This window comes from Sinohyriopsis cumingii, unplaced genomic scaffold (assembly GCF_028554795.1).
Source record: "Sinohyriopsis cumingii isolate HCF-2022 unplaced genomic scaffold, ASM2855479v2 utg000898l, whole genome shotgun sequence".
Lineage (NCBI taxonomy): Eukaryota > Metazoa > Mollusca > Bivalvia > Unionida > Unionidae > Sinohyriopsis > Sinohyriopsis cumingii.
The window spans coordinates 413,326-657,118 of NW_028315941.1; the positions used below are offsets into that span (position 1 = coordinate 413,326).

The following is a 243,793-nucleotide window of genomic DNA, read 5'->3' on the forward strand; positions in this document are numbered from 1 at the left end:
AAATCAGTGGTGGGAAATAGGGTATTGTTAATGCATATGTCTGGGAATTAACCATGTAGTATTGTTACTAGTATGTTTACTAGTACAACATGATTCACTTAACAATTTCTTGTGCTTCTTCTTATTAAACTTGATATTGTATGTACAGGGTTTAAAATTCCTTTAAAAGGGACAAGCAAGCAATTCCTTTTTCATTCTGACAGCCATTTATTATTATTATTATTATTATTATTATTATTATTATTATTATTATTATTATTATTAAAAATAATTTAATACTGGTATTGTTTGAGTGATAACTATGTGCGTGAGGAATTGTGAGCAATAAATACAGCACTCATGAATAACATCTGTTATCAACTGTAGAGTAATAACATGTAGTTATATATAGTTATATATAGTTATGCGTATTATTTGTATTATTTGTTAGTTTTTATTCAATTGTATCTGTAGGTTATGTAAAATTGTATTGTGTAACTGACCTTGTCCAAAATGAAATTCACTGTCTACCTGAACATAATCATTGATTTTTTTTAAACAGTTAATACATAGATAATATTTTCTCTATGAGTGTGGGTTTGATGTTAGAATTATTACTAATTGACGTAACGATATTTATCTTGGTCCGAGTCAACGACATTGTTTTTGCCATGTTGTTTATTATAACTTTTTTTAACATAATCTTCTAGAATAGAAGTTTTCATTAGGTAGTATAAGGCTGTATAATCTCGTTTATCTAGAAATTAGTCATTCTTGATGTAAGATCTTGAGGCAGAATCACTCTTATTGGTGTGTTCAGCATTTAATTTGGGCCGGAATGTATTTATTCAAATTATGTAAGCACTGGAAATAGAAAATGCCTTTTTTTAATATTCTTGGAAAGAGACATTAAATAGCAACTATGATGTGTGTAATTTGGACTTTTAACGTAGCCTTAAAATATGTTCAGTCATATCCCTACGATATCTGCAATTTGGCAGTTTATAGTAATGCCTAGCTGTTTGACATTGTGCAGCAGACATGTAGCATGATAACCCTCACATTTACATTATCATTACACCAGGACGACTAGTTCTAACACTAATCCCTTAATGCTGATAGTACCATATGTATAAGTATATGTTATGACTCGGTCGAGTCCGAATCAGCGACCTCCCGCATCAGGGATTATAGTGAAATAAAACAAGGAAATATTGGATAATATTAATGTGATTTAACACATGTCCGTTGGCACTTAATTATAATTGAGGTCATTAGTATTTAGTACATTACATACTACCGACCATTACAGGCATATCAACACCTTCAGCGTTGGAAATTCTTTGGAATATCACTAACATTTATTCGCAACGTTATACGTTAAGACTTGTCTTAGTAATTCTAGGTTTATTTGGGACTTACATTTGCTTTTATTTTCTCGGAAAATAAATTAATTGTTGTTTCTCAATATTTCATATTACTTATCTTAAGAGCATAACGTAGTAATATAGATAAATTATAGTCTTCTTGGTGTTGTGTTTTTATTTTTCCAGAAGATGCAGTGTGTGCCATAACTGGATTCAATGCGACTTTAAAATGGGTACTAAATGTTTCAGAACACCTTGCAATGACCAGCACAATACGTATTTTCAATGAAACTGGAATCGCTATAGCCGAGATGAAAGATAGATTATGTGAAAAGAAAATTTCTCAATCTACTGCAAAAAAATGGAATTTTCAAAAGAAATGGTTTTTCAAAATGGTTTTCATTAACGTAAAACCTCTAAATGTTGGGAGATACACATGTCAGATATCAGGGGACAACACCAGAAACATCACCATCATGATTAAAGAGATTATAGTTATATGTATTTTGTTACAAATATATTTATCATACCATATTTATCATATCCTTGCCTGGTCGAGGCTGATTATATAGTTATTATCGTTTTCGTACCTTGGTTTGTCCATCCACCCGGAACAGATGATCCTAGGCAGCTAGTGCTGCAGTGATTGAAGGATTGAAACGGAACTTGGTAAACGGTATGGTAATCACCAGAAGATCCATATACATTAAAATTGTTCGCTCACTTATTTAAGAGTCATTGCTCTCTTTGACTTACAGCTGACTGCAGCATGTTACGGAATCTTCTGAACCCAACTAGTCTCAAATATTTCAGTCGATTGCTATTAAAAGTTAGGAAATGTTATGAACACCATCTGACGTGATCTATGACAGAAAAATAACAAAGGCCTAACGAAGGCTTCAGATAATAATTGCATGATAATAACAGCTCACGTATAACCATTACTTTACATTCACTGTTTATTTAATGAGATTAATTCATAAAAACGAATACAAACGAATAATTTTTCTAATTTTTGAAAATATAATTTAGAAGTATCCTTGATATATATATATATATATATATATATATATATATATATATATATATATATATATATATATATATATATATATATATATATATATATATATATATATATATATATATATATATGTATATATATATATATATATATATATATTTGCTGGCTATATGATTGCAGCTGAATAAAGTACACATGACTACTTTCCATCCAAAACATAAACGACAAAATTGGCAGTTAATTAGGTTATTGAACAAGATATTTAAACATAAGTATATTTTCCTTATTTGCCGGCTGGTACATGTACAGATAAGTTTGCACTTTCACCCGATTATAAAATTGTTAGTTTTATTTTCTTCCAGAAACAAGTGCTTTATAAATGTGAATTTTGTATGAAAATGTTTTCACCTTTACATACGGGTTTTAAGGGTAATCTTACTTGGAGAAATTATTTTTTCTCGTATGCCGAGCCACACCGATATGGATAAATACATAAATATTGGAAACATTTTGATATAACATCTCAGAGAAAATGTTATAAAATGTTATCCAGTTTGAATCCTCGTTGTAAACAGTCTATTATTATTATTACCGCTCGTGAAAAAACTATGCGGTACTTTGACAATGTTAACGATTTGCTCGAAAGCATTTGTTTTTCGCAAATGAATTTGATTACATTTGTTGTAGTCTTATTTTTGTCTCCAAATTTTAACAACAATACTAAAACAATTAAAAGTATAGGAGGGTGAAACATTGATAACCCTTTCCACAGTTTTATTTCCTCACGGAACATTTACACTTCATTCTAAAACAATAAAGCACCAATTATGTTTACGAAATATCATTCCTTATATATGAAAAACAACTTTTCAGCTTATTTTGAAACAAAATCTTTTATATGAATTAGTCAATTGGAAAGAGTTATGAGACAAAAATATTTTTTAATGCTGTTGCATTACTAGTTTTAATAAATGCGGTTGATTTTATCAAAGAGTTTGGGGATCCTCTTATAGATATTAATTAAAATCTATGTTATCCCTTTGAAGTAAGATGATAAAGTTAACTAAAAAGCAGGTGAATGATTTCAAGACATCAGCAAATTGCCACATTTGTGAAAAGCCACTTGGTGATGACAGAGTAAGAGATCATTGTCACATCGAAGGGCGATATCGTGCTGCTACTGGTGATAAGTATAATCTACATTTCAAGTAGCCTAGATTCATTCCAGTTGTGTTTCATAATCTGAGAGGTTACGATAGTCATATGATTTTTAAAGCATTAGGTGATCACAAAGTAATAAAATTAACGGGTAAAGGCACGATAACCACGATACCAAACACTTTTGAAAAAATATATGTAATTTAGTATTGGAATAACTAATATTTATTAATTCATTTCGATCTATGGCTCGCTCACCCAAAAGCTTGGTCAAGTCTGTGATGTTTTCAAACATATGATCTTAAACAAAAAAGGAAATTACCCATATGAATATGTTGATAGCTGGTCACGATTCAATGAAACTTGCGTTACCGTCAAAGGCAAGTTTTTGCTCAAGGTTAACACATAAAGTTATCACAGATGATGAATATGAGTTTGCTAAGATGATCTGGAATAGGTTTCAGATACAAAAGTATTGGTGAATATCACAACTTGCTGTTTTACTGTTGGCTGATGTATTCGAAAATTTTAGAGTTGTATGTCTAAGATGTTATCAGCTTGATCCTGCATTGTATTTTTCATCACTAGGACTCAGCTGGGATGCGTGTCTCAACATGAGTAAAATAAAATTTGATTTGTTCACTGACCCTGACATGTTCATGTTCATCGAGCGTGTTATACGTGGTGGCATCAGTGTTATCACAAAGAAAATGGCAAAAACAAGCAACAAGTACATGACTCATTATGACCATCACTAACCGTCAAAGTGAATAACAAATCTAGATGCAAACAAACTGTATCGTTTTGGAATGAGTCAAATGTTGCCCAATGATGATTTTAGCTGTTTTAAATGTAAGCTACTTTGTTTTAGGTGTTAGCTACGTTGTTGAAGTTGACCTTGATTATCCTGAAAAGCGTCATGATATTCACAACGATTAACCAATTTTTGCTGAAACATGGTTGATCACTGATGACATGTTGATGACATGTTTAGTTAATAACAAAGCGATGAAAGTTAGATTGGGACTTGGAGCAGGTAAGATGACGAAGCTGATTCTAAATCTGAAGAACAAAAACAAATATGTGATACATCACGGTGCATTGAGACAAGCTGTTCGTCATGGTTTGATTGTGAGAAAAGTGTACAGAGCAATCAAATTCAGACAGAAAAGATAGATGGAACCGTATAACAATTTCAATACAGAACAACGTACGCAACTTCTGAGAAAGATTTCCGCAAGCTGATGCATAATTCTGCTTTTGGTTAAACAATGGCAAACATCAGAAAACGAGTCAATATGAAGATAATAAACAACGTTTAAACAAAGAAATAAATTGGCGTCGAGTGATTCGTTCGTGAGTATGAAAATATGTGGTGAGAAACTTGTAGTAATAAAACATAAAAAAACCAAATTTAATTCTTGGCAATCCAATCTATGTTGGTGCTGCTGTTCTTGATTTATCAAATATGTGTTGTACAATTTTAATTCTAACACGATGAAAAAGAAACACGGTAACAGAGCACAATTGCTGGTCACTGTAAGAGATAGTTTAGTGTATCGGGTTAAAACAAATGAGCTGTATTACGACATGCGAAAGGGCAAGGAGCTGTTTGATCTATCAGATTACCTTGCTGAATCCTAGTAGTAGGATAATATAAATAATAAAGTGGCTGGCAAGTTCAAAGATGAAACAAATTATAATGGATTAAGATCTATGATGTGTTGCTTGTTGTTGAATAATAAGGGCCAAAAGGAAACTGGTAAATGAATAAAAATGTATGTTCTCAAAACAGTGTTACGTATGATGATTAAGAGAGTGCTCTGATCACAGGTGATGTTGAAAAGTTAACAATGACAACCATCGGATCAGATCATCATAAAATAAAAACTAGAGTGCTAAACGAAACATTATTATCATCATTTGATGACAAAATATATTGTTCTGATGGTATTCAGCTTATGTTCATTACAAAACGAAAAGTTAAAAATTGTATCAAGCAGTGAAGATAAATGGCTGACACTAAAAAATATAAACATAAATGTACAACACAAGATAAAAAGGTTATTAAATTAAGAAACGAGGTTTTGTTCTCAAACGCTAAATTAACTATGTTGGAGAAAGATATCACCTATTTTCTGGACAAAGTGGAAAAAATGATGATGTTGTGAGAGAACATGATGACGAAATAAGGAAATTAAGTGAACGTGTAAACAAAATAAGATGTTGAGATTAAAAACAACAACAACAAAAGATTCCGACATATTCGGTCAAGACAAAAGTGCCATAGTTGTAATATAGAAGGTGAGTTTAGTCCTTACTAAGCAAACACATTTTGTAATCAAAATTAATTTTCAATTTTAGACGGGTGAACTCTGTGAACAAATTTAGTTCTAGTGTAGTTACTGAAAAAGTATAAAAATATTTTTATTTTATTTTTTATTTTGATAAGTTTAAAAAATGGACATGTTTTTTTTTTCTCGCGAATATACTTGAATCACAGAATGAACCTTACAGGATTGAAACTTTCTTAGAATATACTTAGTCTGAGAGGGTGACCGAACCCTCTTTTTGTATTGATACTCATTGCCCTAAAATGTTATTGTTAAATCTCAGAACTTCTTTTTATTGATGTGCTAATGCAGCCGTTAATCGTAATCGCACAAAATGGAGAATAAAACAAATACCAAACCTTTTCTTCTTAATGCGTGTATATAATAAAAATTCTGCGTGTTTTAGTAGACATAAGGAAATAGTGTAGTTTTAAATTTGAAACAGTTTGTGTCTTACTCACTATTGACGTTACACTGTTTCCTTTTTACTTGGCAAATATTTCCTGATGTCTATTAACACAACTTTAGACATCATTTCTATGGTGATTGTGCTATTGTGATGACGCATATCCCCCTCCGAACTGAATGTGTTTTCGAAAGTGTTGAGGATGTAACCTTGGTTCATTTAGTGGAAACGTGCTTAACAGAAACAATGTGAGTCTGGACTATCTAGCTGGTGACATGGATGTCTTTGGTGTCGCAGTGTTACTACCTTTTTTGTTTCATGTGGTGCAAAGTGCAGAATGCACTGGTAAGTGTGTTGTTTTTTATATAAAAAGGTTAAATCAATCTCTTTTTACTCTCCATTTTATGCATTGCTGTTATGGAAGGAATTATAAGGCTCTCCACTAAATCATACCTTGCTTCATACCTTGCATCTTCTGCTTTATACCTTCAATAAGGTATTAGTGATATTGCTAACAAAATACCTTAACCTGCCAACGAAATAATGCTCTTAACTCTCCAGCATATAATAATTTATTTTAAAATTTACACGTGTCTTGCAGAGCCTGTTTTATATTACCTAAATTATCCTCCAATCTTTGAAGCTAGACATGCTAACAACAAACTAAGACATTGCCAAACTTGCATTAATTAACACAACGCATTATGCTATTAGTACGATCGGTCTTTTGCAAGAGGTATTCATTCAGCCACACAGAACTGCAAGCACTTTTCCAGCTGCCTTTTCTTGAACAAAGAGATTCTGAGCAATATGTAACTGTAAATAGAATGGTACATTTTTCTTATACAATTAAAAGCCGTTATGTTAATTTGATAATAAATATCTTCTGTATACTCAAGAGGGTAGCAACTATTATTTACCAAAAGAAATTTGATATATATGCTTTCCTCTTACGGACAATCTTTATAAAAACCATTATCTTCGTAAGACATTACGTTCATATTAATAAATTATTATTGGCAAAGTGGCAAAATTTCGAAGGTTACGTCCTTGCATCATATTGTATACCGTTGTATCAGGAAAACATATTTTACAAAATTTATATTTATTTGCAAATATTTCCTGTTGTAAAAATGCTAAGGAACATACAAAATTGAGGCAGTTGGTGTTTATTTAATTATTAAAAAATTGTAGTTTTTTTGATGTTTTGAATTGTTTTATTAAAGTAACTTGATAATTACACAATCAACTTCCTTACAGCTGCGATTTAATGTCTTGATATAATTACAAGGAGACATGGATATTACTAGTTGAAAATTTGCTGACTCAAGCATAACCAAGTTTTTTTTCTTAATTCCAGGTACACTTAATTTACGTGTGGCAATTTTTCTCTATTTAGGTTTGCGGTTACAAAATTAAGGAAGAAGAATCATTTAAATAGTACTGTTTATTATATGGTTGTAGTCCTGTCGATTTCCGTTTACGATTACAATACTTGCGTCGTCAATGTCTAGTGAATTTCTTTCTTATGCAATGCAAGCAATTTCAACTGTTGTCATTTGTTGTTTTATTACAATATAGTTGCTGTGCAGGGATGCAGTGCTCCACTTGAATGGACACTTTTGAATACGCCAATATATCGCACAACTTCATTAAAAATTTATAATTCGTCCACAAGCGTAATTGCGGAGATGGTAGATAAGAAATGCCTTGTTGCCGACAAGTCCTCAACCTATTGCAATATTCGTTACCGTGATAACGCATTGATGGTGTCTCTGACGATATTAAACGTAACTGCAAGACAGAGTGGCAGCTACATACTTCAACTTAAAACGGGATTCAAAGTAGAGGATAACATTCCTCTAAAGCTGCTAGTCGTCGGTGAGTTGTAAATTTAGAATCGAAGCTAAACATAACGCTTTTTCGTACATTCACTCATCCATGTTTCCATTTCCCCCCCCCCCCCGTTTTCTGACGAGTTCTTTAAAACTCATGCTGTAGCAGCTGCCAGTAAATTGTCGCCATTATAATTACTTTTATTGTTGAAATATCTTAGGTAGACCTCTTCTTCTGCTATTTATTTATGTATATATTCTGCTGTCAGTCGGTACTATCTATTTTAGTCCCCAATCTTTATATTTGTAGCGATATCTCTCCGAATGTTTTATAAGCAGCTAATTCATGCCTTTAATATAAAAATCGGCATACTGTCTATGCTGACTTACATCACAGACTTAACCAGGACTTGACTGAACCATTTTCAAAGCTGACTCACCCACGAGGACAAAGAAGAAACTTACTGGTTTGTTTTAAATGCTGATTTAATGTCCACGGCAAAATATAACTGAATGTTTCATAATTGGGTAATCTGGGAACTAAAATGACATTAACGTGGTTAGTTAACATTTCGCCAATTAGAAACATGGTACTCTGGGAACAAGCGGAATTTTATGTTGAAAACTTCCAGTATGGAGGCCTATCGGAGTTTACCATTATAGGTTGTAGAGGGAAAATTTATTTGTTGTGGCGAAATTAAAAAATGGCGATTTTCATATGCTCAATTTGGCCCACCCAAGTATGTCCAGACTGATCATGGCTCATCGCCCCGGTGGCCTATTGGTTAGAGCGTCCGCCTCGGTTGCAGGAGGTCGTGGGTTGGATCCTTGACCGAGTCATACCAAAGACTTACAAAAATGATACTAACAGCTGCCTCGCTTGGCGCTCAGCGTTAATAGGTTAGTGTTAGGACTGGTCGGCCTGGTGTCAGGATAATGTGACTGGACTGGACTCATGCTACATGTCTGGGGCATAATGCCCCAGTGCTAGCCATCACTATAGACTGCCACACTGCAGTCAACGTAGCGATATGACTGAAAAATTGTTAAAGCTACGTTAAAAATCCAAAACACACACACACACTCACTCACTTACTCACTCACACACACACATACACACACACACACACACTGATCAAGGCTCCAATTTCATGTCTGGAATTTTCTAGCAAGTTAGGTACAAATTAGGCATTCAACAACTCAAACCTTCTATCACCCTGAGAGCTAAATGGCATTAGAAAGATTCCATCAGACTTTGAAAAATATGATTCGATCATATTGTTTTAATACGGGTAAAGATTGGGATGAAGGCATTAATTTACTGTTGTTTGCTGTTAGGGAATCAGTTCAAGAATCTTTAGTCCTTAGTCTCTTTGAACTGGTTTTTGGATACACTGTGAGTGGACCATTCAGGTTATTGAAAGAGAAACTTCTTTCTAATGAAGATTCTGAAACTAATCTTCTTGATTATGTTTACAATTTTAGATATAAGTTGTCAAAGCTTGCGAGGACGCAAGAGCAAATATGCACTCTACTCAATCCAAAATGAAGTCTTCATATGATGAAAACTGCAGAAAAAGAATATTTTAGCCTTGTGACAGAGTTCTGTCTCTCTTGCCCATACCACAAAATCCTCTTCAGGCCAAGTGTTATGGTCTCTACACAGTTGACAGGAAAATAGATGATTTAAATTATATCATACATACATATGGGAGGCGTAAACAAAATCTCATCTGTCACATAAACAGCTCAAAGAGTATATTGAAAGAGATAGCAAGGTTAAACATTCAATTAATTTATTTGTACCTGTCTCACTCAGCAAAGATTTAAATGAATGAAAATCATCAGTGTCTACTGATATTGGAGTGACAAATCTTCGGAATTCAGAATTTATGAAAGATCTGACCAGAAACTTTCACATTTGCATGAGCAAAAAAAAAAAAGAACTTAATTATTACTTGATTATGAGCACTTATTTCCAGATTTTCCTACAAGAACGAACAAATTGTTTCGTGACGTTGAAATTCTAAACTCCAAACCTGCGAAACAACACTCGTAAAGGATGAACCCTCTCAAACAGGAATACTTGAAAGAAGAAATTCAGTATTTGCTGGAGAATGAATTTATAGAACCCAGTAAAATTGACTGGAGTTCACCATGCATAGGTTTTCCAAAACCAGATTAAACTTTCCGTTTGGGTACTGATTATAGGAATGTGAATATTGTGGCAAAAACAGATTTATTCCCATTACCAAGAATCGATGAAAGTATTGATAAGATCGCAAATGCCAAGTATGTGTCATCATCTGGAACGACACCTGCAAAGAACATTTAGCAACGATTCGGAAATTCTTTGACAAACTCACTGATGCATTCTTGTCAATTAATTTATGTAAAAGTGAGTTCTGCAGTGATAGTGTAACTTTTCTAGGACATATAGTGGGACATGGACAAGTTAAAACTATAGATGATAAGGTCAAGACAATATCTGAATTCCCTGTGCATGTAAATAAAAAGCATCTGATACAATTCTTGGGTATGACCGGATACTATCAAAAATGTTGTTCCAATTTTTTATATAATTGAACCCCTGACTATTTATTGAGTAAGAAAAACAAGTTCCTTTGTACCGTCAAATGTCAGGAGGCTTTTGACAAGTCTAAAGCCAGTTCTTATAGCTCCAAATTTCACCCAATCATTTAAATTGTATGTTGATGCAAGTGATGTTGGGGTTGGGGCAGCTTTGATTCAATAAAATGAAAATGGTATTGATCATCCAGTGTGCTATTTTTGTAAGAAATGTAACAAGCACCAAAAGAAATTATTCAACAAACGAGAAGGAATGTTTGGCTTTGATATTGGCATTACAACATTGTGAAGTTTACCTTAATTTAGCTCCTTCTTCGATTAGTGTGTATAGTGACCACAACCCCATTACTTTCATCGGCAAGATAAAAAATAAAAATCAAAGACTACTAAGGTCGAGATTGTTGTTACAGGAATATAATCTTGATATCAGTCACATCAAAGGGGAAAGATAATTTAATAGCAGACGCAATTTCCCGTGTATACCATATGTATTATTTCATGTACACTGTGTGCAATTTATCAGTTCGGAGTAACATCATGTATTATTATTCAGTGGTAAAAAGAAAGCTTTATCATATAAATCTTTCTTTTTCTTTATGGGGGCAAGTGGTACGCATACTTTTCATTTATACTTTATTTAATTTGTGTTTTATTTGATTTGATTGTTTGTGGGTTTTGGAATCTTTTTATTTTTCTTTACATGTCAATGTAATGCAATTTTGTTTACATGGAATTTGATATTTTCCAGACAATTCAGTTTCACCTGAATCTTTCCATCAGTAACAAATAAACAAAACGCTGTTTCTATTTTTGATTTAGTTCCTGGCCTTGATTCAGATTCAAGTAAACAACGTTTATTCTCGGCGATAAAATGATTGGTTCTTATCAAGGATATACAGGAACTACGTGACTATTATATGTAAATATGATCACTTGATCCTCCACTTCGCAATTAGGCATTTCCAAAATTACGAAATACTTAGTATTAATAGTGATGTTTAGAGAGAGATCTCAGAGTTTTGAGGATTTTAAACACTTGATGTCAAGTTGGTTTTTTTTTGTGACCAGTATTTAATTTTTGAGTTTTCGAGTTTTGTTTTAATTTTTCGGATTCTAAAAGATTAATTCGTTTCTCTGGAAATATTTTGTGCTCATACAGAATTTTTGAACAAAGAAATTTCTTAAAAAAATTATTTGGATTTCCAAAACCGGACGCTTAATTATTGTGTTTGTACAATGAACTGTAGACTTCAATACAGTACAGGTAACAGCATACGTCACCGCCTTCCATCTTGGATTCTTCGTCGGGACTCGAACTTGAATTGATTAGAACATTTCATTATTAGGACTTCCAAAATATTATTCGTGGATTGTTCTTGGATTATTTTTGGATTTGATTACAGTATTTTTCTACGGAAAGGAATTATTTTGTAAATTATTCAAAGTCTGTTGTTTTCACTCTTTCTTGTGTTGCTGTTTATTCGAGCCTAATCACGTATCATAAGACTGATAAAAGAAAAGAGTCATGTATTTACACTTTCAATATGCGATGCCGACAATGTTTATATATATATATATATATATATATATATATATAGAGAGAGAGAGAGAGAGAGAGAGAGAGAGAGAGAGAGATTGTGATCGTCATTACTCTATGGTATTAAACTATGTAAGAGACAGAAGCGCAAAACCAACAAGTTAAGTAAAATTAAAAAATATTGTTTTGTTCTAAGTGACAACGTGGAAATGTAAAAGGAACGTAACAGTATTGCGAAGTAAATCTCAAATGATTTCAGATGTTCATAAATGTTCTACCACATATCCAAAAGTTTGGAACTGTGTTAAAAGTAGTGTTATATTAAAAACACATCAATGAGCAGTTTGTATATTCCAATGAACAATTTTAATAAATAATTAATCTCAAATTATATCTAAACAAAAAGAATTAATGAATCAGCATAATTAGTTTAACACAAGAATGAGTAATCTTGTTTACCTCATCATATATATACTAATTTCTCTTGACCTGTAAGACACGAAATAAAGCCCATAAATTGGGTCATTTCAAATGGAAAATTTAAATTCCATCAAATTCGTGAACAAACTCAGGAATTGAACTTAAATAGCTCTGACAAATGACAAGAGTCAGGTAGACCAAATGCCCGGGACACATAAAAACGATAACCAAATCCACAGGAGTATATCGGAACATTCTGCGAGGCTAGAGCCTTCACATCTTTACAAGAGAACCCAATGTATCCTCAATCGTAATAAAATAATATAAATACTTTGCTCATTTTTTAAAAGAACACTGTCTCTCAGTCTCGTGCCGTGTTTATGCTTTTAAGTCCAATAATACTGTTTTTAAAAATTTGTTTTAGAAGTAACGTTCAGGTTTGTGCACGCTAGCATAGGACTTTACTTCAGCAGCGTGCAATTCTCTCTCTCTCTCTCTCTCTCTCTCTCTCTCTCTCTCTCTCTTTCTCTCTCTCTCTCTCATGTTTAGAGTCGATACAACACTCCAGCGGAATGAAAACAAACGTGTCAGTTACGAACAGATGTTCTTCATATAACGATTTTAAAATAATAATTAAATTAAGAAATATGATTTGCATATGTTGTCGATATGTCGCCATGCTTGATTATGATGTTTTTGATTCAGGAAAGCCAAACGTAATGGAAATAGGGAAACCAATTCTTGGCCAGCCGTTTGAAATGAACTGCAACTCTTCTCATGAAATTGAATCTGTGATATATAGGTGGAGAATACATGGTACCCAAACAATATACATGTACAATGGAAATACACATTCTATCACCAGTCTGCGTATGACTGACCACATAAGCCAAGTTACATGTCAAGTATGTTTGAACGAAACAGCAAGAAACGTCTCAACTGAAATCTGCAAAAATGAAGCTTGTTCAACAGACAGTGATCCTTATACAATACAAGTAATATGTAAGTCATTAAAGTTATATATATATATATATATATATATATATATATATATATATATATATATATATATATATATATATATATATATATATATATATATATATATATATATATATATATATATATATATATATATATATATATATATATATATATATATATATATATATATATATATATATATATATATATATATATATATTGATAGATAGATGATATATATACATATATATATGTATAATTATATATATATATATGTATATATATATATATATATATATATATATATATATATATATATATATATATATATATATATATATATATATATATATATATATATATAGATAGATAGATAGATAGATAGATAGATAGATAGATAGATTATAAAATAAACAACACCAACGTAGAATGTGTTTTGAATTTAGACCATTTGGATATACCGTATTAAGATGTATTTATTTTTATTTTTTTTATTTTTTTATTTTTATTTGATTTTTATGAATTATGTCCCCTGTTTACAATTAGATACAAATATTTTTATATTATTCTACTTTGCAGGAAAACTTAATCGCTAAAAGTATAATCTAATATCATACAATTACGTTTACTAATCCTTTAAAAATGAAAGTGCATTTCTAAATTAATTCTCAATATAGTATTATTAATTATTTATAAAATACTTGATATTAATCATTATGCACACCATACTTTTTTATCATATAAATTGAGTTCTGATAAACTATTTAACATTTGTCAAAAATATATCAAGATATATGTTTTTTTTCATTTATTTATCTTCTACATCTTTAATAAGTGTGCATTACACATATTACAAATATTGATAAAACTGTTTATCTCTAGTTAGTCATAAATTATATATATATATATATATATATATATATATATATATATATATATATATATATATATATATATATATATATATATATATATATATATATATATAGGTATATAGACAGATAGATAAATAGATATAATATGTTTAATCGATCATGTTTAGGTAGTTATCGATGTGTAAATTGTACCTTATGAGTGATTATGTAAAACTTTACACTTCGATAGATACCTAACCATGAGCCTGCCAGCAGCTTCTCGTGGGTCGGTGGTTCTTCCCTGGGTTTTTCAGGGTTCTTCCTCCACCATTAATACTGGCCGCCATGTATAGCCTATCGTGTGCTGAAAAATGGCGTTAAACACTACAACAACAACAACAACAACCTAACCATGATAACCATGATAATTCCTTATAATTCAAATTTTCCTCCATTCTGTTACGATATCAACATTTCATCAAGAAAGCATTTACTTTGAGGTATCTTCCAGTTTTCTTTCGTTAGCCTCTCAACTACGTCAGAATATTCATCTTTGTCTTTGTAACTTTGACGACATAAATTTAATATTATGGTTCGGTATAGCGATTATGGTAACTTAATATTAAAAATGTCCACTAGTTTGACAATACGGGCCGGTATAAGGGCCTGTTGGAATATAGCATTGTTGACTTATGTTATAAGCGCAATTGGGTGCTCATGAGTTCAACATGAAAGATCACGTGGCTATGTGGAATTCAAAATGGTGATGTAAAGAGGTTACAGAGGTGAAGCAACATTGTTTAGTATCCAAAATAGCTGAAACTAGGCTGAGACTGAAATTTATGCTAACATTCTGCAACTGAAACGAAATTTATGGGAGACAGAAACAAATTCGAAATATCTTATTATTATGATTTAAACTAACATAAATTATAAAATTCAGAGGCTGACACAGAATTAAGTGTTATTTTTAAATAATCTTGAATATAATAAAATCCATAGCAAAAGTACTACTAAAATTAAGAAATTCAAACGGACTTCAGCAACCACTAAAAGGAGAGGTATATTTCATTAAATTAGCCTAAATTGAAAGTAAAACCGTTATTACAAAACAGACAAGAAATTGCACAAAACTATAATATTGTAAAACAATTCCCTAAACAATTGTGTAAAATTTTAAATAAAGTTAAAGAACTAAATAATTGTTAACAATTACAAATAAAATAAATGATCAAAACAAATTTGGACAAGAAATGTTTTAAAAAATGACAATGTTTTAGAAGTTTTTAAACAAATACTTTTAAAATTTATGTAAAATTACATATTAAATAAATAATGCTAAATATGTCCCCAATAAACCTGTATGAAGAAATTAAAAACAGAAAATGTTCAATATAGTTTTGATTTTATTTTAAATGAAGAAACTGAAACATTGAAAAGCAATTTTTAATGATGACCACTTTAAAAGTAAAGACAACCCAACAACAAAAATTTCAAACAAAAATAAGGACTCAATTTATTTATGAACATAAAAATTAAAATGTAAATTTAAGAGTAAAAACAATTAAAGGCAAAATATAATTTAAATATCACAAATAGAGGAGGTGCAGGAAGTGATAGAGGCCTCATACACATGTCTGCGCTCATACACCAGTAGACAAACAAACGGAAAGGGGAGACTTGTACTTATCTTTGCCATACACAATACCATTGCACTTGTAAGGGATGTGTCGGGTAATTATGTTTTGATCAATGATGTCCATCTGCCTTTCTATGACGAAGTTTATTTCCGCAGAGTAACTTTAATTGTCTACTATGTATACTTTCCAAACTTCGTGAATAGCTTGCATTTAGACTAAGGAAGAACAGTATTCATTTGCGACTCATAAGGTCAATGCTCAGTGTCACTGTCGGAGAGAAGGAAAATGTCTTCTCTCACTAAACCTTAACTTCTGCATCACCCACAGTTACTTAAACCTTTTGGATATCTTGCACTAGCAGTGCGAAAGACAAATCTTGATTCAAGGTCAAATGCCAAATATCAAGGCCACTGTGACTCGATGAACATGACTTGTGCAAGACGTACAGTTACTGAACATTATAAATTTCTAGCAGTTGAGGAAAAGAAGAATTGTTTGATTTCAGGGTCCTGTTGCCAAATCTTGAGGTCACTGTGATTAAAATTGCTAAAGTTTTTCACAACATAATTTGAGTTGTGAAATACCTACAGCTACTAAACTTTGTTGACATCTTGCGCAAGCTGTCAGGGAAATCATATTCTTATAAGGTTCAGAAAATGACAAAAGTAAAGTTTACTTACTATGACTGAAAGAAGGAAAATGGTTTCCTCGCAATAGCTGGTAGCTCCCATCGTCTGTGATTGCCAACATCTGGGAGGTAGGATGTACTTTAGATCAGGAGAGGCTTGTCGATTTCAGGGTCTAGAGGTAAAAGGCCATGACCTCTATTACTGGCAGGAAAGAACATGTTTCTGCGTAATGAGTAGAGTGGTCCAATTCATATTGTTACCAAACGTTGCTGATGATTTGCACATATACTAAGAAAGAACCCTATTGATATTTGGTTTCAAACGGTCAACGATCATGGTTCCTGTGGCGGAAATAATGAAAATAAATTCTGCCCAATAACGTGAGTTCTTCAGAGCGAAGAATATTAATCTTTGTGGATAGGATGTTATTTGGGTAAGAAAATTCCTAATCCATATTAGAATAAAATGAAAAGATCGTCACAGTAGCTTGAAAACGTTTCCGCATAATACCTCTTCATGATATACCTATACAATCTTTTGGGATGACATTTTCTTTGGAAAAGGAAGAATCTGATATTTATGGGGCAAAAAGACCAAAGCACTATGTCACTGACACCAGAAAAGCGGTTTCTGCACGATAACATTATTTTGACATCAGATATTTTGTAGATATTGGAACAAATTCAAGTTGTCTACATAGAGAAAGATTAAATATTTTAAAATATTGTTTCCAATTGTTAATGTAATTATTTACTTATAAATTTGACTAATTTCATAATTATTTAAAATGTGTAATATTTTAGTTCGTCCACATTCATGCAGAATGTAATTTTGCCTACCTTTTAATGTTTTACATTTTATTAAAATAATTGTATTATTTAATTTTTTCATTTATTTAACAACTTTAAACCCCTTCTTGTAAAAGTATTTTAAATTTTGCACCACTTGTCTGCGATATTTCCAATTTATTCATTTTCAGAGGTGGGACAATTTTCAACTTTCTTGAAAGAATTTACTGAAGTGTTTTTTTCCTCCACATTTGTTACTGTATCTGTTTTTTCTTGCTACTATGTTAAAATCTGATATTTAAAAAAAAAAATCAAACAATTTTAAATTATTTAAACAAATTTCAATTCTTTTAGAATTTTCTAACTTTCCAACACTTTTGATTTCTCATACTATGAATTTATAATTTTGTTTTTCAAATTTCATCCATGACTCGATTCCCATCAATGGTTAGTGTCGTTGTATGTATGTATGTATGTATGTATGTATGCATGTATCTATGTATGTATGTATGTATGTATGTATGTATGTATGTATGTATGTATGTATGTGTGTATGTATGTATGTAAGTACGTATGTATGTGTATATATGCATGCATGCAGGTAAGTAGGTAGGTAGGTAGGTAGGTAGGTAGGTATGCATGTACGCATGGTATGTATGTATGTATGTATGTATGTATGTATGTATGTATGTATGTACGTATGGTATGCATGTATATATGTATGAATGTATGTATGGATGGATGTATGTATGTATGTATGTATGTATGTATGTACGTACGTACGTATGTGTGGTATGTATGTATGTATGTATGTATGTATGTATGTATGTCTGTATGAATGCATGTATGCATGTATATATGTACGTACGTACGTATGGCATGTATGTATGTATGTTTGTATGTATGTATGTATGTATGCATGTATGTACGTACGTACGTACGTATGCATGCATGCATGCATGTATGTATGTATGTATGTATGTATGCATGCATGCATGCATGCATGTATGCATGTATGTATGCATGTATGTATGTATGTATGTATGTATGTATGTATGTATGTATGCATGCATGCATGCATGTATGTATGTATGCACGTACGTACGTATGGCATGTATGTATGTATGTATGTATGTATGTATGCATGCATGCATGCATACATGCATGGATGGATGGATATATTTATGTATGTATGTGTATGTGTGTGTGTATGTATTTGTGTATGCATGCATGAATTTATGCATGGATGGATGGATGGATGCATGCATGCATGCATGTATGTATGTATGTATGTATGTATGTATGTATGTATAGTTGCACTTCTTATTCAAGGTGTATGTCAGTAATTGGTGTGATGGCATGCGTGTATGTATGAATGTATGTAAGCATGCATGGATCTTTGTAACATTTCTATTTTATTATTATATGCTGTGGCAGTTTAAATCAATTCTTTACCAAATTTTCATTTTTTGACATTTCTTTGTTTTATACATTTATTTTTGCAAGACTGTTCTCGTATCCGTTCAATTCTGCGTCAGTTTCATAATTTTATTGTTACTTTCATTCACAGCCACTTATAGAAGAAATAATTCCAGTTATTTTAAGACTCCGCTAAACTCCGTGTCAGTTTCCTAATCTAAGTATTAGATTTAGTCGTTATCATTTTTATTTTTAGTCATCTAGCTCCGTTACAGTTTTGAAATGCTAATATTACTTTTGAGGCAATTTTCCATTGTTATTGTAGTCGCTGCTAAGCTCTTTTGAGTTTCCAACTTTTAATAGTACTTTAAATCTCGGTCATCTTAAAAATGTTCGTTTTTTGCATCAGCTAAATTATGTTTCAGGTTCGGTACTTACTATTTGGTTTAGTATAAGTCATTTTTAAAAATAATGATCCAGACTGCCATAAATTCTAGTTTTGTTTCAGAAGCTAGAGTATTACGTTTCGTCTCATTCCCGTGTTAGCTATGTTTCATATATGTTCGACACTATGTCAAAAAACACTCTTCCTTCATAGAAATAATCTCATTGCAACAGCCATTTGAATTTCACATAATCAGGTGAACTTTCCATGTTAAATCTATGCGCGCCTAACTGCCGTTATATTATCAGCATATGACGCTAATTTTCCATTGACCCAATACAAGCCCACAGTCTGAAACGTATGGAGGTTCCTGACATTATATTCCTATAAAAGCCATACCGAATCATACTCTGACAAGAGTAAATGAACGTTGCTCTACTTAGAGACGAATCTTGGCAAATTACGAGAAGGTTATCCAACCACATTATTTCTGTATGCGGCTAAAAAGCTCCAACGAGCTAATGTTTCTTATTACTTAATATAATTCCGACTATGCATACAATTTGTCTATGTCTACTGTTCCAAAGCAAATAAAGCAAATATCCGATCACAAATACCTTCCAGGAATATTGGGAACAAATGGTATGCTATTTCTGCAAATTACCTGCCGATATATATCCCAGGAATATTGTTGTATCGCAGTAAAGGCAGAGGCCTTTCCGATAGAAGGATGTCCTGATTGAAATATACATTGCACAGTAGATTTTGTCCCCTTTCATCATTTAGCGCCACTGCCACACAAGGTCAAATCTGCAGTAGCATTATTTATCTCGTTACCAGGGGCAGGGTTGTTTTTGCAACCAAGAACAAGTAAGGTCACTACTATGGTATGTCCCAGTGGTATGTCCCATAACTGCCATCTAGTAGAAACTTTCAAGACCTTGCGTGTAAATGTTGGTGTGCCTTTTATATCGTGAAAATCAAAGTCAATAGTGTCAGATGTAAATGTATTTCCACAGAAGGGCTCTTGAAAATACATATTCATAAGTATGTTTTATGTCGTCGTCGATACTAGCATACCGAGGTCAAACATGAAAGAGCAATATCCTACCTATGAATTGAGCTGTTAGGAAATGTCTTGACCTTCCTCGTGCGACTCCACGCATGGCTAGTGAACATGTTAACTTTTAGTCTCGCTTTAGTTTACATACGACTAGTTGGATATGGATTGCAAATCCACCTTATATTTGTTTCATATGAACATTTACTCGCCCCTAATGATATCCACACTTATATTGCACATTTTTGTATATACATATTTCCCTCGTGTTTTATTATTGTAAATTAAAGAATAAATATCGTCCTCTACCATTTTGCATGTACATTTCGATCTAATTAGGATTTTAGTTCTAAATTATGCATATACCGATATAGTTTGTATCAAGTTTCATGGGGACGAATTTTAACTTAAGTATATCAGCCACTTTAAGTAGAGTCATTAGTCGTAGTAGTAGTGGTGGTAGCATTCATAGCTAACAATCATCTTTCACGTACGTAATACCTTGTCTTTCTTCATATGCTAAACAAAAGTATGTGTTTGAATACCGTTTAAACGTTAACTCTGATCTATTAGAAATTAGGTACATTGTCTGTAAAATAAAAAAACAGGCAGATGGCGTCAATACTATACCTTTATCATGAAAGTTATAGTTTAGTTTGTAATAAACTCATGTGAATTTATCAAGTTAGCTATGGTTATGAGAACTATTTTTGAGATCCGGTTGATGAACACCGCTTAATCACAGGTGGTATTAACATTTTCTCACTATTATCTACAGCTGCCCTGCTATTTGTATTACATTTGTCAAATACTCAAATAAGCTTGGATAAATGTGACCAAGATACGGACATCCGTAAATGCATACAAGTTCTGCGATAGTATCACTATTGTTTGCATTTGTATCTAATATTGGCAATAAATATAATAAAATTGTAAATTTAAAAGAAGAGCAATTACGTTAGCAAATAGTCGAAGCAAATATGTAAATGGTTTGATAAAAGTAAATCCCACATTTAATTGCCATCCATTTTTTATCAAAGACATGTAAAGTTTACACAATGTTATCTTCGGTTTAGCTTCTTGTCGTATCTGGAAGGCAGCTCATTATTTAGAAAATATCGCTTCATTTAGTTTGTCAAAATTATTTTCATATGAGACCTAAAGACACCATTTAAATAAACGTATATTTGTATCCAAGGATGGTGCATATCAACGTTGATACGAATGCGTGATTTTTTTTCCTATTGGAATTGGAATCAAGCAGATTGGAGGAACGCGCAGAATTTCTAGTCTCCATCAGATTGTCTTGCAAAGGTCTGGTCAAATGTTTCATAATGGTTCTGCTAAACATTATTTAATCTTTCAATATATGAATCCGCTTAATAGAAATTAACTCCTTTAGTAGCGTTAAGCAAAGATCTTTTTAACGTTTGACGTCCCAGATAGGTAATTACCTAATTCCGGTGACACATTATAGAGGTTTGACAATATTCCTTTTTATACTGCGGTTACAGCTGAGTCCCAGATACTACTTTAAGGAAGACACAAGTCGAGCATGACCGAATTGTGACATATCACTTGTTATGAAAAGTTACAGTTGTTAAACCGCTCTCTCTCTCTCTCTCTCTCTCTCTCTCTCTCTCTCTCTCTCTCTCTCTCAAGTACTAGTGCTACTTGATAATTTGCTTCATGATCATTAAAACATTCCATAAATTGTACTCGCTGTAATTGATATAATTACCATAAAACACCATGTATGGGTGTATATTGCTACATTTGCATCATACATGTATTTTTTACAAATGTCAGTTTCATATTGCCTCGAAAGACTTGGACACAAAATGTCAAACACGACAATAAAGACCTCCAAGGCTACTACAACGAAAATTCCTTCTCTCAACATGAACAATAGGAAGATATTTTATAAAGTGTATAGGAATAACGCTTTTATGGACTTGTATACTTCATATTTTACTAATAATGAAATATTGCAAGTTTGTATGTTACTATGCTTGATCGTGGTGACAGTGAGATTTGTTTCTAAGGATAGCACTGTATGAACCTTGGACATCTGAGAAATACGTGATAAGCGTACACATTTACTATCTTTAAAGATTATGCATGCTGTATGGGTGGAAAATGCAGTGCTCTTACTTAAACAAAATTCCTTGTATTTATATATTAAAATAAGAGTTTTCTTCATGATTCGTGAGTTTTAAGTTTGCTTTAGCTATACTCCTTTGAAATTCGTAAATTAAGTGATAAGAGCAATATCAGCTGCAAGTTTCCCATTTAAACTGAATCGCTGTAGGCATGAATAACATCTAAATACTCATTAGGGTAGTTCTATCCAGTATTTTGCGGCAACTGCTCTCGAAAACAAAAATTTACTTTTGAAACTAACCGCTATCAGAATGCACAATCGACACAAAACGAATAAACCTAATCAGTATAACGAACGGAACAAGAAAAACGTATCCAGTATTATCCCCTCTTTAGTCAAGCAACCCACCTCTCTGCACAACGTGTAAACCCTTACAACTCGGGATTTTCAAAATCACAGAGAACATATACTGAGAAAACGTTTTTAGAAATTCCATAATTGTGTCCTGATATTACGTTGTGAACTGGAAAGTGGACCATTAACGGAACTATATCCCACAAAATCATTGAAAATACAAAATTTGGTAAACACATAACAAATAGGCAGGAATACAATGATAACAGCTAGTGAACATTATAAGATAAAATTCAATCTCCAAACCGGCAAATATGAATGTGTTTCTGGCATGGAACTTTTGTAAGAATCTCTTCAATCTGACTGCTCTCCGTTTGACACGAAAGCCAGACTACTTCTAAACGATAATTTTGCTATTTTACAGTTACATATTTTATGGCAACATAAGATAATTTCTTTACATCAGTCATTGTATTTTCAATTGAATAGGTTTCATTTTGGTGACGTTTCTCAAAATCAGGGTTAAAACAAGAAGACAAAACGAAAAGAAACAAATATCTACACGTTAGTTGCAGAATTCAAACTATGGTGGCAGTAGCTTTATGGGTTTCACTCTACAAGTAATATGTATGTTGTCAGCGAGAAGAACCCGTACATGGTGAAATTGTTTGTATTGGCAACATGTGCAATAGAGCAAATGTTAGCATACTTATATGCTTGTTTTACGCATACATGTTGTAATTATGTGGTTTATGCACTATCCAAAGCAGACAGCTGATTAATATTTCTGATCTATTGTGCTCAAAAAATAAGCCTGACCTAACCGAGGATACATTAACTTTAGCAATTTTTAAAATAACTCATATAAAATTTTAAAGTGAAGAAAGTGCAAGTTTATAAAGTACAATAAATTAGTTACACAATATACAAAAACTGCAGTAAGTTTGTTTTTCCTTTCAAATGTATGTTTGAGTTCCAGGAAGTGAAAACGACTAAGGTGATCTATCAGTCTTTAAAGAGGTGGACATCTGAATCAAGGCCACTATCATCGATAACCCAAAATACACCAATCAATCATATACGTAAATAAAGGGAATTTAAAAAAATGGTTTAAGATAAGCATTGTTGCATAGGCAGGATAATCAGCGAGACAAACGAAGAAATTATTTACGTAAATACAGCATGACAATGGAAAAATCTGTCACACACATGAATACTCTATGCGAATCAACACCATATGAAAGGTAATATGATACCGTAATGAACTCATTTGCCCGACGTTAGTAAAATAAAGTTTTCGAGTGTCTTCATGCTTGTAGAAACAAACTTGAGAATAAGATTGCCAAAATTATGTCGGCCTAGTCCAGTCGTATCAATGAACGTACCGATGGTGTTATGCACATTTGTATTTGCATTTGGCTTCAATTTTGTAAACATTGAATATGTATATGCAGTAACGGCTACTGAAGTATGTCTGAGGTGGTGCGCTTCTTTTTCCAATGTCAGAAAGGCACGAGCGTGTTGAATATATAGCATATGTATCTCGACGTCCTCCATTGTTGATAGTATTGATTGCCGGTTTAGTAAATGAAGATTTTTTTTTCAAATGTAACTAACATTCATACAATATGTACTTGTTCAAAAGCATGAAAATTAAAGTTACATTTGTAGACTTGTGTCATTTTCATGATATTACCTTTCTACCCACGCACAAATACATTGCCAATATCAATGCTGATCGCCAAAGTGGTGGGGATGTAGCTGTAGCTAACTACAATTTTATAGCAAGACGGAATACTAAAATTAGTAACTGTACAAGACCGGTGCTAAATTAAAATCATCGAGTTAGCGAACTATATCAAATTTTTAACCCTGTTCAAAAGACAGTTATTTTCTAATTTCATTTGTTATGGCAGGAGGCATTCAGACGTATGGGTAAGTGATTAAATGTTACTACTATCTGATAATGCTGGTAATATTAATAGAAAATCTATAACATCCTCATTAGAAAATCTCTAACACACTCGTAGAGAATCTCTAACAACACCTTCTGAATATCATCTTGCCCACAAATGTGTGACATAATTAGCCTTCTAAGGTATAGTTAGACCTATTTAAGAATACGTTTGAACACTTTGAAGTACAAACTCCCAGCCATTACCAGATGAATTTGTAGAGGTCCAAACACGAACGCAGCCAGATGCTTTTCTTACAATTATGACTATATTCCAGAAAATGTATGTATTGAATGAGTTGTCTTGAAAAACATAATGGAAAATAATAAAGCTAGAAGCTTTGTCTATAATTAAATGCCGTCGTACAGGACGAAATATACTTTATTTTATTTCGTCCAATATACCTTCATCATCTGATGCACATTGTTCATCAGCTAGCACGAAAGGGATTAAATACAACTATCTGTCACAAAGAGATCTTAATATGTCCGTTAGATTGGGCCTTGGCGTATGTAAAAATAATCGCCAAATACATTGTTGATTGCCATGAACTCGGTAAAACTAAGCTGTTTTCATTTACACATTACATTGACATTGATTTATTCATGCAAAGATATTGATTTATTGCCATTTATACGCTACTACATGGTCGTGATATTAAGGAACTCACAATTATCATGTGACTTTTCTTTGAGTTTGTAATTACACAATATATGTTCATATGATTGTTTTGCACAATGAAGATTTAAATTTAATATACAGAGAAGCAAATAATTTCATAAATCCCTATTCTATTTAAACAAAATCAAACTTAATCTTACAGGGCCGATGGAAAATTAAATAATATCTCAAAAAGCTTAAAAGAGGTGCAGTAGGTCAGTGAATAGCATACCGACGTGTACTGTGTCGATACCTGTTACCAGGCCGGGTTGACTGTCACGTTGCATCCTCAGTCAACTCTCATTGTCTAACAAAACTAAGCAAAACCACTGGTCACAACAGCGTATCCAAACCAAACAGATATGTTTCTTTTTTGTAATGCATACCAACGCATACGAATACTTTTGAGGCAAGAAAGGCGTTAGCATAGGCTAACCATAAAACAGTATTGTTGTTGCATTTGTGATTCACAACAAGACATTTCAAGCAAGATCGGAAAGAAAACAAAAAAATTAAAAAAAATCTGTTTAACTAAGCCAAACCCAAAGAGTTTTATGCATTTATTATACACACCAATAAAAATATATATTTTATATGTATGTGACTATAACATAATAGAAACTAAAAATGCGAAACAACTTTCTTGATACTCACAATATATATATATATTTCAAATTAGGTCATTTTTTAAAAGCAAAAATATACTTCTTATATCATGACGCCAACTTATATTTACAGAAACAAAATCCCTTTACTTTTGCAGAAAACATAAGCATTACTGGAACTTTATTTTATTTTATCTATCATGCAATATACAAGATGATACTGGAAATTCAATTCTAAGCTATTAAAGCATGATTAATATATTCAGTTGGTCACAAGATGTGTATCTAAAACAGTAGAAGAACACTTTTGTGAAGACGCTAAGACAAACCCACTTCAGATTAAATTAATTTGCAATGAACAAATGATTATGAAATCTTTAAATTAGTATAAGCTCAGAATTAATTACTTATTATCTAACTATGGGAAAACAAGAGGAAAAAATAAATGAAAGTTGAAGTTGAAACACAGATCTTAAAAAATTTAGTGAATCAAAATAATAATCCTATCATAATGAACAAATCGAACAGCAAACAAGCAGATTTAAAATATATGAGAGAAACAATTACTGAACATTATTGGAAATTGTTTTTGGAATGGATCCAAAATTACGATCCAAATTTTAAAATTACACTAAAATATACCTATATAGGAAATAAAAACTTTGATGATCTTATCATCTTTCTAATTTTACTTGCAAAATATGTTATATACATATCGAGTTGTGCGGTAAAACTATCTAAATCGCACCTATTCTAAAGAGTGTTTTATCATGCAAAAAGCTGGAAAATGTTGTCGCTATAGAGAATAGGACGTAATGAATTTAATAAACAGTCGACATTTTTATCAATTTCTGGTTTGGTTTCTTAGTTTTGTTTCAGTTTTAACACCAAACGAACAAACAGTCAATGCAACACAACTTGGGGTTTTTGAGGATGTGTGTCTGAATGTGGGTGTGGGTGTGTGTGTGTGTGTGTGTTGTGTCCAAATAACGGAACATAAGTAAAGATCATGAAGGAAAATAATTTTAAGGTAATGCCCCATATACGTGGTCAGATGGTAGTATAGGGTAGCATGTGAAATCCTGACAACGAATATTCATTAAAAGAATCACGACATGACTTCGCGTGCATGTCGCATACCATCACCGTATAAAAGACCATTTTCTCGAATATTCAGCGTCACAGTGTGTTTGGTGTATACAATGTCTTTAATTTATATTTAAAATATTGCCTTTACAAAGCAAATAACAACCATAGACGTCAACTTAATGATCAAACGAATACAAATGACTTAATAAGCATACTTTTTTCTTCTTGAAAAGTATGTTTCTTTAACTGATAATTTATTTTCAGATGGCCCAGAGAATATATCCCTGAGTCTCAACGAAATCAACTTTTACCTCAAGGATCGTGAGTTTTTGACAATAGAATGTTACGCCAATTGCAGTCCAAAGTGCTCATTTTCGTGGAAGGGTCACAAGACGACAGAAAGCAAGAAGCTAGACATCACCGGCTTTGAGTCAAACATGGCAGGAAAGTACACTTGTCGTGTTACAAATCGAGAAACAAATATGACAGCGGAATCTAACACCATTTTCCTGCATCACATAAAGGGTGAGTCAGATTAATGGCAATGTATATAATATTTGTATCAGTTCTTGAGAAAATGTTCATTGCATAATTATAACTGCATTAGTTGGAAAATATAGCAAAGATTTCCATTGATCAGAACATTACCATGTTAATATAATGAAGGCGACGTACAAACCTTCGCCTCGGTTATGTACTCTTATTATTTTAATATTTTATAGATGCGTAATCCTTGTCTATGAAATCGGAGGATATAATGTATTGTTGTTGACAGGATGTTTTTCATCTCCTATCCCAAACCTGGATATTCTCCACAGTTGTCTTTCTTTCTGTGTTAAACACATTCCAGATAGGACGTTGCGAGCTCGAAACTCGCATAAACATTTTAACAAATTAATTTTTTGCATTTTTTTGTTGAAACATTTTTTTATAAACTCGCGCATACCAATTGTTTAATACATTTTAAACGTTGTGTTGAAACATTTTTTATAACTCCACGCTCCAAACAAGAGGTGGCGGGTTCGGAACTCGCGGTTTCGAATTTATTTACGCATTGTTTAAATTCTTTTATTTTTATTTTCAAACTTTTTTTATTTCTGCCATCAGCCAAACAAGAGGTTGTGGGTTCGAAACACGCGGCATATCAACATTTTTATCACATTTTTAATTTTTACCTTGAAACTTTCGTGCAATCTCGCGCATCACAGGCTTTTATTTTTTTAATACATTTGTTAAAATTTCATATTAAAACTTTCTTGTATGACTCCCATCATAGGACGGGTAATAAAGATAGTCCAGGGATAAAGATGTTTCAAATTTCCCGTATCATTTCGATTGCAGCAAATTTGATTTTCCCATTAGAATCGAAAAATCATCTAAACTTATATGGTACAAATCGCATTTCCTTTATTTTGGGATATACTTCAATGTTTTTCAGCATCGATTCTCTCGATACTCGATACGAACCTGCATATTTCACGTATGTACCATGTTATTCCCAACACAAATAATGTATGAACTTGACATACGTACAAACCTGATTTTGCATGTCCTCTACTGCCTAAACACGATAAAACTGGCTACAATAACCTTTCAGTATTTGTATTTACAATGTAGAGGAATGGCTTAACATTATTAATTCGGATATTTCTAAATACAAAACTGTATTGGCGTGCATATTAATTTAAACAGTTTAAATTAATATAAAAAAACTTAAACGATCATGACTTTTCAGGCGCCAGTAAATATTCGTTTCCTCGATATTATGTACAATTTAAGACAATGCCAAATAAAAAAGTTAAATGTTGAAATCGTTTAAGACCATACTGTGATGTGGTCAATGTTATAGAATTCATTCCAATCATTGGGTGACATGTGAATGAAGCAGGTTAATCTTTCACCCTGCCACTACAATTTTACATGGGATTTGTTCTAACATAAGAAAAAGACCATGAGTGATTTAGTAAACAACGTCATATTCCTGAATAATGATGAAGCGTGAACTGTGTAGTGTCATTCATACAAAATGAGACTTTCTTGCAAGGTGTATCAACAGTTTCTGTTAAGAGTAATTGGATAGCAAGACTAATAATTACATTTGTACAATTGGCACTGCATGATCAGAACTTGAAACTTTGAATTATCAAATGGTTTAATTACAGGTGACAATTATCAAGAGGGAAACATAGGAGGTAAGGTTTTATCTTAGTTCAAGAGGTACTAATGAATTGTTTTCTCATAAAATATTTAAATGAAACATGAATCCATTGCCATCGTTGACTTAGTACAATTTTAGGGATCATTATTTACGCTGTAACTTTCAGTCCAATTTATCCGCCAGTATATCGTCTTTCCAACGAGTGCTTTTTGTTAAAAATATTATCTTCCTAAGTTCGTCTGTCAGATCCTTCTCGTGTAAAGAAGGATATTTTATATTTAGCAATGATATATACTGGTAATGTATATGCTTGTTGTTGACTACGATTTTATATAACGAAAATGTTTTTGAACTGGGAATACACTCTTCGCTGCATGACGTCGACATAATAAAATATATAGTTAAACTTGGAGTCACATACACATGATATAAAGCAACCAATAATATATCCAAGTCTAACCATATTTTTCTACGTGTGAAATTTAGGATTAATTAAGATTACATTTGTAATTTTTCACTTGATCACACATTTCTACGGACATTTTCTTGACATTTGTATTTGCCAATAGGGATTATGCTTTGATAAAGCGTCTTGTAGTGACAATATGACATCACATTGAAGAAGATATGTCACATTAAGCATATAACGCTTTTAATTTGCTTTCACGAATTTCATGTAAATTATAGAAAATGGATTACGATTCGACATGATGAAAATTGCATTATATTGGGGAATAGGTGGAGGGATGTCGAAAATATTTTCCCTGTAGCATTTGTTTAAAACAGTTTTTGCATATTTGCTTTGCAAAAATGATTTTCAACTTTCTCAAAGAAATCAAAACCTGTTTTCAAACATATTCTCAGCACCTAGCTGTGGCTCTTCAAATCTTACATCAAACGGGTGTGGGTATCGACTTAAACTGAAGGTGGATAGACTAATACATATATATTTCAATTATTTGTCATGCCTAACATTGCAAAAGGCTGATGAACTGTTTAGAATTATTAAGGGACATTTTAATAATGTAACCTTCACACACACCCGTTACTCATTCATACAAACATAGATACATGCAAACATTCATACACACATACACACACACACACATACATACATATATACATACATACATACATACATACATACATACATACATACATACATACATACACCGATCCAGTGGCCTACGTGGTGAGAGCGTCCGCCTCGAATGCGGGAGATCATGCAACCCGGCTGAGTCATGCAATGTCATACAAAATACTTATAACAAAGGGTACAAGCAGGTGTCTTGCTAGGCGCGCAACAATAATATGTTAGCAATAGGACTGGTCGGCCTTGTGACACGCTAATATGAGTGGCTTAGGCATGATGCCCCAGTGCTAGATATCACTATAAACTGTCACACTGCAGACATCGTAGCCATGTGGCTGAGATGTAGTTAAAGCTATGTTCAAAAGTAAAACAAATCACACATACATACATACATACATACATACATACACACACACATACATACATACATACATACATACATACATACATACATACATACGTACGTGCGTGAGTGCGTGCGTACGTACGTACGAACATACATACATACATACATACAATGATTCTCCAAAATAAACGATCGTATAATAAACATAGTTAGCACCTCGGTAATTATTACATGTCAGTGCTTCACAGAAAGTCTCACAGTGTAGTCTGATGATTGATTTGTTTATTTAAATTGCAGGTTTATTTATCGGTTGATCTTATTTTTGTAGCTACATAGTGTCTCTCCTGATATTAAAGGTAATTACTACACAATAGCACACATAATCTAATAATAATATATTAAAACACTTTTTGGAATCTTTTGGACTCACCAACTTGACTAGCATACATGCGGGGTTACAGAGAGCTCAAAGGAACGTACAGACAGCACATGGTTTAAACATGCGGAAAAAATTTACACACCGGAATACCATGTATAGATTTTGGTGATCCAAAACCTGTATCGGTTATCAGAAAAAAAACTACCAATATGAAAGTAATACTAATGTAAAATCATCTGCATTTTCAAAGTTGCTCACATGGCTGACGTCTGAAACTAATACTTTCTGCAAGTCTTGAGTAAACATGCAGGAAAGAAATAGTCATACATCTTGACACTCCAGAGTTGTGGAATGAGGATATAAACATCTCATTGAAACTAAAAGTAAAATTAAATGTAACACCCAACTAATTTTAGAAAATGAAGGAATTGGTCTTATTAGAAATTCAAAGAATGAGTTGTAAACAATACTGTAGGCCATGTTATGAAAATTACAAATAAGTTTTGAAATTATATTAAGCTGAATTCTAAATACCGAAACCTACATTTGCAACGGTAAATATATCCGATATCAAAGATAACAAAACTACCAGGAAATACTTTACTTTATTTCTTTACAAGTATCGTTACAGAATATATTACAGTGCATAGTGATGCCATAACAAAACAAAATCCTGCAATTATCTTTCTGTCAATATGCCAAATATGTGATTCTTTAAAAACATTTATTGATCACAGAAAGTTATTTTGGTCTAGATGGAGTCAGCACGTCATTAAAACTTGGCACAGACCATGTTTGTCAAAGCATTACCTTCATTATTAATAAAGCTTCTTTCCTATACCAATATAAATCTGCTAAAAGCACACATGAAACGACCGATACAATATTTGACTAGTTTCCGTTCTCTCCAGATAGTCAAATTTATGTCCTTACCCATTTGCATTCATTTCGCACACTTTTTAAAATCTTAAATTGTTTTCTTTAAACAAATTAGGATTCAAAAATTTCCTTTCGGGTGAAACGACGTTAACACATATTACTAATTTGTATTTGGTGAACACATTCAGAGGGCTCTTGTTGATCCATTACTCTTAGATCTGAGAAAGAAATTTGTCCTTGTTAAACATCATTTACTACTATAGAAGCGTGGACGTTTTTGATATTCAAATTTATTTTACATAGCAGATCTCACACTTTATGTTTAAATGGCAATTTACGTGGTCCATCCACGTCACAGGTCCTCAAGGAAAAGCTTTAGGAGTATTTTTATTTCCATTCTCCATGGTATAGCACTGTTAAGGACCAGCTTCGCATTGCTAAAAGAGACCGCCGTAAAGCTGAGACGCTCTGGCTTTCCACCAGACTCACTATTTATAAGCAAATCTATGAAGTCGCTAAGAAGAATGTCACAAATATAGCCCATGCAGCGAAATCAGCCCACTACACTACTAAGATCATGGAAAGTTCCAGCTGCAAAGAGCTCTTCGAGATTACTAACAAGATAATGTCAAGGAACAAATCAACACCATTTCCAACTAATTTCTCTCCAGTCGACCTTCCGGACATGTTTGCAGATTTCTTCCTTGACGAAGTACAAACCATTAGAGATAAGCTTGACACCACAATTTTAATTCACTCGTCGTCACCATACAGTTGGGATACAGAATTTGAGCGGCAACCATTAGCAGCATTTGAACCTGTCTCTATGGATTTCGTACGTACAATCGTGATGAAGAGTACACCAAAGTCATGTGAACTTGATCCATTTCCAACATCACTGCTGCTTGAGTGCTTAGATCCAGTATTGCCTTCACTAACTGATATCATTAATACCTCTCTCTCATCTGGGGAATTCCCATCATTTTTCAAAACTGCCATTGTAAAGCCTCTGCTGAAGAAACCAACACTAGACCATAACGATTTAAAGAACTACCACATAGTTTCTAATCTCCCATTCATTTCAAAAATCTTAGAAAAGGTTGTTCTATCCCAGTTTGTATCTCATCTAAATTCAAACAGTCTTTTTAGCAATGTACAATCTGCATATCGCCCTTGCCACATTACTGAAACTACTCTTCTAAAAGTAGTTAATGACATTCTCTCTGCGTTGGATAGCGGAAAGATTACAGTCCTCACCCTCCTTGATTTCTCTGCAGCATTTGACACAATAGGCCATGATATATTACTTCACCGTCTCCAGCATGTATTTGTTATTCATGATACAGCCTTACTGCGGTTCAAGTCCTACTTGGTCAACAGGACACAAATTGTATCTGTAAATGGAATACAATCCAGCCCAGTTGATATATGTTGCGGTGTTCCACAGGGGTCTGTTCTTGGACCTGCTCTCAAGTGTCATAGATCATCATCCCGTGTCTCACCAATTGTACGCTGATGACACCCAAATATACAAATCTAGCCACCCAACTGAAGTTGATGCTACCATCCAAGGTGTAGAGAGGTGCATTTCTGATGTGTAATCATGGATGACTTGTAACAAGCTGCAGATGAATGATGATAAAACTGAGGACATTCTGATCACAACAAAAAGACTTTCTCATTCACATCCTTTACCTCAAACAAGAAATATCAGCAACGCCAACATTAAATTCACACAATCAGTACGAAACCTAGGTGTTACTCTGGACAGTATTCTCACATTGCACCAACATGTCATGAACATATGCAAGGCTGTATATCATGAGCTGAGACGCATCAGCTCAATTCGCAAATATCTTTCAGTTGATGCCACTAAAACACTTGTGTGTTCATTAGTACTTTCAAGACTGGACTATTGTAACTCAGTTTTGTCTGGTTCATCTCAATATCTACTCCAGAAACTTCAAAAAGTTCAAAACACAGCTACCACGATCGGAACACACCTCCCCGCTGCTCTGTACCCTACACTAGCTATCCATTCGATCCAGAATCAAACACAAAATTTGTTCTCTGTGCTGCATTTCACTGTCGGACTCTAGTCCAATATAACTATCTGACCTCACCCATGTGTACACACCAGCAAGATACTTACGCTCCTGTTCTGACAATCGTATGCTCATTATCCCCGCTATGAAAACAAAGTCATATGGGCAGCGTTCTTTTGCATACCAGTGCCCAGCAACGTGGAATGAATTGCCCACTGAACTTAGACACAAAGACACAGTGATCACATTCAAGAGGGCTCTCAAAACTCACTTATTTCGACAGCAAGAACAAACTTAAAGACCTAATAATGTTTCCTATCTGAAATATTCTCAGCATGTTTTTTATTTTTTAATGTTTTTCTAATTTCATGTTGTTTGTTTTTGTAATAATATTATTATGTTTCTTATCTTATAGGTGTTTTCTAATGTTGTAAAGCGCTTAGAGCTTCTAAAGATTAGGCGCTATACAAAGTCCTCATTATTATTATTATTATTAGTATTATTGTGTATCAATTAACTCCCCATGGTATAGGATCATCCTGGTATGTTGATGCATGCGGACAATACAATGATCAAGTTGTAAGTAAAAATATGGATTAAATTGAGGGTAAACTAATTATGACGTGTCAGAATTTTCAACTTAGTTGACCAACAACTCTATGTACATAAATTTTAAAAAAACTCAAAGTTCTACCAGCGCTTCTCAAAAGTAAAATGTAATTTTAAAAGAAATCATTCCATTTATAACGGACAAGACAGGCTTAAATTTGCGACGCATTAATACTTTTAGGATTAAGAGTTTACAACGTTATGTATTTGACATACGCAAATCAGCTCTATTATCGTATTCAGTATGATACGATCTAAGTATTTCTAACGAGAAAAAATAGAAAACCCTGACAATTGGTTCATGTTACCTCATTTGGATTTTTATTTTGCCACTTGTGGACATTGCTCATATTATCTTTTAAAGAGTACATACAATTTATAAAAATAACTATATGATACGTTATAAAACATTAGTTGCGAAACTCAACTGGTTATCATTTAAGGATAGAGCAAAATACAATAAACCAGTCCCAGTATGCAAAGTTGAAAACAGTTCTGTACCAAATTATTTGATAATATTTACTGCATCATGCACGACATCTTCTGCTTTTAAGCATAAATGTATTCTGTTCAATCTAAACGATAAATTTATAAATGCTTTACGAACGTTCCATATTTTATGTTTTCATTGCCTCTAGACTGATAATATTTATTTTATGTTCTTCATGTATTTGTTGCATATGATACACGTCCTGAACATTTTAATACATTTCGACCGTATTGTTATTATTATTAGTATTAGTATTTGCAGCAGCATTGATTTCCTTTATTCCATCCGACCTATGTTATAAATTAATATTAAGACTTACATAAAGACATACATAAATATATAAAATAAATTGGTCATAATAGAATTAAGCTAAGAAATGATAAACAAATGCTTGATGTGCAATCTCAAAAAGACAAATGCCATTTTTCAGAGCTTCTGCAGAATGTGAATTCACGGCAAATGGGATTATCAGCAAGATGTGGAAAACAACCACTATACATTCGTTGTATATACGTATTTTACGCAACATTGATTGATTCATAGATAATAAATTTCAACTTTTGTCGCTCTCACATATATGATTGCACTCAGACAAAACATTAGATGACAACAACTCAAGCACTCTAACGATACCCTTTTGTTTTATTAGGTAATTGATTATATCAAACATCAATTAGTAAAATCCACTTAGTCTTATTTTATAATAGATATGATTTTCTTACTATCCAGAGAGAATGAATAATGTCCTGGTACAAAATGCTTCACTGTTTGGAATCATTAGGCTACACATATATAAATTAAAATGCGTTTTAATTACTCTTTCAGCTGTTCGATCAGAACACTACTGGATGACAACAGTCATTTTTTCCGTCTTCCTCCTTATATTTGGAGTTGTACTATTAGTCGCAAGTAGGCGTCAATACAGAACCAGAGTAATAGGTATGATTTTACATCATTTTACACTCAGGACAATTCTAATTCCTGAATGAATGCAATTATTAAGTTGGATATTAGTGTTAACAAACTGTAATGAGGTCCTTGACCGCACAACGGTTGGTTGTGGCCACCAAAACCAAAATAAATCTTTCTAATTTATCAGAGAATGGCAGCAGCTGAAATTATCAAAGCGGGTTCAGCTATTGAATCATTGTTTTCATTTCGAATTGTATTACAATCCTCGTTCATTTTAGTGAGAAATTGATACATCTCTGTCTCTCCATCTATCATCTAATATACCTTTACTAATTTACATATTACTTGTATTATATAAGGAACACTGTCATTGAACAAACATCATTTTCGTAGGTTACAATTGATAATTTGATTGCTATTTCATTCAAACATACTTGACAAGTTAATTGGCTTTAGTGGTCATTCATGCACAGACAAGGGATAGAGTGTGAATTTCTTTTGTAAATGTATATTGTCTGGGCACAACGTATTATCCACCTATATATCACAGACTCGATTTCATGAGAAGAGTTGCAAGACATTTCAAACGGCCGGCCAAGAATGGGTTTCTCTTTTATCATTACTCTTGGCATTCCTGTACCATAAACATCTTAATCAAGGTTGGTGTCATATCGACAACAAATGCAATGCATAATTCCTAATTTTATTATGATTTTAAAATTTATATATGAAGAACAGGCTTTTATTTAAAATTGTCTTCATTTATTTTCTTATTAGTGTTCAAACTTTGCAAGCGTAGAAATATGGAATCATAAGTGGGTAAACAATTTCCTTACCTCAGATCACTTCTTTTTCTAATCACTGGTTATACCTACATTATATATACTATATTCTTCGCTTCATGTGGAAAGATATACACTTTTTATTATCACTCGAGTTATAAGACTTTTAAGTTGATGTAATTTTAAGTTTTGCCATGGGAAAAAAGAAAATCACATATAATCTTTTCTATAATTGAAACAGGGTGAGATCATATAGTTTGATTGTGTCGGGCTGATAAGATCGTGTCGTTAGAGTTTCATAAAGTAAATGGAAAAACGGATGAATAAAAAGTTCATAAGTTTGGTAGTTAATCCATTCCCTTCATGATGTTCAACCATAAATCATGGTCGATCGTGATTTATTATATAATCATTTTAAGTCTATTTGGAAAATAAAATCTAATGACAAGAGACACTCAAATATAGCTGGAGATGATGATAAATAAAATATATAAATAGATAAATAAATAATATTTAAACAATAAAATAGGTTGGGAAATAAAATAGCACGCATCGTTTTTCAAAAATACGCAGTAGCTAACTATGTTTATGTTATGTAGAAGTGAAAGAGCATCAAACGTATCCTCTGCAACAAGGTTATCTCCTTTTGTCTTTATAAAGTATGGAACAGTTGCCTGGCACTAGTTAAGTGACTGAAATAAATAGGTTTATATTCATTGATATATTGAGAATGAAAAACAATATGCAGAAACAATGGAGAATCAGGAATTTTCAATTTTCTTACGGGCAGCATTACATTTATACATTACTGATTGATCGATATCACTGAAATAACAAGATTGTTAAGCACCGTGAACTAATTTATCTAAACGATATAGCAAATTTAAAGAATCATAAACTACAAAAGAGTCGTTTATCTAAGTATTTTCAATTCTCAGTATAATATATTTAATACACGGTGTTTATATATTCATTTTCGTCTTTGCTATTTGTAAAAATTTAAAATTACTTCATGATAATAAGGTACATTCATGATACATTTAAAGAATTAATAGCTGCATACGAATACTAGATACCATAAGTAATTTTAAAATTCGGCGTTTTCGGAAAAAATACTATTAGTAACAAGATTTCCTTAGTTTACACACTTTATACTCTTTAATCAGGTTATTTAATTTTTTAAACTCTCATGCAGGCATCCAGATTTTGTTACATAATGTATGTTTGCTTTTGTAGTACCAATGGATGGTGTCATATCAAAAGGTTCGAACCACTGACCTATGACCTTTTTAATAAATTGTATTTAGGGCAAATGATCCAGCCTTTTCTTCATACATTTGCAAGTGCCACTGGTCCAATGCTTTATCATACATTTCTAAGACGGTGTATTAATAATGTATATCGCAACCAAATATGTAGAATGTTAGGAAATGCCATTTTCATGCAAACATGCCTTACCCACTCCAGAGGAATGTCAAGTATAGACAATGTTTACATATTGTTACAGGTAGTTTTAAATTTACGGGCTTAACAATATGGACGACATCAAACATAAGTATTATTATATAAATAAAGCGAAACACAATTTCCTGTTTAGGTGCCCCCATAAAAGTTTGAAGAAGAAAATAATCCATTTACATCCAGGACTACCTGTGCGGCAACATTGATACAAGTAAAATAGTAAATAATTCCAACATTATCATTGCGTAGGAAAGACCCATACATTGCCTTAGAAATTCTGGAAGTTAATTTTGGCCAAGCAGCGGCCTTTTTTCTCCAAAATAGTTTATTTAATATTCCATCACACATAGCTTATAACATTATTAGTTGTATGTGACTAATTGTCTCTCTGGTAAATATAGTTTCTTCGAATCGTGTGCAACAGAATGTATCATTTGCTAAAAGAGTTTCAACTTGTATTAATAGCATTTTATGTAGTATTTACTCACTATTTAATAAAGAGATGAGTCATTAGTTAGCGAATGAAATAACAATTAACGTTACATAGATAAGGTGCCAAATCGATTTCTTTTGTTCTGACTTATCTTTAAATTGTTACAGATTCCACAGAATTGTCCCGAATATCTAAACGGCAGACAGACATTGAAGTATTTCGGAAAGAATTAGAAAGGCTTGACAGACTGCTTCATATCTCATCAATACAAGACAAAGCATCCAGACGGACTAAGAGATTGGACTGTCCTAACGTCTCACAACAAAACATTTGTGGACCAAACCTCCAAGGCGCTTACAGTAGTATTGATGATGTAACATTTGACGATATCTGCCTCAATCTCTCTTTCTCCCATTAGTTGCATTTCATAGTGAAGGAAATATTTTCTCAGATCTGAATCAGTTTCCAACTGTACACAGTGTCCATACTGAATTCACATCTATTATATGCATTATCAAATATGTTTGCTTGTGTGTGTGTGTTTGTGTTTGTGTGTGTGTGTGTGTGTGATTTGAATTTTGAACGTAACTTTAACAATATTTCAGTCATATCGCTACGATGTCCGCATTGTTTCAGTTTATAGTCATGTCTAGCACTGGGGCATCATGCCGCAGACATGTAGCATGATGTCCCACCCAGTCACATTACCCTGACACCAGGCCGACCAGTCCTAACACCAACCTTTTAATGCTGAGCGTCAAGCAAGTCATCTATTAGTATCGTTTGTGTATGTCTTTGGTATGACTGGGCTGGGTATTGAACCCACGACCTCCCTCATCCGAGGCGGACGCTCTTTCCACTAGGCCACCGGAGTGGAATGGAATTTGTAGCTTTCTGGAACAGTGTGTCTGTGAATTGTCCATTGAGACTGCATATTTGTGAAATATTTCATGTGAGTTTAACTTTATGCCTATTACGTAACCTATGAACGTCTTAGAAAGGTAGCTAAATACTGGACCTCTCTAATACTTTTTGGTGGTGTAATTGGCTTGGAAAATATGTAATATAAAAGAGGAGACAACTCCTCAAAGGTGTGTCGAAATCTAACTGTTTCCTATAAGAAACGTGGGAATTAAAGGTAAATTGATTCTACTAATTATGGTGTTGCGCATAGGTTTGTTAAAATATCTCCAAAACAGAGTGTCATCAGTAAACATAACCGACCCATCATCTCGATTTCAGTTTACTACTACAAGCATTCATACGCTATTCATTTCTTGCATCGTTTTAAATTGCTTTATTCTGAATTATTTGTACAGTTTGCACCTGAAATAACAGGTGAGGTCAACATAAAGAGGCTTCTTCCTTTGCCATTTCATCAAAACTTGTCAGTTATGTGTCCTCTGAGTACCTTAAAACAAATGAGCTCCTTCGAAACCATTTGTTAAAGTGAAAACATTCTTCCAAACAAAATCAATTAAGCAGAAGTGTGCATCATACCAAAAATTATGGTATTGCACTTTATTTAATATGGGAAAATAAAAGAAACAAAATATCTATTAAGTTCATCGGCGCATATTTTACCTTGGATAACTTCTTTACTGACGTCAGATATCAAACTAGCGGTTGTTTTGTAATCAGTTTGCTTAAACTTCTCTGTGTTGCCATCCAGCCCACAAAATAGATAATCTAACCACTACCTCGTTCGGCAAACTTTACTTGATCTTATTCCTTTAGACCCCACTTTCCAACCTAATTATTCACTGACCTGTTAGCTTGTTCAAACAAAATAAAAGGCTTTCGAAATATATTCATACGTCTTCTTCTTCAGGATGCTTTGTCAGCGGACTACCATCACGGTATAGAAAACGTAATCAACGAAACTTCACATGAAACCGGATGGAGTATTGAACATATTTTCTACGATTATGCTCATTCAATAGAAATATGCCATGTTGAGACAGCGGACGTGCATGCAACAGATGAAACCTATTTAACCCCAAATAACGGTATTGTCGGTTCGTTTGAAATGCTTCAGGATGAGGAAACAGACGTGCTTGAAACAGATCATGCATATCTAGCATTAATCCAAGATCCTGTACATCCTACTGAAAAATGTCATGTTGAAGAAACCGACACGAATGAAACCTATATAACCCCAATTAATGAGTTACAGTATCCGCGAATTACAACAAAAGAAACTATTACATATTCAGACATATAAAACGAATGTTTTAACTCTGAAATACCAGTATCCCAATTGTTGTTTTAACTCTAAATCAGTATCCAATTTATTTTGAAGTTGAGAACTTAAGATTGTATTAAAGAAAAACAATGTTTTACAAGTAAATGTATACCGAAACTTTACTTGGACATCCTACTAGAGTTTCAAGTTTCAGTCATGTTAAAAAGGAGTCATAGAAATTTAGACTTTATATTAGTCATCGTTTCATCGTATGGTCAACCAAGGAATTATAATATATTTGAAATGGAATGACGGGTATATTATCAGACTGTAGAACGGTTTACATGGAACTTTGTTCTGAGAATGGACATATGTAAGCACGTAATTGCATACTGCATATTGTATTGCATAGCTGGCATGACTGCCTCGATAACTTTACATTGTATGTGTAAGGCCAGAGATTTATGTCACTCGACCTGTCGTATTCGAACTTTTGAATATGTGTCCATTATCCCCAAAATGTTCTTAAGACCATTCATAATCTAGATTATGATAAACAAAATTCATATAATGTATCTCAAACTGTTTCAGGGAACTATCTGGGGAATATCTTGGCATATATATAGCTTTTTAACTAGTTGAGGTACAATGACAATAAATATATTTTATACAAGAATGTACAGAGATCATATGCTTAATTTAAAATAAACTTCCGGAGGTTTTACAGATTAATTTTATAAATCAATATTTTGCATTTTCAATATTACTTCCTCCGTTAAGACAAATTTGAAAATATGTAAAACATTTTAGGTTGAGATCTTGATTATCAAATTATGGATAAATTGTACATTTTAATGATTTGCTTAATGCTATTTTTCCTCATAACAATTCGTTCTTCATAAAACACAGAAACCACGGACAGACACCTTCAAAACACGGGCACTGTGATGATTACAGTCCCCATGATTGTATTCTCATAAGAATGGAGAAATCGCCTCAATTAATGTAATAAATGTAGTTGTCGTAATAAAAATCATCATTATCAGTAGCTTCAGCGTAGTAATCATAACAACCAGCGCCAACATCTTGTATTTTACCGTAGTCATTTCAACATTTACATAGTCATAAACAATACTCAAATTATAGGTATGCATAATCTGCTGAGACGAGTCTCTCACTCTCTCTCTCTCTCTGTCTCTGTCTCTCTCTCTCTTCAGACACCTTATTTTATTTTGAAAACACTTTTTAACTCTTCAACAAAATTATTTTTTGCATGAGTCTCTCATCTGCGCATTAATACCTTTAAATCGTCCCCACGTGTTGTGTGTATTTACCGAGGCATGTATAAGCATGCTAAAGAACTTAATTTCAGCTGACTGGGACCAATTTTAAAAGTTGTAATTAGAGATAATTTCTCAATCGCCCTCTTACTTCAAAATAATATAATTTATTTCACAGCATGCTGCAACAGGAAACTGACTTACTATATTGATTACTTTGCCTTTTTTATCGTACACTCAATACAACAAATACAAGGAAGGACTGCCATCTTCCCTCCCATAAGGTAGTCATACTCGCAGAACATTCTCCTTTACATAGTGTTGTTATCCAAGAAATAGATTGGCTGTGTCGTCTAGAGTACCTGCTCAGAGTTAGATAAGTCTCACGTTTGATCTCTGCGAACATTTTGTCGTTTGCTATTTGCGGGCCAAATATTAAATAGAACAATTTTTCAGCCAAATCAAGAGTGGCCACTTTCTCTTTGCATCGTATCAGCTTTTCTTTTGTCCTAAATTTGTGAAAGACATTATTTGTTGGGTTTTAAAATAACAATTATTATATAATATTTCAGTTCTTTGGTTTCTTTAAACTCTATGACTCTTTTCATATTTGGTTAGCTTTAGTCTGGCATTTCCATTTATTTAGTTATTCTGCCATCATCCGTTTAGCTCTTGACCCTTTCTGCTCCTTTGCCTTCATGTGTTTGCTACCTTCACAGTATTACATTGTATGTTATGTAAGTGATTTTTAGAATAATCAATACTTTATTTTGTCTTTTTTTAATAGTGATGCATGCCATAACTTGGTGATGCCGATTGCAATTTGGAAAGCATCACCATTTTATTTGTTTATTTCATAAAGAGAGATGCAAAATGAATTGACCACAGGCCAGTCAGCATGCCTTGATAATTGCCAGCAATGAGACCGTCAGTTATTAATTAAATGATCATATCAAGTATATTTACCATCGTTTATGTTTCTTAAATTGATAACAAATGAATTATAGTTCAAGTGGTAAGTTAGCTTACCTGTAATATACCGGTTATGCAGGTTAATTTAAAGCAGAAATGGTTATTCAGCTTGTCTACTACCACATGAAACTATTCTCTCTCTCTCTCTCTCTCTCTCTCTCTCTCTCTCTCTCTCTCTCTCTCTACCTCCTGAGGCTATACTTTTAATTGGCGTTCAATCATCCAATAAATCCGAACAGGTCCACTTACGTGCTTTCTGCTACATATTTTCATGCATTTTGAAGATCCGTTATCGTGTCTGTTTTATCCGCACCACGCATACCTAAACGCTGAAGTTTAAAGTAATTTAATTTCAGAGAATGAAAATTATATATGCACGTGATTCCGCCGCTGACACCAAATATCGCAAGGAATAAACAAAAATGAGCTCAAACTACCTAAGCTTCACTTACGCGTTTCCACTTTAACTATCCTTGCCGATGTAACTGACCTTTCCCACAACAAAGCTATTACATCCTTTTAGGTTAAATACAGCAGATGTTTTCTACATTTTCCTTTTATTGCATGCATTGATCACTTTCGTTGACTTTAATTCATAAAGGCTACTTTGAAAATGAGCAGAGACACATAAATGTAGTTTTATTTATGAAAGGCTTTTTCCTCCACTGGCTGGTCTAATACTCTACATACTAATGAAACGAGAAATGTAACAATCATAAGAGGGGATTCTAATGCAAATGTAAATTTAATGTTCCTTTTCGTTCATATCATGCGAAACATTTACATATTGGGAAATTTTGAATTGCTAAAGAATATATTCTTCCGTAAAATTGTATCTTAGCGTTATAAAGCAAAGGACAATAAAAGGAATTTACGGATAGACATGCACCTTTGCCTTAATTGACACTCAAAATGTATATATTTTAATTACTTTATATCCCTTGTTTACTTTATTAAGTTATATTTTATGCTTCTTATAAATTTGTTCTTTTCGCAAATTTGTATCATTGATTGTGTGCTAATTGCATTGTATCTATTGGATGTTTTCGACGCATTCGATTAATTCTTTTACGTCATCAGTGTCGATAACATTTCATAATCTTTGTTGCTCACTTAGCTCGCATTCTCTGATAAAGCATTGTAAGCAGAGAGCAATAAATAATAAACCGTGCATCAATTTTACTGTCTTTAATATATGACGCTCATACAGTCAGACGAAATACCTTGGGACTATTAAATCTGACTTATAGCAACATTTTTGAACTTTTGTACCCATACACATCTCTCTCTCTTTCTATATATATATATATAGATATATAGATATATAGATATATATATATATATATATATATATATATATATGAATATATATATATATATATACATATATATATACATATATATATATATATATATATATATATATATATATATATATATATATATATATATATATATATATATATATATATATATATATATATATATATATATATATATATATATATATATATATATTGTTAGGTATATTTAATATAATTATTTGTTACCTAGGTTTTTATTCTTTTATTATAGTACATGTTATTGTAATTTAACTTTGTCTACTGTATTTGATATTGTCTAGAATAATGTTCTTTTCTTTAAAACAAATTGACGTAAACAACTAATACTAGAAACACTGTACCTAGTTTATGATCTTGATTCAGAACCAGTGACAGTTTTAGTAAACAACGTTTTTATAATGATTTTATTTTTTTTCAGAGTACAAATTATTAAGTTAAGTCAAGGCCATATCTCGAGTACTTGATATGGAACATGTGTTTATTGACACAAACTTATAAATGTTCTAGAAGCTTGACTCACATCCGGGAATCTGTTTTGTGTCTTGGTTTGACTTATTACTGATGTATTGAGAAAGAATGGTCAGTCGTGAATTAACACCTGAGACGTCAAGGTGTTTATGCTGTGTTTATGAGACGTTTATGTGTTTATTAGTGCTCTAAAATAATTCTTGGACAAGGACATTTATCAAAATTTAAACAGAATTCAAACACTGGAATAAAACTTTGCTATGACATGGCAGTACTTAGCAGGTCACAACATACATCATTATCTTCAATTTTGGATTTCACAGGGATTCGAACTCAGATTCAGCGCTGACTTTTTATTACTGGGACTCCAATTGTTTAATTAATAGATTCATTTTTCGCTTCATTGTTAAAATAAATAAATTACACTGGTCAACAGTGAAATCATTACTGACTTGAAAAGGCCCTAATCTGTAGTATTTTGGTGTGCCGAACACGAATATAACCGTGAAAAATTTGTATTGGCTCTCGTTTTGAAGATATTCATATACCTCATTTTCTATGTTTCACTGTGTAAATTTATCCAGTAGGACTGCAGCAACATCCGGAATAATGATGTAACATTGCATAATACCATCATGCTCACATCATCCACAGTTGATTGCATCATTTTCTGATGCAATGCAATACTAATGCCATGCGGCTGCTGAAGTAAGTTGATGTCAGCAGTGTACTATACATGTGTAGGCCTATTATACTAATGCCAGGCGGCTGCTGAAGCTGACGTAAGCAGTGTACTATATAAAGCCCAATCAGATAGGTTCAGCATTTAAAATATTTTAGACGTTGTGCGAGACAGTTCAAGCTACTGTTACATAAAACTTATTATTTTATCCATTTACGTACAATAAAGAACAGTAATGCCTCGAAAGTGTGTTAATACCGCGGACAATTTTTGCTATATTTGTGGGGAAGTGACATTTGCCAACCAGAAGAAAAGTATCAATTCTCAAGTGAAGAAGGCATATCATCTTTACTTCGGATGCAAGGTTGGTGACCAAGACAAGCCTTGGGCTCCGCATATATGCTGTGCTACATGTACAACACAGCTTTCACAGTGGTTGAATTGCAAAAGGTCATCAATGCCGTTTGCAGTCCCAATGGTGTGGAGAGAGCCAAGCAACCACCTAAATGACTGTTACTTCTGCTTGGTTCCTCCTCTTTCCGGCGGAATAACGAAGCGAAAGAAGTCGAGAATAGTCTACCCAAACATTCCGTCTGCATTGAGACCAGTTCCACATGGTGAGGGACTTCCTATTCCAGAACCTCCAGCAGAATATTCTCTTGATTCATCTGACGAAGACAAAGGTGAGTCGACCTGTTCTTCTCCTGGTCCATCAGCATGCAGTGATCCAGATTTTCACTGTGGTGCATCATCAACCCCACACAGAATAACACAGGAAGAACTAAATGACCTGATTCGTGATTTGGACTTATCAAAGAACAAGGCAGAATTGCTAGGATCAAGACTCCAACAATGGAATCTTCTAGAAGAAGATGTCACAATTACTGCATATCGAAAGCGCCACCAGCAATTGGAGCCTTTCTTCAGAAAGGAAAGTTATCTGATATTCTGTTCCGATATTGAGGGCCTCATGAATGCTTTAAAAATCACTCATGACCCACAAGAATGGAGACTATTTGTGGACTCTTCGAAACTGAGTCTCAAGGCTGTGCTTTTGCACAATGGAAACATTCTTCCATCTATTCCAGTAGCGTATGCTGTCCACATGAAAGAGACATACGATAACTTAAGGCAGCTACTGAATTCCATTGAGTATAACAAGTACAGCTGGCACCTCTGTGGTGATTTGAAGGTAGTTGCCCTTTTAATGGGACTGCAGCAAGGATATACAAAATACATGTGTTTCTTATGCGAGTGGGATAGCCGAGCAAGGGAAATGCACTACATGAGGAAGGAATGGACTCACAGGCAGAATGTAGCCATTGGAGAGAAGAATATCCAACACCCAGCTCTGGTTGAGGCTCAGAAAATCTTGCTACCACCCCTTCACATCAAACTAGGTTTGATGAAGAACTTCGTGAAAGCCATTGACCGGACTTTGCCAGCATTCCGATACCTGCATGAAAAATTCCCTCGACTCAGCAAAGCAAAGATTAAAGAGGGAGTTTTTGTGGGTCCTCAGATTCGAGAGCTTTTCAAAGATGACCGGTTCAACAACTTGCTGGAAGGTGACGCGAAACAAGCATGGAATGCTTTTCGCCTAGTTTCTACAAACTTCCTCGGAAATGTTAGGGCAGAAAACTATAAGGAACTAGTAGAAGACATGTTGATGAAGTATAAGAAACTTGGCTGCAATATGTCTCTAAAGATTCACTTCCTTCATTCCCATTTGGATTTCTTTCCTAGCAACTGTGGTATTGTTAGTGATGAACACGGCGAACGTTTTCATCAAGATATCGCAACAATGGAACAAAGATACCAGGGAAAATGGTCCACTACACTGCTGGCTGACTACTGCTGGACACTCCTCAGAGATGCTCCCGAACAGCTGTACAAGAGACAGGCGAAGAAATCTAAGATGTAGTCAATGACTTGATTTTTTATAGGTAGGCTATTACAGTTGACCTTTTACTATTGGAATGCATTTCGTTATGTAAACATTAATTTCTTGCAGATTACAAAAAAACTAGAGCCAATTTTGCAATTTGACTGTCATATTCGTGTTCAGCACATAAAAATTGATAAGAATTGACTAATTTTATTTCAGTAACATGACTTTTGTAAAAATTTGTTGTCCAGTGTTATTTGTTAACTTGGTCAAAGCTTGTTGTCTTCACTTTTCTCCTGTTACTTGCTGTAACAACCTAGACTTGTAACAATATATATATTTGATTTAATTATATCTGATTTAATACATATTTATTTCAATTTATTTGCTTGTTTATCAGTAATAATTTTGTTTCTATTGTAATGTAAATTTATTCACTGTAGATGATACTTTTCCAGAAAATATTTCGACCTTGATTGTTCGTTTTAGTAAACACCAGGTGTTGACATAAATCCTGACCATGATTCAAAATTAGTAACAACCATGTAAATAAGTTTATTTTATTTTAGAATGCTTGGTTGTTGTCGAGGTCATGAGGGGACTATGTGTTTAAGATGTAAGCACTATTTTTTATTTCATTTCCGAGAGTAAAACTATTGATTTTCGTCAGGGCCACAATGGGTGTAAGTGATCTTTAGCAAGTAAATAATTTCGATAAGGTTCTTTAACATGATCAAGTGACTCATTGTTTGCGTTTTAGAATATAATTTAACCTTTGTTTTCGAGAGATATTCTCATTAGTTGGGCTTTTACACTGGAAGTTGCATGTTGAGCTGTATGGAGTTATTTCAAAATAATTGGATTCAAAAGGATTAATTCTCTTTGTTCTTCGGGAAAAAAAAATCATGTGCTCATGTGAAATTCTTGAACAAAGACAGCTCTTATAAAAATGTTTTCAGATTTCTAAAACCGGAGTGATAATTCTTGTTTCTATAAGGAATTTTAGCCTTCAGTACTAAAGATTACATAATACGTCATTGTGTTCCATCTTGGATTCTTTTGCGGGACTCGAACTTGAGATCATTAGAATATTTTGTTACTAGGACTTGAAAAATTGAATTCGTGGATTATTCTTGTATTATTTTTGGATTCCATTCTTAAAGCCATAAGTTCATATTTTTTTCATTTTTGCAGACTTTTTCCAGGGAAGTAAATTACCATATTTTTTCAATGATTGTTGTTTTCACTGTTTCTTGTGTCTCTGTTTATTCGAGCATTAACAAGCATTATAAGCATTAACAAGCACTATATTTATCGACTTTTATTTCTTTAAATTCATTAATATACTTGAAGGTCCTAATGCTGCCGTTTTCAATGACAAACTAGCAGAGTCCAACATTATAGATGAGAAGGTAAATGCGAACATTTAAGCAATCCTTTGCATAAGCTGCAATCATCAGAACTAACTTGATATTCATTATAATACTATAAATACAGATTCAGTTAGATTTTAATTTCATTTTTGCTTAATTATTTGCTCGATAAAACCTAAATTGGAAAAAGATATCACCATTAACTCGTGCTATACTACCACATCTCTGGTTGTAGGCTCATCAAACCTTGGAATAAAATTACATTATATTTATATACAGTGGAACGTGATGTAGATCCATTTTGTTAGAATATTGATCATTTTTCTTTCTTTCGTTCTATCTCTCTATTTTTCACAGACACAAACATAGACACGTCATAAACTCTGTCTGCATATGATTAAGTTATTGATCATAAGTAGTTTATAAATGGGGATTCTGGGTCACTTTTATGTGTTCATTTATCCCATTGATATTCCTTTCCACCATCGGTTGTGGCTCACTATTTTGTGGTCAGTTTGTATCCATTGGCGAGTGTGTGTGTTCTACCGATGGAGTAATGTTTATCATCAAAGGAACAAAGTCTGTTTGTATGGATGAGCATTGTAGGTATATTGTGCTGCTGTGATCTGAATGTTTTCAAGGAGTAGTAATGTTTATGTCCGTGTAGTGCTTGTATGTAATGTTGGTTGTTGACTATGTTGACGGTGATGGTTTGTTTGAGTTATTTGGAGTTTTCCTGACGTTGCCACCGTCAAGACTGATACGGTACATTTTAGCTCAAAGTCCTATGAATTCCGTGATCGGTACGCCATGAGATTCATCTTTGAATTTTCCGAGTACTTTTTGTTGTCATCGCAGTGGAATGGACTGTTTTGTGGATAATCACTAAGATCGGAGTGTTGTCTCTGTTGATGTAGGTGTGCTTATACGTCATTGGTTTGAATTTCACAGACGAGTGAATCTGTATCGGTCATGAGTAGTGTGGCTTTGTCACCCTACTGGTGTCGATGCAGTCATAATGAAACTCGAGCACGATCATCTTGGAGAGAGTGAGAACATATATCCCGGTGTACGTGAGTTTGTCAAGTTTAAGATTAGTTTTTTATTCGATGGCGACGAGTTCTTCGTCAAAGATTTTGAGATTTTATTTCTTGATTTTATGGCGATGGTTTGTTTACTAGTTCTTCTTTGATAATCTTCATGTGGGGATAGACCGTTTTTCAATTATTTTTCTGAAGACGCTATTGTTCATAAGTTTGAAGAATGGTTGTCAAAGTTTGTGGCATCACTAGACATTGTCTAGTGTTGAAGTTGATGTAGGGGTTTATAAACGGTGACTGACGAAACTTCGTATTTGGTATTATTTTATCCATTTAATACAGTCCACCCTTGATTAAATCAAAGTCGAAATATATCTGATACAGTATATCGTTTTCAGTCTTCATTTTAAACATTTATGTCGTTATTTAATTCCTAATATTGTTGTATAGCATTCTGGTGAATTTTCCTCCCATATTCTTGATCTTTTACCTTTGATTTTGGCAGAGTATTTCGTTTTCTCCTTTACACTTTCTTCATTTTCTTCTAGTCTATATATATATATATATATATATATATATATATATATATATATATATATATATATATATATATATATATATATATATATATATATATATATATATATATATATATATATAATGAGGTTCTCTGTATGCATGTGAGGGTACAATATTTCACTTGGCACACCAGTCTCATATTCTTCTGCAAAAGGCTTAACGGGAGGCTTAATTGTATCCTGATACATAAGACGAAGAAAGACGAAGAAAGAATCAGAATTTAAACTTATGCTTTGTATTCAACTCGAGTGAGTATCCGCCTCAATCTAAAACGAGAGATTTATTGCATAGAACTAATAATTATTATCATGTTTACACATTTATATTACCTAATTATTGCATATGGCTACTTTATAAAATCTCAACCATAGATAATATTTTAATATATTCATTCACATGCATGCCAGACAGACAATTAGGTAGACGAATTACTGGAAACATTCGATTGCAGATACATTAGTACATTTGGACTGATTTATTTATTTTGATCTTGTGTATGAAAAGTTAAGATAACGATTCATTTCATTTCTAGTGATTGTCATCTCTGAAAAAAATGCAGGTGAAAGTTTTAACCAGTTTTTAACACTTTATCGACTAGCAACTCATGTTATTCTGCACAAAACCAATTCCCTTTTAGAATGATGTAACTTATAAATGTATGGTACTGCAGCATTTACATATGAAACGAAAAGAAGAGACTCAAATTTCAAATTAAGAAATGTTATACAAGACGTAAGTTATATTTAGCAATATAAAAGAACAATTCTTAATCCGCATACATATATTTAGATATTGTACTTCACATATGTAGATTTTCTAAGACATTATATACATTTATGAACTTTGTGATCGGAAGATGGAAAATTCATGACATAAACCACCATTGTTTTACCAGATTGTGTCATTGATAGTATGGAGTGTCTTGTCACCATCAGATGGGAAGTGGATTGCAAGCTGCTTCGTTATTTTCACTATTTCAGTCATGAGTCTGTGCTGTAGAAATAACGTACATTATTATTTCCATCCATGAATCCCATTAATCCTTACTCGAGTGGAACTAGTTCGATAACCATAACTGGAGTTGCGAGATTATGTACGCACAAGAGTACATAAGGCAATAGAACGTTGGGTATGGTTATTCTCTTCTCTTGAATCGCCCAAGTGTCCATGTTTGCTTGCTTTTCAAGATGTAAATTTTTAAAGTAAGTGGTGTATGGAAAAAGAAAAACATGATACAGTTAGGATATACTCGTTTTTCTTTTGATTTACAATCAGATATTTTTTCACTTTTCAGATTGTTAAACGGAGCAAATTTTAAACACACAAACATTAAATATAATGTAAATAATGTTTGTGTTGCTTATATATTTAAATGATGTTTAGTTGATATCAGGACTAGCGTCTGAGAAATATAGTACAGATGTTATCAAACAGCTTTATGTGGAAGATATACTGAGTAATATTTGCAATATAGAAATAAAATGAACATACACACATGCACACGTATATGACACAATACAAACTGGGGGTAAAACAATTATACAAACTAACAATTACGATCTGAAGATGCATGTATTGATCAAGCATGCACTTAATACAAAAATTACAGGACCTTTGTTCTATCAAGAATTTGTTTTTCTACCGTTATACAACTTAACGATTTAAAAATTACTTGTATAAGCGATGTTTTTTTTTTTATATATAAAAAACCTAAACAGAAAATGCACATCAAATATGTAGACATTACGAGAACACCATAGATTGATATCTGGCAAAGCAAAAACCGGTTTAAAACTTAAAATATGAAAATGAGATTAAAGCAACCTAAGTATTTAATGTCTAACAGGAGGAACAAAACAAGAAAGACGGTATTTGATTGATTTTTATGTATGCAAGACATCAAATATTTAATACAATACAAAGTGCATATACAATACATTGTTGCATAAATGAATGAATTACTGAAGAAATGAATTAATAATGGAGATAAATAGTATGTGCATTATTTATCAATGCGAGAGAATTTGATAGAGAAGGTGATATAAGATGGAGCAAATTGCATGTTGTTATACATATATTTAGCCAGGTTTTTTTTGCAATGTTTGAATCTTCTTTTTTCATTATTGTAATACTTTATGCGTATTTGATTTCTGACAATGATAAGGATCAGCGGATGCTTTTTTATAAAAGATATAGGTACAGAGGACAGATCCAGACAAAATTGTATTGATTTTCGACATCACTATTTAAACAATGTTCAAGTTTCCTTTCACGGCAATCGTTTAATACGTGTCTGCCTGTCTCGAAACTTAATAGGTGAAAAACCCTTGAAATTACTGAAAGCCTTTACGTGGCTAGGGTAAGCACTTAATCTAAGATTAGATGCGGTTTAGAAGGTACCTTTTACATCCTTATAAAGTTTCGAAGTAACTTCATTCCTGTAATGAGAATATCTGGATTGAATAAGGTAATACTAACCTTCTCCAAATCCTGAGATGAAAAGTACCTTTTTCACATCAGAAACAGTTTTTATTATTATTTTCTTCGCAATCGTTAAGCATTAACTGGTATAATGTGTGAATAATTCAGTTTTCTGTCTTTATCAATTTCAACTAGTACTTAATGATGCGCACATATATACCTACATAATGTGTATATCGTCCCATCCCTCAATATACAAACAAGAGGAGAGTACCTAAAGTTTCATTCATATGTGTAAAAATTATTTGTGCTAAGTGCCCCTTTCCTTTTAAACCTTATATCCTGATGTAGTACCGTACGCCTTGTTTTAGCCCTATTGAACGTGTGAATGTCCATGATATCAATTATAGCTAGCATTCCTACTGACTACTATTATTTTTCTATGTCTTAATTGTATCTAGTCTAGATAATTACTGCGGCAAAGACAATGTTAATTAATCAGGTCACAGACTTCATGCAAACAATATTTTCGCCAAGAGAAATCTTAAATTCTGACAATCGTAATTTTTCAAATAAACATGAAAAATATTTTAAATTGTATTATTGATCAAATAATCCCATCTTTAGATCAGTGAGGCTCTCGTTGTTGTAATTTGGAACTATGAAACCAGAGTGAGCGATAAACATTACGATGTGTAATTATATGATCCTCAATATAAGTGGTACGCTAACATTACGATAGCAGAAAGGGACATATTGTATTTGTAGTCTGCGGAGTGTGCGAGGCCTGCTTGCCAAAGGAAAGTGAAGCGTCTCTCATAGCCTCTCCTTCCCAGATGTAGTGATCGCCGCAGGACCTCTGTCTCTCTCTGCGGGGCAGGAGGTTACTTGCATATGGCCTCTCCTACACTATTGTGTCCACAGCAGCACCTTCACGCGGGGCCCCCTGTTTTAAACAGAGCCTGCTGTGTGGCGCGACCGAGTGCCCGGCGGTATAACTGGGTGGGCAGACTGGGCTCATTAGCCTTGGCAGGCAACCAGTCTAAGAGAAGGGAAACTCTGACTCCAAACCCGGCCAGATGAAGCTCGTTAGCCTTGTCAGGCAGTTCATCTAGGACAAGGAAACTCTGATTCAAAACCCACCAAGTCCCATCCATTGGGTTATGGCTCCACTGCCTTGTGGATATCTTCGGGAGAAGGAAAGGCTACGGGAGTAAACCCAGACAGAAAATCCGGAGTGAAGCCCCTAAGGCGGCTGGGGGTCGACTACGACCTCCTTCCGGCAGCTCCTGCATCCAAACTGGTGCCAAATGTCATGCTCAGCATTCCTTTGGACCCCACCAGCAAGGAAGAGAGGGGGACCCTGACGTCTGGGCAGCCCAGGATCTCCATACTCAACGCCCAGGCTTGCGCCCTGGAGGGCGCTATTCGCATGGTCTTTCGAGACTGAGTCTCCAATGACGATGATGAAGTCTGTTCATCCGTACATACGTATCTCTGACGGTACCGAATTGGTTGCAGGCGTATTTGTTCCAGGTGTATATAACCTATTTGTGTTTTATGTTGTTGTAAAATTATTTATATTTTACCTTTTTAAACTTGCTGAAATACTGTGTGGAAAACGTGCCTTTAGACAAATTCCACTTGATATAACACGAGAACTTTAATATATCAGTGGATGATATGGTTATATATCAGGCCATTACATCAATTTTTGCACATGTACATGATCTAATAAGATTTTCAGGCCATTATCAATAAACTCTCTTAACTCTTTTGATCTTCAAATCGACCCACAAAACAATTGGTCAAAGTCTGAGTGGAAGACATTATTGATGGGTCGAGAAAATATTGCGACCAAATGTTTCAAGAGATATTTCTCTTCTTTTCTCATTTATAATCGGAAATATATTTGAGAAACAATCTCATAGACCTGAGATGCAATGAACTCTATTTTCAACAACTAAGCCCTTTCAAATTGCTTTCTAAGTTGGGGGGGGGGGGCTATATCTGAATAGAGTGAAAACGTCCATTATGCTGAAGGCTCAATGTTTGCCTTAGGTTTGGAGAAAATATGTTTATATCTTCGTTTAATCTGTATCATGAAGAAATACATTGATATTGGTTCTGAAATTAACGTGTCGTTCGTATAAATATGTTGAGCTGTGGAAAGTATTTAAGATCTACACTTATCAAAAGTCCTGATATAGCACATATATCGTATTAGCGCAACGTAGCGTGTACAGTACTGGGAAGGACGAGCGCAAATAGTGTCATCTCAATTCTGAATCACAACTCGTATTTCTTTTCTTAAATAATGACAGGATATTATTTTGTTACCTCTCCTTTATCGAAGAAGAGTGACGTTTCATCTTATGGAATGGTGTAATAACATATCCTTCAGTGTATCTTCCGACCATCTTGCATATGTCGTACTTGTAAAATATGGGTCACATAACAAAAGCAATATCTATTGACGTCTGCTGCTTGGGCAGGACGCCATTAGGTTTGAGCTCTATATGCATGCAATATTCATCTTTAAATCTTTAACAAGCATATTATCATTATAAAAGTGCCCAATACGTACAAATATTGCTCTTTAAACTCTAATTGCCCTGTTAATTTTGCATTATGACTGTGGTAGTGGCTACGTATCCGGTACATGAATTAGTCCTACAAATACGAGGTGGACTCTGCTATTTATATTTGGTTAAAACATACACTGAACACACCGTTTGCTTCGTCCCAACCAGTATTTATAAAACAATAAGCAGATTTCGCATAAGATGTATACACTTTAGATTACCAATAGGTTTTTAGTAGCTTTAGTCACTCTCTAATTTTTCAGAGCAGCAGTCGGTACTTGATAATATATAAAAGAAAAGCACATATAGGAAGGATAAACTTCAGTAATTCAAATGATTGGCAATTGATTATACATGAAACAGATGAGACTTTACCGAATAACAATAAAAATTATTTTGAAACAAAGGGTATTCCGTATCCATATTAAATACATTTTGACAAGATAAATGATCTATTTCAAGCTTCTCTTTCATAGTATTATCCTGTTCTATCCCGTATGCTACCCTTTCCGCTCAAAAAGCAGGCACATATTCAAGTATATGCATGGTATGAAATCCGAAAGGAAGTTGCAGCAAATTATACTCCTTTTAAAGCAGAATTTCACATGGTGACGTGATTTGCTCCGACCTCAATCGTGCTCACACTACACTGAACGGTTGCAAAAATCGAGGAAAGCGATTCGATTAAAAAATAATGTGCACTCAGCTTCAACAATTGCAAATACACTTTTGATTATAGTCATATCTGATACATACGTCAATATTGATTCTTCGTTCTGCTATCATTTAAATTAGATACAAGTATTCGTACTAAATTGCGGGTTCTTTTCTTTAAATTTGTAATTGAATCTTGTTTATTTTTGTATTGATCAAACTATCCAATGGACACATTCAAATACTTACAAAAGATTAATAGATCTCCGATAGTCATTTAAACATACATAAAGTATAAAATAAGAGTAACGTGCTATACAGATATACAGGGAGACATACACAGGCAAGCAGACAGATATCCACAAAGAGCTGAAGAGATAGTATGAATTTTCCGAATGAAAGCCTTTTCCAGTAAACTCATATGCTTCAAGTTTGAATAAGCAAAGTTGATTTTCATTGATAACGAAATTCATGATATAAGGTATCTGTGCAAGCCTCTCATTTGCCTTACGTCGTCCATCGTTAGTGGAGCTATCATGAAAATAGTGTATTGTTTGGCTTTGATTGTTTTTAATGTTTCCATCGTTTGTGCTTAAGCAAATTACAAACCTAAAATCCTACATCATCCGAAGTGTTTGGGGTTCTATTTATTAAAAAGCCTGTTGCTACAGTACAAGGAAAGTAACTGAGAGAACAGTGGCATTTCATCTTCTACAGTTATGGCACTTCCTTAGTATCGAATGGACAGCCAAATGAATACTTGAACATTGGTCGCAAGGTTTGTTGTTTGATTGCACCCAGCTCAATGTAAAGGTTTAGCAATCACCGATTTAGGTGAATTCGATAATCAATAAATTGTGACCACGTGCTTCGAGTTATGGCCAGTCAGAATTAATCTGAAAATACGCATTCGAACGGTGTGGTACAAATCACACATGTTAATAGGGCTTCATTCAAATATGTGTTCAAGTTTCATCTTTACAATATCGTAGATTCCGTAATTGGCATATTTTGTCCTTTATTGCGAGTTTTGATGGTCGAACTTCTTGTGTAGCAACTGTCAAATGATGTAGGCTTTAACTTATTTGTTTTAAACTTAATAAAATTATCTGACAAGCTCTTTCTTAACTGTTGAAAATAAATTTGAATTTAGAGTGCTTTTTTAATCTATGGCTCATGATCAACATATAATGGGCTTCGTGATAGAATACTTTGCTGCATCATTTTTGATATCATAATCAAATAATATGAAGATATATCTGATGTCCAATCAGTGCGAATATCAGCCAATTTTTTACGGTTATATTGTCTCTCATAGACTAAAATATATTATTAAATTGTGAATATGTAAACAATTACATTTATAATAATTTCAGCCATATTTACAGTGAATTTGCAATATAATGAGAGCTTGGATACATTGATCGATTAAGCATATTTTACCGAGTTTCTTCTAGTAAGTGACTTCGCACACTTACATTATGTAAGCAGTTAACATATTAACTTAGGGAGTACCATTGAAATAAATGCATAAGATAAAGATTGGCTAATAAGTTAACTTGTAGATGCAGAGTTACGCTGTTGACAATTTCATTTTATAATAGTAAACAATGCAAGATACCCTGCAAATACTGAGTGAAAAGTAAATTATCAACACGTCGTTGTAGATCGGCCTTCGCATGTAGGATTTTTTAATCTATGTTTTTATTTTGTTTAATTTGTTTGGCTGTGTTATTGGATCTTAGTGTAATCGAACTTTGTTGTAATTCATTAGCTTTTAGCCGTATTTTAGCTCGCATGTGGGTTTTGATTTACTCATTTTCATTCAAGAGAGTTCCGCTTTTATAAGTTATAAGGTTTTGTTTCGCCCTTGCCTTGTCCATGACAAAGACACATTTTATAGAGACCCGTCTCTGCTATTACCAAATGATATACACAAATTAATATCTTCTAACATCAAACAAGATCTTGAGTGTTTCAGTTTCGTTTCCTGTTTGAGTTGGTGTCGTGAATCAGACAAAGAACGGATACTCGAGTGTAGGACAATGTGAAAAACGGATGCTGACTGTTGAGATAAATGAAACAGGATGTCGCCTCATGAAGCATCAAACTTGTATATATTTCTATTCTAAATTTATGTTCATGTCAAGATGCTTGTAAAGTAACCTGTCATCATACGCCTTCATGTGTAAACAATTATTACGAGGAATAACAACAAAGATACAAAAACAGTTTCTTAAATTACACTTGAACCGTTTAAACACCTTTATTAGCCGAACAGAAAAGCCATAAGGACTATGAGCCAGTAACGTTGATCCAAATGACAGTACTATTCCGAAGGAAAATCTGATCTATCTACGTTGTATTCATTAGCAGTCTATTATATCCATTGCATCAGTTTTAAAAAATTACAGTATATAAGGTAAAAAAAATAAAGAGCATCCTGGCTGGAAGGAAACGTTGAAGTAAACATCATCCCGACCAACCGAGTAAATGAAATGGTCGATCCGTATATTTATCAGAGCGCAAAGTCACATGAGTTGTCTGCTCCACCTTTGTGAATCAGCATAGTCGTGAATAAGTAGGGCATTACTTTCTCAAGGCGTAGTATTCCCGATATGTAAGTTATGGATAGTGGCATACATATAAGAGTTTTGCAAATGCTGTTCGAAATAATACATGTGCGGCTGTCTAGCTCGGCGCTGAGCATTAAGAGGTTACAGTTACGACTTGTCAACCTGGTGTCAGGACAATGTTACTGGTGGGACATCACAATATATGTCTGCGGCACAATGTCCCAGTGCAAAACATATCTGTATGACTGCAAAATTGTTAAAGCTACGTTAAAAATCCAAATCACGCACATAATTACTACGAGTTTTTGTTTTCTGAGCCATTATTCCGAGCTATTAAATCAGTGTAAAAAAGGACTAGGTCGTGCTGTACGTTGTCATTGATTCATATAATATAAATTATCGAAATCGATATGAATATTGGCTGGAATAACAATAAAGTAATGCGTCTACACTGTTGCAAAGACACTGAGAACGTTGCTGCGATATGCCATATTTGCAGCTGATATATTTCATAATAACATGCATGATCTGCTGTGAGTCAGATTTATTTCTTTTTAAAATTTCTAGACCCTTTCATAAGATTTACATTCTTCTTACTTGTTACAATTTCCATGAATTTCCGTTGATCCTTTCTAATTTTTCCAACAATGCATGCATTCTCTATAAATTGTCATTTTTTATAATAATATGTTTGAATGATTGATATTTTAATACTCGTGTTTGATCAATTTTGAATTTTGTTTGATTCCACATTTCATCCAATATCGTTTCCTCGTTCATTCTTTAAATAGAAGTACTACTACTTTATTAGTTGCTCACGATAAGCAAAGAAAGCAACTTTTCAGTAAATTGTTTCCCTGAGAATACTTATCAATGATATTTTAGGAATATTAGCCTACTATCTCGCACATCCGTCTCTTCTAAACGTGGAAAATCATCTTGTACTGTATATCGCCTATATAAAGAGGACAATAACTCTTGCTCATAACCTCCCATTGCCACCACCAGGTATCGCTATACTTTAGCTGAGCGATATACTTACGAAGATGCTCGCATGACAGATAGGTTGGGTGATTGTTTTAAGTAATGTGATCGGTAAGTATTCTCGAAGAAACATAATTTACTGACAAATTTGCATTCTCCTTTATTACGTTCGCAATCACATTACATTGAGAGATTAGGAAATAGGGATCAGGCATTCTGAACATCCTGCATCTACCTCGGGTATCTTTACAGAGAATGATTTCTCCTAATTAAAACACCAACACAGCATAAGGTCATATGACCTGTGATCCTTATAAATGGTTAAGAAGATAACTATTGAAATATTCTTATCTACAAACTTTCACTCGCTGATCGAGAGAAGATCATAAACTGTGTCGATTGTTCAAAATGGGTCTGTTGGACCTATATGCTGTCGCAAGCGGGCTTACCAGATTAAAGTGTTCCCTCTGCGAAGTTGAAACGCTGAGAAGATTGACTCTGCACGCCAGAGAACATCTCATATTAATTCTCGGATAGAAACGTTAAGTTCGAACACGAAGCTCGCAGAGATGGCGAATCTGATCTTGGGATATCTCAGAGTACTCTGGGCATATAACCCATTTCAATCCCAAAATAAGGGCTAGAGGGGTGATATCCTGTTTCCAAATGTTCACCGGAAAGAAGATACATTTGCATGTGCTACGACCTGTCTCTGTGCGTTTCAAGTAGTGCTGAATGCTGACACAAGATCTTGCATGGCTGCGGCTCTAAACCTGTCTATGGAAGAGAGCGAGCGAATGATGACCCTATTATTACCGACGGATGGTAACCTATTTTTGGCTACAAAGCATGGCTGTGAGAAGATGACCACCGAACCTTCCTGTCTGAAAGGAAGCTGTTTCTGGTCGATTGAAAGGGTATTCAGCTAGCTAAAGCTACCAGGAAACATGTCTTGTATGATCGTAACTTTTGCGACCTATCAGCTAGTCACTGGAATTTATTCGAATTGAACAATGTTAAAACTCATCACAGATTCAATTAATGAAACAGTATTAAAGAATTTGGTAGATGAAGATCAAAGTTGACTGAAAGACCGATAAGTTTGATTATACCCAATATCACGCCAACCATGATGCCGCATTGTATTTGATATAAAAGAGCGGTAGCCATTAATAGTTATTGGTGCCAACAGTTTCTTCTCGAAGAGACAGATAAACAAGTCGGCCAGTTGATAGATTAAGACACTCACAGAGACAATGTTATTGATATGGCGCTAGTCCCTGGAAACACTTCACTTTCCCTCGTAAGCCTTCAGAGTGGAGGGCCTTCATGCTCTCTATATTCTTTTCACGATCGAACGTTTGAATTGAGCCACTAACAGTTATTGGGGCCAATTGTATCTTCTCGAAGAGACAGAGAAACAAGTCGGCCAGTTGACAGATTGAGACAGTCACAGAGACGATGTTATTGATATGGCGCTAGTCCCTGAAAACACTCCACTTTCCCTAGTAAGCCTTCAGAGTGAATGGCCATCATGCTTTCTAGATTGTCTTCACGATCGAATGTTTAAATTGACTCTCAAGGCTACCTTATTAAGAGTCAGGCGTACAGAAGAAAACGGCCAAGGCAGAGACGAAACATCCGTGCCCGTCGTTGCTTGAAAGAAGATTCGGGCTGGCCAGAATCTTCCTGGTCAGATCTATCGCTATATTGAGTAGATCGTTGGCCCATGACTTGTCCCATCTGAGGGTGCTATCAGAATCATCTTTTATTTCTGACCCCGTAACTTCTGGATTATGTTTGGCATTAGAAGTGTGTGAGTGTAGACAAATGCTCACATCTCCTCCTAAATGATTCACACGGCTCAAGCCTAATGGTCTGACAATGGAGAGACGAAGCTGGTTAACTTTTTATTCTATCTCGTCACAATAATGTTGATTATCGGACAAAACCAGTGTGTGTATATCGGAGTGAAGACCGAATGAAGGACTTGGCCTCTCCTGGATAGAGTTTCGCCCACGACAATGAGTCTGCCGAAAATTTGTTTGATTTGTACGTTGATACGGAGATTGTCCCACCAACGTCGGCACTGCTAAATCAGAGCACACATGTCTGGTGATTTGGCGCCCCGACCCAACTAGTTGTCAGAACTAATGAGGACCGTTTAACCTGAGAGCTGATCTATCTAGAACTAAAAGGTATTAATGACGGCTTTCATTTCTAGAAGGTTGATGTGTAGAGACCGCTCCCCTGGCTCACACGTGCCTTTGACGGTAGTGAAGTCCGGTATCAGGCGGTCACGCCAACCATACGTACTGGAGTAGGTAGATACAGTTATTTTCCCTTCGGGCTTCTCCAGCGGGATCCCCATGGTCAGCCAATCTGAGTCGGCCACTGACACAGGAATTATCATATTTCGAGCCCGATCATGGTTATTTGATGAATTTGTCTTGGAAATTGACTCCACTATGCTTGCAACGTGATTTGTGTGGGTTATATAAAGAGACGGCTGAGCGGGATCAAATAAGCTGCCGCTGTCATTAATCCTAGGAGTTACTAGAATTTTCTCTCTGAAATCAAAGCCATGCTAGATACAGACTTCACAAGTTCGACGATGCTGATTACGCAAACACGAGGAAGTCGTGCCAGATTTAGGATGGTAATATATACCATTCACAGGTGGACAAAACCTAGGACGGATGGAGGTCGGACTTTTCCCATTTCACTAGAAAATCAAGATTGTTAGTGCTTTGGAGTTGAATAGAAATTACCATATGTTTCTTGAGGAAACAGGTACTTTGTATATATATATATATATATATATATATATATATATATATATATATATATATATATATATATATATATATGTGTGTGTGTGTGTGTGTGTGTGTGTTTCCCCTTACCTACCACTGTTATAGGAGGGTTTGGGGTTTTGTTCTACCTTTGCTATCTTTTGTCTGAACTGTAGATACTGGGTTTCTGTGTCGTCTTTTAGATGGACCTGCTGTTTAATGGTGCTTTGATTGTTTGCATTGTTAATTACAATTTGGTTTTGGTTTCGTTTTTGGTTTCCTAATTTACATTGGCTTTGTCATTTTGGATTTGTTAATACATTTAATGTGAATTTGGGGACGATTAATGCTAGTGCTATATACAAGGGTCTTGAACATTTATTTTTGAACATTTATCTTTGAACATTTATTTTTGTGTATCACATGGCAAATGCATCTGCCTATGAACGAAAACGGAGGGAAAGCTAAGGTAGTATGCCATAACGTAAACTGGATGTTTCTGAAACGCCAATCAAGGACTTATTTCTCAAACATTTCGCCCAGTTATATATTACTTGCTATTATTATTTTGTATAAGCCACATATTTCAATTAAAATTACGCCGCATAGTTGAAATTTTCCAATGTTGTAAACTTTAGAATTTTGTGTACAAAGTGTTCTTTCGATTTCCCCAGAAAGTTCAAAATTATAAAGTTAAAGTTACTTATGAATTTTGTGCAAACATGTTAGGTAAATTAGAGTTTATTTTTAACGCAGAATAGTGGATCGTGTTTATGTTAGTTGGTAACTCGAAAATACCACTTGACCCATATGAAACCATCAAATATCAATCGATCATAGGTTACACAGGAAGAACGGAAATAATAATATACAACGTATATGGCCCATGAAGAAATAGTCCAACGAATTTGGATACTTACTTAAATATAATAGGACCAATAAGTAACTACTTCATCGTATGTGAGTATTTTCAAGCACACAGCCAACAATGGGAAGGATACCACCAGGACAAGAGAGGATGAATTATGAAAACTGAATTTCATTAAATAATCTGGTATTTTTTTAACAACGGAACACATATTCAGATCAATCCCGAAAATGGAGCCCCATCAACCTTGGATTTAACCTTGTGCACCCCAAAAGTAGCCAAAATAGTGGAATGGGAGGTATAGCAAGAAACCACCTTAGGAAGCGACCATTTCATTATTCAAACTATCCACGTATCAACGCATATCAATAATACCTATCCGATTCCCAGATGGAGATATTACAAGTCCATTAGAGTACATTTCGAACCTTCTGTGAGGTGCCTAAGTACAGGCAGTTGTATAACGAAAATATAGAAATCTTTAATAATAATATAAATGTAATACTGTCCTCAGCAGCTGCTCTCAGAACACCAAAAGCTGGGTTCGGGTGTGCAAAACAATCGGTCCCTTGTTGTAACGAATATTGCAAAATAGCTATTAATGAATAGAAGAAACTCCTAAACAAGTTCAGTCAATCCAAACTAACATATAATTTCACAAGCTATAAAGAAAAGGAAACACAGAACAAAAAAGTTATCATCGCAGCAATACAAAAACCTGGTCTGAATTGTGCTCATCTCTGAACATTAAAGTAAATGCAAAACAGGTCTGGGATAAAATCAAAATTAATCAGTGGGAAACCAACCAACACTACGCTAAAAATCCCAGGGTCCATTACTAATTATTATAAAGCGAACAAACTGGCCGCCCTCCAACATTAACACAATCCACTCCATCACCTTCCATAACCATCGTATATTAATAGAAAATAAATTTTCTCAGTTGTTTATCGACTAAGGAGACCCCAATAGCCATCTCAATGTAGATTTGTATGAAAGCTAATGAGCGTTGCCTGGAAAAAGACAACGTCACAAGGGAAAGATAAATTAGTCTATGAAATATAAAAAAATATCTAGAAAATATAGAAATGCCATATTAAGCTACTCAACACAATTGGGAGAACAGGAGCAATCCCTAAGTCTTGGAAGCAAGCTATTATTAACCCCATGCCAACTCCAGGCAAGGACCCAACATACATCAATTCATACATACATATTTCATTTACAAACAACATTTGCTAAATTATGCAAATTATGCTTAATAAGAAATTGAAATGCCATCTTAGAAACAATAAATTGATATCCCAGAATTAGAGCGGCTTTCGCAAAAAAGATCAACAACAGACCAACTGATTACACTACAATCAAACATCAAACGGGCTTTTAACGCAAAGAGGAAATTCAGTAGGAATGTCATCGCTATATTCATAGACCACGACAAGGCGTACGACCTAAGGGACTTATTTCGAATTTGAACCACTATGGACTTTTACAGGTCGCATACATAAATGGATATCCTACATTTTGACTGGTCGTAAAATCAAACTCATAGTACGGGACCAACTCTCAGTAACTTTTGTATTGGAGAATAGCACCCTTCGAGGCAGTGGTTATGAGCTTTACACTGTTTAATATTATGATCAATAACCTAGAGAGTGTATCGACATCTGGGTTGCTAGAAACCGTTGTGGACGAACTCCAAATGTGTCTAGACATAACTGGTCGCTGGGCTGACAAGTGGAGATTCATAGTCTCAACATATAAAACCATAGGGGTCATTTTTTTAATATAAAGGAAACACTCTTCGGTATACCCAACACTTTACTTAAATAGCACTCTAACCCAGATTCAAAAAGTAGCTAAATATTTAGATATGTATTTTCATGTAAACTTCTCCTTGAAAAAACACATAACAGAATTGGTTCGAATGTGAAACTCCGATCTGAATCTCCTCAGGAATTTTAAAGTATCGATTTGTGGAGTAGATCAGAATACTTTGTTTACGCTATACAGATCCTTAATTAGATCAAAATTAGACTATGTATGCCAGGTATATGGCAAATCACAGAAGACTGGATAGTATCTGCACCGGAATTTTAAGGGGTGCCAGAAGGGAAGGAACAAATTTGTAGTCGGTGGACCACTATGACTTATGACGAAAATAGTTACTAAGTTGGTATGAGGCCCGAATCTCAACATATGGCACAGCGCACCCCAATGGAGATATTCTAAAGAGTTACAACAAACCATTCAGTCGAAAACTATCACCGAACACATCTTGAGGCAACAAGGTCCACGAACTATCTACCAAACTAGGACTATAAAGGATCAAGCCAAACAGGTAAAATAACAGACCCGGAAACATGGAAATGCAAACAACCAACAATCTGATTTCAGGCTATTACTTATGGGGAAAAATAAGAGCAGTCTCTGGAAATTAGGTCAAAACTTCTCTCGGAAATAGACAGAGTATACAAGCATATCCAAAACATTTATACAGACCGATCTAAATCAACGGAAACCAAAAAATCATGATGATTCAGGATGGAGGACATAATGCCGGGAGCGACACTGCCGGGTGGTTGTTCCATATTTTCAGCAGAATTCTTGGCAATAAAGGAAGTTATAGCATGGATTCAATCCAACAGTGTCATAATCTGTGACGCCATCTGCATGCTTAGATCACTTGAATCAGGTAAGACCACTAGTAGGGAAACATTTTAAGAGAGGTTAATTATATACTTAGAAATATAGAGGATAAACAAAACATATTAGAATGCATCTGGGTACTATTTCAAATTAATATAAAACAAGCAGACAATGAAGCAAAAGCCAGACTTATCGATAATAGTACAACTGTGATGAAATATAGTATGTAGGAACTGTACAGCTTTATCAAGCAAACAAATTAATGACCAATGGCAAAGGCAATGGGACAACAGCCCTAAGAGCAAAAAGATGTACTTGATCCCACAAAAAAGCAACAGAAAATTAAAATACACCACACTTAGCAACCGGATGGACAGAAAAATAATCAAAACAATTAAAACTGGAATAACATTTTTAGCGGAAAGCATTGGAAATATGTAAGTAATACTACAACAAGAGGATTCAACTGTCCATTTTACCCAACACCGGAATACTTAGAATACATTTTCAACAGCTGTTCCAGATATCAGAGGAAATTAGAATTCAACATGATATAAATTAGAGCACCCAGCACATACCCAAGTCTTCTTGAAGCCAAGTGGTAATAACACCAACGGGATTCTTAAGAACATCGTATGTTACATCACAGTGATTGAAAAAGTAGGCAAAATGTAAAATATAGACGTACCTATACAGCCCATGCACCCAAACATCAATAGCAGACGCGTATTATTTCTACAAAATTCACACTCAGACCATGACAAAAGAGTGAAGCTAGGTAGTTTAACCCAAATGGATGTAAACACGAGGTAACCTTGTGGATAGGACAAGGGGACTGGATTGGCTGATGAGGCAAACTAGAGATTCGGGTCATTTGGGCTTGACATCTTCTGTGTGCGAGATGGATCCTGTATCAGTAGCGATGTTATACCCTGCCCAGTATACGTCATGCCGCAGAACCAGTCCATTTGGTAATGAGCAACACAAATTCATATCAGGTCTCTATTGGATGTCAGAACAACTGTGAGTTGGTCAATAAAATAAGGATATGCTTTGTGCGTATCAAACCAACCACAGTCAGAAAGGAACTCTCCACCTTTCAACATACTGGTTATGGCTAGGTACACAAAGCACGTTTCTGAAAATGATGAATAATGATAAATGGAAATATATTTATGACATCTATGGTAAATGAATGAATAAATGATGTAATTGATTAAAATTTACATTATATTTCTGATTGAAATACTGCCTTCTGAATACGTTTTATAAGGGCAATGAAATTATACATAATGGTTATTATTTAAAGTGGGGATTGTTAATTTTTCACGACAAGATTCGTGACCAACAACAATAATTAATTATCTTTTGGGGTAAAAATATCAAGTTATTATCATTACTGCTCGGTTGAAAAACACACCTATATCACCTTGTGATTACTCCAAGATGTTTGCTATCTTCATTTGAATTTATATTTTCAAAGTGTTTATATGTGTTCCAGTTATAATTTTAATTATATGTTTATCGGCGACAAACATTAGTGTTCATTTTCCACACAAGAAATGTATCTCATCCCTGCATATTAGTTTGGAGCACTTGGTTGTACCGTTAAACCAGTTTCAAACGTGAGCACAATAAATACTCGGGAATTTCGACAATGACAACGATGATAATAAGTCATACAAAGTACGACCAAGAAACTTATCAATTATGAATTTAAATTAGCTCCAGTTATCGGGGCCCCGAGTGGCCGAGTGGTCTAAAGCGCTCTTCGTTACGGATCACTGCCATCTCACCTCTGTCTGCGGCGGTTCGAGTCTAAGATTCAGCCAATGTGGGTATGTGAGAAAGCTTGCCAGTAGCTTCTCGTGGGTCGGTGGTTCTTTCCGGGGTTTTCCCGGGTTCTTCCTCCACCATTAATACTGGCCGCCATGTATAGCCTATCGTGTGCTGAAAAATGGCGTTAAACCCCACAACAACAAAAAAAAGCTCCAGTTATCATAAACCATTCTAACATTATTAAGAAGAAAGGTTTTCCTTAAGGTTGTATTCCCTCAGGAAGATTAAATGGAAACTGAGATAAAGGGCGAGGTATAATTTGGTAACTAGCCGAATGAACAGCATGACAATAGTTTTGATGACAGCTACAGCATAATCAAGAATACGTTGGGAATCCAAGCGGAGAAGTCAAAGTCTGGCAGACAACTTAGCGTTCAAAATAATTTAGGGTGTTTTCCAGAAAACGGTTCATCATGCATTTGGATCAAGACGTTCACAAGATCATTGTTGCACATTCAGCTGTACATAGCCAATCTATGACCAATTCAAAAGGTGGCAAAGCAAAGTTTATTAGAGGCACGTGCTCTCACCGGCAAAGTGACTTTGCCCTTGACATGGGCTGCTCGTAAAAAGATGTGCAGTAGAGTAAGTAAAGAGGAAGATAATCATCCCAAGAATTAAGCTGAGTCTCGCCATCAAAATCCCAAAATCGCCGAGTAAATAAAACTCTTTCAGAACCGAGCGCAAGGGTTTCCCATTTTTTGAGATCAGAAAGTCTATATTATATTTGGTGATGCATTGTTAGGCAATGTAACGAATATGCTCATGATTGTATTTAAAAAAGATTTAGGAAAGAATGCAATTTTCAAGACCAATTGTTTTATCAATTTTACATAAGTGATACTTGCAGTTAACTTACAATCACTGAACTGTATCTGCTACAACACCGGATGTTTAGTTTTACTTCTAATTTTGTAAAGTTGTTATTTGTATCTATTGTTTAATGTACGGTTTTGTAAATTGAATAGACACTTACACAATAATTTTAGTCTTTTTCTCTTTTAATGTACAACCTTCTAGTCAAGATACTTCGACCATCGAGGTGGTGATAGCAGAAGTGAGGATTCCTAAATAATCTTAGCCGATGCAGGACATGGAAAATGAACGAAGACGAGCGTAAATGGAAGAAATCAAGTGAAAATGAGTTAAAACGCACAAAACAAAAAAAGTAAAAGGTTTCAACCAAATATGAACTTAAAGGAACCAAATATGAACTCAAATGTACAGAAACAATATTACCCAACTGAAAACAGGAATTTATGTGCAAACTAGCAACATTTTGTTAATACGTTCTTTGAGTGTTGCTAAAATGTATTCTGAAATATCTGCATTGAGTAGACTAAAACAGTAATTTAGTTGAACATGAAATACGTTTCTTGATTATCAGTCATATTCTTTACAAGCGGGATACTAATGCTATAAAACTTCCAAATTCGTTTATTTTCAATCCGTTCGTTCTGGCTTTCGTTTTGTTACAGTTCCTTCATTCCTTCATTACCATTTATCTGTGCTCATTATCTGTCCTTATTTCATTTTTAGAAATTAGACATCACGTCAGAAACAAGCATTACTTGCTAGTATTATTAGATTAGATATTTCAAATTTAGAATTGTAATTAAAGCAAACTAAATAAATAGTGTTTATATATATATATATATATATATATATATATATATATATATATATATATATATATATATAGAGAGAGAGAGAGAGAGAGAGAGAGAGAGAGAGAGAGAGTTGTTCAGCATATTTTCACCAGTTGTTCAGCATATTTTCATTTCACAGCTTAAAAGAAGTTACCTGGGCAAGGTTTCTACATACGGTTCAACACAATCTTAGTTCTCGAACATATCATATACTTAGTCTGCAATTGCACTTCCGCCACTACTTTCAAAACCAAAATGAAATGCGTTTCAAACTAAAGAGAGGCTTTTTCACATGTTATAATATAACTGTTTTATTAGACTAAAGAGAAAAAATTACATATAGAAAGATCAACAAGCTGACAAATATAAATCCATGAAATGTTGAATATTACAATATCTATGAAACTGATAAATGCACGCAACTCTGTATGCTACACACAGAAATATAAACAACCTGATACAAACTGGCGCATACAAATGAATATAAACGCTGAACGTTATGATCAGAGTAAAATTGTTTAATACAGGAATCCCTTTATGAGAATATAATAAAATTAATTCACAAATAATATTTGTGATATATCAAGTACCTTAGTAAAATACTTTTGGTACCATAAATTACAGAATACAGTCCAAGGATATACACCTGAATACCTGAAGCTTTGATTAAGAATCGTCTTTTCAACTCGGTACCAATATATATATATATATATATATATATATATATATATATATATACGTGTCATGCAATTTGCTCACGAACTTCAGTTGAACAGCTTTTACTTTTGAAATATATTTCTCAGCTTTAAAATATATACTAAAAATCTGACTAAAAATTTCACAATTTATATTTTGAACATTTTTATCTATGGATGATATATTCTGTTATAACACAATTTAAATAACTTTTGGAATATCATTCCAAATATAATAGTTTGTTCAAATTGCATATGGATACTAAGATTTTCTCTCATCTACTTCTCTAACTTAACCCATAATTGGGTTACTTTTCTACATTCAAAAAATAAATGTGTGATTGACTCCTCGAATTTACAAAAACTACATTTATTGTTATCCATGCTTTGTGTGAAAATGAATTTGCATCACAAAGGTTGGTTGGGCTGAAAGCGTGAGAACGGAAAATGGAATCTTTCGGCAAATAAGGAATCCACGAGTACCAAAGTGCCGAGTGCGCCTCGCACGTTAGAAATCGGCTAGTACGCAAACCCTGAGTACACATCGGCTAGTACGTAAACCCTGATTATTCTTGGAGATTTCAACTGTCACTTCGACTGTCCCGAAAACTCAAACACATCAAAACTCATAGATTCCACTAATGTTTTCAACCTCAAACAGTCAGTTAACCAACCCATCCATAAACATGGTCACATTTTAGACTGGATTCTACATAGACCTGATGATAACATTCTACGGTCCTCCCTGGTATCCCATGACCTTGAATCAGATCACCTCTGCATTATATGCCATCTTGACGTATCAGTCCCTAACTCTCTACCTTTATCTGCTACTAAGAGAAACCTCCGTATGATAAATAGAACCAAATTAATGCACGACATCCAAGCTAACCTAACAACTTTCTTACCTCCTTCTGCGGAACAACTCGATAACTGTCTGCGTTCATTACTTGACAAACATGACCCAGCTACCAAGTGCAGAGTATCAATTCAGAAGTGTTCTCCATGGTATAGCAGTGTTAGGGACCAGCTTCACGCTGCTAAAAGAGACCGCCGTAAAGCTGAGAGGCTCTGGCTTTCCACCAGACTCACTATTCATAAGCAAATCTATGAAGTCGCTAAGAAGAATGTCACAAACATAGTCCATGCAGCGAAATCAGCCCACTACACTACTAAGATCATGGAACGTTTCAGCTGCAAAGAGCTCTTCGAGATTACTAACAAGCTAATGTCAAGGAACAAATGTACACCACTTCCAGCCACTTTCTCTCCAGTCGACCTTCCGGACATGTTTGCAAATTTCTTCCGTGACAAAGCACAAACTATTAGAGATAAGCTTGACACCACGATTTCAATTGACTCGTCGTCACCATACAGTTGGGATACAGAATTTGAGCGGCAACCATTAGCAACATTTGAACCTGTCTCTATGGATTTCGTACGTACAATCGTGATGAAGAGTGCACCAAAGCCATGTGAACTTGATCCAATTCCAACATCACTGCTGCTTGCGTGCTTAGATCCAGTATTGCCTACACTAACTGATGTTATTAATACCTCTCTCTCATCTGGGGAATTCCCATCATTTTTCAAAACTGCCATTGTAGTAAAGCCTCTGCTGAAGAAACCAACACTAGACCATAACGATTTAAAGAATTACCACCCAGTTTCTAATCTCCCATTCATTTCAAAAATCTTAGAAAAGGTTGTTCTATCCCAGCTTGTATCTCAACTAAATTCAAACAGTCTTTTTAGCAATGTACAATCTGCATATCGCCCTTGCCACAGGATTGAAAACTACTCTTCTAAAAGTAGTTAATGATATTATATCTGCGTTGGATAGCGGAAAGATTACAGTCCTCGCTCTCCTTGATTTGTCTGCAGCAATTGTCACTATAGACCATGATATATTATTTCACCGTCTCCAGCATGTATTTGACATTCATGATACAGCCTTACTGTGGTTCAAGTCCTACTTGGTCAACAGGACACAAATTGTATCTGCAAATGGAATACACTCCAGCCCAGTTGATCTATGTTGTGGTGTTCCACAGGGGTCTGTTCTTGGACCTATTCTCTTCATTCTGTACACTCATTCGCTCTCAAGTGTCATAGATCATCATCCAGTGTCTCACCAATTGTACGCTGATGACACCCAAATATACACATCTAGCCACCCAACTGAAGTTGATGCTACCATCCAAGGTGTAGAGAGGTGCATTTCTGATGTGAAATCATGGATGACTTGTAACAAGCTGCAGATGAATGATGATAAAACTGAGGCCATTCTGATCACAACACAAAGACTTTCTCATTCACATCCTTTACCTCAAACAATAAATATCAGCAACACCAACATTAAATTCACACAATCAATACGAAACCTAGGTGTTGCTCTGGACAGTACTCTCACACTGCATCAACATGTCATGAACATATGCAAGGCTGCATATCATGAGCTGAGACGCATCAACTCAGTTCGCAAATATATTTCAGCTGATGCCACTAAAACACTTGTGTGTTCATTAGTACTTTCAAGACTGGACTATTGTAACTCAATTATGTCTGGTTCATCTCAATATCTACTCCAGAAACTTCAAAAAGTTCAAAACACTGCTGCTCGGATCATACTTAGAGTACCACGATCAGAGCACACCTGCCCGCTGCTCTGTACCCTACAATGGCCATCCATTCGATCCAGAATCAAGCAAACAATTTGTTCTCTGTGCTACATTTCACTGTCGGACTCTAGTCCAACATACCTATCTGACCTCACCCATGTGTACACACCAGCAAGATACTTACGCTCCTCTTCTGACAATCGTATACTCACTATTCCCACTATGAAAACAAAGTCATATGGACAGCGTTCTTTTGCATACCAGGGCCCAGCAACATGGAATGAATTGCCCACTGAACTTAGACACAAAGACACAGTGATTATATTCAAGAGGGCTCTCAAAACTCACTTATTTCGACAGCAAGAACAAACTTAAAGACCTAATAATGTTTCCTACCTGAAATATTCTCAGCATGTTTTTTATTCTTTAATGTTTTTCTAATTTCATGTTGTTTGTTTTTGTAATAATATTATTATGTTTCTTATATTATTGGTGTTGTCTAATATTGCAAAACGCTTAGAGCTTCTAAAGATTAGGCGCTATACAAAGTCCTCATTATTATTATTATTATTATTAATACATGATACCTTGAGTACGGAATCCGATCGCATTGCAGTGCGGAACAGCACTTGCAGGACTATAAACCATGTCTTATCTCCTGCATAGGATTTAGTCACATATTTAATATTCCCCAAGAGACGTCATTTATTGATTTTAAAAACTCATTAGCAAGTGGACTTATGCTTTGAATGAAAAGAATACTTTATACTTATATTATAACGCATGTGTCAGTTCACCACAGACAGATGGAAAATACTCATTAAATACATTTTAACTCATATGTCAATATGAATCAAGTGTCTACGAAAAGAAAAGATAGGTCTAAACAGATCTAATATCAAAATGTAAAACAAATATTGTAGTAAGCCATTAATTGTTACCATTGATTATAATATTTATACCCATGAGGTTGTCTAATGCCAATGAGAATGCTGTAACATCGTAACATGGAAACGCGAGGCGATAAACAGTTCAGATTACGTTCCAGCATTGTGTCAACACATTGTCCACAAAAGCGGAAGTGGCCACAATAAACTAAAGTGATGGTCTCTCGTGCATTAATCAAACAACGTTATACTGATAAACTCTGATAACTTCACCCTCCTATCAATTTGTTGCTTCTTCAACTTACTCGTCGTGACCACTCTCGACCTCACTATCGTCGACACTGAGGTTGGTGTTTGAGTCAATACTTGTTCAATAAGGCGGTAGTGAAATCATCCGCGCCGTGCCTTATAGCGCACATAAATTCCATTATGATGCATTATTTAGAATGGAATCGCGTCGTGCACTTGATAATGCTCAGGAGGCCATTCACGATGCTGCGTTTTCCTTTGGGTCGACGAAGTCGATTAACATCAGCCATGTTTTGCAGGTAGATCTTGATCTAACATAGTATATCAACTATCAACCTGTATTAGAGACAAAAGATCCAGGTGAATACATTTATCTATCTTATTCACACAAGGATCCATATTAAAAGCAATAAACAAAGGAATATCACCACAATATAGTTCACAATTCTGCACAGAGATTTTAATATTATAATCCATGAATTACAATCAAAACAGCCTGCGTCAGTAATTCTATATCCACATCACTGACTACAAATATAATAAAATGAGAATAAAAAATGTAAACACACACAAACATGCAAATCTAAAACAGAAAATCTTAGCGAACGGTTCTAGTATGTTGTTGGTTACACAGATGAGTCCATGTTTGACCTCTGCAAAGTCATTCCTATATATTCCTAATTGCCCTAAATTTGCCCCTAATAACATGAAGACATTCACAACGCATTATTTAAGAATGTCATGCTTGTTTCGATCATCTAATCGATGAATCCAAAGATTGTTAACTCTGGACTACTGCTATACATCGTTCACCATTTGAGAGCAGTTATTAGTATGTGTTAATTCCAATATCTTCTCAATTCGTCTATATTTGGTATTATTTTCAGCTTGTAATCGAACAGTTTAACCCTTAATTTGTCACTTTCCTCACTGACCGTTTTCATTGTTTTAAAAAGGTCATATTTGAGTTCCTCTGTATTTTACCTATTTTTTAATTTAATAGTAAAGTTAACAATAACATTAATGTACCAGTAGATTTCTAAGGGAACTGACCTATCTCCACTTGTCAATCATGCTGATCAATTAACCAATCAGCGAGAATAAATTACATTCCCTTTAGGCATTGCTTTCGTCCGCATTTTCCTTCGACAAGCTACTTTTGGCAATAATGAATTGATTTTGATAAGTATTTTCACATTTTGCTATGATTTATTGATTTTGCGATCAATAAGGGTGAAAAGAAGTCAGTGCGAGGCTTGTAATTCTGACAGTCGATATCCAGATCGTCTAACTCAAGGAATTAGATTTATTCCTTTCCCGAAACAGAGACAAAACTTCGATGGATAAAGACGCTTTTCGTGGTCGCGTGTACAATCAGCTGAATATGGAAACAATTGATGGCAATTACATTTTTTGCATAAACCTATGTCGAAAAGCATGTTCCGTCGATGGCTTGAAGAAATTGAAATTGAGAAATATATGTAAAAATAAATGTTTCTAGAATATGGGTGGGGAACCGCCTAACTTTCGGGCATTGATGTATATTATGTTTCTTATATAGGAAGCACTGAAACCCAGATTGCATTATTTTAAAGTTTGAATATTTACACTTTAATGTTGTCCCAAAAATAATGATTTATAGTCTTCATCTTTCAGACAACTGAGTGACTATTTACTTTCTCGTTGGGCTGAAGCAGGTTGTACGGATGCAAAATGTAATAATACAGAAATACAAAAACAATGATTTCAGATAATTATAGTCCCATATATTAACCACGAATTTACACATTTACATGAACAGAAATCATTGATCAAAATTCCATCTGACGAACAGAATAGAAATTTAAAATTATTATATACAACAGAGTACTCCTAAACAGTAAAACTATTTTACATGAATAAGTTCTCGAAAAGCTTTAAAACTGATTTTTATTTGTTTCTTAAATAAAAAATATTTAGGTTATTACTACACGAACTTGAGCTACAAATATAAATATTGTCTACTGCAGTATAATCTATGCAACTTTGTAATTTTACATTTTAAGAACAATAAAAATCATGGTTAATAAACATATCACTTAAACTGAAACTTATTTCTTTACCAAATACTGCATGTTTGTCGGATGTTAACAGGTGGTCATATCACGTGATTTGGTATCATCTCGCGTAAGGTCAATTGGAAATGATGAGCTGATACGGCCATCTATGGAGAACTTCAACCATATTAAGGACCAGCCAAAATAGCTAATGAGTGACATAGGACCCTTTCGAACTGGGAAGAAACTGCATGATTCTGTACTTGCAGTGTAACTTGAAAACTACTGTGGAAATCAAATTTTTCTAAGCATCATTAGGTTATTATCATTAAATATTTCAATAACATTAAAATATAAATTCTGGAGAGTTCAGTTCTGTTTTTAAAAAAAGATAAGCAGGTCATCATAATTTGTGCAAGAGTTACGCTTGAGTATCTGTTTGACTGTAAGTGTGGGTTTTATTTGAAACTAGCGATTACCTAAGTCCTGTTCCCTTTCCTTATCAGCTTTACCACGTTCACTAGTAGACATTACATTGACAGTGTGAGTGTTGGATTGTAAATGTGGGCGTTTATTTGTAAGAGCTTATATGTCTCTCCTCAATATTACTTTCTAAGAGTGGAGTGTTGTATTATAAGAACGTAAATTTGTTTATAAGAGTCGATATAATACATTCTTCCCTAAACATTAGTAAAGTGTGAGTGTTTGCCTGTAAGAATTTCCAACTTCCCCGCTACACATTGGTATCTAATAGTGCAGTATTGGATTAATTGCGGTTATTATTCCAAATACTAAGCCTACATTTTCTCATTAAATATTACAAACTATAAAACAAATCATGAACTAAATAAAATGCATATATTACTTCGTAGATGTATCAGTATTTAATTGTAAGAATATGTGCTTGTTGTAAAAGTAAGTGTTTGTCTGTCATTATGTAAAACTTATTAGTACATTTTATTTTGTTATTCCTAATTCAGCACCTACATGTTCTTATTGAATAATATAAAAATGCATTAAAAACCTCGAGAATTAAGCTAAGTGCGACTGTCGGAGTTTTCAATTAAAACAATGCGTGTTTATGTGTATAATTAGGTGTTTTTAGTCATTATGTAAATCTTATCCGTGAATATTATATGTTACATCAAACTCAGCACCTATACTCTCTCTCTCTCTCTCTCTCTGTAGTAATATAACAACGTTTACTCTGGTTCTGCAGGTTTGGTTTTCTCTTTTCTTCACAGTTAATGTTTTGTAATAGTTTGGTATAAATATTGCTATAATTCGTATCTAGTCCAAAAATGGATAAGGCAGTTAGCGGACCTGCCTATCGTTCTAGAAAAAGAATTAAAGTTTCCAAGGATTTCACAGTTCCAAAATCAGAACAAATATCCTCAGAGAGAGAAGTAGCATAAAGTCCCTTCGAAAATAATTTAAATATCCACGGCACTTTCAAAGTTAATAAATACGTTCTGAATATGGAATTTTACTTTGGAATTTCCACATTTTTACGGTTGTAAAAGGTCTGTGTTTATCTATCGTTAGATATATATTTGTTTGTCTCTCCGTACTTTGAAAATTCCCACAGATGCCTAGATGATCCCATTTGAAGAAAAGCTATAGTTGCATCCATGTAATTTCCAAAAGGCCCTTTAGTGTCCCATAATGTTTAATTCCCGTTTTGACCCAAGCACTAATGTTAATTTCACATAGACTCCATACTGGTCCAAACGATAATATCAGATATCCATATCCGCTTTATTTGTGTAATTCTATGAAAGTAACATTATACACACGTATGTGCATGATTGTTATTAGACGTACCAAATTCCACTGAGTTATTTCTCACATTATTTATATTTAGAAACATCCCATACACGGATATTAATTCTCATGTGATCATCAAACATAGCAAAACAAAATCCCCACCAAATATGTAGAGGATATGCACATAAGTACATAAAATGGGTCATGTACATCTCGAACAATGAAATTCGGGCAAACTTAATTTGCCAATGTATAAACACTTATTATACACTTATGTTGTATGACAACACATTGAGTGAAATCAGCATATGTAACGCATTTACACTGCTGTAATATAACAGTATTTAGTTGTTATCCAGAAACTTGTGCACTTATGGAACCATACTGAAAAACAATTATTCAGTGTATTTTTCAAACTCGACCTACATTATACTCAAGCGTAACTCTTGAATATTATTCAATATTGTACAGCGGATAGCTAAAAAGGGAAGCAAAACTGGTATGTATTCCATGCATGTGTCACATTCAAAAATTCTTATACAGCATGGGATATAATACTTGAATTTTACATTTCATTTTATTTTACTAGTACTCCTTTTATTATCAATGAATGACTCCAACTATGTATGACATATGACCTCGAGCTTTCAGCAACTCGTACATGTTGAACCAATTCAGAACACGGAAAATATTTTTCTTAATTCCCGATACATCGTTAACTTACATATATCCGTTTCAGAATCAAAGCTAAGCGACATATCAATGTCCCAGATGAATATCTTTTTATTTATACAAGTTTTTGACAATATATCTATTATGTGTTCTTCACTGCAATATATAGCTGACCTGAAATTATTCGTTGCTCGAGTTATCTTATTTCTTACTCACTGTAATCATAACATTTCATTCATGTCATTGCGAACTTTTACGAATCTGAACATCCTTAGACGCACTTCTTGTTAAATATTTGGACAGAAACTTTGTTGTAACTGTCCAAGCATCGAAGGTCAGGGAAAACTCAGACCAATAAAAGCCAGGCGAATACATGTATTATTAAAATCTAGTCCAACGCTACGTGGACAGGCTCTGTGGAAACCTGGACTGCAATTGTACGAGATGATCACAGTGATATATTAACAGACAATTCAATAATAATGTAAGAGTAAGAGCATAATTTGAATGCTTAGTAGTGTTATGAGGCTTGTATAGAAGTTTAGGGGACCAAAATGATAGCGAATTTGAACCCTGTTTATATACATGATTTACAATTATTAAATCTAAATTGAGCGCGCTACCATTGTGTACAAATATATCTTAGGCTATGGATTTTTTTTTGGTTTGGTTTGGTTTACTTATTGTTTCTTTAAACAAGATCTTTATTTATTGTTTTCCAGTGGTTTTAGCGCATATGTGGGCTATGAATTTCTGCTTAACAGTACAACCTATCTGTTAGGCTGGTCTCACATAATACATTTATTTTGTCCCTTGTTTTGTTTCAAAGATTTTTTGTTCAGTCTGTAACTCCGGTGTTTTTCCTGCCGAAGCTAACATCAAGGTGTATTGCTGAACGAAATTAAGTTCATAAAATAGATAAATGGCATATGAGCATGATTTGGTTTTGATGATTCAGCTTGATCACGTTACTAAAATGGATACATTCGTCGTTCAACCGTCAAACTTAATTTGTCCTGTGTTTATCAGAACAGACTTGAATTTCATTTCGCGCATTATTCTATAGCTAATATTTTATTTATTATTTTATCATTATATCCAGATTGGAGCCTATTTGTTCCTTGAGATAAATTCGAAAGTAAAACTTTGTCTTGGAAAAGTAGAAACTTTCTACTTTGATTTCATTGCAGACAGAAACTAAGTTTTGAAGATGGTCATGGTTATTATATTTTAATGTTTTAAAGTTTTCATTCGTACTTCACTATGACAGTCTCGATTGTCCCCGCTTTAACATCATTGGTTTTGTTCATGCTATCGTTGTTCTTGTTTTACATCGCCAATGGTTTTCCGCGAAGCTACCATGGTGACAAATGCCTTGCTATCTGTGGTGGAGCTTGCACACGTTTAAAACATTGTTTGAGACACATTAAAATAAGACAAATCAAAGTCATTTGCGTCGGAGTTATTTGTTCTGGCGATGTACTTTTAGTTGTTCTAGCCGAGTAAACAGGTCATAGTGACGAGCTCCAAAATGGTATAGCTTAAAAAAGAGCCTGGCTAGAAAGAGAAAATTAAACTACATGAGCACGAATAAACAAAGAAATTAATTAAATCCAACCAGAAAGGAAAGAATTGCGACTAAAACTGAACCTAAATGTACCAAAAATGAAACAAAATGGAAAGATGAATATTACTACTGAGACAAGGAAATATATATGTACACCACCATTATGCCGATAATACTTTATACTATGATGTATAGGGACATATCAAAATTGGGCGAACTAGTGTGGTGGTTTGTTGTTGTTGTTGTTGTGTGTGTGTGTTGACATTTTCTAATGAGTTTAATCACGTTAGAGCAATACAGATTTATTGGAGAAATATTACAAAGCACAAACGACTTTTGTTCTTATAGCGATGTTTACAAATAATGAATTATGTATATTACGAAAAAGGAAGACGACCCCGTCAAAACAGTTTAAGGCAGGCAATCATTCAATATCCTTTTAGATCATTTTGTATTAATATCATGTTTATTCAAAACAATAACAAAAAGAAAACATTTCATTTAAAGATCTATGTTTGTTTCGCGCATTTGCATAATGGATATTTAAAATGTTAAACATCCGTCGTCCTACTAAATACTCTTGTTACACGCACACGGGTATTTACTTGACCGAACGGTTGTCAAACCCTGGCGCGATTCTCGCTAGAAGTAATAAGTTTACCCCGACTTTCCAAAGACTTCTATACAACTTCAGTTGTAAATTAGAAAGCCCGACGTGTCCATTCTATACCTAAATCTTCCTCTAATTAATGCAAGACCACAGATAAACCAAACTGCCAACTATCTATCAACCGCACATCTGCATGTTTTACCTTCATCATGTTTCCGTACTGCCAACCGTTCACGCCTTAGAAAATATGAGTACCCTCCAACAATGGGAGCTATTTTAACTCCGCCACCTTAGGCCAGTCAATGGGTGCTTTCCAGGCACATTTCGCCAATATAACTGCACCATATTCGCCCACACGGCGACATAAACGGTGTCTGCCAAGTCCCTTATTTATTCCTTTGTTTAATTTACCAGTTTAATACCGTAAATACTGTCCTTGCAGTCACGCTACCAATGTATACCACTAGATTTTAATATGGACTATTTTACGATAGGGACATTCATTCGGTTTTGGTCGGAATTCACTACTAGCGAACCATGACATCATGGAAACACACAACACTTCACTCCGTGACGTTTGCTCCTAATAATTAGCTCATTATTTCGGGCTAAGAATATTTCCATGGCGCCGAATTCCAATAATCACACAAATCTAAGAATTCCTTAAAACGGGGCGCTATAACCAAGTGCGCATACTCTAAATTTATTACACTGTTTTAGTAACTATGGCTATTGTAAATTTAATCAAGCAAAAAGTAATCTGGTAAATAAACGTAACCTTTAACATGTTATAGTTGCTACAAAAGGACGAATATAAAAGCTATAAAAAAAAACTAAAACAAGGTAACAAATCTGTGAAATTGAGCATATATGTTTCATGGCGAATGTTTAAAATGTAAATGCTAGTGTTTGATGGAGAGAGCGTTAGATGGCCACCAGGATAGAAAATTCTCTCTCAGATGTTGGTGATATAACATAGTTAACAGCGTGATGCATTGATTCATTTTCAGACTAATGTCTATACGAACATTTTATCCTTCAATATATGATTTCATTGTGTCTGTGGATTATGTGTCTTTTGTAAAAATGTGTGGCTTTTAGAAATCTCAAGCTCACTATATGTGGACTTGGATAATGAAGATATGAATAGTGTTGCCATACTCCAAGGGACCTTCTCGAACTAAAAAATGCCATAAATTCATGTGTGACCAGAGAAGAGTAAAGTATTCAAGTATCTGACAGTATCCCAGATGTTCCATAAACTTAAAGTCTGCCTAATGAAAGAGGTGGAAATACAAATTAGTGAATGAAACAAAAGAGCTGGAAGAACAAAAATTGAAGCAGCGAACTTTAAAAATAACAGGCTGAAACAAGAATTAGAGATCTCAAGGAAAGAAATATAATGCTAGAGGAAGAAATTAAAAATGCTGAAGATCGCTTTAAGAAAGTCATGAAGACTGCAAACCATAATGAACAATACTCGAGAAAAAATAACAGCAACATTTTTAACTTCCCTGAATCACAACGAAATGTCAAAGCAACGTTTACAGAAATGGAGAAAATTTTAGCAGACCAAGTATTACACGAGAGGATGTTTATGCAATACATCGGATCCCTTGTAAAAGTGGTGCCCCAAAGTCAGTAATTGTGAAATTTGGAATGCAGAATCCAAAGTCAATATCGCCAGGAAGAAAGGAGATTTAAGAACATATATAATGTAAAATTAGTGGAAGATGTCACTCGGCAAAAAATGGGACGATTAAATAGACTGACCACCAATCCAAAAAATAAATCTTCCTGGTATCACACTTGAATGTGTATGCCAAAACAAAGACCGGTGGAATGTACAAATTTGACCTTTTTGATGACAGCGATTAAACAATCAATCTCAATACAGATGTGAAATAATTTTTCATAAGAGTCTGCTTTCAACTGGAAATGTCAAACTTTGTACCAAAAGATGTAACCATTTTTATTTTATTTATTCTGTCCTGTGTATATTCTGAGCTAGAAATAGCAGGACAAAGCCTAAAAAGGGCAAGAAATTTGCTGTTTGATTTGGACTTATGCTTTACTTGTGCTGGATCATGAACATAATGAGTTTGTGGTTTTCATACATTGGTCATAAATATACATATCTATGCGTGTATGTATATGTCTATATATAAATGCATAACGTGTGTGTGTGTGTGTGTGCGCGCGCGCGCGCGCCTGTCTTGTTTTCATTAACCTTTATACACTCCAATAGATGTCATACAAAAAGATGAAGAAAAAGTATCTCGTATATAATGGCTTTTAATCTTTTGGCAAAAGAAGAAATGAATGAGCACAAGATGTGTTTTCTATTATTTGTTTTCTATAGCTACACTGTATTGATGTTAAAAGTTTATTTGTATAACAACACCCTAATGTAGAATGGACCTCACGTGTCTTTATTTTGGGCAACATCTAATATGTACTCAGTACTGCTGAGATTGAAAAATACTGGGAGTCTGGATGGAGTTATAAGATTGTTATAGCCATAAATCTGCCAATAGTGCAGGTGTTGCTATCCTGTTAGAAATTATTTTGATTTATGCATTGATTATGCATTAATCGAAACAGATGTGATGGTCAGGGCGGATACATTCTTCTAGATATATCAGTTAATGTACTAAGATTTGTGCTAGTCATACTGATGATAATGCTGGGGATTTGTTAGGAATTTGAAAGAGGATATCGTAAATCTTGACAAATTTCTTTTGTTATTACTGGTGGTGACTGGATTGTTGTTCATATCATGGAGCTTGACTCTTATAATATCTCGCATGATAAACACTCCATGACCCGAGCAGCGGTCCAGGACATCAAGAATCAATTTGACTTATTTGATCCATGGAGAGCTGTCAATCCTGAGAGTAGAATGTTTACATGGCGAAAAGCCAATCCTGTGAAACGAAGTAGATTGGACTAATTGTTAATCTCTGAGGATGAGTTTTCATTTTGTCTTGATGCATTCATTATTCATGGGTTTTAAAAAGACCATTCAGCAATAACACTAAAAGTATTAATATCAGCAGTACCCAGAGGTCCTGGTACTGGAAATTCAATTCAAAGCTATTAAAGTAAGAACAATCCATTAATACACACGAACTGAAAACAACGATTGTAGGAATTATTGACGTATAATTTTTTTTTATTGAACTAAGCGCAGGGGATTAAGTAGTAAGACTGTTGAGATACTTATCATTAACAATACATTATGAGGGTGTACATATATATGTGTGTGTGTGTGTGTGTGTGTGTGTGTGTGTGTGTGTGACAAGTTTTGGGAACATTTGCAGATACCTCATGTATTATATCTTACAGTTAATTCTTAGTTAAGAACATCAGCGCGTGGCTTGGCTATTGTCAATACGTATTATGTAAGATCACGACTATAGAACCCATCCTGAATACAAAGAAGCTGTCTGTCTGTTGTTGTTTATTTTACCATTACGCTACGACCAGTCAGAGGTAAGTTTAAGAGGGAATTCTACAACCAGGACGGCGGGGCAGAGACTCCAATGTTTGTCTTGCAATCCGTCAGTGATGTCACAACCGACATGAAGGCAATTGCAAGCTTTGCGAAAATGGGAACCAGAGAGTGACAAGCAAGTGTCACATTAATCAAGGCAATATTCAAAAAGACCAGACCGTATCCAATCAAAACTGAGATATTCAAATCTAGGGCGGAAACTAAACAAGCAGCCATATATGTTCGAACTAAATCTTTTTTCACTCAGTATATGTCTGAACCTAGCCAGGGGCGAATTATAGAGAAGTTAAGAGACATTTGACTGTACTCGTTAAAGGCGGGAAGGAAATTCTAGTTGGAATTCTAGGTTTTGATTAGGCTTCTTGATGGAGCTTTCCGGGTGGTGTAAGACTTCGACACCCAAGGATCGGAGACGAGTATGGAGACGTGACGAGCACGTGGTAGGCGTTTATATTGATGTCAGCAGTTTGTGTTGAGATGCAGTACTGGAAGGAGCACGTTGGCAAGGGTACCGGAAGTACCAAAAAGGAACATGAGGCAGACAGTGATTTACAGATGGGTAACAGAGACAACACTGAAAGGAAGCGCGTTCACTTCAGACCTAAATTTCATGTGATGAAACAATAATTGACAACTGTTAAATTTATTGTATTTGTATGAAAGAAATTGCGATTGAAAAATTTGTTGATGAAATGGATGGATGGATGGATGTATGTTTGTTTGTTTTAGCAATATACAATCTACATATCGCTTTTGTGACAGTACTGAAACTACTCTTCTGAAAATAGTTAATGACATTCTCTCTGCTTTGGATAGCGGAAAGACTACAGTCCTCACCCTCCTTGATTTGTCTGCAGCATTTGATACAATATACAATGATCTATTACTTCACCGTCTCCAGCATGCATTTGACATTCATGAGACGGTCTCACTATGGTTCAAGTCCTACCTGGCCAACAGGACATAAATTGTGTCTGCAAATGGAATACACTCCAGCTCAGTTAATCTATATTGTGGTGTTCCACAGGGGTCTGTTCTTGGACATGTTCTCTTCATTCTATACACTCATCCGACCTCAAGTGTCATAGATCATCAACCAGTGTCTTACCAATTGTACGCTGATGATACCCAAATATACAAAATCTAGCCACCAAACTGAAGTTGATGCTACCATCCAAGGTGTAGAGAGGCGCATTTCTGATGTGAAATCATGGATGACAAGTAACACTGGACAACAAATTTTTACAAAAGTCATGTTACTGAAATAAAATTAGTCAATTCTTATCAATTTTTATGTGCTGAACACGAATATGACAGTCAAATTGCAAAATTGGCTCTAGTTTTTTTGTAATCTGCAAGAAATTAATGTTTACATAACGAAATGCATTCCAATAGTAAAAGGTCAACTGTAATAGCCTACCTATAAAAAATCAAGTCATTGACTACATCTTAGATTTCTTCGCCTGTCTCTTGTACAGCTGTTCGGGAGCATCTCTGAGGAGTGTCCAGCAGTAGTCAGCCAGCATTGTAGTGGACCATTTTCCCTGGTATCTTTGTTCCATTGTTGCGATATCTTGATGAAAACGTTCGCCGTGTTCATCACTAACAATACCACAGTTGCTAGGAAAGAAATCCAAATGGGAATGAAGGAAGTGAATCTTTAGAGACATATTGCAGCCAAGTTTCTTATACTTCATCAACATGTCTTCTACTAGTTCCTTATAGTTTTCTGCCCTAACATTTCCGAGGAAGTTTGTAGAAACTAGGCGAAAAGCATTCCATGCTTGTTTCGCGTCACCTTCCAGCAAGTTGTTGAACCGGTCATCTTTGAAAAGCTCTCGAATCTGAGGACCCACAAAAACTCCCTCTTTAATCTTTGCTTCGCTGAGTCGAGGGAATTTTTCATGCAGGTATCGGAATGCTGGCAAAGTCCGGTCAATGGCTTTCACGAAGTTCTTCATCAAACCTAGTTTGATGTGAAAGGGTGGTAGCAAGATTTTCTGAGCCTCAACCAGAGCTGGGTGTTGGATATTCTTCTCTCCAATGGCTACATTCTGCCTGTGAGTCCATTCCTTCCTCATGTAGTGCATTTCCCTTGCTCGGCTATCCCACTCGCATAAGAAACACATGTATTTTGTATATCCTTGCTGCAGTCCCATTAAAAGGGCAACTACCTTCAAATCACCACAGAGGTGCCAGCTGTACTTGTTATACTCAATGGAATTCAGTAGCTGCCTTAAGTTATCGTATGTCTCTTTCATGTGGACAGCATACGCTACTGGAATAGATGGAAGAATGTTTCCATTGTGCAAAAGCACAGCCTTGAGACTCAGTTTCGAAGAGTCCACAAATAGTCTCCATTCTTGTGGGTCATGAGTGATTTTTAAAGCATTCATGAGGCCCTCAATATCGGAACAGAATATCAGATTACTTTCCTTTCTGAAGAAAGGCTCCAATTGCTGGTGGCGCTTTCGATATGAAGTAATTGTGACATCTTCTTCTAGAAGATTCCATTGTTGGAGTCTTGATCCTAGCAATTCTGCCTTGTTCTTTGATAAGTCCAAATCACGAATCAGGTCATTTAGTTCTTTCTGTGTTATTCTGTGTGGGGTTGATGATGCACCACAGTGAAAATCTGGATCACTGCATGCTGATGGACCAGGAGAAGAACAGGTCGACTCACCTTTGTCTTCGTCAGATGAATCAAGAGAATATTCTGCTGGAGGTTCTGGAATAGGAAGTCCCTCACCATGTGGAACTGGTCTCAATGCAGACGGAATGTTTGGGTAGACTATTCTCGACTTCTTTCGCTTCGTTATTCCGCCGGAAAGAGGAGGAACCAAGCAGAAGTAACAGTCATTTAGGTGGTTGCTTGGCTCTCTCCACACCATTGGGACTGCAAACGGCATTGATGACCTTTTGCAATTCAACCACTGTGAAAGCTGTGTTGTACATGTAGCACAGCATATATGCGGAGCCCAAGGCTTGTCTTGGTCACCAACCTTGCACCCGAAGTAAAGATGATATGCCTTCTTCACTTGAGAATTGATACTTTTCTTCTGGTTGGCAAATGTCACTTCCCCACAAATATAGCAAAAATTGTCCGCGGTATTAACACACTTTCGAGGCATTACTGTTCTTTATTGTACGTAAATGGATAAAATAATAAGTTTTATGTAACAGTAGCTTGAACTGTCTCGCACAACGTCTAAAATATTTTAAATGCTGAACCTATCTGATTGGGCTTTATATAGTACACTGCTTACGTCAGCTTCAGCAGCCGCCTGGCATTAGTATAATAGGCCTACACATGTATAGTACACTGCTGACGTCAACTTACTTCAGCAGCCGCATGGCATTAGTATTGCGTTGCATCAGAAAATGATGCAATCAACTGTGGATGATGTGAGCATGATGGTATTATGCAATGTTACATCATTATTCCGGATGTTGCTGCAGTCCTACTGGAGAAATTTACACAGTGAAACATAGAAAATGAGGTATATGAATATCTTCAAAACGAGAGCCAATACAAATTTTTCACGGTTATATTCGTGTTCGGCACACCAAAATACTACAGATTAGGGCCTTTTTCAAGTCAGTAATGATTTCACTGTTGACCAGTGTAACAAGCTGCAGATGAATGATGATAAAGCTGATGCCATCCTGATCATAACACAAAGACTTTCTCATTCACATCCTTTACCTCAAGCAATAAATATCAGCAACACCAACATTAAATTCACACAGTCAGTACGAAATATAGGTGTTGCTCTGGACAGTATTCTCACATTGCACCAACATGGCATGAACATATGCAGGGCTGCATATCTTGAGCTGAGACGCATCAGCTCAATTCGCAAATATCTTTCAGTTGATGCCACTAAAACACTTGTGTGTTAATTAGTACTTTCAAGTCTGGACTATTGTAACTCAATTCTGTCTGGTTTATCTCAATATCTACTCCAGAAACTTCAAAAAGTGCAAAAAATAGTTGCTCGGATCATACCTAGAGTACCATGATCAGAGCACACCTCCCCGCTACTCTTTACCCTACACTGGCTATCCATTCGATCAAGAATCAAACACAAAATTTGTTCTGTCCTACGTTTCACTGACGGACTCCAGTCCAACATACCTATCCGACCTCACCCATGTGTACACACCAGCAAGATACTTACGCTCCTCTTCTGACAGTCTTATACTCCTTAATCCCACTATGAAATCGAAGTCGTATGGATAACGTTCTTTTGCATACCAGGGCCCAGCAACGTGGAATGAATTGCCCACTGAACTTTGACACAAATACACAGTGATCCCATTCAAGAGTGCTATTAAAACTCACTTATTCGACTGCAAGAACAAACTTAAAGACCTAATGTTTGTTTTCTAATTTCATGGTGTTTTTTTGTGATCATATTATATAAGTTTTTATGTTATATGCGTCGTCTAATGTTGTTAAGTGCTTAGAGCTTCTAGAGATTATGTACTATACAAAGTCCTCATTATTATTATTTTATTATTATTATCATTATTATTATGTGTCTGCGTGCATTTATGTATTTTCACTAATTTTGAATGCATTATGTTTTATCTGTATATATTAATATATTACCAAGTTTATTCTGTATATAATTGATGATGTTATCTAAAACATATATGTTTGGACGATCTTTTTATGAACGGAATATATTCCTTTTCGATTAAGTAAATTTAATGTTGCCCAATGGATCTTATTTAGATGTAAAGATTATATTCAAACTATATAAATTAATTTACATGCCAGTTTCAAAAGGCTAACTTTATACATTAGCATCATGTGATAAATGTAACTCTTTAAGATTAGATAGGTTTCTAATTGTGGTGGCATTTTATTACAGCGTTATGGTAAAGGTATAATTCCATTAATGATTCAAGTTGCAGACTTCATCATTTTTTATCTTATTGTATGTTATGCTTCAATGCATTCATTTTTGGGAAATACTGGTTTTGCAACTTTTATTCAATTAAATGATAAAAATAATATTCTTACCTTTGGAATATTTTAATTTAGTTCGGGAGAACCTTTGGCTATCTTCTAGATACCACTTGTAATAAATTATTAGCTTTATTAATATTTTTTGGACCCAGATTGTTTAAAATTGTTTTAATATTAATTCATTTCATATAGTATTTGCATATTTTACACCAGTATAAGCAGACTTTATAAAAACAGCTATATAATTTTCTAATTTCAATGCGTTACATATAAACTTAGCTAAATTTAGTATCAACATTATTAATACTCATACTCATACATCATCTATGGATGTCACAATAAAGTAACATTGTTTAACTATTCCTGGTTTACAAATCAGACTTTGTATCTTCAGAGCGAATTTATGTATACCTTCCTATATTTTCTCCAATTGGCTGACTTGAAATGCAACTCATGAAGGTCATCTAAATATTTCTGTCATGTAAATTTACTTTTAAAACACTTACATAAACGTTCTTTATCCATTTTGTTCTCATCAGTCTGTTCTTGTATACAAATTGTGAACATAACTATCTAAACATTTCTTTAGTCGTTCATCAGCTACAAGCAGTTATAACAAAACCTTGCCAAGTCTATATTTTAATAACATTGGCTATTTTTGTACATCATTCGCCCATAAATTAGTATTCATCCTATACTAATTGGAAACATGAACATTAGTTTGGAGCTCTGCTATTTGACGAATTTCAAATCCCAAATCGATATTTAAGAAATAGAATATATCTGACATTTTTCAAGTGCACTCATCATAATTCATGATCAGCAAACATATGTAGTTTGTTTGGTGACAGACCCGGTATAAATTTACAAAACTCAATGTGCATGTTATATGTAAAAGGCATTCATGGATGCGTCATATATCAAATCCATTGTTTAAGATAGGCAAAACTTATGCGTCAATTATGTGAAGCAGGATATGTACAGGTAACTTGCCAAATTTAGAAAAACTACTTTTCGGTGTAGGTGCAGCTTTTACTGCATGACAGGCCAGAGTTTTCCGTGTTACGGTTTTAGGCTCTCACAAACAGTAACAAGAAAAAAGTGAAGACAACAAGCTTTGCAAAAATTTAAAAAATATTTTATTTCACTAAAAAAAAACAAAGTAAAAATGAGGAAAATAACTTAAATGTTTTAAGAATCATATCCAAAACTAATCCAAGAACTGAAAATTAGAAGTCCTTGTAATAAAATCTTCTAATGAATTTGAGTTAGAGTTTCGATGAAAATCCAAAATGGAAAGCGATGATGTATACTGTAAAAGGTATAGTATTGACATCTCAACAGTTCTTTGTTGATCCACAAACAATATTCCGGTGTTTGAATTTCGAATAAATTTTCAATAAATGTCTTTGTCCAAGAATTCTGTATGAACACTGTAACAAGATAACCGGGTGGGATTTTTCGGATTCATCACAGAACACTTTTGACGATGATATAAATACAATGTTTAATAATGGATGACTTGAACGAGCAACTAATTATGAAAATGTGCGTATATATATATATATATATATATATATATATATATATATATATATATATATATATATATATATATATATCAACTTCAGTTGGGTGGCTAGATTTGTATATTTGCGTGTCATCAGCGTACAATTGATGAGACACTGGATGATGATCTATGACACTTGAGAGCGACTGAATGTACAGAATAAAGAGAACAGGTCCAAGAACAGACCCCTGTGGAACACCACAACATAGATCAACTGGGTTGGAGTGTATTCCATTTGCAGATACAATTTGTGTCCTGTCGACCAAGTAGGACTTGAACCACAGTAAGGCTGTATCATGAATGCCAAATACATGCTGGAGACAGTGAAGTAATATATCATGGTCTATTGTGTCAAATGCTGCAGACAAATCAAGGAGGGTGAGGACTGAGGGTAAATGTGGCCATCACAAGGGTCCTCGTTGATAAATTAATTCAAAAGCAGATACAACTTCAGCTGCTGTTTTAGTTGAAAGTGGTTCTGCTTCTTTATATCTGCTTGCAACATCAACGACAGTCAACACTTATTTGTATGTACGTGATTGTACGTGATTGACGTCTACCAATTTTAACTGTGTCATGTGGTAAAATTAAAATATCTGCTTGATGAACTTCATTAGGAGCACTGACATCAAAATGAATTTGTTATAGGTGGTAGTAGATAAATTTGCCATATTGCCTGTCATGCTAACCACTCTGCAGCAACATAATGTGTGACATTTGCTGCATTAGCAGGTTTACTAATTGCTGCTTCACCCCTCCAATATCCCTTTGGACTATAATAAATCAATCCATTATAATAATGAGTTGATTAATTACCAGCCCCTAATACTAGTTTACCTTTCATTGCAGATCTTATTAGAAAGCTATCAAGTTTTTTTCTAAGATTTATTTTTTATGGAATTAACTAGTTAATCAACTTCCCATCTGCAATATGTTGTTGTTGTAAGCCTTATTTTTATAAGCTACATCATGAATGTGACATGCTTGATCAATCGCATTCATTGGATACTCTCCAGGTCTTGGTTGATATCACTTGTCAAGTCTAATATCAAGTTGAGTTCCAGGACCACAATAATTATATCCAGGAAGATGTTTTTCTCCTGGGTATTTAGCTCATGGAGCTCCTGGTAATTTACAAAATGAAGCAGCGATATCACCACCTGTTTTCCTTGACTAGTCAAGGGAGATAAATTTGTATTTGCTTGTACCACATTTTACACATTTACCTTTTGTTAATATTGTTGTTAATCCACTTGTGGGGGTGGATGTTCTGCATTTAACGCAACATAAATCCAATTTATTTATTATATTTCTACAATATGAATGTCACTGATTTTTCAGCAACACGAAAACAAGAACCAGTAAAACATATTTCAGCATTACCAAATTCCATCAGAGTGATAATAATAGGTCCATCTGGATCGGGTAAAACACAATTGCTGCTTAATTTGATAATGAGATGGCTCATGTGGGTCAGAATGTATTTAGTGGCACCATCTGTAGATGATCAGAGATGCTACTATGTACTTAAAGATTTAAATGAAAATGCAAAATTGTTGGACGAGGATGGTAATGATATTATTAATTTTATCACTGATATTGATGAAGCCAAATCTGTAGATGACCTTGATGGATTTATTAATAATCTCATGGTATACGATGATGTAATGCTGGCCAAACAATCAAATCCAGTCATTTAGTCATGATAATAATAGTAGCAATAAGATGCCATGGTACACTAATTGTTCTAACATTGTACAAATTTGCACTCTGCATACAATGATGTGTGACACCTCTCACAAATTAATTCAAAGTCGCACATATAAAAATGCACTCTGCACACTATAGAAATTGTTAATTATCTGTTCATACACTGAAAATGAATCTTAGATAAAATAGTAAGGATACTTATTTAATAAAAATACATACATCCATTCTTAAGTATGCAATCAGTTCAGTGCAAGTGTGCATGTATTCTAACATGGTTTATATGTTTCTTTCTGCTCATAGCATCAAATCATCTTTTGGGTAATTTTACTAACAGGCACCACAGCAGCGCCTTCCAATAGATCTAAATGTGGCAGGTAAGTTCACAAAGTAGGCAAGGTTTGAGGGCACCTACCCCAATGGGGATAATTAATTATTTTTTTAAAGTAGCAGGGTGTAAAGTAAAAGTAGATGGGTAAATCACATGGATTTTGCCTGATAAGGAATCCCCTGAATTTACAGACTGAATGTTCATACATATGTTTTTAAGAGACAAAAAGGAAAAAAGGAAACAATACAACATATCTTATTTTCACTTTTTGTTTATTTTCTAGATTTAATTAAGATTAAGAATAAGAATCAGCCTCCTCCACTGTAAAGTTTATCTGTTTCTTCTCCTGCTTAGGCACTGCAAATTAAAATATATTTGGAATGCTTACACAACGTCATATATCATCTCAGCACTGTTTACATATTTAGAAGTCAAGTTAACAAGCGTTATGAAACTTTATGAAACTTTCTTCACTGTACCTGTGCTTCCCTTAATATTGTTAAGCCAAGATACAAGATAACTTTGCACTTACTTGTTATTTCAGGTGAAATCAATTTGTGCAAGATGAATTAATTGGTCCAAATATTTCATGTGAATAAAAATTCCAAGTGGAAGCACTTGCCGATCAGACAAGATGGATGTACATTGTAGTTAGCTGTACTCAAGCTTTGATATTCCTGGGAACTATGATAAGCTAATTTTGTTTTCAATTTAGAAATGCATCTGCTTTGCAAATACCATGCTTTAAAAGACAAAAATGAATCCCATATTGATGAAATAAGAGTCAAATTGCTAACCTTGTATTTTATCCCTCCATGTTGGTCGGGTGCATATTTGTGGTTCTCCAATATGGCCTCTTCAAATTTCATTTGCTTTCACTTTGCCATTATTTTTCAAGCAGGCTTCTGCAAGAGTAATACAATGTTTAAAAATAAGTTTCACAACAAAGGATGCATTGCATTGTTCTAAATGACAGCGATAATTAATGGAATATTTATAAAACATGTACTTTGAAATGTGGTCTCCAGTTCTTTCATATACATGTAATTGCAGTACGTATGTGAGGGAACATGTAGTACTTTATCCATTCATTAAAAAATCTCTGGCGAGTCACATGAAAAACAGATAACTGAAATCAAGTCATACTTATCAAAACCCGGCATATCACTAGCTCTTGAAATGTTTTTTTCCCCTTTATGTACCTTTAGTCTGACTGAGTCTTTTTGTTCCTTGCTTTTTCATCATTTGCAGACACTCTCCCCAATATTATACCTGCAAAGGAAGCTCAAGTAGTATATCTGAAAATAATGATAATAATAATAATAATAATAATGTGACAAAATATGCTTTAATGGTTCTTTTCTGCTATGGTTTTGCATGCAAATTTGTTTGCTCAAACTTGAAACAATTTGCCAACACCAACTATGCCACACAATGTACTAACAGCAATTATAAAATAAATTAACCACCGTGAATCATTTAACTTCATAAATTACATTCACTCTAAGATTGAATTAAAATAGCCAAAAATATATAATGGTGTATATGTAGTAAAACACATGTACAAGTTCATCTCTAAATATGTTATGGCCTACATCAGTAAAACTTAATAGCTGACCACTACATGTTCTCCCCCCTGCCAATAATTCTGCACATGCCCCAGCACTTGTATGATGTGTTTTGAGGTTCAAAAAAGCAAATAAAGGTTATAGACACAATAACAGTTTTGTCTGAGAAAATAAGGCCCCGAATTACCATCTTTTTGGAGAGATCCTCCTCCAACCTCTGGTAAAGGCCCTCTAGTTCCTCCACTGAATCACATGGCATTGCAAGAATTACTTCTGTATATTCTGTGCCTGGGCCTTGTGTATTAACTAAAACTTCCCTTAGGAGGACCAGCTGCTCCTGATGATTCTCAATAATTTGTCCAGTTTCATCATATTACATTGAGCTGGAAATATGTAAGAGATTTATGATACCGTAAGCATCTGTTTTGAAAGATCAAAATTATTACAAATAACTCCTTGTAAAGATCTATACAGTAAACATGGGTTTAACAATGAGAAATATTTACAAAATTAAATACTTGCTTTTTGTATAATTTATTTGAAAAGAAATAAAACATATTGTAAATGGAATCCTGGAGCATTTTACTCCCTGGATATGTTGTTTCACTACTGGTGTCTGTAAAGTTTGCATTCAAAGTAGATAGTTTTGGCATCAGACTTAGAGATGACAATGGTGTACCGTAGAAAGGAAAATAAAAAAACACTATGGAATGATGAACAGAGCAGACACATTGTCACGTTTGCCTGCCTGCGATTACGTAAGTCAGGAACAAAGGAATGGGTTAGCGCCATGTGTATGTAGACCCTGCGTCTATCGTAGCGATTCGGGTGTGTACAAGAGCCCACATCGTTAGGTGTTAAAAATAACATGTAGACATTGGAAGCTTTCTTCTAAGAACAAAGGACCCTCGATGCTGTTGTAAATCTCCCCACTTTGACAGATGGCCAGAGTCTCGTCTGTTAAACTGCACCGACTGGGGTAGAAGTGATATCCAATCAGAACTGAGGAAGGGTGGGGCCATCAATTCGAACCAGAATTTAAGTCATTTGGGCTGGGAACGAATTAGTCATTGTGAAGCATCGTGCTGAGAAGTTGTAGCAATAACTCTGAGGAAGCCACTTGTGAATTGGTGGGAAAAAACCTTGGTACATTCAAGGACAGAAAGCTTTGTAAAGGTCAGTGAGTTATTTGCTCGATTGTTGCAGAATGTTTCGGCCTTCTAATTGTAATGATGTGCAGTATGTATATTTACTTACTAGAATTGTTAGTAAGCAGAATTACCTTTTTATTGTTTAATTTACAGGCGTACTTGAGAAATGAGCTAAGATTATGTAGATTGCTAGCTCGTAGTCAGAATTAAATTGTAATTCGCTATCTGGTTACTTCATGGTAAACTAGTGTATTTATTCATGTGATATTCTAGATTTTGCAATTGTTGAATTAAATTGTAAATTTGGAAATGGTTGCAGTGTGTAAATTTAAATAATATGGATATTTGAATATTTGTGTACACTTGTGAGAATGTAATGTACAGAAATGCATCTGATTGTTGTGATATTGTTCAGAATAATGAGATTAAGAATATATCGATGTGACGCAATTAAGTGATGTCTGTATGATAAATAGGATACCGCTCTTTATTGCAACATTGTTTTCTATAAGAACATGTGTGGTTTTCGATGTGCAAGAATGCGTGACCGAAGATGTAGATAGCCTCTATCTAATGATTGATTGTTGATTTAGTGTGAGCGACATGGCTAACGAAACATGCTAACGTCCTTGTGTTTTCACAGGAAGATTTTGGGGACAGAACTAAAGGGTAGTCAAGTCCAGAGTCTCAGAGAGACAGGATAGAACAAGGCAGAAGGCAGAGAACAAGCCTAGTTGCTGGAGAAAGAGAGAGAAGGAGGAGGAGAAAAGCAGACAAAAGGGAAGAGGATAGGAAGAATCGCAGTACGGAGAACGCCGGAAGGAGGAAATGAATTTGCAGAGTACAGCACAGATGAGTAGAAACCAAGTACAGGGGAAAGCCATCTCACACTATAATCACATGATGAAATAGGTTGTTACATGGTTGAGACGGAGAAGATTGGTTGAGAAATTAATATCGTTTAAATTGTATTAAATTGTTATTCTTTTGAATTTCACCTTTGTGTTCTTAATAATTTAACTGTCGGTATTGCTGACTGGGGGCTCGGACTTTACCTCTCTCTATCACTAATTTCACTTCCTACAAAAATGATCCAGGGTGGGAATTCCATAGTAATTCAAATAAATATTGGGAGCACCCCACCCCCAACTCATAACAGAACGTGCGTAGAATGCCACATATCAATGAAAGAAGAATCCATTGTCAATACTGTTTATATGAACAATTAAGTCTCATATAGTATGTTTTATGGCCTATAATTTGACTAATTACACATGTCACAATGTTTAGAAATAACAGTGTCTAAGCAACAAAACTTATGCTTTCATGTGATAATCTTCCATTTCCAAACAAATTTTGATGTTGACTCAATGTATATGACCTTAGTATTGAACACTAACATTTATATTGTCTACAAGATGACAAGACTATTATCAACTGAAGTGACAACACAACAATCACTCTGATCTGCACTGAAACATAAATGTTTTTAGATGCTGCAAAATGCATTTTTATTTTACTGCCACAAATTACCCAACATTTTGTAACACAAAACAGTTCTACTACCTTAGATTAAAATTAAATTCATGAACACAGTGTATAGCTGATTTACTCATATTTAGTGATTAGTAAATGAAATAAGAGATAATATACAAGTCAACATTTGTATTGCTTGTTTCATTATTCTCATGTACATTTTTTCACATCCTCAATACTTACTATTATCCGATCCAGACTGGATGGGGATGGGGATGGTCTTGTCCTTTTGGATACAGCTAAATATACAAACAAAATCACTGGTCATTAACTGCAGTAAAAAAAGAAACAGAAATCAGCCTAATTTTTTTTAAAATCCTAGTTATTTACATGGTGCCGAATTCATTGCTTTATTTCGTGAATATTGTGACTACTTTGAAAGGCTATAAAAGTCTTTAAATATTGCCATATTTGTACCTTAAAAAAAACTTTTCAGTAAGTTTAATTTTTCAAATTCTTCTTTACGAGAACTTTAAATGAAAAAGCAAATGCCAAAGTACTTACATGCCTTATAAATCTGAAATTACCATCTTAGAAGAAATACAATTAAATTTCTCATTTCTATCTTACCTGTTTTGACCAAGATCCTGACTTTGTATTTTGTATATTTTTCCTTATCTGGCAGCTCACCCTTTTTTTACACACACTGAGCAGCATTAAACCAATAACTGTACAAACACTGAAATTATGAAGTAGCAAATAGTATCCAGCTTACCCATCATTTGTTACCCTGTATAGACAGCCACCATTGCTCAACTGGTACAGCACTGGACACATAATACAAGGGTCACAGGTTAGATACCTGCTAATGTCATATCCCTATGAGCATCCTTTTCAAAGGTAAATTCAAGTTCCTCAGCATGATAGAGTCAAGAATATACTAAACATACCATCAAAACCATCTAAAAGGTCTAGTTATCATTAATGTCAACAAAAAATGCAATTGTTACACTCTTTCATAGGTAACTGATCCACAATTCATTGAAATGATATTAGTTTTGATTTTGAAATAGCCTGAAATACATGAAAGCATTTTTCTACATCTGGAACACACATATAAATAATATATATGTAACAGTATTCAAAAGTACTGGCAAATATCCATACCTGATCAGTATTTTCAATTAATGACTTGGGAACAACTTCCACTGCCTTTTCTTCAAGGAATTCTACCACAGAATATTCTATATCGCTCATCCTGTTCAAAAAATAAAGCAACAATTTGTAAGACACTGTGATAATAACCTGCTAAATGCTGCTTTCCTGGCTCACAATCTTCAACAGACAATCTCAAGTATCATATATACTCGGATATAAGCAGAATAATTTAGGAAAAGATAAATGCCTGGAAGATTGGGGGATGTCGGCTTATCTGCAGGCAATATACAAACTTGACAGTTTTTAGGTCTTTTTGTTGACTACTTTAATGGCTGTAAATCTTGGGACACGAAACAATAAATTTTTCCATGTCGTAAGACATAGGCATGTGAAAAAAGTAACTTTCGGTAACCTGACAATTATTAAATATATTAAGTACTATGATTTTTGCTATTATTTTGCATGTGCATATTTTCTGATTTCTCCAACACGAAGTTAAATAAAAGTAAATACAGACTTCAGAATTGGCGGGCTGCTTTAGTTTCCCAAGGAGACCATGCTGAACTATAATGTACAGTACTTACACAGCGCAAAGTGAGCATAGCGTCACTTAAATCCTTACTGATTCCCAAACATAGATGCTGATTTGTTTTATTTATTGTTTCAACCAAATTGCATTCTTCCGGATAACATTTCGGCTAGTCCTTAATAGCAGTTTCATTTACGTTGAATCATGTGCTCACGAGTTACCCATTTTCAATGATATAAGCGATCCTACATATGGAGGTAATATTTTTAAAAAGGTATGCACTTTTAATTGTACAAGGCACATAAGCACCATAATTTACATGTTCATGAAGAGTGGTAATAATAAAGGCTAAAATTCTCATATCGATCAACTAAGATCAACAGCAATCAATTTTAGATTAGTGTTTTAGCTGAACAAACATAACTTTCCACACAATGGAAAGCTTGATGTTTCAGCATCTCCTGTGTTGATAGTCATCAAATTTGTCTTTCGATTTGCGACAGCAGTACATGTACAGGCCAGTTAATCATTAAAACTCTAAAACTGACTTTTGATAAGAGGGAATATTGACTGGTAACTATACTAGTATACTGATGCGTGCCTTTTATTCCATAATATTAGCATGATTACCGTAGTTTTGTAAAACAGGGTGTAAGGCATACCTATGAACTTTTCAAAAGCCAAGTAGGAAGACTGAATAAAAAAAATTAAGATTGGGTCCTAAAATCAGGAGGTTTTTTGTGACATTTTTAAAGCCTTGTTTTCGCTAAATATTGATCGATCTTCCTGGTCCAATATGAGTGAAATTCGCAAAAAGACTTGCCATTTCTCCCTGTGACATGCTCTATTTTCCTCCAGGACGTGCCCTATTTTCTTATTTTGGTCAGATGTGGTCAAACTGCAAAATAACTAAAGATTAGTCTTAAATAAACAAGCAAGAAAGCCAGTGCGACTAATTAAAAGTTAATCCTTATTGATGCAACTATTTGGTGAAAATGATTGGCCCTCTGTCGTAATTCAAAGAAACCACATTCTACTATTGTGTGTAACACAAGCACCAGCAAATAAAGGATTCCCAGTTTTGTTTATATAAAGGTACCAAAAAAGCCAGCATCATGGTACCATACATGTAGCAACTATTTTCCACTCTTTGTATATCCAACCTTATTCCCTTATTGTCAACTCGTAAAGAATTTTGTATTGTCTATTGTACAACATGTTTTCTGAATTAGTTTTTGAGGACACATTTACTGCGTGGTATGTATTTTCATTCCTTGTTTTAATTTAACGATGGTAATTAACATTGGTATATGCCATAAAAAATGCCAGGTGTTCGCCTGTGTTTCTTACGTGGGAATGTCGCTATAGCATATGGAGTTACAGCATTCATAGTGATTATTCTCGGGATTGAAATTAATTGTGGGCGATTTTATTGTTGTGGTTTATTTTATTATTTCTGTATTATTGTAGATGTAAAAAAAAAAACACATTAAATTACACGAATGTTTAAACTTAACATTCTATTTGGTGAAGAAGCGAATTCTTTATAGGAAAGTAATTATTTTGTCACAACAATAATTCACAGGTGATACAACAGAATATGTAGGATTTTTCTTGTTTAGAAGAAATGAAATCAAAGACAATGTAATAATCAGGAGTTCTCTGCAAAAATTTGAAGATATTATGCAATTGGGAGATAGGAATGGAGTGACCCAAAAAATCGGGAGCTTTTTTCCCTCCTGGTGTGAAAGTGGACAGGTTTGGTATAAGGTCGCTTACACCATAGCAAACTACAACTCAGCTTTTATGATGTTAGCATAACTTTCAAAGCATTATTTCCAAAACTTTATTATTGTATTTTGGAGATATCATTAAAAATTAGCGCAATGGTGACCATGATTTGACTCCAATGGATGTACTTAATTCAGCGCATAATCAAACCTACAATGTGCATGCGGTGGCACCCTTATGTGAATGTGTTCAATAGCCTAAATTGCGAGGGTTGTATCAAAGCATATTTGTTCGTTATGTTATCATACTGGGATTTCATTTTAATGAATTAGGTATTTACAATTTCAAAGCAAAGCAAAAACCGTGCACTGATATAAAATGTACAATGCAATAATGCAAAAACAATAAATGAGTCAAAAGGGGGAGGTTGTGTTACAGCAACTCGCGATTGCTAAATTCTTGTCATTGTTTGATCAAATTATACACAAATATAAATTAGGGAGAAACAATAATGAAACAAAATTAAATAAATTACTTTTCAAACAAGTATATACCATTTCTTTTTAATAATCATGCATGCCAGCCTTGAGATAAGTATACATGTAATTTTTTAAAATATAAGTTTGCCTAAATAAATGCATTCAGAACTTACCTCATGCATCTTGAGATGTCTCACAGTTTTAGGTCTGCTTATTCGCGGGTCATGCACTTTTTAGTGTTTATACCTACTCAGTTTAGGGGTGGGCTTATACACGAATGGGCTTATACTTGAGTATACACAGTAAGTGATAATAATGTTGAAAATTAGGGATATATTAAGTTTGCACACTACATGCATTTAAAAATCTGTTGATTTAATGTAGTTATTTAAAGTCAAAAATATGTTTAACAAAATAATTTTCTTAAAATAACATGCCTTGTTAGCATTTATCTGTAAAGATGTTTGCTCACAGAATTACTCATATAATGTTAAACACAGAACTAAGCATTCACTTACAAACTAAAATTCATGCAGAATTGCCAGGAATAATATTTCTGAGCCATGCTCATTGGTCTCCATGATGGCTTTCCTCTCCAAGCACCTTCCAGAGAGCATTTTCATGTGAGGATGTCTTTCATGAACTTGATATATTCCAGTAATGCGTGAGCTGCATGGCTGCAGGAACAGTGTCTGTGATCTCTCTTAAACTCGGCAAAGCAAATTTCTGTTGTGATCTTCATCCTCTTCATTTGTAACAGCATGTAGAATTCCTGATTACGTAAGCATTATCTGGCCTCTGAACTGAAAATGTAGTGTGACTATGATGATGAATGGTATCAAAGTTATCTAGCTCCCCAATCTGAGCTAGTGGATTTTTCCTTGAACGAACCATTCTCTTTAACTGATGAAGGTAGTTTTCAAATGGGAATGCACTATATTTATCTAGACTGCCATAAACTTCCACATCGAAAGGAAGGTAAATCATGCTGTGTACGTTGTAAACAAAAAATTCTTGTCCATACAAATTACGCCCTTGTACAACAAAATATTTCAACAATTCATCTGCATATTCTCTGTGATGATTTAAATGTCTTGGGCACACAAGAATCAATATTGCCACACTGAATGTCAGAAAATGCTCAAACAAACCTGGTCATAGAATGTCTTTCAGAACAAGTTTTCCAGAATACAGAAGAAACTATTTGTATTCAGTTGCCTTCCATTGACCAAACTCATTCAGACTTTTGGGTTTTTGTGCAAAGCTAGCTGGGATGCTTCTCCGAACTTCAACTAATCTCCTGCTAACCTCTTGAACCTGGCCAACAGACGTTTTAACAGCCTTCTTTCCTCGCAGCCAGATTAACAAGTCTCCTCAAAAACCCCAGGCATGATGGTGCATGTAGTCAAATGAAAACTGCTTGATCATATCAGTTGGAAGATTGCAGAAAGGGGACATTCTCTGGTGGTGCTCTTCCTGAGCTTGGGTTCTGAATAACAGATCTGTTCTAAGAACTACATTGTTAACATCTTGATAGGTAAGTCTTCCCAACCACACTCCTTTCTGAGTACATCTGTCACAACCATAATAACCACAGTACTGTTTTATGTTCTTCAATATGGATCTTGCGGTGTATCACAAACAATACACCTTAACCTGACCTGTATGACCATGTCATCACACTGCAATCCATGCTGGTTCATATTTCTAATTGTATCATGTTGAAATTCTAAATTGGCTGGTTTTGTGTTATCAAATGTTAGTACGATGGGAAATTTATTTTATTGGTTCTAGATGAAGAGCACACAAAACTGGCCACAATGATTTTTTTGTGCATTGAAATAGGGGAAGGCCACGAATGTTAAGCAAAATATCTAAAATATTTACATTTACTCTAGCTTCTAATGGATATTTTCTAAAATTTTGGCAGAATTTCATCTTGTACTCTAAAGTAAATGTACTCCATACCAGATTTGGCTTCTGTCTCTACATTTCTGACAGTCTTACGTAATGTCCTGGCTAGTTGCTGGCAGGTTAACATGCCCATGATTCTATAACAGTTTGAGTAAATGATCTACCACATTATGCTTCACCTGAAACTGATTAGCCCCAGCTGCCAAATCATGTCAGTGAAATGCATGAGGCAGTTTCACTTTCCAATTCAGAATATGAAGAAGATGCTGCATTACCATTATGATCAATTAAGTCCCAAATATAACCATCAAGATCACCATCAGAATCACATCCTTCATCAACAATGTTAGTGGAACATGGAGTAGGTACTTCATTCGTCGTCCAAACCTTGCCATTATCATCTGAATAAAAACCCACGATGTGACTAGAATCATTAACATCTAGATTATTTTCAGTGTCACTTCCCATGTTCACAAGTGATTTTGTAGCAGTTCTCCAGTTTCTCCTGTACTGTAAACATTTCCTCTTAACCTCATTCATTCTGTAATAAGTAATAATATATCAAATAAAATGTAAATCATGCTTCAACTTCTAGTCTACTGTAATTACTTTCAAATGACAATAGTAATCATCTCCAAACTTCATCATAAGTCTTTAAGAAGCTTTGTTTGGTACATGTGAAGTCTTAGATTCTAAAAATGTATGATACTTGTCGTTTAATGCATATTATATTCATGCTCTGTAGCAAGGCAAATATTTAATTCTTATAAAAATATTCACATTATACTTAAAATGTATGATCCTTTTTTCAAAATAGTAAAGTCATTTATGCATTATTTTACTGCCAGTGTGACATGCACTATACTCTTACTTCAACGGAGTCAAAATAATTTTCATAAAAAGCACCTGATATGGGATCATAATTCCTGACAATCTGACACATGTCAATTAAGTAATAGTACTTTTTGATTTGGCAATGTATACATTATGTAGGATCAACTGACTTTTATGCTCAGTCTCAGAACTTTTTCTTTATTTTCAAACCTCATAATTATTGATCTTTTGTAAAACAAAATTAAAAAAAGGAAGATTTTAAGTTTACTTAAAATCTGTACTTAACCATACACTCTCCACAGTTATCATTTTGCAGCATCAACTTTATTCAGTAATAAGACCACATACACAGCAATCAATTTAGAATTTAGCAAAGAAATGAATATAGGGCTTGCAAAATGATATACAAATTTCTGCACATTTTTGGTTGAATATTCTACATGATTCTCTAGAACTATGTGTGAATCCCCAATCACACAACTGACCTAGACCCATCAACTTCCAATGTAAACAAGTTCTTCCATCTTATTAATTAGTAAATATACTGCATAGCTGATGACAGATGTTATTCATGTTATTCATGTGCTGTGTTTATTACTCACAAAAAGTACATGTGAATAAATATCACTGAATACATGCCAGTATTACATTATTTACAACCAACAATAATTTATTTTTGTGATTATCAAAATTTAATTACCTTTATGTGCATTTTATTTTTTCACATCTGTATACATAAGCATATGTATGCATATGTCTAAACATACAATCATTTAAATTCACTTGTGCTTGATTTCAATTTATATTACCTGGTATTTTTTAAAAAAAATATTTTGGTAAAAAACGATCAATCTTATGCTCTTGAGCTAAGTGTGCGTAATTTGAAATGTTAGTCTAACGGTAGTCCTACACTGTAAGATGTTTTGTTTAAGTGTTATGTCTTACTATAATGGTCTTGTATAGCCTGTTCCAATGTCAGATGGAATGAGTAGTCAAAGTTTCAGGAATATCTCATACACTTCGCTGAATATATCGACACTCTTCCACTAATTTATGTGTAATTAATATACTTACTGTGCTGTTTTTATCCTGGCGGATTGAAAATATGACATTAGCAAATGGACACATTTTCATGTTCTGTTGTCATACATTTTAATTTTTTACAAAGCGATGGTAGTCAAGGTATGCCAAAGTATGTTTACGTAGTTTCATGTGGGGATATGTTTCCTGAATGAAACAAAACATTGCTTACAGATCCAATAGGCATAATATATTTTTATTCGTTTCATTAAAGAATAATATTTCAACTTAACCTGATTTTGGTAGTCTGGCTTTCATCGCTTTCCTGCCAAATGAAATGTAGGCCAACAAAAAATGTAAAACAGGTCCATTTCTTTTGTGAGAATTTGAATTTATTAGAGAAGAGACATAAGGGTAAGCAAAGACTGGCAAAAACATTATAAATTTTACTTTTGTTACACTGTTAGTTGACATCAAAACACACTACACAGTATCGTTAATAAGGCAGTAAGACACCCCCCCAACAAAAATAATGGGTGATGTGTCTTACTTCGAAGGACTAGCCTAATGGAAGGCATTTTACCAAGGTAATCTATCCTATTTTCGATATTTTTCTTTCCAAAATATACCAGTGTAACAATATAATTTACTTAATACGAGTTGGATAAAAGTCATTGAAATATGTCAAACAGTTAGGTCATTTTATGAGTTGCACATGTTGGCTGATATTCCCATTCTCTTTGAAAATGCAATTGCAACCATGGCACTGCTTTGCGTCTAGCTCGTAGCAGTTTGCATGTGCATGACTGCATCAACAGACTTCAACTAATTAGTAATTGTTATTTTCTGCAAACAAAATGCAAATTTACATTAACTATTTAATGTTCATACCTTGGAGCACAGGAGTCTGACGTTATCGGCAATATAAATGAACACAAGGAGTGCAAGCGTGACCACAACCCTCCACTCGATTCATCTTTTCTCACGTGTCTTTTATAACTTCAGAATTGTAAGAAGACTAAAAATCTACACATATGCATAGGCGTCAACTTGTACGGTTTACCTGTAATTTGTACGTTTTTTTCCTTTTTCATCGGTTTACGGCTGTACAACCATTTTGCATGTTTTTTTTGTACAAAATTTGTAATTTAAAAATAAAAATTTTTGTTTTTTCGTTTTGTGTGTATCCATGACTCTGGGCATGTTTTCAGAGATTTCGCCATACTTTGTTCATAAAACGTCAGACTCCTGTGCTTGGATGTTCAAAATAACGGGAAACGGGAGATATGTCTCTGCCACAAATGCGATTCAGTAGGTACAAGATGAGTTAGACTTCGGTGCATAGATACGTAAACTACAGTCCTAGTTTCCTCTGACCCTTGCCACCCCACACTTGAACGACCTTTCATCGAGATATACCTGCATGAAATTGATAGGAATATGATTTATTTTCTCAAAAATCGTGAGTATAGCATTCGTCATGTCTTTAATCCGCTGACACCCTAGATGAAAGTACGTCGTTGCTGAAATTTGACCTGGATCTGGCTATTTGCATTCCGAGTCACATGACTATACAAATCTTGGAACCTACATGTCAGTTACATCAGAGGTCATATAATCATGTAATATAGACAATAAACAAATTTCCCAGGTTGTTGTGCATAGAATTTGGACGTATTATATAGAAGTCACTTAATGTTTGTAAATAAATATAATGCACACTTAATTCTCAGCATATTTATTTTGAGAACAACGAGCAGAAACCTGTCGGTATTGCAGCAGGGTGGAGAAAACCATTTTCAAGAAGTACCGAACACGTGTCAGCGATGTTTTTTGTTGGTGTCACGTGACTACTGCATTGACAGGTGCTCTTCGTAGTGAATCTGGTTTTCTTCAAATTTTTGCAACATTTACAGATTTTCGTCGTTTTTCACAGTAAATATTTTAAGAACTTTATGTTTTTTATTTTTCTATAAAAATTACATGACTTTTATTTATATGTTCAATTTGTTTTCCTACAGCAACACTAGAAATGGTCTGTTGTTGATATCACGTGACTGTATGACCTCTGATGTCAATCCAATGTCGGTTGCGAGCATTGTATAGTCACTTGACCTGGAATACAAATGGCCAGATCCAGGCCAAATTGTGTCAACGATATACTTTAATCTCGTGTTTCAGCGGATTAAAGGCATGACGAATGCTGTGATCGCAATTTCTGAGAAAATAAATCATATTCCTATTGATTTCATGCAGGTATATCTCGATGAAATGTCGTTCAAGTTTGCTGGGCTGGCTAGTAAGCGGCTACCCGTGTCGGCAAATTCTAACTTTTCGATAGGGAATGCGCTCTGACCCTACACCCCAACATAAATATACAAATATCAAAAATGGGATGGCAAGGGTCAGAAGAAACTCATACAAAAGTTGCAACATTACTTAAATTTTTGGTTTTGAAAATAAAAATGAACATGTCTCCCACCCCCCGCGAATGTAAAAGTTAATCACAACCTTGGTACAATGCTGTAAAAACATTATACATTATCTTTGTAAAAATACATTATTTCTTGTCCATACTATTAGGATCAGTGCATATACATACCATTTGTAATTTACTATATCTTTTAAATCAGAGGACTATTCAAGATTATGTTCATGTTTAACGTTTCAGCAACGTTGCCCCACGTAACCAAAACATAACCATATAGCAACGTTGTGAAAACGTTGTGCGTTAGCTGGGAAGTAAGCGGTCTGTTCACCATCCCTGCTGCTAGAGCATTTTTTTTCCGCTCTCTCCTTTTGTTGGTAATGCAAGAGTTAAATTTAGGGGACAGGAGCCAGTTTTTATGTACAAATTTAATACCGCAATCAGCGACCTAGTAAAAAAAAATCATAAAAAATCAAATACACAAGTGAGGTCAAAAAGGTCCATATTTTTAGATACCTATATTAAAACAAAGCATAAGAATAATATTCACTTGACCAGAGAAGTCAAATGGCAGCTCATAACAGAAGAAGTTTATGCACCCCAACCCCTATTTTATACATGCATTTTTCACATCCAAAGGCCATTTTTGACAGCATGTGGTGCTCACAGTGCAAACGAAAGCTCTTTCCCTAGATGAAAATTTTGAAAAAAACATTGTCTGCTAAATAGTTTGATGCAATTCAGAATAGTTGTCATCCATGCCGTTTTTGAGATACTCTACTTGCCTTGAACGCACATGTCTACTGCTATGGAAGGCTAGCTCTTCTTCCTAGCCGACTATTGGTATTTCACTATCAACATACTGCATAGCAACTGTGGAAAGTGTACATGCCTGACATCAATTTCAAGAACAACACAAGCCCGAAACACCTAGTTCACAAATATATTCACATCTATAAATAGTAAACAATAATAGCTGAGAAAGTCACACCATAGCCTTAAGTTAAGAAATTTGCCAGGGGCCAATTTATGAAACTGGACCCTGCCACCAAAAGAATTTGGCTGAAAATGGTTTATGTCAAAAGTTGTGTACATATTTAGACATTATCTAGTACAATGGTATAAAGAAAACTTTCTGTGCGCAAAAATGAAAAGGGTATTATGCTTTTAAAAAAGTTACCTCTTTGCGGCAAAAAGCACTGCATTATTTACATTGTTAATTATGACTGACTGCATTTCTTGAAAGATTTAGAATTGTTTGCAACCTAGAATGCTTCTGGTCTTTGTTTACCACCATAGCATCAGTACAAAATCAAAATTTCTTTACAATGTTTCATGAATGTCAAGAAGAGATCTGGAAGTTATAAATTTTAGGAGGGAATGACAGAAATGCTATATTAGTTGACAGTGACAAAAGTGAAAAGTTTCTATAAACTCTTTCTAGCAAACTTAAAGAAATCACACATTTAAGTAAATCATGTAATTTAGAAGTACTTTTAGAATGATATAAAAGAAGAAGTTCCTAACTTTTCATTATCATTCTGGAGATGCTAATGGCAGCATCAGTGCTGTGTCAGTGTGTGTTGGGGGGGGGGGGGGGTAATTGGAACACATGTCTGGATAGCCTGGAGAAGTCAAAGTTTAATCACTTGACATTAGACAATGCTTGAATATTGACATACTGATGTATGTGACCCTAAAACTTACAAAGTGACATATCAAATAAATTCATAGATACATAGCCAATGAAATTGACCATATATATATATATACAAATTACTCAATACAATTTAGCAAAGAAATTTCTTCTCAGACACCAATTTACTTACAAACGACTTTAATGTTTCCTGGAGTTTACAAAATCATAGTAAATAATAAGATAAGGTATAGAACAAATATTTACAGTGGAAAATTCAGTTCAAGGTAAAAAGCATTTCACCAGCTGGGCTTCTGATAAGCACGTAACATAAAAAACTCCTGCAGAAGCTAAATCTGTCCATCAAAGTCACTCTCTTGTGCACTTAGAACAGAATGAGTATCTGGATGAGATTGAAGCTATTGTTTCTTTCAGCATGACTAACCGATTAATCCTAATCTCTTACCATGCATACTGAGACCTGCAAAAAGAAAAGAAACAAGTGATATTGATGTACTTTTAACGTTCAGTGAAAACATAAGACTTTCAGAGGAGAAACTGCATGTGTATTGTCAAATGCATGAAACTGCCATTTAATTTTAAGCTTTTCCCCCCTTTGTTAACTGAACCTAGAAATTTCAAGATATATCATCATCATCTTTATTTCCTTCTATGGAAGATTACATGATATAAGAATAAATCATCTGAATACAATCAATAAATATTTTAAAAAAATAAAAAAAAATTAAAAAAAATTTCTATACTAGAATACAAATTCTTACACAATATCAATCAACAAGGTGTTCGTCAACTCATAAGTTGCAAGTTTCAGTACCTTATTTACAGAAGATAGCTGCACACTGCATGAAAAAGTATGCTGCATACAGGACGAATAGCTTGGAGTTTTCTTTGTCGATTACTCCTGATGGTAACCTTTTACCTAAAAGATATTGTAGTTGCAGCTCATCTTCTGCATTAAATAACATAATGTGCAGGCTCAGGGGAAATTTATCAGTAAGGAAATCCCAGAAAGAATTTCGAAAGTTCGACATATAAGGACAACTAACACAACAATGAAGTATCAAGTCTGTATAAACATTCCCACATTTAATACACATATCAAGCTGTGTTTGTGGAACAGCAGCCCATAGTTTAGCTACATATGTAAATACCTTAGTGTGTTGTCTGGTTTTAGCCGACTGCCACACTGAGGCAGGTCGTAAGTATTCGTGTATCGAAGAGAATCTATCAAATCTGCTTGATTAGACATACGAACACTCCAGAGGCTATTTTCAAGACCAACAATTTTTGACCTTACAATTTCTTTCCAATTACGTTTATCTGGAATTTCAGAATGATGTAAATAATCAGTTAGATACTCGAGCAAGTCAAACTTCTTTGAGGTATAATGTAAATTTGAAATTAACCCGCAGCTTGACATGCATCCGCTCAGAATGAAGTGAAATAACGCGTTATTTTCCCCCTTTGTTAACTGAACCTAGAAATTTCAAGATATATGCATAACACTGAAACATTTCCTATTATCACCCCAGTGTGAGATATGAATCTCTTATGTCAACTTCAGAGTGGGGTTACGAAGGTAGAAACCATGTTGGTGTGCTAAAACTTTCATTCTTCTCACCAAAATATAGCAAGCAATATGCCATATGCATCACTATTTCTAAGACCGCTCCACTGGTGACATTCAATATTCACAACAATATGTTTATGTATGATTCCTCTGAATTCTATCTGCTCCTGTGGAGTAAAATTACTTTTAAGAATACATGTTGACATGCTGTGCGATTGTTTATGTGTGTCTGTATTGAAAAGTGAAAATTATTCATAAAAAATAGGGGTGCAAACCTTGACAGCTACAGAAAGTGCAAGACAATACATTATAGTTACCATTTTATTCCCATATTTAGTAAGTTAAGTCCAAAATATGCTACTCTGTCATGATGCAAACAGTTCTCACATTGAGGTACAAAACAGTTACCTCCCTCTCCAAAGAGTATTACTTACAACACTAAGTGATATATGGAAAAAGGAAGGAAATAGAATGAAGCTAATGCATAAAAATTATTTAAATATACACAAAGAAACAGAAAAGTATAATAGATGTGGCTGACTGCACCATAAAAAATTATCAATTTTCCTTAAGGGGGCAGGAGCCAGTTTGTATGTACAAATTTAATACCGCAATCAGCGACCTAGTAAAAAAAATCATAAAAAATCAAATACACAAGTGAGGTCAAAAAGGTCCATATTTTTAGATACCTATATTAAAACAAAGCATAAGAATAATATTCACTTGACCAGAGAAGTCAAATGGCAGTTCATAGCAGAAGAAGTTTATGCACCCCAACCCCTATTTTATACATGCATTTTTCACATCCAAAGGCCATTTTTGACAGCATGTGGTGCTCACAGTGCAAACGCAAGCTCTTTCCCTGGATGAAAATTTTGAAAAACACTGTCTGCTAAATAGTCTGATGCAATTCAGAATAGTTGTCATCCAAGCCGTTTTTGAGATACTCTTCTTGCATTGAACCCACGTGTCTACTGCTACGAGAGGCTAGCTCTTCTTCCTAGCCGACTATTGGTATTTCACTATCAACATACTGCAGAGCAACTATGGAAAGTGTACATGCCTGACATCAATTTCAAGAACAACACAAGCCCGAAACACCTAGTTCACAAATATATTCATATCTATAAATAGTAAACAATAATAGCTGAGAAAGTCACACCATAGCCTTAAGTTAAGAAATTTGCCAGGGGCCAATTTATGAAACTGGACCCTGCCACCAAAAGAATTTGGCTGAAAATGGTTTATGTCAAAAGTTGTGTACATATCACATATTTAGACATTATCTAGTACAATGGTTTAAAGGAAAACTTTTTGTGCGCAAAAATGAAAAGGTTATTATGCTTTTAAAAAAGTTACCTCTTTGTGGCAAAAGGCACTGCATTATTTACATTGTGAACTATGGCTGACTGCATTTCTTTAAAGATTTCAAATTGCTTGCAACCTACAATGCTTTTGGTCTTTGTTTACTACCACAGCATCAGTACAAAATCAAAATTTCTTTACAATGTTTCATGAATGTCAAGAAGAGATCTGGAAGTTATAAATTTTAGGAGGGAATGACAGAAATGCTATATTAGTTGACAGTGACAAAAGTGAAAAGTTTCTATAAACTCTTTCTAGCAAACTTAAAGAAATCACACATTTAAGTAAATCATGTAATTTAGAAGTACTTTTAGAATGATATAAAAGAAGAAGTTCCTAACTTTTCATTATCATTCTGGAGATGCTAATAGCAGCATCAGTGCTGTGTCAGTGTGTGTTGGCGGGGGGTAATTGGAACACAAGTCTGGCTAGTCTGGAGAAGTCAAAGTTTAATCACTTGACGTTAGACAATGCTTGAATATAACATACTGATGTGTGTGACCCTAAAACTTACAAAGTGACATATCAAATAAGTTCACAGATACAGAGCCAATGAAATTGACCATATATATATATATATATATATATATATATATATATACACAAATTACTCAATACAATTTAAAAAAGAAATTTCTTCTCAGACACCAATTTACTTACAACTGACTTTAATGTTTTCTGGAGTTTACAAAATCATAGTAAATAATAAGATAAGGTATAGAACAAATATTTATAGTGGAAAATCCAGTTCAAGGTAAAAAGCATATCACCGGCTTGGCTTTTGATAAGAACGTACCATAAAACAACTCCTGCAGAAGCTAAGTCTGTCCGTCAAAGTCACTCTCTTGTGCACTTAGATCAGAATGACTATCTGGATGAGATTGAAGCTATTGTTTCTTTCAGCATGACTAACCAATTAATCCTAATTTCTTACTATGCAAACTGACACCTGCAAAAAGAAAAGAAACAAGTGATACTGATGTACTTTTAACATTCAGTGAAAACATAAGACTTTCAGAGGAGAAACTGTATGTGCATTGTCAAATGCATGAAGCTGCCACTTAATTTTAAGCTTTTCCCCCTTTGTTAACTGAACCTAGAAATTTCAAGATATATACATAACATTTAAACATTTTCTATTATCACCCAAGTGTGAGATATGAATCTCTTATGTCAACTTCAGAGTGGGGTCATGAAGGTAGAAACTATGTCGGTGTGCTCAAACTTTCATTCTTCTCACCAAAATATACCAAGTAATATGCCATATGCATCATTATTTCTAAGACTGTTCCACTGGTGACATTCAATATTCACAACAGTATGTGTATGTATGATTCCTCTGAATTCTATCTGCTCCTGTGGAGTTAAATTACTTTAAAGAATACATGTTGACATGCTATGCAATTGTTTAGGTGTGTCTGTATTGAAATGTGAATAGTATTCATAAAAATAGAGGTGCAAAACCTTGACAGCTACAGAAAGTGCAAGACACTACATTATGGTTACCATTTTGTTCCCATATTTAGTAAGTTATATCCAAAATATGCTACTTTGTCATGATGTAAACAGTTCTCACATGGAGGTACAAAACACAGTTACCTCCCTCTCCAAACAGCATCAAATAAAACACTATGTAATATATGGAAACAGGAAGGAGATATAATAAAGCTAATCCATAAAAATTATTTAAATGTACACAAAGAAACAGAAAAGTATAATAGATGTGGCTGACTGCACCATCAAAAAATGATCAATTTTCCTTAAGAATTTGGCTGAAAATGGTTTATGTCAAAAGTTGTGTACATATCACATATTTAGACATTATCTAGTACAATGGTATAAAGGAAAACTTTTTGTGCACAAAACTAAAAATGGTATTATGCTTTTAAAAAGTTACCTCTTTGTGGCAAAAAGCACTGCATTATTTACATTGTGAATTGATTGCATTTCTTGAAAGATTTCAAATTGTTTGCAACCTACAATGCTCTTGGTCTTTGTTTACCACCATAGCATCAGTACAAAATTAAAATTCCTTTACAATGTTTCATGAATGTCAAGAAGAGATCTGGAAGTTATAAATTTTAGGAGGGAGTAACAGAAATGCTATGTTAGGTGTCAGTGACAGAAGTGAAACGTTTCTCTAAACTCTTCTAGCAAACTTAAAGAAATCACACATTTAAGTAAATCATGTGCTTTAGAAGTACTCTTAGACTGATATAAAAGAAGTGGTTCCTAACTTTTCATTATCATTCTGGAGATGCTAATAGCAACATCAGTGTTGTGCCAGTGTATGTTGTGGGTGGTGGGGTAATCGCAACACAAGTCTAGCTAGTCTGGAAAAGTCAAAGTTTAATCAATTAACATTAGACAATGATGTAGCCGAGCAAGTAATAGAACATTTTACAAGCGCGGCCCGTGGAAACGGTTTAACAGATAAAAGACGTAAAATAAGAAACGAGTGGGGTGAAACAGTTAAAGATACCGGAACGTCTATCAAAGATGTCACTGAGTTAGGAAAACAATAAAAATTCCCAATAACCGTAGCGACGATAACAGGAGAAATATTATATGAATCAAACTATAAATCAAAAGGCGCTTCGATCAAAATTATTGATCATAACGCGCATGCATGGACTAGCGCAGTAACAATATTTCCACGAGATCGAACTGTTAAATTTTATGTTGATAACATGTTTGATTTTATTAACGAGATACGTAAAAACGATCCTGTGTCAGTGTGGTTATTTAAGAGCTCAGATGATGAAAAACATGATCCATTTGTGCGACCTAACGGCGAAATATATCGTAAAGAATCCCTTCATGAAGAAATGAAAAATATTGCTCAAAAATATTCAGAAAACATTGATAAGTTGCTCAGCAACTGTTTCACTGTTCCATCTGTTGCAGCTCAAGTTGCTAGAGAAAAAAAAATCGTGGAAACAAACCCGAAATGAATTTCTTTCGGATATACAATCAAGTTGTTTCGAGTATGGCCACGGCGGATTGTGGAACACCAAATATAATTACAACGATATGATATCTGTTGATATGGTTTTGTGTTATCCAGGAAGCTTTCTCGGATGCGGAGATTGTTCTAAATATTTTTCAAGGTTCGGTCATCTAACACATGAAATGACGCGAGTATCGATAAATGGACCATTGCCGGATTTTGATCTAACTGGATTTGCTTGTGTTGAATCATTCGAGTTTGCTATGGATCTTCATACGATATGTTATGTTTGGTTTGGTAGACATTTCTCAGAAAAACGCTGGGCACCAATAGTTTTATTATGATATATGCTCGATTGTGCGATATTGGTATCGTTGGTGGTTAGTGACGCAATTATATCATATAAGGAACAAACCTAGGTTTGGTTACCACCGAGGGAAAATATCAGTCTCGATGAGGTCATTAAGGAATTTAGAGAAAAATGTCCTGATGCTTCCCCCGATGATATCATCAAAGAAGCTCCTAGAATCCTCGAGATTAAACTCAATAATAGCGATAAAACAGCAAAGGATCTTGGAAGAAAAATAATAGGAAAGTTTACTCGAGGTAGAGCATATGATCATAAACAACGTCATGCACGATTAATACTGGATGATACCGAATACGATTTTATAGTTGCTGATACAGCAGTGAGAAATATATTTATAAACCGCGAGGATGTTTATTTATCAAATGAAACATGATTAGGTACGATTGTAAGTTATATGGATGGAGAATCGCCTCAGTAAACGCATTTAAGATCATCGATGTTGGCCTACGTGAGCATAAACTTGCTATCTATGATAAATAAATTTCCCGATACCGCAGTTAGGGTTGCAACGGATTCGTTCTACATCGATAAGAAATATGCAACGTTGTTGGTTGATTTTACGGACGATGATGCACTGTGGGGTTCATGGAGAATAAAGAAAGAAAATATACTTGATTATTCAGAATCAGCAGATGTTACGATCAAAGATGATTATTTTAAAAATCAGCGATCAAATATATCATCGACAACTTCGTTGTTACCATCGGTATATGATCCAATAGCTAGATATCAAACGATAGACATAAATGGACCGGGTAGTTCTGGTAAAACCACACGAGCGATCGAACTATTTCAAAAGTCAGATATGATCGTGCTGACACCTACACACAGACTCGCGCGAGAAATGAAACAACGAGGAGTACAATAGTGTACTTATCACAGCTTCTTCCAATGGACAGGTGATACATGGACATCTTTAAGGATGGGCGAGAAATACATTCCAAGGATCATCATTTGGGATGAAATATGCACTGTGTCGTTGGAAACATTAAAAACATTTCTAGATTGGTTGTTAACAAGAAATACTGCCGTAATAATGTGCGGCGATAATGATCAACCACCACCATTTGTTGGACCATCTCCACATGGATGGTTAAAGAACTTTGTCGATTATTACGAAGAAGTGGCTGATGATCATAGAGCACTTGATGCAACATTGAAACAGTTTAAAACATTAATCAGACTACAACCGAATAAAATTCAGTGTGAAGTAATGCGTGGAATAATTTCAAAAACACCCATGAACGACTTTCTACAAACATGGCGACCAAATGATCTGATAGTTGCAAGTAGAAAGATAGTTCGCAATACACTTCAACGGGAATTGTTTCAGTAGCATAAAGAAAAATATCCAACATTGCCAGTTCTGTTATGTTATTGACCAGCTGATACACGGCGGCAGAATATTGATGTTGATATACCATGACAGACCGAGTCAAGGAAACAAAATCTTGTGCTGAATGATATTGTCGCAGTTGATGTTGATGTTGTTGAAGATGCTCTATGTGTTGATAAATCCCCGTGGATGCTAGGATACGCAATGACGATTCATTCATCGCAGGGATTAATCATTACTGATACAGTTGTTTGGATCGTCGATGATCACATCGAATGGTCAAACTTAGTTTATCTCGCAGTGTCTCGAGTAAGAAGAATATCTCAATTGAGACGAATCGTCTTGGATGAGTCAGTGATCAATGATGATATTGACGAATGTCAAAGTGATATAATAAGAAAAAAAAATTATCTGGTTATAAACAATCTGATAAAAAAATAATCGAGAATTTGGTCTAGACACTGACATTGTCATTGCGCTGAAACAACAACAGAATAATCATTATGCAAGTTGTAATTGTATAATGTTATGGCGGTATCTGAAAAATGATCCAAGACAATTTACCGTAGACAGAAAAAATAACAGTCGCGGTCATACAAGAGAAAATACCATGTTGACCTGTCTTGAGTGTAATCGACGTAACGGAGCTAGTTAAGTAATAGCAGTGGTAATTGTGTATCCTCGGGAATTACTTGTAATTGTTCACATACAAATCCACGTTGAGGAGCAGTTGAATCTAATCGGTAGATTGTAGGTCTACCAGAGGATCTTGTTACGGTGGATATCTTGTGTGTGGTAACACCCCAATTAGGATCAGTTGCTCTTTTTTTACCACCTTCGAGTTCACCGGGCTTGTATAAATACCTGACAGTGATATTACCTAATACTGGCTGTGCTGAAAGATCACGTTGTTGTGTAGGTATATGCGCGCTTGTACTTGCATTAATGAGCTTCATGTTGGTTGTTCGAATTGTTTCATTATTTAACGCTGCTATCACACTTGGTAATCTTGCCACCCATTCATGAGATCTTGTATTCTGAATAAATTCCTTCGTGATTTGATAGCCATATAACCACTCAGCTAGCGTTCGATTAAATCATTCAACAATTGCCTGTTCACGATGAATCGCAGCATGTCCTCGTCGTATTCTGGTATTATGTTGTTTCATCAGCGATGATACTGGACCAAGAAATTCCTTGCCAGGATCAACCTGTAGTAGCTGTGGCCATCGCAGACCACCTCGTTGATAAATTCGTTTAAAAGCATCGGCTACTTCAGATGCTGTTTTCGTTGATAGCGGTTCTGGATCTTTATATCTACTTGCAACATCAACAACGGTTAGCGCGTATTTGTACGTTTTTCTACGTACAGTATCAAGTGGTAAAAACAGAATATCAGCTTGATGAACTTCATTAGGAACACTGACATCGAAATGTGCAAATCGAATTTGCTTAGGTGGCGGTAGGTAAATCTGCTATATTGCCTGTTTGGATAACCACGCTTTAGCAGTAGAATGTTTAACCGCTGCTGCATCAGCGAGTTTACTAATTGCTGCTTTACCTTTCCAGTATCCAATTGGTGAATAATAAATCGATTCCATTTTATATATTACCAGCCCCTAGCGCTAATTTACCTTTCATCGCGGATCTTACTAACCAATTAGCTAATTTTTCTTTGATATTTTTATTTTTAATAGAATTTAGCGCATTAATTAATTTCACATCTCAATACGCCTATGTTGTAGATGATTGCTTTTATACGCAACATCATGAGCATGACATGCTTTATCAATAGCATTTATTGGTTCCTCGCCTGGTTTTGGTTGATCCTGATTATCAAGCCTGATATCGAGTCGAGTACCAGGACCGCAATAATTATATCCTGGTAGATGTTTTTCTCCTGGGTATTCCCGGTAACTTTGTTAATTTTGCTGCAATATCACCTTCGCGTTGCTTTTTTTTTTTTTACTTGACTTTGACTTTGACTTTGGTTTAGAATTTGAATTTCTTTGTACCACACAGCGTACACTTACCCATAACCTCTGATTTGTTATTTTTTGTGGTAATAGTTGTCAATGTATCCATCAGTGTACGCGTCCTGCACTTCACACAATATAAATCCATAGATATTTTATACAGCATGGATATAATTGATTTTTCAGCAACAAGAAAACGAGAACCTGTCAAGCACCATCCTGTGTTACCAAATTCCATGAGAATGATAATAATAGGACCATCTGGAAGTGGAACGACACAGTAGTTACTTAATCTGATAATGAGATGGTTAAAGTGGGATAAATTGTATTTGGTAGCCCCGTCAGTTGATGATCAACGATGTTATGATGTGCTCAAGGATTTTAATGAAAACGAACGATTACTGGATGACGATGTTATCAAGTTTATAACCGATATTGATGAAGCACCATCAGTTGATTCCATAGACGGATTTATTAATAATTTGGTTGTATACGATGATGTGATGCTGGATAAACAATGAAATCCAGCTAGAATATTTTCTCGAGGTAGACATAAAAACACTGATGTCATTTATGTTACTCCACGATACACACAAATACCAAAAGTGATCAGAGATAACTCTAATATTTTAGTTGTGTTTAATGGAGTTGATACACACACGATGAGAAATATTCATCAAAGTTGGTGCAACGGTGACATGGATATAATTAAATTCAGAAACTTCTTTTCATGAGCGCAACCTACTCCGCATGAATTTATAACAATAAATTTGCACGATCCTAGAACAAGATATCGTATTGGACTTGATAAAATATTTGGATGAATAGCAGCAGAGAGGGCGAGTGGGACCACAGGTGCTCGACGAGAGCTTGATGTTAAGAAAAAATAATAATCTAAAAAAAAAAAAATCATACAGAGTGACAAAAATACCTTAGATTACCCCCATGACCCGTTCTGACATAGGACCCTCTCTATCATAATATATAAGATAGAAGGTACGGAACTTCCAAATACTTTGCTCCACCCATGACCCTCGATTTCCTTCTGCTATTTCCGTCTTTAAATGCATGCGACCATACTATATGGCTTGTTTTACTTCTGAGATATGGCATCATTATCTGTACTTTCCCTCTTGAGGTATTCCCTAAGTTAAAATTTAATTGGGCCACACTTCTTAATATTATTAACAATAAAACTTGAAATTTTATGTAAAGTTGCTTTGCTAAAATCACCATCAAGATATAATATACATTGTGGTTTAAATTTACTCTTTAAGTTTATTTCATCAATTATTTTTTTCCTATCAACTTCTGTTTCCTTACAATTTAACAATACGTGTTTTTTATTGTACATGCCTATTTTACACAGCGGACATTTAGGCGGTACTCCGACCATGTGCCGTCTCGCTGCAACCTCTCCCGTCAACCACGCATCATGCATGTATTTGAAGGCGAGGCTTTGTATTTTTAAAGATCCTAATTGTGACCAGTGCCCCCATGCCTTTTTCCAGTTCACATATAAATTTTCACGTTCGACTTTACTTTGTATGTTTTTGGTTATGTCATTCCGAATCCATTTATATGAGAGTTTTTCGTCCTGGTCCCAAAATTCTTTTGTGTCCCTATATTTCATTAATAGATCTCTTATACTCTTATATTTTCTAAGTGTTTCTAAAGTTTCATTAATTTGTTATTTTTATATATTCCCTCCCTGTTCCGCAAAACGAAACCAAACCAATATATATATATCCCCTCCCATGGTAATTTAGGTTCGTCACTCAGTCGTTTAAATCTATTTAAAATATTGGTAACTTTTAAAATTATGGGGCTTGGTAACCCTATTCCCCCTGATTCTTTTGCCTTGTATAATGTTTCTTTTATAACATAATGTAATTTAAAATCCCATATATATTTAATCATAAGTTTATCTATATTATTTAAAATTATGTTACTTATGTTAGTACACTTCATAATATAATTCAAATTTGTATACATATATGTTTTGGCCACCTGGGCCCGTTCCATTAAACATAACGGCATAAGTGCCCAGATATTGATATTTCTTTTTATCTCACATTCCATTTTTTTACAGTTTTCCTTTTCTTCATTTTTGCCAAAGTACACACCAAGTGCTTTAACAGTATCTTTAAACATATGGGCTGGTATGCTAGAAAGCCTACCGCGCCAGTTGCCTATCTCTAAAATTTCTGTTTTATCATGATTTATTTTTGACCCCGATGCTCTTCCAAATTTTTCATATTCCTTTATAAGGTTCTCAAAGGATTTCGGGTCCTCTAAAAAGTTAGTGCAATCATCTGCATGTTGTAACATTTTCACTTCCTCTTTGATATTTGGAACTTTTATACCTTTAATTCCTTTATTTAGTTTTACACTGATACTGAGTATTTCAATTGCTATTACGTATAATAGCATTGATAGTGGGCACCCTTGCCGCACTGATCTTTTAATGTCAAATTGTTCTGTCATGGCTCCGTTATTTTGAACTCTTGAAGTTATGTTATTATATAAAATTTTTGTCCATTTCCGGAAAGGTTCTCCGAAGCCAAATTTTTCCAGGACTTTCTGTATATAGTTATGCTCTATTCTATCAAAGGCTTTTTCTTGATCAAAAAGTACCATAGCAACTTTCTGTCCCTTATTTTGTACATGTTCTATAATTGCAGTTATACTTAATATGTTATTTTGTATGTCCCTATTTTTGGGCCCACACGTTTGGTTTACATTTATTATTTCACCTATCCCCTTTTTTAGCCTATTTTGCTTAGGATTCTACTCAATATTTTGTAATCCGTATTAAGGAGGGAGATTGGCCTCCAATTTTTTAGTTCTTCCCTATCCCCTTTGCCTTTATATATTAAAATGATGACCCCTTCTTTCATCGTTTCCGACATTTCATTATTTCTTAAAAACATATTGTTATATAACCATTCAAGAATGGGCAACAGCTCTCCGCAAAATGTCATAGAATTCTGCAGAGAGTCCATCTCCCCCTGGAGATTTTCCCTTATTCATTGTATTTATACTATCTAAAATTTCTTCTTGTGATATAAAATCATCACATATTTGTTTAAAATTATCGTTAATTTTTTCACATGGTATTTCTTGTAAGTAATCATCAATTTCATTCTCTGATATTTTTTGAGACGTATATAGTGTTGCATAATAGTTTCTAATATGATCCATAACTTCCTGTTTTTCCATTATTGTTGTTGTTGTGTTGATTTTGACCTTCTCCATAAATTTATCTCCCCCCATTCTTTTCTCTTCTCTTTTATATAATCCCTCTGCTTTTTTATATATCCCCGTAAATTTCCCTGCCCTAATTTCTCTACCCCTACTTTCTATTTTATTTATTTCTTCCAATCTGTTTTTTAAATTGGTCTCTATATCCTTAGCATTTGTTTTTTGTAGCTGGTATCTGATCGCTTCCCTTTCTGTTTTCAGTTTCCTATTTTTTAAATTACAGTGTTCAATCGCTAGTTTTTTTAGTTTGACTTTAAGTTTTTCCCATTCTAATATTATATCAACATATTCCCTATTCTTAAAATCTTCTATCTCTTTCTTGACCCTTTGTATAAAATCTGTATCTTTTAAAATTGAATTATTTATCATCCATCTTCCATGCCCCCATTTTATTCTATTTTTAAAAGTTACAGTCATATTAATAAGTTTATGATTGGATATTTTAAAATCTGTGATATTCGTTTCTTTGTGTACATTTTCATCATAGTTGTTACAGTAAAATTTGTCTAAGCGGCTTCGTTTATTTATTTTATAATTATAAGTATATTCTTTCCTTAATAAGTTCTGTACTCGGTAAACATCCGTTAATTTACATTTTCTGATAAAAAAGTCCATATCCGGTTTGATCCTAATGTCGTTTGGTGCTAGATCTCCCTCCCTATCTATATTTTCTCCCACCCAGTTAAAATCGCCCCCTATAATTATATTTCCTGTTGCATATTTCTCTACATATTTATTTAAATGCTCTAAGAATAATTTTTTATGTTCCCTATTTGCTGGCATGTATATATTAATTATGTGCACATCCTCTATTGTAATATGTATCATCCTACCGTTAAAAACCTTATCTATTTCTATTCTTTCCCATATCAAACCTTTTTTATTTTTGATTAAAACTGCCACCCCTCCTTTAACATCTGTGTGTTCGTAATCACTAATTAATAAAATTCCATTTAGGTAGCTTTCCATTATTATTTTTATATTGTCTTTAAAACCGTTATGCGTCTCTTGTATTAACAATACATCGTAATTTAGATCTTTTGGGAATTTAAAGATTTTTCCCTATTTATACCATTTATATTTATAGAAAAGAACTGTAAGTTTTTTCCTTCCATTCTTGTCTCTTCCCAGGGTGTCGCTTTTTTTTCCCCCTAAATTATTCTATTCTTTTACAAATTATTATTGGTTTTTGTGTTATAAACTTGTTTGTGAAAAGTCTGTGGGGGGGGGGGCACTGGTTTCCCCACCCCCCTCTGATGTAATTGTACTACTTTGTGTTTCCCCTGCACTTGTCACTGTTGTTTGGATTGTACTCTCTGACTGTGTGTTCAAAGTTTGTATCGATTTTGTTGTTGATATTATGTGTCCGGTATCTTCCTCCCTTTCCGTGTCATTTTCCGTGTCCGGTTCAGATTCGTTTCGCCCCATTCCTTCTCCCTCACTTTCAATTTCTGAGTCTTCTTCTTCTTGAATTTTCTCTATTTCGGCTTCTACGGTTTTCTTTCCCTGTTTATTTTTTTTATGTTGTAGTGACTTTTCCTGTGGTGATATGGCTTCCGAGTTTCTTTTCGCCCTCTTTCTCTTGGGCATGGGCGTCGATATCAGGGGGGTATCTGTCTGTGGGCTATCTTCTATGTGTATATTCTCCTCTCCTAGGATGGCAAATCTATTTTGTGTAGTTATCTCTTCTTCGTTTAGCACACATGCTTTTGACGTTTTGTTTGGGCTCAGGAAGTTCTCCCACTCTAATGTCTTGTGCCCTTCTATTTTTGTGATTTCTAGCTCGGGTAGGGCTTGTATTTCTTCTTCTCTTTCCTTTTCTTTTTCCTCTCTAACTTGTCTTATCAGATTAAGGATCTCTTCCTGTTGCTTTTGTAGTTGTTGTTGTTGTTTTGGCTGCTGGGTTGTGGTTTTCTGCCCTTGTCCTGACGCTTTACTGGCATACGTTTCCTCTTGTTGTTTGGGTCTCTCCATTCCCCCTTGGCAGTCTCTAGGTCCGTGTCCTTTTTGGTGGCACAGGGGGCAAACTCTATCTTGTTTGCTCCCCCTGTACCATGTTTTAAGACGGAAGCCCAAAACATAGAAGAAGATCGGGATCTTCTTGGCATCTTCTCTGCTTACGTATATGAGTCTATTTCCCGACTTGATGGGGGCAAAACCCCATACAGTCGCCATTTTGTGTGTAACAACGCTCACTCCTGTCTTCTTTTTGATCTTTTCCACCAATTCTTGGCTGTCCACTTCCATGGGAAGCCCAATCACGTTGATTTCCGTCAATCGTGGTTCCATGGTTCTTAGAAAGGGGGCTGCTTTATAGACTTTGGCTGTCATCCCTTTTACGCTTATTTTTTCCTCTTTTAGTAAGGGTATTCCTCCTTTTGGGTAGATCACGAATTTGTTTAGACCTCCGTTTTGTAGGGCTTCAATCTTTCCTATATCTATCCCCATAGTGTGAAGTGCCATCAAAACTTCACTTTGTCTTGGCGAGTTGGTGGCGCCTTCGAAATCGATGGTCTGACACCCAGCCGGGTGGTTAACTATCATCCTATTATCTTCATATACAGTATGAAAATATTGTCGGATCTTGGATCTGACTGGTTCGGTTTGACCTTCATCTGGATCCATTTTGTTTTCCTTTTTTTGTTCTAAATTATGTGCGTGGGTTACACGATTCTGTAACTGCGAATTGAACAATTCTCTATGTGCTTGTGTAATTTAGAGCCGGTCAACCCCTTTTACTTTTTCTCTAAATCTTACAGTAATACTACAATAATACTAAATACATGAAACATAAAGTGCAAACAAAACTGTTTGCAGCAAAGACTAGGTGAATTCAAACTCACTCTGCGCTGTCGCATATAATCCCAGCCGGGATTAATAATATGCAGCGGTGCAGAATAATTGAAATGTTATAGTAAATGCAAAAATCTAAATTGTAAATAGGTGTTAGTATGAAAAAACAAATGTCCCTTTCTACCTCTCCTCAAAACTTTTCAGTTTGCTTTGTCCTTGCCATTTTCAGACGATAAAACAACACACACTGTACTTCTCAAGAAGGAGTATAAGAATCCTGAAGTTACGGGCTGCGAAACGTGCGATTTTCGCTAAGTTTTCCTTTGTGGACACTTCCGTGCTCCTATGATAATAAGGGTATGACTAAAATGAGAAAAGTTACGAAAAGTGCGAAAAGTTGCGAAAAGTTACGAAAAGTTAAAAGTGTGAAAAGTTACAAAAGTGATAAAAATTACGAAAAGTTGAGAAAAGTCACAAAAACGAAAAATTACAAAAATATGAAGAAAAAAATAAAAATAATTATTGTAAGTTATGACGAGAAAAATAGCTTTTAGTTTATTATTTAAGCTTCTTTGTTCACCTATAATAGGCCTTATAGTTAATAAATATTGGAGTCTCCTAAATTTATCAAATAAAAACAGCGTAAAACACTTTACAAAAATATACGAATTCTTGCTTATGGAAGACCAAAGAATTTGTAAAATTTTCTAATTAAAACTAAACAGGCAGAAAATAATATAAAAAAAATTTATCATCTAGAAAAACCCAGACATCAGTGCTCTCACTGTGCAAATATTAGTAGCGCCAATACAGATGAAGTTTTCCTCTTCGTTATAACACTAACTGAGTATCAACTGAAGCGATTTATTTGATAACCTGTAAAAAATGTAACATGCAGTATGTTGGAGAATCGATATTGTGCATGGAGACATGAACACACTCATCCAAGAAAGTTATTGGATTTATAAGATACTTTGTATCCTTGTATAAATGTTAATTAAAAGATTGATATGTTGCATAGCCTTTATAAAAATGTAATTGTATGTATGACTATTTGTCTATTATATTATTTGACTATAAATGTAAATGAACTTTTCGTAACTTTTCGTAACTTTTCGCACTTTTCGCAACTTTTCGCATTTTAGTCATACTGTGATAATAAGAATAACCTTTTGAGCCAATCATTTCGGTGTTGACGTTAGTGCCGCCTATTTTTAAAATATACGATGTGTTGTGCAGTGAAGAAGACAATGTATAATTCTTGCATGGAACATGATTCCTAAAGTTGAATTGAGTTAATGGCAAGTAAAAAACTTATTTTTGCATCTACTGCTGTTCTGTAATTCAAGAAGGGATGCACCATAGAGTTGAAAACATTGTCCATATCGCTCTTGTCACCGGTTTTCGAATGAGCGCGAAATTTCTTTGAACGGTTATCGCTTCCATTAAGTATAATCCTAAGGGTCCCCGAGTGGCCAAGTGGTCTAAAGTGCTTTCTGTTACGGATCACTGCCATCTCTGTCTGCGCCTGTTCGAGTCTCAGATTCAGCCAATGTGGGTATGTGAGAAAGCTTGCCAGTAGCTTCTCGTCTGTCGGTGGTTCTTTCCGGGTCTTCCCAGGTTCTTCCTCCACGGGTGGCACGATTTACCCAAATACACCCAAATACTGCCCAGATATACCCAAATACTGCCCAAATACTGTCCAGAGACAAGCAACTGATATATTTACTACTAAAAAATTAATTAAATTCATTGTCAAGTTAAGTTTTGGGTCAAAAATGAATACTTTAAATGACTCTAAGCAGCTAGAAATTCCTTGTACGGAACGTTTCGTACATCTCCAATTACCAATTGCTCGGAAATTATCGACATAGTCCGGGATGACATATATATGTCCCTAATGTGCATACTTAATACTTAGATATCTATATTCTACAATAATGTTAACTTTTATTTGTGGACATACCTTCAACATTTAGATATAATTAGCTATTGGCCTCGAATGTGTCCCCTCCCCCCATGGCTGTTTGTTCGAAACATTCAAAGACTTATGTGTTCCTGTTCCAACTCTGATATTTTTGTGTTGTTTTTTCTTAAATTTTTTCGCTATGTATATGCTATAATGTTTTGTCTGCTGTATAGTTTCTGTGTCTGGACTGGCCTTTGTGTGGTCAAATTTTTTCTTTTATTTACTTGATGTTTATTTCTGCTAAAAAAATATAGACTCTGACCACACACACACACATACTGCACATTTCTTGTTTTCTTTATTCTGTATTGGTGATTTGTAAGTGAATCATGGCTAATTTCAGAAAAAAAAAAAAAAAACGCAGAGCCAGGTTTCCATGTGGATGCAAATCAAATTGTTCAAGTGACTGTGTTAAATGTTCATTGTGTAAGAACTGGTATCATAACAAATGCAATAAATTTCAGACAATGAATTGAAAATGTGGGGAAATATTGATCTGGAATACGTGTGCGTTTAATGTGGTAAGATGGCCATGCATTGTCTGCAGAATGTAAGTATCAGTATTTACTTTAAAATTTGTAATAATTAAATTACTTAGGTTAGAACATGCAAAGACAACTTTCTTTTCGCAATGCATTTTTTGTATAGATCCCTAATTATGTGTGTAATTACAGTAAAACCTGTTTTGAGAGACCGCCCCTTCTGCCAACCAAAAGCGGTCTCTCAAGACAGGTGGTCTCTCATACGAGGTGTGTGAAAATGGACTGGTTTTCAGGGTCAGTAGTTAGCATTGTTGAAAAATAAATAATACCCATACTCACTGTACATGTATCATATCCTTTATTCATGAATCTTTTTAAATAATGCATGCATTCCTCTCAAACTATCTTTATATAATAAAGATATACATCTATCAAACAACGAGAATAAAATTTATATTTCAACATCACATTAATATGTACAAAAAATGAACAGTTAGATATGATGTATATATCTTATTTTATACACTTATTCACTTGTTTTTTTAAAAGAAATCCATTATACTTCTTTGTTGACATGTTTTACTCAGCTATTTGGTCTGAACATGTATCTCAATTATTGTCTTTTCCTGAATCAACTTTCCACTTACTGGTATGTTTTTACTCCTTGCAACACAAAACCACTCCCATACTCGCTCGTTCAGATCTCCGTAAACTGTCCGTCGTGCCGTGGCATATTTCCTCTGTGCTTGTGCACCTTTCTGCCATTCGTTTCTAATGGACTTCTTGTCTTTGATTACATTTTGAACTTGCGTTTTACCGACGCTTAAGCTGACTGCTATTTTGCGAGTGGTCTCGCCTTTTTCATTTCTTTCAATGACATTAATCCTTTCTTCCAGTGTTAAAATTTTTCTTTTTTTCAGCGGAGATTCTGCCGTTGTTATTAGTGTTGACGTTATAAAGACTATCGGTTTTGATCAGGTTTTGGGGAATTGTGGAATAAATATATATTATGTACCAATGAATGAAACCAAAAGACATAATTAACTCATCAGGAAACAATACTGTACATTTATTCTGAGACGAAGTTTAAATCAACAGCGTTATAGCTCGATAAACAAATGTTCCGACCATCTGCACCCACGTAAACAGATTGTGGCTTGGCGAAACACTAACAAAAGAAATAAAAAATAATTTAAAAAAAATCCGGAAATGATTCTCACTTACTAGTATTAAAGACAATGAGCTCATTCACCCTCCAGGCATTATGGATTAACTGGAAAGCAAACGACGTACTCAAACCAACACTGAAGCCCTTTCAAACGATTTCTCACTTGGACATAAGGACTACCGGCGTTTTGTGAGTTTTCATACAGATAAAGAAAAAATACAAACCTCTAAATTGACTGCATATATCCATCATTACTCCCTTTGATGTTACTCTTACTGGCTATTCACATGACTTCGGCACTACAATGGCGGTTAGTGACATGTACTTTAGTCTGGTTTACTGCAGTTTACAAATGACACCGTACGCTGGAGTTGTAAATTTCACAAAAGTGGTACTGTAGCAAGACAAATTATTTTTAAATACTTTATTAGAGCAATCTTTGCTATTTATGCAGTCTTTGTTACAAAGGATTAAATGATGGTTAGAGGTGTTTATCACGATATATGGTTGTTCAACTATAGTGTTATTTAATGTGCACTTTGTTTGCATACTACATTTATCCCGAGCTCTAGTGTTTACAAAAGATTAAGTTAAGGTCAGTGGTGTCAATATGTTTTGATTTTTTGGCGGTCGTTCATAGCAGTGTCAAAATGCATAATTTGCCAAGAAATCGCGGTCGCTGGTCGCGTTCAGCAGGTGGTCGTTCATAACAGAGCGTTTATATAGTAAAATCGATCCGTGCATTACGATTGTGGTCGGAAATGACAGGTGGTCGCTCATAGCAGAGGTCGCTCATGACAGGTTTTACTGTATCATTCAAAATCATGGATTATCATCCGATTAAATGACCAGTTTATCTTAGATAAAAAGCAGCCTATGCACAATTTTATTAATTTCTATTTATTTCTGTTAAACTAAATGTGTGATATACTTATGATACAACCTGATCACACGACATTGCAAATCAATCACACCAGTTGAAGTTTATAGCATGCTGAAATGTACAGTCTTCACATCAGATGAGGCATAAATTAATTCACATGTGTATATTGTAATAGCACTTTCTGTGATAATACTGTTTTAAAATTATTGTTATACCATACTGTTATATTGCCCATTTTTTTTCAATGTCTATTGTCACTCACCGTTGTATTAAGTTAGTGTTATTATTTAAAAAACTTCTTTTGTCAAACAAAAATTGGATAGTGTTGTACTGGACTACTTTCTATAGTATATCTTGTTAAGAATTTGCTACACATTTGTCTACCTGGGACTAGGTACCTGGGCCCTGCTTTTTATGTTTAATAATTTTGAATTTATTACCTATCGGTTTTACATGCATGAAAGTGCTAAAGGTTTCCCAATGCATATTTTTTAGCTATTAATACATGAATCCACAATTTGAGATGTATAGTATAAAGAGATGACAAATGAATAAATTGATACAGAATATCAAAACTCTTTTAATACATGCATGTAAACGAAAGGAAAAGTAAAATAGATTAAAATCTCTTTTTTCCTTTACAATTTATACATAGAACTAACATGAAAAAAGATAAAGAGATAAAAAGATATAATAGATTTAGTTTAATTTTTTTTGTTTTGCATCTAAATACGATACATATACAATATATATACAAATCAGTACACAAATGTGCGATGCTAGTCCCAGGAGTTTTAGAGTCAACATCGTTGATTTCCAGTGATTATATTGGTTTGGCTTTCTCGCAAGACGATTTTGACAAACAACAACAGGGGATCACTATAAATTTTATATATTTGTTGTAAATCATTTTAACTGTCTTTGTAGCGCCGAAATGGTAATTGATTTAACACGTGTATACTCGTCTACTTGCGGTTGTAATAACACGTGTGAATTGGATTACAGCAGCACTTCACTACCCTATAGGCATGTTCGATATGGGTTGGAAACAACCACCGGTTTGGATAAATTTGATAGCAATTGATAAGTTTCTAATCACTTTAAAGCCATCTGTGCCAAAAAATATTTGTACAGATGCAAAATAAAAATGTTTGCATTTTTTATTCATTTTCGCTTGCGAATTTAAATATTTTTGTATACAGGCTACGTTCATCTTACCATGTCGTTTTGTGATGGTACCATGTATTTCTAGGCTAAAGCTATAGATGTGAAGCGGAGATTTCAAGCTATACAACAGTCCATAATATGTGTAGGTATCTTATTGAGTACCTCTTCATTTGTCTGTCCGTGCACATTACGCCATCTCATATAATGCTACGGATCTTCATATCTTTGATACATGCGTCTACCCATGCCGTTTTGGGATGATACAACATATCTTGATGCTATTCGCGTTTCATGCATATTACTAATGTCTGAACAAACTCAAAATCGGCATTAAGTCCAGTATTTATCGACTATTTTAATGCGCATTTATTTTTCTTTCTAGGTGCCGGCATCAAAAAACATAGATAAACATATATATATTGATCATCAGAGTATATATCTTTTCTAAGAGAAATAAACTTCAAATTACCCAAAGACAAAATTTGACCACACAATAGCTAATTGTATATAAATGTCGAAGGTGTAATCAGAACTTAACTTTGCAATGAATTTAAAATCTCTATAGTTGTAAATGTATCACATGCTTGTTTCTGAACAGTCTTTGGGTGTATTTGGGCAGTATTTGGGTATATTTGGGTAAATCGTGTCACCGTTCCTCCACCGTTAATACTGGCCGCCATGTATAGCCTATCGTGTGCTGAAAAATGGCGTTAAACCCTACAACAACAACAACCTACGTCCAACATCTCCACCACAAATACAATATTTGACCATACTAATTAAATTGATATGTCAGCTGTCTTTGGCACAACCACTGTTGTCGCAAAAAGTATTTGTACATAAAGTTCTGGCATAAAACACATGCTACGAAATTTTAATCTGTAACTGATATTGTATCCTGAAAAGCATTGTCCAGAAACACCCTTTCAGGATGACAAGCTTAGGGATATGATGCGAAACACTTTAAAAAAATGTCAATATTTTCTGTTTAAAAAAATATGCATTTCTGTTTGATGGCAATATGCACGATTGCGGTTCAGCTTCACTATTCTGTCTTTCGATACTAGCAAGGGAACGTCCAGTTTTATTTTTGTGCTATAGTGCAGTTAATTTCAAGTATAATCTATGCATCGTTTCAATGAAGTAAATGTCATTAATGACAGTTAAATCAGATTATTATCTTGAATATACATGATGACTAATGTTGACAAAGGTTTGTTAGGGACTCAAAATGGCGGCGCAAGGTGTGCGCACATTGCATTGTGGGTATTTGTGTACCCAATCGTGACGTCTGTGAAAACAACCCTGTTACCTATAAGGTGATTTCATGTTGTCAAAGATTTTGTCGTACATTATTGATAAAACGTCAGACTCCTGTGGTATCTGGACTGCTACTTTGGCAATTTTTAGCACCAACCTACATTGTTATAAATAAGACTTAACTCTGCGCCATCCTGCTGAAGCTTCTTTAAGTATAGTCTCAATTTTTAATTTGCTTCTCAATGTTTAGGAACATGTATTGTTGAAATTGAAACGATTCATAGTAACGCCCATTTTACATTTTTGATTCACCCGGCTTGTGCTAATATTTTGGAGTAAATCAAAGCTATGTGAAACCTACTGCACAATACGCTTCCATTTTTTCCCGTTACTGTACATAGAAAAAAAATGAATAAATGTTTTCAATGTTTTTTTATTTGCTCATTTAAAGTCATAAATATCTTAACATTTGTTTGGTTTATGGCCTTATAAAAAATGTTTCCATTTTTTCCATCCTTGCAGATTCTCGATTGTTGAGGAAAAAAACTTAATTTTTTGAAAGTCAAAAATGTTGATGTCCAGTTATTCTTATATTTCAATTTTTTTAACAGCTCCTGGCATAATACCTTAGGGTTTATGAGGGAAAAAATATAAATATGTAATAATGAGACCATGATAAATCCAAGGAAGTTAATGTTACAGCTTGAAAACGCGTTTTTCAAAATATCATGCGCATAGCTAGCGGGAGTCCCAATGTTTTTGTTAATGAATGTGTGTGCAAGAATATCGATAACCGATGATTTAAAAAAAATTAACTAACAAAAAATACTTTGCACCATGCAGACTTTAACAAGGTAGAATGGTAAAAGTGAATTATTGAGTATTATAGCCTCCTATTTGATTTTGGCAAATTTTCAATGTTTTCATCTACGAGGTTTTTTTTAAACCACTTACAATTTCTTGTCCCAGAATTCTGATTAATGGTAAAATGTCTGCCTCTAAATTCTGTTAAATATGGAATTTTTTTTCTTTTTTTAAGTTACCATCATTCCTTACATTTAAGTAAAGACATATTTTTGAAGCTTAATCTCAAGAGTTTTAAAACTTGCATCCCCCTCCCACTTTCATGGTACATATACACACAACCAAATAACATTTTATTATGTTCATATTGGTTTCATTACTTACACACTGTAAACATTAAATCCTGACCCTTTTCCTTCCGAAAGAGTTTATCTTTTTTTAAAATGTAATTAAAGTAAATAACAAATACAACTTGCATTCGTCTAAAATATTCCTCCTAATGACAGTAGTAGACATTGGTGAAGTAATGTTTAAAACATGTATTTGCATTAAAAACTAGTTAATATTGATATTTCTTGTTTCAGTCATACTGATATTTAATAATTTTAAATGTGTTTACCTTTAGAGAAGTACAACTCCTCGTCAGTGTGTGGTAGTACTAGGAGAAAGTACCATCACATCATCACTCACTTCGCATAGTGGTAACTAATAGGAGGTGGTTACTCATATCTAGGAGCAGGTTTAGTAGCTGATGATTCTTGCCCGAATACATGTCAACTTTTAAACAACTATTAATGACGTATTAATCTAATGTCAAAATGAAATTATAGGGCAAATAATAGGACCACTAATATAAGCTGATACAAAACAGAGAACAAAAAAAAGGAAACATGTGGTATATATGGGTGTAGCCATATTAAAACTACACACTTCCAGTTTTGTTGCAGTATTACCCCACATGCAAGATCCTGCTAAATACCGCTTTCTTTCTAACATAAATTAATGTTTAATTAAATGACTTTGATTGGTATACATTTTATTATTAAAATAATGAGTACTTGTCATATCTTGCATATAACTAATTTTAAACTTCTTGGAATATTTTGCTTGTGTGAGAAATTAATTCTCAACCTCAGAATCAAGAATGGATTGAAGGTATATTTATAGTTATGTTTCTGGTTTCACCATTTGTTGTTATTTTAGATATCCATTCACAAGTTTTAATACAAGAGAAGGCAGAAGAGGCGTGACATATATTGTACCTCCAAAAATGGCACCAGGATATCATTGCTACTAAGAGTAGCCTCACCCTGTTGGTTATCACTATTGTCTTGTACTCGGTTGAGCTATTTCTACATCATACAGTTTCCCAGTCAATGGGTTTGACTTTACAAAAGTTATCTTATTTGTTAATTGCAACTAATCCCTTGCTCAACTGAGGGTTTTTAATATATTTTTTGTGCTTTTATTGGTTTCACAATATTGTTGAATGGAGGCAGGATTACAATATAGCCCTGTCGTAGCAACATTAGGTGCCTTTTCTCCCCAGAATTATAGAATGTATGCAAATGGCATACGAGTGTATTGTGCAGGATTTAAAAAGAAAGAACTCATCTTTATGATTTTGTTTTATGAATAAATAGTGTATACGAGGCAGTTGATAAATATCCAGATCACCGATTCTGATCTTAAAACACAAGTTTGTATGTTTTATCATCAATGGATATCATGCAGGAAATTGATAGTTGCTACCTTACTCAGAAAAGGGTTAATGATCAATCAGCTATCAAAACATAATGCTTGTAAATGGGAAAGAGTTTGTTTGTCAACGTAATTGATATAAAAACTAGGCCTAGCTACCGATGCCTTGACGAATACATTTCGCTAAAACACTAGAACTAACCGGGCTAAGGCGAGGGGCATTTTAAAAAAAAATATGGTATGGGCAGTCAACCTGCCTCTTAAATAATCACAGGGCGAAGTTGTTTTCGCCTTCCTAACAGAAGAAGGCGAAGTTTACATTTTTAGGCGACTTGTCACCCACTTACAAATGGCATTTTGTCTAAGTCTCAACATTGTAATGTAATGCATATGTACATGTATTAGTCTAGTTCACGGTAAGGTTGTACGGGTTATTTCCCTTATTACTGTTGTAAGCTCTTGTCAAAAGAATATAAAAGTGAGTGCAACATGTGTTAGAGCAGAGTGAATAAAATGTGTTGAGCACAGCCCAGTCTTCTGTCTTGAATTTGTCATAGAAAGACGTTACATGGTGTCAGAAGGATGGCAACTTTGCCTGCATCATCAATACATTTTCCACCGAAACTGGAGCTTCCTGGAAATTTGTCTGCGAACTGGAAAAAATTTAAAAGAGTCTGGGTGAACTATGAAGTAGCTACGGAACTGGCAGAAAAAGCACCAAAACTGAGAATAGCCACTCTCCTTACGTGTTTAGGGCCAGACGCCATAGAACTGTTTGATACCTTCACATTTGAGAATAATGGAGACAAAGATAAACCTGACAAAGTGCTTGACAGATTTGAAAAGTACTGTATAGGAGAAACAAACGAAACCTATGAACGGTACAATTTCAATTGTGGACAACAGGAAGCAGGTGAGAGCATTGATGCCTATGTTGCTGCGCTAAGGTCACTAGCACAATCGTGTAATTACGGTGATTTAGAGGACAGTCTATTGCGAGACAGAATGGTAATTGGGATAAGAGACAACAGCACCAGGAGAAAACTGTTGCAAGACAAGAAGTTAACCTTAAGAACTTGCATAGATATCTGTCGAGCAACGAAAAAACGAAAGAACACAGTCAAAACGATGAAGAAATTAATGAGGAAATCAGTACAATCTAGATCAGATCCCTACCTCGCGCTACTGGATTTCTGGAATACACCAACGGAAGGATTGCAGTCATCACCAGCACAATGCATGTTCAATAGGTGTACAAGAACTTTACTGCCAATGTCAAAAAGACTCTTAATGCCAAAGACACAGTCACAGGAAAGTACCAGATCTAAGTTGTTGGTAAACAAAAGGATTTGCAACCATTACACACTGGAGATGTTGTTAGGGTTAAACCCAGTGACAAATATGGTATATGGCGAAAGGCATACGTAGAAGGAAAAGTTGACATTCACTCTTACAAGATTCGGACAGAAAATGGTAGTGTGTATCACAGGAACAGAAAGCATCTGTGAGCTACAAATGAAAAGTTCATAGACCCTGATATTCAGGATCTACACCAAACACCCGCTGAATCGCAAACACCAGAAATTCTCATGCCGTCTGAAACATGCAAAACAGAAACAGAAATTCATGTACCACAAGAAATTGAAAATACCAATAGTGGTGCAAAGATTGCATCTCAGAACAAGTCTACATCAAAGGTGAGCGAACAACAACCATTGAATAATAATGGCGGATCTCCAGACAACTGTCAGACATCTGGAGGGAGAAGTGTTAAGAAACCTGTGTATTTGAAAGACTATATCACTTAAATATGAATGTATGTTAATTCCTAGGACATTGATGCAAAGTTGAAAATAAGAGTGGATAGAAAATTGAGTTAAGACAGAAAGAACTTTAAATAATTCATTTTAGTAAATCATTTGCTAGTGATACCTAGGAAAGCTGACCATTCCTATATTAAAGAATAATCTCATTTTGATTCTGAATGCATAAAGCTGAGAATTCTAGTCAGATTTTATTGGTAGTAAATTTAGTACTCTTGAAAGAAAGTGCTCATAGCATAACAAAGGAATTGTATATTAACATTATGTGCCAGCAAGCAAGTTAATGGGGAAAATCTATTTTAAGAAGGGAGATGTAACGTAATGCATATGTACATGTATTAGTCTAGTTCACAGTAATTAGTTTCATTTTCTGTACTGCTTGGGCTCCAAGTAGGGGTCTTGCCTTCCCTTGTACAAGTACAAACTCTAAGATGTAGACTTTCTTATTCTTTGGATTTGTAATTTGCAATTTTCTTTTACCCAAGGCTCTTGTTTCACTGTTGTTATACATAACAAGTGTCACATTGTTCTTTTCCAGGTGCTTCAGTTTGTCATCATGGCATATTGTCTTATAATCTGTTTCAGAGATTATATTAACTGTTGAGCCACAGTCTAATTGGAAATTTATCAGACTCTCACCTAAAGTCATTTTGGCAAACAATTTCTTTGGGTATGTTTCTATCCCATTAACTTCTTCTACTGTCAACACAAATTCTTCACTTTCACTATCAAGACTTGAATTATCATCTGTAACCTTTACCCCTTCTTTCTGCTTGTATTTCTTTTTGTGTGCTTTCCATTTTGGAGTTTTGTGCTTGCACTTTACTGCAGAATGGTTCTTTATCCCACACTTTGCACATATTTTCATTACGGTAAGGTTGTACGAGTTATTTCCCTTATTACTGTTGTAAGCTCTTGTCAAAAGAATATAAAAGTGAGTGCAACATGTGCGAGAGCAGAGTGAATAAAACGTGTTGAGCACAGCCCATTCTTCTGTCTTGAATTTGTCATAGAAAGACGTTACAAACATGTCTTGATTCTGAGGTCACGTGCACTGCTTATTCCGCTACATTTGGAAATGAACACAATAATGAAAGCTAAAGTTGTTTATTTGATGTACTTTTATAAATGACCACATGTATATCTCTGGGTTTTTCTTCCTCTGAATTCAATCACTATAGATCATTTTTAGATACTATTTTTAGCTGGCCAAACCTATCTCATTGCTGCATCCAGTATGGTCATGCACATTTGACGTAGGGCAGCTCAAGTGACCTACACTTAAACATTTGTCATTGTAGACCGCCGCTGATAGTAGTAAACAATAATGTCAGCACACAAGTATAAGCGTTGAAATGTATGTTTTTATTTAAGTATTTTTAACAATAAATGAGTATATATTGCTTTATGTTACTGATTCGTGATTCTCATCTAAACTATGCCCCCCCTCCCTTTTATGACTGCATGGTAATGAATGATTCGAAAATAAACAAGTTAACTTGATTTAATTAGAAGCAAACAATGAACACCAAAAGCGGCACATCGCATATTAAGAAGATTCCTCAAAGAATTGCCATTCAGTGAATAAATTAAATGGGAATGGATGTGAATCCAAAACGGAATATGATACATTGGATTGGCTAAGAAATTTATTCTCTCTCTCTCGTTTGCTAACTCCATGAAAAAATGTGGATAATAATGAAGAGTTAACTCATCCTGCGATACATCTGCAATGGCCAATTGCTACAGTACTATCAGCTATGTGTAACTCGTGTGGCTTCTCCGACTGAGCTTGGGATCTGATTATGTTGGCATTGATAATGCTGTGTTCACCTGTATGCATCCATCCACTATGAAATTAATTATATGCAACAAAGAGGTTTGTAAGTCCTCATGATTTTGTAAGCATATAGTCTTAAAGAGTCATTAAAATACACATAGATTTGTACAAATTGTAATTCTGGTCACATACAAAAATTGTCCACCCACCCCTTTCCTTTCAGAAATGGATCATACAACTTTGTAAGCCCTATACAGGACCACAGACAAAGTAGGACAAATTCCTCAGGACCACCACGGCCAGGGGGTCCACCATTGTTTCAATTTGTGATTATTTGAGGCCTATTGAATAATTTTTCCTAGGGCCCACAAATCATGTCTGCTGCCCTGGTCTTCTCTGGTAAATTTTGTGCTTATATCTACTTTTCTGTTGTAGGCAGGTTACTGAACTATTTACTCGTGATTTTTAACACTATTTCTGTAAAGCGTGTACAGATGTCAAACCTTGAAAACTTTGTTTGAAACTTTCTTCATGAACATACACTATGTTCATGACAATCGCTTAAATGTTGCCCATGCATTAAATATTGGAGTGGAAAACCCCAGATTCGACTTCCTGAAAAAGGTCTATACATAACAGTACATTTCCCCACCTGGCCGCCAGTCAAAGCCATTGAACTTGCCACCCAGCTATTGCATCATGTTCTTTTTTTATGTACTCTTATAAAATGGCAACATGTATGTACATCAAGGGGTCTTTCAGTCACTGAATTGTCATTGTAAATATCAGCACAGTTAACTGATCAACACATTTTCCCACAAAGCAGGTGGCTGAAGCAGGACTGGCAAATCTTTGAATTTTGCCACACCTAATACACGCGTCTGTAGGACTCCCGCCTCAGTGATTTTCTGTGTCCCGGATCAAAAATTGGTGTCCAAATACACGTAATTAAGCGTTTCCAAGAGCTCTCATATCTATTGCATATGGTATATAGAAATGTGTTGTGAATGTTCAGCTTTACAAATAAATTGACTCTTTCTATGTTGCATGTACTTTGGAAGCAGTTTTGTGCATTTTTATTAAATGCCCCCAAATAGTTTTGCATGAAATACTATATTAATCAATATATTAGCTCAAATTTGTGTATGACTCAAGAATATGATATTCTTGAGTCCTACACAAATTTGAGCCAATATATTGCTCATAAAAAACATTGGTGCATGTTTATTTGTGTTCTTGTACAAATATAAATTGATCTGAAATCATAATTTAGTAAATTGAAATTTTAAAATTTAGTTATGATAAAATATGATGTCTTTATAGTAACATTATCATTACTTTTGATCAATATGACAGTTCATTAAGTTGAGGCAAGGGTTAAAATGTTCAATCACAGAGAGAGGGAAATATCACAGAGGTATATTTCAAGAAATATTTGGGTTTTTTCAAAGAGAGAATTGCTATAGACAGATTTTCTGTTATTCATTATGACTGCATTCATATTGATGTCACTTGGATTATTTCTCTTTTCGTTCAAATTTTACAAGATAGTTTTACTTTTACCTGTTTTTTGCTTATACAGTAAACTCGTAATTTATGCATATTCAGCTTGCCAGACTCGTGTTTGTAGGAATTAATATTAAAACTCGAGAAAAATACACAGAGACATGTCATTTGCATATATATGCAAATACTCAGCATATATTCCCAAGCAGGATTCTGAAAGCTTCGTTCCTTCACAGTGATCCATTGTGGTAGCAACATCTCTTGACATTCTCACTTGAAGTGCTGTTTCAACCTCTTAAATTTGTGCAGAGATAAGAAAGAGGTGTGCTGCAGGGCTCATTGAGCCAACCCTTGGGAGGAAGTTAATGAGTCCTCTTTAAGTGCTTAAAGAAAAAAATTAAGACAAAGACACAGGACTGGTCACTTTAAAACAAAATGACATGTCCTCACTCAAATTCCACAATCCTCAACTGCAGTTTCCATATGCCCAAAATTCACCTCATTTTTAACATTATTTGTCAGATAATGTTGTAATTGCTACACTTAAAATATGAAAAGATAAAAACAAAATCATATTTAGCTAGCTTGTATGTTTATTTGGAGCTCAAAATATTAAGGTAAAGCAATATTTTCCTTCTGGTCCTGAGGTCAGCCACTGTCTGATTGCTCTAACAGCATCCTTCTTGATAAGTGTATTAGCAGTGTTTATGTTCATTAAGTAGCATCTGAAGCATGTTTTGATTTATGCAGTTGATGCTTACACTTTTGATGTTGTTCATAAGCAGGGATTGTGCAACAAAATATACCATCTTGGGATTTTTTTTTTGTGACATTAGTTTTGGCTGTTAAAATTTGTATATACAGCCATGAGTTTGGAGTGAAGAAATTCAGAGGCATCATGAAATGAAGCCACACACTTGGATATAAGATGCACTGGAATCTATCTATTGTTACATAAACTGCTGCAAGTTCCCACCCATGCTTTATTTTACAATGATTTGATGTCGCCATTGAGCAGCAGGGAGGGTGAACCGACCAATTTTGGAGCAAGTCTTCTTTGAAAATAAAACTTTCTATGAAAAAATGAAATTACAAGGTCAAGAACATCAGACCGAAGCTTAACTGACAGAGATTTTCACTAATTGGGTTAGCTCATTTTGTTACTTTATCTTTGTTGTATGTGTTTTCAAATTTGTATGCTTTTTTACCCGTCAGACACTCATTTTTGGTCGTACATTCCCTGCTGCTGCAGTGTGTAATTAAATCATTATTGCATTAATTGAACCTCGCACAGCTCGATCAGCTCGAGAGCAACTAGAGGCAATTAAGAAACATCCCTGTTCATGATGCTGTCAAGCAGCTACTACAAATGTGCCAGGAGTCTCAGGTTCAATTTGCAGAAGGTACAGAACAGTTATTTAAACCAATAGTCGAACCAACAACAAAAATTGTTACAGCAACTGAGGCAGCTCAAAAAGCCCTTGAGCCATTACCTGTTGATATTGTTGTCCGTCTTCAAGCAGCTCAACCACCACCCCATCAGCCTCCTCAACCACAACCTGAAGTTCATCCCCAGCCTCTGCCAAGAGCCAGAACCAAGATAATAGATAAATTTATGCCTGAAGGTATTGCTGCTATCAAGGCCCCAGACCAAATAATTAATATTGCTGCGTTTGGATATAATGAAATAGACAACTATGTAAAACTCGAATCTTTTAAAACTTTAAAAGCTGCTGATTGGGTCAAGGATGTATATTGTGTCGCCACTAATACTCTGCAAATCAGATCTGAGGAAGATGTCAATAACTTTGGCATCTTTAACCAGACAGTAGATGAGCAATGTAGGAACTGAGACCAACAAAAGAAATGAAGTTGCAGCTTGACGAAATTCAACAGTCGATAAAGAAATGAAGTCGAAACTTAAAGAGGTTGAACAAGCAAGGAAACAAAATGATTTGGAATTTGAAGAAATTAGAAGAAGGAGGGAATTACATTCCCCAAATAAGAAAGAAGCAGAAGAAACAACTGGATATGGTCTGAGTGATTGGGTCACTTGAGGAAGTGGTCTTATTACTCCATGTCCCAGCAAAGTCCTTGCCGATGTTGAATGATTAGAAATTTTGATTAGTGGAAAACGAGCCAGTAATAATTCCCCAGCAATTATTAATGAAGCAGGTGATATTTGTCAACGATTATTTACAGGTGGTATCATGGACATTAATGTTTATCGGTCACTCATCGATGAAATTGTTGATGATTACCACAGTGAATATGTTTAATCAGTGTTTCATTACACTAGTGTAAATGTGAGCAAGGACAGCTGAATTATTATTCATTTATCTTTAAATTGAAAATTATTGCACAATGCAATATCAGTAGCTGAGACGATTGCATAATGGAATATATGTACTTATATGTCTTTTTGCCATAATCATTTTTAGCTGGTGTTTCCATTTTATCTCAACTCTACCAAAAGACGGTCGATTTTTGATCAGACTTAACAGTACCCCAACAAAACATCCTGCATTATCATCATCATCCATCCCCTAACCCAGTTGTTGGAGCACCACAGATGACTTCACAACCAATTCTCTCCACCCTTCCCTGTTTTTTTAACTGCCCTTTGTGAATCTCCAAATCCCTGCACTGTGCCTTGCAAGATTGTTTTTGCCGGTCCAGATGATCTTGAGACATGACTGTAGTGTACTACTTCAGTTTTTGTTTCTTTCACAGATGTCAAGAAGTCTTCATACGGTCCAGTGGCTCATTGCATCCTGTTGTGGACCTCATGTTTGGTTGCATGGTTAATATATGAGATGCCCAAGATCTTGCAGTAGTGTCCATGTTTTGTAAGCATACAGAAAAATGGAAATGACAATCGAGTGCATCAGCTTTATTTTGGCACCAAGAGCAATATTGTTGTCCTTCCATATTGGTCTCAACCTTGTTATTGCTGCTGTTATCTGGGCAATCCTCGAAAATAGTTCTGATTTGGAGCCCTCATCTGTGATAATTGATCCCCAGTACTTGATGCTTGTGACTGTTTCCCGCTTCTGTCCACTGACTTTTTATTCTGCACTGATGTCATTGTTGTTTGTAACCAGTTGTTTGTTTTGCGCTGATCTCCATACCATATGCTGTGGAGGTTGTGTTGAGGCACTCAACCAAGTCAGCAAGTTCATTTTCATCTGCTAAGACATCAGTATCATCTGTGAAGCGAAGGTTGGTGATAGTTCTTCCTCTGATGCTAACAGTGCTGTCATGGTCTTGCAAGGCATCCTCCATGATCCTTTCCAGGAAAATGTTGAAGAGTGTAGGTGACACTATACATACCTATCTGACTCCAACTGTTGTTTGGAACCAATCTCCTCTGCTGCCACTGATGATGACAACACTGGTGGATTTGTCATAGAGGTGCTCAACACCATGCACTGGATTTAAGCTAACATCATGCAGTTTGGTCTATACTCTCCAAATTACAACAATAATGTAATCAAATAATATAGTCAGTTAAGAGCTTGTAATAGATAAACACTAGCCTTAATCCCATTATGAGGCTATGCATCATTGCAATGATTGCTGGAACAGTTCCTTTACCCACCAGACTGTTTCTGGCTTGTTTCAGTACTGCATATAAATATCCAAAACTGTATTTTAGAATCTCATGTACGTTAAAGCCATGCAATATGTTCCCCATTCATAGATCACAATTGCTTCACTTTGTATGCAGAGTTTACACTTATCAAGAGAAGTATGACAAGCAGACAATCTTTAATGGGTTTGGTGCATGCCTGGAACAAGTAATAATAATCTACTAGTCTTTCAACTTCTTGAAGAAAAAAAGCCTCATTTCATCAGCACAATCCAAGTTTTCTCAGGCAAATTAGCTTTTTTTAAAAAGTATGATGGCACCTCACTTAAAATACAGGAGGGACTTGATCTGAAAATAGGTCCCTGGGTATCATATTTTTTTTAGCACTGTCTGTAAGAGTGTTGCATGTGTATCTTCTGCCTGTGTTTGATTAATGATTTGCTTCCCATATACAAATCTAACCATATTAACTGCCTCACCAGAATGGCATCCCCCCCACACCAAACTTTAAGTCAACATTGTCTTGAAATAATATTCTTGCATTGCTAGAAGAGTCTCTAATCCTTTCTCCCACAAGTTTCCATTTCTTATTACTGCTGGATGTCTGCAAGTTATTATTTGTCATTTTTCATGGTGAAACCATACCAGCTTGTGTTATGTATATCTGCTTTAATTCATATTTATTTTAATTTTTTTTGTCAGTTTTAAATTTTTATTCTATTATATGTTATAATGTAAATTTATTCACTGGAGATGATATTTTTCCAGAAAATTGGTTGACCTGAATCATTCTTTTCATAAACACCAAGTGTTGGCCTGGATGCTTACCTTGATTCAAAATTAGTAAACAAAGTTATAAAGGTCTAAAGCGCTCACTGTTCTGGATCACTGCCATCTCACCTCTGTCTGCGTGGGTTTGAGTCCAAGGCTCGGCTAGCATGGGTACGTGGGAAAGCCTGCCACTAGCTTCTCGTGGGTCGGTGGTTCTTCCCTGGGTTTTCCAGGGTTCTTATTCCAACATTTATACTGGCCGCCATGTATAGCCTATCTTGTGCTGAAAAATGGTGTTAAACCCTAGAACAACAACAACAATATATTTTTATTTTAAAATGATTGTTTGTTGTCAAGGTCACGATGGGCTTTGGGTTTAAGATGTAAACAACTTTTTTTATTTTATTATTTCTTAGAGAAAATTATTGGTCTAATCAAGGCCATATTCTGTGTACGTGATATAAACATGATCACATGACCGCCCCTTCTGATTTTGCAACTTGTGGGAATTTTGAAACTTTGTCTTACAGTACAATATAACCTTTGTTTTAGAGAGAGAGATCTCACTTTGGGGCTTTTTATACTGATGTCAAGTTATTTTGTTGTACCAGATTTTCTTCAGATCTGAGTTGGATTTCAAAAGAATTAATTCTTTTTTCTCAGGCAATATTTTGAGGAGTGCTCTCACAGAAATTTTGGAAAGTCATGGCTTACAAATTTAATTTGGATTTCCAACACTGGGGTGCCATTATTTGTATTTCTACAAGGAACTGTAGATAAGTACAGTACTGACTACAGCATACCTCATCATCATCCATCTTGGATTTTCTATCAGGTTTCAAACTTGAAATTATTAGAACATTTGTTACTAGGACTTTTGCAAAATAATTTGTGGATTATTCTTAGATTATTGTTGGATTTGATTCTTGAAATCTTAAGTTCTTCTCTTTTTTTCATTTTTACAGAATTTTTCCAGGAAAATAAATTATTTGTTAAATTTTAAAAAGCTTGTTGTTTTCACTCTTTCTGTGTTACTGTTTATTCGAGCCTAAACATGTAACACTGTGCTTCAGAACTAAAAACATCAATATCTAAATAAAAATATGAATTTTATGAACATACTTCAAAGGAATTTTGAAAATAAATTGAAATAATAGAACAAATTTAAACAGACACAATATAGTGCTTCGTGCACGGAGGTCAATGACCCAGCATTGCCCAGAATATTTGGAGAAAATAACATCATGCGATGAATTTGTGACGGCCAGAAGAGAAGCAGATGATTTTGCGAACGAGAGGAAAATAATCAACCAGTATATTGAAGACAACGGCCATTCATGCATGATATGGTGTGAGGTAAAACAAAATCAAGATTGAATTATATCCAGGTCTACTTTATTATAGTAATTTATCTCGCAATAAAAATCATTATTTGAAAACACATTCACTTGAGTGCAAGCGATAATCTTTTTGACAGCATGGGTTACAAAAGTATCATTACTATTACCTGCAGATATCAATGCTCCTTTGTATTAATTATAACTACAGATGCAAAGCACATATAAGCCCAGGGAGTGAATAAACACAACTGGCAGCGAGGAGTATACTCCTTCTTTGAACTTACTGACAGGACATCAGAGACAATGGTTATTTTTATTACAAAGGAAGCCAACTTTGGATACTTGGAAGCCGTTTTTTTTATTAAGGATATAAATACAAAGTTTATTTTATTGCAAAGCAAACTGATCTTGGAAGCAGACTATGTGTGCTGATTTTTTAAATTTATTTTGAATATACAAAGACGGCCAAGATATGGAAGCAAACTTCTGGTTCCTTTTAACCTTTAGTTGCAGGAATTTTAAAAATGGAACAGTTTTTAAAGTGACACAGTATAGTGCTTCATGCACAGACATCAATGGCTCAGCGTCACCCAGATTATTTGGAGAAAATAAAATCATGTGATGAATTTGTGAACGCCAGAAGAGAAGCAGATGATTTCGCCAACAATATGATCATTAACGTGGATGAAATTCTAGTGTAATTTGATCACATTCCTGAACAGACTGACGATAAGATGGGGGTCAGAACTGAGAGAAATAGCAAGACTGGTGCAGATTTGAAAAAATCTGACTTTAGTCCTTGCAGCTTCCTCTTCAGGTGATGTGTTGCCTCTAACAATTGTTCACAGTGTGAGAAAGGTAAAAGAAATATTCATGCACTGAAAGAATGGATTATATGTGTGCAGCAGAAAGGTTATGTTGATGAGATGGTGCTGCAATGGATTAAAGAGTTTTATCTCAAGTACACAGTTTTATATTTTTTTAAATAAAATTTCAGTTGGAGTGCATTTTTCAACATGTAATTTTCGAATGATTTACAATGTGTCCCACAACTTATGACTCCAAAAAAAAATTATGTGTTCCAACATACAGTAAATATAGCATGCATTTTTTCATCATAGAAAAAGATCTTTCACAGTCTGCATTGTTGTGTGGCAGGGTGAGTAGTCGCTGAAAAACTAATTTCAAATTTGGGAAGCAGATGCCGCCAGTACTAATTGTCCTGCTGATAATATCCAGCCAGTAGCTACAAAAGCTCCTTTTCTGGTGATTGTCTGTTAATACAGGCACACACTCGTCAGGCAGTATGAAACAATCCTCAAACATATCTTTATGTGCTTCATGATCCAGGTGTGGAGCAACTCAAAAACAAAAGTTTTGCTACTAGTAAGAAAAAAGGTGTGCAAGGTATTTTGAAAAATGAATGTTCACTGTATAATATCAACTTCTTTGGATTTTTCATGGTCTTATTATTACATATTTATATTTTCCCCACATTAACTCATAGCCCTACAATATAAGACCTTTAGCTGATATTTAGTTTTGGGCATTGAGGTCTTATTGCCTAATGACGATGCTGTGTAGTGTGTTCCAATGTCGATTAACTTCGGTATGATAAGTCAAATTTTCAGAAATATCTTACACTTGGTATCCCATATAGGTGCTTTTCTACAAAATAAAGTTGTTTTGGTCAGACTTTACTTACACTGATGTCTTTTCCCTAATAAATTAAAATTCCCACACAAGCAAATGGGCATGTTTTTAAGTTGCATTAGCCTCCATTTCAGTTGGCTGGAATGCGATGGAAGTTGGGAATACCAAAATGCTTTAAAAGGATCAAAAGAACCTTGGATGAAACAAAGCTGTCTGAACACGTTCTTCAACATTAATTAATTTTTATTTGTTTCCTTAAAGAAACATACTTTCACTTAACCTGATTTCTTCATTCCTGACTTGCATCACTTTCCAAAGCATATTAGAGTTATCCTCACATTGCTTGCACATAGCTTAAAAAGATTCTGGAACACGCTCAATTTTATTTTAAAAAATACATCTAGACCTTCCCAGGATTAAACAAAAATTATAAAAATGAAAGAAACATATTTTTTATAAGAACAAAACGTACAAATTACAGGTAAACAATAGTTTGACATATGATGTTCTATGCATCAGAGGTCTGGCTAGGCTTTTACAGTTGGTAAAAATAGGAGTTCTACCAGCAAATTTGCAGTCCCCTCCATTAAGCATGTTGGGCATACCTGAAGTGGCAAAAATGTCCAGATGAGAAGAACCAGTAGGTGACATTTCTTGGCTCAGATTTCAATACTTCATCACCTATTACTATAAAAATTGCACTGAATATGCACCATAGAATAAAAAATTTCAAATATTTTTAAAATTTCGATCACTAAAGATGGTTTATGTGCGCAAATTATAAGATACTTTAGCTGAAGAATTACACTAATAAGACAATTTGAATATAAAGTTATTTTACATTAAAACAGTCACCAGTGTTTTATCTACAAATGGCTTCATGTAAGTCATTTGACTCATCAAGGCAAAACACAGGGAGTCACAATCCAAACCTGAGTCTTATTCAAGCCAGTGATCAATTTTCAGTATTTAAAAAATAATTATTATGTTTAAATACACAACAAAATAATTACTTATATAATGTGACTAAAACCATTAAGGCAATTCCCTTGCCAGAAGCATCTCAACATTCTATATTTGTTAAAAATCTTGTTGATGGTTTTGTGTCATCAGAAATAATCTGAGCATATATGACAAGGCATTTATTGTTGGCTATGTCAGTGCTTTCACAAATGACAAATTATGCAGGTCACATATAAGACATTTGATAGGCTCTCCAGTAATCTGAACAGGTAGTAGCCGAGACATACTGATTGGCAGAATTCTTCAAAATGCCAATGGCATCAGTTTCTTCAGCTATTCAGTTGTGTATTAAATTAAGAAGAGATTTGTATTTAAAAAAGGGGATGTCTTCTACACTCAACTAATGTACACACTGTAGCACTTTCACTACTTTGTCTTGTGTGGAAGAATGTTTTTGTCAACTTGCATTCAAATCTACTGGTGTTGTTGACCTTCAATCAGCAGTATGTGTTCTGGCAACCCAGCATGCCTTGCCAGTGTACTGTTCTGAAAGTTATAGTTTTTTGCGCATTTGGTCATGGAGCTTTCTTTTAGCTTCTGGATGTATATGGCAAAACATAAAGGCGACTTGACTGTCACATTCTTCATGTGAAATAACTCTTTTTGAAAATGTAACCAGCTTTGTTTTCAACCATTGCTGCACAAATTACATTTTATCTTACAAGTAACCATTACATCATGTTTGGATGATGAAGGTGCCACCGGTTCAATAACAATACTAGTATCATCGGTCAGTCATAAACGCGGTTCAAAAGATAATTTCTTTTGTTTTTTATCTATATTACTTTTTTTTTTGCCTAGGACGCCATTTTCAGTCGAATGCTGATAATTTCTTGGAACAACGCAAAGCACACAATTGAGTGAATGGAAATTTTTGCTTCATTGTGTGACAAAGGTGCACATAAAATAATAGTTTCTCGTGAGATTCACTTTAAAATCACGTGATTATTTTCCGCCTCTTTCTTGGGTGGGGTGATTATACGGTTCTAACATTCTGTTGCTACAAATGATGTGACAGTTACAGGTCACATAAGGTCAGTTCTAGACTCCACACTCAGTTGTAAAACTATGTATTACGATAACATTAGTGTAAAAAACTGAAGTGTTTTCTCTGTTTGGAAGAGTTGTAATATAGGCATTAAAGGAGACTAGAAATCAAAATTTTCCTTTTATGTATGTAATTCTCTACAGATTTTAATTCGACTGCAATGTTTATAAATTAAATATCGTAAGCGGGTAGTGATTATATTGCGTGGAAGATACCACGATTCCGTAAATTGCCGAGTTTTTCCAAGTTTTGATGAGACGATAGATCACATGGTACCGTGACGCTATACTAGCCAGTCCTCGAATACAAACATAAACATTGGCGAGCGAGGCCTACAGGATGTAGCGTAATGCATATGTACATGTATTAGTCTAGTTCACAGTAAGGTTGTACGAGATATTTCCCTTATTACTGTTGTAAGCTCTTGTCAAAAGAATATAAAAGTGAGTGCAACATGTGCTAGAGCAGAGTGAATAAAACGTGTTGAGCACAGCCCAGTCTTCTGTCTTGAATTTGTCATAGAAAGATGTTACATGGTGTCAGAAGGATGGCAACTTCGCCTACATCATCAATACCTTTTCTGCCAAAACTGGAGCTTTGGGGAAATTTGTCTGCAAACTGGAAAAAATTCAAAAGAGTCTGGGTGTACTATGAAGTAGCTACGGGGCTGGCAGAAAAAGCGACAAAACTGAGAATAGCCACTCTCCTTACGTGTTTAGGGCCAGATGCCACAGAACTGTTTGATACCTTCACATTTGAGAATGATGGAGACAAAGATAAACCTGGCAAAGTGCTTGACAGATTTGAAAAGTACTGTATAGAAGAAACAAACGAAACCTATGAACGGTACAATTTCAATTGTGGACAACAGGAAGCAGATGAGAGCACTGATGCCTGCGTAGCTGCGCTAAGGTCACTAGCACAAACGTGTAATTACAGTGATTTAGAGGACAGTCTATTGCGAGACAGAATGGTAATTGGGATAAGAGACAAAAGCACCAGGAGAAAACTGTTGCAAGACAAGAAGTTAACCTTAAGAACTTGCATAGATATCTGTCGAGCAAACAAAAAAACGCAAGAACAGATGAAAGCTATGAATCAGGAAGAAGTGTCGGCAGTAGCACAAAAGAAGAGAGAAAAGTCAAGAAAGCAAAGTCAGCTGCAAAGAGAGTGTGACTACTGCGGTAAAAAACATGAAGCAAAGAAAGAAGGGAAAATATCTGCAAAGTCTGGGTTAAAGAACCATTTTGCAGTAAAGTGCAAGCATAAAACTCCAAAATGGAAAGCACACAAAAAGAAATACAAGCAGAAAGAAGGGGTAAAAGTTATAGATGATAATTCAAGTCTTGATAGTGAAAGTGAAGAATTTGTGTTGACAGTAGAAGTTAATGGGATAGAAACATACCCAAAGATATTGTTTGCCAAAATGACTTTAGGTGAGAGTCTGATAAATTTCCAATTAGACTGTGGCTCAACAGTTAATATAATCTCTGAAACAGATTATAAGACAATATGCCATGATGACAAACTGAAGCACCTGGAAAAGAACAATGAAATAATCTGCAAGAAAACTTTAGTTAGTGCACCAAAGCGACTGCAAAGAATGCTGTTGAAACTGCAGAAATTTGACTTCATGGTTGTCTACAAGCAAGGTACACAGATGTACATGGCTGATACATTGAGTTGTGCATATTTGCCCTGTAACAAGAAAGTATGTGATAGCGATAGAGTGTTTGAGGTTGATACCCGCTCATTCACAGAGAAAGCAATAGAAAGTGTGAGCATGGTTGAGTATCTACCAGTTTCTATGGAACGCATCACTGAGATTCAGAGAGAAACTGAAACAGATTTTCAGTTAAGACAGTTGAAAAAAGTCATTCAAAGAGGATGGCCAGAAGAAAAGAAAGTACTTCCACAAGAACTACAGTATTACTTTACTTTCCGAGAGGAACTGACATTACAGAATGGCCTGATTTTCAAAAGTGACCGTGTAGTGATCCCTGCCACACCGAAGGTTCGATAATGGAAAGGCTGCACTCCAGTCACATAGGAATACAAGGCTGTCTGCGGAGAGCCAGAGAAGCTATATATTGGCCAAACATGCATCGCGAAATAGAAAACTACATTGCGAAGTGTGAAACATGCAATGCATATTCTTCTCAGTAGCAGAAAGAATCACTCATAAGTCACGATGTGCCTACCAGGCCATGGGAGAAGATATATGTAGACCTATGTGAATTTGACAGCAAAGCATATCTGGTCACAGTAGACTATTATTCAAATTTTGTTGAAATTGATAGACTTTATAATAAGACTGCCAAAGAAGTCATCATGAAAGTGAAAGCTCACATGGCCAGGTATGGAATACCAGATGAACTTGTATCAGACAATGGACCACCATTCTCAGGAAAAGATTTTTTCAGAATTTGCACGTTCTTACGAGTTCAAACACAAAACTAGCTCACCAGGATACCCTCAATCAAATGGAAGAGTGGAGAACGCAGTGAAAACAGTGAAGGAATTAATGAGGAAATCAGTACAATCTAGATCAGATCCCTACCTCGCGCTACTGGATTTCCAGAATACACCAACGGAAGGATTGCAGTCATCACCAGCACAATGCATGTTCAATAGGCGTACAAGAACTTTACTGCCAATGTCAAAAAGACTCTTAATGCCAAGGACACAGTCACAGGAAAGTACCAGATCTAAGTTGTTGGTAAACAAAAGGAAACAAGAAAAATACTACAATAGGAGTGCAAAGGATTTGCAACCATTACACACTGGAGATGTTGTTAGGGTTAAACCCAGTGACAAACATGGTACATGGCGAAAGGCATACGTAGAAGGAAAAGTTGACATTCGCTCTTACAAGATTCGGACAGAAGATGGTAGTGTGTATCGCAGGAACAGAAAGCACCTGTGAGCTACAAATGAAAAGTTCATAGACCCTGATATTCAGGATCTACATCCAACACCCGCTGAATCGCAAACACCAGAAATTCTCATGCTGTCTGAAACATGCAAAACAGAAACAGAAATTCATGTACCACAAGAAATTGAAAAAACCAATAGTGGTGCAAAGATTACATCTCAGAACAAGTCTAGACCAAAGATGAGCGAACAACAACCATTGAATAATAATGGCGGATCTCCAGACAACTATCAGACATCTAGAGGGAGAAGTGTTAAGAAACCTGTGTATTTGCAAGACTATATCACTTAAATATGAATGTGTGTTAATTCCTAGGACATTGATGCAAAGTTGAAAATAAGAGTGGATAGAAAATTGAGTTAAGACAGAAAGAACTTTAAATAATTCATTTTCGTAAATCATTTGCTAGTGATACCTAGGAAAGCTGACCATTCCTATATTAAAGAATAATCTCATTTTGATTCTGCATGCATAAAGCTGAGAATTCTAGTCAGATTTTATTGGTAGTAAATTTAGTACTCTTGAAAGAAAGTGTTCATAGCATAACAAAGGAATTGTATATTAACATTATGTGCCAGCAAGCAAGTTAATGGAGAAAATCTATTTTAAGAAGGGAGATGTAACGTAATGTATATGTACATGTATTAGTCTAGTTCACAGTAAGGTTGTATGAGTTATTTCCTTTATTACTGTTGTAAGCTCTTGTCAAAAGAATATAAAAGTGAGTGCAACATGTGCTAGAGCAGAGTGAATAAAACGTGTTGAGCACAGCCCAGTCTTCTGATTTGAATTTGTCATACAAAGACATTACACAGGAGACCATATTTGGGTTGCACATTCAAAAGTTCAATCTGCAGTCTGATATAATAGTTTATGTACTATACTGATAAGTGCTAAAAGAAATTTGTTAAGCACAGGCCCCGGGCTGGTGACTTAAATAAACTTAAGTCCTGAATGAAATTCCACAAGCCCGGACAGTTCATACCTGTCAACTTTCAAGCCGGGAGAAAAACTTCCCGATTTTGGGGGTATTTCCTCAGCTACACTCCCGATCTCGTAATATCTCTCAATTTTGCGCAGCGAAGTCCCGATTATTACATTATGTCTCAATTTTCATTTGTCAGAAGAAAAATACCCAAGCCCAAACCATTTATAAATATAACATATGCAATCCACAGTCTAAACTGCCACACTGCAGACATCGTAGCGATATGACTGAAAAAATTGTTAAAGCTGCGTTAAAAATTCAAATCACACGCACACACGTCTAAACTGGCACTGGACGAAATAATTAATATCATACAACAGTTTTTTTTTCTTTCTTTTTTTTCTTCTTCAGTAAATAGAACGTGAAGGTTAAACATTATTCAAGTAAATTTCAGATTTTTTAAAACAACTACAACAGTACTATAGTATTAAAAAAATTAAAAGAATAAAATTAGCTTAAATGAATGATCACTTTGAAATTTTCTCTGCAAACAAAATCGCATCTCCATTTCCGCCAAAGAAACTCGGCCAGTTAACACCTGACATTCCTCTACCGTATATGAAAAGTTTAATTATCATGATTAAATTACAAGGAATAAAACAAAATATACCATGCAGTATATTTGGCCCTAAAGAACTAATTCTGAATAAATATTTTATTCATCAAACAGTGTTACATGCATTAAGACTTAAACCTAAGGAAATAAGGTGGGGCATAAAATGTGAGAAAAACAATCGCCACAAGTACGGTAACTTGTGACTAGATTTGAACTGTTAAAATGAAGTCCATGGCATTGTAAGTAACAACAAAATAGGCATCGTTTATTTGGTAATCAATTGCTGGTGCTTACGCATACACACACTGTCGAACATGGTTTCTTTGAAATATATCTGAAAGGCAGTTCTTTTCACAAGATCAATCGAAGGATAAGGATTATGTTCATTAGTCACACCGGCTTTATCGTTTGTGTACTTAAATCAAAACTTTAGCTATTTTGCAATTCAGAACTGACCAGACTATGTAAAAGGGGCTTGTCATGAGGGAATAATAAGGCGTTTATCACAGGGAGAAAAGGCAGGTCAAATGGGCGGTTGCACATTGGGGCAAGGGGGGGGGGGGCAGTAGTCCCCCCGTTCTTTTGTCAGACAGTTAATGTAAAACTTTGACCTCTTTTTTTTTTAATCGCTGCTTTTTAAACTGCCCAAGGAATAGTTTTATATCAGTTCCAATTATTACAGATTACCGTTTATGCATACATGTATACAATGCATTTTTTTAAATAAATTTTTTAATTTTTATAAGATTACTGAAAATTGTGTTTTCTCGAAACACGACAGGTTTAGAATCTTATTTTCAGCAAAGCTTCCATTTGATTAAAATCAAATCTAAATTTCACCTAGGACAGTGGTGATTTGATTTAGGTTGTGCCGTGTTAAGGCATGTATGTCAACATCTTGAAAATACATTTACTCATTTCACCAGCGCAATCAAAGTTTCCTCAGGCAAACAATATTTGTTTCGACAAGCCTGACGGGCACCTCACTTTGAATACAGGATGGGCCGGTGTAGTGTTAAATTTTGACCCTCGTTGAATTCTGACCTGTCGGGTCATTTTTCAACGACCGTGATCAAAATTTCACGTTAAAATCTGACCCTTTTTTAAATGTCCTGTTAAATAACGACCCAGATGTAGTATCACATTTTGACCCTCGTTGAATTCTGACCCGGTCGGTAATTTTTCAACGTGATAATATATATGCAAAACAGATCAAAATAAAATAGGATCCCCAGTTACCTTCCCAGAAATCCTAAACAAATCCAACCCTAACCTGAATAGTACCTATTGGTTCCCTATCTTTAAATCTGGGTAGCCTCTATCTATTTGTCCTGATTCCTATTTATGTTGTTTATTATTATGATGTTTTTATTTTTAGGTATTAATATGTGTTTTCCCTATTTGTGGTTAATTGGTCAGATTACTTTTAGTCCCAGATAGTTATCCTTGTTGATTACTCGAACCTTCTAAGAGGGATCAAGGACATCTGATCTGGTTGGTCCCTATTGCGTTTTCTTTATTTTATTTTGTATTGTTATGTCAATGGATATGAATAGTTATTAATTTTTTTATATAGTATTTTTATAGTATTTTTGTATGATAAAATTGGTTTTTTTTTATTTAAAAAAAATAGGTTTTGATATATAGTTTAATTGTGCCCTATGGGAAGTTAATTGATCAGAATTATTTTAGTCCCAGATAGATATCCTTGTCGATTACTCGAACCTTCTAAGAGGGTTCAAGGACATCTAATCTGGTTGGTCCCTATTGAGTTTTCCTTATTTTACTGATATTGATATATCGATGATTGGCTGTTAGATTTTATTTATCTAAACCTGTTTTACGTAAGTAGGCTATTATATTTGTATAGGTACTATTCAGGTTAGGGTTGGATTTGTTTAGGATTTCTGGGAAGGTAACTGGGGATCCTATTTTATTTTGATCTGTTTTGCATATCTCCTTTCTTTTTTAAATTTAAGGCATACATTGAATATGTGCGGTAGGTCCTCAGGCACCCGGCAATAATAGCAATTAGGATTATATGGGAATGGTCCTATGTGCTTGTCATAACTGGTAGTCAGTTTGGTTTGACCTGTATATATTCTATTAACTATCTTTTGATCTTTACTTTGGAGTACGGGTGGTTTCCTGTTTCTTTTGACTTCATTAATGATGTTGTAAAGTTTCCTACCTTGGGTACTGTCATTCCATTTTTTTGCTGATATTTTTTTTTGTCATTAATGATGTTGTTAGGCTGTATATTTCGCTAACACTGTAGTCTAATTGGACGTGGCTAGGTTCGTTAAGTTTTTGTTTAGCTATTGAATCTGCTAGGTCATTGCCTGGTATATTTATATGGAATGGAATCCATAGGAATTCTATGTGCTGTTTATTGTTGTTTAAGCTTTTTAGCGTTAAGTTGGATTGTTTCAGAACGTTTTCTCCGTATTTGGTATTGTTGTTAAGTATTGAGGAGATGACGCTAAGTGAGTCGCTTATAATTACTGGCTACCCATTGTCGACGAGACATCAGTGGAGAATGAGTAGCAGAATAAGCAAACTGTTGGAACTCCAGATGCACCTGGAATATGCCAGGCGCCTCCTGAATGAGCTGGCAGCGGAGTCCATTGTAGAAGAAGGAAGAATGAAAGAGGATGAGGAGCAGAGAAGAAAGAAAGAAGAGGAGGAAAAGAAGAGAGGGATCAGGTCTCACCTTATGATGAGACCTAAGTGTGAGGTGAAACCTGAGGCGAGGACGCCTCCACAAACAACAGTAACAGTACCACAACGTCAACCACAGCCAGACTCTAACACCAGTAGTACAATTACCTGTGGTTCGCCCATCTGAAAGCTAGGAAGAAGAAATAAGGAGGCCACAACATCCTAGACTGCGACATAGAAGAAGAGAGAGGGAAGTTTATATTATCCCAGAGACAGAAGATTGGGATGCTGAGGCTAATCATCAAGCCTCTGCACTCCCATCTACTGCAGTCAACATGGATAATTACTGGAGCAGAAGATGTGTTTGTGGAGCAGGACCTGGAAAGTGCCATCACTAACAGGTGTTGTGGAGTTCCAAAAAAAAAAAAAACAGCCCTTTTCAGGGCTAACCAAAAACTCTAGAAAAAAAAAAAAACATTATTCAATTTGCCAATGTGAGAATGTGGAGCAGTGTTTATATAAACACTCCCTCCTTTCCTGGTGTAATTGTGTGTGTGTGTGTGTGTTTATGTGTTTGTAAGCGCTCACGTACGTTTGTGTGGATGATATATTATTGGGTTTTGTAAGCGCTGAAGTACGTTTGTGTAGATAGTAGAGAGTATGGTTTTTTAAACCTTCACGTGTATGGATAGTATGTTAAGGTTATGTTTTTAGCTTCTCCCGTGTGTGGATGGTAGATTTTGGGGTTTGATTTGGCATCTCTGCGTGGTAGTAAATGGTGGGTTTGTTTCTGCTTCTTGACGTGTGTGAATGGTAAATTTTGGGTTTGATTTGGCTTCTTCTCGTGTGTGGATAGTATATTGTGGTTATGTTTTGGGTTCTCAGCGTGTGTGGATAGTATATTATGGTTATGTTTCTGCTTCTCCGTGTGTGGATAGTAGATAGTGGTTATGTTTTTAGCTTCTCCTGTGTGTGGATGGTATATTTTGGGGTTTGATTTGGCATCTCTGCGTGTGTGGGTAGTAAATGGTGGGTTTGTTTCTGCTTCTTGCCGTGTGTGGATGGTAGATTGTATGGTTTGATTTGGCATCTCTGCTTTTGTGGATAGTAAATGGTGGGTTTGTTTCTGCTTCTTAACGTGTGTGAATGGTACATTTTGGGTTTGATTTGCCTTCTTCTCGTGTGTGGATAGTAGATTGTGGTTATGTTTTGGCTTCTCAGCGTGTGTGGATAGTATATTATGGTTATGTTTCTGCTTCTCCGTGTGTGGATAGTAGATTATTGGGGTTTGTAAGCGCTCAAGTAGGTTTGTGTGGATAGTAGAGTGTGTGGTTGTTTAACTTTCCTTTTGTGTTAATAGTATAATTGAATTTTGTTTTTGCTTCCCGGTGTGTGTGAATAGTATAGTTAGGGTTTAATTTGGCTTCTCCCCGTGTGTGGATAGTATAGTTTGCGTTTGATTTGACTTCTCCGCGTGTGTGGATAGTAGATTTTGTGTTTAATTTGGCATCTGTGTGTGTGTGGATAGTAAATGGTGTGTTTGTTTCTGCTTCTTGACGTGTGTGAATGGTAAATTTTGGGTTTGATTTGGCTTCTCAGCGTGTGTGGACAGTATATGGGTAGTAAATGGTGGGTTTGTTTCTGCTTCTTGGCGTGTGTGGATGGTAGATTGTATGGTTTGATTTGGCATCTCTACGTGTGTGGATAGTATATAACGTGGTTAGGTTTTTGTCTTATTACCTTTGTGTGAATAGTAGATAATATGAGAAGACAAAAGTAGGGAATGTTTTCCTTCACATTCGTGCTTTAGATATAAATGTAAAAAAGGCCCGTCATTCGCGCCATTCTACGGAATAAGCGAAACGAAGATGGTAACAGTATCTGACTTGTTTAACCAGTTGAAGGAGAGTTGGTATTGGATGATAGATCCGGAGTATGTAGTGGAAAGACCTGAAAGAGAATGGAAGTTCCCAGGCAGCTTGGACTTTGCAAACAATCTGAAAATAGCCAGGGAGAACATGGAAGGGATGATAGAAGAAGAGGTAAAGAAGTTGAGAGGTTTCATCTCGCCTGAATATGTAAGAGTCGGAACATTGAAGCAGTCTCTTGAAATTGTTATCAAAGTCAGGTGTTTTTTGGATGATACCTTCAATTTGACAGAGTGGGCTTTTGTCAAAAGGGGACGGGACCAAGTCCATAAAGCAGAAGAAATGATGAAAAGGGTCTTGGAAGAAGATGTCAAGAACGTTAAAGACACATGGACAAAATACAGGAAAGAACAAGAGAACAGAAAGAAAAAAGAAGCATTTGAGAGAATGAACAAAAACTGGATGAATGTCCAGGAGAAATGTAGAGCGATAGGTCATCCAGACTGGATTCCTGAGCCGGAACAGAAAAAGAAAGGAATATTGGGAAAATTTAGGAGATGGGTAAAGAAATGAGAAAGTAGAAGAAGAAAAAGCAGAAGAACCAAATGACTTTCATGCCTAACCCTCCCAAAAATTATTTTTAAAATCTGGTATCAGTGTTTATAATCCACGATATTTTCCCATGTTTATTTTCCCTTGACGCTAGGCAGGCCCATGATATATTCCTATGTTAATTTTCCCTTGACGCTATACAGGCCCAGGTTGTACTTCAAAGTACTTGTCGCAATATCGTCCCACTGGACCTTGTAATGGTAATTCCCATTGTCGCTATAACTCTTGTCGCCATATCGTTCCAGGGTGGTTTGAAATGCGAATTCCCATTGTCGCTATAAATCTTGTCGCCATATCGTCCCAGGGTGGTTTGTAATGCTAATTCCTATTATCGCCATATCGTCCCACTATACTACTCTGATGTCTTTCTTTAAATGTTGGTCTACATCTGAAAGTGTTCTACAGGCGTAGGCAATAATCATTCCATTATTAGTTAATAATGTGCCTAGACCGACAGGAATTGCATGTACAAGTAATTGCGTTTCCTTATTAGGATCGAATTACGCTATTATTGCGTTATTTTATTAAATTCTGTTTGAGTTTTTCAAACGCTTTATCGTTTTTCACTCCATTCTCATGGTTGATTTTGTTTCGTTAAGGCTCGAAGAGGGTCATTGATTGTTTGATGGAACGCAGCAGGCGAAGTACAAACAAAATTACATTATATCCATTTCAAATATGGAAGATAACTATATTCATAATTTCATTGCTACATGTACTGCATTACATTGCCTTTGTTGATTTTATACATACTAAGCATTTCCTTATTGACAATTCATAAACCCATGTATGCATAACTTAAAACAATATCCGTTAAAAAATGACCCGGAAATCTGATCAAAATTCAACGCTGCGATCAGTTTTCAACGACTGTGAAAATCAAAATTCAACGTTAAGAACTGACCCTGGGTCAACTTTCAACGTTAAAAGCAGACCCGGAGGGTCAGAATTCAACGAGGGTCAAAATTTAACACTACACCGGAACTAAAACCAGAAGGGGCCCAGGGTGTCGGGCTATCATATTTGTTTTTAGCACTGCTGTTTTTAGATAAAAGATATGTGGATTGAGTGTTGCATTTTGTGGTCATTTACTCGTCCTTCTGCCTATTTTCGTAACTCACACATTTAACACTTTTCCCAGGATTTAAAATGTCCAAAGGTATATCTGGAACAGCGCCAACTTTTAGTCTAGGCCTAGCATTTGCGTGTCTTTGAGCTGCTATTTTTCATGATCCCTCTCGTAACATTCCTTTGAGAAATGTAACGAGCACATAGTGCTGTATGGTGTTGCTTTGAAATCGACTCTTTTGTAATAATGTAGCCATTATTTCATTATGCCTTTATCTTTCGGAAAAGGTATTTTTTTTTTTTTAATGTCAACAGGCTTTTATTAATGTTCTATTACACCCGAAAGCAACGCAAGATGGAATTGTCTTTTACTCTGGCAACCCAGTTGGGCTGCTGGAGTCGCTACTATGACGTCACATCCCGAAAGTAACCGAATAGGCGCGGAAATTTTGCATACGCTGGCACGGAAATTCAGCTCCTAGAAGATAGGCTAATATTTAAATATTGGCATTACGGTAGCAGATGATACTTCAGTATAAGGTTTTCTGCTATAGTACTTTTATTATTATTCTGTATTTCCATTGGTTTCTGGTCTCCTTTAAAGAAGTTAGACCAAACCTTAATTTTGTGTTAATCAGCAACACGTAATATTGTGGTGCGTCAGTTTAAGTACCGTCAATGATTTTTCAACTGAATCTTTGTTTTTTGTTAATGAGCAATACATAACATTGGGGTGCATCAATTTACGTACCTGGCTATGATTTTTATGAGTCAAATCAAAAAAGTCTGCGTATTTGATGCATGGTGCATGGGTAGATAAAACACTGAGTCACTATGACCCTTTTTTTCCAGGATTTGAACACTCTGGCACAGCTGAGCAGTTTGGGCTCCTTTGCTTATATAATTTCCACCAGATTTAATAAGTAATACAAGTTTAAGCTGTCTAGATACTTTAATGACACAATTTTCTTTCTTAAAACTTCAATGTATTTAGCATTTTGATTTTAGAGAGTAAACAGCTTATTATATTTCAGAAAAATATATTAAAAAAAAATAGGTTTGTACTTCTTAATCACCCATATTTTGGGGCTGACTTTGATGCAAGATTCCACTATCTCTAAATATCTATTTTCAAAGAATTAAACGTTGAATAATATTCTGTGGCTATACATTTTTCATGTTCTCTAAGGATTTTTGTTTTAGTTGTCTCAGAAACCTACTAAAAATGGGTGGGGAAAAAAGGGCTTATTATTTGATAAATGTTGATGTGAGATTAGTTTCCCTTATGAAAACCCACAGCTTTTCCTTGCATTTTCTCTAGCAAATCAAGAGTAGCTATAATGGATGTCGTACTGTTTAGTTTACTTAGCATAAACTGACAAAGTTTATATTGGAGAGTCTGACTTATTTTATTGATGGTGAAGGCAACCATTTTTCTCCCATACATCTTTCATTTTAAAATTTAATGTGATCTTATTGTTAGATCTTTTGCACTGTCATTTAGGTTAATGTTATCAAACTATGTTTAATCTATTGATGTCAGTCCTGAATCATTCTTTACCATGAAATATAAAGAAGATTCATTCTTTAATTATTTAATTTTAAGAGAGAGAAAGTGATTTTATAATCAAAACTTTCACTCAGGAATACCTTGAGATGATCCTCAGTTTATCATCAAGAAATTTTCCCCTCATGATACATACAAGCATGTAGATTCTATGTACACATTGAAACAACAATGTAGACATTGAATATGACTTGGACAGTATGGTCTTAAAATGTTTCTTCCATTTCCAAATGCAGGCTTTTGAAAACCATTTCATATAAAATTTGTCTGATCTTGTTTAATGACAGTATTGTGTCACAATCTATTTCCATTCATCACAAAGGCATTGCTTAAACGGAACCCTGGAAGTGAATGGAAATATCATATGGGATGATTACAGTTGTGAAAATTTTAGTAAACATCTACAGAGTAACTATCAGTATTATGATCGGTTACTGGGTACCCAATCAAAGGGAAATTGTATTAAATGTGCACAAACCGGAACATAGTCTGTTAAATCTATTAGAGGTTGCGACTGAGCGTGCATCGATTGTGCAGCAGGATCAAATAACCACCCACTGTTACTTGCCACTGAGCAAGTAACACACTCGCAGGTCAATCAAAGGGTTGTCAGATGGGAAAACAAACTTAGAGGTTATGGTCAAACATTTACAGGAAGAGGCAGGACTCTATTCTACTTGGCACTAAACAAGTACATGTATTTATGTATTTAATTTGTGGCTTGATCAAAAATGTATTGTCAACCTGAAAACAAGTGAGTGCTGCCTTTACAAACCAGGGCTTATGGGGCCACATGCATTTGCAAAAAACTTGGGAAATACCACTTTGGAAATGATTAAACCTAATTTATGTAAATTTAATACAACTTAAATTGATAACTTCATTACATCAAACAAAGTAGTTGCATAGCAAAATACAACTATAAATACAAATACAGGTTTTTAGGACTTGAATGAAAAAGGAATCAAGACTAGAAAAAACCCTAAATAATCAACATTGGACACTTCACTTTGTGGTGGGTAGTATTTAATGTACCCACATTTTCAGATTATTACAATCCAAATAACTGTAGATACAAGTACTGTGGAATAAATACCATTGTAACATGGATAAACACTGCATACGGTACCTTATACACATTGAGGGCTTTCCTTAGCCAATAACTGGGTGATTTACCTAGGTACTTTTACTTTACATCCAACTACTTTAAAAAAAAAAAACTTTGTCCACACTGGATGAGGTCCCCCTCCCCAGCCTACTTTAGCATCTCACCCTCCAATTTTAAATCTGATTCAAGGACATGACATTTCTGAATGGGAATAGAGGCATGAAAATATAGAATTATTTAAATTGAAAGTATTCTTTTGTACTGCAGACATCCAGAGTTTCCAACATTACTCCCAGATTTATCAAATTTTTGGGGATGTTGCACTTTTAAGACGAATACTGTTTTGTATGAGTAAGATTTTCAATAAAAGTAATCAAGGTAAGACTTATAAGCAAGAATAGAATATATGGTTAATGGGTACCTGATGGTTCATTTTGTTACCCAAGTTATTATTAACAGGTGGGTACCCGTTGGCAGGCCTATTTACATTTATGTCAAATTTTCTTGTAGAATTCACAGCCCATGAACACTTATGGAAAGACAGCAGCATCTGAAACAGTGTCACCCACATAGAGGTTTTCTGCTGAATTATTGTGACAAAAGGAAGTCACAGGGATGCAGGTTTGTAATTTGGAAACAAATTAGCTTGTATTGGTGCAACGATAGTGGTATATTTTAGTTTGCTGTTCTGGCAATACATACCGCAATACGGTTTACTGTACCACATTTTTTTAGTCTTGCTTTCATCCAACAAATCTCTGTTTACTGCAAACATTTTCCAATGTAATTCAAGAGCCATAATTTCTTTATTTCCTACATGTATGATTAGCACGATAATGCAAGAGAATGTAAAGTGAAATGCTCAGTACCATTATTTGGGCAAAGTTTAATTTGGGGGGTGTCTGGCAAGTCAAGACCAGTGGATATTTTTCCAGTCGTAAATAATAATTTATAAACTTCACTGTGCCTCAGATACTTATATCCTATTTCTGTACTCAAGAGTCCATGTTCTTAATTATATCAATTCCTTTAAAATTATATTTGTATCCAATGCCTGGAACAAGCAAACAGCAAAGCAAGCAACATCTGCTGTTATGATTGATGTTTTTGCTTCAAAGAACAAAAAGAGAGTAAAACATTTACACAAATGCTTGTCTCATCAGATGCTTTACGTGTGAAATATATGGTCATTCAGATAAAGTGTTTACTTCACGTTGACTTCATTTTCTTGTCTTCAAATATTGATTAATGTTGACTCATTTTTGAAGTTAGTTGACAGACCTGTAGACTTGAATTTTAATTTTCAGCAATTTATTCTTTTAAAAAATGGATTTTGAAATTGATTCCAACAAAAAAGCCAAAAGTGCAGTGTGGAAATTTTAAAACACAGACTTAAAATGGCATTGAGATTTTTATTTGCTGTAAATTTGATTTCATGTGTTTGTAAACTTTTTTAATTTTTATGTTAATTGTATAGGTTCATTTGACTAGCATTTGAAGTCTTGTAAGAGGTGTTGTATTTGTCAAGTAGTAATGTTATAGTGATTATTTAATTGTTTTCATTACGTGTCACTGTATTGCAATACAGGTTTGGTATATTGCAGTATGTCACAATACAATTTTATGTGTATTAATGCACCCCTTGCTTATACAGTATCAGGACTGAGGCTGCAATATGTACAAAATTGGTAAACATGTAAAGGAACATCCATGAGGTTGTCAGTGATGCAGGAACTGCACATTGGAACTGACATATATTTCCACATCTCATTCTAAGATTACTATTTAGTAAGATTTTTTTGTTAGTCCTTTTCGTAAAGTGAGGAAGGTTTTAACATCAAATGTTTCAGTTCTTGAAAGTGCAGACATTTATGAATATTGGTTGTACTGCACACTACACATGATTAGTAGATTACCCAGGTAGATTTACTTATCTGGCTGACAATTTATGGGATACAATCACATTATTTAGTGTTTTGTTATTTAACAGAACATTTGATGAACCTTTTTAAAGAACCATGGTTTCAAGTTTGTAAGCCTCTGAAGTGTTTTAAATTGTCAGTGATGTATGTGAATTTACTGAAATTATGTATTCGTTTGTACCTCTAAGAAGGGAAGATCAGCTTGTAAGACATATCTTTATGGAATATATCTGACAAGTAAAACATTCTTAGGATCATCATGATATTGTACTGCTACTGGATGCTCATAATTCATATTACATTGTTAGATCATTACATAAATGCCCCAAGAAACATATATGGCAAAAATCAATCTAAAAGTCTGCTTGGATGAGGCCAATCTAAAGGTGTGATTCATTACAAACTGGATTGAATACAGAGCGATGTGGTGTCACAATGAAAGCTTCATGTGTTGAAGAAAATTTGTATTAAACTTTCATTTGTTATAACAGACAAGACATCATCTTTTCTTGACCTGGTTTATAAATTGACCACCTTTTCAGAGTCCATTGAGACCAATAATTTTCATCTCAAAGTTTTTTGATGACATATAAGGTGCTGAACATTTAACAATCAGGACTTTTGGTTCTCCAAAGGTGTCCTTTAGTGGTGACTTCAATAACGCATGCACCCTTCTTCAAGGAAAGCTGACTACAATCTTTCAATAAAAACGAGAACTTTTCTTCAAAGGAAGTCAGTACCAAACTTAAATGAAAGTGATGGAATCTGATGGATTTTTGTATTTTCCAATGTGACTGGAACACATTAACTGTGCCGTGAAAGTTTCCTTTTTGTAGGGAAAAAGTTTATGCTTACGAACGCTACCAACAGCGACTTAAATTGCAAACTAACTTTTACCGACTTGGGATGTACTGAAAAGTAAATGTGCTTCATCATTCGTTACATGATTGTGCTATGTTTTTCCACTGAATTCAGACCAAAGTGACCTGTGACAAAATTATTGAATATTTTAAAGCTGTGTGTGTGGATATTTTCGATGGAATCACTTGTATTGTTGATTCATTGTATATGATCAGGTTCACAGGTGAGTACACGGTGTTGATACTCTATTCATGCTATACATTAGACATGTATACAGTACTCATGTATATGTACCAATTTGTGGTTCTCCAAATAAAGTAAACTATTATATATGTCTTCTCTGTTTTCACTAAAGGTGTATTTCTCATTTAATATGCATCAATTTAAGATGGTAACTGTACAGATGAAGCACGTATTTTACTGCCCACATTTATAACCTACACACACCCCTTGCAGTTTTTTTTTGGGTAGATGAATCATTTTCTTCAGTTAACTGACCTGGTTGCTTATAACGCAGTCGGGTTCTATGGCTCCCAACTACCGTGTTATAGCGGAGTCACACTGTATTTTGCATCAGTTTGGTTAAATGGCATTGCAAATATTGCAGCCTTTATCATAATGTGCATTGTCTCAGTGGACAGGACTACTTGCAAAATATTTGAGCATGATAAGCACAAGGGTCAATGCAATGCAAAATTTATTGTTTTCCTTTTCTTTGAATTTTGATACTAAAAACATATTTGAAAACATTGACTAAGTCTGTAACTTAAAGACAATAGATCTGTATTTATTCATCTATTTTAAATCAGATATTTTACAAAATGTATCAAGTAAAGCCAGTTACATTTGTGGCAATTTTTTTAAAATGGCACTTACCGGTAAGATAAATTTTTATGGAACTTGTATAATACTCTTTCGTTTCTGTGGGTAAGACTGTTTCTAAAATTAATGCTAAACTACAAAACTTAAGTTCTGTCTGTAAATAAAGTCTCCATCTTTTTTCAGAAACAAGCTGCGGAATTCAACTTGCAGTTTTCTTCTGATTCTAACTTTGATTTTCAAAATCAGTTTCTCAGAGGGTAAGTATGAAACTGTCTATTTTGACATGTAATTATGTCAGAGTATGCATTATTATCGTAGCTGCCAACCTTCTAGGCTTGCAATTAGTGAAATAGGGATAAAAATTAGTGAATTTGGGCATGAATTAGTGAACAATACCATGACAATAACTCCATCCACTCTGACCATCAATACTACACTATATCAAGATCGCAATATAAAACTAAAACACTACATATATGCAGAAATATATCTAATAATATTACTAATGAGGCCTTTTATAGCGCCTAATCTTTAGAAACTCTTAAGTGCTTTACAGCATTAGACAACACCTATAAGATAAAAAACATATAATGATATGAACACAAACACCATGAAATTGGAAAACATAGAAAAACACATGCTGAGAATATTTAAGGTAGGAAACATTATTTTGTCTTTAAGTTTGTTCTTGCAGTCGAAATAAGTGAGTTTTCAGAGCACTCTTGAATGTTATCACTGTCTTTGTGTCTAAGTTCAGTGGGCAATTCATTCCATGTAGCTGGGCCCTGGTATGCAAAAGAACGCTGTCCATATGACTTTGTTTTCATACTGGGAATAATGAGTATACGATTGTCAGAAGAGGAGTGTAAGTATCTTGTTGGTGTGTACACATGGGTGAGGTCAGATATTTATGTTGGACTACAGTTCATCAGTGAAACGTAGCACAGAGAACAATTTTGTGTTTCTGGATCAAATGGATAGCCAGTATAGGGTACAGAGCAGCGGGCAGGTGTGCTCTGATCGTGGTACTATAAGTATGATCTGAGCAGCTGTGTTTTGAACTTTTTGAAGTTTTTGGAGTAGATATTGAGATGAACAAGACATAATTGAGTTACAATAGTCCAGTCTTGAAAGTACTAATGAACGCACAAGTGTTTTAGTGGCATCAACTGAAATATATTTGCGAATGGAGTTGATGCTTCTAAGATAAAGATATGCAGCCTTACATATGTTCATGACATGTTGGTGCATTGTGAGAGTACTGTCCAGAGTAACACCTAGGTTTCGTACTGATTGTGTGAATTTAATGTTGGTGTTGCTGATATTTATTGTTTGAGGTAAAGGATGTGAATGAGAAAGTCTTTGTGTTGTAACCAGAATGGCCTCAGTTTTATCATCTTTCATCTGCAGCTTGTTACATGTCATCCATGATTTCACATGAGAAATGCACCTCTCTACACCTTGGATGGTTGCATCAACTTCAGTTGGGTGGCAAGATTTGTATATTTGGGTGTCATCAGCATACAATTGGTGAGACACTGAATGATGATCTATGACACTTGAGAGCGGCTGAGTGTACAGAATGAAAAGAACAGGACCAAGAACAGACCCCTGTGAAACACCACAACATAGATCAACTGGGCTGGTGTGTATTCCATTTGCAGATACAATTTGTGTCCTGTTGACCAAGTAGGACTTGAACCACAGTAAGGTTGTATCATGAATGCTAAATACATGCTGGAGACAGTGAAGTAATATATCATGGTCTATTGTGTCAAATGCTGCAGACAAATCAAGTAGGGTTAGGACTGTAATCTTTCCGCTATCCAAAGCAGAGAGAATGTCATTAACTACTTTTAGAAGATTAGTTTCAGTACTGTGGCAAGGGCGATATGCAGATTGACATTGCTAAAAAGACTGTTTGAATTCAGATGAGATACAAGCTGGGATAGAATAACCTTTTCTAAGATTTTTGAAATGAATGGGAGATTAGAAACTGAGCGGTAGTTCTTTAAATCGTTATGGTCTAGTGTTGGTTTCTTCAGCAGAGGCTTTACAGTGGCAGTTTTGAAAAATGATAGGAATTCCCCTGATGAGAGAGGTATTAATAACATCAGTTAGTGAAGGCAATACTGGATCTAAACACTCAAGCAGCAGTGATGTTGGAATTGGATCAAGTTCACATGACTTTGGTGCACTCTTCATTAGGATTGTACGTACGAAATCCATAGAGACAGGTTCAAATGCTGCTAATAGTTGCCGCTCAAATTCTGTATCCCAGCTGTATGTTGATGAGTCAATTGAAATTGTGGTGTCAAGCTTATCTCTAATGGTTTGTACTTTGTCACGGAAGAAATTTTGCAAATAGGTCTTGAAGGTCGACTTAAAAGAAGGTAGTTGGAAGTGGTATAGATTTGTTCCTTGACATTAGCTTGTTAGTAATCTCGAAGAGCTCTTTACAGCTGGAACTTTTCATGATCTTAGTAGTGTAGTGGGCTGATTTCGCTGCATGGACTATATTTGTGACATTCTTCTTAGCGGCTTCATAGATTTGCTTATGAACAGTGAGTCTGGTGGAAAGCCAAAGCCTCTCAGCTGTACGGCGGTCTCTTTCAGCAGTACGAAGCTGGTCCCTAAGACTGCTATACCATGGAGAACACTTTTGAATTGATACTCTGCACTTGGTAACTGGGTCATGTTTGTCGAGCAATGAACGCAGGCAGTTATTGAGTTGTTCTGCTGTAGTAGGTAATCAGGTTGTTAGGTTTTCTTGGATGTCATGCATTAGTTTGGTTCTATTTATCATACAGAGGTTTCTCTTAGTAACAGATAAAGGTGGAGGGTTAGGGACTGGTATGTCAAGATGGCATATAATGCAGAGGTAATTGGATACAAGTTCATGGGATACCAGGGAGGACCGTAGAATGTTATCATCAGGTCTATGAAGAATCCAGTCTAAAATGTGACCATGTTTTTGGGTGGGTTGGTTAACTGACTGAGGTTGAAAACATTAACGGAATCTATGAGTTGTGATGTGTTTGAGTTTTCGGGACAGTCAAAGTGACAGTTGAAATCTCCAAGAATAATCAGGTTGCCACCTATCGAATTTCCATACTCCAGGAGATTCGGAAACTGCTCCAAAAAGAGATTCAGTCAGCTTGTTTTTTCTACTTGGAGAAGGGTGGTATAGGCAGAAAAAATGGATTGACCTTTGTTCCAGTGTGAGTGTGGTTTGGACTAATTCAAACGACGTGTGGTCGAAATTAAATGCTGTGGTGTGGTTAAGACGTTTGATCATGGAGTTCTTTGTGATTACAGCAATTCCTCCTCCATGAGAGTTACAGGGGAACGACTTGATGGAATAACCAGTGGGTGTTAGATCCACACACTTTGGGCTCATCGCCTGATGTTTTTAGCCTTGTTTCTGTCAGGAAAAATACGTCAGTATTCTGGTCGTTGATAAAATTAACTATTTCTGTGCGCTTTTCTGGTGGTCCAACTGATTGGGCATTGAATAATACAATGCGCAGAGGTATCACTTGGGTAGTTGACACGAAGGTTGACGAATTAATAGGGATTTGAATTAGGTTATCTAAATTAACAGTCAAATTTTTAAATTGTCAAGCTGGAAAGGGCATAAGGGAGATAACTGGAATTCGTCTAGTTCTATGACGGCCAGCTTTGAAACGTTTCTTTTTTCGCTTCTGTTTACATTTAGGTAAAGGATGAATGTAGTCCCAGTTCATTTAGTCTAGAGCACAATGTAGTGTGGAGAGCCAAGGAGTGGTCATTTAAAGTAATTCATGAGGGTCCATCATAGCATAAACTGGTTGACTGGTGAGTATCATGTGATGGAGGTTTGTTAAAATGGAAGTTGTAGCAGTGGAGCAAGACAGCTGAGAAAAAGTCTAATTGTTTTCATTTCCAAAACAAGGAGATGAAGAAACACATACGAACTGAACAGCCAATACATAATGAACACAAAAACATAGACGAAGACAGGCAACAAACACAAATATCATGAAAACGGCACAAAAAACGGAACAGCTGCATCAAGCCGGGTAAGCGATAGCGGCCATCATGTAATATATATCTGCATTTCTGTTTATTATGGCATTGATAAACTTCACTTGTTCTTGTGGTTATTTATCGAGACATGATACTGTGGCAGACTTGAACTTCCTAAACTGCTTGATCGTAAATTTGTTTTCTAAACAGTTAAGACTTTTGCCTGCTGGTTGATCTTGGGGACTAAAATTGCTGAGAAATTTTCTGTGGCTAAGGAGGCCCTAAAGTCTGTCTAATATTTCCTCACTAGACAAAATACTCTTTCGCTGTCACTGTTGCAGTGAGGAATGCACAGGAGCTGCAGAACTTTTGGTTCTTCCACAGGAGAATTTGGAAGCGATCTTCGAGTCTGGGAACATTTGTCTGAACAAATGTTTAGCATAGTCTCCAGCTGATAAAGGTAGATTGTGTTCAACAAGAAAACTCACAAATAATGCTTCAGCTTTGGTAGCTTGCAGGTCTTCCGCCGATGGCTTAAATATTCCAGAGCTGAAATCTGTGAATTCTTAATTTTCACAAGTTCTTTGTGTTTTTTGCAACCGATGTGCTTCCTCACATCATCTTTGCACCATGCCCAATACTAAAATTTGTGGCACACTGTGTGCAAAAAGCATGATATATATAAATTTTTAATGGCAGAATGCATGGCCAATTTTTGATACATTCCAAATTAAACTTCACTTTTTGAGCAATACATTTCTTTTTCCTTGGCGGTGAAGACATTTTCAAGATCTTACATGTGATGCTGAATGGTAACTCAAATCAGTGTTGCTGACGCATGCGCGGAGCAAAATTCCGGTTATGCCCCAGTTTCTCCCAAAAGCATTTGTAAAACTACTCTTATACATATAGATAATGCTTGCTACTGAGCCAACTGTTCCAATTGGCTGTAGTTCTACTAATATCGCAACCAGCATTACTGGACCGTTTTGGCATATGCCAATATCACGTCTATTATTATAGATTTAAGGTAATTGAGAATTGGAGAATTCGTAAATTTTTGGCTTGCGGCATGAATCAGTGAACTGCTGAATAAGTCGTGAAATTCATGCCAAATTCGTGGGGGTTGGCAGCTATGCTTTATGATAAGAATGTGATGACGAGAATGTGATACCTTTAACAAAATGTGATTTTGAAAGAGATTGTTCTTGTACCTTAAAGATAGATGCTGAAAATATAATAAAAATTAGTGAAGAATTAAAAGTTCAGTTTTTACTCCCTTTGTTTGCATGAAATAGATGTCTTAAATGACTTGAATACATGATGTATTTGCTAACTGATGCCTGTTAATGTCATATTCTTTGATTATAAATGCTATAGCTAGAGTAAAAAATTAAAAAAATTTGTTGATAATGCAGGTAGCAATAATTTGATTATTTCATGAATTTAATCTGCGACATATTCTTGTTTCAAGTGATTTAGATGAGTACTTTGAAAGTATATTTAATCCACTGCGAAGTCATAACATTTGTGATTATATATTAAAAAGTCAGTTTCTCTTGGGTAATATTTCACATAAATTGCAGCCCATTGCATAGTGCTTAAAAAGATCAAATTCATCATCCTTTCAGATCAAGTGAAATGTTTTACTCCACATACTGTATTTCATGTATTTTTTGTAGCCTTTAATTTTTCATACACAATCCAATTATAAGAATAATAATTATTTAAATGTATCATAATTTTTCGCACATATCACTTTGTATTTTTTGAGAGAAAAAATCCATTAAATTATCGGACATAAAATTTCTACTAAGAAGATTTACATTTGCAAAAAAGATCAAAAATAGTGTATTGTCATTTTGCTTTTACAAAAATTAATAATTAATTGTTAGTGAGAAAACACAATGATTGATGCATAAGCAGGGGCGCCTGCAGTATAGGTCAAGTGGGGTAACGTGCCCCCCCCCCCTTGGAAATCATACTGCAAATATATATATAAATTCCGACAAGTTTCATCATGCAAATGAAGCTGAAAATATGTCACAAGATTCTGTTCAAAACGCTTAGTAAATATTAGCTTTAGTTTCAGATTGCATACTATACTAACTCTCTTAGCCTTGACTGAGTGCCTTCCCTCCCCGTTGCAAAAAATCTTGCGGGCGCCCACGTGCATAACCTCTTTTAGTGTCATTACAATATCTACTGGTGTTTATTAACAAATGGTCAAAGGACTTCACAGACCATACCTTTAAATATTATCGTTAATTAGTTCTCCTTAGTAGGCTAGTCACCATAACAAAACACCACATGCATTTTAAAATCAGTTTGGAAGACCTTTGATGTTTTCTTATCAAACAAAAATCACATCTCAGTACATACGAAGGTGAAGACCAGAGACCATTGGTCAACTAGTCTTATTATTTCATTATAGTCATTTTCAATCGTAAAATATGAAAGTCATGGAGTTTGTTAAACCGGTTTGTATATATACATATACTATCTTTTAAGTGATTGTTCTGTTTTGGCTTGTATATAATTAACATTTTATTGCAAATCTATTCTAAGATATACCCCACTAGTATTTTTGTTGGCGAGTTCGAATAGCAAGTAACGTGTATGATCGCTTCTCCTTGCAACATCTGCTGTGTGCACAACAGCTTCAATAGCATATTGACAGATTTTCATTTTCCTAAAGAGAGCCTCTATTCCCTACTGGTAGTCTTGCTGGTTTGACCTCTTCTGTCAATTCTTGCATTCAGTCTGGTTTCAACTGGAATAACCAAAGCGCTAGGCATGTTTGATTACTGTGTTAATAACACTACCTAGCCATGTGGTTGCTGTGACAATGTATATCATAATTAAAATAAGAATGAATTGTTGATTTAGCGGTGTTTATTAATAATGGAATATAGTAGGTTCGTAATACATGAGGATTACCACAATCGTCAGGTAACAGTCTTTTTCCTCTTTGCAAAAGCTACAAATAAAAACTACCGTGAATAAATATGGTCTTGTACATTGACAACATTTGGTTTCATCTCTCTCATACATGCGCGCTTGCGTGCATTAACTAAAATTTGATTTCAGGTTCTTTATTTTTTTTGTTGCAATTTGATAATGAGATTATTGTTGCTGTAAAAATACAAGTTGCACTAAATTTCTTGACAATGTGGTCTCATCATTGCATACAATTTACCAATAAATGATATCCATAACTAATACATGTTCAAACCATCTTAATCATTTTGCCAACATTGCACAACATAGCAGCTACATTTGCTCTAAATGCAGATGAGCTTGCACACTGAGACATTAACCTCTCTCTTTCTCTCTATCTCATTGACTAATAACAACAAAAATCTTTGAGTACTTTTATTTTTGTTGTAATTAGATTTTTGAGTTGAGAGTGGAATGAGACAGCAAATATACGTTTACTTTGTACATTTGTGCCATTAGGTTTTCGAGTAGCATGTGTTCTGTAGGACTTGTTTAGGTACGATCCCTTTACTTTTCATATATGGTCAGCAAATGATAATTATTTATTTTACATATAATTTTTCATACACTGAAATTAATAATTATTTTTTCCTATAAAATAAATAACATGAAATATGTTATCAACAAGATTTATCAAATAGATTGCTGAAAATTGTGCTATAATAGTGACATTTAAAAATATTGTTAAAAATGAAAAATTTCTGCTGATTAGTATTGGTGGTGCAGATTTTTTACTTGAACCTACAAACTGATTTGAGTGTAAGTTATTAACCAGTATCATAAGTCTTAAAGTTAATATTAATTTGTGCATATTGAAAGTGTCCATAAAATATTTCAGATATCACATTTAGACTGAGTATGTTCCTCTACTTCATCACATGACAGTGCTCTAGATAAGCAGTGCTTTTGTGTAATCTACCAAGTAAAAATGCATAAAGAGTTTAAATGCATACGAAAATGTGCAATTTTTTAAAAATTATACAGTCTGAATTTTCCAGCACAATACTCATGCCATAAGCAAAGTCTATGTTGCTGGCATGTCTAATCTCAAATCTCACTATGCAGTGTCAAAACCTATGGCACACCTGCAAACAGTGGCACGTCATACTCTTTGGAAAGGCATGTAGTTCGAGTTGTAGTTTTCTATTGTCTGCAATAAAATAATGTATAAAAACTATAAATATTGCCTTGAAATTTCCCATTCACCCCACATATTTAGATTCTGCAGTGTATTGGTTTAACTTATATGGACAAATATGCAGCACTCTACAAATGAGTGGACCTAGTTGCTGATACTGTATTATGGTATCAGCTCAAGATCCAGCTGTTCCTTGCACATTTAAAAGGATAGTTCATGATCACTGTGAACATACTTTCTTAATACATCCATATTATCAAACGCACCCTGAACTAGTCCTCATCACTGAGCCATTTGACACTTTCAGAAAAGCATGATTAACGTTATGATTATTAAGACAAAGTCCTGTGGCACAAATTTTGTTATTTCCACTGCAGGGATTACAATACTAAATTTGTTGAATTCTTATCTAGAGCTTTTAAATTTTTGTAAAAGAAATCAGAAGTATTTGCTGTAATTATAGATCATATTGAATCGGTGCTTTACACTACCGGTACTGGTAATCAGTTCAATAGATTGCTGACCACTTACTATCCAAATATGAGATTTAGAGCACACACAACCATGTCAAAATCTTGTATGCAGAGACTCAAGTTTATTTTTAAATCTTACAACTTGCCGATGTATATTCCTTTTACATTTACTTGAGTTGTCATCTGTATATGCTGTCCAACTCCAGACAGAAAAAGAACTGAGTACAAGGCCATGCAATGCAATAATTTTATACCAGATGACTCTACCGTCACTCAAAAGACCTTGTCTGCCATACCTCAGAACTCTTCAGTTAAATTTCAGTAGTGATTTCTGATAAGTCCTAATTCCTAAGAAACTGCACACATGTGAGAGACTTAGCTGACCATATCTTAATTTAATTATATAGTAACTTTGAATATTAGTATCATAAAGAATAGTAAGTGACAAATATTTTTAAATTTATAGGATAAATGCATTGTCATAAATACAGCTGCACTTGCAGATTTCAACAATACTTCTGAATAAATATAAAATGAATATGTGAATGAATTAGGTGTTGATAATGGTCTGGGCGGGTGTTGAATTGCAACCCTTGGATTATCAGTCAGACGCTCCACCAAATGAACTACCATTATTCCCAGCAGTGATGAGTTGTATTAACCAACGATTTTTGTTTACTTTTTTGCACTTTACTGTTGAATGAAAATGATATTTTTATTTTATCCATGTAGTTTTAAGCCTCTAAATATATTTATATACAGCAGTCACATCCTGAAATTTTAAGCATCAAAAGCATGACAAAAGTATTTTTATTTTAAATGCAGGAATAAGATGGATTGCTAAACAATCTCCATTTTACAAGTGCAAAGGCCAGGATGCAAATTTGACCTGGGAATTTATGAAAGAGCCCAGTGAAGAAATAACACAGCTTCAGTGGCGTGTTAATGGAACACACTTAATTGCATATAGTTCTGTCAAGCAGGGCTTCATTGTAGCACAAAAATACCAAGGAAGAGTAGACAGAAGTGGTGAATTTGGAATTGTGCTGAAAAATGTATCTGCAGAAGACACGGGAAACTACACCTTCTATCCTTTGATTGTGTGGGAAGAGAATCCAAATGTACAGTCAGTTTGGTTGAATGTCATAGGTATGGAGAAAAATTATATTCTTATGATGTTTAATATGTTTTCTCACTCTCTGTGAAGAAAGGATTTATCAGGGATATTGCACTTTCTTTTACATTTAATGTGTTGAAGATAAGATTAAAAATCAGTTCTATTAAAATATTTTCAATGGACAAAATGCTAGTTATTTCAGCTGACTCAAGTCATTAACAAAGTCAACTACAGTAAATCATTTGCTGCTATTCGTATACAGGAGCAATCACTTTTATGGCAGTGGTATTCATTTGAAATAACATCATTGACGGATGCATCAGATTGCAACCCTTGGATTATGAGTGAGACATTCTACCAAATGAACTACAGCAATTCCCAGCATAATAAAGTATGCAGTGGAAATTATTTATTTTATTTTTAAGTGATTTGTTTAAGTAAAGAAGGTTAACAGAAGAATTTCATCATCAGATTCCTATTTTAAGTGTTATGCATAATATAAAACATAATCATGAAAGAAGGTTCATAATTGACAAGTTTTTAAAAAATGCTACTTTCGACATTCAGTATAACTTGAATTTGTGTTTTTCTTATTTGTTTGTGTTGTTATTGTTGTTGATTTGCCGATGAATTGTGTTTCAGTATTTTATTATTTCAGAAATTATTTTGTTCTACATTTAAAAACAAAATTCAATTACAAGTATCAGCACAGGTTATACAGATGCCTTTGATATATGAAGGTATCCATTGTGCCTAACAATTATCCATTAATTACTTTATCACGCATTTATTTTGGGTGTTAATTGGAAAGTTAGATATATATATTTCTGAAATTAAATTTTATAAATTACACTTATGTTACTACTTTGGTAACTATTATATTGAAGATCTGTTGGACTTGGTCTAGCAGACCAGCTGTAAATGTGTCATCATGTTTATGTTAGTCATGGTGTATGAGGGTTTGGCCCATTGCCAGACTATAGATACCCAAGTGTTCCAGAATAAAAATATGTGTGTGTGTGTGCAATTTGGATTTTTGACTTAGCTTCAACAGTTTTTCAGCCATATCATTATGATGTCTGAAGTGTGGCAGTTTGTAGTGATGTCGAGCACTGAGGCATCTTGCCAAATACATGTAGCATCATGTCCCACCCTGTCACCTTATCATGACACCATGACGACCAGTCCTAAAACTAACCTCTTAATGCTGAGTGCCAAGCGAGGCAGCTGTTAGTACCATTTTTACAAGTCTTTGTTATGACTCAGCTGGGGTTTGAACCAGCAATCTCCTGCATTTGAGGCGGATGCTCTCACAACTAGGCCACTGGAGCAAACCCCCAAAATAAAATACAAAGGTAACCTAAATCTGGCTGTGAGACTGAGTTGCCATTTCTAGTCAGCATGTTAATTGGAAATTTCATTGCAATGATAGGCTTTATTAAGTGTGAGCATTTAGCGAGTCAAAATCTGATACATTAGTGATGACTGGTGCTTATAAAAGTTGTTAAGGCCGCAGAGAAAGGTGAATACTGCCAAACCATGACATGACAGAATTGCTACAAAGTCTACACTCTACTTTATCTTCTCCTTTTTCTTAACATTTAGCACACCTGAAATGCTATTAGCATGGGCAGTCACTCCTCTGCCTTAAATGATATTCTATGACCACTCTATAATCCTGTTTGTAGGAGATGAAAACGACGTAGACAAGGTCACTATATACTGAGCTACATTATCTGCAATATTTCTACTGAATTATGCGTGGTTCTGTAGTTGGAAAAGAGTCTACATCATACTTCAAAAACAGCATTACATTTTATATCTTTATTTCAAAATATATTACCAGAAAGATTTTTTACATTATTGTTAAAGTTTGGCAAGAATCTATGTGTAATCTGAGACCCTGTGAAGTTAACCAACAAAACTTGAACTCCATATTTTGTTCATGACAACTCCATCCGAAACAGTGCTAACACAAGCAGTGTTGACCCATACCCTGGCATCTGCATCCACATTTGTCATCTTACAGATTACAAATACATGTACATGTGCCTAGATCATAGCAACAGGTTCATGACAGCAAATGTGATTTTAAAAACTGAATCATCAGAACAACTTATGTGTTGGGACTTCAGTTACATGTATGACATTAACGTGTATATTGGTGAGAAATGCTCAACCTGAAATTCCATCAGACATCTATAAAAGGCAAACTTTCAAGTCTGGTAGTTTAAACTACTAAAACAAAGTTAACAGAATAAAACCAGTAAAACATTTTTTCTTTCAACATTTCTCATCTTGACATTTGTAAAGGATTGATCATTTCTAAATTCAAAGGAAGATCTTTTTAAAACTGGCAAATATGTTTCAGGAAATCCTTTTGATGCATCTTAATGCCTTGAACTCACTGACAAAATCAGACAGGTGCTCTATAATGGTTACCAGTTGTACCTATGTTTCATGTCGTGATACCAAAATGAGACTCCACGTTTCAGCAGAATTGAATGAGATACTAAAATATGTGTCAAATAAACCACTCCTAACTGTAATTTATCTACATGTGACATAACATGCTATATTTTGAAACTTTTATAACAACGACTTCAAACAGATGTACACTCTATTGACCCATAAAATTTTCAGGAATCTAAGATAAAACCATTTTTTTCTCTTTCTCTGCTGAGTGGCGAAACCATTTCTCATATTTTTTTAAAATTATTTTTAGGATGGCATGTGTTTTATTGCATATGTTTTTTAGTGATTAAGCGACATATCATTGAAATAGAATGCCTTGCCCATGTTGATATCGATTGGATTATTGGGGTGTGGATGTGTGTATATGTATGTATGTATGTATGTATGTGTGTGTATATATATATATATATATATATATATATATATATATATATATATATATATATATATATAATATATATATATATATATATATATATATGTATGTACCAGAGATAATAACAGCTTAATTAAATATCTCGGTTGTAATTATGTACTTTCTGACTCACTTGAAAATCAACTGAATGATCACACTCACTTTTAAATAAGGAATTGCAATGTGCTGAATTGATGACTGCCCTCTCATTGGCCAACACTGCAACTCTTTGTAATGTATTTCCTTGATGCTTTCATTTTTAAAACTGGTAAGGGGGTACAAACAAATTGAAAGGTGTGCAAGTACTGTAGGTTCATTTTGTTTGGCTAAGACAAATAGGTTTTCTTCTAGCTATAATAAAGTTTCTATCATTAGGTGTGTATGTAATAGTTATTTCCCTCCTCCCCCATGCACACATATGCAAAATTCAAACCCTCTTGATACTAAATAGACAGACCCTAACAAAACAAAGTTTAATCCAAAGCCAGCATAGCTTTACAGTGAAACTAACATATCACCTTACAAAAGGCTCTACAGTGCATTCATTATGGAAATTATTCAAGTGAATAAAGAGGCAGGTAAAGCAGCAGTTGTGTTATATGCTATGTTTATTTTGAAGATAATGAACATACCAAATCATTGGTGTACTGTCCAAAAAATTAACTTGACATGCACATAGACAGAATCTAAACATGAAGTCAACTATGCTTGATTCAACATGTTACTATGGCATTGTTGTGCTTAAATTTTGTGGAAAAAAAGAGATGGCAGGATACTAAGCAGAAAGTTTTAATAGGAGTAAACTTGTATATTTGCCACTATGTTGTTACTAACTACTTGCATGTTTATGATCACCACCAATGACAACCAGAATTTATAAAAAATCTGAAGCAGCAATAAAAAAATTTACAAAGCACATTTTCACATAGATAACCTAAAAAGTTACTTTTTATTCAGGTATGGTTTGTATTATTTCTATGTAGAAATAACTAAAATTGAGTGAATAGTGATCTGTTACTCACCAACTCATTGGCTTCACGATACATTTTTTAACTTTGTTTTCAGACTTTAATTTTCTTTCCATATATTGCCAATTATTACAATAGTTCCAAGATTTCTTTTAAACTGTCACAGTAGTTAAACATAAATAATGCTGATGAATCCGTGAAACTAGTTAATTTAAAGTCTCACATGTGACACTTTAAGCAAATACACAATGTACTGCCATTGTTATGCTCTGCACTGCTTCAGTTCCAACTTTAAAGCATCATCAATTATGTTTTTCTTCTATAAACCGTTAAAGATTCAAAATTTGTTAAGCTGTATTCCAAAACATTGGAATTGAAACTGGATTTGGAATGATTGCATGTTGGAAGTAAAATCTCAAATGGAGACTCCATTACACACAGGAATTCATTTCTATTGGAAAAAAAGGAAAACAACAAAGGAAAAGAAATGATAATTGGTCAACACCTCATCAACTAATTAGCTCAAGATAACTAATGCGAAATCTACCTCGTCACCAATTCTATGTGTGTTGTCATCTTGTGTTAATTGGAAGAAGTGTTGTTTTTGACAGACAGAAACATGTATATGGCAACCATGTCCACAATGAATGAATTAACGGAATGTCACTTGTCTTTTACTGCTTTTGATAAGCTTGTTGAAAAAATAACAACTTACTAAGTTCTAAGGTGGTCACATTATTTCTTTAGTTTTCATTTTTTTAACACAATACCGACATCTTCCAGGTACGAAAACATGCAAGCTGCCACTATCGTCACTATCCATCTGCTTTTGGTTCTTTTTGTAGTGTACATTGTTTCGGATCCAAATGATGCAAACCACATCCCACAAGACTATGTGGCCGCAGAATTTATACTTTTATTTTGTACGGAGATTTATTCAGAAATCTGCTTGTTTTCCTTATGGTTAAAAAAATAAAGACACGGATTTTCACTTTAATTTTTATTAGTAAAAATACATCTGCTAGGCTTCTATGACCTATCTATAGCTGACCTATGAGAATATTTTATAGTACATAATATTCAATGCAAGTAATTGAAACAGATACCGTGATCAGCAACAGCACACTTCACATAAATACATTATGCATAAAATAATAACTTGATGACTGGATTTGTGAAATGGAAGTTTTTGATTATGTTTAGCTTGTGCTTTTAGGCAGACCTTCATAGCTAGGTATTTTGAGAACCTATAGATGCGATTTTATTGAACATACAAGTGGGGAATTGAAGCAGTTTTGAAATCAAACTACGCTGGCATATATTTTTTTAAAAGCTGACATCCCCTTGTCCCATGTACATTTTAATGGAACAGTCCTAAACATAAACATGAAGTACAGCAAGATATATGCTGAAAGGAAAAGAAGTTAAAATTCTCTAAATGATATTTAAAATTAAAGGTTTTGAAAAATCCTTTAAAAATACAAGTCAAGTGCTTGGCTAAGATCATGGGTCCCAAAAGTGTTACATATATGCTAGTCCGAGTTTCCTCTGACCATTGTCACCCCGTTTTTGACATTTGGACATTATTGTTGAAGTGTAGGGTCAGAGTCAATTCCCTATTGAAAAGTTGGAATTTGCTAGCACCATTTGGTGTCAGCATGGGGTAGCCAATTACTAGCCGGCCCAGCAAATTTGAATGACCAGTCATCAAGATATACCTGCATGAAATCGATAGGAATATGACTTATTTTCACAAAAATCATGAGCATAGCATTCAGCATGTCTTTAATCTGCTGATAGACGAGATGAAAGTACGTCATTGCTGAAATTTGACCTGGATCTGGCCATTTGCATTCTGAGTTACATGACTATTGATCCTGGAAACCAGTCCATTTTCACACAGAACCTCTGATGGAAAAAGAAACATTCTAGCACCGGAAGAAAGAAAATATTCATGTGATGTTCAAATATAACTTTGATTCACATTGTTTGATAGATGTCTATCTTTATTATATGAAGTTATTTTGAGTGGAATGCATGCAATATTTAACAAGATTTATGAATGAAGGATAATATACATGTACGGTGAGTATGTGTATTTTTTCTTCTTTAACAATGCTATTGATCCTGGTAACCAGTCCATTTTCACACACCTTGTGAGAGACCACCTGTCTTGAGAGACCACATTTGGTTGGCAGTAGAGAAGTCTCTCATAACAGGTTTTACTGTACTGCATTTATATATCTACATCTAGTTGCTCTAAGATAAACTTTTATCATAAGTCAGTAACAGAGATTCCAATGATTGCAGCTATGCACACAAACAATTTTTAAAAAAATAAATTGCATTCCATGAAAACAAGTCCAGTATTCTTCAGTGGTACATCGTTAAGTTTCTTCAATGAGTTTCAAAAGTTTCCATGACATTTATACAAAACATAATTGAAATGTAAACAACATAGTGTGTATTTTGAATTCAAGTCATATAGGTTTTATTGCACAATACATTTGATCACATTTTGTCCACCAACATACACCCAATATATGAAGAAGTAAACCCCTAATTTGTGTGGATATTGCATTCCTGAGACTGCAGAATTTGAGTGAATCTACATACATTTTACTGTAGGAAATAGAAAAGTGATGGGTTATGTTTCTTAGATCTAACGTTTATGACCTCAAAGGTACCGAAATAAAACCTTTTAAAACCAATGCTTAATTTACTATGTTACAAAAAAAATTGTAAACATTTATTCAGTTACATTGTTAGAAATGCACACAAAAATGCAAAATAGATGACAAGCAATCACGAATCAATTCTTTAACTGGGATCTGAATCTTCATCCCATTTGAACATATCAAAATATGATATCTCTCAAATGTGGGTGGACAGCCTGTTGGCAAGTTCTGAGCAAGCTGGCTCTCCCTTAGACATGGAGGGCAGAGAGTTGGTTGATTAACTCATGATAGTGATGTCCTGCTTCCTAAAGAACTTGCCCAAAGTAGACTGCACAGAGCAGTGAAGTTTCTCCCTGTAAAGTTCTGTGTATCAGGCATTGGCTTCCTTCATTAGCATGGCAGCTTAGGATTTCTTTTGTGGTCTGGATCATTTTTGTCAAAGAAGGCTAATTAAGCATCCAGGTGTGTGGATGCATCAGCCATGAATAAGGTGGGAGTTGGGGGGCATTTCTTCTTTCATGGGCTCTTCCTTATTTTGGTGCTTTCATCAAGCTCATTTGAAAAGTCCTCTCTATGAGATTTGAACAGCTTGGCCATGTTTTCCCTATCAACCTGCTCAAAGCCTACACTGATAGCCATCTAGACAATCTCGAGAGTTGCATCACTGTTATGTTTTTTAACAGCAAAGCCTCAGAAATCATTCCAGGTCAGATATTTTTCCAGACACCATTAATGAACTGCTGCCTAACCTCATTCCAGGATTCTCCAATGACGTCTATGGCCATCTTAATGTTAAATTTCTTCCAGAATTCTTTGACATCTGCATTTTCCTTCGACTGTCTCATTGATAAACTTCTTCAAGGTCCTCCTTCGATATTAGCTCTTGAAAGCTTGAATAACACGCTGATCCATGGGCTTTATGAGCAGTGTTGTGTTTGGTTTCAAGAACAGCACCTTAATGCTGTCACTGAGGTTGCCATGGCTTGGGGGATGTCATGGAGCATTATCAGGAAGTACTAGAATTTTGAATGGCAGATTTTTCCTGTCACAATAAGCCCACAATTCCACATGCTGGAAACAGAAAATAATCTTCAAACAACGATCCAGTAACCCATCCTTTTTGGTTGGCTTTCCAATAAATAGACACATGTCCTTTTGCATAACCCTTAAGCAGCTATGGTCCTGGCTTTTGAAAAGCTGTCACCCAAAAAATCGCCAACCTCAATATTTTGTCGCCAATTTTCAAAAAGTGTCTCCAGAACAAGTAGTGTACATTTTTCCAAGTGTTAATTTAGTCCATTAATGTAACAGGCAATGAAAATTACAAAAGATGGGTTATTTAATACTTTAATTACAACAAGCATTAACAAAATGTTGCAAAGTGTTACATGAAGATCCGTCGCGATTTTAGGGCTGCCCACTTGTTGAATGCAGTTTCAAAGTCTAATTTTTCACATCTGTACATGCTGATTCTCATTAAATTCTTGAGAGATGAGATGCAGAGTTTATTTCTGATGTCAGTTTTTATGAGGTTCATCTTACTGAATCCAAGTTCAGTCTACAGTGCTGACAAGTGACACCAGTAGTCTCTTAGTAGCCGCAGATGCGCAAGGGTATGTTGCCCTGGATCTCACTGCCAACTAAATCAAGTCCTTAACACCTCTATACACCTTACCATTGAACCCTTGCATAAGTGTTCCGCATAGCACTAATAATAGCAGTTTTGCTTTTACTAATGGCAGTGATCTTCGCTGCTTCCATGGTGTTGGCATCCCACATCACCATTTGTGCACATGTATGACTGTTGTTACCTGAAAAAAAATGCATTATCAACTTTAGTTGACATTTTAATAATAATGAAACCCTATGATCGTACACTGCAATGTAAGATAAGTGACCTATAATGCGACCGTCGATTGCATGCATTCCGTAATTAAATGACCCCTCCCTTTATGGCTAGCTTCACAAAGCTTGTAGTGAATTGCTTCCTAAATCCCAAGAATGATCACCGAATGCTGTATAAATTTTCTTGACAAGCAAAATAAGATCTCCATTCACACGAATGAAACTTACACGAGTCAACACCTGGCAATATTGGACCATATAAATAAGCATAAATTTACACCCAAATGAGAAATAAATAACTATTTTTAATTATGCAAAACTTTTTTTTTTTTTTTTTTTTTGCTATTTCTTGTTGTGGAGTTTAAGACTCTGCAGCCGTAACACGGGATTGATGGAAAAAGGAAAAGATCAATGAGTAAAATGCACAAATATTACTTACCCCGCCTGGATTCATGTTTGGTGACACTCCTTCAAAATATCACAGCCAGTTGTAAATGAATTGACGAACTTTGCCTTGATACATACATCACAGAACATCTGTTTTAACTTTTTATCATATCTCAGCCACAGACGCCCAAGTTTCCAACTGTCTAGAAATTGTCGGGAAGTTTTGCCCCTTTCGTCATAATGTGGTGTTGCACTTGAAGCACTACATGTAGATGATGTTGGACTGCAAGGTTTATCATCGAGTTCAGTGACTGTATTGTCTGATGAATTTGCACTAAATCCAAACGCTGTTAATTTTTGTAACTTAGGATGAGATGATGAACACGCAACGTCTAACTTCCGTTTGCTCATGATAATGTTGCACTGGCGACAGATATAATTGTGATTGAGATTTTTTCCATTTGCTTTGTATTTATACACAGTAGTTGGTACTTCAGTGGTTATCAGTTTTCTATGAAGGTTCAGCAAAACTATTGTATTGGTATATGTAAAAAAAAAACAACAGAAGGATTAGCCATTCAAATAATTGTATCTGTTCTATTCGCATCTTCAGAAGTCGGTCAGTTGTAGGTATAGTTCGGTAGCATGATTGACTGTATCACAGCATACAGTACTCGGCCCAGATGTCAGCATAAGCAGATTATGATGTAACAATGCACTGTAAAGATGGGGTCGTCAATACGAACATAGGATCGTTTGTGTAACAGATTGATTCCAATGCATTGCTTAGTCAAGTTTGTGGCTTCCTTTCGTTCTCCCTTTTAATTTATTCAGTCCAAATCATGATTGTATGTACAGATTAAATAACCAAAAAGTCTGTCGCCAAAAAAATCGCCAGATTTAATATTTTTGTCGCCAATAAGGAAAAAAGATCGCAATTTGTGACATTGGCGAAGCCCAGGACGATCCCTGCTTAAGCATCTTAGGGTTTTTGGCATGGTAAACCATCAATGGTTTGAACTTTTAAGTCACAACTGAGTTTGCTCTGAGCAGCACTGTGCAGTGATCCTTTGCCTTAAACACTTCTGTGGTTTTCTCCTTGACTGAGATAAATGTCCAGTTTCATCGAAATTGAAAACTTGTCTCAGACTAGCTTCCTCCTCAATGACGACCTGTAGGATTACAGGAAATGTATCTGCAGCACTCTTTGTCAGCAGTTACTGCTTCACTCTGAGATGAAGTTTATGGCATGCTTTAAATCTATCAAACTATCTGACACTTGCATTAAATGGCTTGGCTTCCGGATCACCACAGTTTAGAACTTCAAAAATGCTGTGTCCATTTTTGAATCACCTGGGTCAAAGGCTGCATGTGTACTTGATAATGAAACACTCTTACAGGACTCAGAAATGTTCTCCACTTTGTCTGAAATTATACAAAGCATATGATGCACTGAGCACTGTTTCACACCTTATTTCCTAAATTTTCTCACCTCCTTTCATATCTCAACAACTTCAAAGAGCAATAGTTTTTGTTTTCCTTGTAGAGGTGGAAGCACATTAGAAGCACTCATGCTGAAAACTTAATGAAGCATAAGGACATTTAATAAAGCACAAAGGGTTAAGAGAGCTATAAGCAGAGATGCTGTTACCACAATGAGCAATTCTTCCACAATCCTATTTTGGAACCCATATTTGGATTCATGCATATGCATGAATTTTGTGCATCATAGAGTGTATTTTGTGCTTGGGTGTTAATATTCATTTGCATAAACGTGAGACTGGTAAGTTAAATATGCATAAATCAGGCATTTCCTATACATGATCAGTAAGATTTACAATGGTAAGTAGGTTACATTTCTTTTCATATCGCTGATAATACTGTGTATAATATTAGTTTGCAACTGATGAAACAAACTTTTTTCTCAATTTCTCCTTTCCAAAGAACCAACTATGGAACAAGAGTGCACATGTGGAAAACTACAAATATTACCCAGGTGGAGAAGTGGACAAAATTTTAACATAATGGTAAAATTATATTTTTATTTTTAAAAGTGACTTTGCTACATAACCATTTAATCATACATATTTGATATGGTATAGTATGTTGATGTTCAGTAAGTGCTTGCATATTAGAGCAAAATTCTCCTTATGGCACACAATAGGTGGAACTATTTGTCATACCTATATATAGTGTGTATTTATCTCTCTGCAAGAAAAATGTTTCTATATTCTATTACTTTGCACTGGACATCATTTAATAAATATAGGATCTTGTATTCCATACAATTAGAAATTTTGTATATTTAATGCATTAGTGGTGATCAATATGGTTCTTAATGTTAGAATTTAAATCCAATAATTGTTTTCCTTGTTTTATCAAATTTGATGCTGATCTTTATTTGTTTTCCAGCGTGTGTGTGTGTGTGTGTGTGTGTGAGGTGAAGAGTGATCAGTGAATCTATTTTAATGCTGTTTCAGGCTGATGGTTGCAACTTAGAAATAAACTCGTCATTTTGCTGTCCAAAGGGGCTGGCAATCGAATACTGTGGAAGTGAGGAAGAGAGGCGCTGTGTTCATATTAGACATATTAGGAACCATTTTAATTGGAATGAAAGCACCACTCAAAGTACAAACGCAAACAATCTGACCGAAAACACCACTGTAAGCAGAATTGTTACTCAGCAGACAGGTATGTCATTTATGGTGCTTGAAACAAAAAGTATATATGACACAAATGGCTTTTCTAATCATACCATAACATTATCAGGTACACCTTTAGAATCTAAACTTTGTTAGTTCCCAATGTCTCACTTCTGTCTGTGTGGGTTCGAGTCTCAGGCTGTGCTGAAAGACAGCATTAAACTCCAAAACAACAACTACTTCCTAATGTAGCAAGTCAGTAGATTGCACTGGACTTCTTGTGATGTAGTTAAAAGGTCCTTGCCTCCTGACTTGCTTTTATTAGCACATCACATGTTGCTTCACAGACAAGAGAGGTTAACTTGATAGATTTGTGACCAGAAAGGTGTGTGTTTGAATCCTGTTGAACCAGGCCAGGATATCTACAGTGTGAATTTTAACAATGGAAGTAAGTGGCTTGCATAAACTATTGACATCTACTATTTGGTAGAGAACTCATTGTCACAAAGAAATTGTTATGCCTGTTAAAAATAAGAAATTGTGCATTTCCAGAAAGAATCAACAAAACTTAATGCTGTGCTTATTTCAATTCAGAGATAATATTGATACATTTTTTATTAACTGGTAAAAAAAAAATAATTCTCAAGCAAAATAGCACTGACATTCCTAGGTTTTATTATGACATTAAGAGTGTAATGATGCCATTGATGTTGTTTTGGGTTAAAGCTATTTCTCAGTGCAAGATAAGCTATGCATGCCAGTCGGTGAAGAAAATTACAGCAAGAACCACTGACCCAGGGGACACTGCTTGCAAGCTTTCTCACATACCCACATTTGCCAAGCCTGAGACTCAAACCCGCTCAGACAGTGATGAGATGGCATTGATGGGTAAAGGTGAGTGATTTAGACCACTCAGCCATACAGGGCTCCATCATCATAATTATCATCTCTTCAGTAAGAGAGCAATCACTGGCATTCAGTTTACAGAGAAAGCATACCTATATAATCTGATATTGTACTGAAATTCTAAAAAGAAAAGTAAATAATCAAATCACGCTCACAATGCTTAGACATAGCATTAGTGTCCTGAGTGTTACATTCCAAAACTGGATAAATTTTATGCCAGTCTCATTAGTTTCTGATTGGATCAGACCTTGCAAGAAAAGTAGATGTGTTGACCTAATTCTTAATACACGTTGTACACATTGTAAAAAGATTGCTTCAGATTTTTCAGCATAGTTTTCGGAATGTTTAAAATATATGTTATGGTGTCAAAAATACTGGCAACAGCTGGAAAAGTAGCAGACATTGTTTACTTCAAGCGGTGTTTATTTGATGACATCTGTATGCTACCCACTTATAATAGCCTGGTGTCATACAAAGTTCTGTTGTTTTTATTTACTTTGTTTGGCTGGTCTAAAGGAAACATGCCTAATTATATGCACAAACAGGCATTTTTTACTTCCTGTATTGGTCTTTAAGGATGGTCAATAATATAAATAATTATAAGTTGCTGTACAAGTTCAGCGTTGCTTTAAACTAATTCAGAAACATTTCCAGTGTCACAAGTGATTTTTGAGAACTTGAGTTTTTCCAACATCTGTTCATGCTGGTATTACAACTATATGGTCTTAAATAAGTGATAGAAAAGAGTGAGAAGCAAGAAGCTTTGTAAAATTCAGCAAATAATTTATTTCTCTTGAATACAAAGTGAAATTTAAAAAAGGAAAGAATTTGCGGTATTGCAAATTAAATCCCAAATAATCCTAGAATTAAAGACACAAGTCCTAATAATTAAGGTTCAGAATAAACTTTAGTGGAAATCCAAGTTAAGTCCAATGCTGAAAGTGTTGATGTGTCTATGATGTCCTGTATCATAGTGCTGTACCAACAGTCTATTGTTGAATCACAGTAATATAATTCCAGGCTTGAATTCACAATAAATCTCAGTGGCTGTCTGTGTCCAAGAAAATTATTTTTTTGTGAACAGAGCCCAAATGAATTTCTGGACACAGCAATAATACAATTGATTCTGCTAGAACTTAAGGCATGAGTAAGTGTTTTTTTTTCATTAATAAGAGTAACAAGACTTATATAATCCTCTACTTGACCTAAGGTCACTTATAGCATTTTCTAACAAAAAAACCCATTAACTAATGGAAAACAACGTTCTAGAAACACAATGTTTACAAAATAAAATGTTAATTATAATTAGAAGGTCTGTTACTAAAATTATAATAATGAACCTGGAATATGTCGGGTACACCAGGGGAATATCCCAATAACCTAGACCCAGACCCAAATAAACATGTTTACTCGTTATTAATAATGATCACGATGTTACACCCATACACAAAGATAATATTTTAGATATGTATTAGTTGTTTACAAAATCAATAAAAAATCAACATTTTGGGTCAAGCAGAAAATGAACTTGATTTTTGACAAGGTCAAGTCCAACATTCAGTGTTACATTATCAATAGCGTATATTTAAATAAATAAAAAAATCTTTAAAAATCGTAGCAAACAATAGAAATTAAATATACATAACATTGGGTAAACGGTTTAATTTGTGTCCATTTTCATGTAATAATTTGATTTAAAATTTAAATGACACTGTTTCATAATGGATCAAGGATGTTTTCATAACAGTAACTCTTTCAGGGAAAGAAAATAGAGAGTTGTTATGTGCAGTCAAAACAAATCAAAACATTCTGTTGCATGTTAGATAAGTATCAATTAACATGTACTCCAGTCTTCTTTCCATGGAATGATAAAGTGCAAGTGGCTTTGACTTGACATTTCTTTAATAAAAAACATATTGGTGATAATTAATGACTTTTTTATCACTAAGAATGACATTAAAAAGGAGAAAAAGAAGAAGGCCTTTCATACATTAATTGTAATAGGTGTTGTAATGAATCAACAAAAATGGCATCCTGTTCCATATTCAATGGGTTAATAATTGCAGGTTTAATATATTGTCCTATTGTTCAGTACAGTAAAATCCATTCTTTAGTGTCTTGAAATCGTACATTCACAATAAATCAATTGGATATGTTAGAAAATTTTGAGAATATTGTAGGACCAAGACCCCATTAGTGTCAAATCTTTTTCTGAACAAAACGAGTTAATTATTTAACATGGTAGATGGGAGGAACTATCTATATTCATTTGAAAATCTATTGCCCCTAATTTGGTGTTTCAAAATTAATAAACTTAGGCCATTTAACCCTTTACCTCATAGAGTGTATGGCTTTTTACCATTGATTTAACAAGCAAATATTGGGGTCATGTCCCATAATGATGAAGATGATGCGAGGTTATGATATCCAGGCATCATAAGAAGTACACATGAGAGCCTCAGACAATAAGGGCATAACAAGAAGTACCTACAGGACGCAGCAAGAAAATGGGGAAAACATACAAATCCTGACAAATGCAAGTACAAAACACATCAAACAGACATGTACAAGAGAACAAAAAGTTTCATTTTTATTAAATAATTTTTCTTTATGTTGTTCTAGATAGGATTTATAAAATTAACTCATCAGATTGAATTTAAGGAAATGACAGTCATGACAAATACAGCTAGATGTTAAAGCAGTAAATGTACCTTTAACATCAAATATTGCATACATGAAAAGGACAAAATATAACAATCAATGAAAAGCATCACCGAGTCTTTTCAAAATGTGTGAGAAAACCACCCATAATATGTAATGCTGGAGGAGGATAGTACAAGCCTGTTTTGAAATCCTATTTAGGCTTAGTGACAGAATGAATGGAAATGTGTCTTGAGAAAAATAAAAAGTACATGCCGATAAAAATTAAAGAAAAATGGTTCCCCAGTCTTCTTGTTGTGTGGGAGATTTTTTGTTTGGTTTGTTGAGGGGGTGCTCAAAATTTCTTGAGATAATTTTTGAAACAGCATCCACAACACAGATTGATGGAAAGAAGCCACCCACCCAGTTTCTCACAGCTAGAGGTCTGGAGGTGTCCACACAAATGTCAACAGCAAAACATAACAATCCATGAACGTTATATTTTGAATATTATTAGTCGCTCTTTATTTTAGTTTAAAATTTATTTTGGCCATGAACAAAATAAGAAAAAACAAAAACACAGTAACTCAGTATGCTTTTCTCGAGCCACTTCCAGATTTAATTAACCTAATAATAGCGACCATCCAATCCTCTAATTCCAGACCTTGGAAATTTTCTGACCATTGAAAGAATTTTAAAAACCCAAAGCAAACAGATACTAGATTTTTTGAATGTTGCAAGCAGACCATATTTCATTTAGGGTAATGATATACATGCTCATTCAGATGATTATTATTTTTCCAAATATTTTCTTGTTCCTCCCTGGACGTAGACTAGAAATAATTGTTCAGACATAGAATAGGAAAAGTAATGGCTGCCACTGCATGCCTCTTGCTAATTGTACATGGTTCAGATGTACTGCAAATTATAACAGACAAATGCAAATTATTAAAGTAATTATATAGAGTATATATCTGTATATTGGACAACATTGTGTTGTTGAGTAATGCTGACAAGGTCTTTATTCCAAAGGAATAAAATTACATCATGCAGTCATGGTTCACTTTTCAAATTGGTAAATTGAGAGGGGAGATGAGAAATGAGCTTTCAAAAATAATTATGACTATCAAAATGTTTACCTTTGAACCAGAAAGACATTGTTTTGTTAATATTTATTTTAGGCCTAACAGATGATGTAGCAACTAAGTGCTCCAATCTTATCTTTCCACTCATGGTTTTACTTACAAAGTATCAATTTGCTCTCACAACTTTACAACTATCAGTAGCCGAGAAGAGCAGTATCAGGCTCACTTAGCCTCATGTTTTATAAAATGTCATTTGCATATTTCAGCTACAACTGAAAATGCCAAAATAGACCATATGTCCATTGATGGTGCAAACAACCCCATTATAATTATTATTCTCGTGACGAACTGTTTGTGCTTGCTGTGTTTACTTGTGATCTGTTGCAAGATTTTCAAAGGTAAGCAGGATAATTGATCTATTCATCTTTATGTTATTTAGTGTACAATATTCAGTTATTTACATGTTATATGAAATGGTACCAAAATTATATTTATGTGGCTACTTCACATATATGTAAAAAGTGTGAAGCTGGTCCCTATGATCTTGGCAACTGTACATCCACAAGGAACACCATCACCTGCACAGGTAGTTGATGTGATAAAGTTTTTGCAACCTTCTTTGACCTACATTGTAATGGGGGTGGGCATTTCCTCATGTAATGTAATGTAACACAGTGTATTAAATGCAAGAAATTTAATGAGAGGGAAGATGCATCAGTGTTGTTTAGCATGTACCAAATGTACTTCATCTCTTGGCTGCAGCATGTGTGCTATATATTCAGAAGAAATCTGGACTGCAGCTTTGCAGAAAGCAGAGGGAAAGACGAAAGAAAGCAGTCTGACATAGACAGCATATCAAATATCTTGAGCATAAATCCTAAGTCAGAATCTTTTGCGAGCTATGTGGGATGTTGTTGTGTCACTCCCCCACCTAAAGCAATAGGTTTGCAGTGTCAGCTACAGTTACTAAATCAGAAATAGGGGAACAAAATGTTGAGGTTTTTCATATGTTGCCTTTGAACAGATGCATTATCTGGTCCAGGAAATGTTAACACAGTTGTTAAATTCAGTCCATATTTTACCCATGTGTTTGTCTCATGGTTTTAGTTTTTTTTTTTGATTCATTGGGGGAGTGGACCCCCCCCCAAGTGTAGGTTGTGCATGTCCAAGCATGACCTTGGGACCTGTAAGTCTGGGTGGATGGAGCTTTTGGTGAATCCACAGTATCCATTTTTTCACTATAAGTTCACCAGCTAGTGCCATCACAGCTGTCATCCTGGTCATCCCATCTTGGGGACTTTGTTGATAGACCAGTCTGGCCAACCATGTATATAATTTTGTCTCCATGCAGCTACAGGAATTACAGATCTGTCCATCTCACTGCACCTTTGGTGACATACCTGTATTATGACAGATATTTTAGTAAAAATCTGCCTTTAGCATAGCATAAGTACCAGAGACGCTTGGACCGTCTTCCACACGGCCAGTAACCATGCCAACAATACTAAGGGCAAACCAGTCAGATGTTCCAGCATAACACTGACCTGTACCAAGATGATGGTATTGCATCACCTGTGTACTGGGTGTGGTTTATCAGAATATGAAAACTGAACCAGAACAGGATGATGCACACTGTGTGATGATACTCTAACTCAACAACCTTATTCAGATAGAACCATTAAACAGACTGAGTTCAATTTCAAGGCTGTTGTCAAAGAAATATACAAGATTTTGTTTGCTTCAGTATACCTTACACTCCCTACTGCCACATATGACTGATAAGTGACTGAGCTGGAAGAGACTCCATCCTTCCATCTGCGGGAAAGATGTGATCCAAAGGATGCAAAGGCTTTCTTTTTTTAAAGTCAGGTACAAATGACGTTCTTATCTTGCTGGTTTAAAATCCACTCTGACACCTTGCACCTTTAGGCTTCTTAAAATCTAGAAGTGGTTCGTATATCATCCCTACTGTTTTATAATGTGGACAGGATTGTATTCCAGCCACTTCGAAGCTGATTTGAAATGTCTCACCTTTGATGCTTGATTTGGTTTATTGGTGATTTTCCAGTTTGCAGAAAAAAAAAAGGATAATGAACACACATGCAAAGTGACAACCCAAATTGCACAAGTGATAAACAGGGCAGCTCTCCATTTCACGGCCAATGCTTTGACTACCTATGACAGTCTTAACCCGAAATGATGTGGGTTTGCACTCCATGTTGCTCAAGCCTCATCATACCCTGACATTACAGAAGACCCCATTTGACACACCATTACTCTGTGCACAAAATTAAAGAAGTTTGGAGGCAGGCAGATCAGGTACTTACCCTCGAACTTACCACTCTCATAGACTTTTAAGACCAGTATCCCATCCCCCGCCACAGCTGAGGGACAACAGTCCAGCCAGGGACAAGGAACTTTTTTCAGGTGAAAATTAAATTCAGATCCCAGTCTAATGCCAGGAGGCAATAACCTAGCATTTTTAGGAGGCAACCTTACATGTGAGACAAGACACCAAGTTTCTTAGCCTCCAACCTGTCAACCCCACTGCCAGATAGCCTACCAGTTTCCTCCTGGCTGCTGCAATTCCAGTCTCACTGAATCACCATATTTTCCCATAGTGAATGGGTGATCGATGCCTTTTTGGAGAGACTTCAGATTTCATTTATCCAACCTCCTCCTATTGCCTCATCCCCATTTCATGGACTTGTCATCAGATCAGGAGAAGTATGTTTTTCTATGACATTATATTCAGTAGCTCATTGACAGATGGGCTGTGTAGATGGTACAAAAACCACAATATCCAAGTTTTTATATCAAGCTTTTTCTTATCAGGAAGAAGAATGGCAAGTTGATGCTGATCATCAACCTGACTCACATTAACCAATATATTATGCCACTGAAATTCAAGATGGAATTGCCAAGTTCAACAGGTCTGTCCATGCAGTCAGTCTTGATCTGACGACACATATTTTCATGTCACTCTCTTCCCTGCTTCACAGGAATTTTTTGTGTTTGCTTACTGTGACACAGTTTTAGGTCCTACCTTTTGGTATAAACATCAGCCCCTGGGCTTTTACCAAATTCATGGATTGAATCATCATCCTGTCTCACTCACTTCCATTGGAAGCGACAGTAGTGTACTTGGACAACATCCTCCTTAAACACAAGATAAGTTCTATTCTCCTCAGTGGCAGAAATGATCTCATATCAGTTTAATTATTTAGTGAAATTGGAAATGTCTGATCTTCATGCCAGTGTTTTGTTCATCTGGTTATGAAATTTCTCACCAACCTCAATCTGATATGACTTCACATTTGCATAATCCAGATCATCAAACTCGTTGAGTCAGTTTACAGCAAGACTTGGATTGAGTGAGAGTTGTTGTTGTTTTAGGGTCTAATGCCATTTTTCAGCTCATTTTTCAGCTCAAGAAGCTACTGGTAAGCTTTCTCACTTACCCAAGTTAGCCGAGCCCGGGACTCGAACCCACGCAGACAGAGGTGTGATGGCAGTGATGTGGAATGGTGAGCACTTTAGACCACTCGGCCAATTGGGGCCCTGGTTTTGTGAGTTGATGTAACTGATATTCAGTGGTGCTGTCTTGTGTGCCCCTTTCAGATGACATTGCTGGCCCAATGGCATCCATTTTCAAGACCCATCAATTGAAACGTCATGATCATGCACAAGGTACAGCATTCCTGCATGATTGGCACAACCAATGATAGGGATTCCTTTGGAGAAACCACAAGCAGAAATGACAATTTGTACTGAATTAAGTATAGTTGGAATGCCCACCTTTTGCCAGATATGACTACTGTGACCACGTGAGAGCCATGATATCGACCTCTCCACATCAGCCTTCTTGAAATGAAAGTTATCATCAATGCCATGCAGGGTGAGTGAGTGAACTATCTTTCATTCAGATGCAACAGTTTGGTCGTCCTTTTGACACAACCAGGCTTTGTAACCAAACATAGGTTACTGTCAGTTGGTAAGGGCCCGTCCATTTAGTACATACACATGGAGGGGGGAGGGGGTTAACCCAAATGCATATGCTTGCGTATGGGGGTGGTCTACTAATAATGTACCTGCACATAGGAAAGGGGGGGGTAAAACCTAGATAATAATTTGTCTAATACGTAACCTGTTTGACTGGGTTTAGGCAGCGTTTGAATTTTAGTGGACACTAGACAAATGTTTTAAAGTTGCACAACTTATTTCTTTGATGCAGCCAGCCATTCAACGTTGGTGGACTATCTGTTTTATTAAACATGTTAATATTATGAATCCTTGATTCTTTCTGCATGGATTAAATTTAAGCCATTCTATAGGATACCGGGGGTGTGTGTGTGCGTCAAGCGTACATACACAGGTGGGTGTGTGTAAAAAAAGTATGTATGTGTACGGGGGGGAGGGGGTCAAGCTTTGCCAGATGTTTGCGTACATACTAAATGGATGGCCCCTAATCAGAGTCATTATATTTGCTACCTCTCTTCCACAGATACATCAGATGCAGCAGCCTTGCATGACCATGTTTGCATCCTCAAGGAGTGGCACTTGCAAGCAACTCTTTATCCCTGTAAAGTGTGGAAGCAGTTATCACCCCTCAAGCTCTGCCTTGGCTGAAGTAGGATATATGCTCTGAGTACTTTGAGGTCTCAAAAGATAAAGAGTCACCTCACGAAATTAGAGCGATCTCTGTAACATTTTGATCCAAGACATAATAGAAGCTGTTGGCTGGTGTGCAGAGACAGGCTTTGAATCTGATGGGTCTGGTGGTTGAATCTGATTAGCCCAGTGGTATTGGCCCACCAGACTCTGTTATAAGTCAAAACATCCTATTAGCTTCACTGAATTCACCAGATACATTTTGCCATTAAGAAGATTTAAGTTAACATATTCTTGATTGGATATAGGTCACATGAGCTAAGGCTGTATTGCTTATCAGAGTAGGAGAATGGGGTATCGTTCACAGTTGGAATCCAGCCGTTATGCCCTAGAGGTATACCCAAGGTATATGTTGGATGTTCAGTATTCTCTCCTATTACCTATTCTCTTAAAGTTAATCATGGAACATATTTAAAAGAGAAATTAGATTTTAAGGAAATTATGTTTTTTAAAAGAAACTTACCTGGTCACTTTACTTAAAAAGCATTAAACCACCACACCATGCGAGCATTGTTGTTGGCATATCACTCAACTTATAAACTAGCAATGGCAAAGGGACTTAATGGGAAAGAGTTATAACCTTTTGTCTAATTGAGCTAGAAAATGTTTTGTCCTTTTAATAGAAATGGATTGAGAGTTAGCAGGCTCATATCTCCTAACATTGTGGCTGGGTAAGTATTCTTGAACTAAAATTTGTTTTTTTTATACTATTTAATGTTTTTCAAAGGCTGACCAAAAATAAAATTTTAGTTTTAACTGTTTCCTTTTATTACTTTCTTAAATTTTCAAAATATCGTAGATCAGAAGACCTTATGCAATGACCTGTTGTCTATCATTTGTCATTTGTCTGTCTATTGGCACAAATATGTTATTGCTAATCTTCTACACTGCCTGGAGAATTGCCATTAAACTTTACAAATAGATTAATGCCCAGGTTTTGTTGTTCCCACATGAAATTGGTGCTGCTTTGGACATCAATATAGCTACTACAGTTGCAAAACTGCCAACCCTACTGAAAAAATCAGGAGAATCCTGATTTTTTTATATCTATCTCTCGATTCCCTGCTTCTTAAGAAAAATTCCTGATTTTTCAACTTGAAAAAAGAAAAAAAAATTTCTTTTATTACAAAAACATCATTATTCGTTTCCTTGTTTCTAAATCTGGTTTTTCTGTCTGGTATGTTTCTTAGTACTTTACCATACCATATCCGGCTTGATTTCTGGTTTTCATCTGCCAATACAAAGAGATTGTCTCACAGTGTAGATCTATTTATCCAGCCCCATCAGCAAATCTCAGCATCATAAGGGCTGTTCCAGTAAAACATATAACCCCCAGGGGAAGGCACTTTCAAATTCAACCAACCCACAACAGAAGCAATTTTAAAAAATTATGATCCACCATCAGATGTGTTTTAATCAAGAAACACTGCCCCCTACAGAAATATATTTTTTAATATAATTTCTGGCTATGGGTTAGTGGGCGGTTGAAGCGATTTTAATATTGGGTTGGTGACAGAAGCAATTTAAATGACAGCTGGCTGGAGGTATAATCTACTGAATTCATATACACCATATAATCTACTGCATATTTTTATTTATATTCATTCATTATAATCAGTTTTTTGTCCTTTTGTTTGTTTGTCTGTCAGCCAAGTATGTCTCTGATACTGTGAAATCACAGATTTTCATGGTGGCTTATTATTTGTAGATGTCATTGATCAGTCCCTTAGTACCTACTAATTTTACATCCATGAATACAGATTTTATAATAGATATTTCTATTCAAATACAGAGATCATGAATTTGTATCCTTACTAAGCTCAGTGTTTCCTAAAGTGATCAATATGTCTTGCTATTTTTCTTTGTTCTCAGGCATGCTGCTTTTGATTAGAATAATAGTTAAATCTTGTATTGCTTTAAATGCATGGTCAGATTCTATGATTCTTTGTTATTATTTTTTCCAATAAATGTTTTGGTAAACTTTTATAATTTGTCAGAGAAAAAAAACAATGATTGCCTGTGGAAGTGATGTTGCATCATTTGTCTACTTTTACACTATATCATTTCCTGTACGAACATCTTTTTCAGTTACCGATGTCTTATTTTTACGCCCTGTTGCAAGACTAATATAAAGTTATAACAAAATATAGCAAGTCAAACATTTTTATATCATAGATTTTAAAAAATGGATGAAAGTCAAGGAATCATTTTCCCCAGATCACTCATAAAATCAGTGTCATTGCAGCAAAGGTACTAGTCAATCATTTTTGCCACAGCTGTACGAGTTTACAACTTTTGACTCGAGTAATTTTTGTAGACCATAGAATATCGTCAATTATGCTTTTCTGACAGTTACCTGAAAGTCATTATCAGTTGGTGCAAATGGATTTTTCATGGTAAGCATACGAGATGGAAAAGTCTTGAGCAATCCTGCATCACACACTGCTGAAAAGTTTACATTTTAGCTCATTTAAATTTTCTCTTAACAATGTTCATTGTTCCAACTAGAACTGTTATAACTTATTCAAGCTATATTCGCCAATATCTGATGATATGCATCTGTAATAAAAATTTGTAACAAAGTATGAGAATGCATCAATGTTTTTCAATGATGCATCTGAACTGAGCAACAACCACAATCAACAAACCAAGAAATAAAATTATTCACATCTCTCAGGCAGAAATAGGATATAATCATAATCTACCAAAAGATTTTTAATTTTTTAAATTTGCCAAATATTTTTTCCAATCATACTGATTCAGTGGACATATCACCAGAATGGACAGAAACAGACCAGACGATTAAATCAATTTGATACAGCTTTTAAGTAGCTAAATTCATATTGGTTTAGTTAACTGTACACCCTTTATTGTCTTCCTTTTGATGAAATTTCTTACTGAAGCTAAGAAAAAAAAGAGGCACACTTCTACTCATTATTGTTTTTATTATACTTCTCCATTCCAGCCTGTTCTAATGATCTTCTCACCCCACATACTGTTTGTCTTGTTTATGATATGTATCTAAATTTCTCACTTACTTTTCCTACTACTATACAAATGTTCTGTGAATATGCATGTCAATGTGAAACACAATGGGGAGACTAAATCCAAGATTAAAAACCTCTACATTTCTGGATATATTCTGCTTGGATTCCATATTTCTGTACAAAACTCAAGAGTTCAGGATTCTGCACTAATTCAGTTCCCACTGTAAATTTGTGCAAACACAACGATATTAAAATTTAGTAACTTAAAATGTTGTGTGCTCATGATCAAATTTATATTAGTACATGTATATACACATCTATGACGACGTCTTTTGTGAAGGAAAAAACCCATAACAGCCGCACCATTTTCTGGATCTATACAAATTTGAAATGTGTGCTTTCAATACTGCACCAAAGAGTCAGCTGCTGATTTCAGTAATGAGTTGTCCAAACTCGGGTCTGTAAAGGGATGGAAATTATGTTAATAAAACAATGTCCTTCACTTTTTTCAGTTACAAGTAGGACAAGCTCTCAAAAGATTGTTTTTACTCAAATCTTACTTTCATTATCAACCAATCAGGGACAGTCAAACACATATACACTCTATTTTATCTTCACTGATTTAAAGTATGGTTCTCGTTCTTTCACATCTGTAGTAATGGGAGTCCTTGAACAACTCAATGGTTGTAAGCCTTTTTCGACCATGCTGAATGGACACACTGTAAGATAATGTTCTTCAAGTAACAGAAATACCATGGGATAACCAGAGACCAATAAAATTGAATAGTGAAGTTATCTCCTTTGCAGGGATGCTGCCAGGATTTCAGGATGTACTCTAAGTTTTGTGTGTGTGTGATCTCCAGTGACGAAGTGGTGGTGGTGGGAATAGCCATTGTTAAATATCTCCCTAACACTTAAATATCTGTTACTCTTTCTTACTGTTCCAGCTCTACTAAAATCAAAATTCTCGAAGAGATGTCATCTCTAGTTGTATCGTGATTATTACTGTGATGTCATTGGGCATGGTCACGTGATTGTGGTGGGGTCTTGGTTGGGATGGCATAAAGACTATAGGCTTACTCCATATTTAACAGTTAATTATGATGTTGTCAAAAGAATTAAAAAATTTCTAGCAATTCAGTTTGACTCAGATACTTGATTCATAGTCAATGAACAGGTTCTAATATTGATGTGTTTATTTTGGAGCTATGTTGCTTTCACATTCAAGATTTGGATATACCAAAGGTGAAATTGGTACAGTTACATCCTAAACTATCGTGGCTACTTCAAATGTTATTTAATGTGAGACTCTAATGCAAGAACTCATAGCTTCAGTGATTTTGGGGTTAAAAAAATTAATTTCTTCTCAAACAACTCAATTTGGTGCAGATTACGTTGTTTTTTAATGATACGGTGAGAATTCTTGATGTGTAAAAATTGTACAAGAAATGAACATCAGATCAGAAAATTACTACCATTGGGAAAATACTGATAAGAAGATACAGAAATAATGATATAATTATTTAAGTAGAATGTGTGGTGACAATATGAGCACTAGTTCTACAACTTTGTGCAAAATACATCTTGTTCTATTCTGTTGTTTCTAACAGCACTGTAATATGGCAATAATTTCTGTCCACTTTTTACTTTAGTCCCTTGCTAATTAATAGTTTTAGATTTTACAACACTAAGCACATTTTACCTTTTGACAATAACACATCATTACAGATATTTAGATTGCAAGAAAATAGAAGTTACAATTTTATAAAAAGCACTGGTACCAGTAAGACTAAAGGAGATGGTATAAAAAAAAGAATCAGGATGAACAGATTAGTAGTGTAGTTAAGAATCCATATATCAGAATTGCATCAAGTATTTTTTCATCAATTTCATCATCAGTTAATGATACTGCTTAAAAATGTATTGTACTAGATAATATACTTTTTTAGTTATCCATTTTTCAATACAAATACCAAATGATGGCTTGGAACTAAGTGCCAAAAGTTCTGCAGAAAATACCATCATAATCTATATATATGGAAGAATCGAACATAAACAGGTCAAATTTTATCCATCTTGCTTTGAGTTTACACAGATCAGTCAGTCTCTTATGTTTAATGTCATTTAATTTTTACACATAGAGAGCATGTACATCATTTGGTCATACATCTGCATATGATAACAAAAGTTTGTCTTTTTATTCTTTTGTTGCTCAGTGGTTCTGCCAACTTGAGATCTACACACACTTAATTATGTTGTATGGGGATTCTCTGATGTTCCTTATGAGCATTAATCTGTTAGTTGTTTCTGAATTTAATATGATCCTCCTCCTCGGTTTACACATGTTATTCTGTGCTGTGAACTCCTTTCATTGCCTTCTGTCTGAAACGCATATGCATAACTAGCTTGAACAAGTTACTGTTCTTTATGGTTGTGCAATTTTCAACATCTCACATGTATGTCCCCATGGGTATTCTCTCATGGATATCTCTGTCCCAGAAAAAAATGTTTTGAACCAGAGGTCTCGTTAGGATTTTAAAACTAAGAGTCCATGGCTCCCATTTTAGTCCCATCAGGAAAAGTTGCAGTCCCCTCTCAGAAAACTATGCCAATTATATTAACTATTGGTTGCCATAGAGTTTAATTTCTTCATTCTTTATAACACTGACATAGCTCTTGCTTGTCCATCAGAGAATTTTTTCGATCCAAGGGAGGTCTTATTCAAAGCACTAAGCTAGGCAATACACACTTTCATATACTTGGCTAATGTCCCTTTCAACTTTCAAACTATCAGTTCTAGCAACTTTAGCCCTCTCCTGAATCCCACAATCTTCGTCAGTTTGCCGTTGAACCCCAAAATACTCATTCAGGTCTATGTCTCAACACGTCATGATTTTGAGGTCACGTGCACTGCTTATTCCGTTACATTCGGAAATGAACACAAGAAGTTGTTTATTTGATGTACTGTTATAAATGACCACATGTACATCTCTGGGTATTTCTACCTCTGAATTCAAGCACTGTAAATATCAGTAGATTTTCCCAGCCAGCTGCCAGTCAAAGCCTTTGATCTCGCCGCATAGCGATTGCAGCATGTTTTTTTGATGTATTCTTATAATGGTGATGATGTGGGGGGGGGGGGGGCTTTCAACCACTAAATTCTGTCATTGTAAATATCATCACAGCTAACTGATCAACACATTTTCCCACTATGCAGGTGACTGAAGCAGGACTGGCAAGTATTTGAATTTACCACCCGCTTAAATAAAAAAATTGGCGTCCAAGTACGTGTGATTATAAGCGTTTCCGAGACCTCTGTCAGTTTTCACTAACATCAACCCTGCCAAAGATTCACTTCCTTGAATCAGTGTTTTGCTGCTTCTTATGCCAGATTTTTGTCTTCCATATTGCTGTATTAGGGTTTTAAGTCCAACATTCCCATAGTCTGCTTGTTTAGACATCAGTATATTTAATAAATATAACGGGCATATTATCCATCCAACACGTACATCGGACTCACACTCAACATCAATTTTGGGCTCAAAATCACTCACTGGTATTTCCAGTGACATTTTTCCAATGTCCAACAGACCGATATACATGAAATTCATTGTCATCATAGCTATCACCAGCCAGTATTTGCCAACTGAAAAACGTCATCTGAAGATAAACTGTGTTGTGATTCAACCGTTTTGGTTTCCTGTGTGGCCGTTATTGGAAACACGCATTTGTAAAACTTCCACTTTGAAAGTAAGGCTAAAACTCCATAAGATGCTTGTTCCAGGGCCAATGAATGAATCAAATTTTGTTTAACAGCCATTCATATTGAACCGAAGTATCCAGATAGCTGGATGTTGCATCAAGCATTGTGAGACAGCTGCGGCAGCGCGAATTACGTCGCGAAATGCACTTTTGAACTTTAAATAAATGGAAGGAAACTGCATAGAGAGCTTCAGCTGTACCAAAGCTACAATTTAGACGCAGAATTGAATATGGAAAGAGCAGATCATCACTGGGTTGCTCTCAGGAGAAAAAAGGATGGATCTGGCAAACTGTTGTTTCCAACCCTTGGGAGAGTAATGTTATCAGTACTTTCAATACCGCACAGCATGAGCAAGCTGAGAGTTCAATCTCAATGGTCAGAAAAAAACAGAACTAGCCAAAGACCCAGCCTGTCAGCATCAACCCTGAAAGCTATTCTTGTTAGCAAATTTGGCACCCAAGGATAAATAAATTATGAACTTTTGCAGAAATGCAACTCTGCAACATACAATGGACTGAAATAACAAAAGTAGACATCTTTATCATGATATATACACCTTCCTCTTGTACCTCCTGATTTTTAATGGTGATTTTCCTCATTTTGGTTTTTTCAGTGTTGGCAGGTCTGCAGTTGCCATGTTGAAAATTTGGTGATCACTATGACCCCTGACCTGATCATCATATCAACTTCAGGTTTTCACTGAAAGACTTCTTATGGTGTCTAAATAGTCCTAAATGAAAATAGTGCTGAATTTACATTTATTATGGCCACCAAAGCAGCCATCTTGAAAATCTAATTATCAAAACTGCTTCTGAGCATAAACTTATATCGAGATGAGGTGTTTACCAGAAGGTTTCTTACATTGTCTAGTTGATGCAAAATGACAATTATGTCTATCTAACCTCCAATATTTCTACTATGGTGGCCATTTTGAAAACAATATTATCACAATTTCTTTGAAACAGAAAGGCAGATCTGTGTGGAGTTTTCACCAACAGATTTTTATATGATATCTGTTTGATTTTTAATAAAAATGGTTCTGATCTCACATTCAATATGGCCACTATGATAATCATGTTGAAATGGTTATTATCACTTCTACTGACACAGGGATTTCACCAGAATGACTCACCCTCTTGGAATAGGGGTGGGTTGTAGAATATGCTCAACGTGTCTGTTCACATATCATAAGAGGTATCTGAGTGGAGCCAAGGCAGTTAAATACATGTACTCTTGTTCCTGGACTATGACAAAGGATAAAACCTCTGAGGAAGAGTTACGTCTAGGACGAATGATTATGAAAATCCTCCAAATGTTTGATATTTCCAGCAGTTTTCAAGTCTATCTGGGTAATGTCATACAAAATATCAAAATTATGTGAATCTTTCAGGAAGAATGCACTACTTTTAAGTGTTAAAAAGAAAGTTATGTAAAAATTCAGGTTGTCACTTGGCAGATATGTTATCCTTGTGCAATTGTGGAACTTGTCACATATTTCCTTTTGTCACATGCTCAAATCTGGTTACTAAAGAAAAGGTTAGGAGAGCACATGTAGCTGAGGCTAGCTTGATGAGACAACACCTTAAATGGCAAATCGAGTTAAAACTCTTACTCTTTTCATTTTGTAAGCAGTAATACTTCTAATAACAGCCAAAGTACAGATGTTTGCATTGACTGGGATGAAAGAAATTATGTGGCTTATCACATATAAGATGGCGCTAGTGATACTCTGACTAAAGACGGCAGCACCGAAACTTAAATTTCATATGTCGAGAGAGAAAAAAATACTTATTTGATTCAGAATGGAAGAAAATTGAACATAGCTTGAAATGAATGAAGTGTGTGTGTGTAAGTATGATGTGGATTTTTAACATAGCTTTAACAATTGTTCAGTGATAATGCTATAATACCTGCATTGTGGCAGTTTATTGTGATGTAGCATCATGTCCCACCCAGTCACATTATCCTGACACCAGGCTGACCAGTCTTAACATTAATCTCTTAATGCTGAGCGCCAAGAAAAGCAACTGTCAGTACCATTTTTATAAGTCTTTGGTATGACTTGGCTGGGTTTCGAACATGTGACCTGCATCAGAGGCGGATGCTCTAACCACTAAGCCACTTGAGAAGTTCAAATGAATGAATAAAAAATGAAAAACACTGGATGCTTTTTAGTGGGGTGTGAAACTGGCAAAGAAAATTCATTCACACCTACAAATACTCATTTAAGAGTGTCAACCCTTGACAGACATGTTGAATTACCAGCTTACAAATAGTTGATTAAGGATTCATGAAAATGGTTAAAGTACATGCATGACAGCTACAGTGTGACACACGGGAAATGTTTCATAAGAGCAAAGAATGGACAGACAACACAATTTGCACAATTTCTGTCAAACAGTTTCAGTGGATGATTGTTTCTTATTATGTAATACATTCTGAATCTTAAGTAAAATTTGTCTAGATGAAGCCCATAGTTTTATTCTTTAATGGTACATGCATAGAGAAAATACTGTTATTAGAAAACACAAGACTTGGATTTAAGCTTCAAGTGATTTTCTTATTGCATTCTTCTGTTTTTGTTTAGTTTTCCAGATCTGCAAGATGCCAAAAGGTATGTACTAATATTTCAGTATTTATTAGTAAGGTGGAGTGTAGTATGTAATATTTTTTGAACCGGTCCAAACCTGATTCACAATAGAGCAAAGGTCAGTCAATCATTTCTGCCTCTATCACACTCCTTGTAGTCGAAAAACACAAAATGACTGAAGCAGTTTCCTAACATCCTTGAGTATGGAAATTCGATATGTGGCAACCTGATTATTCTAGATTTCAGTTTTCACTTTAATTTAACACATTAACCCCTGGCGACGAGTATACTCGTCGTACTTTACACCCCTGATCTCCCGCGAGCCTCGCTAAAGTGGCGGAGTTTGCATAGCTTGTCTCCCGAGCGCCGAGTTTAAGAGGCAGTATTTAGCAAGGCCTTTCTCCCGCACGACGAGTTAACTCGGCGCAAACCATTGGTTGATTTAAAGCCATTTCCTACTAATGCAGGCAGTTTAACCAATCAAATTTTAGCTTACATAGATAGAGCGCACATTGCTGAACAGCGGGAAATTTTTTTCACTTCGATATCAGTTGATTTAGTGAAAATATTTCGATTTTAAATTGATGCAAATTGATGAGAATCAACCTCTATGAGCAGACTTTTACTTGACGGATTCTGATGGAGAATTTTCTGGATTTTAATCAGACGAGATTGATAGTGACATCGAAAAAGCTACTGAAAATAACAGCGGTAGTGACGAAAATGAGAATGTTGAAGCGGAATAAGAAAATGAAAGTAGAGCTGATCGATCTTAAATGATAAAACACACATTGACAAGATGCTATACAAAGGACCAGCAACGGATTTAGACCCTGATGCAAATGCATTTGATTTCGTGGAGCTTCTTTTTCTTTTGACTAATTGTTAAATAAATGTTTGGGAAATATACGTTGTTAACATGAGTGTTCATATTTCAAGGTTTGTAAAGTGTTTTATTAGTTTTAAAAATTTCAGTGAGAGTTCTTAGGAAGAAAGGTAAGTAAAGAGCAAGTAAAATATGCCCATTTGTGTACAGTATTCACAGGATGTTTAGTTTACAAGAGACGACAAGTGGAATTTTTGTGTACATAAAATATAATTATTTCATGTGTTGATGGTGTTAATAATTCTTTGTGAATTCATAATGGATTTTATGGATTATTCACGGCAAGAGAAGCAAATTGGCAAGTACATCATTTGTTTTCACCATCATGCATTAGTTTTATTTCTGCATGTAGCATGAAATTTATACCATTATGTATGTAAGTTTATTGAGAACTGCCGTGCCAAATTTCAGCTGAATTAAATGAACACAAATAAAATAATAACAATTTTATTGCAAGTAGCCCCCTCTATAAAAATCTGCAATCCAATTGCTGTCAGCTAGTCTCAGGGATACAGGCACTGGAAAGGCTAACACTGCTCTAGGTGATCTCTGCAAGTATGCTTCAGGGGACTGCCTAGCTGTTTGGCTCAGGGGTTAATGTGTTAACTGTTCTGAAAATCAATAGTCATCCAAACTCTTTGATTCTATTCACATTTTTAACCTCAGTCAGCCAACCCGCCAATAAATATGGTTACATTTTAGACTGGATTCTTCACTGACTGATGATAATATTCAACAGTCTTCCTTAGTGTTGTGTATATTTGATTTAATTATATCTGATATAATATATATTTATTTTAATTTAATTGTTTGTCAGTTTTAATTTGTTTAAAGTTTTCTTTACATGATATTGTAATGTAAATTTATTCACTAGAGATGATACTTTTTTATTTTGAAAATAGTTTGACCTTGACTGTTAGTTTATAAACACTAGGTGTTGATCTAAATCCTGCCTTGGTTCAGAATTTGTAGCAACCTTCATAAACAAATTCTTTTTAATTTTAGAATGATTGGTTGTTTCCAAGGTCATGATTGGGCCTTGTCTTTAAGATATAAATAATTTTCTTTATTTTTTATTTCTTTGAGTAAAAATGATTGGTTTTCGTCAGGGTCACACTGGGTAAACATGAGCTGTAACAAGTATTTCTTCTAGAAGATGATCACGTGACCCTTATTTACATTTTAGAAAGCCCATATAACCCATGTTTTGGAGAATTAATCAGGAGAAGTTGGGCAGTTAAACTGTTGTAGTGTTTGGAGTTATTTCATATTACTTTGATTGGAGTTATTTCAAACTACTTGGATTCAAAAGGATTAATTCTGTTATTTTTCTGGAAAATACATGTGCTTATGTAATATTGTGGAACAAGGACAGTATTTTATAAAAATTTATTCAGCTATCAGAAACCGCAGTGATAATTTTTATTTCTACAAGGAACTGTAGACTTTAATATTACAGATTGCAGCATACGTCATTGTTTTCCATCTTGGATTCTTCGTCTGGTTTCGAACATGAAATCACTAGAACATTTTGTTATTAGGACTGCTAAAATTTATTCTTGGATAATTCTCAGATTATTTTTGGATTTGATTCTATAAAACCGTAAGATCATATTTTTTGTAATTTTCACAGAATTTTTCCAGGGAAATAAATTATTGTATTTTGTGTTACTGTTTATTCAAGCCTAAACAAGTGACATAAGAATTAGTGTGCCACAAGCTTGCATCATTTCACCTCTGCATCATATGTGAGCTCACTGTATCCATCCACAACCCTTAATCTCTATTTGCTTTGAGAAACTTCGGTATGATAAATAGAACCGAACTAATTGCAGATGCAGGAAGATCATTTTCTAAGCTGAGAAGAATCAGCAAGATATTTGGGAAAGTTTAAATATCTTGTTTCATATGAGTGCCAAGACGAATGCAAATAACATTTATTTTACCTTTGACCTCAGCCCCCCCTCCCCAAACTATTAAGAAAAGTAAAGACAGCATCTATTTAAAAGAATTATTCACTTCTTTCTAAATTACAGGAGAATACTTAATAACACTAACATAATTTTTATAAATATAAACAAATAGCATTATCTTACAGGTTAGAGAATTTTAATTTGTACTCTAACCTGTATAATAATGCTATTTATTTGGCGATGAGATTGGACAAGGCTAAGTCTACCAACTAAATGTATTGTTTCAGTATAATAAATGCTTTAAAGAAAACAGATGCTTTTTTATCAAAGATAAATTTTCAGAATTTTATATTGGTTTATATGAAAGTTAACTCACTCTCAGTTAGACAACATCACATTTTTAGGTCACTTGCATTGACCCCTGCCCCTATTTTAGTCCACATGCAACCCCCAACCGTCTAGGAATGTGGCCGGTATGTAATAATAAACAGTTGGACCGATAGTTTTCGATTTGAAGATATGATTGAGATACTTGACACAAATCTGCATTTTAGATATGAGTACTTACGTTAAACAGTGACATTATCCTTCTACCTTAGTAGTGCTGAATTACAGATGTAATGAAATTAAAAACAGTAGTGAAACAATAGATTTAATTTGATTCAAGAAGAGTTACCAACGTTTAAAAATATCCTCTACAAGGAAGTTTACAGTTTTCATAGACCTAAAAACATCTGCAAATTCACTTAATAGCAATGATTTGAATAGTAAAGTGTAAGGTGTTAGGCTGGATATTTATTTATATGATGTATTGAAGAAAAATGACACATTGCAGTTTATTTATTTACTGGTATATTGATTATCAGAACCCAGCAAATTCTGCACCTCATCTGAAGACTGATGTCCCAATTTACTAAGTGATTTGCTGTCATGAAGAAAGGAGATACCAAACATCTGAATTTGTGTATCGTTTTCATTGAGGGATAAGAACTGTCACTAGGTACTGATAAGGTTTCCGTGTTAGGGTTATGTGTATGTGTATTGTGTCTTTAACTTTTGGTTCATGACTGTAGATTGCAATGAGTTATAAAAAGGTATTTACTAGGTTTAAACTAGGCCTTAATTGAACAACTTTACAAGTTTTGGATAAATTCCCATCAGGTCGGTTGTGTTGTGACATAAGTCGGGTAGAAGGAATTGCGACTTGTAGTCATGGAGATGTATATGAAGAGAGAATCAATTTCTAAGTCTGTGTTCTTAGTTTAAAAATGGCATATATATATTAAATTTTGTGTTTGGATTTAATTGGATAGGAATCATTAATTTTTTTTGTTGGAGAGTTTGTGTATAATGATCTGGACTAAAGCAACATTTTAAGATTATTGTAAATTCACTCAAAGGAGTTTTTGACAATGCCATTGTTATACATTAAGACTGGACACTTTATATTGGCATATCAGCACATTTGAGACCTGGAATTTATTCAGAACTCTCTAGTCTTTTGGACATGTGATTAACGTTTTAAGATTATTCTGATCTCTTTCACTGTATTATAAGTTTCTCATAAAGTTTCATTTTGTAACTCACAGAATTTAATTATTTAAATTTTACAAAACCTGATGGATTTGCCAATTTTATTTACTTATTTTGGACCATAGAGTCGTAACAATTAGATGATACTCAAGAAATACATATATTACAGGTAAAGGTGTCAGGAATCGGGTGGCTTTAGAAAAAGGGATATTGCCACCACTATTGTCACCACAAATACAAATGACCAGTAAGTACATAATCACTTTCATACTAGGTGATTACTACAGGGTTCTCATGCTACTGGTAAATTGGGAAAAATTAGGAGAAAGAATAGTTTTGTTCCTGACCAGGAATAGCCCTTAGATGTTGCAAATATTGATGAAAGTTGGTAGAAAACTAGAAATTTTCAGCCATCACCATCACTAGATGACAGGAAAACATAACTGAGTCATAACTGAACAGCAGATTGTGACTTCATTTGATTTGAATTCTTGCTGGAAGTCTTGGTGGTTGAAGATCTCTTAAGTCATTTGAATTACATTTGCTGTTTGGATCATTTTGGTGCATGTCCTAATGTAGTCACTCCAAGTGCTTGGGTGGCTAGATTGGTCAAGTGGACTGGTTACCCTTTAATCCACTACATATTTACATATTTTCCTATATGGAAGATGAGATAACCAGTCTAGCATCATTCTGTACCAATACATCTGCATTGTGATCTTGGTATTAGAGAAAAGTAAAATAGCATATCTTCCCCAGTTCCCCTTTTGATACGTAAATGTAATGAAAATCCATTGTATTAAATCTTGGTTTAGTATTTGATACGTAACACTGGTAAAAAGATGTCAAGCATTATCATCAAAAGCATCCTTTGACAACTCCAGCTACCTTTGCAGTGAATTTTACTAGCAAACCTTGCTAAATGCCGAATCCCATGTTCTCTGTGTCCTTGACAATGACCTTATTAATTATTCAGTCCATAAAAAAAATGCATTGAAAGTAGATATTAGGGCACCAGACATAAGCAGGGTTCAGGACAACACCTTGTCTCTCATCTTGACTTTGTTGAACATGTCTGTGCCAAGGAAAACATGATTTTTTACTCATCCTTGGGCTAAGCAGATGCAGATTTGCAACTTAAGATTATTGGTGCACATTTTCTACCTTTAATAATCTCTGAATCTCAACACTGCATCTAGCATATGATAATTATTGATTGCTTTCAGTGCCTATTTACCAGTTCAGAATATGTCACAAAGAAAGCCAAACTTGTTAGTAAAATGGGTTGTGATCATGAAAATGAAAGGTTCATAGTGTTGATAATGAATGAAAATGCCTTTAGTATCAGTCTGCAAGACTCCTGCATCAGTTGCCAATGTTTTATCAAGAACAGTAAGTGTACTGTGTTGAGTAAATGGATGGCATGGACAGGTATCAGTTGCACACTCACATGTCCTAGTAGTTATACTTTATTATAGTGATACATTCCATGGTTTCTTACATGGTCATGTCAAATTCAGATCTTAAGAGAGTCTCAAAATAGAAACAACTTCTGATTTTAAAATGCATATTTTCTAAGCCAAAGTGTTTTTTATTTCTGTTGAGTGATAGTAAAATAAGTGGAGTGGACCTTGAAAAAGTTATTTTCTTCAAGGGAAAAAACCTTGAAAAGACATTTAAATTTTCGTTTCAGAAGTTGTGGGAACCCTGTTACTAACCCCTTAAATCCCTTCAATTTGCAGCATCCTTATAGACCTTAACATAGTAGAAATTCCAGGGTGATGGTACAAATTCAAATTCTTATAAAACTTTTTAATTGTTTATTTAATAAATTCTTGCCAATCTTCATGAGCAAATCAGTTGTTTTTAACTTTGTTTCAAACTAATTGTAGATGTACATTTTTTTCTGTAAAATGTCTTTAATAACCCATTACCTCATGCAAGCTTCTTTGGACGCCTCTACTCCATTCGCATGGAAGTGCCTTTTGACGCCTCTACGCCATTTGCATGGAAGCACCTTTTGACGCCTGCTGTAAACATCAGCCATTTTGAGCTGGTTTTCATAGCACCACCTTCGGGGAAAACCCCCCCATTAGATACTACATTCATTTCTTTGAATGACAATTGCATCAGATCACGTGGTCACTGTTTATGCACTGGTCGATATCTGCTATTTAAAGTAACTGGGTCTTAATCTCCACTTCCCAAAATGGCAGTTGCGGATTTCATTCAATACTTACAAAGTTTTCATGATTAGAATCACAACTATGAAAGATTCAATAACTTAGGTAAAGGCTCTGATATTGATGAAGGCAGCAGTTAGATTTTATAAATTATCAAATTCAGATGACTTAGTGATGTAGACGCAGACGAAAAACTTGTTAATTTCGAGTATGAGAAATGGCAGCTACGGTTGGTCACGCAGCCTCACTGACATGACGTTGAACGAGTTCTCTCAAGATTTTAAAGCACATAAAAATTCTTCCATAAAAAATAGTTACACAGCTATAACAATCAGACTTTACTCTTAAATTTTTCCACATATAGTAGATGTGTACCAGAAATGTAAAATGGTTGAAATTGCTGTTAAACATAACATACACTACATTGCTTAACAGCTCACAGGCAGACCTATGCGTATGGGGTCGACTAGGTAGCAGGTGTTCTGTTTATAACGCGCTTCACTTTGTCACTATGCTTTATGAGGTAAAGGGATAATTTATGCAAAAATATACTACTTTTTCACCTTGCGCTTTCCATCTTGCTTTGCTCATAGTTTAATACAATGATTGCATCTTTTCCATGTCCCTCTCAATCTAGTTTCTTCTTTGAATATGTTATCCATTCATAATACCTTAGGAGAACAACAACTGCCTCACAAATCCAGCCCTCCCAGATGCTATTTTTAGCTAAAGGGAGCTAAAGGTTGTATGCCAACCTATTTGGCTGTCAGAGTGATCTCCCCTTACATGCAAGATTTGGTGAAACTGTGTAAAAATGTCCCAGTTATTATTTTCACTCATGCCAAGAAGCACGCTCTTGTCACAAGAGACCTCACAAAAGCCAGAAGCAACATGGAAGATATACCAAAACAAGCTGGATGAGTATTTTACTTCAAAGGAAAGTATACTCTATATTTCCAACTTTTTCTCTCTTTCTATAATGACAAAATTCTGTCTTCAAAGTTGCCACACTTTTTGTCATCATCACACATTTAGGTACTTTCACATGGAGTCGAAGCGACTTCACAGTCAGTTCGTGCAGTACTTATTTAGACATGCAAGTCTCTAGTGCTCATATAACTCCTTTACATGTGTAATTCCTTTACAAATGGGTACGTATTGGCAAGAACCTATCCAAGGCTTTCTTAGCGTCTGGGCATCAAATTTAATATATTTACTTGTATGGACAGTCTCTCTGCTTTTTTCCCCAAGAATTATTGCCTCATAATGGATTTTGTTGCACCTGCTGTGTACGTCTCTATAATAGTGCCTCAGTTCCCTTGTACATGAAGGTTTATTCTCTGTATACAATCTGGTGCATTTCTTCTGTTCTGGTTGGACATGTATAGGTCAGCACTCTATATATGGTTTATTTAGTCACCTGCTGCGCATGCATTTTTCTATAGGCGACCCTTGAATTATGCATATATGCATAGACTTTAAATCATATTTATTTGATATTTAATAGCTTTGCACATGTAGACTATGTGACTGCACAAGTTAGTTTCGGGTTACATTATTTACATGGGTGCATCTCTTTATGCTCTGAAGAACTCGTGTATGTATAATTCCATCCTTTCTTGTATATAATGGTGAGTTATTTTACCACAGTATTTTTAGCCTTGGAACACCATGCTTCAGTGATTCTACTTGACTGTACATGCCTTCCTTGACCTTAACTACAGGTAAGCATTGTAATTGAAATCACATCTGCTATCACATTTTCCAGGTAACCATTATTTAGTGTAGCTCTTTGCATACATGGTAAGTCTTGTGCATTACAGGGGACCGTGGCCTCACTTCACCCATCTAAGATGCTGCTGCTTGCTCTACCAGTACTGTAATCTGTTCTACCGTGGAAAGATTCTGTCTTCTGATCTGATCCTCCACTGAAGACGTTTTTCCACCCCCTGGAGGTTTGTCCTCTGACTCCAACTCCAAGAACATGCACCAGCACTCCAAGATCTGTTGATCATATGACTAACGGAAGATTCTGACTTAAGTTGTATTCACAGTCTGGGAGAATTTCATACTTTCTGGTCCTCCTTCATCATCAGTTCGTCGGCAGTTCTAACATTTGCACTCCACCAGCTTTTCATTCAGAACCCCAGCATTGACAGTGATCTCACCTTGTTGGGGACGACATAGCCACATTCCATACATATGGATTGGATGGTCTTTGTTGCCACTGCACCACTGTTGTTGGACTTTTGTTCTATCTGGCTATCTTCCAACCAATGAAATATAGCTTATCTTTTCCCACTCAAAATACCTCAGGCCATGCATTGGAGTCTGTCTCAAGCTAAGAGCATGGCCTTCATCCTCTCCCGTCTGTTTAACGTCCCAATGGAAGAAGTACACTAACAAGCCATCAAGGAGACACCTTTCCCTCTCTTCTGCAACCACAGCATTGATAAACGCATAGTATGGGGAATCAACAAAAGGACCCAAGGGCCAGTCATCAGACACAAACCTCTGAAAGCCATTCTATCGAAACTCCAACAATTTCATGCTGTGAGGATATAGCACTGAGAGGGTTCTATCGTTCATTCCACTCTTTTTTCTTGGTCCCAATGGCAAATGACTCTTTACGTCTTGTCATCAGCCTAAGCAAACTCAATCCATTTATCCACACCCCTTGGTTCTGACTGGAAATACTGCATTTTGAAAAATATCCATGAGGGAGACTTTGCCATCACCGTGGGTTTAGATGGCACATACCTTTGTGTCTCTATTCTTGTGATCCACTTACAACATCTATCAATTCAGGGCACCCCAACTGAGGCTCAATGTCGGCCCCAGGGTCTTCCCTTGTCTGACGAATAGAGTAATGGAGCATGTCTGGACCATTACTGTGGTGACAACATCAAGTTACCTGGACAACACCATGCAGCATCAGTGAGTTAGCTCTAACCAGTCATAGCCCCTTGTTACCAGTCCTCATCAGCAAGGAAAAATCTGACCTAGTAGCATCTCAACAATTCCTTCACCTATGTATGGACCTCAGTACACAAGCACCATAGTTTGTCTCCTTCAGGATAGGGCATTGAAACGACCTATGGTAGTACTTTACTTTCAGTGAATTTTATCTGCATGGGATTGCTACACACGGCAGCAGTCATCATGGTCCTAAGTCACCCTCTACTGACATTGCTACTGTTTTTTCTGCATGAATGGAGTCCTCAAACCAGAGGAGAAAGTTTGCTACCTGTGGTATCAATGCCTGGAGAGGTAAGATACGTTCATTTGTGCACACTGGGTGAAACTGTCAGTGACTTTGCTTTTGGATTGGAGGGCCATTGTGGACAATCCTCTCAAAATCTGCACCTAATTGAGGCAACATAGCAGAATTGGGAGCAACCTAACTTTCCTCATGGGGGGTATGCATCTGTGTGTCCACCTGCTCAGATTCCAGTCTGTACTGATGCAAGTACGAAAGGCTGGGGAGCCCACCCACTACCATCATTTTGGACACCAGGTGTGCATGCTTTCCCCAGGAATGATATCTTTATATCAATAATTCTGGAGAGGACAGCCATTGCGAAAGCCTTTCATTGGGGGCAAGAATATTTAGATGGCAAGGGATTTCTCATTCTGTCTGACAACTAGACAGTGGTGACTTATTTTAACAACAGTGATTATCTTAATCCTTCAATAGTGATTTATATCCAGCAACAAGGAGGACCCCAGTCCCCAGACCTTTACGTCAAGGTGTGGGACTTTTTGAAGTGGTGTTGTCATCAACAAGCCTTACATGTTCAGCATATCCCGGGACTCCTCACCGCACTGACCAACCCTTCATCTTGGAATAATCTCCTAATACAGAAGGAGTGGTCTCTCCATCCCCCTGTTCTCACTCACATCTATACCGACTGTTGGTGGGCCTGTTTGCAACAATTGGGAATGCAAAACCCCATCATTTGTCTCTCCCATCCCGAACCCAGCAGCTTGGGCTCTGGATGCCCTATCATTGGATTGGACCAATCTGAACTCATACACCAACTCTCAACACCTCTGATTCTAAGTGATTCAGAAAACAAGGGAATCAGCAAGTTGCTTCATTCTCATCACACCACTCCTAATGAAAAATTGTGGATTAACTACCTCATTAATATTGCATCACAAACCCCACGGAATTTGCGTTTTCCTTCATTTACTCATATTACCATGTCAACCTATGTTTCATCCTTGTTCGGTACCCTGAACCAACACGTCTGGATCATCTCAAACAGGCCCTCAGAATTGAACATTTTCACAACCAGTCATGGAGAGAATCGCTCAGGCACGATGTCCCTCCAATCCAAAAGCAAAGTCATTGACAGTTTCACCCAGTGGAACACAAATGAACGTATCTTACCTCTCCAGGCATTGATACCACAGGTAGCATTCTTCCTCCTCTGGTTTGAAGAGAGCAAGTTAATGCCAAGCACAGTACAAGGTTAACGCTCCACAATCGCCGACACCTTTCATCATCATTGGAGAGAGGATATCAGACAAACCCAGGACTTGTTCCACCTTCTCACCAGCTTTGTGTATACGTGGCCAAAAATGTTAACTCTATGCCCAAAACAGAACCTATCTTGGGTATTAAGCTGGCTGGATAGACACTTTCAGTGGTATCTCTGGCTCTCCTTTTCATACAAGACCTGCTTCCTCATGGCCTTTGCAACTGCAGGCAGAATTCTCAAAATAACATGCTTTATCAGTAGACCCAATTTACATGCAAGTTTCGACAAGATAGGTCAGTCTTATTTATGATGGTATCCTTTTTCATTGCTGATAAACATCTCACTGCCATGGGTAGCTAAACTTTTGCCATGAATCCTGTCTCATCTGGACTCATCATTTAAAGACCACCTACAAGACCCAGTCCAGGCTTCAGGTGATTAGTTAATACGAACCGAACAGTTGCATTGAGGGAGATCACACCGCTTTCTACTTCTCATAAAAGGACAGGAGTATCAATCGGAACAGAATATCACATCCTGGAATAAGGGGGTTATTTACTCAGCATATAGGGAAATAACCCCAGCTCAATGAACTTTTAGACACTTAGGCTCAAGAGGTTTGAGCAGTTCCCACCAATCTAGCATCAGACCAGAACTGTTCACTAACTGACATCAGTCGGTCTGTGGAATGGAGATAGGAATCCACATTCTCAAGTTTTTTTCTCCTGAGATCTGTCATCCATGAGAAGCCAATTCAGTCTGGTAGGACCCATATCTGCAGCTCAACAGATTTCCCTTCCAGATTGATTGACAGCTTCCTAAGATGCGGCTTCAGGACTTAGCTAGATTTGTGGGGGGAAATTTGTTCCCTTTTGAAGCCGCACCCTGACAGATGGAGTCTACTCCCACTGGGTTATCAAAAAGCTTTCTCAATACCTTAGGAGACCGGAGATGTACCTCCCTTCACCTCTTCCCTATTCTCCTAAGCTATTATGATTGGGTAATGTATTCAATGAAGAAACCAGTTTTTCCTAGTAAAGTATGTTTATTCTTAAATACTTACCCAATTATAATATGCATACACCTCCCAGCCTTCCTGCAACTACATCCATAGGGAGTGTGCCCTCCGCTCCAGTAATAACTTGGATATTCTTACACTGTGCCACCAAGTCTTATATGTAAGGGAAGATCACTCTGTCCAACCGCCAAATAGGTCGGCAGACAACTTTTGGCTCCCTTTAGCTAGAAGTAGTATCTGGGAGGTCTGGATTGGTGAGGTAGTGGTAGTGCTCCTAAAGGATTATGATTGGGTAAGTATTTTTGTAGAAACATTGTGCAAGGAAAAACTGTTTTTTCAGTTAAAAATTAAAAACAATCATCTATTGTAAACATTTAATTTTGTGGGATGAAGTTCACATGTATGTTGGCAAATGGTAACACTTCTTTAGTAAATGTCTTTAATCAGCTCATGAAAGAAAAGGCTGTAAAATGCATGATTGTGTATATTTCACAAGATCTCTGATTGTAGGATGTTCAGCCTCGTGTGCAAGTTTTAATAACAGCATCATTTATGAAGCAAGACAGAATACAGACCTTTCGAAAGCATATTTTCTTAGGTATTAATAAGACAAAGACCTCATTCAGCCAAGTCATTACATCTTGTAATTCCAAAGAATAGAGGGTGAGAAGATCGCTTATGACATTATTGGTACTGAGTAATTGAGTGGGTTTTCACAACAGATAATATGAACGTTTGAACTGTCAATATGCATCCATCATTTAATGATGGAGATATTAAATGTTTCATGACTATTACAGTATCAGTTTATGACATTTATAGAAATCTGGTGTACTGTCTGCAGCATACAGCTTTACTTTAATATCAAATGAAACCAGTAACCAGACTCAATTTTCCAACTCGTCTTTTTGTGTATCTCAGTTCGGAACAATATGCACTCGGCCTGCAGAATCTACTTAGCAATCATTGTTGCAAAGTAATAAATAAAGGTCTATAGTGTTTGTATCTGGTTTTATGATATGGTCATTCATCTGTTTAAAATTTAGTCAGACAATGGTTACTGGGCACATTTAGCAGGTGGTCACTCATGACTGCATTCATTGAAATTGGTGCAGAGTGATTGGTCATTACTGACTATGTTCACTCATAGCAGAGATCACACAGATTAGGTTTTACTCTGTGTTGGTGATATGCAGGACAATTGTTTTCATACCATGGATTGAAAGACAGGAGCCATTAATATGTTATTTATGTATATTGACAATAAAAAACTAAATTCTACAGAAAACTTTTTTTAAAAATTTATTATATTATTTCTTTTAACTATTGCAAAACACTGATGATGTTTCTGTATTGAATGATAATCAGGAAATGCATTCATTGTAGGGATGCCTCATAAAGTGCCTTCAGAAGACATTGAGGAGTACCGATAATTTTCAGTAAGTAAAATTTTCTTATATGCGTTCCAGTGTACCTTTATCCATTGTAAATTTCCAATGACTAACGCTTGTATGAACGACTACAGCAAGAATAATTAACAATCAACACATGCTTTCAGCGTGCATATAACTTTTACTTAAGATTTTGTGAATATCGAAAGAAACGTGTGAAAACTACTACACTAATCATTGTGCAAAGTGCAGAGAACGACTTGCATTTGTGAACTTGCTTTTCCATAACGGTAAAATATTTGTTAAAAAACAAGGAAATTTATAACGAGTTCATAAGTAAACACCATACACATGTAAAACCCGAGAACTAAGTGCAGTAGGCCTGCAATGGTCACGAGTCACTTTGAAAATTTTTTTAAAGCTGAATGCATGTACAATTTCATACCCTTTTAATTTCCAGCTAATAAAGCGGACATTATTTACTGGTCAACTGATTGCGTCTAATAACACCGCCAAGCCCAGCAAACATGTTGGCGGTTTTCGTTTTTTTGATGTTTATTAAATTGTGAGAATCTTTTATCAACCACCGCATTGTCTGCTGCTTGGCTTTTTATGCAGTTAAAGAAGAAACACATGTTGGCTATTGTTTGAGCATCAATTGTATACAGAATTAATTGAAGACAATCACAAAGACAACTTAATGGCTTTACTCATGGACCCTTAATAAGTAATATTTCCAATAATGTTTATTTTGGCATAACTCTTAAAGAACCTGGTGAAATTGTTAAATTTCAGAAGCTACACCACGATCATATTATATCAAAATTAATACATGAACTCTTTTCCAAAATGAAAATAAACGTTTTGCACACTATTTCTTGTACTTTAAAAAAGAAAAATTCCTGGTACGAGAAAAATACATGTACATGTATTTAAAATTTCAGGAACTGCACCACGATCATATTATACTCGAATTCATATGCGATCTCTTCCCCAAATTGCTAATACATTTTTTATACACTATTTCATGTACTTTGAACAAAAAATATTTTTTCATGTGCGAATGAATACTGGTATATGAAATTTCAGGAGTCATGCCACGGCCTAGTTATATTCGAATGCACATTATCACGGTCATGTTATGGTGGGTTTGCACTGTGCTGAGAGACCTTCTAAGATAAATGGACCATCATGTTGATATGTCTATTGATAATGAATAATATCATATGCTGTGTATCATTAGTTTTATAAATATGTGGCAGATGTGTATTGTTTCACTCCTAATGATTTCATACTGTTTATTAGCTGAGTTTGAACAGGTCCTTAAGGAAACATGAAAGTGCTTGAATAGACCCATTGTTCAATAGGCATTTTGGAAGAATGCTGCTTTGATATCAATAACTCAAAGTCAGGACAAAGCTATCACAGCTTGGTATAGGTTGTTGATTGATCAGGCAGTGGAGATGTTTGAAATTGTTGCTGAAGTTCGAAAGGAACAGTCATATGTTTCCTATTTAACTAAATTGTTCATTTAGTACTTTTGACCAAAACAGATGTGTTTTTCGTTGTGGTCTTTTGACTCGTGCTACTTCAATAGACATTTCTGCTCTAGAAATAGGATAATTAACTTCAAAGTCCCCATAAGTATTATTAATTAATATCAAATAGTTTTCCATCTACACTTGTTCCAAAGCCAGGTTTCATTTGGCAAGCTAATATGCCCATTCATTGTAAACTATACCTTTTTCCTAATATTTCCAACTATTTCATAAAAATATTACTTTAGATTTCATGCAAACATTAGTTTATTTGATTATTAAAGGTAATAGGCAGTCATCACTTTCATTGCTGTTGCATATTCATTTGTATTGCAAATTGGAAAATTGGCATGTGAAATGAAACATTGACAATTAACAGTTGCTGAATCAGTAAAATCTTGAACTTGTTGAATAAAATTACTTTCATTATTTAACTTATAATATTTTATTCAAAATTGTTCCGTTGTTAAAACCACTCCGGTGGCCTAGTGGTTAGAGCGTCCGCCTCGGATGCGGGAGGTCATGGGTTCGATCCCCCACCGGGTCATACCAAAGACTTACAAAAATGGTACTAACAGCTGCCTTGCTTGGTGCTCAGCATTAAGAGGTTAGTGTTGGGACTGGTTGGCCCGGTGTCAGGATAATGTGACTGGATGGGACATCGTGCTACATGTCTGTGGCATGATGCCCCAGTGCTAGACATCACTATAAACTGCCACATTGCAGACATCGTAGCGATCTGACTGAAATTTTTTTAAAGCTACGTTAAAAATCAAAATCACATCACATCACATCCGTTATTAAAATTTAAATTCATAATTCAAAATGGAATTTTTGGGTGTACAAAATGGAATAACATCTGTGAAGTGAGATTGGTTTGAGAAGTGCAATCATAAAACAATTATTATTTGAAACTAGATCTGTTATATTACTAATAAGTTTATCCTCTGCAGGAAGAATAATAAAACTAATTATTCTGAAATTTAATTTCACATGATGGCTGGAATTGTTTATATAAATTGTATAACTGCTAGTATTTTAGTTTAAAATGAAAATAAATGTATTATTAATCAAGATATTTGGTAAAGGTAAAAAACTTGAAACCTAATTTAATGAGAAGATTGTTGCAAGTAATTTTGGAGAGGAAGGAAAGATGGTTAGGACACATCATGTGAGGTTAAAGCCTCTTATGAGATCTAAAAGGAGAGAGATTGGGTGGAAAGCAGCTAAGATGAAAATCAAGAGTTATGCATCTGGATGACCTCAAAGATGCAGAGTCATATGAAGTTATGAAGCATAGAGTGATATTTTTAAAAAATGGAAAAGATGGATGCATAAAACATGCAGTATTGCAGAAACAAATGAATGAATCAATGAATTTACTTGGTTACTTATCATACATACTCAGTTTGTGTGTGTGTAGGTGTTCTTGACTTTACTTGTTGCCCACCTAAAATTGCTCCAGAGATCCAAATTTATTTGAGGTTCTTACAACAATGAATCAAAATAAGTCACCATGCTCTGAAAATTATCAAGAAATCTAACAATGTAGAAGCTTTTGATGTAGACATACTGACAGTGAAATACTTAAAATAGTGGCATAAACTAACAGAGACCCATTTCATGAAATACTGTGTGTGTTTTAATGATCTTAATTTTCCTACAAGAAAACAATGTATAATTAATAAAATTATGGTTTCGTGAAACAGTTACTTGGTTTTTGTTTAACTAATCTCTTGTCTGCTGTTATAAATCTCGATATTTCATGGTAGCAAATGGAACCATTAAAATATTGTTACATCTCAATGAAAATGTGCCAATCACTATGGGACCTAACAATATGGTGTGCTACATTAGGAAAATAGTATCTGGTTAGATAATACCCGATAATCACTTCCACGGACATGATTCTGTTTTTGTCTGCTGAAATTCCATCTAAAAGTTTATGATTTCACTGATTGATTAACTTTAAATTTAGAAACTGTCAATCAGTATGGATTCATTTGAACTTGCTAGTTTTGTATTATTTAACAGCAGCATATAATTCTTTATTTTATTTACAAATAAATCCAGATTATAATAATCTCCACACAGTGAGGGCCCTTTTTTTAAATTTTGAAATTTGTGATATAATAGAGATCATTATTGTCAGATATTATGAAACTGAGCTATCTTACTATGGCCTTGAAAGGTCTTGAAAATGAAAATTTCCCCCTGAAATCTTGAAAGTGCGCAGATTTCAAGAGCAGAAAACCAATCAAAATAAAACATTTAAAATAAAACTGGCAGAAAATAGCAGTTGCTGTATATATGTATAGTACATGAACGATAAATAGACATTCAGTGAGCTTATGACTTGGTTACCAATCAAGATTGTGTTTATCAACATAAGAAAATTAAATGGCACTTTGTTAAATATTACTTTTTTATTTTTTATTTTCACATATTTTGAGTATTTAAATAAAATTCAGCATCAATAGGTTTCCTTTAGCAGATGTTCCATTCTCAGAATCAGCTATAACAATAGGTTGAAAGAAGAAATCTTGCGAAGTATGGGACCTCTTATTAAAATGTGCAGCAGCATGAGATGAAAATGATTGATCAATATAATTGTTTTTGTCTGATCTATGTTGGTTCATATATTTAGATATGTGTTGACTGGTTTGTCCAATATATCGGATGCCACATTTTGTGCACGTGATCAAATAATATTTGATGTTCCACAGTTAGTATCACAACACATTAAAAGTTTCTTTCATATTATTAATATTGAAAGAAGTATTTTCGTTAATAAAAGAACAGGTCTATTACATTTAGTTGATGATCCCTTTTTATATGATGTTTTTTTCTAGTTTAGAATTATGAAATCTTTAAGATTTTTAGTTCTTTTATAAAAAGTGTGGGTTTGCTTTCATGTAGCGATTTAACACTTGCTTTACATGATAATTTTTAATAAATCTCAATATTTGTTGATAATCTTACCTATATTAGGCAAACTTGGATTATATTCAGTAACAAAAGGAATGAAATCTTCATTTCTGTTTTTGATTTTACATTGTAAAAATTCAAGTTGTGTAAGAGAAGATACTCTTTGGACAACAGCGTTAATGATGTCATTAGGGTAATATCTATTTAAAAAAGACTAACCTGATTCTGTCAAAGATGATTTAAAAATAGTGTCATCCGAAATTATTCTTCTTTTATCTTTTTGCTTGGCTGTGTTGTATCTTGTTTTTACATGATTTAGGATGGCATGAAGAATATTCAACATAATGAATATTCATGTTTTTAACATGAACCATGGTAGTGATGTCATTATTTTAAGTTTTCATGACCTCTATGTCCAACATTTCAGTTTTAGACACATTCAATGTAAATTTTATTCTTGGATATAATTTGTTTAAACAGTCTATCAAATAATAACACCATCATTTTTTATTGTATAAATTGAGTTCTGGTAAAATATTGAACATTTGTCAATAATATATGAAGATGATTTTTTAAATATATTTTTTAAATGTGCACTGTACTTAATAAAGAATATTAATAAAACTGTTTATCTCTATTTATTCATAAATTTAAAATGTATATATATATATATATATATATATATATATATATATATATATATGGAATACTGCATTTTGTAGTCATAGCAAGGTACTAACAGCTGCCTTGCTTGGCGCTCAGCATTAGAGGTTAGTGTTAGGACTGGTCGGCCTGATGTCAGGATACCGTGACTGGGTGGGACATCATGCTTCATGTCTGCAGCATGATTCCCCAGTACTAGATGTCACTATAAACTGCCACATTGCAGACATCGTGGTGATATGACTGAAAAATTGTTAAAGCTACATTTAAAAAAAATCAAAATCCAAATATTTTAAAAATGTGTTGAATTTCCATGTGCCTCGTCCATGCTTTATCAATAAATTTACAGAAAAATGATCTTACTTGAAATTAATGTCTACAGTTTGCCATGAATACTTGAAGATCAGAAGATACTTTTCAAAGAGTAATTTAACTGGTCTTGTTTTCATTAAGGTTCTTCCCAAGTGTACCATTTCTGTAATGGATATCCCACGTGCCAAACATATTTGATCTAACCCTTCAAATATTGAACATAGTTTCTTGTTTAAATTTTGTTTATGTTTATGGCTAATTTTCTGTGTCATTATTATAATATACAGGTATGTGACAATTCCTACTTATAATTATTGAATAGTTTTTACTTTGAAAGTGTGTAACAAAAAATATTATTTATACAAAAGACAAAATAAAACACTTTGCATTATCTTAATCCTATCCAATGAATAGAATTAATTTAAGGTAATTTATTCTTGTATTCAGAATAAGGAGATTTCTATCCAGATCCTTCCATTGGTTTAAGTTTGAATATCTAAGCAATAATTGAATATTTTGCTAATTTGATAATAGAATAATAAGAAAGCTTCGTCTCAAACCCTCATTTTACTTCTCAAAAATGGTTCAATAGGTTTGCAGTTACTGTCTGCCAAAAATGTTAGAAAATATTTATCACTAAAGAAAATGCTTTCTTTGAACCAGATCATCAAAGTCCTGTCAAATGAGACAATAATTAATCAAAGTTATTAATAAAACAAAAGTATAGATTTTATTACCAATTGGAATGCTATTTTTCAAGAAGGTACCTTGTTTGAAAATATATTTTGAAGAAGCAGTCCTGAAATAATGATTATAAATAATTTCCTTTCACGGCTTATTCATTTATAGACATATAATGTACAGATGTGATGCCTACTTTCAAAGTAAGAATGTCTTTTTGCACTGAAAATAGGAAAGGAATGGAAAAATTGCCTTGTTTTTATTATGGGTTTCCTAAAGAAAGAAAAATCTGAGAAATTCACCATTGGCTATTTTTCTTTATAACTCCATGCTTTTTAGCAAATAAATATCTAATAAGTCATTATAATATAAGTCAAATCAGGATGATTTATGCTTATGTTAACTGATGATATACTCATTTGTACTGTTTTATATGTAATAAACTCCTACTACTCTGCAATGATGCCACAGTCTGCTGAGAATAAAGTGGACACAGTAGGAACTAAAAAATAAATAAAGGTGTCTGTAAAGAGTCAGGACATCAAAGAGTGCTTCTGTGAAGTAATGCATGTTTTTTTTTTTCTCTGTTAGGAATTTCTTGCAATATTAGTGGAGTAATGAGAGTGGAAGAAATCCATTTGTACTGACTGTGTAAAAGTGGATGTGCCAAATAGATCTTTACTACATATTTGTCCCTGGCCTTAATAGATTTAGTTTCATACCTTAAGATTAAATCCATGGTTGAAAGTTTTCCATCATGTTTTGGAAATTCCATCTTCAGAATTTCCCCACATGTCGTTCTTCCAAATCGTTCAAATCCGTTGATTTTTTTTTGGGGGGGTAGGAGGCTAAAGGGGTAGGAAAGCATTTAGTAGGAGGAAAAAAGAAATGCTCAGAGATACTAAATTTTAAACTGATGATTTTCTGTTGAATGAGTAAATGGAAGTTTTCATGCAGTATCATGTATATTTAATTAGCATTGTTGGTTTGTTGTTTTTATGTTTTATTTTATTATATTTTATGTATAATTGCATTTTGGACTTGACCTTGTTCAAAATAAAGTTAATTTTCTACCTGACCTGATCTGAATCATTGATTTGTTTTGTTTATTCTGTGCACAACTAATGCATAACCAATTCTTCTTGATGACTATGTGTTAACTGTAGGCTTATTATCTTTGCCAGAGTCAAGGACATTGTGTTTACTATATTCTTATTATAATTTTGGTAATAGACTTTCTAATGATAACTAAGATTCTGTCTTGTAAACATTAGGAATGTTTTGGTGATAGTGTTTCATAGAAAATGTTAATTGTGACCTGAGGTCAAGTAGAGGACTAGATAATCTTGTTTTTGTAGAAATTATTCATTCTTACTATTAGAGTATGAGGAAGAATCATTGTTCTGTCTAATATTTCATTTTAGCAGGAATTTTTTTATTCACTGGAAATACAAAGTTAATCTAAAAATAACATTTTTGGGAAGAGAGACTTTATAGGGTATATTCTTGGATTGTATTATTGTGATTCAACAAAAGACTGTCGGCACAACACCATAACGTGGGTCACTACAGCCACATCATCACTTCCAGCATTGGATTTATTTTGAATTACCATTAAAGTTTATTCAGAACTTTAATCTTTAGGACTTGTGTCAGTAATACTAGGATAATTTGGAATTTAATTCACAATACAGTAAGTTTGTTTTACATTTTTGTTCACTTTTGTTTTCAGGGAAATAAATTATTTGTTGAATTTTACAAAGTTTGTTGCCTATTGCTCTTTTCTATTACTTTATTTAAGACCATAGAATTATAATAGAAAAATGGGGGCTTGTCTGGGATACAAATTACTCTAAAATATTTCAGAAAAATTAATTTTTAAATTTAAATTCACCTTGTTTTGGATTTTTTTCTAGTCCTAGGTTCTATTTCACATTTTAGAAATCTTTAGTTAAACCAACAGGGTTTAACAATGCCATCTAAAGAGGAGAACTTTACTTCAAATCCTACCCAAGAATGGTTTGACTCCTTGAAAAAGGATGAATGGCTCCACCTTACCAGAAAAAAAAGATCTTTCTGAGGCAAAGGCTTCTTTAATGAAGCAAAAAAATCAAATATATTTTGGTTCCATATTTGGTAGAAAATAATATTTTGGATGAAAGTGCTTTGGGATTGATTAGTAAGTCTCGATCTGACTCTGACTTGCAAGTTATAAAATTGAACTTAAAATACAAGAATGAAATAGAGGTAAGAAAGCTTGCGCTTCAGAAAGAGGAAAGAGAGCATAATGCAGTTAAGAAAGAAGAAACACAAATCCATTTGGATTGCAATAGCAATTGCAGAAAGAGGAGAGAAAGATGCAGTATGAAAAAGAGAGAAAGCGAAAAGGGAGGAAGGCAATTTCAATTTAGATTAAAAAGGCAGAGCTGGAAGTGTAATTTTTGGCAAAGCTCATGACATCTTCACTTCCCTGTCAGTTCAGCAAAGTGCTGATTATGGTCTAGTCAGGGATTCATATCTTGAATTGTTGTGAGTTGGTACCTGAGGCTTAGGAACTATTAAAAAGAAACTGTACAAATCCATTTCAAATTTGCAAGAGAAAAAGAGCAATTATTTGATAGGTGGTGTTTAGCCATGTTGGTCAAGATTATAAAAATCTCATTAGTTAAGAATTGCGTCCATAGTGATTTCAGAACTTGATGAGCACATGGTCATAACTTTAGAAAAATATGCTTGTACAGCTGACGAGTATTCCTTTGCTCATTAAGTTTCTTTCATCAGTAAATCTTCCACTCAGCAGTCTTCTGGTAAAATATAAACTATTTTAATCTAATAGTAGCACTCCCAAATCTTAATCTGGCACAACTTTTAGAGATCAAGTTTCAGATAAGATTTCTCAGAAATCCTTACCTCTTCCTATCTGCACCTATTGCAAGAATAAATATAGACCTATTCCAAATGCTTCTATTTCTACGAGGTCAAGGTAATGGTCATGATCATGTATCCAAAGCAATACATTTTTGGGGTCAAACAAACCCGTCTGATTTTAATATTTAGAATTATAAACCATTCATGTCAAAATGTTCTATATCATGGGTGATTTGGCAAATCCTATATTATACACATTTTAAGGGATACAGGAGCTTCTCGGAGCCTTTTGTTGTCAGGTACTTTTTTGTTTCTAAGAAGTCCTCTTCTAATGAGAGTGTTCTTATTTGGGGTGTAGATTACAGCTTTGTTAATGTTCCTGACCAGTGTAAATTTTTCATCAGACTTTGTCTCAGGAGCAATCACTGTTGGAACAGTGTAGCTTGTACCCACTGAGAGTGTTCATTTATTACTAGGCAATGACTTAGCTGGACATATGGTTGTAGTTAATCCACTTGTAACTGGCAAACCTAGCTTAGATCAGAAAGTTGGTCCGATTAATCATTAAATCCCTAATTTATACCCAGCTTGTGCAATTACTGGAGCTATGACAAAGAAAGCTCTTGAGAATGATGTTGGTGAGGAAAGTATTCCTTTAGCTTACACATTTATTGATCAGGCTTTTGATGAGGTCACTTTTACTCATATGGATTACACAAAGGGTATTGATCACAGCAGTCCTCTTTTAACTACTCATTCTCTTTATTCTCATCAAAAAATCAGGGTTACAAATGACATGGGCTTGTCATCAAACAGGAACAAGATCATTAAATCTACTGTTTGTTTCAGAGGGCTATTAGTGAAACTGAAACCACAGAAAATACATGTTTGTTATTTGTAAAAATGAATTCCTTCTGAGAAAATGGAGACCACCTGAGGTACCTGCTGGTAACAAGTGGTCATTGAGCTATCAAATTTTAGTTCCAAAGTCATAGACAGAAAATTCTTAGTTTAGCCCATACTCTTTTGGCTGGTCATTGAAGGATGAATAAACTTATCACAAGATCTTGAATCAGTTCTAGTGGCAAAGTATGCAAAGTGATGTTTGTAAATACTGCCGATCTTGTAACACTTTTCAAATAGTAAGAAAACCCAATCAGATGATATCTAAGGCTCATTTGCAACTTATTCCTGCACTTGACAAACCATTTAGCAGAATAATGTTAGATTGTGTTGGTCACTTACCTAAGACCAAGTCAAAAATTAAAATAAGGTATGACAAAATTACAATGGAGAGAACTTTTAAGTTCTGTCTCTCTTTCTCAATTTTCAAAGTTTTCATCAGATCTGATATCATAATCCTTAAAAAGTTTATAAGAAAATGAATGTGTTAATTTACAATATTGGTACTCCTGGGATGTAAATATGTTAAAAGAGTAGCAGTATGTTGATTGATATAGCCAGGTTAAGCATGCGATCAATTAAGTCGTACCTGTCGCACACAGGGTTTAAGCAATGGAACACAATCAAACTGTAGTGACTTTGGTGTAACTCATCACCAGAATTCAGAAATTGTGAATAATCTGGACCAGGCACTTTCACATCTGCAGCATCAAGAAAAGAATGAACTAAAACAGCTATTACTTGAATATTAACACTTGTTTCCAGATGTTCCTACATGAACAAATAAAATCTACCATGATGTTGAAATTGTAGATTCCACAGTGGTGAATCAGCATCAAAGCAGGATAAACCCTATACAACATGAATGTTTGAAAAAGAAATTCATTATTTGCAGGAGAATGATTTCATTGAACCAAGTAAAACTGACTGGAATGTACCATGCATACTTGTACCACAACCAGATAATACATTTTTCATATGCACAGACTATGAAAAGATGGACAGTATGGCCAAAACAGATTCATTTCCATTGCCAAGAATCAATGACTGCATTGATACAATTGGAGTTTGCAAAATATGTTGCATGTGTGACCTTTAGAATGGATTCTTCCAATTTCCTTTGATGGAATGGGCAGAGGAAATTTCAGTATTCATAACTCCAGATGGACTTCATCAGTATCAAGTCATATCATTTGGGATGTAAGGTTCGCTTTGTACATTTCAACGTTTATTGAATATGATTACATCTGGTCTATATAATTGTGATGCTTAAATTAATGATGTCATCATCTATAATGACACTTGGAAAGATCACTAAGAGACAATTCAGACATTTTTTGACAGACTTGACAATTAATGAATTAAAGAAATGTTCATTTTGAATCTGTTTATACTTGCTTATATAATGAAGTTTCACATATTTTTATACTTTTTTAATGACTCTATAAACCTGTCTGTAATTGTATTCCTTACTTATTTATGGTAAGAATTATATAGTAAGAAATTATTTACAGATCATGGTACTTTCTTTCTTTTCATGGTTATTTATATTCATTATCAATTTATATTTTAATTGTCATTACATGGTGTGTGTGTGACTTGGATTTTTAACGTAGCTTTAACAATTGTTCAGTCATATCGCTACGATGTCTGCAGTGTGGCAGTTTATAGTGATGTCTAGCACTGGGGAATCGTGCTGCAGACACGAAGCATGATATCCCACCCAGTCACATTATCCTGACACCAGGCCAACCAGTCCTAACACTAACCTCTTGATGCTGAGCGCCAAGTGAGGCAGCTGTTAGTAACATTTTTGTAAGTCTTTGGTATGACTCGGCTGGGGATCGAACCCACAACCTCCCACATCTGAGGCAGACGCTCTAACCACTAGGCTACCGGAGCAGTTCATGACATGGAAGTGATGCTGTTATGAAAATAATGTTAAGATCCTATTTTCTCACATTCTTGTATGTGTATGATTATGTTTTCATTTTGGAATGCTGATATAAAATCTCAATTATGCCTGTGACTTCTATTCTTATTATTGGACTATTTTGACCTTTTAATGTGCAAGAAAAGTAGAAAAATCTTCCAAATTTCAGTCATCACTCTAGAACAATAGTTCACTGTAATGAAGTAAACATTAATTGTAAGTCATTTGCATACAAAAAATGAGCAGTGGATGATGTAAAGTATTCCACAGACAGTCCATTTGCACCTAGCTACTTGTATAGCTTCTCTAGTCATTATGAATAAAAAAGCCGCTGTTGTAAATGCTATTTTAAAAAAAATATTCTCATTTTTTTAAGGTTAAATCAATTGCAGATCAAGTTGAATTGAGGACTAATTGATTATTTTTTGTCTGTCAATTTAATGAATGAAATTGAAGTTTATGCTTATTGTCAAATTTTGTATCATTGCACAAGTTCTTTTCAGATGAGTTACATTACCCATACCATGTCAATATCATCCACTGTTCTTTCAAACCTTAATTGTGTTTGAAAGACACTGAAAGTTTAAACTTAATTTTTCATTGTACACCAAACAATTTATGCTCTATTAAGAAAATATTTCATTGAGTGTACTGCCATTTGAAAGTTTCAGCAGTATTCTGAATATGCCGTTTTTACTTCAGTCCTAATTTTTCATTCAGATATGTGAGAAGCAAATCCATCATTCTGCTTCCGTATATGATAAGAAACTTCCACCCTCTGGATCAAGTGTTTGCAGTTGGGACACTTGGCACAATCCAAAGTCAGAATCAAAATTCTAACCCTTGGGTGGAATTTTCCTATTCTACACTGATGAATATGATGAATTGTATTAGTCATGAGGAATTGTGATGAGCATGAGTGAAAAATGACTGGTATCAGTTTCACCTTTGATAAAGGGAATAATATTCACAAATACATGATGGCATACCTGTCAGTCGGCTATAACCATTATCTTTCCATTTTTTTTAGAAAAAAACAGTTGCTCTGCACCCTTGAAAGCAGTTGAAGGGTGAAGACGGAACATTTAAAAAGCTGCATGATGATTATTTTTCATTCATTGTGTCCAAGGCATCATATCCTAGTCACCTAAAATCAAAGTGAGAGTTCAAGAGGCAGATCGTGTTAAAGTTGAGACCGCTAATTGATGAAGAAGTAGACAAACTGCGGCAGATTAATGCACCTTAGAGAACTGGTTTAAATGCTGAAAGCTTTGAGATCAAATTTTTTTGTGGTGCATGTTTTACCCCCAGTGTACAAGAAACTTTGTTACTGCCCTCTGTATCACTAAAATCTGTAGTATATGGACACAGACAACTAATTAAATTCCCAGTGTTAATATAGGGCCCGATTACTTTTCTAGTAGGTCCAGCAGTTCAAACTTGCATCCAGTGAATAATCTATCAAAGAGTAGTCTTGTAAAATGATACAGGAGATGCAATGCACGGCACATTTTTGGGATGAATTCCCTTTTAGGTGCCCACTACAAGGGGTGAAACGATTCATTAATATATCAGTGTATCAATACTTTTACCATACCAATATGCCTTGATACAAGAGGTGGAGAATTGATACAAAATGATACTTACCCACAGAGGTTAGCTTCTTATTCAGCATTCATGAATACTTATTATTTACCTTTTTTTTTAAATTGATAATTTGTATAAGACTTGTGGCACAGTCACTCGTTTCTGTCAGTAAAAATGAAAAGCTTATTAACACTCATTGATACATGGCACAGGTGTTTTGTTTCACCCCTACCCACTATTGCATACAATTCTGGCTCAGTGAAAACTCTGGTTATATCCATTACTACCATATGTGCCAGCAGTGATCAGATGAAAATGGTTTTAGGATAAAGCCCACTGTTATATACAATTTACCCATATGTCATTCTTTTCCAGGAATTGTTTGTATCCACTTAGTAAGCTTCATTGTGTTAAATATGGTATTTAATGTACCACCACTCGTAGATTAGATGTTGCCTATGAAAAAATTAGTTGTCTGTGACCATATAAATCAGTGGTTCCCAGAGTGGGCAATACTGCCCCCATGGAACAGTGGGATTACTGAGGGGGGGAGGTGCTAATGCTGAATAATGCTAGGAGGTGCTGCGGATAACCAAGGGGGTGGTGGCTCAAAATAGTTTGGGTACCACTGACATTGATCATTAAGATGTTTCATAATTTTTTTATCATATTGTATTTTTACGGATTATATTTTTCTATCAATCTTTGGAGGATGTTTTAGTATTACCAATTATGTTGCTCAAGTAATTTTTGTATGAAAGTTGTTTACTAATTTTTTGATCATTTCTTGTATTTCATCATCTGTATTTTCCTCAACTGGTCTAATTAAATTTGCATGGTGTCATAGTCTTCCAGATATTCAAAAAAAATGTCTTCAGTCACCTTCATAAGCATCTATTGCATTTATTCTTGTTTGGAGTAAATATTGTTACACATAATAGTTCATTACTGTTTGCAACTTTTAAATAGTATTAGACAGCGTGTTAGCCAGTGTTTGAAAAAGTTTCGCATTTAAAAAAACTTTTCTTGTATCATCAATCAGTTTTTATACATATGAGATTTTATCAGAATAGAACCAGTGTGTTCAGAGGCGGCATTAGGAGTATGCAGGGCCTAGAGGCGACCATGACCGAACGGGGCCAGAGTATTGGTATCTCGATTGGTATGCTGCTGCAAACACTGATTATGTCTAGACTAGATCAACTTTCGTGATTTGGCGCATGAATTTAGTTTTTTCATTTATCAGCATTTCCAATTTTCCTGAGAATATAGCTTGACAAACTCATAAGGACAATCTTAGACCTTAAGTGTGGGGCCCCCTTAAGAGCAGGGCCTGGGTGGTCGCCCCACTTGCCACCCCCAAACGCCGTTCATGAATGTGTTCAATGACTTAATTTATTGTCATCCTGTTCTCTCAGGCTATTTAACAAAATTATAGACTTTTGTAATACGAGGTTTGAGTTATTCTTAACTAGCTGACCCATTTTGACATTTGTTTTTTATATGTATCACATTTTCTATCATTACATTGTTTATTGTTCGATTAGAGCTGTGCTCAGTACATGCGAATGCCATTTCCTTTATGTCAAAAAATGTACTTTTCAAACATACAGCAAAAGTCTAAAACTTTTCAATGTTATATTTTATACTTATATTAGTCTATTCATGGTGCTTTGCTAATTGCTTGTAATGGCCATTAACATTGTATAAAATAATGCCATCATCAAAATATTTTTAACAAAGACTCACACAGTTAACAATTCATATATGCTGAAGCCTTGTCATTACAAGCGTTACAAGTTGTATGTTTTGTCCTATAATGGATCAAGGTCATTGTATAGTTTTTTGTTTTGACTTTCCACAAATTGTGTCTGATTCATTATATGTCTCTTTAGTTTTATGATTATTGAATCCTAATATTTTATCATTGCGTGTACTGTGTGATATAAACTATGCAACTGTTACTTAAATGGATTTTAAAGTTGTGCTTGAAATGTTGAACATAAAGACTTTCTCCATGGACCCTAATTTTCACTCATTCTCTCTTTGACTTTATTCACTGACAGTTTGTTGTAAGGAAAGATTTTCTTTTTGATTTCATCAGAAATATTGTGATAACCAACCACAAATCTATTATATGTGATGAAATGGATAGTTTACCATTTCTTTTTTCAATCGGATTGGTAACATATATTTCTCTCACTGTGCAACCTTCATAACTTTTGGCTATCTTCAAAAGATTGATAATGATACAGCTCTCCAATTATCCAGCAAGATAGGTTTGCATAGGTGAAGCATTGTTATCAGAGAAAGTTAAACAGCCAGGCTCCTGCCATAAAAGATTTTTCTGTTTAATTTGTAACCACACTGCATTTCTTAGCCACAAACTTTGTTGTAAGCTTTTTCAAAAAAAAAGAGCTGTCCAATGCTTCTCTTATTTCTTTCTCTTTCAGTTTCTTTTGATCCACTATGTTCTTTATTGAAAAGTCTTTCAGTATTTTTTTCTTTGATTGCATTTTTGATGTGTTTCTTCTTCTTATAATGATTCATGGTGAAAGTAAACTACTCATGGATAATTTCATCATCATTGATCACATTGCTTATCATGTCATTGATGCTGTTCAACATACAAATGGCAGATGTTGCTATTTCATCGGGTTTTGAAACTTTTGTGGAGATTCACTATTGTCTAGAAAACTTTGCATTGAATCTCATTAATGTTCTACCAAACCAACTAAAAGCAGAGGGAGCATCTGTTTTATTAGCTATCCCTGCAAAATCTAATCCAGCAGCTCTTGATACCATACCTCCTAACACTGTAGCCATACCAGCCTGCACCCAATTTAAACCTTTGTATGATACCTTTGTATTTCTTTCTAACACCTCTGTATTGTTTGATCTCACTTACCAAATCATTTTAAATCTCATTAATTTTGTACAGTCTAGAATGGAGACCATTTATAAGGTAATATGAGTTTGCTAAAGGCACATGACAAACTATCAGCAATGTATAAGATGTTATAGGTTTGATGGTCTTTTCACTCATTTTTTTCAGATGAAGAAGACAACTTTGGCAGTTAATAAAGTGTATCATTATTGTAGATATTTTAAGTTTTATTAATATTTTAATTGCAAACTTTTGAAACAGTTTTTGAACCTCTAATTATATTAATGACGTGTTGTTTACCCCAAAGAATGATACAAATAAAAAAAAAACACTAAATGACAAAGTAACTAAAATAACTTTCATCTAGGAAAGAAACAGTTGGGACAGCACTCCAAAGCCACCAGCTTATTACGCTGCCAACAACTCCATGGAATCCTGCTCTTGTCTCAAACAATAATTATTATAATTTCTGAAGCCATTTTTTTCCATTTTTGTTAATCAACAAATAATCTGTGCCTCATGATGGAAAATCTTGTCCATCATCATCAAACATTTTAAACATCTTGCTACAGATGGTAGTAGTAAATATGGTCACGCCTATTGCAATTGATATAGCAGTGTTTTTGTGCTGTTTTTCTTTAAACAGCTGTTTCAGCCTTTCTACCACTTTTTACTTGTTTCAGTATTTTCTCTGAGAATGATCTCCAGCTGTGTTAGATATCAACTATTTTTGCTCTCAACACTTTTCAACTGTTATTTAAATACATATTTTTGCTTAAATCTCCTTTATGCTGTATTTTTTATTTTGTTGTTGTTTTTATAAAAAAAGTAACTAAGCAAAATGTTCGTATCCACTTTTGCACATCAGATTTAATGGAATCTAGTTATGAATTCTATTGCATTTACATTAACTACTTAGTTTCGCTTTCTTATTTTGTAGTTAATGATCTGATTTCAGATGGCCTCCACTAGTATATGTGCAATGATATCCCTTTGTGGAGGAGAAATCTAATTCTTTTGACAGGGGTAGTTGTTTCAGGGGTGAATCAGAATTGTTTCGACGTAGTCGATTAAGAAAATTGGTGGTTCACTATGTGTAAAAACCTGAAAAGAAATGTTGAGGTGGGTACTGACAATTATACCATTCTAACTAAAACTGAGGTTTCATTCTTCTGAATCCTCTACTGATTTCTAAAAAGACCTATAAAGTTAAACCATTGAATAAACTAAACTAAAATGTATTTTGTAAGCCATATTGATGGATCTCTTTGCAATATGCTGTATATCGATGACAATAATGCTGTACATAAATGAATTAAACCTTAATTATGCTACACATCCTATGATCATCGGAATCATGTTTGTTGCATTTGCAGTCTCTAACATTCTGATTTGTACATGGTACAGTATAACCTGCCTTCTGACCAAAAAATAATGGTTTGTCTTGATATTGATAACCTGATATAATAAGTTTATTCACTGAGAACCTTGTCTCTCGAGACATGTTTTACTGTACTTTTAATTAATATTTAAGCTTCTTTTGCCTGTTGATCAAATGGTTCATTTGTATCAATTAGTTGCATCTGTATTTTTGCGCAGGTACGTTTAGCTGATCAGCAATAGGTTCTGACAAATATTTAATTTGTTGAACTTCGTTCAGTCCTTGCTGTTTCACCAGTATTTCTAATCCAATTGAATTTGTCCTGAATTTCTGTTCAGGTAAAGATAGGTTTCACTTGCTGGTTTGCAAATTCATCTTACAATTCATCATAAAATGGGATTCCTCTCAGTGGCATGGCAACACATTCTGGGACTTCCCCCCTCCCCCCCAAAGCAAAACATCTGGAGCCCCCACCCGATTACAAAAAAGGTTCCATGATGGAAATTTTGTGCCCCTGATAGGGGATAAGTGTTTGGTACCATGTAAAATTCTCCTGATTGTGTTGACTATCCTCAAATTACTCCAGTGTAGTTAAAATCTTTATCTTTCATCCATTTCATTAGTCTGGTTAATCAGTTTTCTATTTTCCCTATATCTGGATAATAATTTTTTTATTGAAATATGTAGTCTATTTTTACTCACTGCATTTTCACCTTTTTGTTATCATGGCTGATGCTATTCATCTCGATATAATCGTTTAAAGTAATCTTTAAATAAAATATGTATCTGCATCTTTCCGAGTGGCAGAGTGGTCTAAAGTGCTTTCCATTACGGATCACTGCCATCTCACCTCAGTCTGCGAGGGTTCGACTCCATGATTCGGCCAATGTGGGTATGTGAGAAAGCTTGCCTGTAGCTTCTTGTTGGTCGGTGGATCTTCCTGGGGTTTTCTCGGGTTCTTCCTCCACCATTAATACTGGCCGCCATGCATAGCCTATCGTGTGCTGAAAAATGGCGTTAAACCCAACAACAAGAACAAAAACAACAGCATCTTTTCTAAGGACGGTTCCTTTTTAAACATACGTGGTACATAGGGAAGGGAGGTTTTTTTATTTTATTAAATATATGCTAGGGTTATTCTGATTACTCACAGAGTTCCTCTGAAACTAATACAAAATTCTAAATTGCTTCTAAGGTGAGGCCAAGTGGTCTAAAGTGCTCACTGTTCCAGATCACTGCCATCTCACCTGTCTTATTGGGTTCAAGTCTTGGGCTTGGCTGTTGTGGGTACATGAGAAAGCTTGCCAGTAACTGCTTGTGGGTCATTGGTTCTTCCAAGGGTTTTCCCGGTTTCTTCCTCCACCAGTTATACTGACTGGCATGTATAGCCTATCTTGTGCTGAAAAACATTAAACCCCATAACAACAGCATCTAATAGTGACTATTCTGCGTTGAAAGTGCTTTCCCTGGATCCCAAGCATGTTTTACTGGAACCGCCCTAAAACAGTATGTAGGTATATTTTTGGTATTTCAGATAAATTAATATTGTACTCTCTTAAATATTACTCTTCAACACAGCTAATTTTGACACACTTTCCTCCAAACTTATAAACAAATAGGCATTATCTCTTGACACTGATACATGTACTCCTACTTTCATGTTGAATGCAACTCCCAGGAAATTGTTGAATTCAGTACAATGTTACTATACTGCCATTATGTTTAGTGTTCTTATATTCCAATACAACTTGTTAATACTTTCAGTACACTTTATGGTCAAATGAAAATTTGTATCTTAAGTTTGTATGTTCATGCAGATGACCTGAGTAGATTTTATTGCCATTATATTAAAAAAATTTCAATTTGATAATTTCTTAAACATCTTACATACACAGTGTGCATTCATGTTTTATAAACTTCTACCTTTGGTTTGTTTATGTGGGCAGCTGGTAATGTTTAAAGGCTTTATCTATGAGCAAGTAATGCATTTTAATTTCATTTCAGTATATTTCTTAGAATATTCCGGACGTGACATCATTTGTTACTCTTTATTCCATTTTTCTCTCATTTTAGCAGTTTATTGTGAGACGTTTGAAACGAGAGTGTACATTTAATATAGACAAGTGAAACCTGTCCTAACATTACCCAAAGTTCAGCAATCTCTTGGTCACAACGATAATTCTAATCCCCGCCTCGAAAATTTTCTATATAAATATAATGTAATCAGCAGTTGCTCATCCTCTTTAGCCAGTGGCCCAGTGTTTTTGACCAAGCAACTAGTTTCTGGTCATTGTTCTCGGAATTAACTGTCCTTTTGATCGTTTACAAACAGTATGAGACTTTATTTTCATGTTTTTTTTACAATAGTGTTGGCAAAGGAGTGTATTATTGATTTCACATGACTATTCAGGGATGGTCCTGGCTTTTCAAAAGCTGTCGCCAAAAAAAATCGCCAACCTCAATATTTTGTTGCCAATTTTCAAAAAGTGTCGCCAGAACAAGTAGTGTACATTTTTTGAAGTATTAATTTAGTCTATTAATGTAAGAGGCAATGAAAATTACAAAAGATGGGTTAGTTAATACTCTAATTACAATAAGCATTAACAAAATGTTACAAAGTGTTATATGAAGATCCGTCGCGATTTTAGGGCTGCCAACTTGTTGAATGCAGTTTCAAAGTCTAATTTTTCACATCTGTACATGCTGATTCTCATTAAATTCTCAAGAGATAAGATGCAGAGTTTATTTCTGATGTCAGTTTTTATGAGGTTCATCTTACTGAATCCACGTTCACAGTCTACAGTGCTGACAGGTGACACCAGTAGTCTCTCGGCAGCCCCCCCCCCCTCCTCCTTATGGCTAGCTTCACAAAGCTTGAAGTGAATTGCTTCATAAATCCCAAGAATGATCACTGAATGCTGTATAAATTTTCTCGACAAGCAAACTAGGATCTCCATTCCCACGAATGAAACTTACATAAGTCAAGACCTGGCAATATTGTACTGTATATATAATCATAAATTCACACCCAATTTAGGGATTCTTTCACTCCTGTATTTTGAGAAATAAATAATTATTATTAATTATGCAAAACTGTTTTATTTTTGCTATTTCTTGTTGCAGAGTTTAAGTCTCTGCAGCCATAACACGTATTGATGGCAAAAGGAAAAGATCAATGAGTAAAATGCTGCACTGGCAACAGATATAATTGTGATTGAGATTTTTTCCATTTGCTTTGTATTTATACACAATAGTCGGTACTTCGGAGGTTATCAGTTTTCTATGAAGTTTCAGCAAAACTATTGTATTGATATATGTAAAAAAAAAAAAAAAAAAACAACAACAGAAGGATTAGCCATTCAATTAATTGTATCTGTTCTATTCGCATCTTCAGAAGTCGGTCAGTTGTAGGTATAGTTCGGTAGCATGATTGACTGTATCACAGCATACAGTACTCAGCCCAAATGTCAGCATAAGCAGATTATGATGTAACAATGCACTGTAAAGATGGGGTTGTCAATACGAACAAAGGATCGTTTGTGTAACAGATTGATTCCAGTGCATTGCTTAGGTGGCGCTCACCAGATAATATGTACTTTTGAGAGAGTGACGTATGTAAGGTGAAGTAGTTCGCATTTAAAACATGCACAGTGGAGAGAACGTTTGCATACCTCTATGCTACATTAATGTAATGTGGATGATATTTCTTTTGGATATTGTACTTTTGGAAATTTTACATGATTTAAGCACACTGCTAACTAAAATGACTGCTCCCTTGTGTTAAAAAATCAGTCTGAATTAGTCTAACGTACACTATACATAGCAGCTATTAAAATAGGGAAAATGAATTTTGCCAGACTAGACAATACCAGCTTCTGAAAGTGCAATGAATGAATTACCAAATATATAAAATGTAAAAAAAGTTATCGGCTCTTTTTTATACAATTGACCTCTGAAGTTCAGGAAGTGAAAATGACCAAGTAGAGCTAGCACTTTTTTGAAAGGTGCACATTTGAAGTAAGGCCAAGCTGTATACTCTATAACCCATAGTACACCCATCAATCATACACCAAAATAAAGGGAATTAAAGGTTCTTTGCATTATACCTAAGATATACAAGGTCTTTTTTAAATAGCCAGTATAACCAGTGAGGAAAGCCGGGGACATTCTTTTTCTTTAAATTCCTAACCCTATGCAAAATGCGAAACTGTATAGCGCCACCTTAAAGAAAATAAAAAAATGTTTGCAATTATTTTTTTTTATTTTCATATAATTATGTATGATGTTCTGAATAAAATGGTACATTCATATTGCATTTAAGCATGAAAATAAGCTAATTATGATCATTTTTCTCTTGCTTACATAATTTGCCATGAGGTATATTTGTGTGAGTAGTGACCTTAATTATGGGGAAATTAGAAGACTTAGAATATAGGAATAGAGTCAACTTAAATTTAAAACTGTTGCAATAAGTGACAGAAATATATGGTGAAAATGTTTCTTTTCATTTATTTGCAATGAAATAAAAAAATAAATGAAGAGAAAGTGAATTCGCTTCTTCCATATTAAACAATAGGCAAATATTTTACACTTTGACCTTTGACCTTTATGAAGCTGATGAGTTACCTCCCTTTTCTAATTGTAAAATTCATTGTTGATATCTCAGAAATAATTCTGGCTAGTTTCATGTTCCTGTCATTCAGCATAACATTGGTTGCTATGTTTACAAAATGTAATGTGCATTCTTAAAATAGCTCACTTTTATCATGGGGGGGGGTAGGCTGGACTTATTAGAGACTCTGACTCTCATAAATACTGTTCTGTGGGGAAAAAGGCAGGAGAATTATTCATAAGGATTGTTTTGATGCTTGCGACTTAAATGTTTCAGCCATATAAACATAATTAAATCATAAAAAATAATACCTACATCTTCTTTATGGTGGCGCTCACCAGATAATATGTACTTTTGAGAGAGTGACGTATGTAAGGTGAAGTAGTTCGCATTCAAAACATGCACAGTGGAGAGAACGTTTGCATACCTCTATGCTACATTAATGTAATGTGGATGATATTTCTTTTGGATATTGTACTTTTGGAAATTTTACATGATTTAAGCACACTGCTAACTAAAATGACTGCTCCCTTGTGTTAAAAAATCAGTCTGAATTAGTCTAACGTACACTATACATAGCAGCTATTAAAATAGGGAAAATGAATTTTGCCAGACTAGACAATACCAGCTTCTGAAAGTGCAATGAATGAATTACCAAATATTTAAAATGTAAAAAAAGTTATCGGCTCTTTTTTATACAATTGACCTCTGAAGTTCAGGAAGTGAAAATGACCAAGTAGAGCTAGCACTTTTTTGAAAGGTGCACATTTGAAGTAAGGCCAAGCTGTATACTCTATAACCCATAGTACACCCATCAATCATACACCAAAATAAAGGGAATTAAAGGTTCTTTGCATTATACCTAAGATATACAAGGTCTTTTTTAAATAGCCAGTATAACCAGTGAGGAAAGCCGGGGACATTCTTTTTCTTTAAATTCCTAACCCTATGCAAAATGCAAAACTGTATAGCGCCACCTTAGTCAAGTTTGTGGCTTCCTTTCATTCTCCCTTTTAATCTATCCAGTCAAAATCCATGATTGTCTGTACAAATTAAATAACCCAAAAGTCTGTTGCCAAAAAAATCGCCAGATGGGATATTTTTGTCGCCAATAAGGAAAAAATATCGCAATTTGCGACATTGGCGAAACCCAGGATGATCCCTGCTATTGGACCTTTGATGTCATTGACACGAAGGTTGCATTAAATAATAAAATATGAAATTCAGAAATGAGAGAACACATTTTGTTCATGTAGAAAGGCTTATAACACTAAAGGATATTTTATCAAGTGTAGATAACATTTGCATACAATTATGACGTGAAATATATCTACTCAGATATGGATCATTGTTTTTTAACAAAAAAAACTGCTACAGAGAATGTGACAATATTATCAGTATTTGACACCCACCCGCTGGACTTAAAAATAGTATGTGCTAATCTATTATCTTGTGCAAAGTCAATTGGCAAAACAATTATCCTTTTAAAATGGGATGAGCAAAGACCTTTCAACATGAATATAATGCTTTTTTCTTTCATTTCTTAATCTCCTGTTTTATTATTTGATGCCTCAGATAAAAACTTGACTGTTGTCAACACATTTATGCCTTTCATACGAGATTATATCCAACATATACTTGGCAAACAGTATAATAGTCATTTGATATATCTAAACTGTACATCAGTACTTTTTCATTTCCATTTGAAGCATGAACTTTATCTTTCAAGACAGTATGTTAGCACTACTTTGAGTTTCTTTCTTGTGCAGTATTTTCAAAATGGTGTGAAATATGTTGTAGAAGCTTGATTGGTATTGAGTGTACCTTATTTCATCATGCAGGCAATGAAACGTGTATTTTGTTCTCAGTGAAGTGTTGAGATTGAAGACTTGAAGTCGATACATATTTACCTGAATATTCTGTGTTTATTTTTTGCTTTAATATACTATAATGGTCTTATGCATTTCAAATATAAAAAAGCATTTTGGTCTGAATTTGTTAAAATTTATAGTATTATGATATTAAAGCTTATTGTACATATCTAAATTAAAAAGCTTTCCGTTGTGTTCATATCAATACCTATGTTAAAGTTAAAAAGAAGTTGAAAGATAGTTATGGGATGATAAAACTTATCACAAAAGGCATGGAGATAAACAGTATTATGAGTCTTATGCAAATTTATTCACATATATACTTATGCTTATACTGAAGTACTGCATTGTTTTGACTCAGACACATGGAATATGCTATGATGACTACTGATAATGAACCAAGTTCTAGAATCATAATATCAGAACTTTATCGGGAGAAACGGGGAAAACTAGCATGTGTTACAAGAATTTCTTGTTGTTGCAAACTTTAAGTAAGTGGGAACTATTGTACGTGATCAGGGGTTTATTGTTTTGCAACATGCAGACAACCAAATTTTGTGATGGATGCCTTAAGTGTACATACAAAAACAAAGGACAAGTTTTTTTAAGGGTCAGTTTTGGCCCCCAAGATAGTGATAAATTAAAGTGTAAGAGTATTCATTATGGTTATGCCATATCCACTTATATATCAACAGCAACATATGTACACATGATATATTGAAACCATGTGAAATTAAGTTAATTTTGTGTCTAAATAGGTCTTTGTTCAAATCAAAAATGAAAATTTTGCCAGAATTCCACCTCTTTGAAGTCCTCAAAAACAATGCATTCATTAAAACATTTGATTTTTCGGCAGAAGATACTTTTTGTAACCATCTAACACATGAAAATTGTATGCCTGTTCTTCTTTGCGGTCATCACTAATGAGCACAAAACTAAAATAAAAAAGTACACAGAGACAGCTGGCTTAGGCTGTGGCCAAGGAATGTATTATATTGCAATCCTTACATTAAGAATTAAATACTCTACCAACTGAACAATTGCATCCCCCAAAACAAAAGAAAACAACACATACTGGTAATCATTATATGGTGGATATAATAGGGTCTGTTTTGTGCTGTATAA

At 34.7% G+C, this 243,793-nt stretch overlaps 1 protein-coding gene and 2 long non-coding RNA genes across 3 annotated transcripts; 2 read left to right on the forward strand and 1 right to left on the reverse strand.

Annotated features, from left to right (window-relative positions):
- Positions 1-78,077: 78,077 nt before the first annotated feature.
- Positions 78,078-216,090, forward strand: LOC149773104 (uncharacterized). The gene is made up of 11 exons (XM_089946817.1): positions 78,078-78,345; positions 162,211-162,321; positions 165,489-165,562; positions 174,750-175,073; positions 185,754-185,836; positions 186,290-186,500; positions 191,349-191,480; positions 205,091-205,117; positions 209,595-209,728; positions 210,652-210,817; positions 215,306-216,090. Exons 2-11 carry the CDS (start codon positions 162,233-162,235, stop codon positions 216,088-216,090), a joined length of 2,025 nt encoding a protein of 674 aa, XP_089802943.1. The 5' UTR covers positions 78,078-78,345; positions 162,211-162,232.
- LOC149773105 (uncharacterized) lies at positions 93,056-125,431 on the reverse strand. The gene is made up of 11 exons (XR_016417468.1): positions 124,552-125,431; positions 112,475-112,627; positions 108,990-109,203; positions 101,409-103,345; positions 99,504-99,578; positions 98,161-98,251; positions 97,237-97,292; positions 94,554-94,749; positions 94,001-94,096; positions 93,596-93,703; positions 93,056-93,155 (listed from the first exon to the last, which is right to left on the reverse strand). It is a non-coding gene; the product is annotated as an uncharacterized LOC149773105 (long non-coding RNA).
- A 2,411-nt stretch (positions 216,091-218,501) lies between the features above and the next one.
- LOC149773106 (uncharacterized) lies at positions 218,502-235,715 on the forward strand. Its single transcript, XR_016417478.1, has 2 exons — positions 218,502-218,552; positions 231,361-235,715. It is a non-coding gene; the product is annotated as an uncharacterized LOC149773106 (long non-coding RNA).
- The last annotated feature ends 8,078 nt before the right edge of the window (positions 235,716-243,793 follow it).

Bases quoted from the DNA above. Each gene is read 5' to 3' on its own strand.
- LOC149773104 (XM_089946817.1), top strand. From the start codon at position 162,233: ATGGAAAGACAGCAGCATCTGAAACAGTGTCACCCACATAGAGGTTTT. The intron at 165,563-174,749 runs GTAAGTATGAAA...TTTTAAATGCAG, and splicing joins CAAAATCAGTTTCTCAGAGG to GAATAAGATGGATTGCTAAA. The intron at 210,818-215,305 runs GTAAGTGTACTG...ATCCTTCAATAG, and splicing joins CCAATGTTTTATCAAGAACA to TGATTTATATCCAGCAACAA.